Raw genomic sequence first — 228,504 nt, forward strand, 5'->3', positions numbered from 1 at the left:
GTAGTGCATGTTCACTTATTTCTTGGTGTGTAATTTCAACTTCGTATTAATAAACATCATCAAGAGAAAAAATGTGTTACCTTACTTTTCGAAAACCCCTCGTATGTAGACATGTATGGTATCTTTTGTACCGCGGCTCCAGGAACATTAGTCCATCTCTACCGTGTTACTCTGTGTAGATACGAAAACTCTGTTGAATGGCCAGAAACGAGTGTAATGTTATGTTTGCGTAGAGTGTGTTGTTGTTTATGGCCTCTTTGCCACTAGGAAGGTGATCTCCTAGAAAGCGTGCCCGTCTACACCACCTCCTCATCGTCCAGGTCATGCATATATGCTGCTGCACGTAACCAGGGACACATCTTACATCTTAGTAAGTAAATATTACCCCCCCCCCCCATCCCAGTTCACCGCTGTCCACGGTGTGGCTCATGAAACGAGCAATAAACAGATACTAATACTCTAATGCATTAGGGCTTAAAGCCTCAAGCTGCGAAAGAGATTAGACTATGTGTATTTTGGTGCAATTGCGTCGTTTATACACAGCTAAATATAAATTAGCAAATTTGCAATAGCGGCATCGTTTAAGTTGCATCTCATATTGTGAATACCTTAACGACAAGTTGCCATGACATTGCACTACTTCGAATAAGTAACGCTTCACCCGAAGGAGAAGACTGTTGTTACTTATTCTCAGTGGAGACCACCACCCAGACGGCACCGTTTCAGGGCTATTTTGTATTTGTGTGGGATAATAACTCGATTATCCAGTTGTCCCTATTAGACTTAGAAAAGCAAAAAGGTAGAGGGAAAGTAATAGTAGGAGTGGAAGAGGAAAAGAAACGCTGTAGAAGAATGAAAGGAACAGTAACTCCTTGAACTCATGCCACTCAAAAACTCAAACTCCTGGAATAGGCAACGCTTCCCCAGTGGAGAAGGACTGTTGTTACCTATTCTTGGAAACTCCGGACATCATCAGGCTCCCCCTGGTGCCGTTTCAGGGCTATTTTGTATATGTGTGGGATGATAAGTCGACTATCCACTTGTCCCTATTAGACTTAGAAAAGCAAAAAGCTAGAGGGAAAGTAATAGTAGGAGTGGAAGAGGAAAAGAAACGCTGTAGAAGAATGAAAGGGACAGTAACTCCTTCAACTCACGCCACTCAAAAACTCAAACTCCTCAAATAGGCAACGCTTCCCCAGTGGAGAATTACTGTTGTTACCTATTCTTGGAAACTCCGGACATCATCAGGCTCCCCCTGGTGCAGTTTTGAAATATGGTATGGGATAAATATATCAGCTATCCTCAATATCCCTATAAGACTGAGCAAAGAAAAAAAGAGGTAGGAAAGTGATAGCAAGAGAGGGAGAGGAAAAGATGCCGTAGAAGAATGAAAGGGATAATTAGTTATAATTCGTACGAACTGAGAGCTCCATGCCCCGGCTGGGCAATGCGTCCCCCTGACGGGGACTGTTGTAACCCAGTCAGAGTCCTGCAAAGATGATTAAGATCTTGCTCTGGTGCCGTTTCTGGCTCTTTAGCCTTCATCAGTGGGTAGATAGGCGTACTGGTTAGACCAGACGTGCTTTTCAGTTTCCGGATATTTCTATGGAATTAACCCTTCAGGGACCCTTTATTGGTCCTGCTTTGGGACTATCTAGTGACCTGTATGGCTTAAAAAAAAAAAAAAAAAACCGAAAAGGGACAGTCGCCCTTATTCACTCATTTCTATATGACTCAACCCTGGTGCCGTTTCAGGGCTATTTTGTATTTGTGTGGGATAATAACTCGACTATCCATTGTCCCTATTAGACTTAGAAAAGCAAAAAGGTAGAGGGAAAGTAATAGTAGGAGTGGAAGAGGAAAAGAAACGGAGATTAGGCACCAGCGAGGTGATCTGATAGAGGTGTATAAAGCCTTGAATTGTTTGAGCATGCTCAATGCTGATGGGATTCTTCCTCTTGCTCAGAATAATCACTTAAGAGGGCATAAATTCAAATTGAGGAAAGACGGATGTAGGATAGACGTGAGGAAATTTGCCTTTAGCCAAGTTTGGTCTGCAATAGGCTAAACAAACTGTCATATTAGGGCCACCCAAGAACTAACTTGTTTTTTTTTTTTTTTTTTTTAGTTGTTGGCGCATCAGCTTCTGTGGCCATAATACACCTCCCAAAGTTTTTGCATTTACTCTGATCTAAGCCCTGATCTTGGGTTGCCAGGCAGGCACTTTACCCACCCCGCTAGCCCAGTGTCAGAACTAACTTGTCTCGCCATGTGTATTATTCGTATGTCTATAAATTGTGCTGTTCTCTAGTTTATTTGCTGAACAAAAAAACAGAGTTTCCGGGATAAAACCTTTGCCATCCACACTGAAAACCGTCTAACTCAGCCACGGAATAAAAAAGAGCCGATAAAAGTTCCTAGATTCATAGACAAGATTCGAACCACTGTCTTTTCTGCCTAGGATGGTCCCCCCATTAGGCTAAGATATCATATGCCGTTAATTGTGCATGTCTCAAAATACCGTCGAATTAGGGACCGACTGACAGGCTACAATTGCCATCGGGACCAATATTGTTTGTAGCAAGTTACCGTTGCAAAAAAAAATTATATGAAATCGATGAGAGAAGCTGGGGCCAACTACAACCAGTTCCAAATGGATGGCCAGTGCTCAAAACAGAAGGAACTGGAAAGTTGCTGGAGAGGCCTTCATCCTGCAGTGGATTGAAAATGGCTGATGATGATGATGACAACCAGTTCACTCCTTCATTGATTGTTAATGGTTTTAAAGAAAGTGGGACCAATGATAGTGTAAGCCATAAATCCGAAACATACTATAACCTTTAATAGATGAAGTGATTCCCAACTGGGTTTTTTCTACCAAAATCCGACAATTTGTGCCTAGCACAGATCCATCAAGATGTACTTGCTTCGCCCATAAGATGTTAAATGAGTATTCTGGATTCTCCACAAACTTGTCAATAGTTCACTGGTTGAAATCACGACTATATGGATAGCTTTATGAACTTGACAAGACTTGACTACTTAAGTTATACCAGCTTCAAACTTTTTATGTTGACGACGAAGAATATGATTCCAACGAGCAAACACTGGAATTCTCTGATCCCAGTCATTTGTTTTTATAACGAGCGGAAAAGATAATTGGTTAGTGACGTCTGGTGGTTAAATTTCGAACTAATTTTGTTGGTTAAAAAAATCCCACCACGTACTAATTACAATGCAAACACCTTTTTTCGATACTACTTATTTTCGAGTTATTAATTTTTAAACGTTGGAAAGGACTTTTATGACCACCGTGTACAACATTAGGTGTCAGTAATTCTAGAAATACCTTACTTTCTAGCTTACCAAGTACTTTGAGTTCTTTGTTTCGAAGTATTTCACAAAATGAAAAAGATCTACAAGAAATACAGAAATGGATATGAAATTCTGCCGTACTGCATATAGGCTGTCAGAACAGCACACGCGATTTCGTTGATGACTTAAAGGAATTTGCCAGTGGTGACAAAAAGTATGATTGTTTCAATACTTGAAGAGAGATGGGAAATCGCATCTTGACCAAGTGTTCTATAGGTCTGGAAATCAGAAATATGAACTCCTGAAAGGTGAAAACGAAAAACAACAAGATTAACTGTTAGCATGAATTATTCCTAAATGGAGAGACTGGATTTATATAAAGTGGGTGATAAAACTGTTTTTTTTTTTTTTTTTTAGTTTGACGCCCATCTCATTATTCACAGATATGAGCTTTTAAAATTATTGAGCACTCACGGACCCCGTAACACTTCATAAGAACCGAATTGACTTCCCATCCCCTATTATTGCGTAAATGGGGACTTGATACGGACTGTGTGCATCAGAATACCATTCCGGTTAGTAACTAGTATGGATACGGTTATGTACATATTTGATTTAAAAAGAATAAAACAAACAGTTTCTAAAATAGCATTTCGTTTCGTAAAATATTTCATATCGACCGCTGAGCAAAATACTACAATTGAAATTGGGTTTTTTACTCCGAAAAAATTTGCATAATACTGGTGCGACCACCCCCATAAATGCATCTTAATAGTTTAGCTGACCTGAGACAGTTCAAATATTGCAAGGCTCAGGTGCATGGATACAGAAGCTCTTATGGTTCTTACTATCTAACCATCTTTTTTTTTCTTTTTTTTTTTTTCTGAATAAGAAACTCAATTTTACATTTTTAGAAAGGAACTGAGGCCCTCATCTAACCGTCGCCTCCATGCATTATATTTCAGTGAACCCCCCCCCCCCCCAAAGTTTAACTTAGCTTATTTTTAACATACTAATGCATTTCTAACTATGACAATTACAAATACTGGCAATTTATCCATAGTTCAGAAATCCGTATGGTGCTGAATCTATATAGTTGAGAAAGTTCCAAGACTGAATTCATTAAATATACCTGAAAATAGAATATGAAAAATTTTTTAACCTAGAATGTCTAGGTTTTTTTTTTTTTTATTTTTGTTTATAGCAAGTAGCACTTTTGGTTGCTCATATGCAAAGGTTTATTTTTAACTGTTATTGAAGATAGACAATTTCCCAGCGTTGATTTTAGGATGCTTTTTTTGGGGGGGGGGGGGACCTATGAAAATTTGCTGTCTGTTGAAGAACCACGGAAACTATCAAGAGGTAGAACATTTCAAAGATGACTGAAGATATATGCTCTGAAATTTGAATATTATGTGGTTGTTGCCAAACTATGATACCTGAATTTTAAATATGGATAGATTATGAAACTTTTTTGTGCCCATGTTTTTAATAACAGATCAGATGGAAGTAAGAGCTGAACTTTCAAAATAACTGGTTTAAATTTACCAATCAATCAAGCAAACAAAACTGCGGTTCTCCGAACAGAAGTTTCCCACAAAAAAAAAAAAAAAAAAAAAAATCAAGACTAGGAGGCCGTACTGTTAAAAGACCGGGGAATTTGAAGAAAATCTAGCTAAGCAAGAAAATCTAGAAAATCAAATTGAAGAAAATCTAGCTAAGCAAGTAAAAATTGGAAATGACTCCATGATAATCTTCCTACTCTTATCGTACAAAAATAATTGTCACCGTTTCTAAACATTCCTCAACTATCTTACAACGTCATCTTATTCGCCTGGCCTTGCACTGTTTTGTATTCCTTTCCTCCAAACACTCGAGAATTCATTAATCAATGATTATCCTGTGAAGTTGACGTAGCTACATAACAACGAACAAAAAACTTTTTCCAAAAGGGGAATTCGGAGAAGCTTTTCAGCGATTATATAATCTATGGAAAAAATGTGTAAATAACATCATTTTGAAAAATTCTGCGTGTAGTTATTACAGTTATGTGCACTAAAGAGATGCCAATGGTCTCTTTTATACACTTGATTATTCGCCCTTGATTTTATACACGTAATAATACACTTGGTTATTCGCTCTCCTGGCTTAATCCCACGTAAGGGATACAGACCATATTTATTTGGTCAATAAACTGATTTAGTAATAATAATAATAATAATATTTATACATAAGTATACACCGAATTTTGATACTACCTTGTACAACGACGAGGGTTGTATCCTACCTTGTATAACGACGTTTGAAAACGTAGTTCAAACGTCGTTATACAAGGTAGGAAAACGTAGTTCAAACGTCGTTATACAAGGTAGGATATAAGTTGGCAACACTAATTCAAAATAAAATAAACACTTACACATCACTTTAGCTTTGAGAAAGAGAGGAGCCATTGAGAAGCCAGTTTACTTTCATTTTGACCTGATGATGGAACCAGCAAAATGTATTCAATAACGTATCCAAATAAGGTGTTGAGATATATAAATATTTTTGTGTGTGTTTTTCGATCATTTACTTCAAAATGAACTAATTACTATTCCAATTGGCAAAACAATGCAAGGAAGCAAGCTTGTACATGATCAGGCACATAAGCAAACTTGGTGCATAAGAGTTTGTCTTATTCTGGTTATGGAGCAGGAGACATACTAAATGGACTGAAATTAAACCTGATTTTTAGATATGCCTCAGTATGTAATGCACGTGATGTTCACGAAAAGCGTTCTGCTGTGTTATCAGTATTTAATACGCAAATTGCTTTTTTAGTCCTTGAAATGTCCTTGTATAAATGATAGTTCGAGAATCCATTATTTTAACTGTGACGAGTAAGGCATTATTCCCATCATAAAATTAAACTGGTGATTCCATGAAAATAAAGCATATGATCTTTTGTAAGCTGCCAAATTATGGAAGCATTCTGCAGATTATCATATGAATGGTATGAAGTCATAGAATCCAGTACCACAGGTCCATTTGCATTGAGAAAAGAAAATAATTGTATCCTATCTTGTTCCGATTATTCCCTAGATATGACAATGAACACTGCCTAGCAACACGACCAGCACTAATCACTAGGAGTACTATGCCTAGAATGCTACAAAATTTAAATAAACTTAAAAAAAATATAAGGGACTGTTGACAGTTAATTAAAAAAAATTGTTGAAGAACGATGTTTTATTAAAATAAAAACATTTCGCTCCTACTTTACTTTATGAAACATTAATAGGACTCAAAAATAAGGGCTTGCCTACAGTGCTGAATACTCTTATGCCAAATCTGTCTAGTCAGGTGGAAGCTCAAATAGATTGTGAAATGTTGAGTTTTGAGCAACAGAATGACCTCATCGCGCAATAACCGGTTCGTTTTGGACCGATAGTTAGTCCTTCGCAGGCTTTAAGGGATCCTGACCAAATACTCCCCATCAATTCCGTCATCAAATATATAAAAATACATACGTATAATTTTACGAAACTTGTATTTCAAATCAGTAACCTGTATTGTGTATGTGTGCGTGTATGACCTAGGGTAAATTTTGTTGTTCAAGAAAATATAGGAATAAGTCATGAGGGTAAACCCCAATCCTTTCTCCTAATATTGACTAACTGGCTTGATTGAGGCGGAATTAGAAATTCCGGAATGTGTCTACAGAAATCAAACCCAGACTTCTCCAAACGACTGCCAGACGGTGGTGTGTCAAACAGATTTATCGGCGGTGAAGGATGGTGCATGATCAAAGATAACATGAATCACATCTCCATCTTAAAATATCTTTCTCCATCACGTCTACTAGGGGAAAAAGTAAATGACGTTGTAGAAAAGATATTAACCTTTAAGGGCACAAAAGGTGATACTGTTGTACATGTTGAAACTAATAATATTAAGAGTCTGAGGTCTGAGGATTTACTTAGCAGGTACAAATTTGTGAAAAAAAGCCCGAGTTAGGATTGAATTGCAATGTGTTTGCAATTCTGCCAACACACGATAGGAGAGAGTACATGTTGTCAATAAATTCGACCAAGGAGAGAATGTGCAAGGCTTGTGGAGTAGAATTTTTCTAAGCGTCGGAGAGAAGTGTTTACAGGGACGGGACCCACTTAAATAGAAGGGGTACAAGACTATTTGCTGGAGCTATCGAGACAGTGATAGCAGAGCCAGAAAACTGCTAGTTTGAAAGGGCGGGAGCAAACATAGACTAGCGAATTAACTAGGGGCGCAGGCAGAGGTGAAAGTGATTCTTGAACTGCTTCTATTAGAGTAGGCAGCAGCCTGGAAAGCAAGGTTTCAGGGATTTCAAGCCCTACTGTGGACTGTGTAGGGTAACTAAGAGTAAGAACATGTGTATGTACTGTATATTTGCCTATACACTAATGCTAGCAACTTTGTAAATAAATTTGATGGATATGAAATACTCATGAAGTCATTGAATGCAGACATTATGAGGATATGGAGACGTGGAGTCACTCAAACTCAAAATGTCATAACTAGAAAAAGTGAGCTCCAATGCAAAGTTTAGTGTGGGCCCCCCTGAAAATATTTGTTTTGGTAAAAATAAAAAATCCTTAAAAACAAATCCTTAAAAATTGCCATGGAAGCAGCAGCTATGAAAAAAAATTATTGTGAAAAGAAATTATCGTCCGTAGACATAGTAAATTTTAACATAAACATAACTAAAAAATTAGATTTTTACTCAGTTAATTTTTTTTCTTTTTCGGGTATTTGGGCAGTGGGTCCCAATGCACCGCACTGGCTTAGTTACTTTGAGCAGTGCACCACTGCTCAAACTTAAGCAATGCTGAATTGGAATAAGGGCAGTATTAGGTATACAGGAACAACAAACAGAACAGGAACGGGAGAACGGGTTTCTGCTCTTAGTTAAGACGCATATTAAATTTAAGGCGGTGGATCAAGTCAATATAAGTGCCCAGTGCAATGTTGGAGCAGTTCGCTGTCACATATGCACTGAGAAAGCAAAAATGGGGTAAGACTGTGCTAGAGGTCTAATGACTGTATAACAAACAACTATTGTATACAGAAAAATAGAGTGCATCATTAAATTAGAATGTCTTATAATGGAGGATTTTAACAAGACGTTGACTGGAATTTGTGGTTTGGTCGTTCACACATTACAAGAACTTTGTAGATTTATTGAATGATTGTTTTCTATAGCGGCATGTTAGAGAGGAAACAAGAGGAAGCAGTACTCCAGATCTGGTTATTCTTTATGCATTACGAACCTACAGGTAAAAGACCCAGTGGGTGGCAGTGATCACAGTGTATTGATGTGAAATTTACTTAAAAACATAATTACTATCAAAAGTAAAGAGAAAGCATTAGCATTAGCATTAGCATTAGTAGAGGCATATGATACAAGATACCTGTCCAGCTGAGCCTTAAATTTATTTGAGCTATCAACTTCCACAACAAGGGATGGAAATCTGTTCCACCAACCAACTACCCGCTGGTTAAAGGCAAATTTCAGCACATCTATCCTACATCTGTCTTTCCTCAATTTGAATTTATGCCCTCTCAGGTGATTATTTTGAGCAAGAGGAAGAATCCCATCAGCATTGAGCATGCTCAAACCATTCAAGGCTTTATACACCTCAATCAGATCACTTCGCAGGTGCCTAGTCTCCAGACACTGTAATCTGCAAAACTTAAGCCTTTCTTTGTAAGAGCAACCATTCGTTCCATTCACTAATCTTGTTGCCCCTCTCTGTACTCGTTCCAACAGCCCTACATCCTTCTTAAAATGAGGCCTCCAGATCTGTATACAGTACTCAAGGTGTGGCCTGACCATTGCCTTATACAAAAATAAAAAAAATTCAAATTATTATTTTAGAGTTGCCCATAATTCAATACATTAACTCGTATTTGTGTCTGTATTGCCTTATACAAGGGGATAATCACCTCTTTATCCCTGCTAGAAAAATTCCTGTATATCATTGACAAGACACTATGACGGTCTGCAAGCTACTCTTGCAGACCGTCACTGCTCAGAAAACTTCATATTTGCCTGCACAATTAGCCCCAGGTCCTTTTCATTCTCTACCTCTGTCAGTTTAGTACCACAGAGTTGATACGTTGCTCTGGGGTTACTGTTTCCCATATGTAGTACTTTACATTTGTCAATGTTTAAACTTCATTTGCCACCTCTCAGCCGAACTGCTCAACTTTTCTAGATCCTGTTGCAGCAGCGTACTGTCAACCTTCGTATTGTCTGCAAATTTGGACATTAAGCCCGATATACCATTATCAATATCATTTATAAATACAGAAAACAACAATGTTTGCCCTAAAGGACTCCACCAATAACATTGGTCCACGAAGAGCAGATCCTTTTGGCTGATCCTTATCTATGGTGGTTTTTTTTTTTTTTTTTTTTCTTTTTTAGGTCCTAGCCACTGATATCTCAAAAATTTAGGTGTCAGGTTCTGCCAGAGTAAATAGCTATGCTATAATACTGGTGTACCTGGTCTGCCTCCACGGAGTGGAGTGTGGACAACGTTGTTTCCCATTAGGGGTCCAGCGGCTAAACGACCAGAGGAACAACGGTACACGACATTACACATATACAAAATCCATACACCTTTAAACCGACAGCATTGACAGTGTTCTGTTTCACACTCACAATGCAAATTGTGAGTGTGAAACGGAGATGGGGGAAACCTCTGGTACTGTTTGACACTAAACACACTCTGCACTCTACGTCCTTCTGGGATATTGTTCTTGCATTCCCCATATTGTATTGTGATGTTAACTGTCGCACAGTGACCAGCCATTGAGCCCGTACAACGCGCTGCACCCTTCACTTACCACAAACGCATTCACCATCTCCAGGGCAGTTTTATATACTAACCTAAATATCACTCCCTGGAGAGTTCACATGGCATCCAGGAATATTCTTCTTTTGTCTCAGATGCCAACCGCTGTGATCGACGATCCCAGTCTTTATGGAACTATCTCTACCCCAAGTGCTGCACGCAGTAATGGCAACTCCTACTTACCGTTGCATTCTACACTGTCCAACCTCTGCTCTCTGAAGAACTTCTTTCTCAACGACGCAGTCACCCTTTTTAATTCATTGGCAACAGACACTGTGAAATATTCTGAAGACAAGCAGTAGAGAGTGAAGAGCCTTTCTGAAGCGCACAGCTTGCTTGAACTAGAAAGAAGCTAGGAACTTGAACTTTATAAAGAAGATGGAATGACCAACATATAAAGTAACTGTTGGACTTACTTTTATATGATACTGTGAATGTTGTTATTTGGTGTTTTTAGGAGCATTAGCAACTAAGGCCATATTGCTCCGGGATATGCGGTGGTCATTCCCTGACCTTTCCGCATCTTCCGTATTTGGTGGTGACGGGCTCGAACCCCGGTCTAATCAAGAAGCGTGTGCTACGCACTGTTGCTCCTTCCCACCTGGCTACGGAGGCGCCGATACTGTGAATAATTTCCTCTGTTTATTTTGTCGATAATTGCATTTTTAAAATAACTGTAAATGATTGGCACTGTTGTAAAAATTGTAAATAATTGCACTTCTGTAAATATTGTAAACATGTTTTTTGTAAATATTGTATTGTACAAAATTGCTGTTCCTGCTTTTTTGTACACCCTTCTAGCCGGCCGGCTGTGTAAAAGGGGTGAAAGCAAACACTTTCTATAATAATAATAATAAAAACATCCATTTTGCACAACAATTTACAGTTTTGTCGGCGCGAGGTAGTTTTACCCGTTCGACGTGCTTCTTTTACCAACCGGATTAAACCAGTGGGTTAAACAAGTAGGTTAAACCAGTGGGTTAAACCAACAACACATGCTTTTCCGATATGGAAGCACGCAACATACGAGCTCGTACAATCATACCCATTTTATACTGCGAGCTATGTGGCATAATCTATTACGGATTGGGGTAGTCAAAATTCAGGGATCATTGAATGTGATCCCTGAATGGTTAAATTTTGCTAGGAAGAACTACGATCCGTGTTGCGTATGGTCTAACCTTCTTTCATTGGTGAGGCTACAGCAGCTCACAAGAGATCATGTGCACCCTGCCACGTTGCATTTTTTCTGGACAGAAATGGAAGCTTCCAAGTCGATAATGCGCCATGTCATCGGGCCCCCACTGTGCACGAGTGGTTAGAGGAACACATTGAAGATATCATCCATTCTGATTGGCTTCCAAATTCGCTTGACCACAATCCAAATAAATAATTGTATGGGATGTTTTGGAACTAGAAGTGAGGCGTGTGGACACGCACACGTTTAATTCCGACACTGCGAAAAGCTTTGCAGGCAGCATGGCTGCTGATCCAACTGACTGTTTCAGACATCTAATGGAGTCATTGCCTAGGCGAATAACAGCTACTAATCGTGCTAAGGGTGGCCCATAACGGTATAAGATATGTGGTCATAATTCAGTGCTCACTCAGTATATATACGGCACAATACGTCATAATTCAGGGATCATTGAATGTGATCCCTGAATGGTTAAATTTTGCTAGGAAGAACTACGATCCGTATTGCGTATGGTCTAACCTTCTTTCATTGGTGAGGCTACAGCAGTTCACAAGAGACCATGTGCACCCTGCCACGTTGCATTTTTTCTGGACAGAAATGGAAGCTTCCAAGTCGATAATGCGCTGATGCAACTAAACCCTACAACAACCAACTATAAATTGCGTGTGTCCTTTGGTCGGTTTGTCTGCTCTACTAGACAAAAACCCGAGTTTGGAGGGGGGAGGAAACCACGCACTTCTCTTCTGAGACCGAATCAACCGGCCGCAGAGTAAAACATTCCTCGTGTCATTATCGCGATTCGAATACGCTCATTTTCCACCCGGTATCCTGAATTAGTGGAGTGGTCAAGAGCGAGAGTGGAATAGCATACACGCTCAAAGAGTGTACCGTGGTTGAAGCCACGTGGTCGTGCCGGAGCACAGGCGGATTTAGGGGATGAACACGGGGATCGTGCCCCCCACATTGGAATTAGAAACGACATCATATCTTAAGTGAGCTGGATAGAAAAGAACCTTCTGAATCCGCTTATATGCTGGAGTATACATATGAAGATTTTTAAAGAATGGTAATTATAATCACTGTGCTACTGCGATGACTAAATTATGTGAATGGTTTACACTGGACTGTATGAAATTTTGTTTAGTCAATGAGTAAGTTTCTCCCAGTGTTGAGATGGAGCAGAGAAATTCAAAGGTCAGCCGGATACCCACCTACGTGAGAGGGAAATTACATAGGTTGTTTATTTTATTTTACTTTTTTATTTTTTCAGAATGGAAAAAGTCAGTGATTCCTTGCACCATATGGCTCGGACTGATGTCAAAATTAAGGTGCCCATATCTCGAATTTCAGATAATATGCACTAAAAATAGACAAATATGCAATAAAATAGATGAAAATTTGAAACAAAAAACGCTATTATATGTAATAATATTTTTACATTTATTTGAGTTTATCAGTTAACTGAATTTAATATTTGAAAATCAAAACTGTTAGTCAAAAGTTTTTAGAATAAGGAAAATTTTATTACTCGCATGTGTAATAATCGTACCATTGGTTCGTCTTTTATATTTGGATCAATGGTCAAACCAATGGTACAAACGTATTTACGAAAAACAGGATCAGCACAAAAAAACTTATTGAGTCACTTTACAAATATACATGGTCTCTGTGCTAATCTTAATGATATCCACCCACCAATATTTAAAGCCCCAAATACGCAAGGTTGCTGAAACCTATATCACTCAATTACTGCGAGTGGTCTGAGAGTTGGAAAGTAAGCAGAAGCGTATGTACTTGAATTTCTGGGAACCGTGATTTTTCGCAAATACAAAACTTGGAAGAAGAGGAAAAGGGTTGTGTCAAAGAACAAAATAAAAGTGAAATGAGGAAAACTAGGTGAATTGTCTAAAGTTGAAATGTGAAACTATTTTGGAAGAATGAGGGGAAATTGCAGTTCGGGACAGCAGAGACCATGGAAAAAGCTGTGAAAATGGGATACAACAAATACTGGAAGTCTGTGAGTTAGCGAGCGGAGCGAAAGAAAAATCACTGATTACTGCTCTCTTTTTTTTGTAACAGCTTTACACGGAAAGTAGTAGTAGTAGTAGTGGCATGTGATGCAAGAAAGCAAATGTATGAGCTTATGCAGCATCAGCCAAAAAAAATCACACCATTCCCTCCAAATGCCTGTCCAGTTCCTACTTAAATTTATTCAACCTATTAACTTCCACAACGACAGATGGATGTTTGTTCCACCAATTAACCACCCGCTGGCTAAAGGCAAATTTCCGCACATCTATTCTACATCTGTCTTTTCTTAATTTGAATTTATGGCCCCTTAGGTTCGTAATCTGAACAATTGGGAGGATCCCATCAGAATTCAGCGTGCTCAACCCATTCAAGGCCTTATACACCTCAATCAGATCACCGCGCAGGTGCCTAGTCTCCAGCCACTCCAATTTGCAGAACTTAAGTCTCTCTTAGTAAGAGGATCCCTTCATTCCCCTCACCGATCTTGTTGTCCTTCTCTGTACACGCTCAAGTAAATCTACATCCTTCCTAAAATGAGGCATCCAGACCTGTACGCAGTACTCAAGGCGTGGCCTGACCATTGCCTTATACAGAGGGACAATCACCTCCTTTTCCCTGCTAGCAAAATTCCTATATATCATTGACAAAACCCCATGACCTGCCCTGACAGCCTGTCTGCATTGCTCAGAAAACTTCATATCTGACTGCACAATTACTCCCAAGTCTTTTCCATTTTCTACCACCTTAAGTGTAGTACCACACAGTTGGTACGTTTCTCTGGGGTTACTTCTACCCATATGCAGTACTTTGCATTTGTCAAGGTTAAACTTCAGTTGCCACTTCTTAGCCCATCTGCCCAAATTATCTAGATCCTGTTGCAGTAGCACACTACCATTACTGTCATTAACAATCCTGCCAACCTTTGTATCATCTGCAAACTTTGACACTAAGCCTGATATACCTTCATCAACATTATTGATAAATACACAAAACAACAGAGGACCCAACACCGAACCCTGTGGGACTCCACTAATAACATTAATCCATGAAGAGCAGCACCCATTAATTACCACCCTCTGTCTTCTCCCACTCAACTATCCTTTTATCCATTGTAGCAACTTACCCTTAATACCATTCTGCTCCAGCCCACCCATGTAAAGTCTGCAGCAAAAGAGAAAGCTTATTTTTCACAACAATAAATAGGGGCGTATTCAAGGGTGGGGGGTACATTCCCTCTCCTGACCAAAAATTTTAAATTAAAGAAAAAGAACTTAGGAGGCGTTCTAAAAAAACTCAAAAGCCTGGTCACCATGCCCCCCTTATGATGATATCTCGACCTGGTCGCCATGCCCCCCCTTACGATGATACCTAGATATGCCACTGACAAGAAGCGATATTGAATTTTTTTTTAATACCTTACAACCTTTTTTGAAAACCTTACAACCACACCAACAGGCCTAGGGGAGTAGTTGTAACGTTTTATTCCCCTGGAAGTTTTGAATTTTATCCAAGAAACATAAAAACTGACCCCAAAATACATACATTTTTTCAGACACTAAACACCTCAAAACCTTTGTTTCTTTAATATAAAAACAAAACTAAATAAACAATACACTTTGCTTCATAGGATGTCCCTAACAGTTTGAATATACGATCACTACTTCCCCACCTTATCTAAAATGCCTGGGTTTGAGTTCTCTACGGGAGGAATTTTTATGGTTTTTTTTTTTTTTTTTTTTTTTGCCTGCCATGATTGAGTTACTGAATCTCGGATGAGGTGGCATGTTGCTGTTGGGGCACGTTGTTTCTTTTCATTAATCAATATAAGCAAACTGACCATATTATACCCAATTTATCCCCATAATATACTAATCCACATGATCTTAGCTGTCTTACCACAAAACAAAGAAACAAACATCTGCTGAGATTGCCATGCCATAGTCACGAATTTATGCGAGCTTTCTTGTAGTTGGGGATGACCAATCATGAGCTATCATGGTCTGTGTTCCACTCATTCCTGCCTACAACATGATTTAGATTGTATTGCACTTCATAGCCCCCTCTTTGCTAACAAAATAGTTTTCCGTGGAATTGCTGTTGAATACTTGAGAGAAAGATTCCTGGCTATTATCTCCCTGCTTTTAGACAAGACGGCACCCACTGTGGACCGTAACACTCTACTCTTAGTCAACCTTGAACTTGCTTTTGAGACTATTGCCTCCCGCTATTGTTTGCATAATTTGAAATTACTGTTCTTGATAGGTTCAAGGTTCTGTAAATTCTGTAAATCTTGTAAATATCTAGCTGTTTCACGGAAAACGAAAAACCTAATTATCTCTATATAGCTTTAGCATTGGAAATTAGGAGTGCTCTTGTAGCACGAATTTCTAGGCAATTATATGAACTGAGAGCTACATCGTATCCAGGTATCATCGTAAGGGGGCATGACGACCAGGTTTTTGAGTGTTTTTTAGTTAGATCTAGGAACCCTTATACGCATACACTGATACGCATGGTTAAGGGGGAATATGTCCCCTCTGCATCCTTTCAGGATGCAGAGGGGACTTTCACGACTGAGAGGACTTTCACGTCTCAGTGGATATAATCACTTTTTCCCCACACTGAGTGGGGAGAAGAGTGATTGCGTCCCATGAATAACCGGAAGAATTTTTGTGTGGCTTTTCGGAATTTTCGATCATTTTTCTCTCATAACGTTGCAGCTTTTTTCAGATGAGACATGATAGCAAAGTATGAAACGTGCAACAATATTTCCGTTCGTCTTCTGCTTTCCCCTGCATCGGTTGTTGTTGTAGGGTTTTAGGAGCATCAGTCAGTTAATCGGTCTCGGGTAGAAGCTCGAGTTTTTCGTTTCATCAAACGGGCAAATCGATCACAGAATAAACAAACAATATCCTGATCCTGACACACACACACAGGATTCATCCACGAGGCCTCTATAACTATTACTATAGCACTAACCTAAGCTTGTGAAACTTTTATGGAGAGGTCGGATATAAGATATAATCTTATATCTGAAAATTCTTTACTAGACTATAATTGAAATTTTTTTAGAGAAGTTGGAGGGGGGGGCGGAGATTTGGTTTTGTTTTGTTTGGTGTTTAATGGCTTATTGCAGCTGACGCCGGGGGGCCCCTCGTGGGTAATACATTGGTTGGAAAAGCCCTGAGTTCGAGTCCCGACGATGACGGAGGAATATTTATGGGTCTTTTTCATAACGTGGCTCAGTTAATAGGCGAGGGTAGCATGGTTCTTCTCCACGAAACTCGGGTTTTCTAGCCAAGCAAACAGAAAATCGAGCACATAACACACGCAGTTTACAGATAATATACACGAGCAATATGGCATTAGTCGCTGATGCTCCTAAAACCCTGCAACAACAACTGATGCAGGGGGAAGCAGAGGGCGAACGGAAATACTGTTACACGTTTCATACTTTGCTATCATGTCTCATCTGAAAAAGGCTGCAATTCTGTTAAGTCGGTTTGGTTCCTGTTTAATTTTGATTTGTGCAGTTTTCAAACTGTTTGGGATAATTTTTTTTTTTTTTTTTTTTTTTTGTTACCATATATCAGCTTAAATTGGATGCAGCATTCATATATTAGGTACTGAAACAAAACAACTTGAAATTTTTAACTTTTACTACTCATTAAAAACAACTAAAAAGTTAGACTTAAAAAGCAACTTGAAAAACAATTAAAAAAAATACAACTTGAAAATATGATTGGATGTAAGCAACTACAGTAGTAATAACTCATGATTTATATATTTAGTAAACTAAAAACAAAAAATTCAAAAGTTCATCAGCCATATTGTTCTCATTTCTTCAATCAGCGCTCGGCAACAAACAATACCAATTGTTTCAATACAATTTATAGTGTTTTATAGCCGATATATATGGAAAAAAAAAATAAAAAACAACAATTGTTGGATCTTTATTTGTCCAATCTTAATGAAATTTCGAATGCCTCGACGAATTTTTTTAAAAGAGCAAAATCAAATTTCATGAAAATCCGTTAACTCAGAGTCGAGTTATTACACGAGGGGAGACGGACAGACATGCTGAAGACAAGAGCCGCTATATGCATAAACTATTATTATTATTATTATGATTAGCCATATGATGCAAGGAAGCCTGAAGCTTATGCTGTACGAGCCACAAAAAATTCCCGAGTTACCCTGAGAGAGAGAGAGAGAGAGAGAGAGAGAGAGAGAGAGAGAGAGAGAAAGAGAGTCAAAAGTAGAAAGGAATCACCAAGAAAGAAAAAAAAATGATGATATCCAGCTCAGGACTCTGGGTTTGCCAAACCTATACTCACCAGATGTGAGCCCCTGGGGTGATAATGCAATACGTGCGAAAAAAAAAAAAAAGAAAGATTAATCCTTTTACAATGATATGTTGCATAGTCAACAGTTCTAATTACAAATGAATAATAAATTGTATTTTTGTATATTACTGATATTGTGGAATTCAATAAGCATATGGTTGACTGTGATGGCGGATTAAAGTGAGAACAAGTGGTGGATTAAAGCGGATTAAAGTGAGGAGGTTCATTTCCAGGTAGAAGGGGAGATGTGTGAAATGAGTACGTCTAATACATGCTTTTGCAGGGACAATTACTTCTTACTAGTTTGGGCATGAACTGGATATCCAAAATTGCTTGATCTGCATGAGTTTATTATTTATATGAGCATGTCATATTTGTTTCCATTTGTATTTAGCATCGATAGTCGATGAATAGCCCTGAAAAACTGGTTGTCTATTGGATTTTGAAAGGTTGGTTATCTAATGGATTTTTAGCCGCCTCATCAGCATGCTCTTTTCCTAAGATTCCAAAATTAGCTGGGTTCCAGGAAAAGGTTATACACTGGGAAAAGCTACTTCAGTTAAAAAATATATAACATTTTTAGTATTTACCCTATATATTAGAGGTGGGGAGTAAAAAAAGTACACTACTCAATGCTATCTGCATAGTTGATTACAAATCACTGTTTTATTTATTAATTAAATCAGTTTATATATTTATTTAATGAGCCAAGTGAGTAGAAGGGTGGGATACAATCAAGATATGTATTATCTTGAATTAATTCCACTTAATTTTATTGTTCCATGTTTTAATGTTTAATATTTTTGCTTTCTGAATATGTTTGGTTCTTTGGTTTTTGAGAAGTGGCATGCAAACTCCGGTCCGCGAGATGGTAGTGGTGAATCCATTGCTCATTGTGTACGCCATGGTTGAGTAATTCAAACAAGGTGCAAACTTCCTGTCTTCTAAGATACGTTTTAAGACTTTTCTCTAGCATTTCTAATAGCCTAGAAACGAGGGATATATCAAGATTGCCTACTATGTGGCATAGAATTTTAATTTTGTGTTTTGAAATCTGTCTATTTTGTAAAATGTGGAAAAACGAATTTTTGAATGTGAGTTAGAAATATTTTTGTTTGTCGATAATGGTGAAACAAACTGATATTTTATTTTGAGAAGCAGGGAGTCGGCTGTTTCAGGGCTGAAAAATTTTGCGTGACACCGTTTTAGAGAATGCATAATATTTAAAAAAAAAAAAAAAAGCCTCCTTAAATTTTCGAATATATACAGACTAAAAGCTATTCACGTAGGACTCGCACAAGCATGCATAGCTGCCTGTGAACACAATCACAATAAAGCACAATTATCAAAGCAATCGATGCGCCAAAACCTCCAAGTAACCAGCCATTCTAATTATAGTATCAAAAAAGCCACTGAATTTTCTTTACAGCTAAACCACTGGTAACCCAAAAATAGAAACCCAGCTTAATTCGTTGTTTGCGTTCTCCTCTTCGCTTCCTCTGTTTTATAGGGCAACTTCATAAAAATATTTTATAGTTGGCACTTGTTTCAATACTCGCACTATTTAAAAATAAGCGTATCCTTACTAGTAAAATTTTATGTTCTCTTTATGCCTTAAAATGAAACTATAAACCCCACTAACTGGTTGTACCAAAATGTAAAAATAAACTAATTTTTGCAATCGAATCAATTTTCCCTAACATGGAGGCTACTTTTCTTCCGAATTTACGAGTGTGCCCGTTATCACATCAGCACGGAAAGAGCATTTTCAAAAATGGTGGTAATAAAGACACAGAGAGAAATTTTGTGCTTTGACCGAGAAGGCATTTTAAAGGGGATATTTGCTACTTCTGGTGGGAAAATTGATAAATCAATTCCAGTATTAATATACTCTTACATAATTATCTGGTAAGTGTTTTGTTCACCTCCTCCCACCCCGTCCTGCGCACTGCAGAATTCTCGATTCAATATGCTTCGGTGATCGAGTTAACTGTCTTGCGAAAGATTGTCAGTTATCGATTTTGCGACTGTAGAGGTCAGGAAGAAACCTGTGTAATGCTTCCTAAATGCATTAAATACTTTTATCTGTTGTTTTACGTAATTTGAACATTCGGCCCAGGTTTAATCCACTTTTGATCAGACTCCATTCCATGACCCACAGGTGGTTTTCATACACCACACTAGTATCTATTCCCCCTTCCGTGCTTCGTTGTAACGGCCACAAACGCGACATGTATGTGTAGTTGTGTTTACCGCTTCCATTAAGCCCAGCACTTTTACTAACTTGACATTAAATTACATATTTTTAAATATTCGAGGGCATTCCTTCTGGTGAAAAAGACTAGAGGAACAAATAATGGCAATGCCTTAAAAGGGCAGTTTCACAGAAACTGCTAGTGGTCTAGAAAGTTATTTACTAACGAACTGCCACTTTATTGTCTTCCCTACGAGACAGCTCTTACGAACATCCGCAAAAGGCCTGACGTACAACTTTATCCGTATCTGCAAAGTTCAGTACTTTCATGGTGACGCCACTCTGCAGTCATGCTCATCAGCGCCAATGTTTCGCTTTGTGACAACCACGCAAGTTTCGCTGCTAGAGTCGAGCGTTCGATGAACGACCCAGTTTTGTTCATAGAGCCGTCGCTGATCTATAAACGACCTTGAAGTGACGGATTTACCATGTTAAGAGCAACAAGGTCTAACTATACGTCAGTTCACCCAGTGAACGGCTTTTGAAAAACTCGAACGGCCAATTTAATGTTCGATATTTTGCAATCAGTGAACAAGATAATGGTTGATGTATTGCCTACTTGCAACTTTCGTGTTAATCACAGTTGTATCGCACGCTTATCGTTGCATAGGCATCAGAATTATGTATTTTACTAGATTTCGTCGTATTAGGACACACTTATAAAACAGATAATTATAGTAGATTATGCAAAAATTAAAAGAAAAAATTGTTATTATTATCATTTGTTATTTGGATTATGATGGGTTCTGCCAATTTTCATGTTTGCGTGGAATACTGTTCTAGTTGATAAGCCCACTTTTTAAAATTTAGCTCTTTTTTTTTTTTAAGGGTTCCAGTTTTAGAATTATCAAAATGCAGACCATTATAAATTTTTTTTCCAAAATGTTATTATGTCCACTGCCATTTGAGCATATTCGTATCGCGGAATCTACAGCATATATATATACTCTTGGTTTTGTTGCCAAATATTGTACAAGAATTTCGGCTGCTAATCTCAAGAGTTAGAGGCGTGGTTTAGCTTCCTCCACTGTTCACGTCACAGCTTTCCAGTTTCTAAATACCGAAATATGGAGGAATACCAATTCGTCTCTATATCACGCTGGTCTTTGATCAACAAGATATAAATAAATTCTGTTTATACTCTGAGAGGTCACATCGGTGAAAAGAATTTACAAGATAAAGAATATAAGAACAGTGCCACATTTAGCAGTCATATGAGTTGAATAGCCACGATCAACTCAAACGCGTTCATTACGTTTTACCACTCGGCTAGTGTGGACAGTGGGAACGTCCGTTCATTCACTCATTTATTCTTATTGCTCATGTCTAAGCATTGGATGAAATTAAATCACATCTCAAACCCTCGCCACAATTATGCCTTAATATTTTGCAATTTGAGAACTATACTTCGAATTGGGCCGGAAAGCTCAGTAGAGGCATAACGTTATTTTAATTATCTGACAATTGTTATTACCTAAATAAATTATTATAACAGCCTCTCTTTTTTTAAAATAAAAGTACCATCTCTTGGATAATATTTAGTAATAATTATTTTTATAATTTAATTATAATTTGGATAATATTATAATTAATTCAAAAATATTAATTAATATCACGATATTTATTAAAATAAATTAATATTAATAAAATTATAAATGCTATGATAATTAAAATGTAATCATTTTTATGAATATAAATAATTTTATTGTGTGCGTGCACCGTTTGAAAATTAGGTTAAAATCACGTGATGTCTACAACAAGCTATGCTAATGTTCGGCTAATATGCTAAATATAAATTTCATTTTATATTATATATATACACTGTATATATATATATATATATATATATATATATATATATATATATATATATATATTTGAGATTTCAAAATTTAAGTGCTATGATAGGAGACCAAAAGGAATTTTTTTAAATGAAAAAGTTTTATGAAAAACAATTATGTGATAGGAGAGGGAGTAGTTGCTAAATTATATCCCTCTTTCATCTAAGTGACTGTAGATTCCAAATCATGGCCAAAGTAAATCATGTGTCATTCATAATTATTGAGGTAAGGTATTCATTGTTTTTTAAATATCTGAGATGCACGTCAAAATACTACCCGGTTGGGTCGCTAAGCTGGTTTTCTCGTTTTCCTCTCAAAGGCTGTTTGACTTTCAAACCAGCATTATAAAAATCCAGTTTTTAATTAATATTAAAAATTATTACAGTTAAAAATTTTTAATTATCATTATCGCCATATTTGGACAACTGCATCTTTCCAGCCGCACTTTCCAATGGAGGAGATGCAAATGCGCAATCCGGTATGGCATATATTGCACTGTTTTTTCATGAATATGATTTTTTTTTTTTTTTTTTTTTTTGCCCCAATCACTGGAGTCTGTCAAATCTACATACCGGCATCTCTCTCCACTATAAAAACTGCACATTCCCTTTGATCATTTTAAGCACAACTTTTGAGTTGAATTTCAGATGAACAATCGGTAACAAAAATTAATGACCCCCGCTCTCCCTCTCTCTCTCTCTCTCTCTCTCTCTCTGAAGGGTTTTATACGATAGTTAAAAATATTCAACCTTTTAATGTTATCTACTATAATACACAAAAAGAAAATAATAGTGGGTTGTATCGAGTTTAATATTTTGTCAGTGTTTCCAGTCTGTTTATTTTCGCTTCCTCAACTATAGTCCTATTTTTGCTTTGAAAACCTTAGCGTGATCATGTAACCAGACATGTCAGTCAAACTAACAGACCACATGCGGTTCTCTAATGGTTGTTTTTATATACAAACCATCATATATAGTGTCATGGAATAATTTTTTGCGAAAATATTCAATATATTTCTCTAAGTTGCAATAAGTATGCTGTGGCACACTAGTGCGGTCTGCGATCCCCCCCCCCCTTTCTCCTAGAATTCTTTCTGATATTTTGCAAACACGGGCTAGAATAAATTGAACATATATGTGGAGAAAAGAGAGTGGAGAAACTTCGTAATCAGCCCTTCCCCCTTGGGGAGATAGATCGTTTCCACTCAAGATGCCAGAATAATATTTCAAGGTAGGGTAGATTTCAGATTTTTATAGAACCAGTAGCAGTTCAGAAGAAAGCGAGAGCTAAGGAGAACAGAAAAGAAAATAGTTACCCCCCCCCCTTTTTTTCTTTTTAGTATTAGTATTAGAAATTGCCACATGGTGCAAGGAAGTCTATTTCCTCCTTGCACCATGCCAAAAAAAAAAAAAAAAAAAAAAAAAGCACCTGCACTAGCCAAAAAAAAAATAAATAATAAATAAATAAAAATACGAATAATAATAAGAATAAAAATAAAATTAAAAAAAAATAAGAAGAAGAAAATTAAATAATAATAATAATAATTAATAAGAGAAAAGAAAATAGACAACCAAAGCGTTTCCCTCCTCCCGTAGGCAATTATCCAGCTGACCTTTGAATTTTCCCAAACTGTCAGCCTCTACCGCCCATGTAGGTAACTTATTCCAGTAATTTATAACCCTCTGGCTAAAATAAAACTTCCTGCAATCAGGTCTAAACATCTCCCCCCGTAACTTGAAATTATGGCCCCTTGTTCTAGAATAATTTATAACCGTGAAACTTTCGTCCTCATTCATTTTGCTTATGCCTCTCAGAGCCTTAAACACTCAATCAAGTCTTCTTTAGGGCGCCTAGTTTCCAAGCTCTGCAACCCACATATTCGAAATCTTTCCTCATATGGACTCCCTTTTTCCGTTCTCACCAGGCGAGTTACCCGTCTTTGGACCCTTTCAAGAAGCACAATATCTTTCTTTAGGTACGGTCTCCGTACTTGAACACTGTATTCTATGTGTGGTCTAACAATAGCCTTGTATAATGGGATTATGACTTCCTTATCTGTACTCAATCAATGAAGATCGAGCAATTTATGATGTGCTTAGAAGTCATGGTAATCCCAAATAAAGATATGTGATCTTATCTTGAAATAAGAGTGTTATCGATATGAATACAAAGCAGCAGACATTTATGCGAGAAATAACACAAGATTGAGTTTTAAAAGGACTGCAGTTTCCTTCGCCCCGTTGGAGAATTAATTGGAGATAGTCATTTAAAGAATTTGTTGTAGATATTCGAGAAGTTGATGTTGTTTGTGCAAGGCTTCTCAAACTGGAAAGTGGAATGCAGTGTTATAGGCAAAACTGTGGATAAGATTTTTTCCAGTTATTGAAAGGTCATCAGCAGCATTAGAGAAGTCAGAAGACAGCAAGCCGTCTACCAACACTTGCAATGAGCGGTCAGCGAGTCAACTGTTTACTCACTTGCAAAATGTAGAAGGCAAACCATAAGATAGAAACTTGTTTAGAAGAAGTCCTTTATACCACGTTCAGAAGCTTGGGAAATGTCAAGTGCAAATGCGTAGGACTTACTCCATGGAGTGATTATTGGTTTTTTTTTTTTTTTACTATATTTCATTTCTTTAGATAACAAAACGAGCATTTATTTATTATTTTTTGCTTTCAGTAATACTGCCTATATAAGCGAACCTCTGAATTGTGGTGGGGGCGAAATTTGTTACGCAAATTTATAATTTGCGTAACGAAAGGAGAAATATGTAGTCGGCATATACGAACCTCCACCGGGAAGCTAAACGACCGGTGTTTACATACCACGTGAGCTGATGAGGGTTTGACGTCACTTGCGCGTACCTCATTAGTATATTCTGTAAGAAAGCACCATTATCGATTGACAGATGTAACTAAAAGGCAGCGAATATTTCCCCTCAATGAATGAAACAAATTGTATTTCATTACATCAAGTACATAAATAATTCATATTTCGTGTCCATAAATGCATTAAAACAATTTGTTTGAACATTTCGCAATTAAGTTTAAGATATTAATTAATCAGTTTGTAAATAAAGGAGGGCGCATTAGGACTAATGGACGATGACTTCGTCAATTAAACAATTCATTTAAATTGTTCTCCTGGACAATTTAAATGAATTAATAGAAATTTGACGAGCAAAGATAGGAGCTTTAGGCAATACCAATTGTAAGAAAAACGTAGGTCAAAATAACATTTCGCAACCTGATGAGCAAGGTCAGAGAATTAAAACACATTCATAGGTGATGATACTTTCACACAATATCGTGAAAATTCTCTTTTTTTTATTAATATTAATTGTAATTTCAAATTTTTCATAGATTCAATTTTAAAATAAAGTTAATCACATCGTTTCCATTTTAATATTAGTCAGATCATAAAATTTAAATTTTACAGATTACATAAACTCATCCAGTCCATGAAAAGGCTGTTCCTTTATTGAAATTTATAAACTTAAATTATTATTTTTAATTACAATTTATTTAAAATTGAATAAACCAAATAATAAATTAAAAATTGAATACGAACGTGAGATCATTAATATTTTATTTCAGGGAAAATGCCAACAGTAAATTGCTAGTGTGATTTTATTATATATATATATATATATATATATATATATAAATTATATATATATATATATATATATAATTTTTTTTTTATTATTATTTTTTTTTTCATTATTTTGGTGTTAAGATTGCTTTCTGTACACAAACTTTAAGAATGTGTATACTTTACACAAACGAGGGGATATTATAGTAAACTGTCATTATTTATTAAAATATAACAAAATAAAACAGGCACGCAATTAGCACTATAAAACCACTTTATGAAAGAAATGTGTTATTCTAATTTTATCTGCAAAAAAGCATCATGAAATTTATGTTAATGAATTGATAGACACTACAATTTATTATTGAAATGATACAATGAAAAGGAATTGAACCACCTCAATGCCAAACACTTAAACAATTTATGGCTACGTTTCGGAAACTTGGTCCGGTTGGGGAGAGCTAGGGATAGGAGTGGACTGAGTGGTCATATAAATTATGCCAAACCTCCCATTGGAGATTTGCCTGGACCAAAAAAATCCAATCCAGTCACGTTAACAGATAAGCTCTTCCAACGTAATTTAGAGAATAATTCTAAGGATTTTTCATAGTCTGTATTTATTAATTAATGAATTAATTAAATAATAAGCAAAAGTGCAATAATTAGACGGCAATCGTATATGTAATGTAGTAAATTATATTTGTAAATGTAATTAGAATGCATTGTACTGTAAATAATCGAATTATCCTCTATTTAACTTAACGCAAATATCATTATCAAATTGAAAACTTTTAGTATCTCTCCTCAAATAATGTTCTTACCCCCCCCATAGGCCTGAAGACAGAAAACAGTGGATTCCCAAGAAGTAGCACTAAATTGTTTGTGTTTGGCATTGAAGTAGTTCAATTCCTTTAAATTGTATTATTTCAATAATAAATTACTAAATCTACTTTGATGTAGTAGTAGTAGTGGCATGTGATGCAAGAAAGCAAGTGTATGAGCTTATGCAGCATCAGCCAAAAAAAAAAAAAAAATTTACAAAACAATTCTCTCTAAATGTTTGTCTAGTTCCTCCGTAAATTTATTTAACCTATCAACTTCCACAACGACAGATGGAAGTTTGTTCCAGCAATTAACCACCCGCTGGCTAAAGGCAAATTTCCTCACATCTGTTCTACATCTGTCTTTCCTCAATTGGAATTTATGCCCCCTTAGGTTCGTAATCTGAGCAAGTGGAAGAATCTCATCAGAATTCAGCGTGCTCAACCCATTCAAGGCCTTATATACCTCAATCTGATCACCTCGCAGGTGCCTAGTCTCCAGCCGCTGCAATTTGCAAAACTTAAGCCTCTCTTGGTAAGATGTAATAGTTTAGTGTATCATTTTCCCTCTTCGAAGTAATTAGAGACATCATAAAATTGTTTGCAATAAGAATATTAATATTAAAAATTCTTTTCAATACTTCTGCTATTAAAAAAAAGTAGATATATATATAAATAGGTGGAAAAATGTTAAAATCTTAGTACGATTATGAATTAAGATTATTAATGGTAAAATTAACAAGCCTAATTAACAATGGTAAAATTAGGAAGAAATGGGACTGTGGAAAAAGAAAATAAATAAAATAAATTACAGTGGGATATACAAAAATTACAAAGGGATTTACAAAATAAATTACAAAGTGGTATAACTGTATTCAGATATGGGTGGGCAATTTTAGAAAGACAGTCGAATATAGGGATGGCAAATATGCAAAATCTGAAGACAAAAAGAAAGAGTGATACATGGCCAGGCGTTTCATCAGGGGACTACTCCTGACCATGTATCGGGAACTACGTTTCCAAACTTGTCCATAGCACAAGAAAAGGGGAAAATTACAAAAGTAGAACCCCTGTCTTAATACTATCGAACAAGGTAGACCCTACGCAGTGTAAATTAAAGTTAAAAATATAATACAAAACAGTGTTTACAATGTGGTATGGGGAAAAAAACATAAAACTGTAACAATACAATTTATAGTACAAATGCAATTTGCAGGAAGAAAAAAAAAAATTTTAACAAGTTAATGCTTGTTCACATTTTTTTCCTGCTGCAAATTGCATTTGTACCATAAATTGTCTTGTTACAGTTTATGTTTTTTCCCCATACCACACTGTAAACACTGTTTTTATTATTTTATATCATATCCTTTACGCATCAAGTTTTTTTGTTGTTGTTCCTGAATTTTATTATTTTCTTAATAACCGTTGGATCGAAATGATGCGAACCTACCAATTGATACCGCGTCTTCCACACAAATTACATTATACTGTATTAGTACAGTATATGTATTATATTAAATTAAGGGTCAAAAACATACAAACATGCTTAATTTAATTGGATTAATATCAGATACGTGATACCACTGTGTGAGTGGTTTGGAATATGCACTCATCAATACTAATAATTTTAGGACTGCAACAATGATGCACTGCCAATTTCCTCAGAACAGAAGGACAGGGATTTGCATAAAGAGATCACGTTTATTATATAACTAAATTTCAATATAAATTTAGTTTACAAATTAGTATATTAATTTTGCAAGACATTAGAATACAAATATAATTATTAGAGAATGAATAACTGACAACAATCCATAGTTGATATTGAAAACTGATAATAATTTTAGTAATACAGATTGCTCTCCTTTCTTATTGTAGGTTGGATGAAATCTTTCGAAGGAATTGAGTTTCAGTCTGGCACCACGATGTTTTACAGTTCAGCTTTGTGGAACCCTAGTGGAGAGGACTTTGTGGAGGGGGTAGAAATTTATACACTATGCAGAATGATGCGCTTTACTCTTAGCTTTTAATTTATTTTATTAATGTTTCCTCTGTAGTGACCTAAGAGAAGAAAATGATACTCTGAAAAACGTCTACTGCTTTATATTTATTAATTAAAACTGTTTAAAATTCTATAAGGGTTCCCTCTATCACACACAATTATTATTAGTTATATAGTGCAAGGAAGCCTGAGGCTTATGCTGCACCAGCCAAAAAAACATTTCTGAATTACTCTGTGAGAGAGAGAGAAATAGAATGGGAGGGAATCACCGAGAAAGAGAAGAATGATGATATCCAGCTCAGGACCCTGGGTGTGTCAAGCCCATACTCACCAGATGGCGGCCCTCATGGTTAGCCGATTAGGTGTAATCATCCTCCCTACACCGGCTAGAAAACACTTGAGTTCGAATCCCGTCAATGACGCATGGAACCTTTCATGGCCTTTTTCACAAGGTCGTTGAATTAACAGGCGAGGGTAGCATGGTTGTTCTCCCGGACACTGGGATTTTTCGTTCAGCAAACAGAAAAATCGATCACAGAATGCGCAGTTTACAAACGTTATATTCAGCGCAATATTGCCTAAGTTGAGATGAAATTCTATAACATCAACATACTACACGAGTAATCATATGAAGTTCACATAAACTGTATTCGTGTTACAGGTTGTAATCGATGCGCCAAGAAGTTCCTTCAAGAGGTAGAAAATGCGAGACTTGGATTTTATTTGATTGTTTGGGCGCCTCCTTCTGTGGATAGCACCATGTTCCTGAAAGGTGTGCAAGGAGGCGCTTGGGTTCCATACGTTCCAGGACGCGAATAGGACCCTAGCACTAATTTTTGTTTTCATTTTCTTATTACATTTTAGAATTAAGATTTTCTTGATATTGAGACATTTTCGTGCATTACATTTTAAAATTAATCACTCCATTAAAAAGGTTTATGAAGTATAATATATAAAGCGGGACAATTTGTGCTCCTGGGGCAGCGCACTGATGATAGGTTGGTATTTTGTTAGGCAAAAACCTCGAGTTTCCAAGATGGGAGTGTTATTGGTCAAGTGAATCTATGTTTTATTCAAACACTGTGTCAATGCTGGAATATAACAGGTGTAATTCAGCTGGCTTTTTATCATGAAATTGCGGCATCGTAGCGAATTGTGACTTGTGAAAAAATATTCGTGACTCATCTTGATATAGTAACGAAAGAATAACCCGTTTGATTGCAATCAATGTGAAGTAGTAGTAGCAATCGTAGTGGGAAATGATGCAAGAAAGCAAGCCTATATAGCATAAGCCAAATAAAAACACTACACACTTCTCCCATCTGCACCTCCCAAGAATTTGTTCAAACCAACCACTTCCACAACAATAAACTGCCGGCTAGTTGGAGGTAAACCGCCGAACATCGCTCCTACAAACATCCTTCCTCAACTTAAATTTATGTTCCAACATGTGCGTAGTCTGAGCAAGAGGAAGAATGCTGTTCACATTCGGCTTACTCAATCCATTCATGGCCTTAATCATCTCAATCAGATCACTCCAGAGGTGCCTAATCTCCAGAATCTGCGATTTGCAGAACTGAAGCCTTTCTAGGTAAGAGCACCCTTTTGTTTCTTTCATCAATCTGGTTGCCCTTCTCTGCATCCTTCCTAAATTGAGGCCTCCTAACCTGTATGCAATACTCAAGATGCGGCCTAATCATGACTTTGTACAATGGGATAATCACCTCCTTATCCCTACTAGCAAACTTTCTGTATATCTAAAAAAAACCCATGAACTGTCATGGCAGCACATCTGCACTCAGAGAATATCATATCTGACTGCACAATAACTCCCAGGTCTTTTTCATTTTCCACTACTCCAAGTGTAGTACTGCATAGTTAATAAGTTACTCTGGGATTACTGATACCCATATGCAGTACCTTTAGTTTGTCAATACTAAACTTCAAGTGCCATTTATCAGCCCATTGAACCAATTTTCATAGGTCTTGTTATATAATAGTCACCCTGATTACTGTCATCAACCAAACGTTTGTACCAACTGCAAACTTTGATATTCGACCATCCGAAAGGATTTTCTTTCAGAAAAAAATAGAAAGGTTCGACTGGAGAGTAGTCCTGCCAACGCCAGCTTGCGGCACTACTATGGAACTGTGGAACATGATCATTATATCTGACGAGTCTCGATTTGTACTTTTTTGCACCGATGGTAGGAGTGAAAGTGTGGCAACGTGAACCTCATGAAGCTCTGCATCCAGACTGTCCTATGTTCATTATTCAAGACAGGCTGGAGGCAGTAACATAATATAGATTATCTTCTGTTATTAAGGATTGGTTCTGCTCATGCCATTAGATGGTAAGGTTGCCTCCAATGAATATCTTCTATGGTATCGGACCAACTTCTCGCTGCAATGTGTCATTTTTACCCGAATTACGATTTCAAGACAACACAACTACCCAGCATGCAAAAATTGTATCTGAATGGTCCGGATTATTCTCAAGATTTCCAACATATACCCTGGCTGCATACTTCTCCAGATCTGAATCCAACTGAGAATTCGGAGATTAGTTTGATGGAGAAATTCATTACAGCAGCTGAAAAATATGCTAATTAAATAAGAGTTAAATGCAGCGCTAGACTCCCTCAGATACTGAGTGAAATCCGCTCCACGAAGGATACGAGCTGTAATTCGTGCAAGAAGGTGGTCCTACTATACATTGAATAAAATTTTTTAATTTTTTGGGGCAGTGCATGTAGTGATTTCAGGAGTATTTTAAATACAATATATTAAAACATTTTAAGTTTCGATTGGGTCAACCGATGTTGATATAGTAACGCTAATGGCAGCATAGTGTCAACCAGAAATAGGAAACATCGGTAATGAATTTCATTATGGTGAATGCAGTACGTTCAGGATAAAAAGGGAAGGGAAACATTAAACTCTCTTTGTCAAGAGAGTTTAATAGTGGGAATTTGTTACAGACTAAACAATTATGAAGGGTTTGTTGTTTGTTTGTCGTTGGGTTTTTAACTAAGGCCATGTTGTTCTGTATATATTGTCTGTAAATTTCGGGTGTTCTCAGATCGATTATCTCTTTGCTGGACGAAAAACCATGCCACCATCGCCTGAGACCGACTAACTAGGCCACGTTGTTAAAAAAAAAAAAAAAAAAAAACCTCATTAAAATTCCTCTAGTCATCGATGGGATTCCAACTCAGGTCTTTTCCACCCGGTGTGGGGAGAACGGCGATCCTACCTACTGTGTTACCCACGAGGGCTATTCTGAAAGGTATGACAAAAATATGTCATATCTTTCAGAAAGTAACTTAAATGGGTAAACAAATGTCATTACGCTATTTTTAGGAACTTCAACCAAACTCTTATTATAGAATAGAAATTCGTAGATAAGCAATATGCCATGGACAAACAGTTTTTTCGAACCATCTGAATGATTGTGACATACTCCAACATATCAGAGGAAGTAAAAGGGATTGTAATGTTCTCAATCTGATTCTCGTCAAAGATCCAAATTCCATAAAAAACCTGATGGTGCAAGAACTAATAACGAATAGTGCCCACACCTCATAAAATTGGGTAGTATCCAACGTTCTGTATTTAAAGTAAAAATAAAGGCTTCAGTTAGAAAGCGAAATATTGTAGATTGAGTTATTTTGCGCGGAATGTCCTTTCTGTACAAAAATAATATCATATTACGCTGCCCAATAACCTACTTATCTGTCCATATGTATTACGTCCATAAGTTGCCCGCTTTCTCTGGTCGATATGCCTGTTTAGCTGGACGAAAAACCCTAGTTTCCAGGGAAAAACCTTACTGTCCACGCCTGAAATCAACTAACTCAGCCACATAGTAAAAGAGGGCCATAAAAATTCCTCGCGTGATTTACCGAATTTGTACTAGGGCCTTTTGCGCCTAGTGATTATAACCACTGTCATATTTTTATGGTCTGTAGATCAAGGATAATCTGTGTGAGTCGGTTTCTTCCCTACACCAGGTGGAAAAAGCCCTTGTTCGAACTCTGTGAATGACTTGAGAAAATTTTATGGCCTTTTTTTATCACTCCAAGGTCGAGTTAGTTGGTTTCAGACATGGACAGCTAAGGTTTCTCTCAGTAACTGGCATTTTGTGTTCAACAAAACAAGTAAATGACCAGAGAACGCAATTTACAACATGTATACACATCGGAAGGTGAATTAATTTACGGCCCTAATATGATACTTTTGCTCTTATATATTGTCCTTCCTATATTCAAATTCTCAATCTCATATCTGATTGATAGCATACCTCTGATATCCCCACAATGTCTGCATTTGATGATTTGTTCAGTACTTCAAATTCATTAAATTTATTTACTATGCTCCTAGTATTAGTTTACATAGAAGTAGTAGTAAAGTGTAAAGTGTAAAGTGTGTTTAGGGTCAAGTGGCACCAGGAGTTTCCCCCATCTCCGCGTTGTTTACATTCTGGGTGAACCAGTCGACTGGAAAAGCCAGAGATTCAAAAGTGTATGGACTTTGTATATGTGTGATGCCTTGTACCGTTGTTCATCTGGTCATTTAGCCGCCAGACCCCTACTGAGGCCCAACGTTGTCCCACTTTCGCCCCGTGGAGGCAGACCAGGTACTCACTAGTATATAGTTCACTCTGGCAGGTCCTGCCACCTAATTTCCTGAGATTTCAGTGGCTAGGACCTAAAAAATAAAAAATAATAAAAAATATCGCGTACGCGTCGCGGGGAGCGCTAGAAGTCCAAAATGTTGGGCAAAATTAATTTAGATTGGTGATTTTAGATTGTCTGGGGCATGTTCACGTTGCTGTCAGATAGAGTGGGGTGAAGGCTGAAGACTGGGGGGCAGATAGACAGAAATATGGAGCCGAAAGGAAGGCAACTCCAGTTTACAGTGGGGCATGCCCATGCCCCACCAGAGGGAAGAATTAGGGTGGCAGGGGGGAAGGGGACAGCAAACTGTCCACTCCCCGCTCTGCCAGGAACAGGTAAGACAGTGAGCCAAACAATTGAGCTGGCTCAGGTTGCCAATGTGGCCTGTGTGCATGAGTGGGAGCAAACCAGACCATAGGGTGACCCTATGATTTCAGGTCCACACCATCCAGAAAAACTTGAGGCCCAGCAGAGGCGATCCAATGTTGGTTTGGCTGAATAGGTTGTGCGAAATGTCACAGTTGGGAGTCATTCATGGGACTGTTGTCCCGTCCGGTAGTCAATGTTCTGGGAAGTGGAGTTTTGTCACTTCTCATAAGAGTTCCAGTTTTGTCTTGCATGAAGGATCAAGCAGTGAAACCTGACATCTGGTTGGGGGTCTCTGAGAAGCTTTGTTTGACACATCTATTCGAAGTTTGCAGGCAGAGGAATGGTCAAGCGTCTAGCATACAGGTTCTGGGCAAACTTGGTGAATGCTATATATGAGGCTTCATCTTCCAGTAAGTAGTGTTCCCGGTTTTTGGGATTAAGGCGCACTTGGATGATTAATTCAACACGAAGATCTTCATAAAATTCGCAGTCATACATCTGGTGTCCCCAGGTCTCCACAGAGCCACATGCACACATTGGGTTGTGTTTTCGAGTCCGAGAAGGTGTAATTTGTGGCGGATCGCTCCATGTCCTGTTAGGAGATACGTGCTGTACAATCCAGGGCAAAGCCATACCGGATACTGTGGGTATATTTGTTGTAGATCGGGGAGGAACCTCCGCGTGACTTCCCCTTTTGTGGAGGTCGTCCAGCGCTGCTGCCATATTGATCGCAAATAGATCTGGAGTCTTTTCTTCTCCACTGTCCGATTTGCAGTTGGATTTGTGGTGTGATCCTGGAAGGTAGTTGGATTTCCGCGTCTAAGCTGCTGTAACATGCCTAGGCGAATCACTTCAAGATCAAGAGGGAGGGTCCCAGTGAGTACTTGCAGCACATGAGTAGATACAGAGCGGCAAGCTCTGGTGAGGGTTAATAAAATCGGTCGGTGAATGATGTTGAATAGCCGACGATTTACCGCCGTAGAGGCCTTATGGTGCCAGACACCAGAAGCATATGCAATTGCAGGGATAATGGCTGCTTTGTAAAGTATTGCTATGGTTCTTCTTTTCAGCCCCCAGTCGCGGCGGGTAATCCTGGCAAGCATGGCAGCGTAGTTTTTCATTTTCTTCTGGATGTATTTTAAGTGGGGTGTAAATGATAAATTTCGGTCCAGGATTACTTGAGTTCTGTGGCCAACTTGATCGTTCTGTTGTAGATTTTTATCTGCTGTGGTCTGGTAGGAGTTAGATATCCCTTTAGTAGGATAGATTGGTTTTGGTGGCAGAGATATTAAGGTGATGAGTTTCAGTCCACTCTCTTAGTGTAGAAAGTGCTGAGTTGGCAAGCGTTTCCAGTTGTGCTCTTGAATCAGCAGAGAGGATTAGGGAGAGGTCATCTGCATATGCGAGCGCTTGCACGCCCCCCAGTTCCAGGGAGAGGAACTCATCCAGCACGTAGTTCCATAGGAGGGGGACCCAGTACAGAGCCCTGAGGGCAGCCCCTGTATACCTGGCGTTCAACCTTGCAGTAGGGAGCCTGCACTAGGATCTTCCTATTGTTCAGGTAGCTCTGAATGCATCCATATAGGTTTGTTGGCAGGTTGGCAGCCCTTAGTCTTGCGAGGATGCTCTGCCACCAGAGGGCATCGAACGCCCGTGCAAAGTCCACAGAGATGAGAGGAAGGTATTTTCGTTGGCAGTTTGACGCGGCATTCATGATATATTCTAGTGCATCCAGAGTGGATTTCCCCGTTTTGAATCCGAATTGTTTGTCTGTTGTTAAATTTGCTGCGGTAGAAGTAGTAGTAGTAGCAGTAGTAGTAATAGTAGTAGTAATAGTAGTAGTAGTAATGGCATGTGATGCAAGAAAGCAAGCAAGCTTATGCAGCATCAGCCAAAAAAAAAAAAAAAAAAAAAAATCACATCATCCCCTCCAAATGCCTGTCCAGTTCCTCCTTAAATTTATTTAACCTATCAACTTCCACAACGACAGATGGAAGTTTGTTCCAGAAATTAACCATCCGCTGGCTAAAGGCAAATTTCGGCACATCTGTTCTACATTTGTCTTTTCTTAATTTGAATTTATGCTCCCTTAGGTTCGTAATCTGAACAAGTGGAAGGATCCCATCAGAATTCAGCATGCTGAACCCATTCAAGGCCTTATACACCTCAATCAGATCAGCGCGCAGGTGTCTAGTCTCCAGCCACTGCAATTTGCAGAACTTAAGCCTCTCTTAGTAAGAGGATCCCTTCATTCCCCTCACCAATCTTGTTGTCCTTCTCTGTACACGCTCAAGTAAATCTACAGCCTTCCTAAAATGAGGCCTCCAGACCTGTACGCAGTACTCAAGGCGTGGCCTGACCATTGCCTTATACAGAGGGACAATCACCTCCTTTTCCCTGATAGCAAAATTCCTCTATATCATTGACAAAACCCCATGACCTGCCCTGACAGCCTGTCTGCATTGCTCAGAAAACTTCATATCTGACTGCACAATTACTTCCAGGTCTTTTTCATTTTCTACCACCTTAAGTGTAGTACCACACAGTTGGTACGTTTCTCTGGGGTTACTTCTACCCATGTGCAGTACTTTGCATTTATCAAGGTTAAACTTCAATTGCCACTTCTTAGCCCATCTGCCCAAATTATCTAGATCCTGTTGCAGTAGCACCTGCCATTACTGCCATTAACAACCCTGCCAACCTTTGTATCATCTGCAAACTTCGACGCTAAGCCTGATATACCTTCATCAATATCATTGATAAATATACAAAACAACAGAGTGCCCAACATCGAACCCTGTGGAACTCCACTAATAAAGTTAGTCCACGAAGAGCAGCACCCATTAATTACCACACTCTGTCTTCTCCCACTCAACCATCCTTTTATCCATTGTTGCAACTTACCCTTAATACCATTCTGCTCCAATTTGTACAATATTCTTCCATGCGCAACAGTGTAAAAAGCTTTTCTGAAATCCAAATATATGATATCAAAATTATTTTTTGCATCCAGTTCCTTTGTAACCACATCATAATATCCTATCAAATTTGTCAGACAAGACTTTCCCAAAGTCTTGTCTGACAAAGCAAATCTGAATTATTGCTGCAGTCTTGTCTAAATTCTAATTTTGCATTCCTAATATCAGTGTGACACTACGTCTCTGATATCCCAACAATATTTGCCTTTGATGTCTTGACTAACACTTCAAATTCATCAAATTTATTTACTATACTTCTAGTATAGTATACATGCAACTGGTTTTATTGTTATTAACTCTAAGAATCTCATGTATTTGCTTGTTCTCGACGCTCTACTTTCCAGGCTGCTTCATGTTCTAATAGAAGCAGTGCAAGAATCTCTTTCACTCCTACCCGTTCCTACGATTAATCAATTAATCTGTGCCTACCCATCACGCCAACAGTTTTTTGACACACCTAACACTGCCTTGATATCATCAGCAAATATTATCGCACCTCTTTTTGTTTGTGTCCCATCCGTGTAGACAGTTTCTCCTCTTAAAAAATATTATTGCGTTGAGAAAAAGTCTACCCTATGAGCCTCGCATGTTTCGTACATGGCTGACTTTATTTGGCAAGGCTCTCAACCTGTATTCCCTTCGGCCGTGTTTGGGTAGGATTGCAAACACTTGTTACGTTAATACATGTACTGAGATCTCCTATTCTCAATGTCATTAGTGTTAACGTGTACAACAATATTACCTTTCGTGCTCTTAAAAGATGACGCCTGCTCTACATTGTCATTTACGTTAGTCCCCTAGTAGACATAGCCTGGTACTGTTCCACCTGTTTTTTTTTTTTTTTTTTGCACAATATATTTCCCGCTTTCCTGAAAATCGAGTTACCAGCTATATCTACTTCCTATAGGACCAAGGAACTCTGCTGCTGTGGATATCGTAGTGTTGTCCGATACTGAACATGAGCTCAAGCTATGGCTGGACGGCTGAGTGCTTGATGGGTTCTTCTCTTTTAATCCTTCGATTTTGTTATCAATCCTTCATAATCTGGTGAGAATGCCGAGTTTTCTGGTTATTATATTTCTGATTACTGCTACAAATTGCTTAGAAAACCCCTAAGTTTTGCTTATATCAATACTATAAAAATGGCTGCGGAATATGAACGTTCTTATAGTATGTTATATCGAAGTTCTTTTTGATACAACAAAATGTATAGGTATATTTGAATTTTTATGAACCATTATCCACGAAAATATGCTTAGTGAGTTGCTTAAATTCATTAAGACAGTACAATTTATTTACATCCTTCATTTTAAGTTTCTATTTCAATTCGAAAAAAAGTTTTTATTTTTATTTCTTAATTTTACGTCTGCTTTTTAATTTTTAGATCTTCATACACCTGGTGGCAGCACTAGTCTTTACGTTTTCTCAATTAATCTTTTGGAAGTGTCGTTTAGTTTGTCTGTTCATCTTCTCCGATATTGGTTGAAATTGGAAGTTTATTGTTGAACGATGGGACATCAGAATATATGGTACTCTCATCCAAGAAAATATGGTCCAGGATCTAGAGCGTGGTAAGTTCAATCATAAGGAATTAATTTATTATGTTTGCGAAAACGTGGTTCCAAAATTGACGCCATTTTGAAATTTGCGGTTATGTTCGACAAACAACATTGTTTGAAATGTGTCGATCTCCGCGTGTTACATAATTGGATTTGAATGGCTGTGTATTTAAGAAATTCGTTATTTTAAATAGAGCAGGAGAGTTCAATAAAAAAAGGGTGGTACTTCACGGTACTTGATGCATTAAAGAAATTCCATTTCTTTTTACGTACACGTAGACTGCTTTTTTTTTTTTTTTATGAAAACAGGAAAGAAAGTTAACTTCCTTTTGTGTGCACGTTTTGTAAATTCGTATCTATTCCTGTTTTCACTAGTGATGAAACAGTGATGTGGTCCGCCGGTGACAAGATGTTGAAACAATTTGATGCATGCTGGAGGGATAACTACATATCTGTTATAAGATTAATAGATAATTGATCGTATAGATTCCTTTCTCTTTCCTTCCTTCAATCAGTATGTGTTCTCTTAGCAGTCCTGTATGTAAAGTTATTCAGTGAATGCATATTTAAGATAAGTGGACCATAATATTAATCAATAAATATAAATTAATAAAATTTGAGGTAATTTATATCTATTGATTAATATTATGTTCCGCTTATCTTAAATATACATTCACTGAATAACTTTACATGTAGGACTGCTAAGGAAATACATGTTGATTGAAGGAAGAAGGAAAGAGAAAGGAATCTGTATGATCAATTATCTATTAATCTTATAACAGATATGTAGTTATCTCTCCAACACCTTGTCACTGGCTGACCACATCACTGTTTCATCACTAGTGAAAACAGAGATAGATACGAATTTGCAAACAACTCACACAAAAGGAAGTTAACTTTCTATTTCCTGCTTTCATAAAAAAGCAGTCTACATGTACATAAAAAGAAATAGACCGTTAACTGCACATTGAGTATTTACACAAATATTATTAAAATACAAAGTTGCTGCTGATGCAGACAAATATTACTAAAATAAAAACCGTAATATCTCTCCCTCCCCAATTTAAAGACTCAACTAGGGCCATCCTTAGCAGTACTACTGCTACTGTGGTAAAACTTTAGAACAGGGTCGGTCCCCCTTCCAAAATGGCGACGAGGAGAAGGGGAAAGCAGTGATTGACTGGTTGTGATTCCGCCCAGTCACTGCATTCCCTCTCTTCTCCTCAACTGTACGTGGCGGATGTTATGTGACATAACAATATGTCGGAGCTGAAAATAAAAAAAAAAGTAATTGCAAAATGGCATTTTTGTTTAAAATCAAGTAACAAAAAAGCACATTATTCAGAGATGACAATGTCATGTGATATCACAATATGTTGGAGCTGAAATAAAGAAACAGCAAAACGACAATTTTTTTTTTAAAAAACAAGTAACAAAATTTCATGCCATGTGCAACAGTGGTTCTTCTCGCCCGTACATTACTAGACAAAATTTTTTAAATCTTGAGGGCTGCTGCCCCCAAGATTTAAAAATGTTACTAAAATTTTTGGAAATTTTTGGGATCTAACATTACTAGGCGAATTCATGTGCATTACCAATGAGAATTGCTCCTCTGCATGTTTGCACAAAAATGCTTTTTTTTTTTTTTTTTTTTTTTTTGATAGTAACAACTGTAAGAATAACTGGGAAAACAATGAAATCATCAAAAAACTACATGAATACAAAGAAAACCCACTTCATCAGTCCTGGCCTAGCACGGTAATAACTTAACACTTTAATGCACAAAATGTCTAAAGGAATGGTTGTTTTTTTAAAAATCTTGGTGGCTGCTGCCCCCAAACCAAACCAAACCTTACTAGACGAATCCATGTGCATTACCAATGAGACTTGTCCTTGTACGTATGTACAAAAATTTTTTTTTTTTGTTTTTATACAATAAAAACTAAAAGAATAACTGGGAAAACAATGAAATCATCAAAAAAAACTACATGACTACAAAAACTCATCTCATCAGTCCTGACCTAGCACAATAAAAACCTAACACCAGCACACAGCGACAAAATTAAGCAAATGATAAATTTGTAGGATTGCTAATTCTCTTCTAACAAAAATGTTCAGTAACGTTATAACAAGTCAGCTCTCACGCTTCAAGTGTAACTTAGTTTTCAAACGTAACTCGCCAAAACTGCAGGATAACTTAAAATTCAGATTATAATTCAAAAGCACGATAGATACAGCACAATAATAACCGAACATGAGTACACACTAACAAAACTAAGCAGATGGAATTCATAGTATCACTAATTCTCTTCTAACATAAAATGTTGAGGAATGTTATAACAAGTCAGCTCTAGTTTTCAAACACTGGCAAAACTGCAGGATAACTTATAATTCAAATTATAATTGAAAAGCCCAACATGAGCACACAGCGATAAAAGTAAGCAAATAATAATTTTGCATTTACTGCTAAAATCACATGACATCCGCCTGTAACAGGAGAAGAGGGGCAGATGCAGTGAGTTGGTGGGGTCACAACCTGCCAATCACTGCCTTCTCGGTTGTACGAGCACACAAAACTAAGCAGATGGAATTCATAGTATCACTAATTCTCTTCTAACATAAAATGTTGAGGAATGTTATAACAAGTCAGCTCTAGTTTTCAAACACTGGCAAAACTGCAGGATAACTTATAATTCAAATTATAATTGAAAAGCCAAACATGAGCACACAGCGATAAAAGTAAGCAAATAATAATTTTGCATTTACTGCTAAAATCACATGACATCCGCCTGTAACAGGAGAAGAGGGGCAGATGCAGTGAGTTGGTGGGGTCACAACCTGCCAATCACTGCCTTCTCGGTTGTACGAGCACACAAAACTAAGCAGATGGAATTCATAGTATCACTAATTCTCTTCTAACATAAAATGTTGAGGAATGTTATAACAAGTCAGCTCTAGTTTTCAAACACTGGCAAAACTGCAGGATAACTTATAATTCAAATTATAATTGAAAAGCCAAACATGAGCACACAGCGATAAAAGTAAGCAAATAATTTGCATCTACTGCTAAAATCACATGACATCCGCCTGTAACAGGAGAAGAGGGGCAGATGCAGTGAGTTGGTGGGGTCACAACCTGCCAATCACTGCCTTCTCGGTTGTACGAGCACACAGCAACGAAACAGTCTGGAAGAGGGGACCCTGTTCCAAAGAATGGCCAATTTGAGGTTTAATTGATATATTTGCCCTTAAAGAAGGAGTGATGAAATTTTTTATTAAACAGCTAAAAGATAAGTTACTGTACATTGCAAATCCAGGCACAATTTGGCCCTGGCAGCCTTGTGCTATTAAATACCCATTCCATCACCACATTGTCAAACTCTATACAGTGAAATGTTGCTGTCTGATTCGAAAAGTTCAATTTGAATCATGTGAATAAAATGACAGATTCAAATCTAGTTTTGCCTTTAACTTCAAACATCTCAAGTAGGTGACGTTTAGCTGTCCACCTCCCTTCCTGGATTCTTATTCATTAAACAGACTGATCTTAAAAACATACAGTTTATAGTCAAAGCTCTGGTACTGTGCAATTTGCATATTCTCAGTATTAATCCAGGAAGAGTCCACTTCAAATGTAAATTGGGACAATCCAGATAAAATTAAACCAAAAACAATTTCCCTCTGCAGTATTAGAATAACTTTTATGATCTTTTGTTTTAGAAAGCAACATGTGTTTATTTTGAATACTTTGGAACTTGTTTGCACGAGTGACAAGTAGAGAAGCCAAACTAATGACACATTTTGATACATTCAGAGGAGGTCATAACTTGAATACTAAATTACTATAAGAGTTAAAACTAATGCTATGCAGAAGCAAAACTATAAATTTGCTTCCCCCATGCACCTGCCAGGTTGCTAAATGGCTGTGATCTTTAGCAACCATACCAAGCCAACTGTTTGTACCCCATTCTTCTGCCTCCATTCCAGATATTAAGTTCACAAGGAACATAAGTTGTCAGAACACAAATTATATTAACACCTTTGTAATAAAACTGCCACATTTGATTTCATATCGGTACAAAATCTAAGTAATTTGATTCCAAAATCCATTTTATAACATCCAGAAGAGCAACTGTATCATTATTGTTGTGTTCCCAGACATTGTCTTCTAATGAAGACAGCATGCATATTACCAGTAGGATTCAAGTTTAAATCCTCCTGCAGGTGGGCTTGCACATAGATTACATCTACTGATGGAGGAGACATTTTATTTTTCATTTCATAAATTTCGTCAGCATTGCTTTATGCTGTGTATTTTATTGAAGACTCTTATCCCCCCCCCCACAAATGAGTGATCAGTGGCTATGCTGCTTCCTCCAAAATGCCAGAAGTGCATCCAGTAAGATTTTTACACTACAACACAGGTCTGTTTAGTAATGTGGCAGGTTTTTCCAAGATGAACAAAAACTGTTTCAAATTTTGAAGTGCAGGTGTTATTTGAAATTAACAAATATTTTATAATTAAAAGTCTATTACAAAAATAATAGAATAAACATGTTTCTCCACTAGTTTTAGCATTCTTTATTTAAAAATATTATTCAGTGTAAGGTGACAGAAGTTTAAAGGAAAAAAAACTTGAACCAACTTAAGTTACTGTTCTTGAAAGAGTTAACTTTTAACTCAGTTTAATTATTTTTATCAGCCAGCTAACAGTTCAGCTGGTTTTAAAATGTAACTTGCCCATCTCTACATTTTTGTTGGAATTAAAAAAAAAAAAAAAAACAAGAGTTTAAATAACATTTGGTATTTGAGAATTCTGAGAGCATTTTCCTTTTAAAGTACCCTGTATATCATGTTTTAGTTCTAGATATTCAAGTGTTTCTTTGTAATTGATGCACACATCTTCTTCCCACAGTTCTTATAATTGCTGGGAGCACAAGTGTGCAATATAAACGGATAAGGAAGTGCTAGATACATAACATATATTGACATTTATGTATCTATGTTATTTTATCTACATTTCAAATTTTAATAATAGTGATAATTGATTTTTAATTATTAGTAATAGTAAATGATGCAAGGAAGCAACCTTATAAAGCATCAGCCAAAAAAAAAAAAAAAAAAAAACCTCTCACTGCCTCAACAACAGATGGCACTGTCAACTACCTGTTGGCTGAAGGCAAACTTCTGCACATCTCATGCAACTACCCTTCCTCTATTTGAATTTATGCCCCCCCTCCTCATGTATGGTGTCAGCAACAGAAAGAATGCTATCAGCATTAAGCCTGTTCAATCCATTCAAAGCCTTGAAAAACCTTGCATGTGCCTAGTTTCTAGATGGTGCAATTTGCAGAACTGAAGCCTTGCCTTTCTTGTTATGACCACCGTTTTGTTCTCTCACCAATCTCATTGCCCTTCTCTGCATCCTTCTAAAATGAGGCCTCCATACCTGTATGCAGTAGATGTGGCCTAACTATTGCCTTGTACAATTTGATAATCATTTCCTTATCCCTGCTGGCAAAGTTCCTGTATCTCATAGACAAAACTCCATGAACTGTCTGCCTGCTCAGAGAAATTCATATCCAATAATCCTAGGTTTTTTTTTTCTTTTCTTTTTTCCCCACTACCCTAAATGTAGTACCACACAATTGCTACATTAATCTTGGATTACTGCTACCCATATGTGCAGTACCTTGCATTTGTCACTGTTAAAACTTCAGCTGCTGTTTCTCAGCCCATCTGCCTAATATTCTTAGATCATCTGAAAACATAGACATGAAGCCTGATATAACTACATCTTGGGGGACTCCACTATAACATTTGAACATGTTAACCACTGTCTTCTCCCACTCAGCCATCTACTTATGTGCAACAGTATCAAATGCTCTCTTGAAATCCAAGTATATGATATCAAAATTATTTTTTGTATCTAGTTAATTTTTTACTACAGTGTAATATTTAATTATTTAATTAGATTGGTCAGTCAAGCTTGACCCTTAACAAATACATGCTGTGACTGCAGGATCATCTTGACAAGAATTCAGTTATAGCTCAGACACAGCATGGTTTTGTTAAGGGAAGGTCTTGCCTGAACAATTTGATTGGATACTATGATGTAGTCACAAAAGAATTGGATGTAGGGAATAACCTTGATATTATATATTTGGCTCTTAGAAAAGGTTTTGATACTGTTGCACATGGGAGACTGCTGCACAAATTGGAGCAATGTGGCATTGGAGTCAAATTGCTGCTATGGATAAAGGGGTGGTTGAGGGGGAGAAGACAGAGAGTGGTAATCAATGTACACAGCTCATCGTGGCTTAATGTTATTAGTGGAGTCCCTCAGGGTTCAGTATTGGGTCCATTGTTGTTTTCTGTATTTATAAATAATATTGATGATGGTATATCAAGCTTAATGTCCAAGCTTGCAGACGATACAAAGGTTGGCAGGGTTGTTAAGGACACTACTGACACTATGCTGCTGCTGCAACAGGATCTGGAAAGGTTGAGCAGATGGTGGCAAATCAAGTTTAACATTGACAAATGTAAAGTACTACATATGGGAAACAGCAACCCCAGAGCAACGTATCAATTCTGTGGTACTACACTGACAGTGGTAGAGAATGAAAAGGACCTGGGGGTAATTGTGCAGGCAGATATGAAGTTCTCTGAGCAGTGCAGACGGGCTGCAAGAGTAGCTTATGGTGTCTTATCAATGATATATAGGAATTTTTCTAGCCGGGATAGGGAGGTGATTATTCCCTGGCAATGGTCAGGCTGCACCTTGAGTACTGTATACAGGTCTGGAGGCCTCATTTCAAAAAGGATGTAGAGCTGCTGGAATGAGTACAGAGAAGGGCAACAAGGTTAGTGAACGGAACGAAGGGTTGCTCTTACGAAGAAAGGCTTAAGTTTTGCAAATTACAGCGTCTGGAGACTAGGCACTGGCGAGGTGATCTGATAAGAGGTGTACAAAGCCTTGAATGGTTTGAGCATGCTCAATGCTGATGGGATACTGCCTGTTGCTCAGAATAATCACCTGAGAGGGCATAAATTCAAATTGAGGAAAGACAGATGTAGGATAGATGTGCAGAAATTTGCCTTTAGCCAGCGGGTAATTGGTTGGTGGAACAGACTTCCATCCCTTGTTGTGGAAGTTGATAGCCTAAATAAATTTAAGGCTCAGCTGGACAGGTATTTCGAACGAACGGAGGGGTGAAGTGGAAGGGTTTTTTTTTTTTTTTTTTTTTGGCTGATGCTGCATAAGCTTTCTTTCTTGCATCATATGCCTCTACTAATGCTAATAACTGCATTCCTGGTGAGACGATCCTTCCTTACTTTAACGGCTCCTCCGTAGCCAGGTGGGAAAGAGCAGCAGTGCATAGTACACGCTTCTTGATTAGACCGGGGTTCGAACCTGTCACCACCAAATACGGAGGATGCGGAAAGGTCAGGGAATGACCACTGCATATCCTGGAACAATATGGCCTTAGTTGCTAATGCTCCTAAAACCAAATAACAAACAAACAAACCTTACTTTAACAATGACTGCATTATTATTCCCTGGAACAGAAGTTAAGCTAACCGGTGTGTAATTACTCTTATTCACCTTTGTTAATTTGGGATACATTCACACATCTCCCTTAATCCAAAGATGCTCTCATAATTATGGCTCCAGGGTTTGAGCCCGTGCCCACCAAATACGGAGGATGCGGAAAGGTCAGGGAATGACCACCGCATATCCCTGGAGCAATATGGCCTTAGTTGCTAATGCTCCTAAAAACAGATAACAAAACAAACAAACAATAATTATGGCTAAGAGTTTGTTTACAACTTTGCTGTCTCCCTTAACATAATTGGATAGATCCCATCCACCCGAGTGTTTCCTACAACCTCTGGTATCTTCTTCCTTAAAGAATTCCTTGTGTTTATTTAGATGCAGAATACCTATCTTTAGGGAAGTGAGGTCTGCATCTGCCAGTTTATCAAACCTCTGGCATCTTCTTCCCTAAAGAATTCTTCGAGCCTGAATGTAGATGCCAAATACATTAAGTTTGTCAGCAACCTGGGCTGGATCATCAACAGTTCAGCCATTGATGTCAAGTGACTCAATGTAATTCAACTCCTTCCTTCTACTGTTAATATAAGTAAAGAAGGATTTGCTGCTTTTCTTTGTCAGTGACTTCTTGCAATCTGCTTTAGCTTGCTCGACCTTCTTTGTGCAGAAATAGACTACTGTAGTCATCTGTATCACCTTGTAATTTATATGTATCCCATACATTTTTCTTTCCCGCAAGTCTTATTAATTCATCTGACATCGGGTTAGGTCTGGCCTTGAACATATTTCTTAGTTGTATGAAAATCCTAGTAGCTCTTATGCTTACTTCCCTGAATATTTTTGAGTTTCGAATTTCCTGGTGGTAATATCAACAGTTTATCAACAGTCCCACCACATAAGTATTATATTACAGTAATATATGACAGGATTGGAGCATTCTTGTGTGTTATAAATCGAAACGGCGAGGGTAAAGAAAGCCAAAACTTCGATGAAATTTACCGGTAAAAGTACTTTGCCGTAACGGCATTTGTATTGTTGCTCTCTCAGTAAACATACAGTGGGTGTTATCGGTCAGGAGTAGAAATTGAATCCCATGGGAGATTGAAACCCTCCCAAAGTGGGGAGGGTTTCAGCGGACCTTTTTTCTTTGGAATCACTGGTGGACTAGTGGATAAATTGTTTATTAAGAAAAAAAAAAAGCAAAGGAAGCCCACATGAGAAGCACAGCAAACATCAGTAAACTTCGAAAAAGTTTACCAGTGAAACTACATTACAAGCATTTTTTACGACACCAGAACTTCCAATATGACTCTGTTCGTGATTCAGTTAGTTAATTCAATTAGTGATTCTAAAGAAAAAAGGTCAGGTTAACCCCCCCCCCCCACTTTGGGAGTGTTTCAAGCTCTCGTGTGATTCCAACTTCTACTCCAGACCAGTAACACCCACTGTCTGTTTACCGAGTGAGCAACAATACAACTGCCGTTACAGCAAAGTACTTTTACCGGTAAATTTCATCGAAACAAACATGCTTGGTTGTGCCTATGCATGACTCTTTTTGTCACTAAATCTAATTTTTAGCATTTTATTAATTATTAAATTGGAAGTTGTATTTTACAGCTATCTCTCATTTTGCACAAGCCTGATTTGTACCGATTCACAATAGTGCCAGGCCACAAGGCCATTTTTATTTATTTTTGCAATTTTTTTTTATAAATTGAAAGCTTAAAATTGTCAGACAATTTATCGGCATCGTACTGTACTATGTATCATGGCATGTTCACATGATCAAGAACAATTTGAGCCATTCAGCGGTTAGCGCATATATATCATAGCCAATCAAACGAGAAAGCTTCCTGCCCTCAAAGTAGCCATTTGTGGATGCAGGTGGTAAAGGTCCATGCGGTGAAGCATTGTTTTACACATGTTGGAAATTTATTATGTTAACATTTTTTATTAATTATGCTATTAATAAATTAAATAATAATTAATAAGCCATGTGCAGTTTTTGCCAATTATGTTTTTAAAGTTTTTAATTTAATAGAATAAAGAGATGCCATGTCTGGGAAAAGAAGTTCAATGAATCCTAGTGCAAATGAAAGCGTGAAAAAGACACGTCGATCTATCACATTCGAAAATAAGATGGAGGGTATTTGGAGGTGGAAGCTGGTGGAAGCCCCCTTAATGTGTGTAGAGTTATGAATATGCTTCCATCAACTATTTTTACAATTATGAAGAATGCTGATAAAATAAGATAATTGATGCAAAGCGCTACACAAGTTAGTTACAGCAGAAGTAAGCTTTTAGAAAAAATGGAGCAATTGCTGACCCTTTGGGTCGATGATTTGAACAAAAAAAAATTTAAAAAAAAATTTTTTTTTTTATTAAAATTTTACTATTAGGTTCTTGGTACAGTAATTAATTTTTGGTGCCCGAAACTTAACTATGTGATTTCCCAATGACTCCAATGATATAAAGGGTTCCATTTGTGCCTGACCCCCCAGGAACCTAACCTTGGCGTAGAGGGCTACCCATATTATGATTTTACTTAATCTCATTCCATGACAAATTCTTAATTAAGAACATGAATGTCCAAAATGAAAGTTTGTTTTATTTTTGTCAACTAGAATGTTTAGAATTTTTTACACTTCATGGCATCGTGGTTGCAAATGCACTTTGCACAAAGGTTTATTTTTATTTGTTGGTAGTACTTATTGTAATTTTTTTTAATACCACTTTTTAAATGGTGATTTATTTATTATTATTATCTTTCTATACATTAAAATAATTTCCCTCCTAATGATATTTATTCAGCTAATGGGAGAAGAGAGATGTGGGCTATGTGGAAATATGTAACAGAAGTTTGTTTTACTGTGATAAAACAAGCTTCTCTTTAAGCATGGTCATGCACTATGTTTATCTAACACGATCATGTGGTACCATTCTTGATTTCCATATGTAATGTATTTATTTAAATAAACTAAATGCAACAAGGCATAGTATTTTAAGATTCTGTATCTATATAATATCGGTGTAGATACACAATAGACAACTCTTAAAGAAAAACTATGATTGTAGTGTGAAATGCACCCACCAATGAAAAGCCAACTAGCTTTGAAACGGTCCGTCTTTTGGTGGTGCCCACCGAGAATAAATAACAAGTCTTCTCTATTAGTGAAACGTTATTTATTTGGGATAGTGCAATACCTGGTAACTCATTGTGAAGGATCAGCACAATATGAGATACAGATAAAATGAGCCTTTTTACACTACAATCGTAGTTTTTCTTTAAGAATTGTCTATCGTGTATCTACACCGATATTATATAGATATCATAATGTATTTATGTATTCGTAGCTGAGGAAGAGAGAGAGAGAGACAGACAGACAGGCAGACAGACACAGTGCCGAAAGCTTCTGTAAGTATTTTATTTTATCAAAAGAAGTGAGCACAGCAAGTAGGGAGCAAAACCCCCTAGTTTATTTATTATCTTTTTTTTTTTTTTTTTTTTGTTAGTTGAAAATAGCGTCAGGCTACAATTGTGGCATTTGAAGTATATGGAAAGCTTTAACAGAAGGTAAGATATTTGTATGATACAAGCACTTGAGTGGGATATGATATTATTGAGGATGATGTTAAGTTGTGGGAAACTGCATATCAGCAAATCAGCTTGTCTCCCACAAGAGGATTAGCCGGCTGGGTAAAGTGCCTGCCTGGCAACCCAAAGGTCGCAGGTTCGATTCCCGCCTCGGGCTTGCATCAAAGCACTGCAAAAACCTTGGGAGGTGCATTATGGCCACAGAAGCCTATGTGCCAACAACTACCAAAAAAAAAAAAAAGAGGATCAATAGTAATTTGTCTGTCATGAAATAAGAATTGAAGACTGCCTCTCAAAAAGGAATATTGTATGGAGTTGCCAACTGTGATATCTTACAAAGACGAAACATTAAAAGACTATGCAGCTTTTTTGTTTTTAGTGACATCGTTAACCAGTCTTGTTGGCTAAAAGATGGAAACAAGTTGTGTTTTCAGTTTGATCATGATCCAGGGATTTTGTAAAATCAGTGCCAGAAACGAAATGTATTATTTTTATAATCTTTATTTAGACAAAAAAAAAAAAAAAAAACCTAAGCAAACATTAAGCATTTGAGAGAGAGACAGAGAAAGGAAAAAATTGGAAATTATCCTATGACAGTTCTGCTTATTATGTGACAATAAGAATATCCTTCTGACTGTAACTGTCTTTGTATCATTGTTCTTATTCACAACTGACCCTGTACCGTGTATTATTATTATTATTATTTTTTTCTCAAACTAAAGAACTCATTAATTTTTAAGTAAAATTAAATGCAACAAGGCATCATATATCTTTAAGAGTATAATAATCTGTATAATATTGGTGTCAACACACACCATAGACAACTCTTAAATTTAAAAAACAAAAAAAAAACTACTAACATAGTTTTTTGTTTGAGTTGTCTATGGTGTGTTTACACAAATATTATATAGTGCTCATTAATGGATGGTGATTTAAGTTAATGGCAGCTCTGATAGATATAATCAATGAACTTATATCATAGTGAAAGGTATTTTTGTTATAATAATTATCCTAGGAAGCATATGTATAAATTTAAAAGTTATTTTCCGTAATTTATATAAGTTTGTTTTCAATTATTTTTTTCAGTCGAGTTTGTGCAAATCATCATGGAATTATTAGAAAGTATGGACTAGTTATCTGTAGGCGCTGCTTTAGGCAGTATGCCAATGACATCGGATTTAAAAAGGTGAGTTGTTTTTTTTTTTTTTTTTTTTTTAATTTTTTTCGTTATTCTGGATAAATCCATTTTTTTTTTTTTTTTTTTTTTTTAATGAAAACCCCAAACACGAAAGGTATCAAAACCTATAGTACTTAGTACCGTGCATGGGTTGAAGGAGAAGGGGGGATGCCGGAAACTTTGCTCTACAGACTAAACATGGGTTTTACCACATCAAGCCCCCAATAAGCAAAGTGGTGGTATTTCACTGGTTGAGGAAAGTGACCTACAACTAAATTAAAAAATAAATTGGATTAAACGGTAAGACTATAAATGTTAATATTGACGAGGCTCCCACTAGCTTCGTCAGCAGACTGACGAGGCTAGTGGGAGCCAGACATGTTCAAAGCCGCTGAGTGGATTTTTCTTATTTTTTGATTTGAAATTATTGTTTTTCTAAAACTTTTGATTTAAAGTTAGTAGTATAGCATTATTTTGTGATTTCTGATTAATCTGGTGTATTTATTTTTTACTCGGCCTTGTAATTGCATAAAAGTATCGGTAAGGGTATCCACGCGTTACAAGTTGCAAATCCGCTGAACGAGAAGTTTTTTAGCCATATTTAGCCGCTTTATTGAATATTTTTTACATCAAATTATTTTCTGTAAGTAGCTTATAGACCTAGTAAGGATCCTTAGTTTATTCTGAATTGAGACAGCGAGATTTGAAAGTTAATTAATACTTAAGTGTCTGTAGATTTACCGTTCGTAATTGCCACCTTTGTCATATTATAGGTTATAATATTGTCAGTTGATCGATAAAATCTATTAAACTTGTTGAACTTCGTTGTCAATTAAATTGTACTTTTAACTAAATACATATAACGACTTAGATTACAAACATAACATAATTAATTAATACATAACTGATACGGAAGTTATATAAAGGGAACTCGTAGATAATTAATCCTTGACACTGAAAAATATATATACCGTTATAACTGTGTTTGGATACAAGTTTAGGATTATAATTTTGAACTGAAATTGAAATTTTATTGAAATTAATGGAAATCATGACTCAGAGCAGCAAAAACCACTTAAGCAAAAGGCTCAAGCTAATGGAAGTGCTGTGGCTCAGAGGAGAACTGAGGGGGGGGCAGTTGCCTTCTGAATCACAGCCTTTTAAAATGCACTGATTGCATGATGTTCGTGGAGCATTCAGGTATGGGACATGATATTGCCATTGGGGATGTCTTTGTGTGTACGCGATGCAAGGAGTGTATCGAAATCAGGCAACAACTCAGTGTTGTTATGGGCCTATATGAGAGCATGAAGGAGAGGGTGGATGCCCTCGAAGGAACTAAATTAAGGGACCCATCAAGCTCTCAGCTGCCCACATCAATGCCAGATCTTGCACTTGGTCATCACGCAACACAGTGGCAACACCCAAAGCAGAATGCGCTGGTCCCACAGGAATTAGTAGTTGTTGGTGACTCTATTGTCAGGGAAACGGGGAACATGCTTTGTAAAAAGGATAGGGGCAAAGGTTGATGATGATGTTGTAGAGCAGATATCATCTTTTAAGAGCACAAAAGGTGATAGTTGTACACATTGGCACTAATGATATCAAAAGTAGAAGACCGGCAGAATTACTAAACAAGTACAGGTCACTGGTGAAAAAAAGCTGTGATGTAGGGTTGAAATTGAAAGTGTCTGCAATTCTGCCCAGACCCGATAGGAGGGAATATGTGATGAGAGCCTTGTTGATCAATTCGGCCCTGGAAAGATTGTGCAAGGCTCAAGGAGTAGAATTTTTTTCATCCTGGACTGTACTTGTTAACAGGAGAGACTGCTTCTACAGGGATGGGATACATTTAAATAGAAAGGGTGCAAGAATATTTGTTCATGTTATCGTATCAAGAATATGTGTTCATGTTAGGTGGGTCAGAAAACTGCTAGCTTGGGGGGAAACAAAGACTAATAGATTAACAGTAGCCACTGGCAGAGGTGAAAGAGATTCTTGCACTGCTTCTATTGGAATGAACAGAAGCCTGAAAAACAAGATGCAGGATATTTCAGAGACTGCTGGGAGTCATTGCGGTACAAGTAAACACATGGGTTGTGTTAGGGTAGCTAAGAATAGAAACAGGTGCATGTATACTTGCGTGTACACCAATGCTAGGAATTTAGTAGATGAATTTGAGGTAATGCTCATAACATCAAAGGCAGATATTGTTGGGATATCAGAGAAGAATTTCTCTGATATCCCAACAGAGAACTAGAATTTGAAACACATAAAATCCAAGGAAGTGAAGCCAGTCGACATCGCTGGACATTGCAGTGTCGAGTCAGTTTGGTGTGACATAAGCATTGGGAGATCAAAATTGAGAGTAGGAGTGTGCTATAGGCCTAATGACTCTGATGAGTATAATAAGAAACTGTACAGGGAAATAGTGGGCCAGTTAATCAGAGTCTTATAATGGGGGATTTTAATTTCTCAGATATTGACTGGAATTTGGGGGCTGGTCACTCACACACTAGCAACGCTTTTGTGGATTTATTGCATGATTGTTTTCTACATCAGCATGTTTAGGAGGCAACTAGAGGGAGTGATACTCTTGATTTGATTATCAGTAGTGATTCTTCATGCATTAAGAATCTGCAGATAAATGAACCACTAGGTGGCAGTGATCACAGTGTGCTGAAGTGGGATTTACTCAGAGTAAACAACCGTTAGGGGTAAAGGGAAGGGTTATTGCTTTCGTAAAGGCGACTACGATGGACTGAGACAGTATTTAAATTCTATACAGTGGGACCAACTGATGATGTTACCAACAGCAAATTCAAAATGGGACGCATTCAAAGAACTTATCTTGGAAGCTACTGGGCTTTACATACCCACTAAGATATATTGTTCAAGGTTTAGGCCAAAATGGATGTCAGATGAACTAATGAGACATATGGCAGAGAAGAAAAATGCATGGGATACATACAAATTAACACGAGACAGAAGCATATGATAGATACAAGTTGATCTGTAAACAAGTTACAAAGGAAGTTAGGCAATCGAAGGCAGATTACACGAGAAATCTTTGGCAAGGGATGCAAAGAAAAACAGCAAAGAGTTCTTTACTTATGTAAACTCTAGAAGAAAGGGGATGAATCAGATTGGTCCACTTGATATCGATGTTCAAGGTTTAGGCCAAAATGGATGTCAGATGAACTAATGAGACATATGGCAGAGAAGAAAAATGCATGGGATACATACAAATTAACACGAGACAGAAGCATATGATAGATACAAGTTGATCTGTAAACAAGTTACAAAGGAGGTTAGGCAATCGAAGGCAGATTACACGAGAAATCTTTGGCAAGGGATGCAAAGAAAAACAGCAAAGAGTTCTTTACTTATGTAAACTCTAGAAGAAAGGGGATGAATCAGATTGGTCCACTTGATATCGATGTTCAAGGTTTAGGCCAAAATGGATGTCAGATGAACTAATGAGACATATGGCAGAGAAGAAAAATGCATGGGATACATACAAATTAACACGAGACAGAAGCATATGATAGATACAAGTTGATCTGTAAACAAGTTACAAAGGAGGTTAGGCAATCGAAGGCAGATTACACGAGAAATCTTTGGCAAGGGATGCAAAGAAAAACAGCAAAGAGTTCTTTACTTATGTAAACTCTAGAAGAAAGGGGATGAATCAGATTGGTCCACTTGATATCGATGGGTCAACTGTTGATGATCCTGCTCAGGTAGCTAACAAACTAAATGAATATTTTACATCGACATTCACACATGAGGAGTTATTCAGCGAGGGGAATGCCAGATGTGTTTTCAACTCTGGCAGTAAGCTATAGAGAGAGTCTTGTAATAACTGAGAGTAAAGTGGAGGAGAAATCGTTGAAGATAAAGAAAAGAAAGGCACCTGGGGTGGATGGGATCTATCCAGTTATATTAAAGGAGGCAGCAAAGGAAGTAAGCAAACCCTTAGCCATAATTATGAGAGCTTCCCTGGACTCAGGGGAAGTACCCATGGATTGGAGATGGGCAAATGTGACCCCAATTCACAAAGGATTATCAAAGGCTGACACAAGTAATTATGGACCTGTGAGTTTAACTTCTGTTCCAGGAAAATTAATGGGGGCACTAGTTAAAGAAGCACTGCAGGATCATCTAGACAAGACTTCAGTTATAGCTCGGACACAGCATGGTTTTTTTGTTAAGGGGAAGTCTTGCCTGACCAATTTGATTGGATACTATGATGCAGTCACAAAAGAACTGGATGCAGGGAATAACTTTGATATTATATGCAGTAAACCTCCGCTATTTGCGGGGGTTACGTTCCTGAGAAATGTCGCGAATACCGAAAACGCGAATACTGGGTTATGGCTCCCATAGTAATAAAGGGGTTCCGTTCCAAAGTATGAAATATATAAGAAAAACTAGTCTAAAATTTTGTCTGTATGTATTATATGTACCTTCATTATATGACTATGTACATAGACAGTACATAGTGAAATGCAAGCATAAGGCATCGAAATGAAAATAAGAAACAGTTTAATATTAAATGTAATATTTATTAGAATTTCAAACAAATCTTTCAAACAAGCGCCTTTGCTATAGCTAAAAAACTTATCCCGCCAGTGCTATCACCAATTTCGCTAAAGTGTTGATAAAGGAGTTTTGCCTTTTCACGAATGATGAGTGAACTTAACAGAATTTTATTTTGAGTTCGGTCTTCTATCCATAGATTTAAAGCCTTTTCCATTTTTTCTAATTTAACATCATGAGTTATAGAACAAATTTTTGAAGCAATTAGCGCGTTTTCACGGACACTACGGCGGATTTTTTCTTCCGATTTTTTGATTGATCGTACCGTTGACTCTTGATTTTATAATGTTTTGTCACTGAGGAGACACTTTCACCATTAGAAATTTTGTCTAATAACTCAATTTTATTCACTAATGTCATCCCCTTCTTTAATATTTTCAATTTCCTTTGTTATTCGTAGCCATATTTTTGTACGGGTTAGAAAGAGCTTGTCCACAAAGTCACTTTCTTCCGTTAGCACACTCGAAAAAGTCTGTTTTACACTGCAAAACGGTAGATTTATCACTTTTGTAAGCATATCAATTTATAAATTGATAAATGTATTCAATTTATAAGAATACAAATTAAAAGCAAACGACGAAAACTTCCATTACAAGCGCATAACACATACTGAACAAGGATTAGCGAAAAACATCCACGCTCGCGATTTTGTCACCCCTCTCCCCCCCACCCACCGAGCACTGTTTTGACCGGGAAAGATAATTTTAGCCATGCCCATGTTTTTTTATAGCGGATAATATTCGCGGCGCTTTAAAATTCACATTTTTTTAGGTTTCATTTTATATTAAATCAGCGATCGTGAATACGCGAAACTGCGAATACAGATACCGCGAATGGCGGGGGTGTACTGTACTTGGATCTTAGAAAGGCTTTTGATACTGTTGCAAATGGAAGACTGCTGCACAAATTGGAGCAGTGTGGCATTGGAGGCAAATTGCTGCTATGGATAAAGGGGTGGTTGAGGGGGAGAAGACAGAGAGTGGTAATCAATGGACACTGCTCATCGTGGACTAATGTTATTAGTGGAGTCCCTCAGGGTTCAGTGTTGGGTCCTTTATTGTTTTCTGTATTTATAAATGATATTGATGATGGTATATCAAGCTTAATGTCCAAGTTTGCAGACGATACGAAGGTTGGCAGGGTTGTCAAGGACACTACTGACACTATGCTGCTGCAACAGGATCTGGAAAGGTTGAGCAGATGGGCTGAGAGGTGGCAAATGAAGTTTAACATTGACAAATGTAAAGTACTACACATGGGAAACAGCAACCCCAGAGCAACGTATCAACTCTGTGGTACTACACTGACAGTGGTAGAGAATGAAAGGGACTTGGGGGTGGTTGTGCAGGCAGATATGAAGTTCTCTGAGCAGTGCAGACGGGCTGCAAGAGTTGCTCATGGTGTATTGGCAAGGATATATAGGAATTTTTCTGGCAGGGATAAGGAGGTGATTATTCCCTTGTATAAGGCAATGGTCAGGCCAGGCCTGGAGGTCTCATTTCAAGAAGGATGTAGAGCTGCTGGAACGAGTACAGAGAAGGGCAACAAGATTAGTGAATGGAACAAAGGAGTGCTCTTACGAAGAAAGCTTAAGTTTTGCAAATTACAGTGTCTGGAAACTAGGCACCAGCGAGGTGATCAGTGATAGTGTATAAAGCCTTGAATGGTTTGAGCATGCTCAATGCTGATGGGATTCTTCCTCTTGCTCTGAACAATAACCTGAGAGGGCATAAATTCAAATTGAGGAAAGACAGATGTAGGATAGACATGTGGAAATTTGCCTTTAGCCAGCGGGTGATTGGTTGGTGGAACAGACTTCCATCCCTTGTTGTGGAAGTTGATAGCCTAAATAAGTTTATGGCTCAGCTGGATAGGTATTTGGAACGAACAGAGGGGTGAAGTGGAAGTGTTTTTTTTTTTTTTTTTTTGGCTGATGCTGCATAAGCTTGCTTTCTTGCATCAAATGCCTCTGCTAATGCTAATATAGTAACCACTAGCACAGTAGTTTTCAAATGGGGGTGCCGCAACAACATCCCAGTGGTGCCACATAATTCCGGTTAAAGTTACTTAAAACTTATTTTTTTTTAAAAATTGATATATTTGTTTCATTATAAAAAAGGTGTACAGTTTTTTTTTTAATTTTGCGGTGATCTATAATTGATGTTAACTTAGTATCTCTATATAAAGAATGATATTATTATATATATAATTTGTATTATGAAATGTAATTTTTATAATTATATTATTGTAGTAACTATCATATAACATATTTTTTAATATTTTATATATATATATACACACACACACAGGGAGAAAATTGGATCTAACAGGCAGAAAATTGAGTAGTGGTGCCGTAATATAAAATAAATTACTTAGGGATGCCGTTATTAAAAAAAAAAAGGTTGGAAACCATGCACTAGCAAATACATCCAATACTATTCATAATTATTGTGTAATTATTTTCTCTTTCACAAGTGAGTTCCTGGAATGTGTCTGGAGACAGGTTAGTTCTTGGTATATTTGTGGTCGGTTAAGCTTCCTCGACTGGTGGAAGTTTGTTCCGGTAATTAACTACCTGCTGGCTAAAGGGAAATTTCCTCACATCTATATTACAACTGAAGGAGTTTGTTTATGTATGGTTACTGCACATACATCATTTCTGCTACCAACGTAGTATGAATGCATCGTTTAATTATATTTCATATTGTGAATACCTTCACAAGTTGCCATGGTATTGTACTACCTCGAATAAGTAACACTTCACCTATGGAGAAGACTAATATTACTAACATCTTCTCCCTAGGTGAAGCACTACTTATTCGAGGTAGTGCAATACTATGGAAACTTGTGGAGGTATTCACAATATTAGATATAATTAAATGATGCATTCATATACTACCTTGGTAGTAGAAATGATGTATGTGTAATAACTGCATAAACAAACTTTCGTAATTTTAGGCGCTTAGCCAAGAAAAATTCTGTGATATTCTACAATTGTCTTTCCTCAATTTGAATTTATGCCCCCTCAGTTTCGTAATCTGAGCAAGAGGACTCCCATCACCATTGAGCCTTCTCAAACCATTCAAGGCCTTATACACCTCAATCAGATCACCTCTCAAGTGCCTAGGCTCTAGATGCTGCAGTTTGGAGAACTTAAGCCTTTCTTGGTAAGAGGACCCCTTCGTTCCACTCACCAATTTTGTTGCCATTCTCTGTACTTATTCTAGCAACTCTACATCTTTCCTAAAATGAGGGCTGTGGACCCAAGGTGTGGCCTGCTCACTGCCTTATACAGAAGGATAATCACATCCTTTTCCCTACTAGCAAAATTCCTGTCTATCATTGACACAAGACCCCATGACCTGTTCTGGCAGCCTGTCTGCACTTCTCAGTAAACTTTATATCTGACTGCACAATTAGCCCGAGGTCTTTTTCATTGTCTATCATCCCGAGTTTAGTACCACATAGGGCTTTTATGATGATTATTAAAAATAAATTTAATTACTTCAGAAAATATAATATTTTTAGGTCTTGGATGGAACCCTTGAAGAGTTGTGGATCTGAATACTGTAGAACTCCAATTCTCGCTGCCAGACCAGGCAGGATAGAAAGGTTGCTCTTTACACCCCAGTGCTAGCTATTCAATTTTGCATTTGCATACTCTTCTCAGCTTTTTTCAATTTAATGTTATTTATATGCTTTTCTTGTTGGTATTTCATTTGTGTATCATGGCATCAATAAATTTCATTAGTGACCACATTGTTATTATTATGTAAATACTAAATTTATACAGTATTACTACTCTGTTTAGTTTGAGTTAATAAAATAATTTTAAATTTTCTTTTTTTTTTTTAATATCATGCAAAGAAAAAGCATGTGAATTTGCAAGTTTAACTTATTCTTACCAGAAATTGTGCAAAAGTGGTTACAAGTTATATGCATCAGAGGATCAAAAGGTTTATGATGTAATGTAAACCATTACATCATAAACATCTGCAAAAAACCTGAAAAATCAATGTTATCTGCTAAAATATTGATGAAAAGTAGTCTCAAATGGTTCTCTTTTGTTTTCCTTCTTATAGTGCTCTATTGGGATAGGCCCATTTTAAAGCATCTTAATGGGAATTTTAGTACTCTTTAAGGGACTTGCCCCAAAGAATAAAAACATGTATATGTTAGGTAGTCTGTAGAGCTCATATATCAAAAATGTACATAATGTATATACAGGGTGTTTATTAATGCATGGGCTGTAGTTTCAGGACAATTTTTGACTGTGGAGTTGTCATTAGTTTAAAAAAAAAAAAAAAAAAAGCAGCAGATGTGTATTATAGGATGACTAGACATCCCATTTTTCTCAGATTTGTTTCGGATTTTCAAGGTTGCGTCTCAAAAGTTTCTCTCCTGGTTTTATAAATCTACCCATTTTCCAAAACTTTAAACAAAATGGTTTATTTATATAGCAATTTTTATCTTCACCATTTGCAGGAATTCATTTTCAATCTCCAACTACATCTAACAAATATAGCTTTATAAAAGACATTCATATTTCTAGGGCTGGAAAATCTGCTTACGTATGTAAGTTCATCAAGAGCTGACTCTGGTAATAAGGATGAGTAACAGGCATATATTCCATTATTTCTCCATTACTTTAGAAAGAGTAGAAGTAATTGAAATGGGACTATAATTGGATTGGAGGGATTTGTTACCCTTTTTAGGAACTGGCTGGATATGAGCAAATTTCCAAGCAGAAGGAAAAGTGAAAAAAGTCGGCAAAGAACAGGAGTAAGTTCAGGAATACAGGTTTTGAGAACAAATGGAGAAATACCATCAGGACCTGGAGCTTTCTTAGCATCAAGATTTGTCAAAGTCCTTTTGACGGAAGACCACAGGAGGCATTGAATGGAGCATGTTGGGAATGGTGGGAGGTGTTTTACCAAGATCATTAATACATGAGTAGGAAGAAAAATGGGATGCTAGCAGGTCAGATTTATCCTTGGCTCAAGTGACAAGAGAACCATTTGGGCAAAAGTTGCAGCCAATAGCTTTGGCAGGAGACCAGAATGCTCTGGTACCATTAGGGCAAGAAGCAAATTTTCCATGCTTACCTTTTCAAAATCTAGTTTGGACCGAAAAGCACAAGATTTTGAAGTGGAGTGTGGAATAAATGATTCCAATCCTACAAGAATAATTTCACTGACATAATCTGAGCAAATGTTGACATCAGAAGTTTTGAAACAGTAATCCAACGAAGGAAAATAAGAAGAGAAATCTCGCAGGTCATCCCATTTTGCATTCTTGTAATGCCAAACAACATAAGGTTGGGAATAGCCTTGAGATAAAGGCTCCATTGGAGAAGAGACAATCACCAAGTTGTGATCTGAGGTGCCTAAAGGACCACTTACTTTGACCGATCAGTCATACTGTGACCGTTTACTTGGAAGGGTTGTTGTGAGAAAAAGATCGTGTGTTGTTGGCTGATGGGATTGTCCAGTATTCTGGAAGGAAAATTAACAATCTGTACTAGGTCATTAGTAATTGCAAAAGCCTTAACGTCTCGACCAGCTGGGTCGGTGTGACTAGAAAACAGAAACCAACTGGAATTGTGAACATTAAATCACCAAGGAAAATTACCTCAATGTTAGGAAAGCTGGACTGGAGAAAGTCTAGATGCAAAGAGAGAAGGTCAAAGAGCTCCAAGTGATTAGTGGATTTAGGAGAACAGTATAGACAATGGATGAATTTGACACAGTGAGGTAGAGCGATTTTAAGCCCGAGAAGATCTAAAAGAGGAGATTCCAAATTACCAAGTCTCTGACATAGAATATTAGAACGGACATATGCACATACCACCTTCGAGACGAAAGGAATCATACAACGAATAATTTGCGCAACTGAGATGAGCAGTGGTTGAATCAACCGATAACTGAGATTCTGTCAGAAAAAGTATGTGAGGTTTGGCAGATTGCAAGTGGAAATGGACATCATTGAGATCACGTATATTTGTGAAATGAATTAGGAGGTGTTTGGGAGGTTTAGATCTTTTCGCAGATAAGCTTACTCTATTAGTTTGATAATTCATGGTGTATTCAATAGTAAGAAAAAGTGGGGGTATGCTGTATGAAGTAATGAAATTTTTGGATATGGCCTACATAAGGTAAGAATATCCAGATCCTTGACACAAGTGGCCTCAACAATGGTCTCGCATACACACTACTCGGACTCACTCCAGTCACTATCTTGCTGAGTAGAGTTAGGAAGATTATGCACTACTGATCCGGAAGCCTCCTAGTGAGTTACCAATAGGTTCGGTCTGGTTTACTAACTAGCATCCGGCTACGCACACTGTTTCAGAGCTGTACCCTGTAAATGTAAGGAAGTTTGGATCTTGCCATGATGTCCATAACCTGAAAAGACATCGTGGCGCCTCCATAGCCAGGTGGGCAGGAGCAGCAGTGCGTAGCACATGCTTCTTGATTAGACCGGGGTTCGAGCCCATGACCACCAAATACAGAGGATGCGGAAAGGTCAGGGAATGACCACCGCAAATCCCCAGAGCAGTATGGCCTTAGTTGCTAATGCTCCTAAAAACCAAATAACAAACAATCGGACATCAGTCATACTGTGGCGGGGAAATGCTGTATGAAGTAATGAAATTTTTGGTATGGCGTACACAAGGTAAGAATATCCAGATCTTTGACATAATGTGGCCTCAACAATGGTCTCCCGCATACACACTACTCGGACTCACTTCAGTCACTATCTGGGAGAGTAGAGATAGGAAGATTATGCACTACTGATCCGGAATCCTCCTAGAGAGTTACCAATAGGTTCAGTCTGGTGTACTAACTAGCAGCCGGCTACGAACACTGTTTTAGAGCTGTACCCTGGAATTGTAAGGAAGTTTGGATCTTGCCATGATGTCCATAATCTCAAAAGACACCAGTCATACTGTCTAATGTAAGAGATGGGGAAGGGTTGACCAGAACTTAGCCCTGGAGACTAAACATGCGTTCCACAACTTCAAGTCTCCAGTGAGCCAAGTGGTAGTATTGCCTGGTAACACAAATGGGCAGCATTCCTCCATGTGTTGTGGGCACCACACCTAGACCCTTGCTTACGTTGGTTCACACCTGGGTGGTTACCCGCAGTGTGCTTGTGCATGAAGGTTATACCCAGGATTACTAACAGTCCCCCCATCGTGAAGGTGCCAGCAGAGAATCTGACTGTCACAGACCGTCCGGACTTTGCTGAAATTGGGTCCACTTGACTTGATTTTCACTTGAATATCATTTCCACCAGTGTTTTTGACTCCCAGGTAGAATGTACAGCTTGTCTGGTATATCTGAGAGAATGTCTGCGACAACCTCATGGACCAGGTATAAATGTATATTGTTTTTATTAATCAGCATTGTTTATTTTATGTGATAATTTGTCTCAAATTTTTGTCAGCCTTTGTAACTAATGAATAAAATTTGAACTTTCATTTGTTTTGAAACCATTATGTTATTTTTTCTTTTTTAATTTTAGCAAGACTGAACGGTGTAGTACGGAGAAGACCATCAGTTTGTTATCAGTTGCTTCTCAATATTTTGAGAGTTACTTTGAATGCACGCTGATATTTGAACTTGTGATCTTTATTGTACAGAATTAAAAAAAAATGTAAATCATGTGTGTTGTGATTTAGTTAAATCAGGTAATAGCAGTCACCTAACAGAACAAATAAAATTTTTTTGATGGATTTAATGTTGCTGTGTAAGGCATAAACATGAAATGACTGTCTACTCATGTTCATTTTGCAAAATAACATTTTATAGAAAATTTGAAATTCAGTTGATAATAGTCAAATAGCCTGAGCCTATTTGGCTATCAGTTATGTATATTTAATGTGTAAAGATTTTTATTGATCAAAATACAATCTTTGGATTAACAACTGTAGAGACAGAATTGAGAACCAGTTATTTGCTGTAAGAATTATTTAGAGAAGAGTACAGCTTGCTACAGTGTGAACTTTTACAAAAGCTATTTGTGGTTTCATTTGTTTTAATATATTTATCTGTTTTGTTGGCTCGTAAAATGTTCTTAATTGTTTGAATCGGCCAAACGTGAATTACCGTATTTCCCCATGTACAAGACGCACCTTAATTTTGGGGCTCGAAATTTGAAAAAAAAATATAATACATAAAGTTATTGAACTCAAGTTTTATTCATCATAAAATTCATACAACTCCTCATCACTGTCAAACTCCCATCCATTAGCTTGTCCTCATCTGTATCTGATGACGAATCGCTCTCTTCATATATTACCTCGTTCTCAGTTCCATCTATTGCATTTGAAATTCCACAGTTCTTAAATGACTTGACAACGATCTCAATCTTGATATTATCCCAGGATCTTTTCACCCAGGTACAAACTTCTTCTATAGTTGGTTTCTTCACTCTTCCTGCTGGTGTCAAATTGTCCCCAGAAGACTTCATCCATTGGTTCCATTCGTCTCTCATGGCAGCTTTGAAGGGTTAGTTAATGCTGACATCAAGTGGTTGGAGCTGGGATGTCAAGCCTCCAGGTATGACGGCTAGTTTTGTTTTTTGCTCTGCAGCAATCTTCTTTGTGTTTTTTGTTATGTGTGCCCTGATCTGATCAAGCACCAATAGGGCAGGTTTGCATAAGAGCCCACCTGGTCTCCTCCAAACTTTCTCAAACCAGATCTTAATCCCATCCTGATCCATCCAACCCTTGTCATGAATGTGGACAATCACTCCTCGAGGAGTGATTGTCTTCTTTTGGCATTGTTTTGCGTTTGAAAATCAGCATAGGAGGCAGCTTGGTTCCATCAGCACAGCAAGCTAGAACAACTGTATAATGGCTCATGTCCACTCGTCTTCACAGTTACAGTTTTCACCCCTTCTTATCAAAGTTCTGTTACTTGGGACATCAAATGGAAGGGGGACTTTGTCCATATTTGCAATCTGTCCCAACTCAAACTGATGCCTTCCGATATTGAATGACAAAACGATGAAATTCAAGGACCTTCTGCTCACAGCTTTCAGGCATCTTTTCGGCAAGTTTGGTGTGTGTGTGTACGCATGCTTAGTCCATTCTGTTTCATGAACCTGAAGCACCAATTGTGTCCTTTGAAATCAGTAACTTCTTTTTCATCAGCAATTCTTCTTGCCTCATGCTGAGCCATCTTTGTGGACACAGGAATTCCAATTGCCCTTTGCTCTTCAATCCATATCTTCAATTCCCTCTCTAAATCAGGCCATTTTGCTGATGCCTCTCATGGCCTTTTGCCATGGCGTTTTCAGTAGGGTTTCTTCTTCCTGTAGCCAGTCTCGGATTTTTTTCTCATTTGGAGGAGGACCAAACTTACATTCAGCAGCACGATTTCCATTCACTTTTGCAAACTGGATCACTTTTAACTTGAATTCAGCACTGTACGAAAATCATTTCTGGGCAGAACATGGCAAAACATAACCTAATATAATGGTAACAAGTGTGAAACAATGAGTGCAAAGACAACAAGTGCGAAAAAGGGAGAAATGCAAGTAAAAAAATCTACAACCACTGTATAAGATGCACCTAGTTTTTATACCCCAAATTTTTTTGAAAAAGGGTGCATCTTATACATGGGGAAATATGGTATATGAATGTCAATTGTTATTTGCCTTGCTTCTAGTTTAAAGGCAACTAACTATAGAACCTATCAAATGATATGAATATATTTACTGGTGTTCATAATAAACACATGCTTTTACATACTCCATTGTGAATTAGAACAGATTTGAATTTAAGTAGTAGTTTTATTTTTATTTGCATAATATTTGGCAAATTTAATTCTGTTATTTTTTGTTTTGTAATTATAATACAGACTTACGTAAGGGTTGCGTTCCGCCAAACATTATGTAAGTTGGAATTTCAGCTTTTTCCTCCATGCCTGTGAAGCACTCACAACTGTGCTCACTGAATTGATAGAATCCAAAAAGATGTGTTCAACGAATATGTAAATAGAATTATTTATTGTGTTCGATTTTTTATATCGTGCAGGTAAAATTACAAAAGCATGCAATTTAAAAAAAATTCAAAATTATAAAATTACAATAGAAGAGAGGACAGGCATAACGTCAGTAAGTTTTAACTTTGCAGCATCATTGCTAGAATCGACGTCTTCAGCTGATAAGTATGCCGCTGCGGAGGTTGAGGGCGGTAGAGATTAGAAGGGGTCGGCCACTCAAAATTACGAAAGAACATATTAATGGATGACTGGATGGTGGCTTTTTTCTTTTCACTGTAGATTTCTTTGTAGCAAGCATACCATTCACCCCTCTAAATGTTAAGAATCATTCGCTGTCAGGATCCATTTTCTCAAACTTCTCCATTGCAGATTAAATTTCATGAAATGCCATTGCCATCTCTCTGGTGGTGAAGTGTCTTGGCTCTTCATTTGGTTCATCTCTAGCTTCGTCACCATTTTCTTTCACTATTGCTGCCTTCAAGTCAATAAGTTCTTTAGATAATTCCTTCTCTTCCTCTATTATCCCCATGTCTTTGGCAACAACCTCCAACTGAAGTAGTTCTGCAACCTTTACAATCTTATCTGTAACCTCTTCATATGAAACGGCTTTTTCAAACCCTTTGAAGCCTTTTACATGCCATGGGCATATTTACTTCCATGTGCCATTTAAACAACTTTTAGTAATTTCCGACAAGATGCCGTGGAAAATAATGTATGATTTCCAAAAGTCCCAATGTAAAATTTTTCTCATTGCCTACTGCAGACAATGCCTGAGCCAATGTACGTAAATAGCATGCTTTTAAATTTGAAATGACACCCTGATCCCTAGGTTGGTGAGTGCAGTCGTGTTTTATAAATATGACATGTTCGAATTGGAATCATCTGGATGCGTAGGGTGTCCAGGAGCATTATCTAATAGAAGAAAAATCTTGAGAGGAACGGCATTGTCTACAATATTTTTCAACCTCAGGAATGAAGCAGCATTTAAACCAATCCTCAAAGAGAAATTGTTATCCATGCTCTCTGGCTCGATTGGAAATGCACGGGTAGGGTGGCTTTATTGATGCCCTTAAATCAAGAGGATTTCCAGAATGGTACACAAGTAGTGGTTTTAATCTGTAATTTCCCACTACATTATCCCCAAGCAAGTACGGGGCCTATCTTTTGAAGCCTTGAAACCTGGCAATGTATGTTCAATCTGGAATTTTTTTTACAATACTAACCAGTCTCGTCAACGTTAAAAATTTGCTATTTTGAAAAGCTGCCTTCAATAATTTCTTCCAACACATCACAATTTCTTTGCCGCTGCAGAATTGGCACTGGCAACTTCACCGCATACTTTAAAGTTATGGAAACCAGTACGATGCTAGAACTAATTAAACCATCCGTTACTTGCCGCAAACTTTTTGTTGGGGTTCGCCATACTTATCCTTAATATCTTTATAAATACTTGTTGCTTTTGCTTGAATGGTCATTAGACTCAGGGGCATTTGCTTCTGAATCTGATTTTCCATCTGTATTAACCGCCGTTCCACATATGATATAGCCCTGAATGCTGTTTTGTGATCACTGTAGATCTTAAGAGCATTGATCCTTGGACATGTTCTTTTATATGTGCACTGTCCTTAATAGTATTCACTGTTGAAACAGTGAGACTTAATTCCCTTGCAATAGATAAACTTTGTCTTGCTTCGTACTTAATCATTTTCATCTTCATTTCTAAATCAATATTGTTTTTTTTCCTGGCACTACCACTGCTTGCACTTTACGTTGGTTGCTTTCCCTTCAGCAATGTAATATGTAAATAGGAATGAAGGGAAGTTTCTGAAAATTTGTTTTTTATATGACTGAAGATTTCATAAATGGGAACATATTTCACCATTATGGCATAAACCCCTCACAATTGCAGTTATCTGTATTATCGCAAATGCAGTAAGATCAAGTTTACTATCCTTTTGTAATTAGATGCACTAACAGAAAAGCCCAATAAACTGGGAAGTGCAAGTTTTTTTTGGTTGTGACCTCTAGGAATGTTTTAGAAAGATATCGCAAGGGCATTTAAAATTGATTCTTATAGTGGGAACGTATAATGACAATGAAAGGGTAATGCAATTTCCAGTTTTAAATGACCTTTTAGAAAGTTATATAGTGAAATTTTGAACTTGGAACGAATTACAAAAAAAAAACTTATTGGGTTCACGTTACAATATTTTCACAATACATTTATTCCTACGGGATGCAAAATATGTTTCCACGATTTTTTTTTTTAAGTTTGCACCGGCCGGCAAAAACTTCGAGTATTACATAAGTCGGGGAGTTCTGTAGTTGCTAGAAAGTTGAAGTCAAATACTTCGACACTAGACAAGATTCATACAGGATTGGTTGAGCAGCCTTCTGTCTGCAATGGCACAGGCTGTTGCATGTATTCCATGGCAAATCTAGTAAATTTCTTAATTCATATGATTGTCTTACACTAAATTTAGTAACGGTAACAAGCCCTTTAAAGTAGCAGCAAAAGACCATGTTGAATAAAAACATTGCAGATTTACATGGCGAATTCATCTTTTTGACTCAATTTTACCTCTTCATCTCACTGTTTTAAGTTAGTATTAGTATTAGTAACGGCCGCATGGTGCAAGAAAGCCTATGGCTTATGCTGCACCAGCCAAAAAAAAAAAAAAAAAAAAAAAATAAAAAAATAAAATAAAATTAAAAAAAAAATAATAAATCCGAACAAAACAATGATAAAAAAATAAAAATAAATAACTAAATAATAATAATTAATAAAATAAAAAATAAATAAAAAGGAAATTAAACCTATCATCCTATGTGCTTCCCTTACCCGAAAGTACTATCCAGATGACCTTTGAATTTCCCCAAACTGTCGGCCTCTACCACCCATGAAGGCAACTTATTCCAGTAATTTATAACTCGCTGGCTAAAATAGAACTTCCTGCAATCCAATCTAAACATTTCCCCCCGTAACTTGAATTTATGTCCCCTAGTTCTAGCATCATTTATAATCTTGAAAATTTTGTCCTCATTCATTTTACTGATGCCTCTCAGAGCCTTAAACACCTCAATCAAATCTCCTCTAAGGTGTCTAGTTTCCAAACTCTGCAACCCACATATTCGAAGTCTTTCTTCATACGGACGCCCTTTTGCCGATCTCACCAGGCTAGTTACCCTTCTTTGCACCCTTTCAAGAAGCTCGATGTCTTTCTTCAGGTGCGGTCTCCATACTTGAACACAGTATTCCAAGTGTGGTCTAACATAAGCCTTATATAATGGGATTATCACGTCCCTATCTCTACTTGCAAAAGTTCGATAGATCATTGATAGGACACCATGGGCCTTCCTTGCAACCTGTTTACAATGCTCAGAGAATTTCATGTCTGACCGTATCGTAACACCCAAGTCCCTTTCCTCCAGTACTGGGTTTAGTTGAACTCCACCAAGTGAATAAGTTTTTTTGGGATTACTGTTTCCCAGGTGTAATACCTTACACTTTGTTGGATTAAAGCACAGCTGCCATTTTTCTGACCATTCCTGAAGTCTATCTAGGTCTCTCTGAAGAAGCTCAGCTTGACAGTGATCATTAACTACTCTCCCAATTTTAACATCATCTGCAAATTTAGACATCACGCCCTCTATCCCTTCATCAATGTCGTTTATGAAAATTAAAAACAACAGTGGTCCTAATACTGATCCTTGGGGAACCCCACTTCTTACATCAACCCAATCTGAGGAATAGCCATTTATCACAACCCTCTGCCTCCTGCCCTGAAGCCATCCTTCTATCCATCTAAGGATTTTCCCAGTGATTCCAACCTGTTCCAGCTTATAAAGCAACCGCTCATGTGGGACTGAGTCAAAAGCTTTGCTGAAATCTAAATAAACAATGTCGAAATTATTCCCTAAATCCAGCTCGTGAGTGACCCTTTCGAAATAGCGAACCAGATTTGTTAAACTTGATTTTCCCTTTACGAAACCATGCTGAGTATCCTTGAGAATTTCAATTCGATCCAAATGATCCTGAATTCCACCCTTGATCATTGCCTCCATGATTTTCCCTACTACTGAAGTCAGACTGACAGGTCGATAATTTCCAACTTCACTTTTAGAGCCACCCTTATGTATGGGAGATACATTTGCACTTTTCCAATCCAGGGGAATCTCCCCAGAGTCTAATGATGCTCGCATAATTAGCCTCAATGGTTCAATGCACTCGCTTGCCGCCTCTCTTAAGATTATAGGGTATATTCCATCAACTCCAGGAGCCTTACTGGTCTGTAGGCTCGAAAGTTTTTTCATTAAATAATCTTGCGAAATTTCAATATCATTAATTACATATTTTTTAACTTCGCTCCCACAATTTCCCTTTGCCACAAAAGGCTTTTCATTTGTAAATATCGATGCAAAATAACTGTTGAGTTCATCTGCAACGGCAGCTGGTGTATTTATTACTATCCCCTTTCCCTTACATAAAGGTCCAATCTGGTTTGTCCTGCTCTTCTTGGCATTTATATATGTGAAGAATTCTTTATCCCCTCTCTTTGCTCTGTTTGCTAGTGATTTCTCATAAACTGCCTTTGCCTGTCGAACCTTTTCTGTGGCTCTATTACACATCACCTTGTAGCTGTTATAGGCTTCAGTACTTTTTGTTGTTCTGTAACCTTTCCATGCCACCTTTTTCTGCTCAAGTAATGCGGCAACTTCACTAGTCATCCAACTTGGAACCCTCCTCGTGGAGTATTTTTTTAATGGTATATACGCATTCAAGGCATCTGTGATTAATGTTTTAAAAGCGTACCACAGTTCAATTGTATTCATTCTCTGCGCGATATCTACCCAGTTAATAGAGGCCATGTAGTACCTTAAGGCATCGTAATTTCCTTTTCTGAAATTAAAACCCATTCCTTTGCCTTTTACTTCTGCTACCTCTCTCGTCATCATCCACCGTAGAACTCCGTGATCACTTCCTGCTACTGGTTCCTCTACTGTCAGCCCTGTTATGTCATCTGATTCATGTGTGATGATGAGGTCTAGGATACTCTTTTCTCTAGTATTTTCCCTGACATGTTGATACAAATAACAGTCATCTAGTTGATTTAAAAATTTTGTTCCCCATGTCGAGTTTCCTTCCCATTTACTCCAATCAATTAGAGGCAGATTGAAATCACCCATAATAAGGCATTGACGCTTACTTGCCCATTCCATTTGCATGTAGAGGCTTTTGTCATAATCTTCACAATCACCTGGTCTGTAGATTACTCCTACTCGCATTATACCTTTGTTTCCAACTATCTCACACCATACAGACTCTATACTAGCATGTGAAACGTCTGAATCCGGGAAAGCTATCGTCGCACTCAGGCTGCTTCTGATAAGAAGCATTACCCCACACAAAAGACAAGTTTCTCTTGTCTTTTTGCAATAGCAATGCAAATTTTTCTGCAGACTTAATTTCTAATGCAATACAGGTTGACCATCATTAATCCGGCAGCATTGGGACCTCTGGGGTGCCAGAGCACTTATGGTTATTTTAGTGCATACAGTTTACCCAACAGCTAACCATCTCATCCTATCTTTAATGCGAGTTCGAATCCCGCCTCGGCCTTGGACCAGAGTAAGATGCAAAAACTTTGGGAGCTGCATTATGGCCACAGAAGCCGATGTGCCAACAACTAACAAAAAAAAAAAAAAAAAAAAAATTTTTTTAGCATGTTAACTGCCAAGCTAGTTAAGGAAAAAAATTTCCCAAGGGCCAAAAAATATTTAGCAAATAATTTGATCAGTAATTCTAAAATAAATATTGTAATGTCTTGTCATTGTTTTGCTTAAAATATATATAAAAAAAAAAATTTTTTTGTCGCATATATGTGGCCCAGTAGGTTACTTTATTTCTTAAAGCCGTGTCGGCCACATACGTAAGAAGTATGTGGCCGACACGGCTATTGCACATGTTTTTTTCAGAAGTTCAACTTTATCTGCTATGGACAATGTACAGTGTTTGTGCTTTATGCCACGAGAGGCACTTCCTTTATGCATTGGAACCATGGCGGGGGCCTAAATATGAGCAGCTTATAATAATAAATGCAGAAAAACAAATGGGAATGGCTTGCCGGTGTTTATGAGTTTGTGCCAACAGCTGATGCTGCAACTAACCACCAAAACGTAGCAGCAGATCGATGCTCCGACCCGGGAAATTTAAAATAACGTTTGTGGAAATTGTCTGAATTAGTGTTGGAACTGTATTAGTGATGGTCAACCTGTACACAATACATCCCATATGTATATGCATAAATCTAAAATTTAGAAAGAAAAGAATAATGAATTAACTATAGAGTTCAATTTATTTTCAAAGAAAAATATATGGGACAATTTCAAATGGGATTGCCAATTTAGAAATTAGATTACTGCCCTCAAATAATTGGTGAACGCTATTGACAAGGAATGCTACTTTGTCAATTGTGAAATTTGGGTAGGAGACCAGTGAGATACAAAAATAGAAACAATGTCATGATTGTCAAAAGTGTTTGCAGAAACATGAAGGCAGTAGTGCAATTCTACTGACATTCCATCAAGAAAAATATGACAAAAACTGCCAATGCATGTCAGCATAACAATGATTCCCCCTCTGCAGTTTGTTTCCTTATCCTCTCCATGTACCGTGCATATGGCACACCAAGAAACGATTTATCAGAAAAGGCAGCTTTTTTCCACTTCACAATGATGCCTTTCAGGTAAATAGTAGGAGTCACTGATTGGTGGCTGTAAGCATAAGTACATTAACTAGACATCTACCCCATCATGGAGGAAGGAGGGTTCGTTGGATAGTGTGGAACACCAGTGGTCATACCCTGGTTAGTCTAGTCAGCTGTTTCATTTTCTATCAGCTGGCACAAAATAGGAGAGCCACCTATTTTGTGCCAGCTGATAGAATTCACCACACCATTGAGGCATGGGTTCTCTTATTGGTACTCTTATCAACTCAGAACACCTATGACACCCCATGAACAGTTCACAAATTTTGTAGGTTCCATAATGCCACCCCCTTGAACTGGTATCAAAAAATCATCTTTTCTAAGTCTTAGATCAAGTTGCTTTGGAATGCATATTGCCTGTGCTATCATATTACTGGTTCTCACCATCATGTGTTCCACGAAACGTGGAGGAATAGCCCATTTCTAAAATGGGACCTTGCAAAGCAAGACAGTTGGCTGGAAAATGGTCAAAACATGAAAATTTCCTTCACGTTCAAATTGAAGTAAATGTGGCATAATATTTTGACAAAATTATTTCATACGCAAATTAAATTGTGAAATTTGTAAATCTATGATATACAGGTATAAATTTAGAGTAGTATGATTAGTATATTAAGTTACATTGTGAACAATATGATTTGTATATTCATTAATCTCCATACAATTCATATTTTTCTCCTGGTAGTTTTCCAGAACTGCCCTGTTCATACAGGAGCAATCTGCTTAGTAGAAGTCTTATCTCCTAATTTACAGGGTCGGGTATCGGGGAAAACAGCCAACCTGCTAGTAAAGAAGCTTAACAGTGCAACGCAGTCACATATTGACCTATTCTACAGTATCCTATCTCCACAGACTATCATGGCAGGGTTTCCCTCTTATGGTAGCAATATATATATATATATATATATATATATATACACACAGACACCGATGAGCCAAAACATGACCAGCAAGTCATGGAAATCGGGGCAACTGGAGGTGAACTACGGTGCGGGTCAGGACATGGTATAAAAAACATACTGGGCTCCCCTAATCAGTGTTACTCTTGTTCTTCAGATGGGAAAGGCAGCGGACTTAAGCCAGTTTGACAATGGCCAGATGACTGTCAGAGCATATCCGGCAGGGCTGGTGGGATGCTCACGGTCAACTGTAGTTAGTACCTACCGAAGGAGGTGAAACCGCCAGCGAGGTGTTGGACAATAAGGGCTTATTAATGCTTGAGGTGAGTGGAGGCTCTCCCAGATTATACTTGGCAACAGAAGAGCAACTGTGGGGAAACCCGCCGGTAATTGGAATGCTGGTGACGGGAGTAATGTGTCACAACACACAGTACATCGAATCTTACTGAAAATGGGACTGTAGCTGCTGCAGGCCACTGAGTGCCCGTGCTAACCACAGTTCACTGGCGACAGCACCTACAATGGGCAGAGAGTGTTTAGTGTCAAACAGCACCAGAGGTTTCCCCCATCGCGTAGTATACATTATGGGTGTGAAAGAACACTGCCAATGCCAGAGTTTTAAAGGTATATGTGTAGTGTAGTGTACCATTGTTCCTCTGGTCATTTAGCCGCTGGGTCCCAACATTGCCTATACTCTGCCCCGTGGAGGCAGACCAGGTATACCAGTATTAGTTATTTACTCTGGCAAGTCCTGCCACCTAATTTCTGGAGATTTCAGTGAATAGGACCTTAAAAAAAAAAAAAAGAACGCTATAGATAGGGGTCAGCCAAAAGGAGTACTGGTTATGCAATTTGATGTTATTAAGTTTTTGGATGTAGGGCTCAAGCAATTTTGGGATAAATCAGATGCTGGTTGTAAGTTAGAGAAGGGGAGGGAGGCAGATAAGGAGTCCCGTCACCACCAAATACGGAGGATGCGGAAAGGTCGGGGAATGACCACCGCATATTCCCGGAGCAATATGGCCTTAGTTGCTAATGCTCCTTAAAAAAAAAAAAATAAATAAATAAGGAGTCCACAGAGATAACCCCAAAACAGCAGAGCAGGCCGTGCAACACCAGAGGGATAGGGAGGAGGTCAGGGGTGCCCTTGCCCACTTGGGGTGTGGAGGCAAAGGACTACGCAAAGGTACATGGGAAGGAAAGCTTAATGGCAGCAGGTGAGCTGTGCTGGTGAAGTACCATACCTGAGACGAAGGTCCCAACCTGTCTTTTTCAGAGTCTGGCGAGTCTGATGTCAGTTCTTGGGACTGCACATCATGTGTCCCATCCAATGTATACTGGTTACTACGAGTTCGGAGCTTTCAGGTCTGGTCGTTGGGTATGTGGTTATCACTGGACTGTCACTAGTAGGGCTCTCTCCTGCAATTTTTTCCAGTTTGGTAAGTATTTAAGTGTAGTTGCAGACCCCAGGGTTTCCCCCCATTAGCCGTTTTTATACTTTTTGTGGTGAGGCTTGTGCCATAACTGGTCATGTATTTGTTGTGTGTAAATTTTGTGCCCTATTCTGTTGTCGTGACGGGCGCCTGGCATCTTACCAAAAGTGCCATCCTAGTATCAGAATCAGCAAACAAAGCTCGTCCAGACATTCTTTTCTTCGTTGAGGAAAGAGTCCAAATATGGATCGTATTTCATCCCATCAAACTATTAATAGGGAAAGATTCATCATTAAGAAATATATTGTGTCTATGTGCAATCAATATCAAGTCTTAGTTGGCGTCAACAGTTCACCAAACGATACAAGTCCAAATGGATAATCTGCCGTAGTAGCATTACCAAGGAACAAAAAGTAGAATCTTCAGAGGCAGTAGAAATCCCGTACTAATATATAACAATAACATTGTTACCATATAATGCAAGAAAATACTTTGAGAACTCGTAGTCGAAGTCACTTTTCTGTACACCAACTCCGAGGTACAAAGAGTCGCAAGAACAACAGTCTATCTTGGGTTAACTGATTGAAGTTTATCTCTCCTTTTAAAGACACGTGTAGAAAATGTATTAAGAGCATTAAATGCAACCTGAAATCGAACAAGTAAAGGTTTATTTTCACTAGTGAAGTGTACTACATTAAGTTTAATTTATTGTCTATAGTCCAAATAGTAGGGACAAGCAACTAAGATATGATCCACGTTTTCTTCAGCACCACACAAAGTGCAGTAGGAGACAGTTCTAGTTTAAACAGTTTAATTCTGCCATCACCCGACAGCAGGAATGTGCCGTGCAATCCAGGAGAAAACCATAAAAATTCTTTTTTTTTGAACTCTATAACTAAACATAATTCTCTCGTTACACTACCAAGATCTGAGGTGTTCCAATCTCTTTACCACTTTTCAATGTAGATGGAATGCAGTCTTTGCCTTTCAGAACCCAAATCAAGCTGCACATCTAAGGAAATAGGACGTGCTTTCTTCAGATGATAATTCATGTACCGGCATTGGATCTCATAATGTACTGGTAGTTTTCCTAACAGAACCTGTAGATGTAGTCCTACATGCTCTAAACATCATCAGGAGGGCAGCATGCTGGGCCTGTAACAACTGTTTAATCATAGCACAGTAGCTCTAAAGCACCAGCACCATAGGTAATAATAAACAAAAAGATACAATTGTAATATAGTCTAAGAGAGTGACCTCTCAGACCCCCACTCCTTTCTGGTTACTAATCGTAATCTTGCTAGAATTGATTTACATTTTTTCTTGATGTACCTTACATGAGGCAGACAACTTAGGGTGTCATCAAGATAGATGCCTAAATAATTAGTTGTGAAATTATACCTAATGGACTGCCCTCAATACTTGATTAGTGGAGGGCGCCCCCTATATAGCTTACCCTTCAGCAATATCTGAGATGTTTTAGCCATTGCGACCTGGAGTTTGTGTATTTCAGACCAAGTGGAAAGTTCCTACAGTAGGTGATTGGCCGTAACTTCCAAAGATGTCCTTGAGTTTCCCCGCACAAGAATGGTAATGTCATCAGCATATGCAATCATGGTGATGGCTTCAAATTTTTTGTTAAAGCAAGCGTCAAATACAAGATTCTGACACAGGGGCCCCAATATGTGGACATCCTCATGAAACATTCCTGGAGACCTGTACAGATCCATTCTTGACGTTTATGGCATGATATGAGAAATAGCTTGACAAAAGATTGTATATTGCTCTTGACACTTCAGCCTCCCAGAAACGCTTGATTTGGTGCATTATGGCCATAGCTGCCAATGCGCCATTAAAAACCAAACCAAATCCCAGAAACGCTCCAGGACACTTTGCCACCAAAGGTAAGTTTGATAAGTCAAAATTAGAGATTTACGTTCACTGCACTCTGACTTGGAGGCAGTTTCAGGGCTCCAGACCATTTAGTCACTGGATCGGCAGAGCTGCATAATATCAGTTACTGAAGAGTCTAAATCAGGAAGGTCCAAAACAGTGTTAAATCATTCATGGGACAGAGGTCCCGGCCAAATATTGATGGTAGTCAGGTTGACTGTCCTTGAATTTGGGCAAGATGAGTTAGGCATATGTTGTTCCAGTGGTAGGGATCTTCTTGTGAAGAGTTCCAGGCAGTATTGCGAGAAGGCTTTGTACTCTGTCGCTGTCCAACAAGTAATGCTCCTGGTGTTTTGGATTCAAGTTAATTCTGGTAATCAATGCGGCGAAGGTCCTCATACAAAGGGCAGTCATACATTAGGTGACTCCAGCTCTCCACAGTGGCAGAATGGATCAATATTCCCAAGACTTGAAAGCTTGGCTCGGATGGATCCATGACCTGTTAGCATGAAAGTTGTGAGCAGGCCAGGGAAGAACCATGATGGAGACTTGGGATAAACCTTGTTGATACGTGAATAAATTTCCTAGCGATATCTCCTTTAGTGGAGTTAGCCCATCTATCTTGACAGGTCTGCTGTAAATGGAAGCTAAGGCGCTTTTTTCAGCCTATAAGTTGTTAATGGGATCAATGGTCTGGTACATGAAGTCATCGATGTGCCTTTTGATAGTTGGTAGAGGAACCCAAATCGTATCACCTCCAGGTCCAAAGAGAAGGCACCTGAAGGGCATGGGTGCTGACAGTACGGCAGGCCCTGGTTTTATAAGGAGGATATTATAAGGAGGATAAATCTTTCAATAGTTTCGAGATTCTTTCTGTTTACTGCTATTTTTGCTCTCGGATACCAAAAAAAAAAAAAAAAAAAAAAACAAATTATGATATTAGGTCCCCTGTAAATAACTACATCTACCCATATAATTATTTTGTCTGTAAATTGCATATGTTCTCTGATCGGTTTGCTGGACGAAAAAACCCCAGTTTCTGGAGGAAAACACCTTGCTAACTACACCGGAGACCGACTATCTCAGCCACAGAGTGAAAAAAAGCCCATTAAAGTACTCCCGTCATCGACGGGATTCGAACCCGGTGTGGGGAGAATGGTGACGATATCACTGTGGTACCGCGCATACGTTCTCGGATACCATATCCCTGCAGCGTATGTAATTGCCGATAGAAATACTACTCTGTAGAACGGCGGTTAAGGCCCCAATCCAGCCACGTAACTGGCAACCAAGGCAGTATAGTTCCTTAAGTTCTGCAAGTGTTTCAAATGTGGGAGGAATGTACATTGGTGTGCAAAATTTAAGGACTAGTCAGGTTTTCACCTGTAGCTTCTCATAGGAGTGGCCTGGATATGGGAAAAGGATACCAAAGGAACCGCGTGAGGTACAGAAATGATGAAGATAACAACACTGACACAAGAACAGAACCAAAACGGTAGAGAGGGACTTTATTCAAAAATGGCAACATAGCACTGGATGCCATGATACAGATGCATCACTGCTCCTGCCCACCTAGAGCATAGGTTCCAGGGTTCCCTTAGACCGGCGTTCGAGCCCATGACCACAAAATACGGAGGATGCGGAAAGGTCAGGGAATGACCACCACATATCCCCGGAGCAATATGGCCTTAGTTGCTAATGCTCCTAAAAGCCAAATAACAAACAAGCATCACTGCTAAAGATGGAACAAAGGGAAGAGGTGGTCTTCAGTAGGAGTTATGGCCACCCCTAATGTCGATGCAGACTTTGCACCGGCTGTCCGTACTTGGAACAATGTTGTTGATAAGTCCTTGCTGCTAGGCGTCTCCTGAGACTGTCCCATATGTGTTCGATGGGATTTAGATCGATCGAAGAAACGGGCAGGCCAATCCATTCGAACAGTGTCCTCACTTTCCAAAAGCATATCAACAGTAGCAGTACGATGGGGTGTGGCGTTATCATTCATAAACACGAACTCGGAGCCAATGGCACCTCGAACAGACACACATGAGGAAGGATACTGTGTGCCAACCTCTCGCCAGATTTGCTGGCATCCAGAATCGCTGCTGAGACTGAATCTACTCTCATCAGCAAAGAGTACCTTACCCACTTACGCTGCTGTCCATTCCTTGTGTTCGATGCACCACTGTAAACATCTCCAATGGGCAGGTGTTAAAGGGTCACAGCGTACTGGCCGTCAGGCAAACAGTACACCTTTGTGGAGTCGCCTGGCCACAGTAAACCGCAATATCCTACGTCCTGTGCTCCTGTTTTACAATGGATCTCGCCGTATAGTATTGGTCCCTCTTGGCCCGTAGGAGTATATAGCGATCATCATTGGGCGTTGTTTTTCGTGGGCAACCACCACTGGTCCTTCGAACAGCTGTACCTTTCATTCTGAAGGCCAACCACGCGCGTGAGACATTGCTATGGGCGATACCGAACTCTGCAGTCACACCTCGCATTTCTTGAGCTTCCCAATTATTCGACCCGGGTAAAGTCATCCAGATGTTGTCTATTGCCATTTCGTTGAAGGAAGCACTGTGTAAAACTCAATCGAACGTCTGTAACAATCGTGCTCATCATTTGGTAATTTGCGCATAACTGCTGGACTGCTGCTTTTATCTATTTATGTGAGCCCTCTCATCACGATTCAAATTCTTGCATGTGTACAGCTTTCTACTGCCACATTTATGCAAACGGCCACAGGCTGTTTCGTTTGATTTTGTGGTTGTAACCTTTAGAAACAGTGATGGTCCTTAAGTTTTGCACACAGAATATCCTTACAACTGACACAAACTCCGATAGAAAATATTTCCTGATTATTGCCATAGACTTTGCCGGAGAGTTAGACTCACTCTGGTGGCCGAGCGTCCTCAGGCGACTAAGACGTGCCTGTCTTCCCGGAAACCTTCATAACACCATAAGAAGCTACCCCACAGCCAGAGAAATAATTGTCAATGCACCATACTGCAGAGTCAAACGCCAGGTTTACAGGGGTGGTCCCCCATGGCTCGGTGCTGGAGCCGCTCCTTTGGAATGTTGTACTTGATGACTTTCTCAACACTAACCTGAATGAAGTTATCTCCCAGGCCTATGCAGATGATCTGATCCTGGCCGTGTCTGCAGACTGCAGAGCGCAGCTAGAAAATTCTGCAAATCAGGTTCTCTTGATATTACAAAACTGCGCAAGGGATCATAATCTTCAAATCTCTTTAATGAAGACTAATTCCATCTTACTGAAAGGGTCCCTCAGTAGCCGTCCACAAATCAAGATAAACGAGACCACAATATATTTCACTACTGAACTGAAATATCTAGGAATAATCCTGGACTCAGGACGCAATTAACGGTCATAAGACACAGCACGGCAGATGAATTTAATTATTCGGGTGGCCTAAATATAATAGTAGTATTCACCCCTTTCACCCGGAGCAATATGGCTTTAATTGCTAATGCTCCTAAAAAAAAAAAAAAAAAAAAAACCAAACCCTCCGGACGTCCCGCTCGTGGTACTGCAGTTAGTCGGATGAAAAAGACCAGTTGGAATACCGTCAATAAGGAATTTGCGAGTAGCACAGTGGTATTGTCATCGTACTTCCCAAATCGGGTGGAATGGCCCGCGTTCGAATCTGGTCAGTGACTTGAATAAACCTTATAGGATTTTTCCCCCTGTGGCTGAGTTAGTCGATCTCAGGCGTAGATAGCAAGGTTCGCCCCACCATAAACTCGGGTTTTTCGTCCAGCAAATCCACTAGAGAACTTACGCAATTCACGAACGTAATACACTTGGGCAGATAAATGCATATTCCGGGAGGCTCTAGTATTATTATTATTATAATTAGCTATATGGTGCAAGGAAGCCTGAGGCTTTTGCTGCACCAGCCAAAAAAAAAAAAAAAAAAAAATCTGAGAGAGAGAAAGAGAGAAAACAAGTCAGAAATAAAAGGAAATCACCCAGAAAGAGAAGAATGATGACATCTAGCTCTGGACGCTGGGTGTACCAAGCCCATACTTACCAGTTGTGAGCTGCTGGGGTTAGCATGACATTTATTATTTAATCTCTTTTGACAATGTAGCTGGCAGACTCAGGCGAGGTGGCATGAATTGCTTCCAGAAAGTCGACAATACAACACATGAAATTTAAAGACATACAAGGCCCAATTTGCCCTGACTTGCTGGTCTGTGCGTGTAGCACAGTAGTATAGTCACCGTCCTCCCACACTGGGTGGAAAAGCTCCGGTTTTAACCCCGGTGCTTTTCAACCCAGTGTGGGAGGTGCGCGAGGAACTTTAATGGACTTTTTTTCACTCCGTGGCTAAGTTAGTCGGTCTCAGGCGTAGATGGAAAGTTTTTTTCCCAGAAACTGGAGTTATTCGACCAGCAAAAAAAATAAATCGATCATAGAACACGCGCAATTAACAGATATAAGACACAGCACGGCAGATGATTTAATTATTCGCGTGGCCTAAAAATAATCGTTTTTTTGGCCTAACTTGCTAATGCGCACATAAAACCCTACCCCAAACAATCATCAATCAATCATATTAAGTCCTGCAGTTGTATTTGAGGTGTAGTTTTATGTTTCCGAACTACAATCATTTTCAATGTCCGTTAGTCTCTTTCAGTCAGCTTTAATTTTCTGCCACATTTTTTCATACCAGACTTTGTCTTTCAATTCTTGGCGAATGGCTGGTTTGTTGGTTGTTGTGTTTTGGCGATTCAGGAACTTAGGCCAAATTGTGCCGTATATAATATGTCTGTAAATTTCGTGTGTTCTGTTGTAGATTTGCTGGACGAAAATCCTGAGTTACTGGGAGAAAAATCATGCCATCCTCGCTTTAGACCAACTAATTCAACCATGTCAAGAAAAAGACTGATAAAAATTCTTCGCGTCATCGACCGGTCCGAACTCAGGCCTTTTCACGCAGTGTTCTGAGAATACGGTGATTATGTCAGCTGTTCTTCCCACGAATGCAGACATCACTTTCGATACAGTTGCTCTAGATACATTAAAGAAATCAGAAGTTTTAGTCACCCATCCCCCCTTTTAAACGAGCACCAACAATTTCATCTCTTTCGAAATTGTACAGGTTCATCATTTTCTTCGTGTACCTTTTTATATTATCTCTAAATAAACATTAGTTTATATCGAATCCTTCTATAAAGAAACAAAAAAAAAAAAAAAAAATCATTTTGGAACGTTTCAAATAAAGCAAGTGAGAAATTGCAGACTACTGATTTGGAGGTTATGAAGGGTACCTTCTTTTGTCATCTTTAAATTTATTTATTAACGGACTGAGGGAAAATTCAGATAAAATTGATGGAATACGAAACAAAAGCGAATAAGATGAGCTATGAAATTATAGCTCATCTTTATCGCGGAATTGTAACAAAAAAAAAAAAGAAAAAATTTCAGATAATATCATACCAAAAACTCATTAAGAAGAGATAAATTTCGAATAGAAGTAATGAATAGCCTCTTGGATTGTTTGATAATCCAATTAATGAAGAGATATTAATTGAAATTATTCTGATATCGAGAAACGAATTGTAACAAAAAAAAAAAAAAAAAAAAAAATCAGATCATACCAAAAGTAGTAAATTCGTTAAAAAGAAGATTTAGAATATAAATAGGCTCTTGGATTGTTTGATAATACAATTAATGAAGAGGAGTGAATCATATGAACACATTGGAAAAAGATTTAAATTTATTGCTGATTTGACACGAAATACTGACATCGACGAAGATAACATAAAACTTCAAAGAGTATTTAAGATTAATCACTGTCCAAGATAATTTGAAATGCCACGAAATCTTATAGTTCATATATGAGGTTTCCCCAAAACAATCCTAAATATTTACATGACATTACCAATAAGGAGTTGTGAAGCTGAAAGAAACTTTCCTAAACTGTCAATGATAAAAAGCAAATTTTGGATCAACCATGCTAGAGGAAAGAATGGATTATCTTTCTGTTCTCTCGATAGAAAATTATATTTCATAATCGTTGTTTGAGGGTCGATCAAAGAGTATGCAGCCAAAAAAGTATTAAGAGGGAGGGGGGGGGGGGTGTCAGGCAAGTAATTAATAAAAATATTATATTATTTTTTTGTATTTTGTGGTATTTTTCAGCTTTTTAAAATTTGTAATTCGTTGTTATTTCTTTTCTCATTCTAAATAAATATTCACTTTCCTACCTAATTTTGTATTCTTTTTCTTAAACAGGCCGAAAAATTGTATAAGCTTTAAGCCCCAAGAAACCTGAATCCGCCAAACTCTGACCTCGCCAGAGACTCTTTGCTTACTGTTTGGAGGTGTCATTTGTAGTTATTTCCTTTTATATTTTTTCTTTTATTTTTAAAAAGCAGTATTTTTTTTAAAAACGTCGTAAATATTTCAAAAGTAGTTTTTAAAAATATATGTCGTAAATATTTCAAAGAAGTATTTTTAAAAAAAACATATTTGGTAAATATTTCAAAAACCAATCATTAAAATTCGTTACATATAGGGTGTTTCAAAAGTGATGATCAATAATTTAAAGATGAACTGTACAGATACTACAGATATGCAAAAAAAGCCTAGTAAACACGGGTCCTTAATTAAGCGAATCGTTTTCGAGATACAGTATTGCACATTTCTAGTTGGGATCCACCACTGACAAGGTGAACTGTACAGAGTTGGACCACTGACTTGTTTGTTTAGGTTCTGTTTTGCTCTCCCCCCCCCCCACAATGCTCTGAGACGTAGCAGGCATACTAATACTTGTCAAAGGATAGTCAACATGGAAAGAGGTTACAGCAACGAAGAGTACTTAAATCCTATGGATTTTTGTATCTGGGGGTAATGAAAAAAGCTTGGTGTACACTTCTGACATTAACGCAGTTGAGGAATTGCAGCGTCGGAGGTTGGAGCCTTTCAGCAAATTGGAAATGCCTGAGAGGATTCGCAACTCAATGCAGAGAAGACTACAAAGCTGCGTATGAATGTAAGGACAGCATTTTGAATACCTTTTGTAACATGTAACATCTGTAAAATCCTTTGGTGTTAAAACCAAAAATTAAACATGTATTATCTTATGTTTAATAAAATCACCCTTGCAAAGGATTCACAGCTTAATAATTTCAAATAGATATTTACAGTATACCCAGTTATAAAATATAAGTACAAATTCAGTAGCTTTCGGAACACGTGTCCCTTTATCAACTGACAAATTTGAATACATTACAAGCAAAGTGTGGCACGTTACTCATGCGTCATTGTTGTAGCACGGACGTGTGCTGCCTTACGCCAGTGATCATCCATCAATAAAACGGTTGTCTCTAGGATGGGATGTATACGCATGCCTTTCTGGCGATTTAATGCCTTAGGGTTGTTTATTATGTTTAGTGACTCTAGCCATAGGCGGTGGCGAAAGTGTCGCGCGTGGTCCACTATCTCAAAGTCGCGCTTGGGGTCAAGATCGTGGTTGGTAGCCCAAAAATGTTCTGCAAGCACGGACTGGTCAGTTTCGGCAAGCCGGATTGCTCTGTCGTGTTCCGTGAGGCGATCCTGGAGACGTCTCGATGTCTCACCTACGTAGCAACTGTTACAGGCCCTACAGGTGATACGGTACACTACATTGCTGCGTAAGACAGGTGTGACAGGGGTCTTCACACTGGAGACAAGTGAACGTAGGTTCCTACCGGGTAATTGCACACATTTGATGTTGTAACTTCTCAGGATCTTCGAGATACGTCCTGACACTCCTGGATAGTACGGAATGTAGGCGGACGATATGCCGACTTGCTTCGGAGGTCTTGGGTTGGAAGTAAGTTCTTGTGCCTGTAACAAGCATCTGTTTAGTACATGGGATGGATAACCGCATCTGGTTAGGTCCGCCTTCACACGGGAGATCTCGTTACGTCTAATTGTGTCGGTGCTGGAATGGCTCCAGGCCCTGGAGAACAGGGTGCGGGCAGTGCTATTGAGATGGCTTGGAGCGTGGCCGGACCCGTAGTTGGTGAATTGACCGCACCACATGGGTTTGCGGTATACTGAGGTCTCTAGACGTGGGCCTACGCGATGCACTAGCACGTCCAGAAACGGGAGCGAACCGTCCACCTCTGATTCTACGGTAAACTTGATGAAATTGGATAGAGAGTTGAGGTGTTCTAGTAGTACCGTTTCAGAACCACGTGGTATTATGGTAAAAATATCGTCGACGTATCTACACCACGTTGTAATAAGTGTAGGTGGGTTCTGGTGTATCTGCTCCTCCAGATCTTCCACGGCGATGTTAGCTACTACGGAACTGACAGGGGCACCCATAGCAGTGCCATGTACTTGTTTGTAGAGTGAGTCTTCAAAGGTGAAGATGCTGCTAGAGAGGCATAGGTTGAGGGCGGTACAGATGTCATCAGTGGATAGTGACGTCCTGGATTGGAGGCTTAAGTCGCTCTCAAGGAGCCTTCTGGCGGAGTGCACGGCCTGTTGGACGGGAATCGAGGTGAATAAAGAAACCACGTCAAATGATGCCATGACAGAGTTATCAGGGATTGAAATGTCCTTAATGATGTTAATGAATTCACTGCTGTTTTTAACGGTGTGAGATGTATTACCTATAAGAGGCGAGAGGAGGCTCGCGATGTGTTTGGACAGTTCATACGTTGGGGCACTGCAGCAAGACACTATAGGTCTGAGAGGAATACCCGGTTTATGGATCTTTGGTAATCCGTAGAATTGCGGTAGTTGGCAGCCAGTAGCACGTAGAAGATGGTGAGTCGCGGTCGGGATCTTCTTATCTTTAAGCCATGTGTGGACAAGTTTATTAACATTTGCTTCCAGACGTTTCAAGACTTTAACGGGAGGATCAGGTAGAGGTTTATATACGTTAGGATCGAGTAATAGGGCCAAGGCTTTCTCTCGGTAGGCTGATCGGTCCAGCACAACAGTCCGGCGCCCTTTATCCGCAGGAAGTACAACGATGGAGTTGTCTTTTCTTATAGATGACAGGGCGGCACGCTGGCGGTGGTTGAGGTTTGAGTACGTTTTTCGAGTGTTGCGGAAGACTGCGGCAGTCTTGAATCGGATCTCGTTGGCAGTTTCTTCGGGAAGGTTGGTAATACTGGCTTCTCTACCCATAGCGAGCTGTGTGATGGGAGGTTTCGATGGTATAACGGCGAATTTCATACCGTTTGATAAAACACTCAGCTGCTCGTTGGACAGTTGTTTGTTACTTAGATTCAAGACGAAAGAAGTCGTGTCGTCTGAACGAGTGTTCGCCTTTAAGGAGTTAGCTTCTATGCTTAAGTTTATGAACTTGCGCTGTTGGCGTAAACGGTAGGTATCCGAGGTCTGACTAGCCCGATGGCAGATGGTATGCATAAGGTTTGTAAATACAATAGGCGAGACCTTACCTTGTAGATGTTGTAACAGTCTGGACTTGTTGTAGTCAGCGTTCCTGATTTCACGGTGGAGATGGGATATCCACAAATTTAATGTGCGTAGGCTGAAGTTAAAGCAGGCACGATCCATATGAGAGTTGTGGAACGGGGGTTTGTAGCGGAACCCTTTAGGTATGATTCGATTGCTTTTGCATCTGTGTGCGAAGCGTAAATGTTGCCTGTTGCGGGCTATTGAGAGGAAGGACTTTTGTAACTGCACACAATCGTTGTAGGTATTATGGCCATAAAGTGATCGAATAGTAACAAATGGGCCTGGAGTACTGGGGTCCATAGTTTAATAATTTCAAATAGATGTTTACAGTATACCCAGTTATAAAATATAAGTACAAATTCAGTAGCTTTCGGAACACGTGTCCCTTTATCAACTGACAAATTTGAATACATTACAAGCAAAGTGTGGCACGTTACTCATGCATCATTGTTGTAGCAGGGACGTGTGCTGCCTTACGCCAGTGATCATCCATCAATAAAACGGTTGTCTCTAGGATGGGATGTATACGCATGCCTTTCTGGCGATTTAATGCCTTAGGGTTGTTTATTATGTTTAGTGACGTCTCCAGGATCGCCTCACGGAACACGACAGAGCAATCCGGCTTGCCGAAACTGACCAGTCCGTGCTTGCAGAACATTTTTGGGCTACCAACCACGATCTTGACCCCAAGCGCGACTTTGAGATAGTGGACCACGCGCGACACTTTCGCCACCGCCTATGGCTAGAGTCACTAAACATAATAAACAACCCTAAGGCATTAAATCGCCAGAAAGGCATGCGTATACATCCCATCCTAGAGACAACCGTTTTATTGATGGATGATCACTGGCGTAAGGCAGCACACGTCCGTGCTACAACAATGACGCATGAGTAACGTGCCACACTTTGCTTGTAATGTATTCAAATTTGTCAGTTGATAAAGGGACACGTGTTCCGAAAGCTACTGAATTTGTACTTATATTTTATAACTGGGTATACTGTAAATATCTATTTGAAATTATTAAAGTATGGACCCCAGTACTCCAGGCCCATTTGTCACTATAGGATTCACAGCTTTTTGCAAAACTAAGTTTTGCAAAAAGAGTAGTAACATATCTTACTTCTCTGTAGCTCCCATAGTCAGTGGCCGCAATGAGCATTAGCATTAGTAGAGGCATATGATGCAAGAAAGCAAGCTTATTCAGCATCAGCCAAAAAAAAAAAAAAAAAAAAAAACACAACCAGTACTCCCATTTCACCCCTCCGTTCGTTCGAAATACCTGTCCAGCTGAGCCTTAAATTTGTTTAGGCTATCAACTTCAACAACAAGTGATGGAAGTTTATTCCACAAACCAACTGCCCGCTGGCTAAAGGCAAATTTCCGCACATCTATCCGACATCCGTCCTTCCTCAATTTGAATTTATGCCCTCTCAGGTGATTATTCTGAGCAAGAGGAAGAATCCCATCACCACTGAGCATGCTCAAACCATTCAAAGCCTTATACACCTCTATCAGATCACCTCGCCGATGCCTAGTCTCCAGACTCTGTAATTTGCAAAACTTAAGCCTTTCTTCGTAAGAGCAACCATTTGTTCCATTCACTAATCTTGTTGCCCTTCTCTGTACTCGTTCCAGCGCAGCTCTACATCCTTCTTGAAATGAGGTCTCCAGACCTGTATACAGTACTCAAGGTGTGGCCTGACCAATGCTTTATACAAGGGAATAATCACATCCCTATCCCTGCTAGAAAAATTCCTGTATATCATTGACAAGACACCATGAGCTACTCTTGCAGCTCGTCTGCACTGCTCAGAGAACTTCATATCTGCCTGCACAATTACCCCTAGGTCCTTTTCATTCTCTACCACTGTCAGCGTAGTACCACAGAGTTGATACGTTAATGTGGGTTTACTGTTTCCCATATGTAGTTTACATTTGTCAATGTTAAACTTCATTTGCCACCTCTCAGCCCATCTGCTCAACCTTTTCAGATCCTGTTGCAGCAGCATAGCATCAGTAGTGTCCTTAACAACCCTGCCAATCTTTGTATCGTCTGCAAACTTGGACATTAAGCTTGATATACCATCATCTATATCATTTATGAATACAGAAAACAACAATGGACCCAACACTAAACCCTGAGAAACTCCACTAATAACATTAGTCCACGTTGAGCAGTGTCCATTGATTACCACTTTCTGTCTTCTACCACTCAACCATTCCTTTATCCATAGCAGCAATTTGCCTCCAATGCCACACTGCTCCAATTTGTGCAGCAGTCTTCCATGCGCAACAGTATCAAAAGCCTTTCTAAGATACAAATATATAATATCAAAGTTATTCCCTGCATCCAGTTCTTTTGTGACTGCATCATAGTATCCAATCAAATTGGTGAGACAAGACCTGCCCTTAACAAAACCATGCTGTGTCTGAGCTATAACTGAATTCTTTAGCATTGGCATTAGTAGAGGCATTTGATGCAAGAAAGCAAGCTTATGCAGCATCAGCCAAAAAAAAAAAAAAAAAAGTAACATAAATAAATAAAAATAACCACTTCCACTTCACCCCTCTGTTCGTTCGAAATACCTGTCCAGCTGAGCCTTAAACTTATTTAGGCTATCAACTTCCACGACAAGGGATGGAAGTCTGTTCCACCCACCAACCACCCGCTGGCTAAAGGCAAATTTCCGCACATCTATCCTACATCTGTCTTTCCTCAATTTGAATTTATGCCCTCTCAGGCGATTTTTCTGAGCTAGAGGAAGAATCCCATCAGCATTGAGCATGCTCAAACCATTCAAGGCTTTGTACACCTCTATCAGATCACCCCGCTGGTGCCTAGTTTCCAGACACTGTAATTTGCAAAACTTAAGCCTTTCTTCGTAAGAGAACCCCTTTGTCCCATTCACCAATCTAGTTGCTCTTCTCTGTACTCGTTCCAGCAGCTCTACATCCTTCCTGAAATGAGGCCTCCAGGCCTGTATACAGTACTCTAGGTGTGGCCTGACCATTGCCTTATACAAGGGAATAATCACCTCCTTATCCCTGCTAGAAAAATTCCTATATATCATTGACAATACACCATGAGCTACTCTTGCAGCTCGTCTGCACTGCTCAGAGAACTTCATATCTGCCTGCACCACCACCCCCAGGTCCCTTTCATTCTCTACCACTGTCAGTGTAGTACCACAGAGTTGATACGCTGCTCTGGGGTTGCTGTTTCCCATATGTAGTACTTTACATTTGTCAATGTTAAACTTCATTTGCCACCTCGAAGCCCATCTGCTCAACCTTTCCAAATCCTGTTGCAGCAGCATAGTGTCAGTAGTGTCCTTGACAACCCTGCCAACCTTCGTATCGTCTGCAAACTTGGACATTAAGCCTGATATACCATCATCAATATCATTTATAAATACAGAAAACAATAAAGGCCCCAATACTGAACCCTGAGGGACTCCACTAATAACATTAGTCCACGATGAGCAGTGTCCATTGATTACCACTCTCTGTCTTCTCCCCCTCAACCACCCCTTTATCCATAGCAGCAACTTGCCTCCAATGCCACACTGCTCCAATTTGTGCAGCAGCCTTCCATGTGCAACAGTATCAAAAGCCTTTCTAAGATCCAAGTATATAATATCAAAGTTATTCCCTGCATCCAGTTCTTTTGTGACTGCATCATAGTATCCAGATGATCCTGCAGTGCTTCTTTAACCAGTGCCTCCATTAATTTTCCTGTTACCGAAGTTAAACTAACAGGTCTATAATTACTTGTGTCAGCCTTTGATCCTCCTTTGTGAATTGGGGTTACATTTGCACATCTCCAGTCTATGGGTACCTCCCTTGAGTACAAAGAAGCTCTCATAATTATGGCTAGGGGTTTGCTTACTTCCTTTGCTGCCTCCTTTAATATAACTGGATAGATCCCATCCACCCCGGGTGCCTTTTTTATGTTTATCCTCAACAATCTCTCCTCCACTTTCCTCTCAGTTATTAGAAAATCATCTAGCTCACTGCCAATGTTTACTTCACCTACGACATTCCCCTTCCTGAATAACTCCTCATGTGGGAATGTAGATGCAAAATACTCGTTTAGATTGTTAGCCACCTGAGCAGGATCCTCAACTGTTGAACCATCAATATCCAGTGGACCAATCTGATTCATCCCTTTCCTTCTTGAATTTAAATAGGTAAAGAACTTTTTTCTGTTTTTCTTTGCATCCTTTGCCAAGGATTTCTCATAATCTGCCTTTGCTTGCCTAATCTCCTTTGTGACTTGGTTACAGACCAACTTATATCTATCATAGGCTTCCATGTCACCCATTAATTTGTATGTATTCCATGCATTTTTCTTCTCTGCCATATGTCTCATTAGTTCATCTGACAACCATTTAGCCCTGAACAGAAAATGTGCATAATCTCGAAAACGGTTCATTTGCGGCCGATGTTCACTGGGACTTTATTGCTTATTTTAGTTTGTACTTTTCACCTTTAAATTATTGACCGTCATGTTTGAAACACCTTGTTTAACCTATTGTATTGATGAGCTTGAAGTAGTTTTTTAATTTTTCCCTTCAGTCCTTTTTTTTTCCCGTTTGTTCATCATGCAGTATCGTGTCTTTTTTATTTTTTACAGCCTTTAAGTCTAACGTTAATGGCACCAGGTGTCTCCGTATGATAACAGAGAACTGTAGAGCGTATTCGTTGATGATAGACGAGATGAACCTGTGTGCGTTGTAAACAGAATTTATAATTGATGGTTGCTATGGATTTTATCAGTGTGCTTCGCTTTTTGTGTAGCGGTTAAGGTGTATTGATGAACTAGGAATGCTTCGTTTATTAAAGATTTGGAGGAATGATTTTAAATTTTTCAAATTTTAAGATGTAAGTTTGTTTCTTTTGTGTTTAGTGTGTTTGTAAAGAGAGAGGAATATCTATTCAAACTGCTATACATCTTTACCTTTCCCATAAAGGTTAACGTTCTGAACGTTTAAAATTAAGTTAGTAACCACAAAAAAAGTGTGCTAGTAGCCCAGTCTTCTGGTTTTTGAGATTAGAAAGCAGTATCAAATTACATTGAATGCTGAGTTTCAAATTTAATCTTTCGATCAGCAGTGGATTTCTTTTAGTGTCTGGACTACTGCAACGTGTTAGTGCAGTAGGCCAAACCAAAAGAAATCCACAGTTAATCGAAATATTCAATTTGAAATTCAGCTTTAAGGATTCGCTCAAAACTTTCTTCAGAGAGGAACGTTTTGAGTGGAACCTAGTGTTTCACAGTTGTGGTTTTTTGATGTGTGGATTGGGGAGGGGGTGAATGGCAAATCTCGAATCGCCACTGTTCCACAAATACTTCCTTTTCCTTTTAGGTGCCGAGGCCATTTTAAGAGTAACTGGTCAGTCCTCTCACTCGTACTTTTAAGCCATTTGGTCTACAAAGAGACTTTATGTGCGGCAAACATGCCACTAAGTCACCCATCAGGCTGCTTTCGTTATTAGTTTTTTAAAATTAAAGGTGGCAAACAGGAACTGATTCAGACCATTGCCCCTTGAGCAGCAATAGGCTACATTCAGCCAATAACTAGTCAACATGGTGGTGAAGTTATAATATTGATTTTAAAATTTTATTATCACATATCAAGGCAGAAAAGCCCGTGTTTTAAACCAGTTTATGATACAATGACTGTTTTTAGAATTTTTTTTGACTTTTTAAAAATCGCACACATTTACTGGACACGACGTATTAACATTAGCAAGGGCACATGATGCAAGAAAGAAGCTTATATAGCATCACCCAAAAAAAAAAACCCTTATTATATCCATCCACTTGCTCCAAATGTTTGTCAAGTTCTGCCTTGAATCTATTTAGGCTATCAACTTCTACAACGACAGATGGAAGTTTGTTCCAGCAATCAACTACCCTAAAGCTAAAGACAAACTTCCGCACATCTATCCTACAAAAGTCTTTCCTCAATTTGAATTTATGCCCTCTCAGGCAATTATTCTGAGCAAGAGGAAGAATCCCATCAGCACCAAGCATGCTCAAACCATTCAAGGCTTTATACACCTCAATCAGATCACCTCGCAGGTGCCTACTCTCCAGACACAGATTTGCAAAACTTAAGCATTTCTTTGTAAGAGCAACCCTTCGTTCTATTCACTAATCTTGTTGCCCTTCTCTGTACTCGTTCCAACAGCTGTACATCCTTCTTAAAATGAGGCCTCCAGACTTGTATACAGTACTCGAGGTGTGGCGTGACCATTGCCTTATACAAGGGGATAATCACCACCTTATCCCTGCTAGAAAAATTCCTGTATATCATTGACAAGACACCATGAGCTACGCTTTCAGACTGTCTGCACTGCTCAGAAAACTTCATATCTGCTGCACAATTACCCCCAGGTTCTTTTCATTCTCTACCACTGTCAGTGTGGTACCACAGAGTTGATACATTACTCTGAGATTACTGCTTCCCATATGCAGTTTGTTTGCCACCTCTCAGCCCATCTGCTCAAATTTTCTAGATCCTGTTGCAGCAGTGTACTATCATTAGTGTCATTAACAACCCTGCCAACCTTCGTATCGCCTGCAAACTTGGACATTAAGCCTGATATACCATCATCAATATCATTTGTAAATACAGAAAACAACAATGGACCCAACACTGAACTCTGAGGGACTCCACATTAGTCCATGAAGAGCAGTGTCCATTGATTACCACTCTCTGCTTCTCCCACTCAACCATCCCTTTATCCGTAGCAGCAATTTGCCTCCAGTGCCACACTGCTCCGATTTGTGCAGCAGTCTTCCATGTGACTTTTTTACAGCATTGTCTTGTACTTGTTAAGTAATATTAAGAGTAGGAGAGTTGAATACACCTCTGGCATTCCCCTTGCTGAATAACTCCTCATGTGTGAATGTCGATGCAAAATATTCATTTAGTTTGTTAGCTACCTGAGCAGGATCATCAACAGTTGACCCATCAATATCATCAAGTGGATAAATCTGATTCATCCCCTTCCTTCTAGAGTTTACATAAGTAAAGAACTCACTAATAATATTAAGAGTAGGAGACCGGCAGAATTACTTAACAAGTACAGGTCACTGCTGAACAAAAGCCGAGAATTAGGGTTGAATTTGAAAGTGTCTGCAATTCTGCCCAGACACGATAGGAGGGAGTATATGATGAGAGCCTTGTCGATCAATTCGGCCCTGGAAAGATTGTGCAAGGCTCAAAGGGTAGAATTTTTTTCAGCCTGGACTGTACTTGTTAACAGGAGAGATTGCTTCTACAGGGATGGGATACACTTAAATAGAAAGGGTGCAAGAATATTTGCTGATGCTGTCGAGGCAGTGTTAGGTGGGTCGGAAAACTGCTAGCTTGGGGGGAGACAAAGACCAATAGATTGACAGTAGCCACTGGCAGAGGTGAAAGAGATTTTTGAACTGCTTCTATTAGGATGGGCAGAAGCCTGAAAAACAAGATGCATGGTATTTCAGAGACTGCTGGGAGCCATTGCGGTACAAGTAAACACATGAGTTGTGGTAGGGTAGCTAAGAATAGAAACAGGTGCAGGTATACTTGCGTGTACACCAATGCTAGGAGTTTAGTAAATAAATTTGATGAATTTGAGGTATTGCTCAAAACATCAAAGGCAGATATTGTTGGGATATCAGAGACGTGGTGTCACACAGATATAAGGGATGCAGAACTGCAATTTGGGGAGTACAACATCTACAGAAAGGATAGACAGGATAGGAAGGGGGGAGGGATTATGCTATTAGTTAAGAAACACATAAAAACCAAGGAAGTGAAGCCAGTCGACATCGCTGGACAGTGCAGTGTTGAGTCAGTTTGGTTTGACATAAGCATTGGGAGATCAAAATTGAGAGTAGGAGTGTGCTATAGGCCTAATGACTCTGATGAGTATAATAAGGAACTGTACAGGGAAATAGAGTGGGCCAGTAAATCAGAGAGTCTTATAATGGGAGATTTTAATTTCCCAGATATTGACTGGAATTTGGGGGCTGGTTACTCACACACTAGCAGGGCTTTTGTGGATTTATTGGATGATTGTTTTCTACATCAGCATGTTCGGGAGGCAACTAGAGGGAGTAATACTCTTGATTTGATTATCAGCAGTGATTCTTCATACATTAAGAATCTGCAGATAAATGAACCATTAGGTGGCAGTGATCACAGTGTGCTGAAGTGGGATTTACTCAAAGAGGTAACTACCATTAGGGGTAAAGGGAAGGGTTATTGCTTCCGTAAAGGCGACTACGATGGACTGAGACAGTATTTAAATTCTATACAGTGGGACCAACTGATGATGTTACCAACAGCAAATTCAAAATGGGAAGCATTCAAAGAACTTATCTTGGAAGCTACTAGGCTTTACATACCAACTAAGAAATATTGTTCAATGTTTAGGCCAAAATGGATGTCAGATGAACTTATGAGGCATATGGCAGAGAAGAAAAATGCATGGGATACTTACAAATTAACACATGACACAGAAGCCTATGATAGATACAAGTTGATATGCAACCAAGTTACAAAGGAGGTTAGGCAGGCGAAGGCAGATTACGAGAAATCCTTGGCAAGGGATGCAAAGAAAAACAGCAAAAAGTTCTTTACTTATGTAAACTCTAGAGGGAAGGGGATGAATCAGATTGGTCCACTTGATATTGATGGGTCAACTGTTGATGATCCTGCTCAGGTAGCTAACAAACTAAATGAATATTTTGCATCGACATTCACACATGAGGAGTTATTCAGCAAGGGGAATGCCAGAGGTGTATTCAACTGTAGCAGTAAGCTACAGAATCTTGAAATAACTGGGAGTAAAGTGGAGGATAAACTGTTGAAGATAACCACAAGAAAGGCACCCGGGGTGGATGGGATCTATCCAGTTATATTAAAGGAGGCAGCAAAGGAAGTAAGCAAACCCTTAGCCATAATTATGAGAGCTTCCTTGGACTCAGGGGAGGTACCCATAGACTGTAAATGTGCAAATGTGACCCCAGTTCACAAAGGAGGATCAAAGGCTGACACAAGTAATTATAGACCTGTGAGCTTAACTTCTGTTCCAGGAAAATTAATGGAGGCACTGGTTAAAGAAGCACTGCAGGATCATTTAGACAAGACTTCAGTTATAGCTCAGACACAGCATGGTTTTGTTAAGGGGAAGTCTTGCCTGACCAACTTGATTGGATACTATGATGCAGTCACAAAAGAACTCGATGCAGGGAATAACTTTGATATTATATACTTGGATCTTAGAAAGGCTTTTGATACTGTTGCACATGGAAGACTGCTACACAAATTGGAGCAGTGTGACATTGGAGGCAAATTGCTGCTATGGATAAAGGGGTGGTTGAGGGGGAGAAGACAGAGAGTGGTAATCAGTGGACACTGCTCATCGTGGACTAATGTTATTAGTGGAGTCCCTCAGGGCTCAGTATTGGGTCCATTATTGTTTTCTGTATTTATAAATGATATTGATGATGGTATATCAAGCTTAATGTCCAAGTTTGCAGACGATACAAAGGTTGACAGGGTTGTCAAGGACACTACTGACACTATGCTGCTCCAACAGGATCTGGAAAGGTTGAGCAGATGGGCTGAGAGGTGGCAAATGAAGTTTAACATTGACAAATGTAAAGTACTACACATGGGAAACAGCAACCCCAGAGCAACGTATCAACTCTGTAGTACTACACTGACAGTGGTAGAGAATGAAAGGGACTTGGGGGTGGTTGTGCAGGCAGATATGAAGTTCTCTGCGCAGTGCAGACGGGCTGCAAGAGTAGCTCATGGAGTATTGTCTTGTCAATGATATACAGGAATTTTTCCAGCAGGGATAAGGAGGTGATTATTCCATTATATAAGGCAATGGTCAGGCCACACCTAGAGTACTGTATACAGGTCTGGAGGCCTCATTTCAAGAAGGATGTAGAGCTGCTGGAACGAGTACAGAGAAGGGCAACAAGATTAGTGAATGGAACAAAGGGTTGCTCTTACGAAGAAAGGCTTAAGTTTTGCAAATTACAGTGTCTGGAGACTAGGCACCAGCGAGGTGATCTGATAGAGGTGTATAAAGCCTTGAATGGTTTAAGCATGCTCAATGCTGATGGGATTCTTCCTCTAGCTCAGAAAAATCACCTGAGAGGGCATAAATTCAAATTGAGGAAAGACAAATGTAGGATAGACGTGCGGAAATTTGCCTTTAGCCAGCGGGTGGTTGGTTCGTGGAACAGACTTCCATCCCTTGTGGTGGAGGTTGATAGCCTAAATAAGTTTAAGGCTCAGCTGGACAGGTATTTTGAACGAACAGAGGGGTGAAGTGGAAGTGGGTTTTTTTTGGCTGATGCTGCATAAGCTTGCTTTCTTGCATCAAATGCCTCTACTAATGCTAATGCTAATTCTGCCTGTCTCCTACTCTTAATATCATTAGTGCCAACGTGTACAACAATATCACCCTTTGTGCCCTTAAAGGATGATATCTGCCCTACAAAATCATCATCATCAACCTTTGCCCTGGCAGACATACCCTGTTCCTGTTCCATCTATCTTTTTTGCACAATATATTCCCTGTTTCCCTGACAATAGTCACCTTCAACACCTGTATCTGCTCATCATGGTTTTTTTGCCTGTGCCGTGGCTGTATGAAATTGACCAACATAATCCTTTTGGAAAGATCTAGGTTTAGATCTGAATACATTCCTCCTCCTATCAATTGGAAAAACTTTAAGACCTTTTTTGAACATGTGGATGGGGGAGAATTCCATTAGCATTGAGCTTTCTCAATCCATTTAAAGCCTTAAAAGCTCAGTCAGATCACCGCAGGTGCAAAAGTCTCCAGATGCTGCAATTTTCAGAATAGGGATAATTTATCCATCTCAGGCTAAGGTATAGTGTAATCCCAATAAATAAGTAGACAAAATGGCCCCAAAATATCTGGTTTTGATATAGATATGATATAATTCTACATGAGGCACAAGCACCAATCTGAGCCTCATTTAAGCATGCTGGCTCTATTAGGTAATATAAAAAGACAGAATTTTTCTGCATTTTAATTAGCTTTAAGTTGGGAAAGAGAAAGAGAGAGACCTTTTTTATTATTTAATGGAATATTTTATTTTATAACTTAAGGAACGTAGAAGATACTTTAAGAGATGTAGCAGATATGCTGGCTATGAAATATTTGAAGAATAAATGTGTCAAGCATAATATGATATGGGTTTAAATTAACTATATAATATCGGTGTAGATACACCATAGTTTACCTATAAATTAAACTACTTATATAGTGTGAAGGTATCATTTTTAATTGTATCTCATATTGTGGCTACCTTCACAACGAGCCACCAGGTATTGTACTACTTCGAATAAGTAACACTTCTCTAGTAGAACAGACTACTGTTATTTATTCTCAGTGGTGTACACAATGAACAAGGCATATGATATGGGTTTAAATTAACTATATAATATCAGTATAGATACACCATAGTTTACCCATAAATTAAACTACGTACATAGTGTGAAGGAATCATATTTTTTATGCAATATGAGAGATGCCAAATGCTGTACACCACTTAGCCTTTTGCTTTGCTGCTCTGGTCTGAGTCATGATTTCAATTTCAGTACAAAATTATAACCCTAAACTTGTATCCCAACACAGTTATAAAGCTATATATATTTTTCAGTATCGAGTATTTCTACGAGTTCTGTTTATATAACTTCCGTATAAAGTTATGTATTAATTAATAATGTTACGTTTGTAAAATCTAAGTCGTTATATATATTTAGTTAAAAGTACAATTTAATTGACAATGAAGTTTAACAAGATTAATAGATTTTACTGATTGATTGACAATATTATATTATATACTATACTATACTAAGCTTACGCTATCTAGTTTGGGATATAACATTGTATCGTATAACAATGGTGGCAAGTTACAAACAGTAAATCTACTGACACTTAAAAAGTATTAATTAACTTTCAAATCTCGATGTCTCAATTTAGAATAAACTAAAAATCCTGACTAGGTCTATAAGCTACTTATAGAAAATAATTTGATGTAACAATTGGTCAATAAAGCAGCTAAATATGGCTAAAAAACTTTTCGTTCAGTGGAGCTGCAACTTGTAACACGTGGATTTGATACCCTTACCGATACTTTTATGCAATTACAAGGCCGAGTAAAGAATAAATACACCAGTTTAATCAGAAAATCACAAAATAATGCTATACTGTACTACTAAATTTAAATCAAAAGTTTTAGAAAAACAATAATTTCATATCAGTAAATAAGAAAATCCACTTAGCGGCTTTGAACACGATGCCTTCACACTACGTATGTAGTTTAATTTATGGGTGAGCTATGGTGTATCTACACTGATATTATATAGCTGGCTATGAAAAGTGTGATTTATTTCCAATAAAGTTATGTTTTATTATTGGTTTTTAGAAAAATTTTGATTTTTAACAAAGACGATATTAGGAAAAAACCTTGCGCGTTGGAGATTATATCAGTAATAAAATTTCTTGGAACAACTAACTGAACTTTATTAAAAAAAAAAAAAATAAATAATAAATTAAAAGTAACTAAAAAAGTAAAATAAACTAAAGAATAAATTTTGAATGACAAACTAGAAGTGATAAAAATAAACTAAAATAATAAACTAAAATGATAAAAATAAACTAAAATGATAAACTTAAAGTGATAAAAATACTCGGAGCAAAATAAATTGAAATTATAGAACATAAGCAAGGATGAATTTAGTTAAAATCACAAACATAAATGAGAAGCTTTCAAGACAAAACTGTCACTTTTTGAGCTGACAAAGAAGCATCTCACCTTGAAATCTGTTTTGTTTGTGATTTTAATGTAATTTAAATTTTTAACTTTCAGCTAGGCTATATCTTGGTTTGGAACAAATGCAGAAACAGTGCAAAGAATTGTAATGCATTCCCAGGACCGGACATATATTCTGATTATAATATTGTTAATAATGAATGTGGAATTAAATTTGGAAAGGATTACAGGGGCAGATCCAAATAGAAGATGAAGAAAGTAAGAACAACAAGGAAGGATATGATGGCAAAGTTGAAGGGAAGACATTGCAAAGAAATAATCAGATGTATAATCAAAGTATAAATGGTAAATAGGTAAGTTAAGAGACTAAAGAAAAATTCTGAGGAAAAATTAGGATGATTAGTAGTGGCAAATGATGCAAGAAAGCAAGCTTATAGAGCATCAGCCAAAAAAAAAAAAAAAAATTCCCCAATTATCCATTCATCTCTACCAATAATTTGAATAGTTCCTCCTTGAATTTATTCAGACTACTCACTTCCACAACAACAACAACAACAACAACAGATGGAAATTGGCACCAACGATCAACCACCTGCTAGCTAAAGGCAAGCTTCTCCACATCTTTCCTGCAACTATCCTTACTCAATTTGAATTTATACCCCTCATGTGTACTCTGAGCAAGAGGAGGAATGCCATGCATTGAGCTTGTTCAATCCATTTAAACAAGCTTAATTAGAGCCTTTTACTTAATCAGATCACCTCATAGGTGACACGTCTCCAGATGGTGCAATTGATGTTTTATAGAACCGAAGCCTTTCTTGGTAAGACCACCCTTTCATTCCTTTCACCAGTCTCGTTGCCCTTCTTTGTACCCTTTCCAGCAGACTGTCTGTCCTTAATTAGATCTCTGGATGTGAATAGATTACTCAAGATGTGGTCTAACTAATATATCCTATATCCCTGCCTATCCTAAATAGGATATTTAGGCAGGGGTAAAACTTAGATTAACAATAGGCTTAGATCAGTAACAGATTAAGCAAGAGAGGAATGGTGGGATAGATTTTGTAGGAATTAGAAGTATATTAGAAAAGCTAGAAAAATGCAACTTAATGCATGAGAGAGTCAGGAATATGAGCATGGAGGAAAAGGATCAGAGTGTTATAGAGAATAGGAATGGAAGGTACTAAGAAAACCAGAGGAGATAAGGGAGAGAGAATTATGTGGGTCAAATAACTGTCAGTAAGAGGATAATTTTGATAATGTAGAAATAATGGACCAAGACAGCTTGGGGCTATTCATAATGGAGTATAGCTTCAAAGGAAATGAAGGAAAATAAGGCAGTAGATATTGATAGAATTCCTATGGAGTTTTTAGGGCTACTGGAGAAAGTGGGCTTCCGTAACATGAAACAGAATTATATAAGTTAATGTGTAAACAAGGGAATGGTAAAAAAAATTTAAGATTACAGTAATGATTCCAACAGAAAAGAAGAGCCTCGCAGTAATGAAATGTAAATATTTTAGAACTATAAATTTGGTATTGCATAGATAATGCTAAGAATATTGAATAGAAGGATGATAAGGATTGAGAAAAATGTGAAAAGATAGTTTAGTTTTGGGAGTGGGGGAACAATGGATGCAATAGGCATGATGAGAATGTTGACAGAAAGATATCTCTGGAAGTGAACAAAGATATGCAGTCAAATCTGCTATAATGTAGCAAATCTGCTACATGTGTTCCTAAAAATCTTCATGTTGTGGCATTTCGCGCATTAAAAACAACAGGGCTTATGGAAAAAATAGGGATAGTGGCAGAGCACTAAAAAAAAATAATGTTCAGTGTGGTAAGTAAAACTACACTGAACTACACTAAAAAAAAAAGTTAAACTCAATAAAATTGCTAACACAAGTTTAAATATCTTAAATTTCTAATAAATAAATATATATTACAGTAAATATAGCACTGCAATATACAGTCAGACCTCTATATAACAAAATCGTTCCTTTCAGTGGGAAATAAATCAGAAATAAGTGGGAATGGTTACATTTTAAAACAGTTTATTAATACATACATTTTAAGAAATGACAACATACATGATGCGCAAAATATATTAGTACACTTTTAAGAATTATGTCTTAAAATATTTGGTTATTTTTTGTCGTACACCAGATTCTACTGTACATCGTTCGTAAAAATGTTTGAATTTGTTTAAACCTTAACCACCGAGATATATTTTCTGTTACATTTTCTTCCCACTGAAGGCCTCAGTGCAAAGTTTCAAATGCTGGCAACATTTCTTGTTTGTAGTGTTTAATATTGCCCTCATTTTCATCCAACTCATTGTCAATATTGTCACTAGTTCTTTAAATATGCTCCAAAATATTGGAGTCACTCGGATATTCAGCTACTATGACATCATTATCAACTCCTAAAAATTCGTCAAGAATAATTTTTCCACTGATCAAACCTTGCGTGGGACTTTTCCCAAGGTTGCTCAATGTCTTCTAGTAGTTCATCCCTCTCATCTGTGTTAATTAGCATTTTAGCAAAACCTGCTTTTGCAAAACAATTCTTAATCGTTGTTTCAGTCACATCTTGACTCCACACTTTCGCCAACTCTGATATGCACATCCATAAATATATAACAGAATCTATAGGTTGGTTTCTATTCTCAGTATAATTTTTTTCAGTATGAGCCTTCGGTAGTGCATTTTCAAATTCTTGATAATGCCTTGATCCATTGGCTGCCTACCGTTAAGACGAATTATTCAGAAGGAAGTTGTATGCATAGTAGCACAGTGGTATCATCACCGTCCTCCTCACACCGGATGGAAAATGCCCGGGTTTGAATCCCGTTGATGACGCGAGGAACTTTAATGGGCTTTTTTCACTCTGTGGCTGAGTTAGTTGGTCTCAGGAGTAGATAGCAAGGTTTCCCCCCAGAAACTGGGATTTTTTCGTCCAGCAAAATAGGCAAATCGACCAGAGAACCCACGCAATTTACAGACACAAATACTGGTTAATGTAATCAATTACGGGTAACCGTAATATAATAATAATAAAAAAATAATACTATTCAGAAGGAAGAAAACAAGCTTGACACTTGTAAGTTTCAAAATTACCGAGTAAAGGTGGGTAGGGCAGTTGTCAACAATCAAAACATGACTTTTCTGTTTTCTTTGGTCATCTTTCTATCGAAATTTAAAATCCACTGCTCAAAAATTTTGCTTGTCATTCAAGATTTTTTGTTGTAGTTGTAGTCCAACTCTAATTTTACTCCTTTGTGAAACATAGGGATTGTTTACTTTTGCCTATTACCAAAAGCTTCAGTTTTTCATTATCAGCCATATTTGCAACCAAGAGTGTAATTCTCTCCTATTTTTACCACCTACACATTTATGACCTTTAAAAGTCAGTGTCTTTTTCGGCAAATTTAAAGAGGGTCATGGCTTACTTGAAAAAGTTATTTCTGATGAAAGTGGATTTGCAATCAAAGAAGACTGTACCCACTGGAAAGAAACAGTTTTGGAAAAAATTATAGAGGATTACTAGTCCAAAGACAGTTTAAAAATAGACCTGTTTCAACATTGATGAAACAGGTCTATTTTTTAAAGGCCACCGTAGCCTAGTGGTCAGGCGCGCGGGTGCATAAGTACACGTGCCTTGAGTGACCGGGGTTCAAGCCCGTGACTGCTGAATACGGTGCTGTTTCTTGTATTCTGTCTATCTTGTTAACTCCTCTGACTGTTTGGTCGTCCCGGAGTATAAACAGAAAATTTATTATTATTAAATGTTTAAAAAATAGACCTGTTTCATCAATGTTGAAACAGGTCTATTTTTAAACTGTCTTTGGACTAGTAATCCTCTATAATTTTTTCCAAAACTGTTTCTTTCCAGTGGGTACAGTCTTCTTTGATTGCAAATCCACTTTCATCAGAAATAACTTTTTCAAGTAAGCCATGACCCTCTTTAAATTTGTCCAGCCAACCAGAACTGGCTTGAAATGTTTTGTGCCCCAGAAAACATGCATACTTCATAGACTTTTCTTTTATTAATAGCCCTGATGTCGGCATGTTTTGGTCTCTAATCAACTTCATCCACTTAAAAACTGCTTCGTCTACATCTTCCCAAAGGCATAATTTCGCATGCTTATGACTGGGTTCCATTTCCTCAAACAGTTTGAAAATTGAAACACGGTTTTTCAGAATGGTTGACACACTACTGGAAGGGATACCAAATTTTAGAGCGATTTCTTTTTCTTTTTTTACTGCTCTGATCTACGCTATTAAGCACTTCCACTTTTTCACACTACACTCAAGGATTGCACAGCAGTTAAAACAAAGCCAAAATAATTCAGAACCACTTGTAGCTACCATATAAACAGAGACAGGTGAAATTTAGTGAAAGTGTGGATGATTCATTTCTTTGAAACAACAGATGAATTTCTGAGATAAAGGAAAATCACTCTCTCCTAATTCTCTAATAGGATTCTTACAGTAGAAAATAGGTTGACCAGAACCAATTCCTGCATCAGGAATATGCCTTAATCTTTGCCAATGGCTATGGACAGCTGACCAGCAGGACTTCTCGGTATAGTATTGTATAAGTTGTATAGGTTTTACTTCTGTTTAGCCATTGCTGACTCTGCTGAGCAAAGGCCGCTCCCAGAACCTTTCATCTTTTTATGTCCCATGCCGTGGTTGGCCAGTTTCCTCCTGCAGGGTTTTACAGGCACCATTAAATTGTAAAATGTTTTAGCTCTTAATTCGTGGAAGCTATTAAACTACTATAACGCCTTTAGCTATTAAAGCTAAAGGGATTAATTCTTAATCTTTTACGAGGGTGGTTCAATGAAGAATCGCCCTGACCTGTTCTCTTTTGAATTGAGTCTAGGAACTAAAGAAAGGTTGTGGTGTTACCACCCCCACAACCTTTCTTTAGTTCCTTATGGCGTCCTTATGAAGAAAGACTTCGAATATGTGGGTTGCAGAGTTTGGAAACTAGACACCTTAGAGGAGATTTGATTGAGTTGTTTAAGACTCTGAGAGGCATCAGTAAAATGAATGAGGATGAAATTTTCAAGATTATAAATGATGCTAGAACTAGGGGACATAAATTCAAGTTACGAGGGGAAATGTTTAGATTGGATTGCAGGAAGTTTTATTTTAGCCGGTGAGTTATAAATTACTGGAATAAGTTACCTACGTGGGTGGTAGAGGCTGACAGTTTGGGGAAATCAAAGTTAGAAATGAGGAAATTTTGAAAAGCGTGGTTGGAAAGAGATGTTTGAAATAATCAGGTGGAAGAGAAATTGGTTTGGACATGCGTTATGAGGTGAGGTGAGGGATTGATGGAGGGAAGATATCCAGATTGAGGAAAACAGATAGATAAATTCGAGAAGGGGAGGTAGATATAAAGGAGAGTAACATAAGTAGAGTTGGTTGTTCAGTTGTCTGCTGGGACCTGCTCATGGCAGAACACTGATGATGATGATGATATTGAATTTGTTGTCTTATGTTAAATAAATTGACTAAAATTGGTATTTTATATTGTTCAGTTTTCTATATGTCTTTTCTCACTTCTACCCTGTAGGTTTTCATTACTAATGGTAAAAAGTTGATAGTCCTGATGTTGGCCACAGCACGCCAAAGTGCCCATGTTTTTCCACCCCAACAAGCAGTCTCTGGTATGAACCGATATGTCACGCTTAGTCAACTTGGTGATGGCACCTATGGCTGTGTGGTGTTGGGACAAAGACTGGACACAGGAGAAAAGGTTGCAATTAAAAGGCAAGGTCTTTTAAGTTCATATGTTTATGCTTGTTCATGTTTGTTTATGTATTAAATGAAATAACTAATTTCTAAAGCAGCATGTGATATGATTTTCATGTATTTAGTTTTAGGAACTGGTAATTGATTATTCATATTTATATTCCCTTTACCTTATTAATATATTTTTTTGGACTATTATTTGACTTGTCCCTTCATTCCATTAAAAATTAACAAGCTAGGTAATGTATACATTGCATTACATTTCAAGCATGTTCAATTAACAAATAACATATATCAGGGATTGAAAACTTTGTTTTGTTCTGTTCTAAAGTTGTGTTTGCCAAAACTTCATGTTATGCTCTACACCAGCGATTCCCAACCTTTTTTTACTCGCGAACCCCTTTCAACATAATATTATTAATGCAAAATATTATTAATGCAAAACACTAAGCCCCTATTCTCTGAATTTGTATAATTTTTATTATAAAATATTTCCAGTACTACGTTTTTATTAGCAACATTATGTAATAATAAAAATTATTAAGTATTATTTATACTTTGTACGGCAGTGATTTTTCAGTCCAAACTAGATTTCGAACAGGCTAAAAGTAGAAAACTTGCTTCTTGTCCAAATGGTAGCCGAGCATTCTGGTCTCTTGCCAGACCTATTGGCCACAGTTTTTGCCTATCTCTGTTCCCACCTTTGTCAAAACCAGATAGTTCTGTTGCCACATCAGCCAAAAATAAAGATGACCTGCTAACATCCTATTTTTCTTCCAACTCATGTATTGATGATCTTGGTAAATCACCTCAAACTATTCCCAGTACACTCTGAATATTCAATGCCTCCTGTGGTCTTCCCTCCAAAGGATATCAGAACAATTTTGGATGAATCTGATGATAAGAAAGCTCCAGGTCCTGATGGTATTTCTCCACTTGTTCTCAAAACCTGTGCCTCTGAACCTACTCCTGTTTTGTGTCGTCTTTTTTCACTTTCTTATTCCAAAGGTGTTTTTCCTTCTTGGAAATTTGCTCATATCCAGCCAGTTCCTAAAAAGGGGACAAATCCCTTCCATCCAATTATCGTTCCATTGCGATTACTTCTACTCTTTCTAAAGTAATAGAGAAATCAATTAACTACCAACTCTTAAACTAACTGGAAATCTTTCATCTGATCAACGATCACCAGTATAGATTCCGTCAGTGTCGTTCCACTGGTGATATTCTGACTTACACTTCCCTACCATTAATTTCCAGTACTACGTTTTATTAGCAACATTGCGTAATAATAAAAATTATTATTAAGTGAATTATTATTATGGATGCAACACGTGATATAAATTAGAATTTATATCAGAACCTGGTATAAATATACACACTGGGCTTTGAACAGACAATTGCAAAACTGGGCATGCAAGATGACACATTCAAAAGAATTACCTCAGCAGTTCAACAGAACTGATCACCTCAGCAAATGCTAGACGCTGATTAACATGGTGTAAGGAGTGCAAATCCTGGACTGTAGAGCAGTGGAAAACAGTCCTATAAACAGACAAGTCGAGGTTTGCACTCTACCAGTCTGATAGCCGTTCCTGGGTGTGGAGAATGCCAGGGGAGCACTTTTTTTTTTTGTTAGTTGTTGGTACATCGACTTCTGTGGCCATAATGCACCTCCCAAAGTTTTTGCATTTTTACTCTGATCCAAGCCCGAGGTGGGATTCAAACCCGCGACCTTTGGGTTGCCAGGCAGGCACTTTAAACACTTTCTTCCCGATTGTATCCTCTCTACAATGAAGTTTGGTGGACGCAGTGTCATGGTATGGGGCTCCTTTCATGGTTTGGCTTGGGTCCATTAGTTGTTATCAACAAAACCATGAATGCTGTGGACTATGCACTTCCAATATTATGGCAATACTTCGAGGAAGGCCTATACCTGTATCAGCAAGACAACGCGCCATGCCATACTGCTTGGGTCATAACAGAGTGGTTTGAGGTATGGGTGTGGAAAAGTGCACGTCGAGATCACTGAAGAACAAGACCGAACTGGTAGCTGCGTTAAAGGCAGAGCGGAGGAACATATCACTTGACATTTATAAAATGCTGGTTTAGAGTATACCATGAAGATTGAAGGCCGTTATAAAAGCAAAAGATTTCGGGACAAAATATTAAATGACACAATAAAAGCTATTTTTTTGTCTAAAGGCTGGTGTCCGGATATTAATGGTAGGGCAGTGTATGTTACCCATCTATGGACGAATTTAATGGAAAAGTTTGGTGAAACTCAAGCCATTGTTCTTGACTTTTCAAAGGCTTTTGATCATGTTTGGCATAAAGGCCTTCTAAATAAAATTCCATCCTTTGGTCTGCCACTGTTTTTTGTAATTGGGTATTCAGTTTTCTCTCTGACCTCTCACTGTGGGTGATGGCAGACTGCTCTCTGTCTTCTAACTCCTCTATTAATGTTGGTTTTCCCCAATCCTTAAATGCTAATCTCCAGTTAATTTTCCCATGGGGCAAAGATAACTTAATTTTAATTCTTCTAAAACTCAGTCCTGTCTTATATCTTGCAAAAAAGGATTCTTCTGCTCCTATGCTTATCTCCGATGGTGCTCCTATTTCTAGGCAAGATCTTGGGGATTATCCTTACTTGTAATCTCTCTTTGCATAAAGCACATTACAAATATTGCATTCTCTGCATCTAAAAAACTTGGTTTTCTCTTCCGTTCTTGGCGCTATTTTTCTTCCAAACAGTTGTTGACTCTGTAGAAATCGCAAATCCGGCCTACCATGGAATATTGTTCCCACATCTGGGGCAGACCCCCCCCCCCCCAAACCTCTCTCAGGCTTCTAGATTCCATTCAAAAGAGGGCAGTTAGCATTAGCATTAGTAGAGGCATATGATGCAAGAAAGCAAGCTTATTCAGCATCAGCCAAAAAAAAAAAAAAAAACACACCACTCCCATTTCACCCCTCCGTTCGCTCGAAATACCTGTCCAGTTGAGCCTTAAATTTGTTTAGGCTATCAACTTCAACAACAAGTGATGGAAGTCGGTTCCACCAACCAACTGCCCGCTGGCTAAAGGCAAATTTCCGCACATCTATCCGACATCCGTCCTTCCTCAATTTGAATTTATGCCCTTTGAGCTGATTATTCTGAGCAAGATGTAGAATCCCATTGGCATTGAGCATGGTCAAACCATTCAAAGCCTTATACACCTCTATCAGATCACCTCGCCGGTGCCTAGTCTACAGACTCTGTAATTTGCAAAACTTAAGCCTTTCTTCGTAAGAGCAACCCTTTGTTCCATTCACTAATCTTGTTGCCCTTCTCTGTACCCGTTCCAGCAGCTCTACATCCTTCTTGAAATGAGGCCTCCAGACCTGTATACAGTACTCAAGATGTGGCCTAACAATTCCCTTATACAAGGGAATAATCACCTCCTTATCCCTGCTAGAAAAATTCCTGTATATCATTGACAAGACACCATGAGCTACTCTTGCAGCTCGTCTGCACTGCTCAGAGAACTTCATATCTGCCTGTGACAATTACCCCCAGGTCCTTTTCATTCTCCACCACTGTCAGTGTAGTACAGCAGAGTTGATACGTTGCTCTGGGGTTACTGTTTCCCATATGTAGTATTTTACATTTGTCACTGTTAAACTTCATTTGCCACCTCTCAGCCCATCTGTTCAACCTTTCCAGATCCTGTTGCAGCAGCATAGTGTCAATGGTGTCCTTAACAACCCTGCCAACCTTTGTATCATCTGCAAACTTGGACATTAAACTTGATATCCCATCATCAATATCATTCATAAACACCGAAAACAACAACGGACCCAACACTGAACCCTGAGGAACTCCACTAATAACATTAGTCCACGTTGAGCAGTGTCCATTGATTACCACTCTCTGTCTTCTGCCACTCAACCATCCCCTTATCCATAGCAGCAATTTGCCTCCAATGCCACACTGCTCCAATTTGTGCAGCAGTCTTCCATGTGCAACAGTATTAAAAGCCTTTCTAAGATCCAAATATATAATATCAAACTTATTCCCTGCATCTAGTTCTTTTGTGACTACATCATAGTATCCAATCAAATTGGTCAGGCAAGACCTGCCCTTAACAAAACCATGCTGCGTCTGAGCTATAACTGAATTCTTGTCTAGATGATTCTGCAGTGCTTCTTTAACCAGTGCCTCCATTAATTTACCTGGAACAGAAGTGAAACTAACAGGTCTGTAATTACTTGTGTCAGCCTTTGATCCTCCTTTGTGAATTGGGGTTACATTTGCACATCTCCAGTCTATGGGTACCTCCCCTGAGTCCAAAGAAGCTCTCATAATTATGGCTAGGGGTTTGCTTACTTCCTTTGCTGCCTCCTTTAATATAACTGGATAGATCCCATCCACCCCAGGTGCCTTTTTTATGTTTATCCTCAACAATCTCTCCTCCACTTTCCTCTCAGTTATTACAAAATCCTCCAGCTCACTGCCAATGTTTACTTTACCTACATCATTCTCCTTCCTGAATAACTCCTCATGCGTGAATGTAGATGCAAAATACTCGTTTAGATTGTTAGCCACCTGAGCAGGATCCTCAACTGTTGAACCATCAACATCCAGTGGACCAATCTGATTCATCCCTTTCCTTCTTGATTTTAAATAGGTAAAGAACTCTTTTCTGTTTTTCTTTGCATCCTTTGCCAAGGATTTTTTGTAGTCTGCCTTTGCCTGCCTAATCTCCTTTGTGACTTGGTTACAGACCAACTTATATCTATCATAGGCTTCCATGTCACCCATTAATTTGTATGTATCCCATGCATTTTTCTTCTCTGCCACATGTCTCATTAGTTCATCTGACAACCATTTAGGCCTAAACCTTGAACAATATTTCTTAGTTGGTATGTAAAGCCTGGTAGCCTCCAAGATTAGTTCCTTGAATGCTTCCCATTTTGAGTTTGCTGTTGGCAACATCATCAGTTGGTCCCACTGTATAGAATTTAAATACTGTCTCAGACCATCATAGTCGCCTTTACGAAAACAAAAACCCTTCCCTTTACCTCTGATGGTAGTTACCTCCTTGAGTAAATCCCACTTCAACACACTGTGATCACTGCCACCTAGTGGTTCATTTATCTGCTGATTCTTAATGCATGAAGAATCACTACTGATAATCAGATCAAGAGTATTGCTCCCTCTTGTTGCCTCACGAACATGCTGATGTAGAAAACAATCATACAATAAATCCACAAAAGCCTTGCTAGTGTGCGAGTGACCAACTCACAAATTCCAGTCAATATCTGGGAAATTAAAATCCCCCATTATAAGACTCTCTGATTTACTGGCCCACTCTATTTCCCTGTACAATATCGTATTATACTCATCAGAGTCATTAGGCCTATAGCACACTCCTACTCTCAATTTTGATTTCCCTATGCTTATGTCACACCAAACTGACTTGACACTGCCCTGTCCATCGATGTCGACTGGCTTCACTTCCTTGGACTTTATGGGTTTCTTAACTAATAGCATAACCCCTCCTCCCCTCCTGTCCTGTCTCTCCTTTCTATACACATTGTATTCCCCAAATTCCAGTTCCGCATTCCTTATATCTGTGTGACACCGCGTCTCTGATATCCCAACAATATCTGCCTTTGATGTTTTGAGCAATACATCAAATTCATCAAATTTATTTACCAAACTCCTAGCATTGGTGTACACGCAGGTATACATGCACCAGTTTCTATTCTTGGCTACCCTACCACAACCCATGTGTTTACTTGTACCGCAGTGACTCCCAGCAGTCTCTGAAATATCCTGCATCTTGTTTTTCAGGCTTCTGCTCATTTCAATAGAAGCAGTGCAAGAATCACTTCCACCTCTGCCAGTGGCTACTGTTAATCTATTAGTCCTTGTATCCCCCCCCAACTAGCAGTTTTCTGACCCACCTAACTCTGCCTCGACAGCATCAGCAAAAATTCTTGCACCCTTTCTATTTAAGTGTATCCCATCCCTGTAGAAGCAATCTCTTCTGTTAACAAGTACAGTCCAGGCTGAAAAAAATTCTACCCCTTGAGCCTTGCACAATCCCTCCAGGGCTGAATTGATCGACAAGGCTCTCATCATATACTCCCTCCTATCGTGTCTGGGCAGAATTGCAGACACTTTCAAATTCAACCCTAATTCATGGCTTTTTTTCAACAGTGACCTGTACAGTGACATTAGGTTAATTAATGTCTCATCTGTAACAGAGTCTCTCCACTCTCTATCTCATAGACACAAATTTCTGTTTCTGCTGCATGCCTTTTCTATAGATACTTGCATGGGCACTGTTCTTCTGAATTGGCTTCTATAATTCCCGCTCTCTCTTTCAAAGAAGTCCGAACACGTGCTGCAACCAGTCAACATCCTTTTACTGTCCAAGTTCAAACTCACAGAGCCAACTTTTCTTCTTTCTCATTTATTCATTCAACTTCTATTTTCTGGAACAACCTTCCTTCATGCATATTTCCTGAAAATTACAATCTACAAAAGTTCAATTCTAATGTCAACAAGTATCTTCTTTTATCTTTTCAACCCTCAACCCATGCATGGTACTAAGTACTATATGTTCTTAAAAAAGAAGAAAAGTACCTATACATAACAATGGTCCTTGAGAATGAAAAAAAAAAATAGTATGGAAAACATATTTATTTAACATGATATACTATAAGGTAGTAAATCAATTCCAAGGAATTGTGGGATATGTGGTTTCTTTCTTTGGCATTTCTTTACTTTTTATTTAATTTTAATTTACTTTATTGTGTATTATTAGTTATATTTTGTAGTTTACAATAATATACCTATGTAAATCTAAGCAGACTGAATTTTTTGTGCAAACCTCCTGGAACACTTTTGCGAATCCCTGGGGGTTCGTGAACCATCGGTTGGGAACCCCTCCTATACATGATTGGGTAGCCATGAGATGGGATTTGTGTGGCATTTTTTTTGGAGGGGAGAGATGCACAGAGGAAATAAGTTAACCGATTGGAATTTGGTACATAGGTTCCTTGAGTATTCTAAATAAATCCTGAAATTTAAAAAAAAATTAAAGCTGCTTTTCCAAATTTATAGCATTTCTCAAATTCAATATATATATATATATATATATATATTGAAAACAAATCTGCAGTGGGAAACTCCGGGGAGGGCAGAGATCTATGGATTTGGATCTAAAAGCTTTTTGGAGACCAACAAAACATGCTAAAAATTTAGTTGTTTTTCCTGCTCAAGTAACATCCAAAACATACTGTGTGTGTGTGTGTGTGTGTGTGTGTGTGTGTGTGTGTGTGTGTGTGTGTGTGTGTGTGTGTGTGTGTGTGTTGCATTTTGCATTTTGAGGATCTGTTTAATCACATTTGGGCTTAAAAGTCCCCAGGGCCATCAAATTGTATACCCTGAAAATTTGGTGTTGACCTAACTTTTGTTTCTTGAAGTCGGAATTAATCTCAACCTCCTTCCCATTGACTGCTAAGAATATACCCTGAATATCTGGTGTCGAACTAACTAACTTTTCTTTATTGAGCTGTGTCCAAATTTGAAACATACATATTTGCATACAGAGATACTCGAAATTTTATTTTTAAAAAAATTAAAATTTGCCAAATTTCTATTGGCTTGATTTTAATCAATCTTTTTAGAAGACCTAAATATAAAATTTCTTGAAAATTCAGTTGCTGGGAGTAAAGCATTACTTGTTAATTGGACACGGGGAAGACAATAGCCATTTTATGCATTTGAGTGCATAAAAATGTGTAATCTAGCTTTAACATTGTATATCCTGACAGAGTATTAAAAGATTTAAAATCTTTTAATACACTGTTAATGCCCTTCTAAGAATTATTCTGTGTAAAATGACAATTTTTTGAGCCTTAAGTATTAATATTAACTCTTAAAAATTGTTGAAATTGTGAAATAAAAAGTAAGAACTGTGGATAAATGAAAGTTACAAATTTATGCCGAAAGGTGAAACTGTTACTTTTTTTATTTATTCTAGGCTTGTGAAAAAAGGTGTCTTTTTAATCAATAGCAACTTATTAATTCCATCGTCAAAAAAAAAGTTTCTGATATGGAAGTACACAATTTCTCTAGATTTATTGCTCCTGATTTCAGAAACAATTTCAAAAATTTCCAGTCACCCACCAGCTTTGAAAAAATATAACTAAAAAAATTAGTTATATTTTTCACTTATTTAAGTTTTTATAAATAAAAAAAAAATGTGTATCTAAAATTTCTTCTCTCTTGATTTATGTTTATAAGTATCATGTTAGCCTTTCCTACTGAGAATCCAGTAAAAAGCTTGTTAGTATATTTAGGGTATTATCTATTTTTGGTAATTTTTTTTTTTTTTTTTTTTTTTGTGTAGTATATCTTAATGGCAACTTTCTCATTGCTCATTACTGATAATTCCTAGGTTGGTTTTGGCTGAGATGGGTGGGGGGCAAAGTTAGTTTAGAACTGGTGGTGGTGGTGGTGGTTCTGTTCAAGTTTATGGAGAAGATATTATGTTTGAGTGGCATAAAATGTGGAATACTATATTCAAACATCAATACCATATTTGAGTGGCATAAAAAATTTTTAGAAGGAAGAGATAATATGGAAGACGAATGACCAGGCCATCTGGTATCCATGAATACTGATGAAAATATGGACCGAGTAAGAACATTTATTAGAAGTGATCATTGTTTAAGCATTAGAATGGTTGCAAAAGTTGGCTGCTCCAGTATGACCCAGAAAGTCAAAATGAAAATCATGCTTCTTGTTTGCTTCGATATTAAAGGAATTTTTATGGCTGAATACATCCCACAAAAACAGATTGCCAATCAAAAATATTACATTGAAGTTCTGACAAGGCTTCAACCCCCCCCCCCCCACTATAGATTTTTCTCTGCTACTGGTGATCATTTTTATCAGTTCATCTAACATCCTTTTAGGTCTAAGCCTCAAACAGTATCTTTTAGTTGGTATAAAATAGCATAGTAGTAGCCTCTATGATTACTTCCTAGAATGCTTTCCATTTAGAATTTGTTTTGTTTTTGGTAACATCATCAGTTGGTTCCACTGAATACATTTTAGATTCTGGCTGAGACCATTGTAGTCATCTTTATGAAAATAAAAGCTCTTCCCTTTGCCCTTGACAGTTTATACATATTTAAGTAAATACCACATCCATACACTGTGGTCACTGCTACCTAGTGGTTTCTTTATCTGCAGATTCTTAGTGCAGAAGTATCACTTCTGATAATTAGCATTACCAAGGCACACGATGCAAGAAAGCAAGCTTATATAGCATCAACCAAAAAAAAAAAAAAAAAACACACACCCACACCCTTCTCATTTCACCCATCCACTTGCTCCAGATGTTGTGTCTAGTTCTGCCTTGAATCTATTTAAGCTATCAACTTCTACAATGACAGATGGAAGTTTGTTCCAGCAATCAACCACCTGCTGGCTAAAGGTAAACTTCCGCACATCTATCCTACAACCATCTTTCCTCAATTTGAATTTATGCCCTCTCAGGCAATTATTCTGAGCAAGAGGAAGAATTCCATCAGCATTGAGCATGCTCAAACCATTCAAGGCTTTATACACCTCAATCAGATTACCTCGCAGGTGCCTAGTCTCCAGACACTGTAAGTTGCAAAACGTAAGCCTTTCTTCATAAGAGCAACCCTTTGTTCATTTCACTAATCTTGTTGCACTTCTCTGTACTCGTTCCAACAGCTCTACATCCTTCTTAAAATGAGACCTCCAGACCTGTATACAGTACTCAAGATGGTGGTCTGACCATTGCCTTATAAAAGGGGATAATCACCACCTTATCCCTGCTAGAATAATTCCTGTATATCATTGACAAGACACCATGAGCTACTCTTGCAGACCATCTGCGCTGCTCAGAAAACTTCATATCTGCCTGCACAATTACCCGAAGGTCCTTTTCATTCTCTACCACTGTCAGTGTGGTACCACAGAGTTGATACGTTACTCTGGGATTACTGCTTCCCATATGTAGTACTTTACATTTGTCACCTCTCAACCCATCTGCTCAACTTTTTTAGATCCTGTTGCAGCAATGTACTGTCATTAGTGTCATTAACAACCCTGCCAACCTTCGTATTGTCGGCAAACTTGGACATTACGCCTGATATACCATCATCAGTATCATTTATAAATACAGAAAACAACAAAGGACCCAAAACTGAACCCCGAGGCACTCCACTAATAACATTAGTCCACGAGGAGCAGTGTCCATTGATTACCACTCTCTGTCTTCTCCCACTCAATTTGCCCACGCAATTTGCCTGCAATGCCACACTGCTCCAATTATTGCAGCAGTCTTCCATGTGCAACAGTAACAAAGACTTTTCTAAGATCCAAATATATGATATCAAAGTTATTCCCTGCATCCAGTTCCTTTGTGACCACATCATAGTATCCAATCAAATTAGTCAGAAAAGTCTTCTCCTTAACAAACCCATGCAGTGCCCGAATTATAACAGAAGTCTTGTCTAGATGATCCTGCAATGCTTCTTTAATCAGTGAAATAACTGGGTGCAAAAAATAATTTTGATATTAGCATTAGTAGAGACATTTGATGCAAGAAAGCAAGCTTATGCAGCATGAGCCAAAAAAAAAAAAAAAAAAACCACTTCCACTTCACCCCTCTGTTCGTTCAAAATACCTGTCCAGCTGAGCATTAAACTTATTTAGGTATCAACTTCCACGACAAGGGATGGAAGTCTGTTCCACCTGCTGGCTAAAGGCAAATTTGCGCATGTCTATCCTACATCTGTCTTTCCTCAATTTGAATTTATGCACTCTCAGGTGATTATTCTGAGCAAGAGGAAGAATCCCATCAGCATTGAGCATGCTCAAACCATTCAAGACTTTATGCAACTCTATCAGATCACCTCGCTGGTGCCTAGTCTCCAGACACTGTAATTTGCAAAACTTAAGCCTTTCTTCATAAGAGCACCCCTTTGTTCCATTCACTAATCTTGTTACCCTTCTCTGTATACTCGTTCCAGCAGCTCTACATCCTTGTTGAAATGAGGCCTCCAGACCTGTATACAGTACTCTAGGTGTGGCCTGACCATTGCCCTTATACAAGGGAATAATCACTTCCTTATCCCTACTAGAAAAATTCCTATATATCATTGCCAATACACCATGAGCTACTCTTGCTGCCCGTCTACATTGCTCAGAGAACTTCATATTTGCCTACACAACCATCCCCAGGTCCCTTCATTCTCTACCACTGTCAGTGTAGTACCACAGAGTTGATACGTTGCTCTGGGGTTGCTGTTTCCCATATGTAGTACTTTACATTTGTCAATGTTAAACTTCATTTGCCACCTCTCAGCCCATCTGCTCAACCTTTCCAGATCCTGTTGCAGGAGCATAGTGTCAGTAGTGTCCTTGACAACCCTGCCAACCTTCGTATCATCTGCAAACTTGGACATTAAGTTTGATATACCATCATCAATATCATTTATAAATACAGAAAACATAATGGACCCAACCCTGAACCCCGAGGGACTTCACTAATAACATTAGTCACGATGAGCAGTGTCCATTGATTTCCACTCTGTCTGCTCCCCTCAATCATCCCTATATCCAAAGCAGCAATTTGTCTCCAATGCCACACTGCTCCAATTCGTGCAGCAGTCTTCCATGTGCAACAGTATCAAAAGCCTTTGTAAAATCCAAATATATAATATCAAAGTTATTTCCTGCATCCAGTTCTTTTGTGACTGCATCATAGTATCCAATCAAATAAGACCGTCAAAGACCGTCAGGCAAGACTTCCCCTTAACAAAACCATGCTGTGTCCGAGCTATAACTGAAGTCTTGTCTAGATGATCCTGCAGTGCTTCTTTAACCAGTGCCTCCATTAATTTTCCTGGAACATAAGTTAAACTAACAGGTCTATAATTACTTGTGTCATCCTTTGATCCTCCTTTGTGAATTGGGGTCACATTTGCACATTTCCAGTCTATGGGTATCTCCCCTGAGTCCAAGGAAGCTCTCATAATTATGGCTAAGGGTTTGCTTACTTCCTTTGCTGCCTCCTTTAATATAACTGGATAGATCCCATCCACCCCGGGTGCCTTTCTTGTGTTTATCTTCAACAGTTTCTCCTCCACTTTACTCTGTTATTACAAGATTATCTAGCTTACTGCCAGAGTTGAATGCACCTCTGGCATTCCCCTCACTGAATAACTCCTCATGTGTGAATGTCGATGCAAAATATTCATTTAGTTTGTTAGCTACCTGAGCAGGATCCTCAACTGTTGAACCATAACTATCCAGTGGATTCTGATTCATCCCTGTTCTTCTAGAGTTTTCATAAGTAAAGAACACCTTTCTGTTTTTCTTTGCATCCTTTGCCAAGCATTTCTAATAATCTGCCTTTGCTTGCCTAACCTCCTTTGTGAATTGGTTACAGACCAGCTTATATCTATCATAGGCTTCCATGTCACCCATTAATTTATATGTATCAATTTATCAATATGTATTAATTTATACCAATCTGATTCATCCCCTTCCTTCTAGAGTTTACATAAGTAAAGAACTCTTTGCTGTTTTTCTTTGCATCCTTCGCCAAAGATTTCTCGTAATCTGCCTTCGCCTGCCTAACCTTCTTTGTAACTTGGTTACAGACCAGCTTATATCTATCATAGGCTTCTGGGTCACATGTTAATTTGTATGTATCCCATGCATTTTTCTTCTCTGTCACATGTCTAATTAGTTGATCTGGCATCCACTTAGGCCTAAACCTTGAACAATATTTCTTAGTTGGTATGTAAAGCCTAGTAGCTTCTGAGATAAGTTCTTTTAATGCTTCCCATTATGAATTTGCTGTTGGTAACATCATCAGTTTGTTCCACTGTATAGAATTTAAATACTGTCTCAGTCCATTGTAGTCGCCTTTATGAAAGCAATAACCCTTCCCTTTACCCCTAACGGTAGTTACCTCTTTGAGTAAATCCCACTTCAGCACACTGTGATCACTGCCACATAGTGGTTCCTTTATCTGCAAATTCTTAATGCATAAAGAATCACTACTGATAATCAAATCAAGAGTATTACTCCCTCTATTTGCCTCCCGAACATGCTGATGTCGAAAACAATCATCCAATAAATCCACAAAAGCCTTGCTAGTGTGTGAGTGACCAGCCCCCAAATTCCATTCAGTATCTGGGAAATTAAAATCCCCCATTATAAGACTGTCTGATTTACCGGCCCACTCTATTTCCCCGTACAGTTTCTTCTTATACTCATCAGAGTCATTAGGCCTATAGCACACTCCTACTCTCAATTTTGATCTGCCAATGCTTATGTCACACCAAACTGACTCGACACTGCACTGTTCAGCGATGTCGACTGGCTTCACTTCCTTGGATTTTATGTGTTTCTTAACTAATAGCATAACTCCTCCTCCCTTCCTATTCTGTCTGTCTTTTCTGTACACGTACTCCCCAAATTCCAGTTCTGCATTCCTTATATCTGTGTGACACCACGTCTCTGATATCCCAACAATATCTGCCTTTGATGTTTTGAGCAATACCTCAAATTCATCAAATTTATTTACTAAACTCCTAGCATTGGTGTACATGCAAGTATACATGCACCTGTTTCTATTCTTAGCTACCTTAACACAACCCAAATGTTTACTTATACCGCAATGACTCCCAGCAGTCTCTGAAATATCCTGCATCTTGTGTTTCAGGCTTCTGCTCATTCCAATAGAAGCAGTGCAAGAATCACTTTCTCCTCTGCCAGTGGCTACTGTTAATCTATTAGTCCTTGTATCCCCCAAATCTAGCAGTTTTCCGACCCACCTAACACTGCCTCGATCCTGCAGTGCTTCTTTAACCAGTGAAATAACTGGATGCAAAAAATAATTTTGATATCATCATATATTTGGATTTCAGGAAAACTTTTGGCACTGTTGCACATGGAAGACTGTTGTTCAAATTGGAGCAGAATAATATTAAGGGTAAGTTGCTACAATGGATAAAAGGATGATTGAGTGGGAAAAGACAGAGGGTGGTAATTAATGGGTGCTGCTCTTCGTGGACTAATGTTATTAGTGGAGTCCTACAGGGTTCGGTGTTGGGTCCTCTGTTGTTTTGTATATTTATCATTGATATTGATGAAGGTATATCAGGCTTAGTGTCGAAGTTTGCAGATTATACAAAGGTTGGCAGGGTTGTTAATGACAGTGTGCTACTGCAGCAGGATCTAGAAAATTTGGGTAGATGGGCTAAGAAGTGGCAACTGAAGTTTAACCTTGACAAATGCAAAGTACTACATATGGGTAGAAGTAAACCCAGAGAAACGTACCAACTGTGTGGTACTACACTTAAGGTGGTAGAAAATGAAAAAGACCTGGGAGTAATTGTACAGTCAGATATGAAGTTTTCTGAGCAATGCAGACAGGCTGCCAGGGCAGGTCATGGGGTTTTGTCAATGATATACGGAAATTTTGGGGAAAAGGAAGTGATTGTCTCTCTGTATACGGCAATGATCAGGCCACACCTTGAGTACTGCGTACAGGTCTGGAGGCCCCATTTTAGGAAGGATGTAGATTTGCTTAAGTGTGTACAGAGAAGGGCAACAAGATTGGTGAAGGGAATGAAGGGATCCTCTTACCAAGAGAGGCTTAAGTTCTGCAAATTGCAGCAGCTGGAGACTAGGCACCTGCAAGGTGATCTGATTGAGGTGTATAAGACCTTGAATGGGTTGAGCACGCTGAATTCTAATGTTTTGGTTACAAATGTGTGTGTTCAACCTTGAGTGGTCGGCACCTAACCCTATTTTTCCTATAAGGCCTGTTATTTTTATTGCATGAGGTTTCTAGGAACACATTCCTTAAACCAAGAAGAGACCCAATAAACTCGCTTGCTATAGACCTATTGCCTTGACTAGTTGCCTCTGCAAAATTCTTGAAAATATGATAAACCATCAACTGATATGGTACCTAGAAAACTTTAATCTCCTACATTCTGCACAATTTGGTCTTCACCAAAATAGATCAACCCTAGATATACTGGCAAGACTAGAGAATGCCATTTGGAATGCATTCCTGAGATCAGAACATTATATAATGGTTTGCTTCGATATCAATAAAGCTTATGATTCCACGTGGAAGTATGGCATATCCACGAATTACATCACCATGGACTTTGAAGCCATCTACCAATTTTTGTACAGAACTTCCTGCGCAAATGCACATTTCAGGTCCGATTTAAAACTTCTTTATTCCAAGTATTTGTACAATAAGGAGGAGTTCCCCAAGGCTCTGCTCAGTGCTACACTTTTTATAATTGCAATAAACACCATTGCTGAACAACTTCCAAAAACTATTGATACAGCACTATTTGTAGATGATCTTAGCATTTCGTGTCATGCGAAAAACATGAATACTCTTGAGAGAGACAGTTACAAGGGCCAATAAATAAGATCAGTTCATGGACACAAACTAGTGGCTTTCAACTTCGTCCCCCAAAAAAAGTTGTGCATCCATTTTTGCTGCCAATGTAAACTCCACTACTACTGAATGGCCAACCAACAGCAGTTCACCCCACCATACAGTTCTTAGGAATCACATTAGACCATAAACTTACCTTTTTAGAGCATATTAAAAAACTAAGAACATCCTGTCATCAAAAGCTAAATATCATCTGGGTTCGTTCAGCAACTAAGTGGGAAGCTGATCGCCTTACCTTGTTATGATTATACAGAGCCTTAATAAGATCGAAGCTTGACTATGGAGCACCAGTGTATAGCTCAGCCAGACCTAGTGTCCTTCACTGGCTTGACCTTATCCATCATAGTGGAATACGCATTGCCCTCGGAGCATAACGCACATCTCCAATACATTGTTTATATGCTGAAGCACACGAACTGCCTCTCTCAATCAGAAGACAATAACTGATACTACGCTATGCATATAAAATTAGATCTATGCCAGAACACCCAAAATTGGCAGATTTGTTTCACATCACAGCACAGCAGGTTATACCAAAACCATCCTACTGAATAAAACACTTCTTAGAAGAACTAAATTTAACCTTAGACAATGTGGCACATAGCCTCCCATTCCCTCTTGCTCCTTGGAACATCACTCCACCTACATGCACCTTACACCTTCATGAATGGAATAAATCTACCTTACATATGAAAAATTTCTTGCAACTATACCATGCAGTATGGGAAACTGAACAGTTTCCCAACTTCATCATAGTACATACTGATGGATCAAAGAATGATGCTCATGTTGGAATTGCTGCAGTTTTCCCAAACATCACAATAGCATATCGGTTGTCATGTGAGTTTAGTATATTCTTTGTGGAACTAATAGCAATTCAGGTTGCACTGAATTACATTGAGACCTCTGATATTAAAGACAGCATAATTTTCTCAGATTCTTTAAGTGCACTCCAAGCACTAAGAAACATTATGAATATTACTCACCCAGTCATGAAAGAAATAATCACTTTACATATCTTGTCAGAACTTGAGAGAAACATATAGTTCTGTTGGGTCCCAGGACATATGGCAATTCCTGGAAATTAATTAGCAGACAGTGCTGCCAAATCTGCTAACCTACCACCCGACAACAAATGGAAAGTACCTTTCAAGTCTATAGACCAGTAATCCAGGAAAAATGCATGTGCCAGTGGCAGTTATCATGGCAGCAACAACTTAACAATAAGCTTTGAAGTATTAAACCAAATCTTGACCGATAGCCTACTGACTTCAATTCAATTAGGCAACAGAAGGTAATACTAGCTTGTCTGCGAATAGGTCACACTAATGTTACTCATGGTTATCTTTAAAGAGGGGAGATATCCCCTCAGTGTCATCACTATAACACTATGCTTTCAGTAAAACATATCCTTGTCGAATGCACAAAATGTACAAGAGAATGCCAGAATCTTTTTACTCCAGCCACAACAGAAGATCCTCTTACACTTACTTCACTTTTGGATAATAAAACAAAGGTCTTGAGCATTTTTACATTTCTCAAAATGATTAATGTATACCACCTCATTTAACTAGTTAAAAATAAATCTACTGGTACTAGTTTTGCAGTTAACTCTATCCAAGAAGAAATTGTATGCATACTAACCACATGTATGGCACACTATGGCCACAGATGCCAATGTACCTAATAAATCCCCAACAAACAATCTTGACAGCTCTGCAAACATCAAACAAACCATAAATTTCATAAGATGACGATTTGGAGAACAACCGACCCCCTCAATTCTCCTCAAAGCCACGGCATTCCCACTAGCTTTAACTCTGTTTTTTTTTTTTTTTGGTATGATTTTTGTTCAAATTCAATATAATTAAAAATACTACACTAAACTAAACTATACTATAATATTATGCAGTAGAACTTTGATTGTCTGTCACCCTATTTACCGTCAGTCTCTGTTAACTGTCACTTAGCCCCACTACGCTGTAATGCATTGTGATACTGGCACCATGTGTCACTCAGTCTTTGTTTACATCTCACTGTATATGGTTGTACTTTAACCTCTTGTTTCATATTTTAATAATTTTTATTTAGTAAACCCATTGAAATGACAGAGAAACGTAAGTAAGTAGTGTTGGGATTATCACAAAAAATTGAAATAATCAATTGTCTAAGAAAAGGTGAAAGTACTTTATCTGTTATGGAATAGGAAGAACAACAGTAAATGATACAAAGCATGATGCAGGTAAAATTGAAAACCACATGTCGAAATGGAAACCACTGATGGTAATGTTAAAAGTCGTAAACCAATGAAGCTTGCTAAAAATGAACAGTTGGCTTCTGCAATGTTTCAATGGTTTGTTCAAAAACACATATAATAATTGAAAAAGCCAGGCGGAGATCCTTCATTTAAAGCTGGTTGGACAAATTTAAGTTTTGCCATGGTATTTGACAGTTATCGATCCTGGGTGTGAAGCTAAGTGCAGATAGAGTAGCAATTTCTGTTTATCGTGAAAAACTGCAGAAGGAAAAAGCTGATTGAAGTTTGGTTAAAAACCAAATATACAACTACGATGAAACTGGCCTTAATTGGTGACATTGGCCTCAATGACTGAACATATGGCACTGGGATATAAGATGGAAAAAGATCACATCACTATAATAGTATGTGCTAATGCCAGAAGTAGTCATAAATTGCCTTTGGTTGTTATAGGAAAACAGAAAAAGCCTAGATCATTTAAAAATATTAATTTAAATACTTTGCTAGTTAAATATTTCCCACAAAACAATGTGTGTATGAGCCAAGATATATTTCATGATTGGTTTCATAAAATATTTGTATCATGTGTAAGATCACATTTGGCATCAAAAGGTTTACCACAATATGCAATGCTGCTGATGGATAATGTGCCTACTCAACCCATACACATATGTGATTTCAAAAGTGATGATGGCAAAATATCAACACTTCTCATTCAGCTGATGGACCAAGGTGTGATTGAGAGTAGGAAATGTTATCGCAAATGTTCATTCAAAAACTTGTTTTGGCAGAACATAAATTAGATGTGATAGGGTTTTGGAAAAGCTACACTATAAAAGATTCAATTTTCACTGTCGATGATGCCTGGAGTGATGTTCCAATTCAAACAATACAAAGAAGCTGGAATAAGTTGTGACCAGAAATATATTCAACTGACACAGAAACCATTCCAAAAGAAACTGGAATTTTGAAGTTATGTTCGAATGTTCCTGTTTTTAAAAATATTTCAATGGAGGAAGTAAATGATTGGCTGGATATAGACAAAATGGTATCGGATGCGAAATTTTAGATGACAAGGAAATTGTGCAAAGAGTGATGGCAATTTCAGATGATTTTGAAACTGAAGAAGAAGAATAAAAGCTGCTGCTGATGGAACAACAAACATAATTAGCCACTGTGAAGCTGAAACTATGTTGTCAAAGTGCATTGAGTAGTTCAAGGTACAAAAAGAAGAGATGCTACGCAAGTGTTACTTTTGCGTAAAATTTAACATAGCCTCCCAAAAGGCTTGAGGGGTAATGAAACAAAAGAAATTTAATTATATAACATTGTTTTCTTTTAAATTTCTTTAATGACATTAGAACAATGTTGTATGTATGTAATATTGTTTCCTTTTAAATTTTTTTATGACATTACTAGACAAATGTAAGTCAAAATATTAAAAAATAGGTATGTCTGTAGATATCTGTACTACTATGATTTTTTGATTACCCAGTAAATAATAAATAATAATTAAAGTTTATTAAATTTCATTAGGTTATGTATTATGTAATAAAATAAACAAGTTAGATGATCCTGTCTGTTGTATGTATAATGTTTTTAATGTTTTATTCTATTATCTGTCTATTCGATTATCCCTCATGGTCTCGGTCCCATACCCTGACAGATAATCAAAGTTCTACTGTAATATATAATAGAATTATCCAACTTATACTAACCTAATTTATTCGAAATTTAGAGTTACCTATTAATCCCATTTAAAAAATTTGAATTCCCATACTACTCATGCTATAACTATAATAGTGGTGGCAAGATTTGAATGATACAAAAGTTCTACATATATTAAGTAGTAACCTACAAAATCTCTAGCTAAATTAAAAAAACAATGACTTAATTAGGTCAATAAAATGGCAAAATTCTTCAAAAACTTATCCATTTCTTGGAAATTTATTTGACTAGCACTTGTATACTCTCATCCCAAGTTTTTAACAAGGCCTGAGGCTGAATGACATTTAATTGATGTTCTTCAGCCTCAGGTCTTGTCAACGCAAGCAGTATGACATGTTCCATGTCATACTGCTTGCATTGTAAACAGGTTGCAAGGAAGGCCCATGGTGTCCTATCGATAATCTATCGAACATTTGCAAGTAGAGATAGGGACGTGATAATCCCATTATATAAGGCTTTTGTTAGACCACACTTGGAATACTGTGTTCAAGTATGCAGACCGCACCTAAAGAAAGACATCGAGCTTCTTGAAAGGGTGCAAAGACAGGTAACTCGCCTGGTGAGATCGGCAAAAGGGCGTCCTTATAAAGAAAGACTTCAAATATGTGGGTTGCAGAGTTTGGAAACTAGACACCTTAGAGGAGATTTGATTGAGGTGTTTAAGGCTCCGAGAAGCATCAGTAAAATTAATGAAAACGAAATTTTCAAGATTATAAATGATGCTAGAACTAGAGGGCATGCTTGCACCTTCACGATGGTGGGACTGTTAGTAATCCTGGGTATAACCTCCATGCACAAGTACATGGTGGGTGACCACCCAGGTGTGAACCAACGTAAGCAGGGGTTGAGGTGTGGCACCCACACCACATGGAGGAACGCCGCCCCTCTATGTTACCAGGCAGTACTAGGTGGTAGATGACTCTCATCAACCAGTGAAATACCACCACTCTGCTTATTGGAGGCTTGAAGTGGCGGAACCCATGTTTAGTCTCTAGAGCTAAGTTCCGGTCAATCCTTCCCTATCTCTTCCATCATGCATTATGATTGATGACTTTTGAGGTTATGATGAACGTCGTGGCGAGAGCCTTACATTTCGAGGGTACAGCTTTAAAACGGTGTTCGCAGGCCGGCCGCTAGTTAGTACACCGGACCCAACATATTGGTAACTCTCTAGGAGGCTTCCGGATCAGCTAGTGTATAATCTTGCTACCTCTACTCTGCCAGATAGTGACTGGAGGGAGTCCGAGTAGTGTGTATGCGGGGAGCATTGTCTAGGCCACGTTATGTCAAGGATCTGGGTATATTCTTACCACGTGTACGCCATATCCAAAAATTTCATTACTTCATACAGCATGTCCCACCCACTTTTTCTTACTATTGAAGACACCATGAATTGTCAAACTAATAGAGCAAGCTTATCAGCAAAAAGATCTAAACCTCCCAAGCACTTCCTAATTCATTTCACAATTATACGTGGTCTCAATTCTACTCTCAACGATGTCCATTTCCACTTGCAGTCTGCCAAACCCCATGTACTTTTTCTAACAGAATCTCAGTTATCGGTTGATTCAAGTACTGCTCATCTCAGATGACCAAATTATTCGCTGTATGATTTATTTCGCCTCAAAGGTGGTACTTGTGCATATGTCCGTTCTGATATTCCCTGTCAGAGACTTGGCAATTTGGAATCTCCTCTCTTTGATCTTCTCTGGCTTAAAATCTCTCTACCTCATTGTGTCAAATTCATCTGTTGTGTCTACCTTTCTCCCAACTCCACTAATCACTTGGAGCTCTTTGACTTCCTCTCTTTGCAACTTGACTTTCTCCAGTCCAACTTTCCTAACAGTGAGGTAATTTTCCTTGGTGATTTTAATGTTCACAACTCCAGCTGGCTTCCGTTTTCTAGTCACACCGACCCAGCAGGTCGAGATGCCAAGGCTTTTGCAATTACTAATGATCTATCACAGATTTTTCATTTACCTACATGAATACGGGACAATCCTAATCATACAGCCAATATGCTTGATCTTTTTCTTACAAACAACCCTTCTAAGTACACGGTCGAAGTGCGAGGTCCTTTAGGCACTTCAGATCACAACTTAGTGATTGTCTCTTCTCCAATGGAACCTTTATCTCATAGCTATTCCCAACCTCGTGTTGTTTGGCATTACAAGAATGCAAAATGGGATGACATGCGAGACTTCTTTTCTTCTTTTCCTTGGCCGGATTACTGTTTCAAAACTTCTGATGTCAACGTTTGCTCAGATCATGTCAGTGAAATTATTCTTGCAGGAATGGAATTCTTTATCGCACACTCCACTTTAAAATCTCGTCCTTTATCTAAACCTTGGTTTTCCAATAAATGTGCTAAGGCTGTTCAAGAGAAGAATGTTGCATATCATAATTGGCTTGTATCTAATTCTTCTGTTTCATTTTCTGCCTACACCAAAGCTCGCAACAATTGTAAAGCAGTTATTAATCAGTCCAAACTAGAGTTTGAACAGGCTAAGAGTAGAAAACTTGCTTCTTGCCCTAATGGTAGCAGAGCATTCTGGTCTCTTGCCAAAGCTATTGGCCGCAACTTTTGCCCATCTCTGCTCCCACCTCTGTCCAAATCAGATGGTTCTGTTGTCACTTCAGTAGAGGGTAAAGCTGACCTGCTAGCATCCCATTTTTCTTCCAGCTCATGTATTAATGATCTTGGTAAAACACCTCCCACCATTCCCAACACGCTCCATTCAATGCCTCCTGTGGTCTTCCGTCAAAAGGATATCAGAAGGATTTTGATGAATCTTGATGCTAAGAAAGCTCCAGGTCCTGATGGTATTTCTCCGCTTGTTCTCAAAACCTGTGCTCCTGAACCTACTCCTATTCTTTGCCACCTTTTTTCACTTTCTTATTCCAAAGGTGTTTTTCCTTCTGCTTGGAAATTTGCTCATATCCAGCCAGTTCCTGAAAAGGGTGACAGATCCCTCCCATCCAATTATCGTCCCATTGCAATTACCTCTACTCTTTCTAAAGTAATGGAGAAATCAATTAACTGCCAACTCTTAACTTACCTTGAAACCTTCCGTCTGATCAACGATCGCCAGTATGGATTCCGTCAGTATCGATCCACTGGTGATATTCTGGCTTATGTTACCCATTTATAGACTAATTCAATGGAAAGGTTCGGTGAAACACAAGTAGTTGCTCTTGACATCTCAAAGGCTTTTGATCGTGTTTGGCATAAAGGTCTTCTAAACAAGCTTCCATCTTATGGTTTGCCAACTGTTTTTAATAATTGGTTATCCAATTTTCTTTCTGATCGCTCACTGACGGTGATGGTAGATGGCTCTCTGTCTTCTAACTTCTCCACTAATGCCGGTGTCCCCCAAGGTTCAGTTCTTTCCCACACTCTTTTCCTCTTGTATATTAATGACCTTCTTCCCAGTACCAACAAGAGGGACTTCTTCCATTGACTGGAAATCCTATCCATAGTTTTGCTGATGATAGCACATTGCATTCCAGTTTCCATTTTGAGAAACCTTGTCCTGCTCAATCAGCTTCAATTTTTCGAAAATTTGCTACCAATTCCTTAAATGCCAATCTTCAGGTAATTCTCAGGGCAAAGACAACTTAGTTGATTTCAATCCTTCTAAAACTCAGTCTTGTCTTATATCTCGCAAGAAGGATTCTTCTGCTCCTGTACTCATCTTTAGTGACACAATTTTAGACAAAATGATATATCTCTTTTGGGGATTACCCTGAGTTCTAATCTCTCTTGGCACAAGCACATTACAAATATTGCTTCTTCTAAATCTAAAAAACTTGGTTTTCTCTTTCGCTCTCGGCGTTACTTTTCTTCCAGACAGCTGCTCACTCAGTGTAAATCGCAAATCCGCCCTGCCATGGAATATTGTTCCCACATCTGGGGTGGTGCCCCCAAAACCTCTCTCAGGCTTCTTGATTCCATTCAGAAGCAAGCAGTTAGGTTAATTAATGATTCATCTCTAACAGAGTCTCTCCACTCGCTTTCTCATAGACGTACTGTTTCTGCTGCATGCCTCTTCTACAGATACTTCCTAAGCACTGTTCTTCTGAACTGGCTTCTATAATTCCCGCTCTCTCTTTCAAAACAGTCCGAACACGTGCCGCCACCAGCTAACATCCTTTTACTGTCCAACTTCAAACTTACAGAACCAACTTTTCATCTTCCTCATTTATTCATTCAACTGCCGTTTTCTGGAACAACCTTCCTTCATACGTATTTCCTGAAAATTACAATCTACAGAAGTTCAAGTCCAATATCAACAAATATCTTCTTTCGTCTTCTCAACCTCCAACCAAAGCACAGTAATAAGTACTATAGGTTCTAATATCTCTCGTGATTGGGGTTCACATAAAAAAAAAAAAATAATAAATAAATAAATTCAAGTTATGGGGGGAAATGTTTAGATTGGACTGCAGGAAATTTTATTTTAGCCAGCGAGTTATAAATTACTGGAATAAGTTGCCTACATGGGTGGTAGCGGCTGATAGTTTGAGGAAATTCAAAGGTCATCTGGATAGTACCTTCGGGTCAGGGAAGAATATAGGATGATAGGTTTAATTTCCTTTTATTTTATTAATTATTATTATTTATTTATTTTATTATTATTTTTTTTATTTATTATTATTTTTTTATCATTGTTTTATTTTATTCGGGTTTTTTTTTTTTTTTTGGCTGGTGCAGCATAAGCCATAGGCTTTCTTGCACCATGTGGCCATTACTAATATTGATACTAATACTGCTTGGGTTGTGGCAGACTGGTTTGAGGAAACGAGCATTGAAAAGTAAGACTGGCCAGCTCAGAACCCTGACCTCAACTCTATAGAGAAACTCTGGGATGAATAGGATTTTCAGGTGAGAAGAGGCTGCCAGAAAACAGAGCTAAACTGATCACCACTCTGATGGCTGAATGACTGAAAATATCAGAGGACATTTACAAAAACTGGTGGAGTGTTCTCTGGACACTAGGAGCTGTCATAAAGGCTAAAAGTTTCAACACATGTTAGTTTTTGTAAATAAAAGTTATTATTATTATTTATTATTATTATTAGCCATATGGTACAAGGAAGCCTGAGGCTTATGCTGCACCAGCCAAAAAAAAAAAAAAAAAAATTCCCGAGTTATCCCCTGTGTGTGTGTGTGTGTGTGTGTGTGTGTGTGTGTGTGTGTGTGTGTGTGTGTGTGTGAGAGAGAGAGAGAGAGAGAGAGAGAGAGAGAGAGAGAAGTAGAAAGGCATCACCAAGAAAGAAAAGAATGATGATATCCAGCTCAGGACCCTGGGTTTGCCAAGCCCATACTCACCAGATGTGAGCCTCCCCGGGGTTAAATTTGTAGATATGCAGGCATCTAGAGTTCGAGAGTAGCCTTGTGCAGGCGAAATTTTTTAATGCTCCTGGAATAGAGAAGTTTTTTCTGTTTTATTAGCTTAAATTGGCGTATTAACTTATTTTCTAGAGTAGCTTTATATTCCTAGTTACGATACTTAGTTTAAAGTTTAACTTAGATAGAGATTTTGTATGTATTACTTAGTATCGGTAAGGGTATCAAATCCATGTGTTACAAGTTGCAGATCCGCTGAGCGAGAAGTTTTTTAGCCGCTTTATTGAACAATTGTTATATAAAATTATTTTCTATAAGTAGCTTATAGACCTAGTCAGGATCCTCAGTTTATTCTGAATTGAGACAGCGAGATCTGGAAGCTAATTAATACTGAAGTGTCCGTAGATTTACCGTTCGTAACTTGCGCCATTGTTATACAATACAAATTTATATCCCAAACTAGATAGTGTAAGCTTAGTATAGTATAGTATATAATATAATATTGTCAATCAATCAGTAAAATCTATTAATCTTGTAAAAATTCCTTGTAAATTAAATTGTACTTTTTAACTAAATACATATAACGACTTAGATTACAAACGTAACATAATGAATTAATACATAACTTGATACAGAAGTTATATAAACGGAACTCATAGATAATACTCGATACTGAAAAATATATATAGCATTATAACTGTGTTGAGATACAAGTTTATGGTTATAATTTTGTACTGAAATTGAAATTTTATTGAAATTAAATTGAAATCATGACTCAGACCAGAGCAGCAAAGCAAAAAGCTCAGGCTAATGGGAGTGCTGTGGCTCAGGGGGAGAACTGAGAGGAGAGCAGTTGCCCTCTGAATCACAGCACTTTAAAATGCATTGCTTGCTTGAAGTTTGTGGAGCAATCGGGTACTGGACATGATATTGCCATGGGGGATGTCTTTGTGTGTGTGTGTGTGTGTGTGTGTGTGTGTGTGTGTGTGTGTGTGTGTGTGTGTGTGTGTGTGTGTGTGTGTGTGTGTGTGTGTGTGTGTGTGTGCGCAATGTAAGGAGTGTAAGGAAATCTGGTGACAACTCAGCGTTGTTATGGGCCTATACGAGAGCTTGAAGGACAAGGTGGATGCCCTCGAAGGATCTAAATTGAGGGGCTCATCAAGCTCTCAGCTGCCCACATCAATGCCAGAGCTTGCACTTGGTCATCACGCAATACAGCGGCAATCCCCAAGGCAGAATGCACTGGTCCCACAGGAACTAGTAGTTGTTGGTGACTCTATTGTCAGGGAAATGGGAAACATGCTTTGTAAAAAGGATAGGTAGAACAGGACCAGGGTATGTCTGCCAGGGGCAAAGGTTGATGACGTTGTAGAGCGGATATCATCTTTTAAGGGCACAAAAGGTGATATAGTTGTACACATTTGCACAAATGATATTAAGAAAAGGAGACTGGCAGAATTACTTAACAAGTACAGGTCACTGGTGAAAAAAAGCCACGAATTAGGGTTGAATTTGAAAGTGTCTGCAATTTTGCCCAGACACGATAGGAGGGAGTATATGATGAGAGCGTTGTCGATCAATTCGGCCATGGAAAGATCGTGCAAGGCTCAAGGGGTAGAATTTTTTTCAGCCTGGTCTGTACTTGTTAACAGGAGAGACTGCTTCTACAGGGATGGGATACATTTAAATAGAAAGGGTGCAAGAATATTTGCTGATGCTATCGAGGCAGTGTTAGGTGGGTCAGAAAACTGTTAGCTTGATGGGGAATACAAGGACTAATAGATTAACAGTAGCCACTGGCAGAAGTGAAAGTGATTCTTGCACTGCTTCTATTGGAATGAGCAGCAGCCTGGAAAACAAGATGCAGGATATTTCAGAGACTGCTAGGAGTTATTGCGGTACAAGTAAATACATGGGTTGTGTTAGGGTAGCTAAGAAAAGGAACAGGTGCATGTATACTTGCGTGCACACCAATGCTAGGAGTTTGGTAAATAAATTTTATGAATTTGAGGTATTGCTCAAAACATCAAAGGCAGATATTGTTTGGATATCAGAGATATGGTGTCACACAGATATAAGGAATGCAGAACTGGAATTTGGGGAGTACAATGTGTACAGAAAGGATAGACAGGATAGGAAGGGAGGAGGGGTTATGCTATCAGTTAAGAAACACATAAAATCCAAGGAAGTGAAGCCAGTCGACATCGCTGAACAGTGCAGTGTCGAGTCAGTTTGGTGTGACATAAGCATTGGCAGATCAAAATTGAGAGTAGGAGTGTGCTATAGGCCTAATGACTCTGATGAGTATAATAAGAAACTGTACAGGGAAATAGAGTGGGCCAGTAAATTAGAGTCTTATAATAGGGAATTTAAATTTCCCAGATATTGACCGGAACTTGTGGGTTGGACACTGACACACTAGTAAATCTTTTGTGAATTTATTGGATGATTGTTTACTACATCAGCATGTTTGGGAGACAACTAGAGGCAGTAATACTCTTGATCTGATTATCAGTAGTGATTCTTCATGCATTAAGAATCTGCAGATAAATGAACCACTAGGTGACAGTGATCAGAGTGTGCTGAAGTGGGATTTACTCAAAGAGGTAACTGCCATCAGAGGTAAAAGGAAGGGTTTTTGCTTTCGTAAAGGCGACTACGATGGTCTGATACACTATTTAAATTCTATACAGTGGGACCAACTGATGATGTTACCAGCAGCAAATTCAAAATGGGAAGCATTCAAAGAACTTATCTTGGAAGCTACTAGGCTTTACAAAACAACTAAGAAATATTGTTCAAGGTTTAGGCCAAAATGGATGTCAGATGAACTAATGAGACATATGGCTGAGAAGAAAAATGCATGGGATACATATAAATTAATGGGTGACATGGAAGCCTATGATAGATATAAGCTGGTCTGTAACCAATTCACAAAGGAGGTTAGGCAAGCAAAGGCAGATTATTAGAAATCCTTGGCAAAGGATGCAAAGAAAAACAGAAAAGTGTTCTTTACTTATGAAAACTCTAGAAGAAAAGGGATGAATCAGAATCCACTGGATAGTTATGGTTCAACAGTTGAGGATCCTGCTCAGGTGGCTAACAGACTAAACGAGTATTTTGCATCTGCATTCACACATGAGGATTTATTCAGGAAGGGGAATGCCAGAGGTGAAGTAAATTCTGGCAGTGAGCTAGATGATTTTGTAATAACTGAGAGGAAAGTGGAGGAGAAATTGTTGAGGATAAACATAAAAAAGGCACCCTGAGTGGATGGGATCTAGCCAGTTATATTAAAGGAGGCAGCAAAGGAAGTAAGCAAACCGTTAGCCATAGTTATGAGAGCTTCTTTGGACTAAGTGGAGGTACCCGTAGACTTGAGATGTGCAAATGTGACCCCAATTCACTAAGGAGGATCGAAGGCTGACACAAGTAATTATAGACCTGTGAGTTTAACTTCTGTTCCAGGAAAATTAATGGAGGCACTGGTTAAAAAGCACTGCAGAATCATCTAGACAAGACTTCAGTTATAGCTCGGACACAGCATGGTTTTGTTAAGGGAAAGTCTTGCCTGACCAATTTGATTGGATACTATGATGCAGTCACAAAAGAACTGGATGCAGGAAATAACTTTGATATTATATATTTGGATTTTACAAAGGCTTTTGATATTGTTGCACATGGAAGACTTCTGCACAAATTGGAGCAGTGTGGCATTGGAGGCAAATTGTTGCTATGGATAAAGGTATGGTTGAGGGGAAGAAGACAGAGAGTGGTAATCAATGGACACTGCTCATCATGCACTTATGTTATTAATGGAGTCCTTCAGGGTTCAGTGTTGGGTGCATTATTGTTTTCTGTATTTATAAATGATATTGATGATGGTATATCCATCATCATTATCATTTCCAAGTTTGCAGACGATACAAAAGTTGGCAGGTTTGTTAAGGACACTACTGATGTTATGCTGCTGCAACAGGATCTGGAAAGGTTGAGCCGATGGGCTGAGAGGTGGCAAATGAAGTTTAACATTGACAAATGTAAAGTACTACATTTGGGAAACAGCAACCCTAGTGCAACGTATCAACTCTGTGGTACTACACCGACAGTGGTAGAGAATGAAAAGGACCTGGGGGTAATTGTGCAGGCAGATGTGAAGTTCTGTGAGCAGTGCAGACTGGCTGCAAGAGTAGCTCATGGTGTCTTGTCACTGATATACAGGAATTTTTCTAGTAGGGATAAGGAGGTGATTATTCCCATGTATAAGGCAATTGTCAGGCCACACCTTAAGTACTGTATACAGGTCTGGAGGCCTCATTTCAAGAAGGATGTAGAGCTGCTGGAACGAGTACAGAGAAGGGCAATAAGATTAGTGAATGGAACAAAGGGTTGCTGTTACGAAGAAAGGCATAAATTTTGCAAATTACAGCGTCTGGAGACTATTCACCTGCGAGGTGATCTGATAGAGGTTTGAGTGGTTTGAGTATGCTCAATGCCAATGGGATTCTTCCTCTTGCTCAGAATAATCACCTGAGAGGGCATAAATTCAGATTGAGGAAAGACAGATGTAGGACAGATGTGCGGAAATTTGCCGTTAGCCAGTGGGTAGTTGGTTGGTGGAACAGATTTCCATTCCTTGTTGTGGAAGTTGATAGCCTAAATGAATTTAAGGCTTAGCTGGACAGGTATTTCGAACAAATGGAGGGGTGAAATGGAAGTTGTATTTTTTTTTTTTTTTTCGGCTGATGCTGCATAATCTTGCTTTCTTGGTTTAATCTTAGGGCAGCACACACACACACACACACACACACACACACACACACACACACACACACACACACACACACACACACACACACACACACACACACACACACGCATGCACGCACGCACGCAATTCCATTATACAAAACTTGGACTATTGAAATTATTTTGTTATATTGAAAATAATAATAAAAGAAAAAAGCAGAATAATTTTTTAATGTAATATTCATGTAATTATATAGATAGAATTTTACAGAATACAAATTATATACTGTTAATTCATTTGAATTTGATATGAAAAAAAAATAATAAATAAAAAATAAAGAAAATAAATATGGAATGCAGTTCTTTTCTTTCTTTATTGAAATAAAATCCCGAAAAGGTATACCTAAGTGTCATATCAATATTAGTTTTTCCTTAGAAAATTGATGATTTTCAATTGTGCAAGATTATCTGTTGTATTTTGTAGTAAAAAAAATGATTGATGCTTTTAACTACCTAAACATTAAATTGAGAACATAAAATGTGGTGGATTGAAATTGTCATATTTTTTCCTTGTGTTCTACTTCTTTCAATTCAGAAATTTTAAACCATTTAAGTGAATTCACATCCTCACTGTCATCTTCACTTTCTAATTACTTAGATTGTGCATTTGAAGAACTCTTCTTCACATTTTTGACAAAGTTTGCATCTCTTAACTCTAAGTAATGATCTGCCATCAGGTAATCATCAAAATTTGTTGTCTGCAACAACTGTTGTATTAACTGCCAAGTACCACAATTTTATGTCTACTTCAGTGATCTGCTGATAAAATACCCAGAAAATTTACTAATTTTCAGTGTATTCTGCATTGTAAAATAATGGCTGTCTGGTGGTAAAATAGCCATCCATTGCTGAATAATTTAAAGAGAACTAACTTTTTGTGTGCTATAAAAGGACTCGAACACCATTTGGGAAAGTGCATGGCAGTTCAGAAGGAGACCTGGTTGAACACTGAAATAAAATATTTTTTCACAGTTATTCTGTGAACTTTTTGAACTACCTTTATTTAGCTGCTGTTTGTTTTTAATATCAGATTAAGAAAGACAACACATATTGTGTGCACTTTTCAAAAAATTCTTAAAACTTAAGGCTTGCACATTAAAGAGAGTAATTGAAATTAAGTCAATGAACTAAGTCTGTAACATAAACAGATTTTTTAAATTGGTAAAAGATCTTTAAAAATTTGGTGATTGGTTTTGTATAAAGTAGAAATGAAGATCTAAAATGAAGGTGGAATCCATTCACTTCACTTCACTTCTCTAAAGTATGCACTTTTTAGATATAGGCTATTATTTATCCTTCGATTGACTGTTGCATCTTTTGCACCACAAAAAGCCAACAAAAAATAAATAAAATAAATAACATAACCTTTGGTATTCAAAGATAGATAAAGATCTTGGTACTGGGGGTTTTTTTTTTTTTGCTATTTTATATCAATCATCTTGTTAATTTTTGAAAAAGAAAATACCTTTGGCAAGCAAAAAAAACAAACAGTTTATCTGTATTTTTTATTTCTCCTCTTCAACGTCGAAAGAAGTCTTGGAAGAAATGTATACTTTGAAATGGATATCAGAAAAAAAAATGAAAAGGAGTTCCAAATTCAGTTGTTTATTATTTGTTAAAACAGTTACTGAATAAGATATTTTCAAGCATCTAATGACTACTTTGTTGTTATGCTTATATATAAACATGGCCAGTGACTAATTGTGTTATATTTGTATATAATGAGTCAGATGTCATTCCTTCTGATGACTTCCATTAATTAAACTTTAGTCTTTATATGCACCTAGAATTTATGTTATTTCTTAACCACACATAGACTTAAGAGTTATAAATTATTCAGTATTTTCAAAATAATTTGACATTGTTTCTTCAGAAGGCGGATATAAACTTCCCTGAAAAATTTAATTATCCTGATGATTATCTGTTTAGACACAAATTAAGACACCTATATTAACCAAATTTCTGTTTCAGAAAATTGATTAATCTTCATAATTAATACAAGCTGAAATGTATAACTTTTTATATTGCTTTGGCATCTCCTTTATTTCACTTAATTTGCATCAGTGTTAATATGTGAGGTTGTGTTTGTACTGAAGTGTTCTATATGGTACTTTGGTTATGCTGTGTTTCACATTTGCAGTTTGCATTAATAATGTATATGTATTTCACTATTTTATTGGCATGCATAATTTTATTGAATGTTTAATGTACAGCACGTCAGCTTATTGTTTTTTGCCCACTCCTTGCACTCACATTAGGTCGTGATTGGTGTTAGCACAATCAACCCTTTCCATGTGTTTACTCAAGCAGTTGATCATCTATGCACCTCAGCACTACCTCTTTTTGATGCCTTAGCATATCTTCCACTCCACTAGTCATGGGCATCATTATGAAAAGATACAAGTTTCTGCATCAGATTGGTGACGGAACATATGGTAGTGTGATTCTTGCCCACTGCATGGACTCTGGGGAGAAAGTAGCTGTTAAAAGGTAATAGAATTATTATATAGTCATTAAAATATTTAAAAAAGACATTAAAAACAGAATTCTGTTTGTTTAGAATCTGGTAGCAACCATGTGAATTATATGGGGATGGGTATGAAAACTGAATTTTTCTAGTGATTGTGGAATTCATATTGTATACAAGTTATACTTGCTATTTTAAAATGTTTTAAGAATATTATTTTCATATAGTGTTCAGATAGGATAAATGATCCTAGCACATTATTTCATTTTAACTATAATTCTTCTTTACACTTATATATGTGTTCAGAAATACAATAAATGCAGAAGTATAAATCATAACTGGTAAATGGTAAATTTCAAAAGAAAGGGGATTCTGATCTTTAGACTGAGATTTGAGTTAAAGGTTAGACTCCACTTTCGTTTTTAAATTTTTATGTAAATTTAAATTATGATAAAATTTTGTAGCTTTTTAAGTTTAATATGTTAAAAGCCAAAGATTTATATAGTATGTGTCTTTGGCATTTAATATATGGAACATAAAGAGAAACTCAAATCTGAAATAACTGAAATATTGGAGTCTCATCTCCCCCTTTCATTTTGAAATTTGCCATTTGCTAGTAAAGATTTATACTTTACTGTATCCTGATTTACTGTATCATTTCCTGTTTGTACAACATGATGATGAGATGGTCTCATTTTCCATCCTTTTTAAGTATAATTCATTATTTGGTATCTGTTGTTATTAACCTGTCAGGGGTATTTGTTTAAAACATACATGGTCTGCCAAAAGTTTATTTTTATTTAAATTTAAATGAAAATTGTAATTTTGTAATTGCAAATTGTTTATTACCAATTAAAAGGAGTCTATCTTGGAGGGTTTTTTTTTTTTTTTTGATATAAGATTTTTTAAATGGTTTCCATGAGCAACCTCACAATGCCATTCTAGAAGAATTGCAGTTCACATGACAGAAGTAAAAGTGCCCTAATTAATATAACATTTATTTTCGTGCAGATCTTTCCCTTTAATTCCTATATGTTCTTAATTCCATAGTTTTCCTTTCCTTTTGCAGTCTACAGGAAGATGCATGATACTGATAAGTATTGATGTCAAAGCATGTTCATAGGATTTGGGGAATTTTTTCAAACCAGTGATCCTGATTTACTGTATCATTTCCTGTTTGTACAACATGATGATGAGATGGTCTCATTTTCCACCTTTTTAAGTATAATTCATTATTTGGTATCTGTTGTTATTAACCTGTCAGGGGTATTTGTTTAAAACATACATGGTATAAATAAATACCATGTATAAAAACATACATCGAACACTGATATCAAAAGAGCTGTTTCTTAGAATCACTTCTTTAAAACAAATCATTGTTTCTCTGGCCTTATATTATCACCATGTTGGGACCAAAGGCCTTCATTAATTCTCCATATAACTGGAATTATAAACAAACAATCTTGTTGGTACTGTTTCAAGGAAGATGGTCCTTTTATAAAGCTTATTCTGCACTACACCATAGAACATTCAGGATATGGTGGTTGTTCATATATAACTTTGGGATTTATGAGCTTTATTCAGTACCAAATGAGAAATTAACTGATCGTTGCACTCAAAAATGATTGAATTCTAATTATTTTTATACACGTGTGGTCATTGCCTTGTGATTGAGTAAAATTCTCTGCACAATCTGAAATATATCTCACTGATGTTTCAGTAGAATGAAATTTATTTGAACATTGTTAATAATTTCCTTTGGATTGTGCAAAAAAAAAGGTTAAGGTAAACAAATTCTGCAGTTCTGTTATGGCCTGGATAGCTAACCTGGGGATCTATGCTTGAGCCAGCATATAAATTTTGTCAGCTATCTCCGTATAGCTTTGTAATTTGGAACAACTTAAGAATAATTTGTACCCAAAATTCTTTCTGTGCCTCTATATTAACCCTCCATGGCAGCCTAGTTAGCACAATGCATTGCTCTCTGCCACTTGTTTGGGGAGGTCTGGATTCATAACTTTCAGCAGTTGGAGAAATTTCTAAAGTCCATTTCATTCAAGCTTGTAATGGACCGATCTCAGGAATTGGTTGGGGGTGGGTTTCACTGTGAGTTATTCCAGGTTTTTGGCCCTACAATAAGTAAATTGTCGCATGAACACATGCTTCTAATACATTTACGGTTATGAGCATAAACATGGGGGGGGGGTGTCAATACCAATATATATGTGTTCCATAATAGAACATCCATTTTTTGAAATGAAGTTTGGTGATGAGTGCTTGCCATTGATGTATCCACCTACCAATAATGAGAATTCCTTTTATAAAATTAGTCTGAAAACAAAGAAAAATTTTTTAATGAAATTTTGCATAGGTTTTGCCTTTTGCTTTTTTTTTTGGGAAAAATTTGCAAATAAAATCCTGTCATGACTTTTGGTGCATCCTGTATGTATAAATTAAGTTGTATGATATAGCTAATTTATATGTAGTGATGGAATTACAGAACAACAAAGACTTGAGAAACGATTAAGAATACTGTACAATTAATAAAAGGAGTTGCTTTTTCAGTAATTGATATAAAAGTGCTTTTGTGTATATACACTTTGATCTGTTAGTGTCGAATTATTCTAGAATTTATTTCTATTTACCTCTTGTCTTCATTTTAGCGTTGAGTGAGTGTGGATATACTCACTATAAGATCGCTCATCGGTGAAGACAGGATATTAGAGCTGGAAAAGGAACTAGAAAATGTGAATTGGAATATCATCGGTTTTGCTGAAACAACAAGAAGAAATGAATCACTTATAAGTTTATCAAGTGGAAATCTGCTGTACACCAATGGAAACAGTGAAAGGAGCAAAGGTGGAGTTGGGTTTCTGGTCCATTTTTTTTTTTTTTTTTTTTTTTTTGATTTGGTAGTTGTTGGCGCATCGGCTTCTGTGGCCATATTGCACCTCCCAAGGTTTTTGCAGTACTTTGATCCAAGCCCGAGGCGGGAATCGAACCCGCGACCTTTGGGTTGCCGGGTAGGTACTTTACCCACTCGGCTAGCCCGGTCGGCTTCTGGTCCATGAAGATATAAAAAACAACATTTTGGAATTCAAAAGTACATTACCAAGGGTGTCAAGACTGATACTCAAGGTTTCTAAGAGGTATAAGCTAAAGGTTATAATAATTTATGCACCAACATCGAGCCATGATGATGAAGAGGTTGAAGAAATGTACACCAAAATTGAGTCTTCTAGATGAGCAGAAAACCCACTACACTGTTATTATGGGGGACTTCAATGCTAAGGTTGGAAAAAGACAAAACAGTGCATAAAGGGGAACTATAGAAAATTTTGGAATTGGTGAAAGAAATGAAAGAGGTAAAAGATTTGTAGAATTTGCAGAACCTCAAGAATTGTCAGTAACGAATGCTTTTTTCAAGAAAAGGGTGAGCAGAAAGTGGACATGGAAGAGTCCAAATGGATTAACAACTAATGAAATTGACTTCATCCTCACTAACAGAAGATATATCGTGAATGATGTTACAGTCCTGAATAAGGTAAATGTTGGAAGTGATCACAGAATGGTAAGAACAACTTAAGAACAAGTTCCAGTACATACTGGAACTTGTTCTTAAGTTCCAGTATGTACTGGAACTTAAGAACAAGTTTGAGCTTCTGCAGACTGCTCAGGACCAAGACATCGACGAGGAATATTACAACTTTCTGAAAGTGATAAAGCCCAAGAAACCTATAGGGAAAAAGAAATCCAAAGAAGAAAAAATTAGTCAAGAAACACTTGTTATGATGAACCGAAGGCGACAAATGAAGAGCAAGATAAACACTGATAATAATAATTATTATTATTATTATCAGCCATATGGTGCAAGGAAGCCTGAGGCTTATGCTGCACCAGCCAAAAAAAAAAAAAAAAAAAAAAAAAACCCCATTCCCAAGTTACCCTGAAGGAGGGAGGGAGGGAGAGAGAGAGAGAGAGAGAGAGAGAGAGAGAGAGAGAGAGAGAGAGAAATAAGTAGAAAGGAATCACCAAGGAGGAGAAGAATGATGATATCCAGCTCAGGTCCCTGGGTGTGCCAAGCCCATACTCACCAGATGTGAGCCCCAGGGATTAAGGAAAAAATTGAGTATACTGAGTTATGCAAAGCCATTAGAAAGAGACCCAGAGAGGACATAAGAAGATTTAACAAAAAAAGTAGAACAAGCATTAAGAGAAAACAAAGGACTTAAATCAGCAACCATGAGCAGTAATACAGAAAGACAAATAATACTGAAACTGAAGAATAGCGATGGTATACTTATAAATAGCAGAGAAGGCATAATTCGAATAGCAGAAGCCTACTATAAAGAATTATACAAGGAGCGAGGGAATGATGCCAGCAGTTGGGGAAGATGGATTGCAAATTAGAAACACATACGATGTACCCGATATTCTTCCTGATGAGTTAGAACATGCGTTGAAGAAAATGAAGAATCAGAAAGCTCTAGGGGAAGATGAAGTTACTGTAAAGTTGTTAAAATTGGGAGGAAGAGACATAACACAAAAACTGGCAAGGCTCTTCACAAAATGCATTAGAAGAGGTCTGACTCCTAAGCAGTGGAATAATGCAATCATAGTTTTGCTGCATAAGAAAGGACATAAATCACAAATTGGAAATTACAGACCAATTAGCTTGTTATCCCACATCTCTTTCCAATCAATTACAGATTAGAAAGAATACTTGAAGAGAATCAACTGAAAGAGCAAAGCTGGCTTTAGGACAGGATTCTCAACTTTGGATCACCTTTACGTAATATCACAGCTAATGAAGAAATCAAATAAATATAAAACACCATTATGCCTGGCATTTGTGGATTATGAAAAGGTATTTGACTCCATACAATATATGGCAATGTTTTGGGCACTGGAAAGACAAGGCATAGATACTTCATATATTATGATTTTGAAGAAAATATATGAGAACGCTACCTCCTTTATTAGACTAGACAAAAACAGTAGCAAATTTAAAATCGAGAAAGGAGTTCGACAAGGAGACACAATATCTCCGAAGCTGCTTACTGCTGCCCTTGAAGAAGCTTTCAGAAGATTAGACTGGTTGCAGAAAGGAGTCAATGTGAATAGAGAGTACCTAAACCATTTACGATTTGCAGATCACATTGTGGTAATAAGCCACGAGATCCCAAAGAATAAGAGGAAAAGCTTAATCAGTTATGCACAGTTAGCAAGGATTTTGGACTAAAGATGAATATGGCTAAAACAAAAGTAATGATGAACAAGTATGCTGCAGAAAGGGACATAATGATTGAAGGAGCAGTAATTGAAAAGGTGGAGTCATATACTTATCTGGGACAAGTTATTAGCTGTAATAATGATAAATGGCTAGAAGTCAAGAGAAGAATAAATTTTGAATGGATTGCATTCAGAAAATATACTCTTGATTTGATTATCAGCAGTGATTCTTCATGCATTAAGAATCTGCAGATAAATGAACCACTAGGTGGCAGTGATCACAGTGTGCTGAAGTGGGATTTACTCAAAGAGGTAACTACCATTAGGGGTAAAGGGAAGGGTTATTGCTTCCGTAACGGCGACTACGATGGACTGAGACAGTATTTAAATTCTATACAGTGGGACCAACTGATGATGTTACCAACAGCAAATTCAAAATGGGAAGCATTCAAAGAACTTATCTTGGAAGCTACTAGGCTTTACATACCAACTAAGAAATATTGTTCAAGGTTTTGGCCAAAATGGATGTCAGATGAACTAATGAGGCATATGGCAGAGAAGAAAAATGCATGGGATACTTACAAATTAACACATGACACAGAAGCCTATGATAGATACAAGTTGATATGACCAAGTTACAAAGGAGGTTAGGCAGGCGAAGGCAGATTACGAGAAATCCTTGGCAAGGGATGCAAAGAAAAACAGCAAAGAGTTCTTTACTTATGTAAACTCTAGAAGGAAGGGGATGAATCAGATTGGTCCACTTGATATTGATGGGTCAACTGTTGATGATCCTGCTCAGGTAGCTAACAAACTAAATGAATATTTTGCATCGACATTCACACATGAGGAGTTATTCAGCGAGGGGAATACCAGAGGTGTATTCTGTTCTAGCAGTAAGCTACAGAATCTTGAAATAACTGGGAGTAAAGTGGAGGAGAAACTGTTGAAGATAAACACAAGAAAGGCACCCGGGGTGGATGGGATCTATCCAGTTATATTAAAGGAGGCAGCAATGAAGTAAGCAAACCCTTAGCCATAATTATGAGAGCTTCCTTGGACTCAGGGGAGGTACCCATAGACTGTAAATGTACAAATGTGACCCCAATTCACAAAGGAGGATCAAAGGCTGACACAAGTAATTATAGATCTGTGAGCTTAACTTCTGTTCCAGGAAAATTAATGGAGGTACTGGTTAAAGAAGCACTGCAGGATCATTTAGACAAGACTTCAGTTATAGCTCGGACACAGCATGGTTTTGTTAAGGGGAAGTCTTGCCTGACCAATTTGATTGGATACTATGATGCAGTCACAAAAGAACTGGATGCAGGGAATAGCTTTGATATTATATACTTGGATCTTAGAAAGGCTTTTGATACTGTTGCACATGGAAGACTGCTACACAAATTGGAGCAGTGTGACATTGGAGGCAAATTGCTGCTATGGATAAAGGGGTGGTTGAGGGGGAGAAGACAGAGAGTGGTAATCAATGGACACTGCTCATCGTGGACTAATGTTATTAGTGGAGTCCCTCAGGGCTCAGTGTTGGGTCCATTATTGTTTTCTGTATTTATAAATGATATTGATGATGGTATATCAAGCTTAATGTCCAAGTTTGCAGATGATACAAAGGTTGGCAGGGTTGTCAAGGACACTACTGACACTATGCTGCTGCAACAGGATCTGGAAAGGTTGAGCAGATGGGCTGAGAGGTGGCAAATGAAGTTTAACATTGACAAATGTAAAGTACTACACATGGGAAACAACAACCCCAGAGCAACATATCAACTCTGTGATACTACACTGACAGTGGTAGAGAATGAAAGGGATTTGGGGGTGGTTGTGCAGGCAGATATGAAGTTCTCTGAGCAGTGCAGACGGGCTGCAAGAGTAGCTCATGGAGTATTATCAATGATAATCAGGAATTTTTTCAGAAGGGATAAGGAGGTGATTATTCCCTTGTATAAGGCAATGGTCAGGCCACACCTAGAGTACTGTATACAGGTCTGGAGGCCTCATTTCAAGAAGGATGTAGAACTGCTGGAACAAGTACAGAGAAGGGCAACAAGATTAGTGAATGGAACAAAGGGGTGCTCTTACGAAGAAAGGCTTAAGTTTTGCAAATTACAGTGTCTGGAGACTAGGCACCAGCGAGGTGATCTGATAGAGGTGTATAAAGCCTTGAATGGTTTGAGTATGCTCAATGCTGATGGGATTCTTCCTCTAGCTCAGAATAATCACCTGAGAGGGCATAAATTCAAATTGAGGAAAGACAGATGTAGGATAGACGTGCGGAAATTTGCCTTTAGCCAGCGGGTGGTTGGTTGGTTTGAACAGACTTCCATCCCTTGTAGTGGAGCTTGATAGCCTAAATAAGTTTAAGGCTCAGCTGGACAGGTATTTTGAACGAACAGAGGGGTGAAGTGGAAGTGGGTTTTTTTTGGCTGATGCTGCATAAGCTTGCTTTCTTGCATCAAATGCCTCTACTAATGCTAATGCTAATATAGTCACATACTGAAGAGCAATATACCAGTTTGTCTGAAACATAAAATAATGAACCAATGTATACTCCCCACCATGACTTATGGAAGTGAAACTTGGGCACTCACCAAAAGAATGGAAGAGAAGCTGAGAACTACACAGTGAAGAATGGAACAAATTATATTGGGAATCAGACTGTTAGATAAGAAGAGAAACACATGGATTAGGCAGCAAACCCAAGTAAAGGACATTCTTATCAAAACTAAAGAACTAAAATGGCCTTGGGCAGGACACATAGCTCGAAGACATGATGACAGATGGACTAAGAAAATAACAGAATGGTACCCAAGAGGAGCTAAGAGAAAACCTGGAAGACAACGGCGGAGATGGATAGATGAAATTCATGAGTTTGTGGGTAGTAAATGGATGGCCATTGCACAAAACAGAAGGAACTGGAAAGTTGCTGGAGAGGCGTTCATCCTGCAGTGGATTGAAAATAGCTGATGATGATGAGTGTGGATACAAGTATTCTGATGATGAAAAGGTCTGTTTCTCAGAATTTAGTTTCTAGCCGTTGTGAGTGCTTAAAAAAATAAAAAAAAATGGAAATCCAAATTAACTGAATCTTAGAGAAATTTTTCAACTGAATGTTATGAGTTGAACATTGAAAAATTGAGGACTGTTAGAATAGTATTATGGATTATTACTAAATCTATATAGTTTAAAACATGAGTGAAATCTGTATTAAGAAGAAAATATGATATAATTTTAATCAATTATAAATGATGTCAGTTGGATTATTACTCCTTTTGCTGCTGTGTATTTAATCCAGCTTCTGATCTTCTGTGACTTTTAGATCTAAAAGTCTCAAAAGATCTAATGGGCTAAAGGTATCAAAAGTAGTTTCGGCTGTTGACTGTTATGCAAATTGCCCCAAATTACTTTTTAAGAACACGAAAGTTTACAAATCATGTTGCCCACATTGTTTTGACAAATTATAACAAATTTCAAATACATATACACACAATAACTGATTTGGGAGTGAGCCAATGAATAGAATAGCCTACATTTGCTATTTTCTGGACTAAGTACAGTACCTGGCCGCTTTGTTATGACAATGAGCCACTAATGTGTTTGACTGCCATTAGTCTGAATCACTGCACTGACTTGTGGATCAATAAAAGTTTGAAAAATGACAGAATAGGAATATCAGAACAGTTATGTAGCAAAACTGCCCTCAATTTCTGGAGTGACATGAGCAGTGGATTGTGCTGAAAACCACATCTTTTCCAGTTCATCAAACAGATGTTTTAGTGGAATTGAGATTTGGCAGTTGGTTGGCCAGATTTCAGTTTCATTGGTCAGTTGACCACATGTGACTTGCCTCTAGTTCTGCATCCATCCTTTGCCTTTCTGGTACCAATGCAGTCATGTTTTCTGGTTGGTATCTGCGAAGAGATGCTCCTGCAGTGCATATTTTGTAGGATTCTTTAAATAGTGCAGGTACTGATGGTTATGATGTTCCCACACTAAATTCAGAAGTAATTTTCCATTGTTTGATGGTAGTAAAATCCTTGATAATCCTCTCTAGACATCAAGCACCTCATTCAGTTAGTTTGCATTTTGTAGTTATGAAACATTTTCTTCCATTGATTAATTATGATGTTTGCATGGGCTCCAGTTTCTGGATAAACAAAACAGTACTTGTGTTTTTTAGATACGTGAGAATATGAAATATTCTCATGTATCAGGAATTTTGTTATATGGTGCACATTCAACTGATATGATTACAAATATCTACAAAATGTTCTTTTTACTACCTTTTGAATAATTACGAAGATCATCTTTTCTTGTGATTTTTTTGACAGATTTGAAATATGATGACTTGGGTCTTCTATTGTATATCCCATTAGCCACTTTTATTTTTTTTTTTCGCTTTCTGGAAAAATTCTTAGACCTCAGTTGCATGTGGGTAGCAGAATACCAATTGAGTGGTTTATAAGAGTTAATGGAGAATGAAAAATACCCACAGATAATTGTACGATCTGCAATGTAGTTTTCTGTGCAATGCAGACAGGCTGGTAGAACAGCTTGTGGGGTTCTGTCAGTGATATACAGGAATTTTGTCAGCAGGGGCAAGGAGGTATTTATCCCATTATATAAGGGATTGGTTTGGTTGCATCTTGAGTACTGCATACAGGTCTAGAAACCTCATTTTAAGAAGGATGTAGATCCATTGGAATGGATACAGAGAAGAGCAAGAAGAGGTACAAAAAGGCATTTTTATCAAATAAGACTTCAGTTCTGCCAATTGCAATTGGTGTCTGGAAACTAGGCACCTGCAAGGAGATGAACTTCCATCTGTGTCATGGAAGTGTTTAGTTTGAATGAATTTAAGAAAGGATTAAACAAGTTATTATTTTAGGGGTGGGTGGGGGGGGCACAAATGATGTTAGTTTTTTTGGCCTTTGCTGTGTAAGTGTGCTTCCTTGCATCATTTGCCACTACTAATACTAAATGAATGAGATTATTTACAAAATGCAGAGAACACACCCTTAAAAGTTTATAGTCATCATCATCAGCCATTTTCAATCCACTGCAGGATGAAGGCCTCTCCAGCAACTTTCCAGTTCCTTCTGTTTTGTGCAATGGCCATCCATTTACTACCCACAACCTCATGAATTTCATCTGTCCATCTCTGTTGTTCTCTTTTTCCGGTTTTCTCTTCGCTCCTCTTGGGTACCATTCTGTTATTTTCTTAGTCCATCTGTCATCATGTCTTCGAGCTATGTGACCTGCCCAAGGCCATTTTAGTTCTTTAGTTTTGATAAGAATGTCCTTTACTTGAGTTTGCTGCCTAATCCATGTGTTTCTCTTCTTATCTAACAGTCTGATTCCCAATATAATTTGTTCCATTCTTTGCTGTGTTGTTCTCAGCTTCTCTTCCATTCTTTTGGTGAGTGTCCAAGTTTCACTTCCATAAGTCATGGTAGGGAGTATACATTGGTTCATTATTTTACGTTTCAGACAAACTGGTATATTGCTCTTCAGTATATAACTATATTTCCTGAATGCAATCCATTCAAAATTTATTCTTCTCTTGACTTCCAGCCATTTATCATTATTACAGCTAATAACTTGTCCCAGATAAGTATATAACTCCACCTTTTCAATTACTGCTCCTTCAATCATTATATCCCTTTCTGGGGCATACTTGTTCATCATTACTTTTGTTTTAGCCATATTCATCTTTAGTCCAAAATCCTTACTAACTCTGCATAATTGATTAAGATTTTCCTCCAATTCTAATTCTGGGATCTCGTGGCTTATGACCACAATGTGATCTGCAAATCGTAAATGGTTTAGGTACTAGATTCACATTGATTCCTTTCTGCGACCAGTCTAACTTCTGAAAGCTTCCTCAAGGGCAGCAGTAAACAACTTCGGAGATATTGTGTCTCCTTCTTGAACTCCTTTCTCAATTTAAAATTTATTACTGTCTTTGGCATCCTTCCACTTGTTCAGATTACGAACCTAAGGGGGCATAAATTCAATTAAGAAAAGACAGATGTAGAATAGATGTGCGGAAATTTTCCTTTAGCCAGTGGGTGGTTAATTGCTGGAACAAACTTCCATCTGCTGCTGTGGAAGTTGATAGGTTTAATAAATTTAAGGAGGAACTGGACAGGCATTTGGAGAGAATGGTGTGAATTTTTTTTTTTTTGACTGATGCTGCATAAGCTCATACACTTCCTTTCTTGCATCACATGCCACCACTACCACCACCACCACCACCACCACTACTACTACTACTACTACTACTTTGTCTAGTCAAATAAAGGAGGTAGCATTCTCATATATTTTCTTCAAAATCATAATATATGGGATATCTATGCTTTGTCTTTCCAGTGCCCGAAACATTGCCTTATGCTGTATGGAGTCAAATGCCTTTTCTTAATCCACATATGCCAGGCATAATGGTATTTTATATTCATTTGCTTTCTCCATTAGTTGTGACATTACGTGAAGGTGATCCATAGTTGAGAATCCTGTCCTAAAGTCAGCTTGCCCTTTTGGTTGGTTCTCATCTCAAAAGTTTGTTTGTTTGTTATTTGGAGCATTAGCAACTAAGGCCATATTGCTCCGGGATATGTGGTGGTCATTCCCTGACCTTTCCGCATCCTCCGTATTTGGTGGTGACGGGCTTGAACTCCGGTCTAATCAAGAAGCATGTGCTATGCACTGCTGCTCCTTCCCACCTGGCTACGGAGGCGCCTCATCTCAAAAGTTTATAGTACTTAACAGTAATTGATTTACTGGTGCCAATATGAAAAGCAGTTGTTGACATTGCAGTTTTTGTTCATCAAAAGTAAATTAAATGCAAAATTTGTTTTAAAGTTAATGAGTCCCTTCATAAAACATGTCTTTCCACACAGAAATTGTTGAGACAAATGTTGCATCTCCAAATGTACCCTGAAATTTTTTCCTCTGAATTCTGTAAATTCAGTTAATTGTAACAAAAACAGAATACTTTTTTGCAAATTAATTGTTTTGCATAAATAACTTTCAAATGGAAATTAACTTTTTTTATTTTATAAATTTCTTATATTTTGAAGAGATTCATTTTAAATGTATTGCCTATTTTAATTAAGAATATTAATAAAATTCAACAACAGAACTGTTATTAAACTTATTTTATTCCAAAAACTAATGCTAAATACTGGCAACTCTTGGTTTGTGAACATTCGATTTACAAACATTCTCTATAACGAACATCACAAGCATTCATAATTTCTTAAAGTCGCCAGTACATAGAGTTCCTTATAAAATGAAATGCCAAACGTATAGTGAACATAATTGTAAGATTTAAATAAATAAACATTTAAAAAAAATGTATTTATTACAATAATTATCAGGGAAAAACAAAAACAAAAAGAATCTAACTGTGCAATCTTCTATAAAAAGATATTTTAAAATTGGAAAACCCATCTGTTTCTTCATTATCAGATGCTCTTTCATCTACCTCATCTGCACCTAGTGTCACTTATGTGGAAAATATTGAACTCTGAAGATATTGACGAATAAAAGTTGAGTATATATGTATGTATGTATGTACAGTACATATATTATGTTAGTACTCATTTTCTTTATTTCTGTTTTGTAATCTTTATGTTTTTGATTAAAATTAACAAGTACGATATCTTGTTTTTTTTTTTTATTCTTTATTATTTTATTTTATGTTACATATCACATACTATAAACCATAGCGCATACATACATTATAATAAAATGTATTGTATAGACCATTCAATGTTTAGTACATGGTTTTAATGTTTTAAAGTGGCTGCTAATTTATACGATACGTATTGTAAAAGCTCAGGATTGTAAGATACACATACTGAACAAAACGTATAACGAACATTGTCTTGGAACGGAACTCGTTCGTAAACCAAGAGTTGCCTGTATTCAGCAATTTTTATCATAAGTAAATGCGAGTAGCAGATGAACGACCAGAAATGTTGAAGTACTTATAAAAATTAGCACTTTCTTAATTTTTAAAAAAATTAAAAAAGTACTAATTAAGAAATTTAAAAAAAATGAACATATAAAAATTAGAATGTATACTCTCATATGCAAGATGTCAATCCCAGGGGTATATAATCAGTAGAACCATTGAGAGCTAAAAAGAGACAAATGTCATGGATTTGTATTGTCAGCTAACTGACCAATCATGCTAATTCCACAAGAAAGTTTTCCATGGGGATTGAAAAGGTCATTTAGTTAACTCTTGCCAGAGTGGCTCTCTTTTCATTTATATTATAAGCTCCACCTACAAATTAATTCTAGTGTATATAATCACATATAAATTTACTTTGCACATTCTTCAAACATATGCTGTGTAGATAGCCAGGAGTTGCTCTAGAATCTTAGTGTATGAATAGAATTTAATTTGTATATTTATATATAGTATATTACTTAACATTGAATTAGCAAGCAAATTCTGAATTTAGCCTTCTACTGCTCTGTGCTGATATGCATGCTAATTATTATCATGAGCTTTCCTGACTGCATCATACTCATTTCTATAATTTTTGTGTGAATTTTCAAGCATTTAATATAATTTTATACAGTATGTGTTGTATAATGTAACATAAAAATTAGAATGTATACTCACATTGTGTATATACATATTTGAAACTGCAAACAGTTTCTAAAGGCATTGTATATAATTTAACATTATACAATTGGTAATTATTAATTATAATTATTGTTGAAAGCTAATTATATAAGATTAGAAAAATTCCAACAGATCCTGCAAGATAACAATTATAACAGTATTAGATAAAATAGAATAGTAACAAACAATATGAAAGAAATTAAATATTAATGATAATTTAAAGCAAAAAGCCAAAATTCATTTATCCCATTATATAAAGCAGGGGTGGCCAGTGAGTAGATCGCAGATTTAATTTCAGTTGATCACGACGAATTTTAAATATACAATCATCCCTCGATTTGTGTAAAGTAGGTGGTAGATGACTTTCATCAACCGTTGAAATACCACCACTTTGCTTATTGGAGGCTTCAAGTGGTGAAACCCATGTTTAGTCTCTAGAGCAAAGTTTCCGGCATCCCCCTCCCCCCATACTTCTCCTTCAACCCATGCACGGTACTAAGTACTATAGGTTTCGATACCTTTCGTGTTTGGGGTTTTTATAAAAAAAAAAAAAAAAAAAATGAAATTTTTGAGATGGTAGATCGCATTACAAATTAAGTTGGCCACTCCTGATAAAGGATTGATTTGGCTACATCTTGATTACTGCATACGGGTCTAGAAACCTCATTTTAAGAAGGATGCATTTCAATGAAGTAAAAATACTTGGCAACTCATTGTGATAATATTATTATTGCACATTTGGGAAACGAATGTTTAATTTTTTCTCTTTCAGAAAAAAATATTGTTTTTTTCCATGCAACACAAGATTTATAGGTTGAACTTGGGAACCCCTTAGTTAAAATCTCATCCTTTATCTAAACCTTGGTTTTCCGATAAATGTGCTAAGGCTGTTCAAGAGAAAAATGTTGCATATTGTAATTGGCTTGTTTCCAAATTTTCAATTCCATTTTCTGCCTACACCAAAGCTCACAGCAGTTGTAAAACAGTTATTAATCAGTCCAAACTATATTTCCAATGAGCTAAGAGTAGAAAACTTGTTTCTTGTCCAAATGGTAGCCAAGCATTCTGGTCTCTTGCCAAAGCTATTGGACATAACTTTTGCCCATCTCTGTAGACACCTCTGTCAAAACCCAGATGGTTCTGTTGCCTGTTCAGCCAAGGATAAAGCTGACCTGCTAGCATCCTGTTTTTCTTCCAACTCGTGTATTAATGAACTTGGTAAACTAATTCCCACCAGTCCCAGTATGCTCGATTCAATGCCTCTTGTAGTCTTCCGTCAAAAGGATATCAGAAGGATTTTGACGAATCTTGATGCTAAGAAAGCCCTAAGTCCTGATGGTATTTCTCCACTTGTTCTCAAAACCTGTGCTTACTCCTGTTCTGTGTTGCCTTTTTTCATTCGTATTCCAAGGTGTTTTTCCTTCTGCTTGGAAATTTTTACATATCCAGCCATTTCCTAAAAAGGGTGACAAATTCCTCACATCCAATCATTGTCCCATTGCAATTATTTCTACTCTTTATGAAATAATCATTTAGCTGCCAACTCTTAAACTGTCTAGAAACCTTATCTGATCAACGATTGCCAGTATGGATTCAATCAGTGTCAATCCACTGGTGATATTCTAGTTTATGTTACCGATCTAAGGATAAATTCAATGGAAAAGTTTTGTGAAAATCAAGCGGTTGCACTTGACATTTCAAAGGCTTTTGATAGTGTTTGGCATAAAGGTCTTCTAAATAAGCTTCCATCTTATATGAACTCTTATATAATCTCTAAAAGGAAGGGATGAATCAACTTGGTCCATTGATATCGATGGTTCGACTGTTGATGATCCTGCTCAGATAGCCGACAAACTGAATGGGTATTTTGCATCTACATTCACACATGAGGAATTTTTTAAGGAAGGGGAGGACAGAAGTTTATTAAACTGTAATAGGGAGCTAAATGATTTTGTAATAACGGAGAGCAGAGTGGAGGAGAAATTGTTGAAGTTAAACATGAAAAAGGCAACTAGGGTGGATGGAATCTATCCAGTTATATTGAAGGATGCAGCAAGGGAAGTTAGCAAACCCTTAGTCATAATTATGAGAGCATCCTTAGATTCATGGGAGGACCCCATGGACCAGAGATGTGTCTGGGGTTCAAAAGGGGGTTCAAAGGGTGATACAAATAATTATAAACATGTTAGTTTAACTTCTGTTCCGGGGAAAATAATGAATTCACTAGTTAAAGAAATGATGCAGAATCACCTAGACAAGACTGCAGTAATAGTTCAGACACAGCATGTGTTTGTTTAGTGGAAGTCTTGTCTGACTAGTTTGATTGGATACTACGATGTGGTCACAAAGGAACTGGATGCAAAAAATAATTTTGTTATCATATACTTGAAAATCAGGAAAGCTTTTGATACTGTTGCACATGGAAGACTGCTTTACAAATTGGAGCAGTATGGCATTAAGGGCAAGTTGCTGCAATGGATAAAGGGATGGTTGAGTGAGAGACAGCAGATGGTGATAATAAATTGACACTGCTCCACATGGACTAATATTATTAGTGGAGTCCCCCAGCTTTCTGTTTTGAGCCCATTGTTGGTTTGTGTATTTATCAATGATATCGATGAAGGTATATCAGGCTTAATGTTTGCAGATAATACAAAAGTTGGCAGGATTGTTAATGACAGTAAAGACAGTATGCTACTGCAACAGCATCTAGAAAAGTTAGGCCAATGGGCTGAGAAGTGGCAACTAAAATTGACAAATGCAAAGTACTGCATATGGGTAGCAGTAACCCAAGAGAAACGTACAAACTGTGTGGTACTACACTAGGTGGAGAATAAAAAAGACCTTGGGGTAATTGTGCAAGTCAGATATGAAGTTCTCTTAGCAGTGCATACGAATTGCCAGATCAGGTCATGGAGTTTTGTCATTGATATATAGGAATTTTGCTAGCAGAGACAAGGAGGTGATTATCCTCTTATATAATGCAATGGTCAGGCCACACTTCGAGTACCGCGTACAGGTCCAGAGGCCTCATTTTAGAAGGATGTAGAGTTACTAGAATGAGTACAGAGAAGGGCAACAAGATTGGTGAGAGGAACAAAGGGGTGCTGCAAATTGCAGCATTTGGGACTAGGTGCCTGTAAGGTGATCTGATTGACGTGTATAAGGCCTTGAATGGTTTGAGCAGGCCCAGTGTTGATGGGATACTTCTGCTTGCTCAGATTAAGAACCTGAGGGGTGGGGGGCATAGATTCAAATTGAGGAAAGACAGTTGTAGATTAGATGTGCAGAAGTTTTCCCTTTGTAGTTGGCTAGTAGTTGATTGCTGGAACAGACTTTCATCTGTTTTTGTGGAAGTTGATAGCTTAAATAAATTTAAGGCTGAACTAGACAAACATTTGGCGTGAAATGGGAACTTTTTTTATTTATTTATTTTTTGGCTAATGCTATATAACCTTGCCTTCTTGCATAATATGCCTCAGCTAATGCTAATTCTAATCTTATGGTTTGCCAACTGTTGTTTTGTAATTGGATATCCAGTTTTCTCTCTGCCCACTCACTGCAGGTAGGCGCCTCTGTAGCCAGGTGGGCAGGAGTAGCAGTGCGCAGCACACGCTTCTTGATCAAACCGGGGTTCGAGCCCGTGACCACCAAATACGGAGGATGCGGAAAGGTCAGGAAATGACCACCGCATATTCCCGGAGCAATATGGCCTTAGTTGCTAATGCTCCTAAAAACCAAATAACAACAACAACACTGCAGGTAATGGTAGATGGCTCTCTGTCTTCTAACTTCTCCACTAATGCTGGTGTTCCCCAAAGTTCAGTTCATTCTCCCACTCTTTTCCTCTTATATATTAATGCTTCTTCCATTGACCGAAAATCCTATCCATAGTGTTGCTGATGATAGCACATTGCATTCCACCTCCAGTTTGAGAAACCTTGCCCTTCTCAAACAACTTCAACTTTTTGAAAATCCACTACCAATTCCTTAAATGCTGATCTCTAGGTAATTATCCAGTGGGGCAAAGATAACTTAGTTGATTTAAATCCTTCTAAAACTCAGTCCATTCTTACATCTCACAAAAAGGATTATTCTGCTTATCTTTGATGGCACTCTGATTTCTAGGCAAGATTATATATCTCTGTTGGGGATTACCCTGATTTCTAATCTCTCTCTCTTGGCCTAAGCACATTACAAATATTGCTTCTTCTGCAACTAATAAATTGGGTTTTCTCTTTTATTCTCGATGTTACTTTTTTTTGAAATAGCTGTTTGTGATTTGTACTATGTACAAATCACAAACAGCTATTTCATGTACTATGTACAAATCACAAATCTTCCCTACCTTGGAATATTGTTACCACATCTTGGGCAGTGCAAAAACCTCTCTCAGGCTTCTAGATTCCATTCAAAAGAGGACAGTTGGGTTAATTAATGACTCATCTCTAACAGAATCTCTCCACTCTGTCTCATAGTCATTCCATTTCTGCTGCATGCCTTTTCTATAGATACTTCCATATTCTTCTATAATTCCTGCTCTCTCTTTTTCAAAGCAGTCCAAACACATGCAGCAACCAGTCAACATCCTTTTACTGTCCAGCTTCAAACTCACAGAACCAAATTTCTTCTTCCTCATTTATTTATTGAACTTCCATTTTCTGGAATAACTTCATTTTCTTCATACATAATTCCTGAAAATTCCTAGATCTGACAATCTACAGAAGTTCAAGTCTAATGTCAACAGATATCTTCTTTCTTCTTCTCAACTCCCAACCAAAAAAAACCATAGTTTGCTTAGCTTTATAGTAAAAGTAACAAATAGAGTAAAATCCAGTATAAAACCTGTTGATTATTATTTTTTCATGCACTTGAAACTTTATACTTTTTTTACTTTTAATTATTATTTTCTGATAAATTTTAATATAGTTTTCCTTCATATATGACTCTGACATTTAATCTGATATATTTTTTCAAGTAAATAATATGTAATAATACGCAATAATATTAATTACATATTATGTAATGATACACTTCAATATATCATTACAAGGGGTTTTTGTAATAATTACCCTAAAAGAAATGGAAAAACTGTAATTTTTTATAGAATTTATATATTGACATGTTAGTACACAAAATGCAGTAGTGTTATTCAAAATAATCCTCCAATGTTCATGCTATTCTTTAATCTGCTAAACTTTCATAATTCCAGTATGTAGTATACAGTACACATTGACTACTACTTTGACCAATAATTGCTTTAAACTCTCAGTACTCTGATATCTTTTGCAGCATGCCATGAGCCCTAATTCTAACCATAATCTGTAGTCTGTCAAGTTGAGATTATAGCTTATGGAAGGCCTTTATAAAAATACAGTGACATCTAGGATCTGTCTAGGGGCCATGTCTCTGTTGCCTTAGCTTTATGAGTAAGCACTGAATCCTACTGAAAATTTCCAGTTAACTTCATGGAACATGGTCTGTTTAAGCAGTTTTCTGCCTTCCTTAAAATGTCTGCAAGATACACTTTTATGAGAAGTTTTTAACTTCTTGTACACAGAAATGCTGATCTGACACCTTCATAGTTTATTCCTTTCAAGTCATCAGTGAATATAGGAATATTATCAACACTTTATGTATAAGCAGCAGCAGCATCCCTGGACTTGTGGACATTATCTTTATCATTGTGAAGATTAACATTTCTATATTGGTTAAACATTTTCTTGTGTGTAAAGAGAAGCATTCTCTGATTACTGTATCTACTGCAGTTACAGTTTTCGATTGAAAATTCTTAGAGTAGGAGTTAATTTTCTCTGACCTCTTGCATAAAGTACATATCCCTAGATCTGATATAATTAACCTTGATCTGATTCTTGCTGAGAGTTCTGTTTTTCTGGCCATCACCTTCTGTTTTCCAAAGGCTGTCAGAGGTAGTCAGCACCTGCAGCTATGGCTCTGTGTGAGGATGACTGGATCTAGTGTTGCTATTAGTTCTCTGGGTATCACTGTATTTTTTTAAGGACATGTTTGGACATTGTTTCATAATTCCTAATGGTTGACATAATTTGAAAATTTTAAGTGGATATTGCTTTTTTTTTTTTTTTTTTTTTTTTTTGTGAATGGATACAACTGATTTTTGTTGTCATTTCATTCCATATTATCCTGTGCAAAAATGCCAGCATAATTGCTGTTAATTGTTTTGGTACACATCACACAAAGAAAACACTAAATATGAATTAAGGATTTGGTTTTATTTAGATGTTTCATTTCTCAAACTTTTTAACAGTTTTTTGGCATTATGATGTGAAAGATGTATGCAGAAGAATAGGAAAAATGTATTTGGAGATGAGACACATGAAACCAAACTTTTACAGTCTTAAACAATTTAAAATCCAAGAATTTCATCATATTTAATGTCAAGCTTATATTTAGCATTAGTAGACGCATATGATGCAAGAAAGCAAGCTTATATATAGCATCGGCCAAAAAAAAAAAAAAAAAAAAAACCCTTCCAATTTCACCTATCCATTCACTCCTAATGTTTGTCTAGTTCAGCCTTGAATTTATTAAAGCTGTTAACTTCCAGAACAACAGGTGGAAGTTTGTTCCAGCAATCAACCACCTGCTGGCTAAAGGCAAATTTCCACACATCAGTTCTATAACTGTCTTTCCTTAATTTGAATATATGCCTCCTCAGGTGCAGAATATGAGCAAGAGGAAGAATCCGATCAGCATTGAGCTTGCTCAAACCATTCAAGGCCTTACACCTCAATCAGATCACCTTGCAGGTGCCTAGTCTACAGACGCTGCAATTTCCAGAACTTAGATTATGTTCCACTCACTAACCTTGTTTCCCTTCTCTGTGCCGACCGGGCTAGCCGAGTGGGTAAAGTACCTGCCCGGCAACCCAAAGGTCGCGGGTTCGATTCCCGCCTCGGGCTTGGATCAAAGTACTGCAAAAACCTTGGGAGGTGCAATATGGCCACAGAAGCCGATGCGCCAACAACTACCAAATCAAAAAAAAAAAAAAAAAAAAAACCCTTCTCTGTACTAATTCTAGAAGCTCAACATCTTTCCTACAATGAAGTCTCCAAACCTGTATGCAGTGCTCAAGGTGTGTGGACTGACCATTGCTGCATACAAGGGAATAATCACCTCCTTATCCCTGCTAGAAAATTCTTATATATCATTGACAACACCCCATGAGCTACTCTTGCAGCCTGTCTGCACTGCTCTGGAAATTTCATGTCTGACAGCACAATTACAACCAAATCTTACCTACATCAATATCATTGATAAATACAGAAAACAATGGGCCTAACACGGACCCCTGGAGAACCACTAATAACATTAGTCCACGAAGAACAGTGTCCATTGATTGCCACTCTCTGTCTTCTCCCGCTCAACAATCCTTTTATCCATCGTAGCAACTTGCCCTTAATGCCATACTGCTCCAACTTGTGTAGTAGTCTTCCATGTGCAACAGTATCAAAAGCTCTCCTAAAATCCAAGTATATGATATCAAAATTATTTTTTGCATCCAGTTTCTTTGTGACCAGATCATAGTATCCAATCAAATTGGTCAGACAAGATTTCCCCTTAACAAACCCTTGCTGTGTCTGAACTATAGCTGCAGCCTTGTGTAGATGATCCTGCAGTGCTTCTTTAACCAGTGACTCCATCATTATCCCTGGTACAGAAGTTAAATTAACAGGTCTATAATTAGTTGTGTCACATTTCAATCCCCCCTTTATGAATTGGGGATACATTTGCACATCTCCAGTCTGTGGGCACATCGCCCGAGTCCAAGGATGCCCTCATAATCATGGCTAAGTGCCTGCTTACTTCCTTTGCTGCCTCCTTTAATATAACTGGATAGATCTCATCCACCCTAGCTGCCTTCCTTATGGTTAACTTCAGCAATTTCTCCACTTTGTTCTCAGTTATTACAAAATAATTTAACTCCCTGTTAGAGTTTGATAAGCTTCTGGCCTCTACTTCCCTACAGAATTCCTCATGTTTGAATATAGATACAAAATACTTCGTTCAGTTTGTTAGCTACCTGAGCAGATATCAACAATCGACTATTGATATCAAGTGGACCAATCTGATTCATCCCCTTCCTTCTAGAGTTTACATAAGTAAAGAAGCCTTTACTGTTTTTCTTTGTATTCTTTGCCAAATATTTCTCGTAATCTGCCTTTGCTTGCCTAACTGCCTTTGTGACTTGATTACAGACTGTCTTATATCTACCATAGGCATCTGTGTCTACTGATAATTTATATGCATCCTATGCATTTTCCTTCCCTGCAACAAGTCTCATCAGTTCATCTGACATCCATTTAGGCCTGAACCTTTAACAGTATTTCTTAATTGGTAGTCAATGAAAAGCCTAGTAACTGCCAAGATTTCTTCCTCAAATGCTTCCCATTTAGAATTTACTGTTGGTAACATCATCGGTTGGTCCCACCGTATAGAACTTAAAAAATCTCTGAGACTACTGTAGTCACCTTTACAAAGGCAAAAACCCTTCCCTTTACCCCTGATGGTAGTTACATCTTTGAGTAAATCCCACAGCAGTACACTGTGATCACTGCCACCTAGTGGTTCCTTTATCTGAAAATTCTTAATCCACGAATAATCACTGCTGATAACCAGAACAATCATCCAATGAATCGTCAAAAGGTTTGCTAGTGTGTGTGTGACTAACTCACAAGTTCCATTTTATATTTTTGTAATACTTAAGAAGTCACATATAGTTAAATAGTAGTTCCCATAATGCAAAAATGTAGTAATTACTTATGCTAAATATATTAATTATTAAAATTTATCTGTTAGAATAAGATAAACCCAAGTTATAAATATTAATTTTTGTCACATTATTATTGTTATTTCACACAAAAATTATTTAATGCATTAAAAAATGGAATGATCTGGCTCAGAACATGCTACATTCTATCATTCTTTCACACTGTCATTTTTTAAAATGCATGCAGTAACCTAATGACTTGTATTTTTGTGCACTTGCATTTTGTTTACATAATAAAGGCACGTTTTGAATGCTTCCATGTGATTCAGCTTTGAAACATTTATTACTGTCTTTTAAGAAAGAAAAAAAATGGGAAAAATATCAGAGTTTATTATTTTTAATTAAATAGTATTTAATTGATTTTCATTTTTGAAAATAATTTAAGTGATTTTCTAAAAGCACTTCATAAATGACTGAAATTTATATCTAGAAATTTTGATGGATTGACAATGAAAAAAAAATTATTTTTATTTTAACTTTCAATATTTTGTTCTTTTTTGAAGCTGTTTGTTTTTCTGTACTGAAGAAATTCAGAAAAGCATTGGTTTTTTATGTATGTTTCTGTATGTGGTGATGGGAAAAAGAAAGTGGACTAATAAATTCTTAGTAATGTTTTATGTATTTTATTCAAATAGAAAAAATTATTTATTTTAAAACATTACAGCCTAAGGTGAAAATGAATAAATAGTTGATACTAAATGTTAACATGAAAACCAATAAATATAATCATGAGAAACTACATAAAATATTCATTATTTATTCTTAATTGCACAAAAAAGAGCTTGTGGGAACATGTATGACCACAGCACATCAGTAAGGTAATTGTTTGGGGCATTGTGCCAGCATTTTAAATTTTGTCTTTTTTTTAAAATTTAATTTTATTTATTTATTTATTTATTATTATTATTTTTTTTTGAGGAGAATAACTAGATCATTACTGTTATATGAGTTAAAGGGCATTATTACATAAGGCATAGCACAATTTGCACTAATCGAAGAACAAAATTTGTAAGTTGTCTGAGCTCTTGATTAAAATAATTTTAAGTTGTCTGAAAATTAAAGTTAATTCTTAGACAATTTAAAATTTTGGGGGATGAAATGAATGTGATGAAATGTATCTAGTTTATTTCACATTCCTCTGCAGCAGAAACTGGGGTTTAGTGTGAAATAAAGAGTCTGTGTGTTTACTGCCTGTGTTTTATAAATTTTTGAGTCTACATGTGTTCGATGTGAATTGGAACAAAGGGAAACATGCTGGAATATCGGGAGGGCTGAATATTTTTCCTCTTCTGGTTGCCCTTCTCTGTTCTCACTCAGTTCACTCAGTTCTCCCCCCCTCTTCCCCATATACACACAGAGGTATTCGTGGCTAAATCAGAATCATTTGCTTTGTCTATCCACCTGAACATGCTTAAACTGAACATGTTGAACATGTTGTTTATGGGATATGCTGACAGTGTTTTCCTTATCTAGAACCACAGCAGAGAAATTGTGGCTCATTCTGCACTTATAGTAACAACGTGTACCGTAGACACCCTTGAACCAGAACAAAACAATTCCCTCCAATTTTTAGATATACATACCTTGATTTATGTCCTTAATTGGTTTCTGGAGACAATGTTAAGTAAAAAGATGTACATTGCTGTTTATTTTCTCATAAACATAATGCCTATAAATAGATAATTCGTTTATGAGCATCCAAAATCAGACAATATTTTGATATTACCTTATTTTAAACAGTTATAAAGACATCATAAATACAGCACTATCTATACTGTTCTCAAGTCCTTTAAAATACAGTATTCATATCACTAACATTTCAAGTGTTTTTTTCTTATGAATAGGCTCTAAAAATTACTTATACCTTCATCTATTATCATCCTTAAATTTACAAAAGTTATATTATTTCTTTTGTTTTTTTTTTCTGTATTAGCTACATAATTCTTTTCTTAAACAAAGATTACAGTTTATCACAGAATTGTTTTTTATGGTAAAGTTTGAGCACTGATTTTAACAAACAGCTAATTTTTTCCACAAATTAATTATCCTTTAATTGCAGGATGAAAAAGAAGTACTACTCATGGGATGAATGTATGAATCTAAGAGAAGTGAAGGTATAACTTAGTTTGTTCTATATTGCTGAATGTAATATAGGGATGTAATAAATTAATATAGAAATGCACGATAAAAAATTTCAGCTCATGTTTATGTTTATTGTTCAGTTCATATGACATGATTTTAAAATAGCAAGAGTAAAGTATGGTTTGATCATAAATTATTACAGAGTGTCAGAGTGTCTTTTTTTAGCAGATGTGGAAATTATATAGACTTTATTCAGTGATAGATTTGAAGCTTTAATAGAAAATTTTACTTCTGCACACTGCTTAGCTGTTGTTTCTTCCATTCTGGTGATTCCATTAAATTAAAAACAAGTATTAGTAACTTTAGTTCAACTCATGAATAATGATATTGTTTCTAAAGTGAGAAATTGGAGGGGAAAATGATGTCTCCAGACAAAAACATAATGCAGAGCAGTGGTAGTAGGTTCTCAAATTAAATGATTTATTATTTTTGATTATTATCTGATTCTTATTACCACTTTTTTGTTGCTTGGAGCATTTTATGTTGATATTGACTCATGGATAACAGTGAAATGTTAAAAATGTTACCCACTCTCTTGATTCTCTTGGCACATTATTTGCTTTCCTGATTAACTCTTCTGCATGTAAGTTTTCCAAATGCATGTCAGTTCAGGGCAGTGATTTTTCCAAACTTGCACGAGATGCAGAAAGCAAGTGTCCAATAGTGGCAAGCTCTGTGGAGTGAGTTTTTGGAATTTTGATGTTTTGAAAAAATGAAATGGAAATCCTTGCAATGAAAGGCTTTGTGGTATTAATATGTTCTTATTCTGACTGGATTGTCTAACATTAGAGTAAAATTGTTGTAAAAAATCGAATTCGAATTAAAAAAAAATTGTAAAATAGAAAACCCTCATTGTTGCCTTTTTTTTTTTATATACAGTAATACCTTCTACACCAGTTTATGTATCACTTGATTCAATTTCATTATTTTCTGGATCTAAATTTCAGAGGATTTAGAACCAGAAATTTCTAAGCTTTTCTAAAGTCAAATTGGACAATTGATGCTAACATTTTATTTTCTCCTTCAGTTTTCAAAGCTATTATTGCACTGCCATTTAGTAGTAGTATAGTAAACTCCCGCTATTCGCGGTATCTGTTTTCGTGTATTTGCAGTCACTGATTTAATATAAAATGAAACCTAAAAAAATGTGAATTTTAAAGCACCGTGAACATTTTCCGCCATAAAAAATATGGGCGTGGCTAAAATCATCTTGCCCAGTCAAAACAGCGCTCAGTGGGTGGGGGGAGAGGGGTAACACAATTGCGAGCGTGGATGTTTCCCACTAATCCTTGTTCAGTATGTGTTATGTGCTTGTCATGGAAGGTTTTATTGTTTGCTTTTAATTGATATGCTCATGAAAGTGAAAAATATACTATTTTGTTAGTGTGTTAGTGTAAACAGACTTTTTCAAGTGTGTTAATTGTTAAAAGAAAGTGACTTTATTGTGGACAAATTCTTTTCTAACCCCTATGAAAATATGGCTACAAATAAGAAGGGAATTGTGAAAAGATCAAAGAAGATCAAAAGGTCATAAGAAGACTGGTTACATGCATACTGGTCTAGAAATTAATCAGTTTAATGACACCATATAGATTACCATGTCCAGCCCATCTGCAAATAAGTCTACTCTTACATTGGAAATAATTTATCTGAATTTAAATGCCTTTCTTTTACAACAGTTTTAAATCTTCATTAGGCTGTAATTTTTTGATTATTAAAAACTGTCCAATTTTTCCTTCAGTCTCTTCAGAAACTAAGTCATGCTAATTTAGTCAAGCTAAAGGAAGTCATTAGAGAGGATAATACTTTATATTTCGTCTTTGAATATATGAAAGAAAATTTATATCAACTTATTAAAGACAGGTAAGTATATTTTATATCAAAAGTTCTTTCATACAATTATTTTAAAAGCATTATCAGTATTGGCTTCATAGGTATGCTTTGAACATTGCTATTTCATACTTAAAAGAACAAGCATGGTTTATTGCTGTTTCACTCTTGGTTTCAGAAGAGAATGGAAGTTGTTATTGTAGACAGTGTTCAGCAGGAATTTATTACTTTTTGCTGTCTCTAAGCTTTTGAAGCAGCATACTTTTATTTATTAAAAAACACAAAATAACATTTTTTTATATCATTTTATATCACTTCTGAGTGGAATAAAAATAAAATTTTTATTCCACTCAGAAGCCAGTATATGCTTAGTAGTTGAATGGTACAATATGAAAAATGCTTCTTAAGGAAATAATGTGATTGTTCATTATTTAGTTTTTGAAAAAATTGTATATTTTCCCACTTCTAGTTAACAAAAGCAAAAAACTCTGTGCTACTTTTTTTTTTCATATCTTGACAAGAGACTTTTCATAATTTGCCTTAGTATATTTAGCCTATTAGTTTGTTTGATATCCATCTTGGTTTAAATGTAACAAAGTACCACTTTTTTTTTTAGTGTAAAAACTTAGTAGCTTCTGGAATTGGTATTTTTGTTTGTTAAAAGCATCAGTTTGTCCCATTTAAAAGACTTTTTAGAATGTCTAAGGAAACTAATCACATCCTATCCTTTTACCCTTGATACTAGTTATTTCTTTTAATAAATCCCACCTTAATATTCTCTGGTTAATGCTGTCTTAGTTGGTTCCTTTACTTAAAGATTCTTTAATACATGATGAATCACTGCTGATAATCAACTCAAGTATATTGTTTTTTCTTTTAGCTCTATGATTTGTTAATTTAACAACAGTCATCTAACAATTCAGAAATGTTGTGCTCTGAGTAAGTGACCATACTGCAAGTTTAAATCAATATCTGGAGTGTAAAATAAAAGCCTCCTATGATAAGATAAGCAGACTCTCGATTTACCGGGATCGGATTAGCCGGGACACTTCAAGACTCCAAATTAATGATAAAAATAAAAAAAAAATTCAACCAGGAATCATAAAATTCAAGTAATAACTACAATAGGTATAAACAGATATTTTGCAAGTTGTAAATAAGCGACAAGAAGTGGCATTATAAGTTGTCATTGGGAGAATAATGTGCCTATTATCTTGCAACCCCTGCTGTCTTCACATCCGCCGCTCAAAAAAAAAAAAAAAAAAAAAAAAAAGACACCGAATGTTTAGTTTGATTAAGTGCGACATGTCGATTGTTGTGTTCTGTCGCACCACAAAAAATACAATTTTTTTTGTTTAGAAATCGCGAAATGATGGGTAAACACAAAAGAGTTGCACTTTCAGTTAAACAAAGACTTGAAATTATTCAAAAGTTTGAAAATGATGCATCCGTTAAATCTCTAATGAACCATTATAATGTTGGTGACCAAACCATACGCAACATTGTAAAAATAAATTAAAGGGAAGCTATTAGATTTACAATCGACATCACAAAAAATAAAGGGAAGCATCGTATTTGACACACGAGTAGTATGTGGTAAGTTTTTGTCTATCGCCATATTTTTTACATAGGTTGCTGAACATTTTTCGATACAGTAAGTCCCCGACTTACGCAACTACGGATTTACGTAAATTTGTTTTCACTCTATATTTTTTAATTTTTAGGATTGTAAACTTTAAAACAAAAAAAAATAAAATAATAATAATAAGCAATCAATAACGACGATCACGGCATGCACAAATTGCACAAGTGAGATCGGAGTAACAGGCAAAAAAACTGGAAAAAAAAGAGAAGATTATTACAACTGTTTATGGTTTTTTTTTTTTTTATATGCCTGAAGATTTCAGTGAAGGGGACACACACTTCACCATCATAACATAACATAATATAGTACCCACAGAGTTCCAGCTATCGGTATTATCGCAAATGCAATAAGATCGAGTTTACTACCCGTTTATAATAGATTGCTTTAACAGAAATGCCCAATAAAATAGAAACTGCAAATTGTTTTTATTGCTTACCTCCAGAAATGTACTTTAGTAAAATGTGAGCTCGCGCAGGGTGATTAGTGAGTTTTTACCTTAACCCTGTGGAGTTCTTTACAGAAAATTTCATTTTGACCGTGATCATGGTAAGAGAATAAGTGATAGTGGTACTAGTACATCTACCAACAAAAGGAAAGCAATTGATTTGGATCAGAAAATTAAACTAATAAGAATGTATGAAAATGGTCAAACATTAACAAGTATCGTGCTGAATTCAGATATTGTCAATAATAATATAGTAACAATATGTTACTATTTATTCCTGTGTTACGTAAAACTTGATGAAATAAGAAGTCCTGGGACCTATCTCTTACATATGTCTGGGACTTCTGTATTTTTGGATTAACCGGGAAATCGATTATCCAGGATTTGTTTTTTACCATCTATCCCGGAAAATCAAGTCTGCTGTATTCTGATTTGCCAGCTCATCTATGTAGTTATTATACTCATCACAGGCATTTAGCCCATTAGTAGTAAAACCAAAGTGCTGAAGTCTCAAAACTTGGTAAATTCAAAGTTTTATACCTTGGTTAGATGCCTCAATGTACAAGCCTCATTAATAAAATAAGAACCACAAAAAAAAAATATCTAAGGCAGAGGTTCTCAACCTGTGCATTGAGGTTCTCAACGCACAGGAAATCTTACATTTAGTTTATGTAAGATTTCCATGGCAAATATTAAAAATGTATTAAGAATGATTTTTTTACTATTAGATATCTACTACTACACCGACGAGCCAAAACATTATGACCACCTACCTAATATGATTGTTGGTCCTCCATGTGCAGCCAAAATAGCTCGTAACTGGCGAAGCATGGACGCTACAAGATTTCTAAATGTGGTTGAGATGCTGCAGATCGGAGTTGCTGTTCCAACACAAACCACAGATGCTCGATGGAATTGATGTCTGGAGAATTTGGAGGCCAGGGCAATACTGGAAGTCTTCATATTCCGGGAACCAGTCTCGAACAATCCGGGTGGTTTGGCATGGCACATTATCCTGCTGAAAGATAGCACCGCCAGAGGGGAAGACTGTTGCCATGAAAGGGTGTACCTGGTCAGCAATGATGTTTAGGTAGGCGGTAGATGTTATAATGCCACATGGATGACTGGACCCATGGTATCCCAGCAGAACATCGCCCAAAGCATGACCACTGCCGCCACCGGCTTGTTTTTGTCCCACAGTGCATCCAGGTGGCATCACTTCCCCAGGTACCTGGCCGTCCACATGGTGCAACAGGAAACGTGATTCATCGGACCAAAAGGTCATCTGGTCCGTGATTCATCGGACCAGATGACCTTCTTCCAATCACTCAAGGTCCAGTTTCATGCCCATTGTAGGCGCTGTCGCCGGTGAACCATGGTTAGCATGGGCACTCGGAGCAGCCTGCGGCTACACAGTCCCATTTTCAGCAGGGTTCTATGTACAGTGTGTTGTAACACATTACTCCTGTCACCAGCATTCCAATTACCGGCAAGTTGTGCCACAGTTGCCTTCTGTTGCCACGTACCATCCGGGAGAGCCTTCGCTCACCTTGAGCATTGATAAGCCATGGTCGTCCAACACCTCACTGGCAGTTTGTGGGTACCCCCTCCTTGGACTAAGCACAGCTGACCGTGAGCATCCCACCGGCCTTGCCATTTCAGATATGCTCTGACCCAATAGTCTGGCCATTACAATTTGGCCTTTGTTAAACTCCTTAAGTCCCCTGCCTTTCCCATCTGAAGAACAAGAGTAACATTGATTAATGGAGCTCAGTATCGGGTGTTTTTTATGCCGTGTCCCGATCCACGCACGTGCCGTAGTTCACCTGCATTTGCTTCAATTTGCATAATGACTTGCTGGTCATAATGTTTTGGCTCATCAGTGTATTTGATCTGTATTATTAATGTAAATAATTACAGAAAATATTTGGGGTATTTTTGACGAAGAGAACGCACAGTGTTCCTTGACCATATTAATGGGATCCGTCTGCTATGAGTGATTGGTTCAGGTATTTTCGCATGTTATTTGACCTTGCATGAGTCTGAACGAGGCGACACCGTAAATCTGCTCGTGGTAACCGCATATACAGAATACAATTAGCCATTTGGTCTAAGCATGCATTTTACATATGGCGAGTTACTGGTAGTAGTTTATATTAGACTAGTGTTGCGCATATGTTAAAAGTAACTACAGGTAACCCTCATATAACACGGTAGTTAGGTTCCTATAAAATGTCATGTTGTGCGAAACCGTGTTATACAGAACTAAGAAAAATTACAAAAAGGGTGATATGTTCCAATAGTTAACAAAAATACACTATTTCATTAAAAAAATAACAAAAATACACCATTCTAGATTTTGTGTATCTTCTGCTTTCTTTAAAAAAATCAGTAATTTGTGTTTGTTTGCTTTTGCTTGATAAATTTTTGAATTTCATTGTATGGAACTAAGCATTTTTGAAGCTCCCTTTTGAACTTTGGGCTCCTTTCATTTTTCATAAATCTGCATTCAGAAAATAGGATTCTAATTGTGCGGCTAACTTTATGCCTCCCCATATGCTTTTTAGTGTAAAATTTGGAAGTTTAAAATTTTCATCTGCAGTGTCATCCTCTGAATTGATTTGGTTTTACCTCTGATGCCATTTCCACTAAATACACTTTGCCAGCCTCTTTTTTAACCAGTAATTCTTGAACATCTTCAGTATCTCATTTTTTTTTTTAAATTTTTTTAGGAGCATCGGCGAATAAGGCAATGTTACTCTGTGTGCATTGTCTATAAATTGTGTGTTCTGTGGTCAATTTCTGTTTTGCTGGACGAAAAACCCAAGTTTCTGGGAGAAAAACTCATGCTACCTTTGCCTGAGCCTGACTAACTCAGCCACATTGTGAAAAAGACCCATAAAAATTCCTCCCATCATTGACTGGATTCGAACTCTGATCTTTTCCACCCAGTGCTGGGAGGAGAGCAATTCTATCAAGTATGCTACCCACGAGAGCTTCAGTAGTCACATCATCAAAACCTTCCCCTCCTACCGATGTAGCAAGTTCTACTATCGCACCAATTCTGTTTTTTGCTGGTTCAACCATATTTCTTGAATGAACTGACTCTGGCCATACATTTTTCCCCATGCATTTAACGCGTTGAAAGTTTTACTTCTTTCAGCGATAAAGCTATGATTCTGATACAGTCCACAATTGAGAAATGTTTCTATGCCTCTATTACTTCAATAGATTCAGAATCAATTTTTTTCCAAAATCCATTCTAACGATTTTCTGATGTAATGAGTTTTAAAGGTGGATATAATGCTTGATTAATGGCTGAATGAAAGAAGTTGTATTAACCCAGTACAACTGTGGTGGTAGGAACATAACATCAACGTTTGGATGACTTAAATCTTTTGGATGGCCTGGTGTGCTATCCAAAATCTTTGAAATCTAGATTTTTCCACAAGTTCAATAGCACAGAATGTAACACAGGGATTTCTCAACAAAATAAAATACAGAGATTTCTCAATATATATATATATATTTTTTTGACGAGCGAGTCAACAGCAGGGATTCAAAAGGAGTGGAAATGTTGAAAAATTACATCCAACATAATAGCAGGTTTTCCCCGCACAAAAATAGTACCTTCTGCGAGGATTGCTGCAATTATAAATTTATAAATTGTGAAACCATGGAGAAGTACCGTGTTATATGATCTAGGGTATTGTGAGATGCCTGTATATTAAAAAAATAAATAAACAAACAAACCATAGTGTTACATCACGTCGTTGTTTTGTGTTTTTTAATTAATTTTTTTTTATAGTTGTGACCATGGCAGAAAAATTTTTAATATGAATAAAAAAAAGCAAGCACAAACATCACATTAATGTTTTTTAAGAATAAAATAATATCCCTATTATTAGTTCATGTATTAATAATTATTGTATTAACATATTAAAAATAAGAAATTGCACAATTATAGGTGTTTTACTTCAGGGAAGGCAGTGGAAAAATTTTACAGGTCAAGGGAAGCTCAGAAAGTCTGAGAACCTCTGATCTTTTTGTCAGATGACTATTTACTAATTATAAAAATTTCCAGTTCCCAAATGGCTGTAGTATTGGCAAGTGATGCAAGAAAGCAAGTGTATGAGCTTATGCAGCATCAGCCAAAAAAAAAATTTACAAAACAATTTCCTCTAAAAGTTCCTCCTTAAATTTTAACTTATCAACTTCCACAACGATACATGGAAGTTTGTTCCAGCAATTAACCACCCACTGGCTAAAGGCAAATTTCCACACATCTATTCTACATCTGTCCTTCCTCAATTTGAATTTATGTCCCCTTAGGTTCGTAATCTGAACAAGTGGAAGAATTTCATCAGAATTCAGCGTGCTCAACCCATTCAAGGCCTTATAACCTCACTCAGATCACCTTGCAGGTGCCTAGTCTCCAGCTGCTGCAATTTGCAGAACTTAAGCCTCTCTTGGTAAGAGGATCCCTTCATTCCCTTCACCAATCTTGTTGCCCTTCTCTGTACACACTTAAGCAAATCTACATCCTTCCTAAAATGGGGCCTCCAGACCTGTACGCAGTACTCAAGGTGTGGCCTGATCATTGCCGTATACAGAGAGACAATCACTTCCTTTTCCCAAAATTTCCGTATATCATTGACAAAACCCCATGACCTGCCCTGGCAGCCTGTCTGCATTGCTCAGAAAACTTCATATCTGACTGTACAATTACTCCCAGGTCTTTTTCATTTTCTACGACCTTAAGTGTAGTACCACATAGTTGGTATGTTTCTCTGAGGTTACTTTTACCCATATGCAGTACTTTGCATTTGCCAACGTTAAACTTCAGTTGCCACTTCTCAGCCCAACTGCTCAATTTTTCTAGATCCTGTTGCAGTAACACACTGCCACTACTGTCATTAACAACCCTGGCAACCTTTGTATCATCTGTAAACGTTGACACTAAGTCTGATATACCTTCATCAATATCATTTAAAAATATACAAAACAACAGTGGGCCCAACACTGAACCCTGTGTGACTCCATTAATAACATTAGTCCACGAAGAGCAGCACTCGTTGATTACCACCCTCTGTCTTCTCCCACTCAACCATCCTTTTAGCCATTGTAGCAACTTACTCTTAATACCATTCTGCTCCAATTTGTACAGTAGTCTTCCATGCGCAACAGTGTCAAAAGCTTTCCTGAAATCCAAGTATATGATATCAAAATTATTTTTTGCATCCAGCTCCTTTGTAACCACATCATAATATCCAATCAAATTTGCCAGAGAAGACTTTCCCTTAACAAACCCATGTTGTCTGAATTATTGCTGCAGTCTTTGATCTCGTAATGCATCTTTAACTAGTGATTCAATTATTTTACCCTGAACAGAAGTTAAACTAACTGGTCTGTAATTACTCGTGTCACCACCCTTCGATCTCCCTTTGTGAATTGGGGATACATTTGCACATCTCCAGTCCATGGGAACCTGCCCTGAATCCAAGGATGCTCTCATAATTATGGCTAAGGGTTTGCTTACTTCCTTTGCTGCCTCCTTTAATATAACTGGATAGATCCTATCCACCCCAGGTGCCTTTCTCGTGTTTAACTTCAACAGTTTCTACTCCACTTTTTTCTCAGTTATTACAAAATCATTAAGCATCCTGCTACAATTTGATAACTTTCTGGCATTTCAAACCTTAACTCCTGATGTGTGAATGTAGAACTACTGTTTTGGTGCAGTTGATACCTCCTCAGGAGGGAGCTAAACATTTAAAAAATAAGCCCATATAATAAAGAACATTGAACATAACTTTTATAGCAGTAGTTATAGACAGATAATATATATAAATAATCGGTAATATTGCACTTGATGAAGTTAGCTGATTAGGTTACATATAGTTTATTTTTATTGGTTCTGTCAGACCTGAGGTAGCACACCAACTAAAAAACAGGAAAGTCTATTTTATGAAAATGATAAACTTGTATTTCCATTAAAAGATAACTGTAGATCGACACAGTGTTACACCACAATTATTACTTTTGTTAACAACAGCAACACATCCTAGAACTTCTGCCAATTCCTTGATCACATGTAGTACTCCTTTTGATGATTAGATTCTGATTACCAAGACAAGCAGTGCACGTAGCAAGTTTCAGAATGTGATACTGTTAACAAAGGTAATAATCACAGTGAAAAGTTTTCCTATTCAGCATTTAGTTATTTTTAAATTCATTACTGGAATTTTATGATCCTACCACATATAATTAACATATTTTTGATGAGTCTTATTTAGTAAATTCAAAAATCAAATGAAATTCTTCTTATCAGATGAAAGTAAATTTACACAGTGATTAACAGAATTATTCTATTTATATATTTAATTTTTGCCCTGTTGTTTTTCTAAATGTTACTGTTTATTAGTGCTTCTAAATGTAAGTATTAATTTTTTTTTTTTTTTTTTTGAATCCCCTCAGAGATCGTCCATTTCCAGAACCTGTCATTAGGAATATTCTCTTCCAGATATTGCAAGGTTTGTCCTTTATGCACAAACATGGATTTTTTCATCGAGATATCAAGCCAGAAAATCTCTTGTGTATGGGTCCTGAACTTATTAAAATTGCTGACTTTGGCCTTGCTAGGGAGATTCGGTCTCGTCCACCTTACACTGATTATGTGTCAACTAGGTGGTAAGTAATTCTCGAAAAAGATAAAGAATGTATTGTATATTAAACTTAAAATATTAAGAGTACTCCGATTTATTTCTTAGGTACCATTCCTCTGTCCCATTTAAGATGGTATTTGGTATACTGATACTTGAGAATTTGCTATATGTTAATCAATGATTATAATCTCTTTTTAATAAAAGTAATGCCTTATTATTTCATTTTATTGTTAGAGATTACAGTGTTCCAGCTTATCAAGTGAAGTGTTTATTTTAATTGGGGGAATATGCTTTTTGATCATAGAAGTGGAATAACATTGATGCATATTATTGCATACATGTTATTGATTATTGTTGGCCTTACCTACGTTGCTGCATACACAGTGGACTATAGATAATTGATACCATTTTATTTAACTCATTATTGATGACTTGTCAGTTATTTTGGGCTCCTGTTTTTTATTGATTCACTCTCAATTTCATTCAGACCATTCTGTTCACTCAAGAATAATTTTTTGACAGAGTTTTTCCATTACAAATTCAATTAAGAACTCTGAAAATGACTCTCAAAGTGGCAATATCTTGTATATGATATATGACTTCCAAAGGGTTAATTGCTTTTACCAAATTCAGTTAATAGTGTATATTCCTTTTGTAAAACAGACTATTTTTGTCATCACACATTTTATATGACAACAAAATGTGTCATCATACAAAAATTGTTCCTCTCTGTTATTCTTTATATTGCATAGTGTGTCACCTAAGATGTCTTTTAGTATGCTTGGGTTTAAAAAAAATTTCAAGACATTGCTTTGGACCACTTTATCACGCATGCCCTGAATAGTCATTTTATTATGAAAAATAAAACACTAAACCATGTAACAAATACAGAAAATTCCTACTGCAGTTAAGATTGAACTTGGTATGGTGCACATCTTCTCCTATTTACCAAACCTCCTAATATTCAATATGAAATGAAATAAAAATAAATAAGAAAAGACAAAGCAATGCTTACTTCAACAGTGTGAATGCACAACCCCTCACCCAAGAAGCTGCATGCCCATACCCACCAAAGAATGAGAGCCACTATTATAAAAAATACAGTTAAATAAAGGTACCAGGTAATTAAAGGTAATAGTTAAATAAAGGTACCAGGTAATTAAAGGTAATAGTTAAATAAAGGTACCAGGTAATTAAAGGTAATAGTTAAATAAAGGTACCAGGTAATGAAAGATAATTAAATTAAATAACTAGGAACTCAAAAGCACTTTTAAAATGGACATTTATGAACTCCGAAAAAGGATCTTATTTTGCTGGTTAGTGGTCAGTGAGTGAAATACAATACTTTCTTGAAGTTCAAAAGCACTAGTGTCCCTTTGAAGAGATAATGCTTGTGAGTTCCTGATTCCTTTATTTAATTATTTATTTATTATAAAAGTGGCACTTGTTCTTTGGTGGATGTGGGCATGCGTCTCCTTGGGTGGAGGGTTGTGTGTTCATCCTGGCAAAGATGTGCTCTGTCTTTTCTTACTTATTTTATCTTATTTTATTTCATTTTGAATATTAGGTTGCTTTGTACATACATAGAAAGAAACAGAATTACCATTAAAGTAAAGTTCAACATTAACTTCAAAAGGAATTTTGCTGTATTTGTTATGTGGTTTAGTGTTTTCTTTTTTGTTAGTCTTAGTGATATTACTGTATTTGTTATGTGGTTTAGTGTTTTCTTTTTTGTTAGTCTTAGTGATATTACTGCATTGGGTCCTATAGTAAATAGTCCTTTTCATTGTACATTTTTTAACAGAACCTTTGGAATATCTCCAGTAGCCAGAGAAACAGTAAAAATATATAACTAAAATAAATAAATAAAATAACTAAATAAAAAAATAAAGTAAATGATGTGTTTGCTTCCTGACAGGGAACTATCCAGCAGCTGACCTTTGAATTTCCCAAGCTGTTGGCCTCGTCCACTTACCCACAGAGGTAACTTATTCCAGTAAGTTTTATTGGCTGAAAGAATAGTTTTGTAGAAAGTAGTTTCTCCTCATATACACAAATTTTTCTTTACTTGTATATTTAAAATTAAAAAAAAAAAAAAAAAAAAAAAAAAATGGTTTCCCTAGCTTTTTTGTTTTGAAATCCATTAGCCAGCTATTTTTGAGAAATTTCTACCTTGGTTTTAATAAACATGAGCTTTTCACCATATGTGACATACATATCAGAATAAATCAGTATGTATTTGAAGAATTACCACAGTAAAATGTGGAGAATGATTGTTTTTTTATTTCATATGTTTCATTCTTTATGATTATTTACTAACTAGTTATTTCACAATGTGTAGGATTATGAATAGTTATGTCATGTTCACCTTTCTGTTTTCTATTGGCTTGGCAGCCATTTAATAGTAGTAGTAAGTAGTAGTAGCAGCATTGGTTTACTATAATTTTCATAATCCTCTGCTCTTCCTTCCACACCATACCTACCAATTTTTGAAATTTTCTGTAATTTTGAAGAAAAATGCATGCCTCACTTTAAGGTATGCATTTAAATATCCATTATTTTTGTGTTCACAAATATGCATTTGTTTCTGTTTTTCAAATATGCATTTGTTTCTGTTTTTCAAAAATTTGTTTTTATTTTTGGTATCTACCAAAAGTTTAAGTTATGATTGATTTATATATATATATATATATTGATTTATATACAGGTGACCCCCGCTTAACGCTGTTAATTCATTCTGGAAAAAACAGAGCGCTAAGTGAATCCACGCTAAGTGAGCACCCGCATTCCCATAAGGTAACATAGTATTTGTGAATTGCAGTTGGTGCCATAGGATATTTTCTAATCAACAATAAATGGTAGTGAAAAGATGCACAAATGTCGGTCAAAATATTTAATATTCAAATATTTGTACATATAAAATATTCTGCATTACATATGTATATAATTATGTGGTAACTACTTACATATCAAAATTAAACTTAAAATTCCAATTAAAATCATGAATTTAATTGATCTAAATTGATTTAATTTAATTGATGAATTTAATCAAGAAAAATGTGTCGATTTTGGGTTGAACTTTGGCCCTCTCCCAAATAAACTAAAAGGGGTATTAATTTTAAATCCCCCGCCAGCGTTACCCACCCAACAATAAAGTCAACTGATCCTTCGCCGCTCTGAAACCTGGCATGTTTTTTTTCTTCTTTCAATATGAAACTTCTTTTATGCATTTGTTTCCACAAAAGTCCTGCTTCATCTATGTTAAAAACTTGTTGAGAAGTATAACACATAATACCCCCCTCTTCGATAATTTTAACAAGTTCTTTTTTTGAAAGTTTCAGCTCCGTGATCTGCACTTGGCGGTTTCTCCTCGGATTTGAAATCTATTCAACCAGTCCTTACTAGTTTTAAATGGTTCCACATTTTTTTTTTTTTTTAGGTGAGTTTTCTTCAGATCATCAGATCATCATATTCTCTTTCTCTCTCTCTCTCTACTCTCTCTCTCTCTCTCTCTCTCTCTTTTTTTTTTTTTTTATAACATTTAACTTAACTGAATTCTGCATTGGATATTATTAGCATTAGCATTAGCATTAGTAGAAGGCATTTGATGCAAGAAAGCAAGCTTATGCAGCATCAGCCAAAAAAAAAAAAAAAAAAAAAAAACCACTTCCACTTCACACCCTCTGTTCATTCAAAATACCTGTCCAGCTGAGCCTTAAACTTATTTAGGCTATCAACCTCCACCACAAGGGATGGAAGTCTGTTCCACCAACCAACCACACCGCTGGCTAAAGGCAAATTTCCGCACGTCTATCCTACATCTGTCTTTCCTCAATTTGAATTTATGCCCTCTCAGGTGATTATTCTGAGCTAGAGGAAGAATCCCATCAGCATTGAGCATGCTTAAACCGATTCAAGGCTTTATACACCTCTATCAGATCACCTCGCTGGTGCCTAGTCTCCAGACACTGTAATTTGCAAAACTTAAGCCTTTCTTCGTAAGAGCACGCCCTTTGTTCCATTCACTAATCTTGTTGCCCCTTCTCTGTACTCGTTCCAGCAGCTCTACATCCTTCTTGAAATGAGGCCTCCAGACCTGTATACAGTACTCTAGGTGTGGCCTGACCATCGCCTTATACAATGGAATAATCACCTCCTTATCCCTGCTGGAAAAATTCCTGTATATCATTGACAATACTCCATGAGCTACTCTTGCAGCCCGTCTGCACTGCTCAGAGAACTTCATATATCTGCCCTGCACAACCACCCCCAAGTCCCTTTCATTCTCTACCACTGTCAGTGTTGTACCATAGAGTTGATACGTTGCTCTGGGGTTGCTGTTCACCTCTCAGCCCATCTGCTCAACCTTTCCAGATCCTGTTGCAGAAGCATAGTGTCAGTAGTGTCCTTGACAACCCTGCCAACCTTTGTATCGTCTGCAAACTTGGACATTAATCCCGATATACCATCATCAATATCATTTATAAATACAGAAAACAATAATGGACCCAACACTGAGCCCTGAGGGACTCCACTAATAACATCAGTCCACGATGAGCAGTGTCCATTGATTACCACTCTCTGTCTTCTCCCCCTCAACCACCCCTTTATCCATAGCAGCAATTTGCCTCCAATGTCACACTGCTCCAATTTGTGTAGCAGTCTTCCATGTGCAACAGTATCAAAAGCTTTTCTAAGATCCAAGTATATAATATCAAAGTTATTCCCTGCATCCAGTTCTTTTGTGACTGCATCATAGTATCCAATCAAGTTGGTCAGGCAAGACTTCCCCTTAACAAAACCATGCTGTGTCTGAGCTATAACTGAAGTCTTGTCTAAATGATCCTGCAGTGCGTCTTTAACCAGTGCCTCCATTAATTTTCCTGGAACAGAAGTCAAGCTCACAGGTCTATAATTACTTGTGTCAGCCTTTGATCCTCCTTTGTGAATTGGGGTCACATTTGCACATTTCCAGTCTATGGGTACCTCCCCTGAGTCCAAGGAAGCTCTCATAATTATGGCTAAGGGTTTGCTTACTTCCTTTGCTGCCTCCTTTAATATAACTGGAAAGATCCCATCCACCCCGGGTGCCTTTCTTGTGTTTATCTTCAACAGTTTCTCCTCCACTTTACTCCCAGTTATTTCAAGATTCTGTAACTTACTGCTAGAGTTGAATACACCTCTGGCATTCCCCTCGCTGAATAACTCCTCATGTGTGAATGTCGATGCAAAATATTCATTTAGTTTGTTAGCCACCTGAGCAGGATCATCAACACTTGACCCATCAATATCAAGTGGACCAATCTGATTCATCCCTTTCCTTCTAGAGTTTACATAAGTAAAGAACTCTTTGCTGTTTTTCTTTGCATCCCTTGCCAAGGATTTCTCGTAATCTGCCTTCGCCTGCCTAACCTCCTTTGTAACTTGGTTGCATATCAACTTGTATCTATCATAGGCTTCTGTGTCATGTGTTAATTTGTAAGTATCCCATGCATTTTTCTTCTCTGCCATATGCCTCATTAGTTCATCTGACATCCATTTTGGCCTAAACCTTGAACAATATTTCTTAGTTGGTATGTAAAGCCTAGTAGCTTCCAAGATAAGTTCTTTGAATGCTTCCCATTTTGAATTTGCTGTTGGTAACATCATCAGTTGGTCCCACTGTATAGAATTTAAATACTGTCTCAGTCCATCGTAGTCGCCTTTACGGAAGCAATAACCCTTCCCTTTACCCCTAATGGTAGTTACCTCTTTGAGTAAATCCCACTTCAGCACACTGTGATCACTGCCACCTAGTGGTTCGTTTATCTGCAGATTCTTAATGCATGAAGAATCACTGCTGATAATCAAATCAAGAGTATTACTCCCTCTAGTTGCCTCCCGAACATGCTGATGTAGAAAACAATCATCCAATAAATCCACAAAAGCCCTGCTAGTGTGTGAGTATCCAGCCCCCAAATTCCAGTCAATATCTGGGAAATTAAAATCTCCCATTATAAGACACTCTGATTTACTGGCCCACTCTATTTCCCTGTACAGTTCCTTATTATACTCATCAGAGTCATTAGGCCTATAGCACACTCCTACTCTCAATTTTGATCTCCCAATGCTTATGTCACACCAAACTGACTCCACACTGCACTGTCCAGCGATGTCGACTGGCTTCACTTCCTTGGTTTTTATGTGTTTCTTAACTAATAGCATAACACCTCCCCCCTTCCTATCCTGTCTATCCTTTCTGTAGACGTTGTACTCCCCAAATTGCAGTTCCGCATCCCTTATATCTGTGTGACACCACGTCTCTGATATCCCAACAATATCTGCCTTCGATGTTTTGAGCAATACCTCAAATTCATCAAATTTATTTACTAAACTCCTAGCATTGGTGTACACGCAAGTATACCTGCACCTGTTTCTATTCTTAGCTACCCTAACACAACCCATGTTTTATCTTCAATAAAATTAGTTAAAGTCTTTCCATTTCAATCCTAATAGCCGGCCTAGCCCTAGTTGCTTGCAGTGGAACAGCTAACTTTCCCGCTGCTAAAATTAATTCTTTATTTTTTTATAATTGTTCTTATAGTTAAACTTGCAAGTCCTAAATTATGGCACACATCCGCTTGTCGTTGACCGGAATCTATTCGCTTCAAAACGTCTAATTTAATTTTCAAATTCAGTCTTTTTCTTACATTTATAGTCTTCGTCCTGCGCCCAGACATTAGTTGCTTTTTCATTCTTATTGGCCATTATTAACAATTCGAAAATGTAACTGCATTGGTTTCATTAATTATGATACAATGTTCAAGTAAACTGTTTGTTATGCACAATGTCTAATACTGTACTGAGCAATGATTAGACTTCAGATAAATGCATATAACGCAAATATTACATGCAATATACGGGTTCATTTTTTTAAATGTTGATCTGAACTACGTAACAAGTCACTGTACTGTGAGAAAATTTCACTGAGCGTGGGAAAATTTCTCAAGTCGTCGTGGGAAACGTTTTAATGCTGTTTTGCTATTCATTTTCAAGCTATGGACTCTATCAAATGAAACAATTTCATTAAATATGTCAAAAATGCAATCTGTAAAAGAGCGTTATAGTGATCTGTGACAGCGTTATAGTCAGATACGGGTTATAATATAAGAATAGCGTTATAGCGAATCAGCGTAAAGCGAACCACGTTATAACGGGGGTCTGCTGTATATATTTGTTGTCAAATAATTTTCTTTACGTCGCTTTATGCTTTACATAGTTTGATCAACATAAGGATGGTTATGCTTCCACTAAAGCCTGATGGCTAGTATTTGGCATCAAGGCATGAGCTTATATTCAACTTAGAGACACATACTTTAATCCGTGGTTCTGGCTAAGTTGCTGATTTTTTTTTTTTTTTTTAATTATTTATGTCACCTTGACAACTTAATCCACCACATATTTAAAAATCTGAGACAAAGCTATCAGCTTCTCATCAGCTGGCAAGTGGTTTCTTGTAGCCAATGTATACCAACTGTAAATAATATATCTGGGTGAAAAGTCAAGCAGTGTATAAAAGTAAACTTCCATTAAAATGCACTAGTCCCGATGTGTCCCAACTGTTGTAGCTGCCTTTAACCCATAGAACTAGGGATATTTTAAATTTCACGTTGAAATATCCTCCTATGGTCCTATAATATTGTACTGCCTAGGGCAAACACATCCAGTTCTAGAGAATGAAAGGCACATATGATTGTTATGCGTTTAAGCAGAAGTTTTACTTCCACTTATTGCTTGGTTGTTCACTTAGACAATAACACATTATTCACAGTTCAGCATACATTTGATAATAGATATTAACTGATGAGAAATCTCTAGCTGTAAAACAGCTGCCTTGGCAGTGACCATGGGTTTTAAATGTATTCATCTGTTCAAGCAGTGTTATATAATTTTTGGAATACTGTGTTCAAGTGTGAAGACCGCACCTAAAAAAAAGACATTGAGCTTCTTGAAAGGATCCGGAGATGGGTAACTCACCTGGTGAGATTGGCAAAAGGATGTCCTTATGAGGAAATACTTCGAATATGTGGGTTGCACAGCTTGGAAACTAGGCACTTTTAGAGGTGACCTGATTGAGGTGTTTAAGGCTCTGAGAGGCAATAGTAAAATGAATGAGGATGAAATTTTCATGGTTATAAATGATTCTAGAACTAGGGGCCATAAATTCAAGTTACGTGGAGAGATGTTTAGACTGGATTACAGGATGTTTTATTTTAGCAAGCGAGTTATAAATTACTGGAATAAGTTACCTACATGGGTGGTAGAGGCTGACAGTTCGGGGAAATTCAAAGGTCAGCTATAGTTAACTTATGGGAGGAGTGAAATGCATAGGTTGTCTATTTCCTTTTTTCTTATTATTATTTATTAATTATTTATTTAATTTTATTATTATTATTATTATTTGGCTGATGCAGCATAAGCCTTTGGCTTCCTTGCACTGTATGGCCATTACTAATACTAAAACAAATATTACTAATTTAAAACAATATTAGCAACTTTGGCAGAACTGTGGAAATACCATAGATAATAAGATGACTCCAAGTGTCATCACAGAGTGTTTTCCAATGTTAAGTAGGCCTTCTTTTGTGTTGATTATATTATATTATGGTGAATAGTGAGGCTACAATTATTATCATGTTATTTTCTTCAAATACAAAGTGTTGGTGGAAAACTTAAAAAAAAAAAAAAAAAAAAAAGTTATTTTGAAATTTTTAGGGAATTTATTTATTTTTAATGTTGGTCTCAAAAAGGAAAGGTGCTAGAACCTGTAGTACTTTGGTACTGAGTATGGGAAAAGACAAAAGATGCTTATTAACATGGTCTTGAATTTCTGCAGGTTGTAATTTTCAGGATGTGTATATGTGAAGGAAGGTTATTTTAAAGGACAGACGTGAAAAGGATAAATAAATATGATGAAATGTTAGTTACCTTCATCCTTAATGGGTAGAAATACAGGTGCCAATTCAGAACAGCACTCCCAGAAATATCTATATAAAAAAGCATGCAACAGAAACTGAACATCTGTGTGATTGTAAGAAACCCGTCTTTGAGAGAGAGATTGTAAGAAACCTGTCTTTGATTAACCAGACTGTTCTCCTTTGAATTGAGTCTAGGAACAGAACGAAAGAAAGGTTGTGGGGGTTACCACCCAAGATGTGGAAACCATATTCCAAGGTAGGGCAAATTTGAGATTTATACTAAAACTCCCACAAGTACAACTACTTAATAATGATGTTTCTGGATCTGTATTGACCACGTTATCAGGCCCAATACAGGAAAAAAAAGAAACCAGAAATATGTGGGGGGGGGGGGCTAATTTTACTTTTGACTTTTAAGAATTATCATGTGATATCTGTTTTTCAATGCAAATTCTAATAATTTGTCCAAACCTATAAATTTGTCCAAACTTTCAAACTACAATGGCGGTTCAATAAAGAATCGCCCTGACCTAGCTGCAGAGGTGCTAGCCTGTTGATTCTTGGCACAGGTTTTAGTCCTTCTCTACATCGCCACTGTGCAGATTTACACATTTTTCCCATTGACGGATGAGGCTACAGATACCGTTTTTGTAGAAGTGGTGTGGTTGGTCTTTGAACCATGACACTGTTGCAGAAATGAGTGTCTCGTCATCAGGGAAGTGGACCCCCCGAAGAAATGATTTGAGGGAAGGAAACAAGAAGTCCAATGGTGCAAGGATGGGTGAGTAGGCTGGATGGGGCAGTATTTCATATCCACAAGTGTGGATATGCACAATGTCTTGAAGACATTGCCCATGCATATCCACAAGTGTGGATATGCATGGTCTTGAAGCATTCTCACACCTTTGGACAGCATGCCACACCTACATGTTTTGATTTTCTCCCATAATTTTGTGAGTAAGTTGGCACAATAGGCACCTTTAATTGTTCTACCTTTCGGCAGGTAATCAGTCATTATTACACCCTTCTCATCCCAAAACACAGTCAGCAAGACCTTTCCTGCTGGTGCTTGGATCCTTGCCTTCTTGGGGGGTGGGGAACCATGATGTCACCATTCCACGGACTGCTTTTTACTTTCAGGGTTGAAATGGTGTATCCAACTTTCATCCTGAGTGATTAGATGAGAGAAAAAGTCTTCCTCATTTTTTGGCACAGGGCTAACAACTCTTGTGATTTCTGTTGTCGATCAGCCTTCTGGAAACCAGTCAATAATCGGGGAATCCATCTTGCACTCAATTTCCGTAAATGGAGTTAGTCATGAAGGACTGTTTCAACAGAGTCCACACCAATCTTCACCTCCTGGGACCATTCACTACAGATATCCAGCGATCTTCCATGATTAACAACTCCACTTTTCTGATCGTGCTGTCATCAATGGCCGAATGAGGACAACCTGGAATGGGCTCAAATTCTGCGGATATCCGACCACACCCCTAAACTGTCTATGCCAATGCTTCACAATGCCATAGGATGGGGCTTCATTCTTATATGGCCGACCGGGCTAGCCGAGTGGGTCAAGTACCTGCCCGGCAACCCAAAGGTCACGGGTTCGATTCCCGCCTCGGGCTTGGGTCAAAGTACTGCAAAAACCTTGGGAGGTGCAATATGGCCACAGAAGCCGATGCGCCAACAACTACCAAATCAAAAAAAAAAAAAAAAAAAAATCATTCATATATACAGCAGTCATCTCCTCGTGGATTTCTTTAAGAGATTTCCCCTTCAAGAAAAGATACCGAATTGCAGCTCTGACTTCAACTTTGTCCATGATGCTGCTACTTCACACGTTCAGCTCTGTAAGAGAAAAACAAATTAAGACACAGGGCTGAAATTTTACACCTTTAGTACAGAGATATGTATGATGCTACACACAATATCATGACTCTGTGATATGTGTAAGTAGATGAGGGCGATTCTTTATTGAACCACCCTCATGCCTACTTCCACAATACTAGTTGGAAGTTCATTCCAACAGTCATTTACTCTCTGGTTGAATGTGAATTTCTTCATTTGTCCACCACCCTTTTATAATGTGAATTTATGTCCCCTTATATGGGTCATCTGAAAAAGAGTAAAGATACCAACAGCATTTAATTTACTTAACTCTTTTAAAGCCTAAGATGACTTTGCTTATTGGAGGCTTGAAGTGGTGAAACCCATGTTTAGTCTCTAGAGCAAAGTTTCCGGCATCCCCTTCCCCCCATACTTCTCCTTCAACCCCTGCACGGTACTAAGTACTATAGGTTTTGATACCTTTCGTGTTTGGGGTTTTCATAAAAAAAAAAAAAAAAAAAAAAAAATTAGGGCTAAAACCTCAAGCTGCGAGCAAATTTAGACTATGTATATATTAAGTGCAATAGCATCATTAATACACAGCCATTTCTGAATAAACAGAATATTTATAGGCAGCATCGTTTTAAGATATATCTCATATTGTGAATACCTTCACAACGAGTTGCCATGATATTGCACTACTTTGAATAAGTAACGCTTCACCTAAGAAGAAGACTAATGTTACTTATTCTCAGATAGGTACCACCACCCAGACGGCACCATTTTGAAATATGGTATGGGATAAAGTTCTCGGTTGTCCTTATACTATCCCTATTAGACTTAGAAAAGAGATGAAGATATGGGAAGGTGATAGTAGGAGAGGTAGAGGAAGGAAATGCTGTAGAAGGAAGAAAGGCACAGTTGCTCCTTCAACTCGCACTCAAAGCTCATATATTCCTCGAATAGGCAACGCTTCAGCAGTAAAGAAGACTGTTGTTACCTATTCGAGGAAACTCAGCTCTTCAACTCATACTCAAAGCTCATATATTCCTCAAATAGGCAACTCTTCCCCAATATACAAGATTGTTGTTACCTATTCGAGGAAACTCAGTGGCCATCAGCCCCCCCCCCCCCCAAGATGGCACCGTTTCAGGGCTATTTTGTATTTGTGTGGGATAATAACTCGACTATCCAGTTGTCCCTATTAGACTTAGAAAAGCAAAAAGGTAGAGGGAAAGTAATAGTAGGAGTGGAAGAGGAAAAGAAACGGTGTAGAAGAATGAAAGGGACAGTAACTCCTTCAACTCACACCACTCAAAAACTCATAAACTCCTCAAATAAGCAACGCTTCCCCAGTGGAGAAGGCTGTTGTTACCTATTCTTGGAAACTCCGGACATCATCAGGCTCCTCCTGGTGCCATTTCAGGGCTATTTGGCCCTTCTTCGGTGGGTGGGTAGGTACCCAAGTGATGTAATGATGGCAAAACAGTTATGAAGTATAACTCCACAATATGAGAGATGCCTGATGGTGTATGATGTATTTAGACTAAGATGCATTTAGGGCTAAAGCCTCAAGCTGCGAGCAAATTTAGACTATGTATATATTAAGTGCAACAGCATCATTAATAGGGCGCCTCCGTAGCCAGGTGGGAAGGAGCAGCGGTGCGTAGCACACGCTTCTTGATTAGACCGGGGTTCGAGCCCGTCACCACCAAATACGGAAGATGCGGAAAGGTCAGGAAATGACCACCGCATCTCCCGGAGCAATATGGCCTTAGTTGCTAATGCTCCTAAAAACCAAATAACAAACAATAACAAGCATCATTAATACACAGCCATTTCTGAATAAACAGAATATTTATAAGGCGGCATCGTGAAGGTATTCACAATATGAGATATATCTTAAAACGATGCCGCCTTATAAATATTCTGTTTATTCAGAAATGGCTGTGTATTAATGATGCTGTTGCACTTAATATATACATAGTCTCTTTTAAAGCCTTAAATGCTTCAATTGGGGTAACTATTCAGATGCCTAGTTTGTTGTAAAATTAGCAGAAAGTATACTCTATGAATGTTACAAAAAGCAGAGTATACTGTGCATGTTAATCAAATTCCAGAAGGTATACGGCATATACCCGTATATGCCGTATTTCAGTGTTTCAAAAACCAGAACGTATATGCTATTTACCTTAAAAAATCCAGAGTGTATACTACAGCCCTGCTCTTTAGTGCCCCTGATTATATTTGTTTCTCTTCTCTGCACTCTTTCCAGCAGATCCATTCCCTTACTAAAATGACTTTTACAAACCTGTATGTAATATTCTTGATGTGGTCTTATCATTCCTTTATACTTAAAAATGATCACTTCTTTATGCTTGCTGCAAAGTTCATGTATGTCATTTACGGAACTACAGGAATTCTTGCAGTCTGTTTGCGCTGCCCAGAGAACTTCATGGCAGACTACAATTACCCCTTGGGCTTTTTCTTTATCAATTACTTCTATCCGAATGTAGTACATTGCATTTATCAATGTTTCACCTCATTTGTCACTTTTCAGTCCATCTTCTTAATTTATCTGTGTCTTGTTTGAATGGTATACTCTGATTTCATTATCTCCAGCAAACTTAGACATCACACTTGAAATTCCTATGTCAATATCATTAATAAATGTTAAAAACAGTAAGGAGGGGACCCCCTAACTCCAATGCCTGGATCTTCCTGGACTCACCACAGTCCAGGAAGATCCATGGCCATCTTTAATTGCCCTTTGTCTTCTACCACATAGCTATACATTTATCCATAGTAGTTTGTTTGTTTGTTATTTGGTTTTTAGGAGCATTAGCAACTAAGGCCATATTGCTCCGGAGATATGCAGCAGTGGTGATTCCCTGACCTTTCCGCATCCTCTGTATTTGGTGGTCATGGGCTCGAACCCCGGCCTAATCAAGAAGCACATGCTACGCACTGCTGCTCCTGCCCACCTGGCTATGGAGGTGCCGTCCATAGTAGTAGTAACATTTCCCCTAATGCCACATTGCTCTAAGTATGTCATGTGAAGATAATTCTCTGTATCCAGTTCCTTTGTGATGGCATCATAGATTTCTCTTTAACATATCCATGCTATGATAACTTTATATTCCACTCCTATCAAGATGGTTTGAAATCTATATAATCGTGAACACGTGTTTATGTAGATTCCACATTTGAATGCAGCCTGCTCGTTCCTTATTATTATTATTAGCCATATGGTGCAAGGAAGCCTGAGGCTTATACTGCACCAACCAAAAAAAAAAAAAAAATTCTGAATTACCCCGAGAGAGAGAGAGAGAGAGAGAGAGAGAGAGAGAGAGAGAGAGAGAGAAGGGAATCACCAAGAAAGAGAAGAATGATGATATCCAGCTCAGGACCCTGGGTGTGGCAAGTCCATACTCACCAGATGTGAGCCCCTAGGGTTATACAGAAATATGCCTTAGAATATAGCCTCTTTATGACCAACCTGTACTTTCAGTTACAATATTTTTTTCTCCTTAATTTTGCCTTTCAGAATTGTTGTGTATCTTATACTAAAAAAAAATGTAATTTCAGCTTTGTGATATAGCAAGCTTTCTTTCATATTTCAGGTATCGTGCTCCAGAAGTATTGCTACGATCCACAAACTATAGTTCACCAATAGATATTTGGGCAGTAGGCTGTATAATGGCAGAACTATATACTCTGCAACCCTTGTTTCCTGGAAGAAGTGAAATTGATCAGATATTCAGGATATGCTCTGTACTTGGAACTCCAGACAAGGTAAGTAAAATGATTGGATTGAAAGTGAAAGAGCAGATATTTGAATCTACTCTTAAATAATTATACAGCAAATATTTGAATCGCCTTAATAAGGCATGACTATTGCTTAATGGTTTTCAGGTACAAAGATAAGCATACCACTTGATATTTAAAAATATTGTTATATATTTATATTCTTTCTATCTTGTAATCCTCTCTATATGACTGTCTTGACATATAAATGAGTATATGTTTATGTATTAATTCTCTCTTATAGTTTTCATTTCATTAGAGGTATTTTACAGCAATATTTAAATTATATTAAAAGTCTAATAAAATTATATCTATTTAATAATTTTTTATTAGATTTTTTATATAATTTGCAATAATATTTTTTAGTTTATCTTGTATTGTAAATACACATCTCTGGGTGCCTTACATTGTACACTGCCTTCCAAAGTATCCAGACACCCTTTTTTCTTCAGTTGGACCTACCTGAATAATCAAGTGACTCAAATCAGTATATAAGGAATGCACATGAATCACACAAGTAAGTTGTGGTGCTCACACACATTCTTTATATATATTGGTCATATATCAGAGAACCAAGCTGACCGGTGGAGGGGGGGGGGGCTGTTATCATCAGATGTTATTGCTGGTTTATTGATTTGTGTAATTGCTGATATCGAATGCTATCCAAAATTGATTGTTAGTGATGTTATCATGAAATGCAAGCATGATAGTATACTACCACTATGCAGCAATGCGCAGGAAGGCCATGGATGTTCACTCCATGTGACCAGAGGGTAATTGTAAGATTAGTAATCTTGTCAGACATCCATCCCTTCAAAACATAAACCAGGAGTTTAAGGTGCCAACAGTGGTTTCAGAGGTTGAGATCTGTATGAACACACTGTATGGAGCTCCGCAGCCTCAGTTTTCATGGGAGAACATTGCCAACCAACCACATTTAGCAGTCTCACTTTGCATGTTGCAATGAATTCCATAATTTGCTATAGTGCAGTGGAAATCAGTCATATGGATGAACATACAAAAATTGGAATGGCTAGTGTAGAATCCCAATTTGAACCCTACAGAATGAACTGGGACATCAGGTGAGAGCCAGACCAACATATTTCACATTGGTAGCCTAAACTGGTCACTATTCTGCAGGAAGAGTGGAGGACTATATTCATTGCAGTCTGTTCATTTGGTGAACAGCCTGCCCAGGAAGGTGTGTCTTAGCGGCTAAAGGGAGTGCGGGACTGACATGCTATTGAAGTCAGTGTGAAATTGACGTGTGTCCAGCTACTTTTTGTAGGGTAGTGTATAAGCATTATGCAATGCTATTTTGAATAATGCATCTAGAAACCTTCAGAAAATAGTGTTGTTGTATATGATGTGTGTCGTATTATAGGTTAATTTAACTATAGGAAGTGCACATTGAAATTTTATCTTTGCTGTGATCATAAAAAATAATCTAATCAGTTTACTTCTATCCATCTATGTGAAAACTGCAGATTACATGCAATTTTTTTATTATATTTCCTTTGAAAGAGGGAATGGCCCGAAGGTTATCAGTTAGCTCTGGCAATGAATTTTCGTTTTCCTCAGTTCTCAGAAATGCCTCTTCACAGCATAGTGTCTAATGCAAGTAAAGATGGAATAGCAATTCTCAAGGATTTTTTAAGATGGAATCCAGCAAAACGACCAAATGCTGTACAGGTAAGAATGTGAAAAAATGTGCTTCTAATGAAGAGAATCTCTCATCTTTTATTTAATTTTATTTAATAAGGAATATTTAAACAAGCATTTTAACTAACTGAAACCAATTGTATCCCTCAAGGATTTTTTATTCACTTAAACTTTGCAATTTTAAATTCTTCCAGTGAACATGGATTTAATACGTACAATTCCACATGATTTAGGAAACTTGGAAATGCCAAATATCAACTGTGTGGTGTAGATTTATAGTGAAATTCAGCATTAGTGTTACTAATGCAATGATTCTAGAACTAGGAGTCATAAATTCAAATTACAGGTAAGAAATTTAGGCTGGATTGTATAATTCAGCCTAAATTTCCTAAAAGTTTCTTTTAGTCAGTGAGTTGTTAATTACTGAAATAAGTTTCCTTCATGAGGCTGACAGCTTGGGAAAATTCAATTCAAAGGTCAAGAGGGAAATATATAGGTACCTTCTCTTTTTCTTTTTTTTTGTTTTTTTATGTATTTATTTTTACTTTTATTATTTTTTGTTTATTTTATTATTTATCATTTTTTGGCTGGTACAAACAAACAAAAAAAAGAAGCCTGTGTCTTCTTTGCACTGCAACCAATTCTAATTATACTTTTCCAGTAGCATATTGGAAAAGTAGAATTAGAATTGGCATAACACCTATGCTTTCAGAGTATATGTGTCATGCTCTCTACATATTGCATCGAAGCTTGTAACTGCTTTGGGTACAGTTTACCATTGAGGGGATTATTAGATACAAGTTTCCTTATTGTTTAGCCTCATTGGTCACTTGGTTTTAACCCTGTGACTTATGGTTTTTTGGTCTTCTAAAGAATGTTAATCTTTAACTCTGACTCCTTGGAAGACCTTAAAGTAAACACTATATTGCTGATATCCTGCCTGATTGTCTAGCATACTGCTATTGCAAATACGACTCTTACTTGCCTGATTGTCTTGCATACTACTGTTGGAAATTTAAACCATACTCAAAAAAAGTGAGTATGGTTTAAATTATAAAGAGCAACATATCAAAAAGTTACTTCCTTAATCCTAGTACACCTTACTAGGGCATCCTAACTACAGCAATCAATATCATCCAAACTTATTTCATATTCTAGAATGGGTGGTACTGATCCTGGAGTTAAGATAACCATCAAATTAAAATCAAATTTTAAATTAATGTATTTAGTGTACTCAGATTCTGGAATGGATTTTTAAAATGAATTATTGCTCGTTTTAAAAGTTTCACCTAAAATGATGAAATATACACATATAAAAAAAAAAATAATAAATAAATTGAGGCTGTGTTCCTTGAATTTGTTTAAAACAAGAAATAAAATTAATTAAAAATAAATAATGTAATAAACAAATTCAATTTATGTGACAAATTAATTTTGATTACTGATACAATAAGCACTTTGTTAAACAGATTCTGAAATGAATGCTTGGGCAGAAGGAAAGAGGGTAGCAAATCTATCATTTCCTCTAAGAATCAACAGTCTCTAAATGACTTGTAAACAGAGATTGTCCAAGAAAGTGAATCTTTGTTATTTCAGACATGTTTTCTGAGAAAATTTCTTGAAGATTTTGAGAAATATTTTGCATTCACAAACTACAGGGATGGATATAGTAATATATTGAGGATTTAATGTCAAACAGAGTTAACTACAAAATCATTTTGTAGTGAACATTTTTGTAAGTAACAAAGAAAAAGTCATTTGACATTTTCTTGGTTAATTAATGTTGTTTGACACTAAACCCTCAATATATTGAGGGTTAGTTTGAGGGCATACATACTATATATTGTCATATTTGATACAGAGGACAGCTGCCCCCTCATCAGTTTCCCCCCAGGACCAGCACTCCTGCTACTTTGAACCTTTTGTTTTGCTTTGCTTCTCTGATCTGAGGCATCATTTCTATTCAATTTAATTTTGAATACTTCACTAAAGTAATATTCGTAAATGCACTGGTTATACAGTAATAATACATATTATGCTCTCAAGTTTATTTATGAAATATGTATCTATATATTATGATATCGAGAGTATGTTATACATATTACATTATGTAAAGTCATTGTAAAGTTGTAAGTGAATTATAATAGCTAATAAAATTATCTATTAAAGTCAACCTGTGTGATTCGAACTTTTGAAATGCCTGTTTACCACAATTAAGACACTAGAATTTCCCTATCATGCACTACAGTACAAAGTTACAAGATACGATATTCATGACAAATCACTGATACGAAGGTTCTATGTATATTAAATAGTAAATTACAAAATCTCTAGATAAATTTTAAAATAAACTAATGAATGAACATAACTAGGACTATAAAGCTATTTATAGAATACAATTTAATAAAAAATGGATAAATTTTTGAAATTTGAAATTTTTCAAAAACTTATCTCTTACCAGGAGTTCAGAATTTTTTGATTAGTATGTGGTTACTCTCAAACCACTTCATTCTGTTCGATTAGTTGACCTGTGCTACCTATTTCAAAAGAATTTCGCAAGGGCGATATCCATTAAAGTCCTCTGATAGGCAGTCGCAGTTGTCTAAGAAAGTTATCAAATCATTTGTAGATAAAGAGGTTTTTTGGTGGGAGGTAAATTTAAAATAACGTTTATAGCAGGATAAATGCTTGGTGATGTGCACATAAATTGTTAATATTATTCTAATTATTCTTTCTTCGAATTGGTGAGAGCTAACCCTAAAAAATGTATCTATCAATGTCCACAGTAGTAATTGGATGTCTTTATCACTTTTGCTGTTTTTGTCATTATTATATGTCATTAAAAGTTTCTTTACACTTTAGCTTGAACATATATTTTCAATTGTCATTGCAGAATAAATACAGTATATAATTACTCTGTAATTATAACTATTTATATATGTGTGTATATATACACTAAGTGATCACTGAATTATGACCACTTACCTAATACTTCATAGGGTCCTCCTTTTGCCCTAAGTACAGCAGCTATCCAACATGGCATTGGTTCAACAAGATGTCGGAAGCGTTTAGGAGGTATGGCCACCCAAGCTGTGTTTAATGCAGTCAGCAGTGCAGGTTTGGAGGTGATTGGTGTATCCAGATGCCTGATATGCCTTTCCATAGTGTCCCATAATAACCGGCGCCTCCGTAGCCAGGTGGGAAGGAGCAGCAGTGCGTAGCACACGCTTCTTGATTAGACCGAGGTTCGAGCCCGTCACCACCAAATACGGAGGATGCGGAAAGGTCAGGGAATGACCACCGCATATTCCGGAGCAATATGGCCTTAGTTGCTAATGCTCCTAAAAACCAAAAAAACAACAAAACAACAAACCCATAATAACTCCATAGTGTCCATAACCCCCTCCGAAGGCCAATCGATATGCTGGAAGTCAGAACTGTGTTCCTCAAACCATTCCTGCACAACAAATGCTCGATGGCTCGGCATTCGGGAAAATGTGTAACATATCAGGGTGTATACAGTCAGGGTGTACTGTATACAGGGTGTATATTGTCAGCAAACAGCTGACAATAGCGGAGACCACTGATACGTTGTTCCACATGCACCAGGGGTCCACGTTCCTGCCAGTGAAACATGCCCCACACCATACAACCACTCCATCGGCCTGCACTTTTGATACCATGCATGATGGATGAAGAGCCTCATGTTGTTCATGCCAAATCCATACATGATCATCCACAGTGTGGAGTAAATAACATGACTCATTTGACCAGCACACCTTCTTCCAGTCTTCTAACGTCCAACTTGCATGCCCTTTACACCAGGCGAGTCTTTTACGACGATGAACCCCTTGGTTAGGAGAGGATGCCATAGGGGTCATCTACTGGTATAGCCCATACATGCAAGCATGTGACGCATAGTCATGCCAGATATTGTTCCAGGTTGGGCCATGTTGTATTGGGTAGTCAACTCTTTTCAACAGTGCTGCGCCTGTTCGCCTGTATGAGTCGTTGGACCCAGTGCTGCCCTCTAACATCAACCTTTTGCTGACCTTGGCAGTTTTGCCGTCGGATGTTGTTTGACCATTTTGATGCCAGTCCTGATACACTTTAACTACGGCAGCTCTCAAACACCCCACCAGTTCAGCCATTTGGGAAATCGAGACACCAGCTCGCCGAGCACCCACAATCTGTCCTTTATTAAAGTCCGATAAATTCTTCCTTTTACCCATCACGCTCAAAATTTTACTACCTAGTGAACCACTGACACCTTATCTGTGCTATGTAGGGTGACTAACTCTGCACTCTCATACCTCACGTGGTCAACGGGTTGGATTCAGTTTTCATAGGAGTGGTCATAATTCAGTGATCACTCAGTTATATGTTTATATAAATATAAACATATATATATAAACATATATTTATATGTTTGCATTTATTAAATAAGTTGTATAATATGATTACAGTCTTTGCGCTTAACGTACTTCCAAGTTGGCCAGAAATTGGGAGTTCAAGGCACTCAAGTTCCTTCTGCTGCAGCTCAGCAAAGACAAATTCTTCATGAAAATACAATGAGAGGAAATAAAGATGGTGCTTTCCCTAGGGTATGCAATATAAATTGAACTGTATAAATATCAGTATTGTATAACATTAGGATTATAAAGAGCATATGAGTATAAAAAATATATGCACATATGATATGTCCTCAGAAAAGTGACTTTTATATGAACTACAAATCATCCCATATGTGAGACTATTTATTCCAGGTCAGTATTCTGCACAGCTCATACTGTTCTCTCTCTCCAAAGTCAATAATGATATATTCTGTTACTACAGTACTGTATTAATATATGTGATGCAACTAGGATATGGCAAATAGGATCTTGAACATCAGAAAAATTGTTTTCACAGTGACTTTCCTTGGCATTACACTGCTTTTCAGAGGCAACACTAGAATATGAGGGTTTTGAAATTTTGTCCTCTCAAATATTGGTATACATTTTAAAAAGAATATTAAGAATATATTGACTAAAAGGATTTTATTGGTCGTAATTTTTTTCTCACATTTCAAAAAAATTTTCTGCAAATTTTAAAACAAGACCTGCTTCAGCTTTAAATTGCTGGAGCAAGGGACTGAACTACCCTTTGTTCAAACACATTTTTTTAAACTAGTAAGAAGGATTAACCTTTCAATTGTCATTGTAGTGTACATACAGTATATAATTACTCTGTAATTATAACTATTTCTACGTGTGTGTGTGTGTGTGTGTGTGTGTGTGTGTGTGTGTGTGTGTGTGTGTGTGTGTGTGTGTGTGTGTGTGTGTGTGTGTGTGTGTGTGTGTGTGTGTTTATATGTTAGCTATAATTAGAGATATTATCTTGCCAAAACATTAATTTGTTATTTAGCCATTGTCTCACATGGGAGATAACCTCTTTTTGTGATAACTCTTTTGTTTCAAAGTATTGCAGTACCATTGCAACTTTTGTTATGGTAGAGTTTGCTCTGTTGGCAGCATTAAGAACATTGCATTAACTAAACAGCTTAATCCTGCTGGCCACAACAGGAAAAAAAAAAAAAAAAAAAAAAAACCACCTTAATGCTATATACCATATTTTCTGGACCACAAGAAACCTTTTCTTCCTGGAAAATATTGCCTAAAATTCTCGAGTCCCATGGTCCAATAGTGTATACTAGGTGTATGCAGCAAGATATTTTTATCAGACTGTATATTGTTTTTGCCTAGCCTACAGCAAAGAGTTCTTTACTTATGTAAACTCTAGAAGGAAAGGGATGAATCAGATTGTTCCACTTCACATAGATGGTTTGACTATTGATGCACATGCTGAGGTAGCTAATAAAATGAATGAGTATTTTGCATCTACATTCACACATAAGGAGTTATTCAAAGAGGGGAATGCCAGAAGTTTATCAAACTCTAACAGGGAGCTAAGTGATTTTGTAATAACTGGGAGCAAAGTGGAGAAGAAATTGTTGAAGTTAAACATAAGGAATGCATCTGGGGTGGATGGGATCTATCCAGTTATATTAACCTTTAAATGGTCCTCTGGGTAAATATTTACCCAGATCAAATTACAATTCATAAATTCTATAATTTTTACACTAATTACAGAGCTGAAACTCGGTATAGCTGGAATCAGAACATTTTTCTTGAGTTTTCCTACTTAAATTTTCAAAACCTTCTATTGAATTTCACGCAAATGACAAAAATGTGACATCAAGTATGCAATTTTTTAGGCCTTTTCAATTAATTTTTTTACCCCCGCCCTAACCAGCCTAGAGCTTATGAAACCCGACACTTGATTCGTTTCTTGGTGTAAAGCGCGCGAATTTCTTTTTTACGGAGAGGAGCAGTTCTGATAAACAACTCCGCGTGAATACGAGCGAAGCGTGGGAAGTATATATCACGTCACTAGTACAGCTACATCGAGACACGGTAAGGGAGAAGTGTAAATAAACAAAAGACGACCGGGGAGCTACTGTTTTTGACATAAGAGGCAATAAAGCCATACAGTACCAATAACAGTTTATGGAAGGTGAACAGATCGTATTTCCTTTCTTCAACGTGTATTGCTCCTACGAACAGAAGATCAAGGAAATTCATCTGTTGGAAACGGGAAAAACTGGTGTAAAACTGATAACACTGCAATGCGCATTTGATAAAAAAAAAAGAAAAAAAAGTTTGCTTTATTGTAATTGTTTTTAGTAAACAATATCAGAACAGCAGTTTCCTGGGTTTGATCTTCTAACCAAATTTCGAGAAAATATTTCTATTTATAGCTGCGTTATAAACTTCGAAACTGGTGCATCAAAAGAAAGAAAAAAAAATCATCCGCTATGAATTTCTTTCTTTCTTGAAATGTGTATTGTTCACATAACTGCAATATTTATAACAATACAAAGCTAACAGATTACAACTAACGGCTGCTCAAAAAGTATCGTTAGAAGATATTTGCTTGTTACGCTTTGATGTCATCGCAAAGGAAGAAATTCTGTTTTAGCTCAGAAGCCAAATAAATTCAGTATCCATGGTCATAATGCTGTTCTGAACTGCAATAAACAGATAAACTCCGCTGACAAATAGACTTACTCCCCATCACTTTTATTGTTTTACTGTGGTTTTTGGCAGATGAGTCGGTGACTGCTAAATGCAGTGCGATTTCTTGTATTCTCTCTCTCTCTCTCTATCTCTCTCTCTATTTCGGGATCTCTGACCTGTGGTCATCACGTAATATAAACAGAAAATTTGTTCGTCGGAATGCTGCCCATCAATTATCAACTCTTTTACCGACCTTCTAATGTATGTTCAAATAATCCACTTTGCGAAATTCGAAAGTGCTACATCAATTAGGAACAAAAACGGTTTCCCCCAACATAATGAATTACTTTATATGTATAATAATGATTTTACTGACTGGAAGAAACTGTCCACAATAAAACAATTGTACAAGGCGAAAACATGCGGTCACTCAAAGGATAAGCAATACAGCGATGTTTGAAATTTATAATGCAGTTCACTAGCTAATATTTCCAGAGGAATTATTCTGGATTTTTTATCAAATGAGCACCAGACCAAAATCGGACTAATTAGTAATTCCGCATCCTAGGATGAACTGACTAATTAGAACTCCAGCATCTGTGATGAAACGTCATGCACACCGATATCGTTTGGTACAGCAATAATGTAAAGAAACGAAGCAAAATATTGTAACAGAGCTATAACGCAAAATAATGTTAGAAAGTAAAAATGTAAAATATTGTTCTCTAAAACAATTGCAGTTTCCGCATCCTAGGATGAAACTGACTTAGAGCTGCAATGCTGTTTTATTATTATTATTATTATTATTATTATTATTTATTTATTTATTTTTTGTTTTTGTATGGGCGGCTCCTACAACAAAAGTCATCTCGGCCTCGTTGCTCTGTTCAATTTTTACGCATTGTCAGGGTAAGGCCAGTGTGTGTTGTGAAAAAAAAAAAAAAAATCATCCTGCTTAGGAATATCCCATGTTGGATGAAGACAGATGAAAAGGAAGGCAAGAGAGAGAGAAAAAAATTTTTCATCCTGCACGGGAGAAAGTGACAGGAAAGAAAAACTGTTTGTGAGCTTATGTGTGTGTTCTGTATTGTGATGTTGTATTTGGGCATTCTGGCTACCTGGAAGCAGCAATCACCTGGCTGCCTCCAGGTACTCGTCCCTACCAGGAGGGCAAGATCTCCCCTACTAACTGCACCCTCTCCTCCCTGGGGGAACTGCTAGTAGTAGTAGTAGTGGCATGTGATGCAAGAAAGCAAGTGTATGAGCTTATGCAGCATCAGCCAAAAAAAAAAAAAAAAGTTTCCCAGGGAGGAAAGAAAAACTTGTATAAGATGAAGAGAGGGAAGGAGAAAAGAGGAGAAGCACTATCCCGGCCCAGGGAAACCCCAATCCAGGATGGATTGCTAGAACAACACAAGAAAAAAAAAAAAAAAAATAAGAGGCAATAAATTAAAATAACAAAATAAAATAAATAAATAATAATAAATAATATAAATGAAAGTTAGCGCTCTGGAAGTTTGACAATCTCTTGGCCTTCTCCCCACCAAAAGGGTATTTTTTATTTCTCTCTCTCTCTCTCTCTCTCTCTCTCTCTCTCTCTCTCTCTCTCTCTCTCTCTCTCTCTCTCTCTCTCTCTCCAGGGTCGGACTATAAAGGGTGGACTCCCTCCCCTAAGGAGTTTTTTTTCCGTCAAGTGAAAGAAGGGAATTGGAAATTTCATGAAACTGAACCCTGTTTTTCTTCATTCGGTGAACGGCTACTCTGTCAGCGCAAGAGAAGTGAAATTACATTTGCAGCTCAGAATGGAATTCAAACATTGAAACACATGACATTTTATGGTGAATTTTTCGGGCGTTGTGTGATAATGAAAATTCAATTTTTCTCTGGAAATTTTTTGATGATATCAAATGCATATCAAGGAAATATTGAAGTATTCAATAACAATTACTTACAATTTCCCAATCCCTCACTACGAGTAATGGATTGTTCTTACAATCTGTTACTAGCTGCGCATTTTTTTTTTTTTTTTTTTCGTTGTACACCAGGTGAGATGCATGTGAAGTTCCTTCGATATCAGTTTTCGAAGTTTATAACGCAGCTATGAATAGAAATATTTTCTTGAAATTTCGTAAGAAGATCAAATATACATCCATGAAACTGCTGTTCCGATTTAGTCCTCTAGAAACAATTACAATAAAGCGAACCTTTTTTTTTTTATGAAATGCGCATTGTAGTGATCAGTTTTACGACATTTTTTTTCTTTCCGTTTCCAGTATAGCTTCCAGTAGATGAATTTCCTTGATTTTTTTTAGTAGATATTGAAGAAAGGAAATGCAATATTTTAGTTTTTCAAAACCAATTCGTTGCAATTCTTTCGTACAACAATTACGAAAAGCAATAAAGCTGCTGTTGTGAGTGAGCCATGCAAATTAGTGTTCGCAAGTAATGATGCTCAACTGTTTGTTTTCCACGAAAGTTGTTTACAGTTTCATTTTCTCCTTCGATCACCTTGGTAACGTTAATGACGTAAGCTTGACCAGTCAATTATCTCTCTGCGTGCGTTGATTCGTTTTAGCCAGAGGCGCCGAGCTGACGCGCGAATTTTGAACTAATAAAGTAACGCGTTTTATTTTCAAAGCTTGGATCTTGTTTTGCCGACATCAAAATTTAATAAATTGAAATGTGATCGTACATTTTTGCTGTTTTAGAGTGAATTAATAGTTTTTGCTGAGCGCTAAAGGTAGGAAATTAAAGAATATACTTCTGTTTATGTATATTGAGAGTTTCAATTTTGTATATTGAGTAGAAATTTCAGAAATAATAAGTTTCTATGACGAGGCCGGGTGTCAAATTACAGTTAAAAATTGTGCTCAAAAAGCACAGGCCTAAAGCAGGGTTAAGGAGGCAGCAAAGGAAGTAAGCAAACCCTTAGCCATAATTATGAGAGCTTCCTTAGACTCAGGGGAGGTCCCCATGGACTGAAGGTGTGCAAATGTATCCCCCAATTCACAAAGGGGGTTCAAAAGGTGACACAAGTAACTATACATCTGTTAGTTTAACTTGTATTCTGGAGAAAATAATGAAGTCACTGGTTAAAGAAGCACTGCAGGATCATCTAGACAAGACTGCAGTAGTAATTAAGACGCGGCATAGGTTTCTTAAAGGGAGGTCTTGTCTGACCAATTTGATTGGATACTATGATGTGGTAACAAAGGAACTGGATGCAAAAAATAAATTTGATATCATATACTTGGATTTCAGTAAGCTTTTGATATTGTTGCACATGGAAGAATGCTGTACAAATTGGAGCAGTATCGCATTAAGGGCAAGTTGCTACAATGAATAAAGGGATGGTTGAGTAGGAGATGACAGAGTGGTAATCAGGGGACCTGCTCTTTGTGGACTAATGTTATTAGTGGAGTTCCCCATGGTTCGGTGCTGCGACCATTGTTGTTTTGTGTATTTATCAATGATATTGATGAAGGTATATCAGGCTTACTGTCCAAGTTTGCAGATGATACAAAGGTTGGCAGGGTTGTTAATGACAGTAAAAACAGTATGCTACTGCAACAGGATCTAGAAAAGTTAGGCAGATGGGCTGAGAAGTGGCAACTGAAGTTTAATATTGACAAATGCAAAGTACTGCTTATGGGTAGCAGTAACCCCCAGAGAAATGTACCAACTGTGTGATATTCTCAGAGAAGTGGAGAATGAAAAAGACCTAGGGGTAATTGTGCAGTCAGATATGAAGTTCTCCGAGCAGTGTAGACAGACTGCCAGAGCAGTTCATAGAGTTTTGTCGATGATATATAGGAATTTTGCTAGTAGGGACAAGGAGGTGATTATCTCATTTTATAAGGCAATGGTCAGGCCACACCTTGAATACTGTGTACAGGTCTGGAGGTCTCATTTTAGTAAGGATGTAGAGTTGCTAGAATGAGTACAAAGAAGGGCAACAAGATTGGTGAGAAGAACAAAGGGGTGTTGTACCAAGATAGGCTTATATTCTGCAAATTGCAGCACCCAGAGACTAGGCACATGCAAGGTGATCTGATTGAGGTATATAAGGCCTTGAATGGGTTGAGCAAGCTCAATGCTGATGGGATTCTTCCCATCAGCATGTTGCTCAGATTAAGAACCTGAGGGGGCATAGATTCAAGTTGAGGAACGACAGTTGTAGAATAGATGTGCAGAAATTTGCCTTTAGCCAGCGGGTAGTTGATTGCTGGAACAGACTTCCATCTGCTGTCATAGAATTTGATAACTTAAATAAATTTAAGTTATCGACTTCTTGCAACAAGCATTTGGAGTGAATAGATGGCTGAAATGGGAGAGTTTTTTTTTTTTTTTTTTTTTTAGCTGATGCTGCATATGCTTGGTTTCTTGCATTGCATACCCCACCTAATGCTAATATGTTAGTGAGGCTTCATGCCTGCCTCATAAGAACTCATCCTCTATTCCCAAGAAAAATGTCAGCAAAAACCTTACTTTTAAAATCTGTCTCTCAAGAAATGTAGAGTCAGTAATGCCCTTCAGGACATTCTGTTTGAAGAAAGTAAATGTTCAGATCATAACATTGGTAATGAAGAGTGTGATATCAAATTTTTATGAATCTGTGATAAGTAAATTTGTTTAACATTGATATTTTGTTTAGTAAGAAATCAAATTTTGTGTTCATCATATATGCAATAAAATATTTGCATCACAAAAAATGGTGCAGATATTTTTGCATCATAAATGCAATAAAATATTTTGCCAAAATTCACCTTCTAAACTCTGGGTGCATTTTATGGTTGTGCATCATATAGTCTAGCATATACAGTAATATAATAATTATTTTATTTTTATAATCTAATTAATCAATTTTATTTATTATAATCAAATTAACATTAAAAATTAAAATTATTAATATTACAATTCTGGGTTTAGTAATTAATTAATTAAATTCATAACTTCATTTATTTAATCCCTGGAAATACAGGATGTTATATGTTTATTTTCCATATTCTTTGTTTAAGAATATTTTTTTACCTCAAAGTTGGATGGAGAAGGTGATAACCCTAATTTATGCTGTACAAATAAAAGTCAGATTAACACCCAGTTGGTCATTGGGGAAGTTTTAGGCCTGATACCAATCCTTAGCCATATCAGTCACCTCCCCCTCCCTTCCATATATCATTTATACAATCTCTATACACTGCATCCACACCAGGGTTCGAGCCCGTCACCACCAAATACGGAAGATGCGGAAAGATCAAGGAATGACCACCACATATCCCGGAGCAATATGACCTTAGTTGCTAATGCTCCTAAAAACCAAATAAACAACAAACACTGCATCCACAAACTTTTACAAAACTAAAATAACATGAATAGGGTACATGATACAAACCTGAAACCACCTCCTAGTGATAGAGGGGATATCCTCAAGTTTTTATTCATCAACCAGAAAATGTGTGTACTGCAGTAGATGCTGGCATAATTACAAATCTGTAATCATGACAGAATTTACCAATCCCTCTTGGTGTTGGTAAATTTTATTAAGCTCATTGAACCAAAATATGCAGTGCATGCTTTGGTTTAACAGGCTGCAGTCTAACAAGGTCCACTGTTATGTGTAAATTTTGAACATAGTTTAAAAAGAAGCCACTGACCTACAGTTCTGCAATGGAAAATAATAACAGATGCCTGCATGTGCAATCATCTCAGCCGAGGGAGTGACCGAACAAAAGTCAGTGAGGGCACAGTAGAGCTGGTCTGAGGAAGTTTTATGTTTAGCCCAGGGAAATCTATATCACGTCAGTTGCGAGCTTAACGTGTCAAGGTCATCTGTGTGGAATGTGTTAACGCTGTTGACCATGTTAAGACTTGATTAACAACAAAACCAAGGTTAAGGAATTTTGTTGGTAAATTCTTGCATGATTAACAATTTTGCAGTTATGTTGCCACCTACATGCACATGTAGGTGGCACCACCACAACAGCATGCACATTTTCTGTTTGGTGAGTAAAAACTTGAAGATATACTCTGACACTTGGAAGCAGTTTCAGATTTGTATCATGTTATCATGTTTGTATCATTTATACAATGATGTTTTAGTTTTGTAAAGGAGGTTTGGGACATGCTGTATATTAGTATTAGTATTAGTAACGGCCGCATGGTGCAAGAAAGCCTATGGCTTATGCTGCACCAGCAAAAAAAAAAAAAAAAAAAAAAAAAATCCGAACAAAACAATGATAAAAACAATAAATAAATAAATAAATAAAATAAATAACTAAATAATAATAATTAATAAATAAAAAAAATAATAAAATAAAATATAAATAAAAAGGAAATTAAACCTATCATCCTATGCGCTTCCCTTACCCGAAAGTACTATCCAGATGACCTTTGAATTTCCCCAAACTGTCAGCCTCTACCACCCATGAAGGCAACTTATTCCAGTAATTTATAACTCACTGGCTAAAATAAAACTTCCTGCAGTCCAATCTAAACATTTCCCCCCGTAACTTGAATTTATGTCCCCTAGTTCTAGCATCATTTATAATCTTGAAAATTTCGCCCTCATTCATTTTACTGATGCCTCTCAGAGCCTTAAACACCTCAATCAAATCTCCTCTAAGGTGTATAGTTTCCAAACTCTGCAACCCACATATTCAAAGTCTTTCATAAGGATGCCCTTTTGCCGATCTCACCAGGCGAGTTACCCTTCTTTGCACCCTTTCAAGAAGCTCGATGTCTTTCTTTAGGTGCGGTCTCCATACTTGAACACAGTATTCAAAGTGTGGTCTAACATAAGCCTTATATAATAGGATTATCACGTCCCTATCTCTACTTGCAAAAGTTCGATAGATCATCGATAGGACACCATGGGCCTTCCTTGCAACCTGTTTACAATGCTCAGAGAATTTCATGTCTGACCGTATCGTAACACCCAAGTCCCTTTCCTCCAGTACTGGGTTTAGTTGAACTCCACCAAGTGAATAAGTTTTTTTGGGATTACTGTTTCCCAGGTGTAATACCTTACACTTTGTTGGATTAAAGCACAGCTGCCATTTTTCTGACCATTCTTGAAGTATATCTAGGTCTCTCTGAAGAAGCTCAGCTTGACAGTGATCATTAACTACTCTACCAATTTTAACATCATCTGCAAATTTAGACATCACGCCCTCTATCCCTTCATCAGTGTCGTTTATGAAAATTAAAAACAACAGTGGTCCTAATACTGATCCTTGGAGAACCCCACTTCTTACATCAACCCAATCTGAGGAATAGCCATTTATCACAACCCTCTGCCTCCTGCCCTGAAGCCATCCTTCTATCCATCTAAGGATTTTCCCAGTGATTCCAACCTGTTCCAGCTTATAAAGCAACCGCTCATGTGGGACTGAGTCAAAAGCTTTGCTGAAATCTAAATAAACAATGTCGAAATTATTCCCTAAATCCAGCTCGTGAGTGACCCTTTCGAAATAGCAAACCAGATTTGTTAAACGTGATTTTCCCTTTACAAAACCATGCTGAGAATCCTTGAGAATTTCAATTCGACCCAAATGATCCTGAATTCCACCCTTGATCATTGCCTCCATGATTTTCCCTACTACTGAAGTCAGACTGACAGGTCGATAATTTCCAACTTCACTTTATGTATGGGAGATACATTTGCACTTTTCCAGTCCAAGGGAATCTCCCCAGAGTCTAGTGATGCTCGCATAATTAGCCTCATTGGTTCAATGCACTCGCTTGCCGCCTCTCTTAAGATTATAGGGTATATTCCATCAACTCCAGGAGCCTTACTGGTCTGTAGGCTCGAAAGTTTTTTCATTAAATAATCTTGCGAAATTTCAATATCATTAATTACATATTTTTTAACTTCGCTCCCACAATTTCCCATTGCCACAAAAGGCTTGTCATTTGTAAATATCGATGCAAAATAACTGTTGAGTTCATCTGCAACGGCAGCTGGTGTATTTATTACTATCCCCTTTCCCTTACGTAAAGGTCCGATCTGGTTTGTCCTGCTCTTCTTGGCATTTATATATGTGAAGAATTCTTTATCCCCCCTCTTTGCTCTGTTTGCTAGTGATTTCTCATAAACTGCCTTCGCCCGTCGAACCTTTTCTGTGGCTCTATTACAGATCACCTTGTAGCTGTTATAGGCTTCAGTACTTTTTATTGCTCTGTAACCTTTCCATGCCACCTTTTTCTGCTCAAGTAATGTGGCAACTTCACTATTCATCCAACTTGGAACCCTTCTCGTGGAGTATTTTTTTAATGGTATATATGCATTCAAGGCATCTGTGATTAATGTTTTAAAAGCGTACCACAGTTCAATTGTATTCATTCTCAGCGCGATATCTACCCAGTTAATAGAGGCCATGTAGTACCTTAAGGCATCGTAATTTCCTTTTTTGAAATTAAAACCCATTCCTTTGCCTTTTACTTCTGCTACCTCTCTCTTGTCATCATCCACCGTAGAACTCCGTGATCACTTCCTGCTACTGGTTCCTCTACTGTCAGCCCTGTTATGTCATCTGCTTCATGTGTGATGATGAGGTCTAGGATATTCTTTTCTCTAGTACTTTCCCTGACATGTTGATACAAATAACAGTCATCTAGTTGATTTAAAAATTTTGTTTGGGGGTGGGGAACAGAAAGGAAAGTAATACATGGGAAATAACTAATTCTAATAACAGAATTATTAAATTAGTTATATAACTTAATAATTAAACAATATTGCACTCCATGTAAATTTTTTATAGACATTTTATAAAAATGACAGAGTTTATTGAAACAAGCTGGAAAAAAATTTATGGAGTACATTCCATTAACCAAACCGTTTAAAGCTCAGTTTTGACAATGTTACTAAATCCTTTGGGAATTTGTATCTTTGGACAAATTTGAAAGAAAAGTTTGAAACTCAAGAAGTTGTTTCCAACATTTTTCTCAGGCTTGAAAATTTTAGATGGACTGAGAGGTGGCAATTGAAATTTAACATTGACAAATGCAATCTCTGCACATCAGCAGCAGTAATCACAGAATAATACCAATTGAGTTGTACCAAACACAGCGTTGGTGGAGAATGAAAGAGAGATCTTGGGATAATTGTACAGTCCAACATGACGTTCTCTGATCAGACAGGATGCTAAGAGAGCTTGTGGAGTTTTGTTCTGCCAATGATATACAGGAATTTTGCCAGCAGAGACAATTACCATTCATTTCAAATGTTTGTCTAGTTTTGCCTTGAATTTATTTAAGCTATCAACTTCCACAACAACAGATGGAAGTTTGTTCCAACAATCAACTACCTGCTGGCTAAAGGCAAACCTCCACACATCTATTCTACAACTGTCTCCTCAGTTTGAATCAATGCCCCCTCAGGTTTATAATCTGAGGGGGCATAGATTCAAACGTAATCTGAGCAAGAGGAAGAATCTCTTCGCATTGAGCCTGCTCAATCCATTCCAGGCCTTATACACCTCAATCAAATCGCCCTGCAGGTGCCTAGCCTCCAGAAGCTGCAATTTGCAGAACTTAAGTCTTTCTTCATAAGAGCACCCCCCCTTGTTCCCTCCATCAGTCTTGTTGCCCTTCTCTGTACTAATTCTAGCAACTCTACATCTTTCCTAAAATGAGGCTTCCAGACCTGTACGCAGTACTCAAGGTATGGCCTGACCATTGCCTTATACAAGGGGATAATCACCTCCTTATCCCTGCTCGCAAAATTCCTGTATATCACTGACAAAACCACATGACCTACTCTGGACCACCTGTCTGCACCGCTCAGAAAACTTCATATCTGACTGCACAATTACTCCCAGGTCTCTTTCATTCTCCGCTACACTGAGTATAACATCACCCAGATGGTACATTTCTCTGAGATTACTGCTACCCATGTGCAGTACCTTGCATATGTCAATGTTAATTCTCAGCCCATCTGCCCAACTTTTCCAGATCCTGTTGCAGCAGCATACTGTCATTGCTGTCATTAACAACCCTGCCAACCTTTGTATCATCTGAAAACTTTGACATTAAGCTTGATATACCTCCATCAATATCATTGATAAATATACAAAAGAACAATGGGCCCAACACCGAATCCCGATACTGTTCTGGATACTGTTCTGCATTAGTCCATGCAGAACAGTATCCATTGATTACCACTCTCTGTCTTCTCCTACTGAACCATCCTTTTATCCATTGTAGCAACTTGCCTTTAATGCCATACTGCTTCAATTTATACAGTAGTCTTCCATGTGCAACAGTATCAAAAGCTTTCCTGAAATCCAAGTATATGATATCAAAATTATTTTTTGCATCTAGTTCCTTTGTGACCATGTCATAGTATGCAATTACATTGGTAAGACAAGGCTTCCCCCTGACAAACCCATGCTGTGTTGAATTATTATTGCTGTCTTGTCTAGCCGATACTACAATGCTTCTGTAACCAGTGATTCCATTATTTTCTCTGGAACAGAAGTCAAACTAACAGGTCTGTAATTACTTTTGTCACCCTTTGATCCATTTTTGTGAATTGGAGATACATTTGCACATCTCCAGTCCATGGGGACTTCCCCCGAGTCTCGTAATTATGGCTAACAGTTTGCTTATTTCCTTTGCCACCTCCCTTAATATAACTGGATAGATCCCATGTACCCCAGGTGCCTTTCTAATGTTTAATTTCAATAATTTCTCCTTCACTTTGCTCTCAGTTATTACAAAATCATTTAACTTAATGTTAGAATTTGATAAACATCTGGCCCTTCTCCATGATTAACTCCTCATGTGTGAATGTAGATGCAAAATACTTATTTAGTTCGGTAGCTATCTGAGAATGAACATCTACAGTCAAACCATTGATATCAAGTGGACCAATCTGATTCATCCCCTTCCTTTTAGAGTTTATATAAGAAAAGAAGTCTTTGCATCCTTTGCCAAAGATTTTTCATAATCTGAATTTGTTTGCTTAACCTCCTTTTTGACTTGATTACAGACAAGTTTGTATCTATCATAGGCTTCTGTGTTGCCTGACAATTTATGTGCATCCCATGCATTTTTCTTCTCTGCCACAAGTCGTATTGGTACCTCCGTAGCCAGGTGGGAAGGAGCAGCAGTGCATAGCACACGCTTCTTGATTAGACCAGGGTTTGAGCCCTGGTCTAACCACCAAATACGGAGGATGTGGAAAGGTCGGGGAATGACCACCGCATATTCCGGAGCAATATGGCCTTAGTTGCTAATGCTCCTAAAAACCAAATAACAAACAAACAAGTCTCATTAGTTCATATGACATCCATTTTGGCCTAAACAGCAAATTCAAAATGGGACGCATTCAAAGAATTTATCTTGGAAGTTACTAGGCTTTATATACCAACTAAGAAATATTGTTCAAGGTTTAGTCCTAAATGGATGTCATATGAACTAATGAGACATATGGCAGAGAAGAAAAATGCTTGGGATACATATAAATTAATTGGGTGACATGGAATCTATGATAGATATAAGCTGATCTGTAACGAAGTCACAAAGGAGATTAGGCAGGCAAAGGCAGATTATGAGAAATCTGGCAAAGGATGCAAAGGAAAAACAGCAAAGAGTTCTTTACCTATGTAAACTTAGAAGGAAAGGGATGAATCAGATTGGTCCACTGGATATTGATGGTTCCACTGTTGATGATCCTGCTCAGATGGCTAACAAACTAAATGAGTATTTTGCATCTACATTCACACATCAGGAGTTATTCAGGGAGGGGAATGCCAGAGGTGAATTAAACTCTGGTAGTGAGTAGATGATTTTGTAATAACTGAGAGGAAATGGAAACACTCCTCTTGAAGAAGAAGAAACTTTACGTATTATCCACATATAAAAATTATCCAGTTTTCCTCCTGTATAAAAACTTTGTCAAGAACTCACATTGTTTTATTAAATGATCCCATGAAAATTGCAAAAAGAACTGGTGATAAGATGCAGTTCCGCTTTACTTCGAGTTTATCCTTAAACCATTTTCTAATGCTGTCTTCAATCTTCAGTATAGAATTGTCATTTTTATTCAAACTTTTTATTCCCCTTAAAAGATTATTCTTAATAGCATATATTTTTCTGAAATAAAAAAAAAAGAGAAAAAAAAAGCAGATTCAAGCTCAACATATAGATTCTTTATATGTTTTCATGATTTTTCTCTAAGTTGAACTGAAGATATTTGCATAGATTTTTATTCTTAACTAACAAGTAAAATTCCTCTGTAATTTCTGTAGTTTTATTTCCCTTTTTTGGTAGAGTTAAGGTCTTGGTCCAACTTCAAGATTTTGTATACCTTGGAAAATTACCTGAGGGTTATTGATATTGATGTAAACACTTTGATACTATTTTTTTCTTGAGCTTTCAGCATTTCCATTCTAGTTTCATCTACACCTGCTACTTTTCCACATATTTGATATTTTTCATGCCCTTTTCTGCTGGCTATCTCTTCTCTAATGACATTTTTCTCCATTGACTGGTAATTTCTGAATGGTAGTACACTTTTCTGTTTGGCAAACAAGCACAGCTTCTTGAATATCCACCACCTATTCCCTAAATACTAATTTTCTGATTGCACTGGAAAAGCAGAGCACTTAATAACTTCACTGCTTCTAAAATGAAAAAGAAAGAAAAGAGGAAATCTTTACTATGCTCATCTTCAACAACACTCAGATTTCTACACAAATTATTTCTTGATTTCAATTAACTTTTTTACTCCTAACCTTTTTTTTTTTTTTTTTTTTTTCAGAATGGCATAAATAAGCATTGCAATCTATTTATGTCATCTGTTTGTTTTGGACCTTATTTTTATCTGTTAAGTTTGTTCACATTCAGCTCTGCCCTTTCATAATGTATATATAGTTCTCATGTCTGGGGAGAAGCTGTCAAACTGCTAAAAATCTATCCAAGAGCCTCTGATAATGTATGGCTCTTACTAATACAAAAAGGCAGCAGTCAGTCAGATTAATCAATCACTTCTCCATCACAAACTGATTCTGCTGCTAGTCACATAACTATACAGTTTATGCTGATATTTTCATATGCATTATTCTTCTGAATTGGTATTTATGTAGTTTCACTTTTCTCTTCCAGTCCACTCTGAACACAAATTTTATTCTCTCTACTTTTGTTCCCCATAACAACCTTAGTGTAAGTATTCCCTGAATATTACTATCTACACTTAAAAAAAAAAAAATATATATATATATATATATAAATAAAATAAACACTATGCTTTATTATCTTGCATAAATATACAAGATAATAAAATACTATGCTTTATAGTCACCCTTAACCTATTAAACATTTTAAAAAATACAAACCACAAAGTGCCAATTATTAGGATAGTTTATTGAATGATAGGCTGTCAGTGTAACCAAAATATAACCCTCTGGTTATTAGAATTATAAAGCTTGTCTCAATTTCTTTTTCAAAATGATAAACGGTGAAATATACTTTCAGGATGATAAGCTACCTGTAAGGAAGCGATGGGGACAACAGATATCAAATGATGAATATTTTGATAGTAAAGCAGAACCAGGAAGACAAGGTGAAGATGGAAAGTAAGCAAATATTTGCAGTTTTTATACACATGCTAAACACAATAACAAAAGTAGCTAATTTTGTTTTTAGTCAGGTCTGTCTAGCAAAAATTTGGCCAAGGTTTTCATCCTAAAATTTGGGAATGTAAGCTGATTTGCTCCTGATTTTTGAGAAGTAGGGTGGACTATTCCAGTGGTCACAAGCACAGTGGTTTTCATGGAATGGTCAGATGAGTAATAAAGATTCCACCTTGGAGCAGAAATGTGTGGCAAGAGTATGTTTTGAAAAATTTAATGTGAAAAGTCTTATGCTGTAATTGGGAATATTAAAACACAGCACTGAAAAGTTTGTATAGGTTAACCTGTTCAGGAGTATCTACATACATTTAAATTTTGTGAGTTCATTTTGACTGTGCTTCAGATGTGCTTGTTTGTGTATGTAGATATTTATCTCCTGTCTGTGTTTAGTAGTGTTTATTATAAATACTATGGCAGTATGAAAATAGCTTTGAAAATCAAAGAAAGAGATTGCACCTGCTAGCCCAGTTGCCTAATTTGGGTTTAAGGCAGCTTAAATTCTCTGCAATACATGAATACATATAGAGGATATTGTATGAAAAAAAAAAAATTTTTTTATGATTTTAATTTAAATTCTTATTTAATTTTTAACAAAAATTTCACCCTAATGTTAGGAAGTGAAGTCAAAATAAGAACAAATTAAAGTTTAAAAGCAATATCTACAAAGTTTTTGTTTTTGCAATTTTTCAAACTTCTGTTTAAAAAAAATTCATTCCACAGAGATGGCCCTATCAGAAAGCTCACTGCCATTATCCTACATATGTTTAGTGGGCTTCATACTCAGCTGCAGGTGAAAACGGTGGCTCATTCTAATTCTGATGTCATATGTTATTTCATTAGCTAATATTTTTAGCCAGATTTTTTACTCACACTGACATTTGTTTTGGGTTGCAGTCAGTAATAAATGCAAGTTTTATTTTTCTGGTTGGAGGTTTTGCTGGTCCACAGGACCACCTTTGTTTTTGTTGCTTCAGGTTGAATTATAAAGTTCTGGGGGCAGGATTATTTTCTACAACTAAAACATCCTTTCTACAGAATATAAAATTTCAGTAGGATATTTTTCTGATTTTCAAGAAATGATTTCTTTATCAAACTCCTATTACCGTGTTTGCTTACTCTTCCAAGGTTGAAGTTTGTGATGCACATGCAGTCTAGTTATGATGGCCAAATATAGACGGTGTATATGTTGATTTTTAAAAAAAAAATTAATAAGGAAAAGAGCAAACATTAATTACATATTATCTCTTCTGTCACAGAGTAGTATAAATAATGTAACTCACAGCCAGACCTCCTGATATCCCTGTTTGGCATTTTGACCTGACTTATTTTTTGTCTTGATCTAAAAGTAATGTATGTAGTGTCTCCTTAAATGCTAAAGAAAGCATGATAGAGCTACTCAATGCAGGGGATCATTTAAATTTATTATTATTATTTATTAATTTCTTAATAAATTGATTTTCTGCATTAGTTGTAATGTCCTTCAGCCACATTTCAGAGAAATTGATTTTTGTTGGAATACTGAGTGCTAAAGATCATAATTTCAGTACTCTCAGTTTCTGAACCTATTACTAAGGCTATACATTTTCAAAATTAAGCCAGTTTTGTGGCTGCAGTATTTATATTTTAAAAGACCGTGAAAAATTAGGGTAGAGTTTTATCATTAAAGGGCAAAAAAAAAAAAAAAAGTTTTAATTTCATAAGTGATAATAATATGGTTGAGTAAAGGTTGTTGTCTGGTTTTTGAAACTTTGAAAAATATATTACTAATCTAAATTAAAATAGTTATGTGATATCATTTATAATAAGCGAACAGCTCTATCCTTTTGGTGCATAACATGATCTGAATAATGGATTTAATAATTTATCTATTAAAACTGTCATGCAGAAATAAAGATGAAAGAATGGTTAAAAAATAAGAGTAGTTTTGAATTAGTGAACTTCTGGTATTTTGCATTCCTTCATATATATTAAATAAACTTTATTTTCATAGATCATTGCCACCATCTCGATACGACAGACCAGTAGATGGTGTCACTGGCAAAAATTTAGTTTCTGCCAAGCAACATTATCTTAATAAAGCTCGATATGTGGCAGGACAAAACACAAGGAATGTTATTTATCAGGACTCAGGATTGATGAAGGGTAATGGTGATGGATTTGGAGTTGTTGGAAAAGGAATATGTAAGTACAATATTCAAATAATTTCAAATGGTTTTAAATGTATTTCCTAATTCAAAACTGTCACAAACAGCTTTAATGAGGAAATAATCATTGTGTAATGAAAAATCAGATATATCTCCAATAAATCGTGTCATGCAATTTTTAACTTTAAGCAATATAATATGACAATAATTTTTAAGTGATATGTATTGTAATTTGATGATTTTCAGTTTTAAGATTTAATTAAACAATGTTTATATGAAAAAATACACGAATGCATACTGTAGGTTTTACCAACTAAGACCATTTGCCTATTGTTTTAGAGCTTCAAATAACAAACTATTCATCAGGGAAGAGGCATCTAGCTAAAACTCCATACAAGACAATATTTTCCATGAAGGTCATTAATGAAGACAATCAACAGACTGTATAGTCTGTTGATTGTCATGCTATCGCAAAAATTTCATTGGCCAAGATCATTATTTCTACTACCTTACACTATAAAAATTGTTGAAATAGGAGGTGAGAGAAGTTTCTATTTGCCACTGGACCAGGCCCTGGTTCTCATCTGAACTTGAAGTCCTCTTCACTTAAAATCTTTAGGAATTGCCCATTGCATGAAAATTGGATGGCCACTAAGAAAGAACAGCCTTTGTGGGAGCAAGGATTCAAGCCCATAAAGAAACAGAATTAAGCAACTATTGAAAGCCCTTGCAGAAAGGGCTTTCAACATATTCCACAATCTGGGAAGTGTTCATAGAGCATTAAAAGTAAATATATCTAAAGAAATGTCACAGAATTAAATAACAGATATTTTTGATGGCTTTACTGCTACCCACATATTTAACAGGTTTTATGAACAACAAATAAAAGAATCACAGATGAAGTGTCACAACAGAGAACTGTTACAGAGATGGCTCTAAAACTGCATTTGAAATATCCAGTGCCAGAGTTGTCACTTGGCAACAGGCACAATGACAACAAGAAATAATCTGTAGTAAATTTCATGTAGCATTAGCATTAGTAAAGGCATATGATGCAAGAAAGCAAGCTTATGCAGCATCAGCCAGGCGAAAAAAAAAACCTTCCACTTCACCCCTCCGTTCATTCAAAATACCTGTCCAGATGAGCCTTAAATTTATTTAGGCTATCAATTTCCACAACAAGGGATGGAAGTCTGTTTCATCAACTAACTACCCGCTGGCTAAAGGCAAATTTCCGCACATCTATCCTACATCTGTCTTTACTCAATTTGAATTTATGCCCTCTCAGGTGATTATTCTCAGCAAGAGGCAGAATCCCATCAGCATTGAGCATGCTCAAACCATTCAAGGCTTTATACACCTCTATCAGATCACCTCGCTGCTGCCTAGTCTCCAGACACTGTAATTCGCAAAACTTAAGCCTCTCTTCATAAGAGCAACCCTTTGTTTCCTTCACTAACCTTGTTGCCCTTCTCTCTCTCTCTGTAATCATTCCAGCAGCTCTACATCCATCTTGAAATGAGGCCTCCAGACCTGTATACAGTACTCAAGGTATGGCTTCACCATTGCCTTATACAAGGGAATAATCACCTCCTTATCCCTACTAGAAGAATTCCTGTATATCATTGATAAGACACCATGAGCTACTCTTGCAGCCCGTCTGCACTGCTCAGAGAACTTCATATCTGCCTGCACAACCACCCCCAGGTCCCTTTCATTCTCTACCACTGTCAGTATAGTACCACAGAGTTGATACGTTGCTCTGGGGTTGCTGTTTCCCATATGCAGTACTTTACATTTGTCAATGTTAAACTTCATTTGCCACCTCTCAGCCCATCTGCTCAACCTTTCCAGATCCTGTTGCAGCAGTATAGCGTCAGTAGTGTCCTTAACAACCCTGCTAACTTTTGTATCGTCTGCAAACTTGGACATTAAGCTTGATATACCATCATCAATATGATTTATAAATACAGAAAACAACACTGAACCCTGAGGGACTCCACTAATAACATTAGTCCATGATGAGCAGTGTCCATTGATTACCACTCTCTGTCTTCTCCCCCTCAACCACCCCTTTATCCATAGCAGCAATTTGCCTCCAATGCCACACTGTTCCAATTTGTGCAGCAGTCTTCCATATGCAACAGTATCAAAAGCCTTTCTAAGATCCAAGTATATAATATCAAAGCTATTCCCTGCATCTAGTTCTTTTGTGACTGCATCATAGTATCCAATCAAATTGGTCAGGCAAGACTTCCCCTTAACAAAACCATGCTGTGTCCGAGCTATAACTGAAGTCTTGTCTAGATGATCCTGCAGTGCTTCTTTAAGCAGTGCCTCCATTAATTTTCCTGGAACAGAAGTCAAACTCACAGGTCTATAATTACTTGTGTCAGCCTTTGATCCTCCTTTGTGAATTGGGGTCACATTTGCACATCTCCAGTCTATGGGTACCTCCTCTGAGTCCAAGGATGTTCTCATAATTATGGTTAAGGGTTTGCTTACTTCTTTTGCTGCCTCCTTTAATATAACTGGATAGATCCTATCCACCCCAGGTGCCTTTCTTGTGTTTATCTTCAACAATTTCTCCTCCACTTTACTCTCAGTTATTACAAGATTATCTAGCATACTGCCGAGTTGAATACACCTCTGGCATTCCCCTCGCTGAATAACTCCTCATGAATCTCGATGCAAAATATTCATCTAGTTTGTTAGCTACCTGAGCAGGATCATCAACAGTTGAACCATCGAATCAAGTGGACCAATCTGATTCATCCCTTTCCTTCTAGAGTTTACATAAGTAAAGAACGTTTTGCTGTTTTTCTTTGCATCCCTTGCCAAAGATTTCTCGTAATCTGCCTTCGCCTGCCTAACCTCCTTTGTAACTTGGTTACAGACCAGCTTATATCTATCATAGGCTTCTGTGTCACGTGTTAATTTATATGTATCCCATTCATTTTTCTTCTCTGCCATATGTCTCATTAGTTCATTTGACATCCATTTAGGCCTAAACCTTGAACAATATTTCTTTTTTGGTATGTAAAGCCTAGCTTCCAAGATAAGTTTTTTGAATGCTTCCCATTTTGAATTTGCTGTTGGCAACATCATAACCCTTCCCTTTACCCCCGATGCACATCTAGTTGAATAAATCTCTCTTTGAGTAAATCCCACTTCAGCACACTGTGATCACTGCCACCTAGTGGTTCCTCTATCTGCAGATTCTTAATGCATGAAGAATCACTACTGATAATCAAATGAAGAGTATTACTCCCTCTAGTTGCCTCCCTAACATGCTGATGTAGAAAACAATCATCCAATAAATCCATAAAAGCCTTGCTAGTGCGTGAGTGACCAACTCACAAATTCCAGTCAATATCTGGGAAATTAAAATCCCCCATTATAAGACTCTCTGATTTACTGGCCCATTGTAAATCCCTGTACAGTTTCTTATTATACTCATCAGAGTCATTAGGCCTATAGCACACTCCTACTCTCAATTTTGATCTCCCAATACTTATGTCACACCAAACTGACTCGACACTGCACTGTCCGGCGATGTCGACGCTTCACTTCCTTGGATTTTATGTGTTTCTTAACTAATAGTATAACCCCTTCTCCCTTCCTATCCTGTCTATCCTTTCTGTAGACGTTGTACTCCCCAAATTCCAGTTCTGTATTCCTTATATCTGTGTGACATCACATCTCTGATATCCCAACAATAAATGCCTTTGATGCTTTGAGCAATACCTCAAATTCATCAAATTAATTACCAATCTCGTAGCATTGGTGTACATGCAAGTGTACATGCACCTGTTCTTTTTCTTAGCTACCCTAACACAACCCATGTGTTTACTTGTACCACAATGACTCCCAGCAGTCTCTGAAATATCCTGCATCTTGTTTTCCAGGCTGCTGCTCATTCCAATAGAAGCAGTGCAAGAATCACTTTCACCTCTGCCAGTGGCTACTGTTAATCTATTAGTCCTTGTGTTCCCCCAAAGCTAGCAGTTTTCCGACCCACCTAACACTGCCTCGGTAGCATCAGCAAATATTCTTGCACCCTTTCTATTTAAGTGTATCCCATCCCTGTAGAAGCAGTCCCGTCTTCTTCCTTTATGTATTGCATAAAAATAGAAACTTTTCCAAGCAACACCATTTTTAAATGGACCTTTAAGCTTTTAGCTTACATAGTACTCTAGAACTGTTAAAACTTTATTATAAAATTAAAAGTTGGAATGCTGATATGTTGCTACATGTTCATTTTGTTATCCTTTGTGAAATACTGTAAAAATTATGCATAATTTGTTTTTCATTCTTTGTTACACACTTGCAACAGCTTTGATAATCATTCATCATAATATTGTGTGTGTGAGAGAGGAAATCATGTTATGTTACAATAATGGTTTCTGTTTGGTTTAGCACATGCACTTAATATCACTTGTAAAGTAATACGTGGCAATGATAGAACAGAATTAAAAAAATGGAATGAAGAGATCATTGTATATATGTAAACATATGTTTACTATTGGTACTTATATTTTGATTAGTAGCACAATGTATCTTGATCATCTGCACATTTAGTGAAGTTTAAAGAAAAACAGACAGGAGAATCTTATTAAGTAGTAAGGCAGCTTTATTGAAAATTTGTGTAGAATCAGATGTAAATAAAGTAATATAATAGTTTTAGCTTTTGTAACTCCTGGATGTATTGCGATCTTGAAATTTAATAATAGTAATGATTCTTGAAGCCAAGGAATGTCGTTTATCAGAATTTATTTGTGAATTTTTTAGTTACAAATGTTACAACCATAATGGTCATTGTCATTGCAAATTTTGGTTCTCAAAACACAAAAACTAACATTATTACTAAAAGGGGAAAATATTAAACCTAACTGTGACGCTGAAAATAATTTTAAGTTATACAAGTGTATGTTATGAAAGGTTTGTTAATATTACTGATGTATCTTGTTTATATTGCTTATATACTGTATTTTCTGGATGACAAGCTCATAAGACCCACTCATGTTTTAGAAGGCAAATTTTGGGAAAGAACATATTTAGAAACACATCACAAGTGCTTACTAAACAAAATATCTGTACAAAATGAAGATGTTACTCATCATATAATGCCAGTAATGCATAGTTGCTACTCTCACACTTATTATGTTACAACCTGAACTTTTACTTTTTTCAGAAACCCTTTCATAACACTTTGCCGACAGAATTTTTTCTTTTAGATAAAATGGTGTGAAATATCACCTTTTTTTTTTTATTTAGGTGTGTTTGTTTGAGTTAACTCTCCATCCTACATCATTATATTGCTTCATTTTTTAAAAAAACAAAAATTAAGAAATTTGAATGTGCTGTTAAATGTTTACTGCTTTCAAAATCATGTTTGTATAAAACTTTGCATAAATTTAAATTTACAATGTTCAAAATATACTAACTTCTGATTCTGGATTCATTTGTTTAAAAGTGTTAGAATTTTTAACATTTTTGGTTACGAGTTAAAATATAAGTACTTTTTATAAGTGTTTTTTATGTGAAAGTCATTTTATGAATTTAATTTCTGTCAAAGGTATTTAACCTATGAAAATATTATAGATTACTGGGAAGAACTTCAGTAATTTGCATTCTAAAAAGATTTACAAATTTACTAGATAATCTTTCTCAAAATTAGAAAACATTTCAATTTCACTTTAGAAGTGAATTCCAAACATTAGAAAACAATTCTTGAAAACAAATTCCAAAAGATTCAGAATGTCATATTTTGGACAAGATTATCTAGTGTTGAAAAATTCTTCTGTAATCTAACTTTACTTATTAGTTCCAGAAAATTGTCTTTGATTATTGAACTTTGTTTTTCTCATTTCATTAATTTTTTTTATTTTTTATTTTGCAGCCCAGTACAACAGTGGTTATCTTCCATCAGCTTATGAGAAAAAGGCTCAACAACCCGCACAAAACATACCTGGTAACATGCGCAAATCAGGCAGTTTGCATGGCCGAACTTCAAATCCAGCTTTCACAATTCCTGGGAAAACTGATTGGGCTGCAAAGTAAGCTTAGAAAACAAATGTGTGCTATTTAGTTAAATATAATATTAAATATAAAATTAAATATAGAAAATAAATGTGTGCTATAAAGATATAGCACACATTTATTGCTATAAAAATAATGTTGGTGAATATAATATAATTTTGGTTAAGAAATGGTAATGGATAAACTAAAATTAAACACTAAATTAGAATGATTTAGTTCCTTTAATGACAGATACATTTTGACAACAAAATGTCAAAATATGGTCCAGGGAATAAAAATATAAAGTATTAATTTGTTACATTCTGAGAATATAACTTGTTCATCTTTAAGGCTCTTTCCCCTGTACCAGTAAAAATGAAATTACACATGCATTTCAAAATTCATAATTCCAAATTATAAAGTGAACATCAGGATCAGCTTACTATGAAGAGAGTTGCCATCAAGAGAAATACTATCAGTCTTAGAAGATTAAAATAGCAAAGCAGTGGAAGTAGCAGAGACTGCACATTTAGTTAAATATAACATTTAACTCTCTGGAGCTTGACAGTGCAGAGTATGCGTAGCTTTTCTTTCTTTAATATTTTACTGCAAAATAAGAGCCAGTATTATGCATATCTTTAGCATCATCCAGCTGATTAGTTACATAAAGTTGATGTTGCACTGATTTGTTTAATGTTCAAAATGTGATTCCATCAGCCATTTTTGTGTGGTGGCTTTCAATGAGATAGGCTTACTATTGATTATCTTTTAATTAATTAGTTTGTCATTCTATTTATTGGTCATGTTTTTGTGGTTGATTATCAGTATTTGTTGTGATATTCCTTATTGATTTAGTTAAAGGTAGCAGGTAAATTTAAGTTTAATTGGCTTATGATTTCATTGTATTAGCAATTTTAGTATATTTAAAATATATAGATTTCCTTCTGCTATTCTTTATTATCTATTTAGTCCCCCCCCATGCTTGTTTTGTGTATTTGTTTTATCAATTTTGGTTATATTAGTACCATATGTGGCTTTGTGATTCTAAATAATTACTGTTAATCTATATTATATAATGCATAGTTGTCATTGTTTATCATCTTCTGTTGCTCATCTATTTTCTTTTATTTTTCTTATCAATTTAATTTATCATCACTTTGATTATTCTGGGGTGGATGAGAAATAAATTTCTCCAGAAAAATTTCTCTCTTCTCCATGCACCACAACCAGTCAACATTCTTTTACCATCCAACTTCAAACTCACAGAACCAACTTTTCTTATTCCTTATTTATTCATTCACCTTCTGTTTTCTGGAGCAACTTTCCTTCGTATGTATTTCCTGAAAATTAGTCTACAGATATTCAATTCTAATGTTAACAAGTAAAATTTTTCATCTTGTCAACCTTCAGCCCATGCATGATACTAAGTACTATAGGTTCTAATACCTCTTGTGGTTGGAGTTTTCATTAAAAAAAAAAAGAAAAGCATTGAATTGTATGTGTTCATGCAGAGTGAAGTAAAAGCTTTAATGGCTGTGAGGTGAAATTTCCACCATGCAGAACAAATTCTGGTGTGCTGCTTAGGTAAATTGTTAGCCTTTGAACTGAATTTGCTGGACTTTTATATTTTTCTTAAAGTGGCAGGAAAATGGATTGCTAGATCTGGAAGGTTAAGCACTATTATTTTACCAAAATTTCTTAATGATAGAACTGCTATGACTGTGTCCCATCACTAAAAGAATTCAGCCACACAACTTAAGTTCGATGTTAAAAGTGTGAATAATTTTAGATACCTTTTATTTTCTCAGTTAGCAAAAAAGATCTAAACCTCCCAAAGACTTCTGGGAGTGGTCTCAATTCTAATCTCAACAATGTCCATTTCCAGTCTCCCCATATATTTTTCTGACAGAATCTCAGATGTCGATTGAGTCAACTACTGCTCATCTCAGTTGCCCAAATTATTTGCTCTATAATTCCTTTTGCCTCAAAGGTTCTGATATTCTCTGTCATAGACTTGGTAATTTGGAATCTCCTCTTTTCGATATTCTCTGGCTTAAAATCTCTCTACCTCATTGTGTCAAATTCATCTGTTATCTCTAACGTTCTCCCAACTCCACTAAACACTTGGAGCCCTTTGATTTCCTCTCTTTGCAACTTGACTTTCTCCAGTCCCGCTTTCCTAACATTGATTTAATTTTGCTTGGCGATTTTAATGTTCACAACTTCAGCTGGCTTCCGTTTTCTAGTCACACTGACCCAGCTGATCAAGATGCTGAGGCTTTTGCAATTACTAATGACCTTGCACAGATTGTTCATTTACATACAAGAATACCGGACAATCCTAACCATACTGCCAATACGCTTGATCTTTTTCTCACAAACAACCCTTCTAAGTACACGGTCGAAGTGAGAGGTCCTTTAGGCACCTCAGATCACAACTTGGTGATTGTCTCTTCTCCAATGGAGCCTTTATCTCTTGGCTGTTTCCAACCTCTTATTGTTTGGCATTACAAGAATGCAAAATGAGATGACCTGCGAGATTTATTTTCTTCTTTTCCTTGGTCGGATTACTGTTTCAAAACTTCTGATGTCAACATTTGCTCAGATCATGTCAGTGAAATTATTCTTGTAGCAATGGAATCCTTTAGTCCACACTCCACTTTAAAATCTCCTTTATCTAAACCTTGGTTTTCCAATAAATGTGCTAAGCTGTTCAAGAGAAGAACATTGCATATCGTAATTGGCTTGTTTCCAATTCTTCAGTTTCATTTTCTGCCTACACCAAAGCTTGCAACAATTGTAAAGCAGTTATTAATCAGTCCAAACTAGATTTTGAACAGGCTAAGAGTAGAAAACTTGCTTCTTGCCCTAATGGTAGTCGAGCATTCTGGTCTCTTGCCAAAGCTATTGGCAGCAATTTTTGCCCATCTCTGCTCCCACCTCTGTCAGAACCAGTTGGTTCTGTTGTCACTTCAGCCAAGGATAAAGCTGACCTGCTAGCATCCCATTTTTCTTCCAGCTCATGTATTAATGATCTTGGTAAAACACCTCCCACCATTCCCAACACACTCCATTCAATGCTTCCTGTGGTCTTCCGTCAAAAGGAAGTCAGAAGGATTTTGATGAACCTTGATGCTAAGAAAGCTTTAGGTCCTGATGGTATTTCTCCACTTGTTCTCAAAACCTGTGCTCCTGAACTTACTCCTGTTCTTTGCTGCCTTTTTTCACTATCTTATTTCAAAGGTGTTTTTCCTTCTGCTTGGAAATTTGCTAATATCCAGCCAGTTCCTAAAAAGGGTGACAACTTCCACCCATTCAATTACCATCCGATTGCAATTACTTCTACTCTTTCTAAAGTAATGGAGAAATCAATTAACCACCAACTCTTAAACTACCTAGAAACCTGATCTGATCCACGATCACCAGTATGGATTCTGTCAGTGGCGATCCACTGGTGACGTTCTGGCTTATGTTACCCTTTTATGGACTAATTCAATGGAAAGGTTCGGTGAAACACAAGCAGTTGCTCTTGACATCACAAAGGCTTTCGATCTTGTTTGGCATAAAGGTCTTCTAAACAAGCTTCCATTTTATGGTTTGCCAATTGTTTTTTGTAATTGGTTATCCTGTTTTCTCACTGATTGCTCACTGAGGGGGATGGTAGATGGTATTCTGTCTTCTAACTTCTCCACTAATGCTGGTGTCCCCCAAGGTTCAGTTCTTTTCCCCCACTATTTTCTTCTTGTATATTAATGACCTTCCATTGACTGGAAATCCTATCCATGAATATGCCGATGATAGCACATTGCATTCGACTTTCCATTTTGAGAAACCTTGTCCTGCTGAATCAGCTTCAACTTCTTGAAAATCTGCTACCAATTCCATAAATGCCGATCTCTAGGTAATTCTCCAGTGGGACAAAGACAACTTAGTTGATTTCAATCCTTCTAAAACTCAGTCTTGTCTTATATCTCGCAAAAAGGATTCTTCTGCTCCTATGCCTATCTTTGGTGACACTCCGATTTCTAGGCAAAATGATATATCTCTTTTGGGGATTACCCTGACTTCTAATTCCTCTTGGCACAAGCACATTATAAATATTGCTTCCTCTGCATCTAAAAAATTTTGTTTTCTCTTTCGCTCTCGCCTTTACTTTTCTTCCAAACAGCTGTCACTCTGTACAAATTGCAAATCCTCTCTACCATGGAATATTGGTCCCACATCTGGGATGGTGCCCCCAAACCTCTCTCAGGCTTCTAGATTCCATTCAGAAGAGGGCAGTTAGGTTAATTAATGACTCCTCTCTAACAGAGTCTCTCCACTTGCGTAGACGTACTGTTTCTGCTGCATGCCTCTTCTACAGATACTTTCATGGGCACTGTTCTTCTGAACTGGCTTCCATATTTCCCGCTCTCTTTTTCAAAACAGTCCAAACACGTGCCGCCACCAGCCAACATGCATTTACTGTCCAACTTCAAACTCAGAGAATCAACTTTTCATCTTCCTTGTTTATTCATTCAACTGCCATTTTCTGGAACAACCTTCCTTCATACGTATTTCCTGAAAATTACAGTCTACAGAAGTTCAAGTCTAATGTCAAAAAATATCTTCTTTTGTCTTCTCAACCTCCAACTCAAGCATGGTGCTAAGCCTGCAATTTTATTCTCCGGAATGAAGCAAATGTGACTTTGATACAATACAGCAGGCAATAACCAATTTCAGAAAATAAATGATTCATTCTTTCTATTAACTTAGAAATTAATAAATTAGTAATTTAATTAAAGTATTCTACCTTTAACTGTTAAAGATAGTATACATTATAACAAAAGTTTCCTAGTAACAGAGAAGCTGCATTAAAATGAAATCTTATTCAAAGACAGGACTTGGCTTATTTCTTTTTTTTTAAATAATAATTATTATTGTTATACACTCCAGGTTTTCATTTTTAAATTATAAAAGCAGAATTTTTGTTTCCACAAAATTAACCATAAGCCAAAACCAGATAGACAGGGCTGAATATCCCAAGAAGTGTTCAGTTTTTATATAATATTAGTTATTATTAAATGATTACAGTATGTAGTAAAGTGAATTTAGTATTTGTCTGGGTAAACATTATTTATTTAAGATCATTGCTAGTTGTTGTTATTGCACACCTTAAAAATTATATTTTGTTTTCTCAGATATCTGAAGTAATATAGAAGAAGAAGACCATTAAAATGAGAGGAAGGATTGAGAATAATTACTTCTGTTGCAACTATCATGATGCAATTCATTATTAAATTTGCACCAAAAACACACCTGATGCAACTATCTGTTTCTTCAATGCTTTGAACAGAAATGAAATTGGCTTTCAAGGACATACTTAAAAAAGAAACACAAGGATATAAAAATACAGAAAAACAAAGTGAATATGAACTAAAGTATTAAAGAATACTTGTACGTGCGAAAGTGCTGGTTTTGAAAAAGTTTTACTGTTGTACGGTTTTTATGGTATATTTTTCATGGATGTGAAAAAATGTTACTTAATTTATTTTTTTTTTGGGAGCTAAAATATAGAATAGTTTTAAGATATAATTTAAAGATAGCATTAGGATAGTATATTTTAATAAAACATATATATATATAATATATATTTATTTACAATGACAGGTGACCAAGGCTGCAAAAGAAAATGACTAATTGAGCCTTGAAAAATATGTATATATTTGTATAATTTAATCTCATCTGATGCCGTTCCATTTTGGGAATTGCCAGTTTAATACACTTCTTACAGTTAGCTAAATACAGTACATCATCTCGTGCTTCAAATATTTTACTTCTGTTTTTATTTGGTGGCAGTGTACCACATTAAACTTCATTGACATCCGTGCCTTAACTATGTCTCATAAAATTTGCTCTGCACTTGATTGCTTTACTCAGAGCCACCATCCCATTCTTGGTTACGTCATTGGTTCATAACCACTTTGAGATTATTTATCGGAGCTTGTAACATTTTTTTGTGAAATATGAAATGGCTGGAGCATGCAGGAAAATAAACATTTATTACACCATTTAAAGAAGTAAAACAAAGTGGACTATTATTGTTCATAGTGGATAGAGGTGAAATCAGAAACTCTGACATCCTCAACCTGGCAACTTTTTTTTTCCAACACTTAAATCAACATTCGCACACCAGTAAATTTTCATTTCCTCGTTATCCTCATCTTAAATGCATTCCTCTAACTCACCATAAACTCTTTTTTACTCCAGTACCTATTGACTTGTCTTTACATTGAATATTTGTCCCTTTCTACCAAATACGTGTCAGTGTTTGTTAAAATATACTAAATGTATAAGTTGGACATGATGATGTGTTAATACATTGATACTTGACATCTCTCTGTTACTGATGTTATTTTTACAGTATATGATTTTTTCCATAATCCTCTTTCTAACTTTTGAAATATTTTGTAAAGGATTAATGGGTAAACTTTTCTCCACGTGTTTTTCACATATGAAAGTTAAAATTTTCAAAATCATGGAGAAGTACATTTGTTGACCTTTAAGTAGTAAAGTGAACCTTTGATTATGGGATTCAAAAAGAATAAGTTGCCAGCTAAATGAATTAAAGCAGCATCAAACACATGGCACAAAACAAAACCTGTGATAAGAAAGAAAGTACTACCAAGCCATTTCACTCTTCAACTTTTATATTTCTAGGATGTGTTAAGTTATGTATGTGGGGAGAGGGGAGCATGCTGTTTACAATAGGATACATCAGCTTTCATACCAGATTTGTTTGTTAGAACTAGTAGTTTTCAATTAACAAGTTTGCAATGGAGTGTTTAATCTGTGAAATGAAACCTTTTTTTCCATTGCTTAAAATTGTGTTCCAATTAACTTATGTATATACCCTTGTGTAAATTTTTTTTGTATTACTAGCAGCAATTTCTTAAAGTATTTTTTAATGAGAGGTGGCATTAAAAGCACCTGCCTTTGTACAAAGCTTTGAAAGGAGGAAAGCACTGCTGTTTTAAATGTGCATATATATAATTTTTGTGTATTGCATTAAAAAAAAAAAAAAAAAAAAAAAAAAATTCTAGGAATTCCTGATCCATTCTGAATAAAAATTCCACTCGCAGATAGAACATGCAGGTGAATTTGTGAAAAGTCATCCATATTATCATCACTTCATGATATTTATTATTTAATTTTTAAATAATATTCTATTTTATTCACAACAAGTATTTATTATGTATAAATGTGAAATGATTGTATATATTATCAAGCATTAGGTTTCTCTGAAACTGGAGAAGTCTTTTTATGGTGAACAATAATCCCATACTTAAATAACTTTTATTTGAAATTAATGGAATAAAAAAATGCATCTTAAAATCTAATTGTTATAAGTTTATATTTATTTTCAGCACCACTTCTATTAGTTATGTATTGCTTAAAGGCTACAGGTTAAAATTATTTTCACAAGATGAAAATTGAACACAAAACAACCCCATTTCAGAATGTTTCTTTGCAGAACCTTTACCTGTACACTATGCTACAAAAAATAATGAAGAAAATACATTTTACTGCACAGATCATATTTTCACTAGTGATGGGCATAATTCAGGTCATAGTTGATTATATCGCTCAATCATTTTATTTGAATGATTAGTAATTACTAATTATTCAGTTATTTTGAAATCTCTCAATTACTAAACATTTGATGAATATGGAAATCATTCAATTATACCATCATTAATTTTAACAGTGTAACAAAGACACCTTTTGGCCTCTAATGTAGTATGTAGTTTTTTTGTGGAACTTGATGATTTATGTGTTTAAAGTATTTTTATATTCCTCTACTAGAACATCTTTTATTTTGGAAAGAGATTTTGGCCTCTATGGACAAGTCATAACACATTTTTCCAGTTCATCTCACAGTGATTCAGTTGTAGTACAGATGGAATATTCCATCAGTGTTATTTTATTCATTCAAACAAGGATGTCATTACACACAGCTTTGTGATCGGCCAGACGAGAGTACTGCCCCTTTGAAAATCATAAGGTTCTGTGCAATAAAATTTCATTAGTGTTGGCAGAACTATGTTGTTGAAGGTGTCACATATATTTCCTTCTACAATGGTGCTCCACCACAAAGGCCATTAGTGAAAAGCAAGCTATTGGACTATCACCATTCTTCATAGTTGAGATTATGCTAGAAACAGCTAAACTGCAGCTCTGACACTTGATCTGTGGCTCTCGGAGAAATATGGATTAGAAAAATTCATGGTTCAAAATAATTACTTTAACATAAAATGAAATGATTAAAAACTTGCAAATAGCAATTAAATGTCTAACAATTATAATCTCAATTATATAATTGTCAGGCATTTATTTATAAATGTCTAACAATTATAATTAAATTAACTACTCATTTATATTTATAAATATAAGTAGTAGTTAGTATTTTCAAATACTAACTACAGTCAGTCCTCGTATAGCACGATAGTTGTGTTCCTAGAAACCCTCGTGCAATGCGAAATCGTGCAATATAAACAGGCCCTATGGGAAAAATAGGGTTAGGTGCCGACCACCCAAGATTGAACACACATTTGTAACCAAATTACCAAACACAATAAATAATCGTAATAAAATACGTATTTTATTACAACTATTATGTAATAAAATACTGCTAATGCTTTTGCTTCTATCGTAAGCAAACTTGTTTTTTGTTTGATTTCTATCCAAACAGATGACAGCCGTTCCATCTATTCCAATTCTTTGTGTCTTAATCTAATGGATTTTAATTACACTTTGAGTTGTTCCTGCTATAAAAGTTATTTTCTCTGCATTCTTGGCATTGTTCCATTTAGGCCTGTAGCATGTGCAATATCACATGGTCTTTCATTTTGCTCAAAGCATTTCACAATTTCATATTTTTTCTCTATCGACAGAGGCGGACTGGCCATAAGCCTTACCAGGGAAACCACGGTGGGTCAGAGGCCAGTGTGATTTTGGCCATAAACGCTAGTATGAGGCCACTACAGATTTTCCTAGGTAAGAATTTTTTACCCAGTCCGCCTCTGTTTATCAATATTGCTTTTCTTTTTCTCTCTGAATCTGTAGTGTCTTCATCAGGATGCTTTCTTTTCACACCTTTTAAGTATTTTACTCATTTTTAGGGAATAAAGCACAATTACAAAATGAGGAGGCACGCTTGATATACATAAACAAAGCTGTGCGCACATAGCAGCTGAATAAACAACACCGTAAAGGCAAAGACAACTCTACCTCACTAGCTCACATTTTACTAAAGCACATTTCTGGGGGTTACTACCATAAAACAATAAAAACAATTTCCAGTTATGTTCCTGCTAGTGGAAACTGGTAGTAAACTCAATCTGATTATACCGATAGCTGGAATTTTACGTTATTATGGTAAAATGCATTTCCCCTTCACTGATATAAAAAACATAAATACATTTTCAGAATCTTCTCTATTGTGTTGTGTTCAGTTGGCGTGATTCCAATCCGACTGCTATTTCTTGTAAACACAAAGGCGAATCATGCATAAGCAAATTCGGTTTGTGTTATATACGATATCGTTCCCCTATTTATAAATCGTGTATGATCGAATTCGTGTAGTGTAAACACGTTATATGAGGACTGACTGTACTTCTTATATTTATGCAGAAATATATATTTATCCGTAAACTACCTTTACAATTTACATTATAATGTAGGTACATGATATAAACATGAAACTACTTCCAGGTTATAGAGGATATCTTCAAGTTTTTATTGACTATAATGTAATTATAGTCATGTTTCACAATGAGTTGTTGCAAAGTGTATAGACTCTTCTTTTGGAAGCTGTTGCCACAGGCATAGTGTATCTGGGCACATTACAGAATTTCCTTATACCCCACTGGATGACTTTGATTTAACAAAGAAGTTTGTGTATACCTGAATATGGTGTTTCCTGGGAAGTGGATTGGAAGAGGGCTGATTTTGTTGTCCCTCACAATCCCATGATTTGACTCCTTTAAATTTTACTCTTTGGAGATTTGCAAAAAAGAAGTACATGGTTAATCTATGCTAGGAAACATTATGGAACTTAAACAATGCATTTGTCAAGCAATTGGCCTTTGTTAGGGATATGATCAAACCAGAGCAGCAAAGCAAAGGGCTCAAGCTAATGGGAATGCTGTGGCCCAGGGGAGAACTGAGGGGGGCAGTTGTCCTCTGAATCACAGCCTTGTAAGATGCACTATTTGCTTGATGTTTGCGGAGCAGTCAAGTATGGGACATGATACTGCCATGGGGGATGTCTTTGTGTGTGTGCGATGCAAGGAGTGTAAGGAGATAAGGCGACAACTCAGCGTTGTTATGGGCCTATATGAGAGCTTGAAGGATAGGGTGGATGCCCTCGAAGGATTACAAGTGAGGGGCCCATCAAGCTCTCAGCTGCCCACACCAATGCCAGAGCTTGCACTTGGTCATCGCGGAACACAGCGGCAACCCCCAAGGCAGAATGCGCTGGTCCCAAAGGAACTAGTATTTGTTGGTGACTCTATTGTCAGGGAAACGGGAAACATGCTTTGTAAAAAGGATAGGTGGAATAGGACCAGGGTATGTCTGCCAGGGGCAAAAGTTGATGACGTTGTAGAGCGGATATCATCTTTTAAGGGCACAAAAGGTGATATAGTTGTACACGTTGGCACTAATGACATTAAGAGTAGGAGACCGGCGGAATTACTTGACAAGTACAGGTCACTGATGAAAAAAAGCCGTGAATTAGGGTTGAAATTGAAAGTGTCTGCAATTCTGCCCAGACACGATAGGAGGGAGTATATGATGAGAGCCCTGTCAATCAATTCGGCCCTGGAAAGATTGTGCAGGGCTCAAGGGGTAGAATTTTTTTCAGCCTGGTCTGTACTTGTTAACAGGAGAGACTGCTTCTACAGGGATGGGATACACTTAAATAGAAAGGGTGCAAGAATGTTTGCTGATGCTATCGAGGCAATGTTAGGTGGGTCGGAAAACTGCTAGATTGGGGGGATACAAGGACTAATAGATTAACAGTAGCCACTGGCAGAGGTGAAAGTGATTCTTGCACTGCTTCTATTGGAATGAGCCGCAGCCTGGAAAATAAGATGCAGGATATTTCAGAGACTGCTGGGAATCATTGGGGTACAAGTAAACACATGGGTTGTGTTAGGGTAGCTAAGAAAAAGAACAGGTGCATGTATACTTGTGTGTACACCAATGATAGGAGTTTAGTAAATAAATTTGATGAATTTGAGGTATTGCTCAAAACATCAAAGGCAGATATTGTGGGGATTTCAGAGACGTGGTGTCACACAGATATAAGAAATGCAGAACTGGAATTTGGGGAGTACAATGTCTACAGAAAGGATAGACAGGATAGGAAGGGAGGAGGGGTTATGCTATTAGTTAAAAAACACATAAAATCCAAGGAAGTGAAGCCAGTCGACATCGCTGGACAGTGCAGTGTCGAGTCAGTTTGGTGTGACATAAGCATTGGGAGATCAAAATTGAGAGTAGGAGTGTGCTATAGGCCTAATGACTCTGATGAGTATAATAAGAAACTGTTCGGAGAAATAGAGTGGGCCAGTAAATCAGAGAGTCTTATAATGGGGGATTTTAATTTCCCAGATATTGACTGGAATTTGGGGGCTGGTCACTCACACAGTAGCAAGGCTTTTGTGGATTTATTGGATGATTGTTTTCTACATCAGCATGTTCGGGAGGCAACTAGAGGGAGTAATACTCTTGATTTGATTATCAGTAGTGATTCTTCATGCATTAAGAATCTGCAGATAAATGAACCACTTGGTGGCAGTGATCACAGTGTGCTGAAGTGGGAGTTACTCAAAGAGGTAACTACCATTAGGGGTAAAGGGAAGGGGTATTGCTTTCGTAAAGGCGACTACAATGGACTGAGACAGTATTTA

General features: G+C 37.1%; 2 protein-coding genes across 2 annotated transcripts; both read left to right on the top strand.

The window, feature by feature from the left end:
- The first annotated feature begins 37,725 nt into the window (after positions 1-37,725).
- On the top strand, positions 37,726-62,464 carry RpS29 (ribosomal protein S29). The gene is made up of 3 exons (XM_090372141.1): positions 37,726-37,877; positions 50,105-50,204; positions 62,325-62,464. The coding sequence occupies exons 1-3, from the start codon at positions 37,816-37,818 to the stop codon at positions 62,331-62,333; spliced, it is 171 nt and encodes a 56-aa protein (XP_090228267.1). The 5' UTR covers positions 37,726-37,815; the 3' UTR covers positions 62,334-62,464.
- A 41,310-nt stretch (positions 62,465-103,774) lies between these two features.
- LOC150087578 (serine/threonine-protein kinase dyf-5-like) lies at positions 103,775-222,042 on the top strand. Its single transcript, XM_090372142.1, has 12 exons — positions 103,775-103,878; positions 135,799-136,030; positions 160,767-160,821; positions 162,591-162,712; positions 171,247-171,459; positions 185,845-186,016; positions 187,553-187,720; positions 192,157-192,294; positions 208,225-208,325; positions 210,373-210,563; positions 216,429-216,585; positions 221,728-222,042. The coding sequence occupies exons 2-12, from the start codon at positions 135,918-135,920 to the stop codon at positions 221,738-221,740; spliced, it is 1,443 nt and encodes a 480-aa protein (XP_090228268.1). The 5' UTR covers positions 103,775-103,878; positions 135,799-135,917; the 3' UTR covers positions 221,741-222,042.
- Positions 222,043-228,504: the final 6,462 nt, after the last annotated feature.

The sequence above is a fragment of the Mastigoproctus giganteus genome, chromosome 4 (genome assembly GCF_048544385.1).
Source record: "Mastigoproctus giganteus isolate SK-2022 chromosome 4, ASM4854438v1, whole genome shotgun sequence".
Lineage (NCBI taxonomy): Eukaryota > Metazoa > Arthropoda > Arachnida > Uropygi > Thelyphonidae > Mastigoproctus > Mastigoproctus giganteus.

Bases quoted from the DNA above. Each gene is read 5' to 3' on its own strand.
- RpS29 (XM_090372141.1), top strand. From the start codon at position 37,816: ATGGGACATCAGAATATATGGTACTCTCATCCAAGAAAATATGGTCCA. The intron at 37,878-50,104 runs GTAAGTTCAATC...TATTTTTTTCAG, and splicing joins GGTCCAGGATCTAGAGCGTG to TCGAGTTTGTGCAAATCATC.
- LOC150087578 (XM_090372142.1), top strand. From the start codon at position 135,918: ATGGGCATCATTATGAAAAGATACAAGTTTCTGCATCAGATTGGTGAC. The intron at 171,460-185,844 runs GTAAGTAATTCT...TTCATATTTCAG, and splicing joins GATTATGTGTCAACTAGGTG to GTATCGTGCTCCAGAAGTAT. The intron at 208,326-210,372 runs GTAAGCAAATAT...TTATTTTCATAG, and splicing joins AGACAAGGTGAAGATGGAAA to ATCATTGCCACCATCTCGAT.